Source organism: Cygnus atratus, chromosome 4 (assembly GCF_013377495.2).
Source record: "Cygnus atratus isolate AKBS03 ecotype Queensland, Australia chromosome 4, CAtr_DNAZoo_HiC_assembly, whole genome shotgun sequence".
Lineage (NCBI taxonomy): Eukaryota > Metazoa > Chordata > Aves > Anseriformes > Anatidae > Cygnus > Cygnus atratus.
In genome coordinates, this window is record NC_066365.1 from 27,270,844 (window position 1) to 27,559,201 (window position 288,358).

General features: G+C 35.5%; 1 protein-coding gene across 2 annotated transcripts; it reads left to right on the plus strand.

Moving 5' to 3' along the window:
* Positions 1–5,014: 5,014 nt before the first annotated feature.
* On the plus strand, positions 5,015–200,943 carry SPOCK3 (SPARC (osteonectin), cwcv and kazal like domains proteoglycan 3). 2 transcript variants are annotated; one of them, XM_035549781.1, is made up of 11 exons: positions 5,015–5,137; positions 5,314–5,490; positions 74,128–74,173; positions 93,798–93,912; positions 125,939–126,065; positions 145,338–145,452; positions 181,367–181,486; positions 189,594–189,815; positions 196,398–196,460; positions 197,670–197,807; positions 198,797–200,943. In XM_035549781.1, the coding sequence occupies exons 2-11, from the start codon at positions 5,314–5,316 to the stop codon at positions 198,967–198,969; spliced, it is 1,296 nt and encodes a 431-aa protein (XP_035405674.1). In that variant the 5' UTR covers positions 5,015–5,137; the 3' UTR covers positions 198,970–200,943. The 2 variants fall into 2 exon arrangements, with proteins under 2 accessions (XP_035405674.1, XP_035405685.1); XM_035549792.2 differs by lacking the exons at positions 5,015–5,137; positions 5,314–5,490; positions 74,128–74,173; positions 93,798–93,912 and adding an exon at positions 97,241–97,421 and having other exon boundaries at positions 198,797–200,779.
* Positions 200,944–288,358: the final 87,415 nt, after the last annotated feature.

Sequence of the window (288,358 nt, forward strand, 5' to 3'; positions counted from 1 at the left end):
CTCTGGATGAAGAACTCAAAACCCATGAAATTCTCCTATCTGCGCAGGCCTGAGTTCCAGGATTTATCTATGTGAGCTCCTGTTTCATCTGCTGAGGTAGCCGCAGCTGTATAGAATGGCAGAAAGATTAGGTGAGATGTCAGGCAGAGATGTCACACCAGTAGGAAGCCGTTCTGTTTTTCAGTTCTAAACTTGTGAGGACTTGGCTCAGCCCTGCATTGAGATGGTTGTCTGCCCCTGATCCTGGACAAGCCCATTCATCATGCCTTATTCTGATGGGTGTATAAACTGTCAGTAAGCACAGATAGATGTGTGCTTTATGCTGATCACCTGAGCTCCTGTGCTGTCTGGATCCTTGCTTGTGCTTTCTGGCTTTCTGACAGTAGTTGTGTCAGCAGAGATGCGCAGATGTTTAGCAATCCAATTACATTCCTGAAGAATGAGCATCTCAGAGCATTTACCCAACAGGGTAAATATTAAGGATTAAATTGCAATAACAGCAGAAGAATAGGGAAAGTCATAGAAGACCAGATTTATTAAATCTCGAGGTCTGCATCAGCCTGAAATCGAAGATGAAAGTCAAAGAAGATTACTAGAGATGAATATTTCAAAGCACAGTTCAAGACACAAGTATCAAAAGCCAAGGTGAATCTGAGATGCAGCTGGCAAAAGACTTCAAGGTTAATGAGAAATCATTATGAACATTGTATTAGTATAAAGAGGGCAAAAGAAAGGGAAATGGCCTTTGTGCAGGTGGAATGTAGAGAAAAGGTGAAAGCAGGGAAATGGAAGGAACAAGTATTTAAAACCTGTGTACCATGGTCCATGTGTACCAATGTACCATGTAGCTGGTTAACTCAGCTGTCACAGCAGTGACAAGGAAGCAGCTTAGATAAGACTTTGTAACAACTCTGTTTTATAATTTTTGTGAAAAATGTGATAGTTTTCATCATATTATGAACTCTCCCCCTGAATATTTATACAATTCCTTGAAAAAAAGTGTCAGATTTGCTAGCAGTTGCTTTTGAGAACTGTGGAGAACAAGTAGGGTAACAGATGACTGTAGAAGAAGTAAATGAAAAGGGTTTTAAGAAAAGTACCTTCAAAATGACAGTGTGTCGAAAAGGGATCAGAAAATTAAATTTCTGTTGTCCAACTCTCAATTTCAAGAAAACACAGGAAAAGATAATTCAGTACACTAGTTCTAAGCATCTGGATGGTAACAAGAAGATGCATAGCAGACAGCATAGATTTGACACAAGAAATCATATCAAGCCAAACTAATTTATTTTTATGAAGCAATCCTTCTGCTCTGATCAACACTGGGTAGGTATAAACAAGGTGTTCCAGTGTTCAAAGCACTGATGATGAAAAAACAGGGAGACCGATTTGAAAAATTCAACAGGATGGTAGGGAAAGTCATCAGAGGTCTCAAAGCCATGGCGCAAGCTTGAAAGAATAGGGTAAAAATATGATAAAAAACATCACAGAGAGGAAATATGGAATGGGAATCTGATAATACAGAAAAGACTACAGAACAGAGGAAGATAGTAATTTGTTTTTCATGTTTATGGTGAAGATGATTGACCATCAGATGTAAGCTTAAACTGAAACAAGAAAAACTCAAGTATTGGAAACATCTTCCAGAGCCAGACTTGTAAAAGTCACTGACATAGATTAAGTGTGCAGTTTCCATCACTGACTGGGACTCAGTGGTGGTCTAAGAATAGATTGAGATTGACATCTGCCAGGATTGACAAAATATAGCTGGTTTTGCTTGTGGGCAATGGAATGGCTACATGTTCCCTTGGGAGTTCCTTCAGGGAAAAAAAAAAAAGAAAAAAAAAAAAAGATTTTTAACTGCAAGGACTATATTATTGTATTTGCATAAACTTCATGCTTTAGTGCCTTAAATGAACATATTCTTTATTTGCACAAAGTGGGTAAAGCACTTTTGAGACACTGTTTTCAGGGCATAAATTTCTTTGTATTTCTTAATAATTTCTCAGCATGTCCCCTCTGTTTCATTATCAACTTATGCATATAAACTTTTCTTCCAGTGCAGCTCTAGGCATCTCTATTACAGATTCCAGCACCCTTTCATACAACATACATAATTACATATATACTCCCTTTTTTTCTCTCTCCATCCTTTTCCATAAGCAACATCCATATTGTTTATGACAATCTACTACCGTTGTATGTGTATTGTGTATGTGTATATTACCAGCTACACCATCTTTTCTGCTATCCCCCTGACTCCATCAGCTAGTCAGCTTTAATATTTGAAAAATCTGTCTTACTGAAAGCTTGGAAAACATATCATATTTTGAATTTTGAAATTGAGAAGAAAGACATTTTTAATAATAATACCAGTATTTCTTAACAGGACAATGATGAAAAGAGCTATAGCTTAGTTTCTATGATCTCAGTTTAAAATTATGTACCTGTTACCATTAATTCAATTCTCTTACCACTACAGCGGTACTGGATTCCCTGACGCATCTTAACGATACCATTTTTAGGCACATAAGTATGTAAGAATGCACATATACTTTCTGTGAGAAATGTACTTATATTTAAAATAAAGGAAAGAATAATTCTCAAGATACGAAAAGTAGATCTTTGAAGAGTGGTGAAATTATTGAAAAGAAAACTTCTTAGTTTTGTCTTCAAAATGCCATTTCAATCAAGCATCATTTTTTGTGTGCTTGAAGAAATGGAATTACCAACTTGTGTAAAGTCCTTGATCAGAATGAGGCTCTTAAACCAATTATGTGGAGATCAGAGTGCTTAAAGTTATGAGGAATACATTTAGAATTATTAAAGGCTTCAAATAGCTTGGTTCAGGCAAAAGTACATATAATTGATCATTTAGTATGTGTTGTCAGTAGAAACTGTAGTCATCAGTGTGGAAGATCACTTTTTAGACAAATCGCAGTGAAACTTTTGTAAAACCCAAACCACATCAGAGCTCACTTTTCTAAGAATTTTTACTGAAAACAAATCCCAGCCACTTTTATTCCTATTCTCCAATTATGGAAAGATGCACCATAACTTAAAGTACTGAATAATATTATTATAGCTGAAAAAGTGCAATACAGATGAAGCAAAATCAAAACAAATTACCTCGATTGCTAGGTAAATGAAGCCACAAAATTGGGTATTGGGGTGTTTTTTAAGTTTAAATAAGTGTTTTTTACCAAGGGGAAAAAAAAAAAAAAGAAGAAGATCATTAGTTTTATAGAGAAATTTCTTCTTTGCCAAAGGGCAAAGGGGCTTGTAGGAAATTAACATGAAGATTGACAAACACAAACCGGATTGCCAGAAAGTGATTGTATAAGGGACTGACTCTATAACCCTGCTGAGAATAACATGGCTGTGATATTGATTCTTGTTTAGCCTCTGTACAGTCCTTCCATCCCTTTGCCTTGAATTTTTTGATTCATTTATTAGAGAATATAGTATTATTCTGGGTAGGCTGCATTTTCAGTCAGGACATAAATCTTAATCTTGCAGTCATCCTCTGTATCTATCAGACTGGTGACAAGATTCTCATTGATTTTCGTGATACAGGTTTAGGAACAGAATGGTATGTATTATGTGGTGTAAGATGTGGGCTAGGGGACTTAATTCATACTTTGGTATCTGTCTATAGTTACAGTTTATGACCAAACTCAAAATTTGCTAGGATCGCTCACAATCTCATATTCACACCTCTTTTTGCATAAAGTGGCATTTTTCTCCTTACTGAGTCTGCGAATGTCTGACAGAGTTGAGCCTAGTTTCAACTCCAAAGGTAACTGTGTTTTACCATGGAGTACAGTTTCAGGTAATGCACCAGGAGCGTTGTGTTCTCTTAACACACCTCCTAGCAGCCTTCTGGTGGGTTAGCCTGAACTAAAAGCCCGACTGCCCGCTTCACAAGCTGGGCAGGAAGAGAGAATAGAAAGACCAGGAATGAGAAAGCTTGTGGATTGAGATGAAAGGCGGGGAGACTGCTTAGCAGTTACTGCTGCAGACAAAAAAAAAATACGTGGAGAAAATTACTTTATTGCCAATTACTAATGTAACTGCTAATTTGGATAGTGGGAAAGGAGAAGATGAACATTAGAACAACCTTTCCTCCCCCTGTACCCAGACTCAACTTCTCCCCATGCCCCAAGCAGCATGATGGGTTTGGGAGAGTGACAGGGTCCAGTCATTGAGTAAGGGTTTCTCTTTGCTGCTCCTTCTTTCTCTCATGTTTCCTCTGCTCTGGCATGAATTCTCCATGGGCTGCAGGCCTTCAGGAAGACATGCTGTGGTGTGGGTTCTCCACAGGCCACCGTTCCCCTAGGTATATCCATTGGCTCTGGTGTGGTGGGCTGCGGTGTATATGGCGGCGCATCTCCTGCTTCCCCCAACTTTGGCGTTGGCCCTTTTTGCTGCTCTTTCCCTCCCCAGCTCCTCACAGCACTTTTTGCCCCAACTATGCTTTCCTGGAGGCACCACCAGCCCGGCCCACTGGGCTTGGCTGTGGCCTGTGTGCCGTGCCCATGGTGCGGGGCTGGCATGGGGCAGCCCCTCGCCTCCCTGCACAGCCTCCCCCAGCCACTGTGCCATGGGCACCCACCTGATGCACGCCCGAAAAGACGCAAGCAGTGCGAGTCTGGGGAATAAGGTGCGCATCGCAGCGCTCGGTGAACTGGGTCACCAGGCGGGCTGACAGAGCTCGAAATCAAATATGGAGCAAGCCACACCAGGGAGGAAACCGAACCAGCTCCGCACCTCGCCCGTTTCTAAATCACATTTAACCAGCTCAGGAAGGAGGGCGGCTGTCACCGAGGGCTGAGCTGCCATACGGCCGCCGCAGCTTCGAGGCCCACCACCCGGGTGACGAGCGCCGGTCTCTGGCACCTCAGGGCCGGCAGTCATCCTCCCCCCCCCCGAGACCGTTAGCCCCGGCGCGGGGCGGGGCGGGGCGGGGCCGGGGGGCGGGCGGGGAGCGGGGCGGGGGGCTGCGGGCGGCGGCGCGGGCAGGCAGCGGACGGGAGGTAGCGGGCAGGCAGGCAGCGGGCAGGCAGCAGGCAGCGGGCAGGCAGTGGGCCGTCTTTCCGGCCGCGGCGAGGAGCGCGGTTGCGGAGCTCGCGGCAAGGTGACGGGCTGGGCAGCCTCCTCTTCCCCTCCTTCCCCTCGCCTCGCCTCCCTTCCCCCTCAATGCGGCGCGCCGGGCTCCCTTTCCCCCTGCCCCTTCCGCACCCCTGCCCGTTCCGGGCGGGCGCGGCGTGGGTAACCCGCCCTCCCCACCCTGCCGTATCTCCTCTCGCCCAGATGCTGAAGGTAGCAGCCTTGGTGTGCGTGTGCGCGGCAGCCTGGTGCAGCCCGGCGCTGGCGGCGGCGGCGGCCGGGGGCAGACCGGACAGCGGCAATTTTCTGGACGATAAGCAGTGGCTCACCACCATCTCCCAGTACGACAAGGAGGTCGGGCAGTGGAACAAATTCCGAGACGTAAGTTCAGCCCTTCCCTGGGAGCCCCCCTCATGGGGGCAACCGCAACTTTATTTTCGCCCCCGATTTCATTCCGGTTCGTTAAATCCCCGGCGGTGCCCGGGCGCTGCGAGAGGAGGAGGACGAGGGAGGTGTCGCCGGGCAGTTCCCGGCGCGATGCCGCCGCTGAGCGGCCAGCCCGGGCCCGCTGTGCCCCGCGGTGTGCCGGGCGCCCTGCTCGCACCTCCGGGGCCCTGCGGCAGCCGCTCCTCGCCCGCGGCTGGTGGCGGCGTGGGGCGGCCGCTGGAGCGGGGGCGGGCTGAGGAGGGGGCGCGCGGCGGCCGTTGGGCCCCGGGGTCGCCCCGCTGTGGGCTGGCGGCGGGCAGAGCAGGGCAGGGCGGCTCCTCACCTTGCCGTCCTCACCTCGGCGGGGCGTGGAGCGCCTGGCAGGCAGTGCCAGAGCCCCCGAGCCGCCCCGACCCCAGTCTCTCCCGTTACGAAACCCGTCGGTGGTTGTCCCCCTTGGGAGCGCCTCGCTTTCCTGAGGAGTTTGTTGTAAGTTTAGCAAAGACCAATGCGTCTTCACGAGGCTGTCCTGTGGTCTTTGATGTCGCTTTTAATAACCTGAATTCCAAGCAGGCAAAATCAATCTCTCCTTAGCCTCGCTGCATTGCTTACTGGGTTTCTTTGATTTGGTTCACAACTTCGGTGTCAACAGGTTCCTCGTGCTGCAGCTTGCTGGTGATGGGTTTGCCATCGCAAGCTGAAGTCGAGGGCTCCAAAAAGTCTCGTATTTTTATAAGGAGTCTCGTATTTTTATGAGAGCTATAGTGTACTTGCCATGCATGTGGTTTTTGGCTTTATATATATGCTGTATGTGGGATGCAAACTTGGCTATTTATGTTAAGTAACTAGGGAGGAAGAGTTACTGTTAGAGTTGTGGGAGAACTTAATTCCACAATAGCTTCTATTAAACAGAATTAATTTAGCGTGTGACAACGCTCATGTTAGTGTTCAGATGTTTTTGTTTGCTTGGAACAGCTTAAAATGTAATAGTCACGTGAAAAATGTTCAGTGTACTGTACCTTGGGACCTGCGTTTTTAGAAAAAAATGCGCAGTGCCATATAAATGTTTTAGGATGAAAGGCTGCTGCTGGAAAGCATCAAAATAAGTACATCAGTTATGTTCTATAATGGGGCAAAGTCATCTATGTAAGGACTACCCTGCGAGGCTGAAGAAGCTAAGTGCTGCCTAATGCCTGTCTCCTGGGTGCCCACTGACATATATTGTAATATTGGATATTAGCCAGATAATTTATTCTGTGACAAGTAGGTGTCCCCAAGGGTTTTAGGAGTGACTGCTCTGAGAAAGTACTACATACTGATTCACCTGAAGCAGCTTACAAATAGGCTGGCTTATTTATTTTTACGCTGTTGAAGTTTTATAAGACTGGCTCTTCAGAGAGGAGTCTGCTTTTACTTCTTGTGCAGAATGCTTATATCCTATTGATTGTTACTTGATCTGGAATATTTATGGATGAGCCTCATGCTTGACAAGGCTCTCCCTTTAAAGCGTGGATGGCTTTCAGTAATTCATAGCTGGAAAAAATAAATTATGAGTTAATCTACCTGCACAATCATGAGTTATAGAAAAATATCTTGTAAGATGCACTGATCAGCTGATCAATTATCATCCTTAAATATAACACTGTGGAGAAGTTTTATTAACATCCTCCAGTTTTATATAATTAGCAAATTTACTTGAATGACTGACTGTAATTTGTGGGTCTTGAATTTGTGATTAGCAATTTGATTAATGATTCAAATGTTTCCCCCTTGTTACGGAACAGCGCAAATACACCTTAAACATATGGAGGGGTAACTGTCTTGCAGAGTTAAAATAAACATGGGCCTTGCATACATTTGTAACTTAATTCTATGTTTTCTGAACAGAGCAATACATTTGTTGTAGGCTTTAGATACCCTACAGATATATGGGTGAGATTGAATTCTGGTGTGAAAAGAAGTATTTAAAGGCTTAACTTTAGACTTAACTGACAAGACTGATTAATGTGGAAGATAATGACCCTGACTCTGGTCATTGACTCAGTTTCTTAAGAGTTTTAGGTCACAGCGAGAAAGAACATAGTCATTGAGAAAGGGAACACCTACAAAGCCTAAGCCAGAATATGACTTTGAGATTTTGTTCTGTTTTAAATAAAAAAACAATCTTACCAACCTCTAAAATGTCATGCTTGTCTGTAAAGTTTGTTATTAACATGGTACTAATATTAGCTGACGTCGTTTCAGTACATTGCACTTTGTACAGTCAGAACTGTAATGACTCTTCAGTTCTCCTGAAAGATCTTGACCATTCCAACAAATCTGTTGAAAATGATGAAACAAATCTAGGAAAGAACTTTACTTTACTTTGCCTAAATGTGGAACAGTGGGAAGTTGAGTGCACATCAGATGATCTTTTCACATCTTTTCTTGTGCAAAAATTGAGAATAGGCTCTTAGAGATGAGACTTGGTGGGATGGGGATAGGGGAAACATATTCTTCATATGGCAGAGATCAGCTCTCCCACCTTATACGTGTGATTATGTACAAGGCTGGGGAGTAAGAGATTTTAACTCACTCTGCTTCTTCCTGTAGTCCAGTTGCTGAGTAGCGGCAGCTCTTTTGTCACTAAGTAAGTCTTGGAGTTGATGTGTTTCTTACATTTTTTCAAGCTGCCTGGTTAGGCTGCTTCAGCAGCCATGATGCTGGGATGTCCTAGCCCACGCGTTCATATCCCTTGTTTATCTCATGGCTGGGAATTGAGGTTCTTTAGTAGACACTAAGTTGGGGGCATCTTCTTATTTCATATTTTGCTATATTTATGGTGTTCTGTGCTAATGGTCTCATCCATGATAGTTGGACTTATATTTTAATAGATACATTTTATAAAAATATGTACTTGGTCTAGAATGAAGATTATTCCTTTAAAAAAATGTAATCGAATAATGGTGTTACACTTACACTCTTCAACTTTTCACATCCTAAATCTTACATATTAAACATTCATTACCTATAATGCTCTGAATCTGTGGAGGAAAACAAAATATAGGAATAGTTTATTTTCTCTATGATGCGATTCCAAATAATGATATTAATTTTAATGTTAAAACCAAACATAGTGTCTTTGTCATTTATAATCACTTCATTGTTTTTTTTGTGGTCTTTACAACCAGTCTGACAAAATTTCACACAACTGTCTTTTATATTGCTATCTGAAGGCCTTTCAGAATTTTTTTTATATTCCATGAAACAACATTCTTTAGCATACCTGATTTTAAGTATTGACATTTGCAACATGTCCATGTGTGTTAATTAAAAAGGTTGTATAATAAATGTTTTACATGCTAAATTTGACTTGGTGCTTAAGGAGAGCATTACTGATGATCTGGCTTGCTTATTAGTGATTTTTACTTTTTCACTTCAACAAGATGATAATTTTAAACAATTCCTGTACTTGTAAATCTAAGATGTGTTAGGAACTTTGTAAGGAAACATGCTTGTTGCATATAAATGAACTCCAAACAACTCAACTATGGCATAGCATTGTTTTGAAATGGTGTGATCTGTTGATCAGTATGATCAGTTGCAACATCCTATAGCGTTACTGTCATCCTGCTGCATTGATACAATTATCGAAGGTAAAAAATGTAGGACAAAATTCAAGTAACATACCTTAAAACCTTGTATCGGATGTGAATGGGAAGTTTGCACTGTTAATGCTAGCTTTTATTCTGCTTCATTGTGCCTTCACCTCCAAATGTATTCTAAAACACTCGGCAAGTTTGGGCAACTCACGTTGGCTTCCCAGATGCGTCCTTTGGAGATAAGTGGAAGAATGTTTTTCCTCAGTGAAATCTAAGCCTTGGTGTTTGGAAAAGAAGTGAAACAAATACTAAGTCTCCATACAGATTGTGTAATTGTTAGTATTCATTACTCTTTTGTCTGTTTTTAGGCTTAAGGCTTCTTAAAAACAAATGCTCCCCCCCGCCTCCCCGCCAACCTAAGCTCCCCACCACCCCTACATGTGATGTTTCTTTAGTGTTGTGAGCAGAACATCTCTGCATGATTGTTCAGCCGTATGACTGCATTTCTCTGCAACTAAAAAGGCCGAGGGCTGTTTTAAAAAGGATTAATCACAAGTTTTTTTGCACTTTGCTGTGTGATCACCATGCAAATATTTGGAAGGTTTTCATGTTTCTGGAGTGGAGTGCTGATAACCTGATTTGGTGAGAAGGGCTCCTGCTAAACAAGTTTTTTTTGATTTTTTTTTTTTTTGATTTGGCTAGAATCCCTCTTATTTTATATATTTCTTAGATTTTTTAACAGGATTTTGCAGATAGCTGTATTTAGTCTAAATGAGTGAATTTTTTGTTTTAAGGCTGAGAAGGTTGACAGTCTAAAGTCAGAGGAGCAGTTATGTTTTTGTAGTTATGTTTTTGTTGAATTCACGATAATGGGGTTGGCATCAAATACCCATTTTAAAACTATAGAGTGATAATCATCCGGAGGGTCTCCATTCTAGTTACAGCAGTATAGCATTTACTTTAGACTTTGTGGATCAAAACTTTATATTACTATTACAATATCACTTAAATATTGTTACAATATGACTTAAATATTTTCACTTCTCAGACATATGGTCTGATTTTTGGGTGGTCTGGTGTGGAGCCAGGAGTTGGACTCAGTGATCCATGTGGCTCCCTTCCAACTCAGGGTATTCCATGATTCTAAATAAATGCTGTTACACAGGGTGACTGGTACGTGCTGTGCTATTTAGTTGACCAGTGAAAACTGAAAGTTGACTTAGGTTTACCCTCTAAAGAAGTTTCTTTTCTATTAATAATAATAATAAACTTCCTAAGAAACTTTTACTGGAATCCTGTGGCAATAATAAAATCTTTTTTTTTCCCGTGTAGTCCAAAAGACTACAGTTTGGCTGAATGCTGGTGCTCACTTTTCTTTCACTGTGGACAGTGATTAATGTTACTTATGTATTACTTAGTGGCTATGTATATATTACTTGTGAGTGTAGGCTTTGTTTGTGGCTTGTTCTTTGGTCCAGGTCAGTTTTTGTCTATAATTTTTCTTCCTATTGCTTATTTTCTTGATATTTTCCAGTCTGTCTATGAACTGACAGATCATTCTCTTTTCATAATGTCCATATACAATTAATGCAAAATGTGGTTATGTCATTATACAAAAAAAATGTAGTTTCTTTAAAGGTACATACTGGTGAACTTTGTTGTGAAACTAGCTACTTTGCAGCCTGTTTAATGACAGACTAGGATGTAGGCTTTTTTCTTTTTCAGTTTAAAGTAGATCTTGAGAAGTAGTTTTGCTGCTTCAAAATCATCTTGGACTAAAATACAGCCAGCAGCCAGTTGTGATCTTAAAGTGAGCTTTTGCTTAAAAAGAAAAGGATTGTGTATAGTAAGTAGGTCACTAATATGCACATGATAGAAGGAAAGGGAATGAAAAAAGGATCATGAAAGTACTTTCTCTAAAGTCTTTAGGATTGTAAAGCGCAGCACTCATCAGTCTTTCATTGCTGAGGTTAAGTCATTAGCTGTCAAAATTGGTTCATTAGGCTTATTTGTCTTGTACTTCTTACCATTCAGGTTAAATAAAAATACTTCTTTCCCTATTAGTGGGTGCGGCAGCTCTTCTACTACATACATGATAGAAAATCATGATTATGGAAAAATGGAATTGCAGAACAAGAATGATCAAATTCTTCATTAAGTTGTCCTAGGCTTAAGTTAGAACAAGAAGAAAAGGATGAGCAAGAAAAAGCTTCAAGTTTCTTTCTGGATAAGGGCACCAAATCTCAGTTTTCCACATGCCAGCTGGTTATTTGAAAATTGGTTATCAGCTATTCTGAAGTGTTGTCAGTGTTTCTCTTTTTTTTTCATTGTGACTTTTACTTTGTATAATCTTAGTTTTATTAATGTGGTGAAGGAGGAAAAACTTTGCAACCCAGAATACCTGACAGGAAGAATGAGTATTTTATACTTACAGTGGTCGAGTCTTAATGTAGTTATTATAACTGTATTTTAAACCTTGAAATATAGGAAAATATTAAGAATTTGTATTAAAATTATGGAAATTAAAAAAAGCTATTTAGTTGTCTATCACTTTTTAACTGAACACGGTAAGTTGTATTGGAAACCTTAACTTTTCTTTCCTTTTGCATTGTGGGTAAAGGCTTCTGATTTTTATATGTACTTCTCCTTTCTTCTCAAATATGGATTCTTTTTTTCTTTCACCTGGTTGCTTTTCCTCCAGTCTGTTTTTGCTTGGTGTTTCTTGTAACAAATACTTTTTTTTGTCTGCGGAGACAGTCTGCTAACCTCAAACTATTGTTAATACTGAACTCTTAGCTGTCTCTTGGAAGGCATTAGCTTGGAAGCTCTTTATATAGCTAACGCTGAGGAGTTAAGTAAACTGTAATGTGCTTTCCCTTAGATTGGCCTCATAATCTAAAGGAAAGCTGATAACATCGTTTCATCTTATCTTTATCTCCTTTCTGTGAAGAATAATCTTTATTTTATTTGCTGTAGGTTGTTTAGTGGATATGGATACCCAGTATTCTCTTGTCTTACTGTTAAATCTTATTGGGATTGACTCGAGACATCTGTGTTTATTATAGTGTAGTATAAATAGATTTGTAATACACTAATAGGTGGTAACAGTAACAGAAATTGCATGGTCTGTCTTGGATTTATAATCAGAATGGAAAGATGTCTGGAGCAAGAGGTGTATTATCACAAGAAGTTGAATGTAGAAAAAAACAATATGAGTAGAATTAGAATAAGTTATTTTTAGACACCATCAAGTCTTTTTTCCCCCCATGTCTTCCATCTCTGTTACTTGATAATCTTTGAAGCATTTGTAATAACTAGCTATGGAAAGAAGAAGTAATAGTTTGGTTTAATTTCTTAGTAGTTCTTGGGCAGTTTTCAGGTTTAACTCTTTCCTTTAAATAGATGCTTAGGTTTAAATAGTTTCCCTCCCACTAACTGCCACCAAGAGGTGCTGGGTGCCTACAGTTCCATTCAGGAAATAAGGAAGGAAATCCCCTTCCAGGAACAGCTTTTTTTTTTTTTTTTTTTTTTTTATGCATAACTTTAGAGCAACTCCTATATTTTCAAGTATAAGGAAACTTGTTCTAACCAATGGATTTCTTTTTCTTTCCTACCAGTACATGAAAGATACTTTTTAGTAAGATAGCTTCAATTTCTCTTTATGGGTATCTTTCTAATGTAGACATTTAAAAAAAAAAAAAAGTGTACAGTCATGTTTTTACTATTGTATATATGTTTTAATCTCACATAATCACCCTCCTTGGAGATCTTCAGAAGCCACCTGGACATGGTCCTGGGCAGTCTGCTCTGGGTGGCCCTGCTTGAGCAGCGGTTGGACCAGATGGACCCAGAGGTCCCTGCCAGCCTCAGCCATTCTGGGATTCTCTGATATCTGAATGCATTAGTAACCACGGATGAACAGCTTCTTTTTCTGAATCTGGAGTTACCAGTCTCACTTTGACTATGCTTAATGCTAAAATCTGCCTTGTTTGCTGTAGACACAAATATGAAGGCAACAATGGTAAATGCTAACATATTATATGGTATTAAATGTTATTTTCATATGTCTTAAATTTCTAAAAGAGTCTTGTAGTTAGTAATAGTGGTGTTCAAAGCTCCACTGGGCATCCTTACTTAACGTGAATTATCTTTAGTTACTTGACAGGTATTTCTTTTGATGATTTTTCACTCTTGCTTTCCCAACTCACCCCATTTCACACTGATACATTACAGTAGCAAAAATTACCAGTTGAATTATTGATTTATCTAAGGTTGTGCAGGGTGAGGTAGGAGTCTTGGATAGGACACAAGGAGACCTGGCATGAAATTCTAACCCAGTACAAAGTTTTCACATTTCAGTGAGGATGTTTTTATTACTCTGTTGATATCTTCACAAGGTAAGATAATACGTTGAAAAGATACCGAAAAGTTTGGATGATTTGCCTTTTCTTTTATGGAAGCTATTTTCTTAATACGTTGTTACTAAAGGTTATCAAGTGCTTGTTGTTTTTCTGCAGAAAATCCTCATGACCTAGTTTTTTATTTTCTCATGTGATGTGCAATCATTGGGTCAAAGTAGACTGTCAGTTCTCAGCTTGTGCAGCATCTCTCTAAAAAAGTCTGCAAGTTATTAAATAACTTTATGTATTGCATTTGTAATCGGGCCTGCCTCCAGCTGAAAATACACTCCTTTGACATTTGTTGAGTTTGCATTAATGATGAAGTTCATTCTATTGTTAGATCTGTCTAGCGGTGATAAGAGCAGAACTTACTCCTCAGTGTATGCTTCCGAGAATGGACAATGCCCTGTGTTTTAACAACTATTTAGTAAAACTGGGGAAAGTTATTAGTATGAAGAGTGTAGGAGATGTATTTATTGATGCATGTATCTTTAAGGATTTGGTGGTTGTGTTCATGACTAAGTGATCACTCTTGCAGAAAACCCAAACAATGAGCAGAATCAATCTGTTCATATGCAGAGCATCAAAGCCAGGAATCCATTGTATAAGGCTCTTCCAGCCTTAAGCAGAGGAATACATTAACCAGTTTGGTCAGATTTAGGAAGCCCGTGTGAAACTCAAGGAACTCTTTGTTTAGGGTCCAAAGGGACCATTGGATTTGAGGATATGCTTGCGTGAAGATAGTACAGGTTGTTTTAAACCTGAAAATTCTAGTTGGGCAAAAGCATTGCAGGCTTCAGGAGGTTGTACTGTGTGTCACTGGCATAGATCAAGAAAGACTTGATTTCTAAGGCCTTTGGTGTCAGGAAAGTAATTAGCTGCAATATTTCCAGATGATGTAGGCAGCAAATCTATGCTGTTTTGCAGCAGAATAAGAAAGAATGATGTTTAAGCTCATGTGAACATGATCTGGGGGTATTTACTTCTTTGGCCCCAATATGGCAATGAGTAGGACTTGATCAATCTTTCTTACACTTCATTTTAAAAAAGAATTCTCTTACCATTTTCAAGGCGTTGTCTTGTGTATATTGCCGGTAATTGTGGCCCATTACTTTAATGAAAAAATAACAAAGAATGTTGGAATAGAAGCCAATTTAAATCCTAAGAAAGATGGAGAAATGGCTTCTGAATTTCCATTAGGATATTCACTGTGGTATAAAAATCAGATTGTATTTGTTGTCTTAATCCAGAGTGTAAGTCTGTAAACGTAGTAGGGATTAGCTAGCTGGTCTTCAGGGACCTCCACGTTGCTTTTAGTCAAAAGCTACTATATCTTTGTCTTTCCTTCCTTTTTCTCATACACTAAATGTTTACAGTTCCTATTTTTTACTGTTCCTACATGAAGATGATTGTTTATTAGTGTAATTCTTGCTTCTTTTCCTCCTGAGTTTTCTAGATGTGGATTGCAGCATAGCTTCTTGAATTTAAAGACATGAGTAGTGGTTTTCCCCTGGAGACTTGAAAATACTGATGTTATGGAACATCTGAAGTTCAGCACATTGAATAGTTCAGTTCTTGTTTTTTAAAATAAATATGAATACATGCTATGTGCATGTGTGTGTGCACATGTACTCCACATAGGCATATGCTAACTGGTATCCCAGATTGGTAACAACTGAAAGGAGTTTTATTCAGTTTCCTGTTGGGGAGCAAAGTACTCAGAATGTTCAAAGTATTTCATAGGTCCAACCTCATCATGTCTGCTGATCCTGTCTTAATTTCAGATTTTGATGTCACATCCACTGTAGAGCATTTTTTGGTATATACTGAGAGTGACATGGATTTAACTTAGTTTGTGGAATGCAGAATAAAATGATAATTATGAATTCATATTTCAGCTATGCGAGGCAGTTGTCTACAGTAGTTTCAGTTAACTGGCTGGAAGAGATACCAATTTTTGTTACGTGCCATTATGTGTCACATCAGAATGTGACAAGTATGACTACAGATATCTAGAGATTTGCAAGAAAATGTTTGTGTCAAACTCCGTTTTGCCCAGGAAATGTAGTGGAAGGTGTCAAAAATATTTTAATGGAATTCGTTATTCTGTGAAGCAAAACTGTAGTTAGATTTTAGCAGTGCTTATCTCTTCCTAAAATGTGATAGTATTTTCCATAGTTGATGTTTTAAAACAATCTTGCTTGTCAAACAGATATTCTTTTAGTTTGAAAGTGAGTGAATCTTTAGAGTTAGAAAGAATTGGACTGTGATGTTAAAGCCTGGTTCGGGTGTAGCTGGACTATTCGACAGTATGAATGTTAGGAAACCTTTATTTTAAAACATTGCAAATTACTCTCAAGCAATACTAAAGCTTCTCTTCACAGATATTTCTGCTTTTAAATTTTTAGTTTAATGCAGATGAAGGATAGTAATTTGTATACATTTACAGATCCTACTGTTGGTTATCTGAAAGAACGTTTCACTAAATAAATATACTAGTGGCAGCTAAAATTCCTATAGTTGTAAAATTACGCACATTGTTTATACAACGGGTTTAAAATATATCAGTGTTCAGCTTTTACTTACACTGGTTCCAAAACATACATCTACTTGATTTTCAAGCTTAGTTATTTTCAGTTTTGACAACTGAATTTTTCAGTTGCTTTATTTAGGTAGCTTTAGCCAAACAGCTTGCTCATTAGATCAAAAAACCTGCCAAGAGTAATCAAGCATAGGGATGAAACAAAAGACATTGTGATTTACTGTTTTATGCTTGGCATTTATCAAGAGAAGTGCTTGACTGAAGGGTAGAAAAAAGGAAAAATGAAAAAAAAATCTTCATAATGCTGAAGTAATTACTATCATAAAAGTTGAAAACCTCACTGATGTGCAGGCAGCTAACCCTATACTTCCTGAATTGTTGTAGAAAATCTTACAAACAGTGTATTTTTAAGGAGTTTTGCAGAAAGTGAATCACTTTTTGTGAAGTAATTTTTTCCCACCTTTTTTGAGCCTTCATTGTGGATTTTACTAGGATAATGTCCTATTAAACTGGACTACAATCCAGTTTGTATGGAATTTTTTCTTGTTCAATTGAGGTCAATGAGAACATGTTCACTGATGTTTGTGAGAGGTGGTCTCTATCTTTAATTGTACCGGTTTACTTACTGTTCAAATAATGATTTTAAATAAGTCTATAAAAATAGACTTTGGAATGTATTTTGCAGCTTGGAAAAATAGAACATGAACTTGAGCTGGAGAACAAACTAAGTCATCTATTTCATTAGGAAATCCTATCTGGTGGTCTAAATTAGAATACATATCAATGGGATTTAAAAAAAAAAAATCCTTTTTGTTTTATCGTGTATAAGGGAATTCTTAATTTGTTGCTATGTCTTGGAACACAGTGAAAACAGTGCCTTTATTTTCTTAAGCCACTGGGTCCGATTGGGATTTTAGTTCTGTTTTTAAACAAATTGTTTTCTTGAGTAAGTTGTTCACTTGGTTTTTATTCTTCTCCCTCCATTTCTGAGGGGAGGGTAGAAAACAATCTTTCAGTTTCACTGACCTGAATCAAAATACTTTGTTTTGGCTAATTCATCTGAGATGATCTCTGCATGTGTATTTTTAGCCTCTGTCTGTTTCGTTTGCTGGATTGCTTCCTGGAGTTGTAGGTAGGCACCTCTGTGCTGCCCTACATGCCAGGCTTCTACGGTGAATTACATACTGTGTGATGCCCTCTGCTTTCCCTTCCAGATGAATCCCATGTTGCAGTGTGCAAAACAGCGCAGAGATTCAATTAAATGGGAGGGTGGCAATTATTAAGTAGAAAAAAGAAAATCAGACAAGCATAAAAAAGCTCTGGAATGCATAGCAAGATAATATTACTGAGGCTAGATTTTCAGGCTGTATTAGAAAGGCCATTTATATAGATAATATTATTAAAACTAAAGCTGAATAACCTATTTGTGAGAGGTATTAACGCATCTGCTACACAGCTTAATTCTCTGGGAAGTTATTAGAGTTTATGGTAAAGCTAAGCAGTGGGATGGATTTACTTGCTATTTGTTTCTTTTATCTGAAACTGGATTTTTTGATATATTTTATTTTATTATTTTTTTTGAGATCTGATAATGGACTAGATTGATTATCTAATGTAGTAATTCTTAGATGTCAGAAGTAAGGCACAAATCTGTAGGCAGTGCTTTAACTTGTTTTGACAAATATATGCTGTTTCTTTGTGTGTCAGAAATCTTTCTTGAGCAAGCTGGAGAGTACAGAGAAGTCAGTGATCTAGAGTAAAATTAGAACCTGGATTAAGTATGAAATACCACAGTATAATTCAAGAAATAATTTTTTTGGAAATCTGTAGTCTATTTTCTGTTCTTATTATGGTGCATAGTACTTACTTCACTTGTCTTATGAGTTCTGAAGCTCTGTTACACCTGTCTCAGCTTTATTTTCTTACAAGGTAGCTGTGTCACCTGATGCTTCCAGTGTTTGTATTTTTCCTTATCTTTACTCAGAAAGCTATTAAGCCATTCCCCGCAAACCTCCTCTACGTAGGCAAACAAACACAGAGAGAATGTTATCTTTAAATATTTCCTCTAAAGCCAAAACATTTTATACCACTTTCCTTTTATAAGATTCATCAGAAAATGAGGAATGGGGAGAAAATGAAATGAAAATCAAAATTGTATTGCCATTTTGTTAACTGTAGGGATTTGCAGCATGTACATTCTTTGCATGGAGGCGTCTTTGATACAGGTTACTCTAGTAGATGTCCCTTTACACCAAGTTCATGTCCCTGATCACTCCCATAAACTTTTTTTTATCTATTTCGTTTCTTGTGATCTCCTTCAGACATAACAAGTAACCCCCAAAAAGGCACGTGAGGTTTTACAGCTCAGAGTTCTGGTAACTGTGCTACCATTTGGTCTTTGTTCTGAGTACCTGTGATCAGAGGTTTAGAGATGATCTCTGATCTAATCAGAGATTAGATCTTCATCTAATGGGGTGTGCAGCAGTCAGAAATAGCTCAGTGCAGCTCTGAGGGGACTCTGTTAAGATAGATATTTTCCTGACTAGAAAAGCACAGGTGAGGTGATGTTTTTTCATGAAGTTAAATCTAAAATAGTTTTATTAACTTCAGTGACAGTATTTTTGCTCAGAGGCTCCAGGCAATGGCCAATGAATGTTAGTGCTGCTTTAAACCAGTTGAAATTATTTTTATGTGGTATAAAGGAATTGAAAAAACATGGATGAAGAAATAACTCGTTTCTCTTTCACCCTGGATCTAGATATTCAGGATCTCTTCTATTTTAACTCTTAACATTTAAATGCACGAGACTATAAACTTTGCAGTTGAAGGTCAGCAGCACCAACCATGTAACACTTTATGACAGAGTTACTAAACATGTAACTTCTTTTCCTCTGTAAACATATATTAGTAGAAAGCTGCTCAGTGTAGTTACATCATCGGGAATAGAACATTTATCTAGTGTGACAAAATTGCATCAATTCAGACCAGAATTACGGATCTTATCATTGCTTATACCGTGAGTTTGGAAGAGTTTTCTATCATTCTGTTCAAGATTTAACTTCATTGGAACTGGAGTTCAGAACTGGAATATTTTGTCCTTTTTGACAGTAGAAAGTATAAATCCAGAGGACTTTTCCTTGCCTTCTGCAAATTTAAGTTTAATCTTAAATAAGGATTTGAATGAATGTGGAAATGTTGAGCTTGTTTAAGTGAAATGTCTGTAATAGAAAAATGTTCTTTTTGTGTGTGTATTCTGTGGACTTTGTGACTTTAACATAAAATTTAACACTTCCTGCTTTTCAAAATATAGTTTGTTCCTTTTTTTTTTTTTTTCTTTTAATTTTTTACATTTAGGAGTTCTGGTGTTTCTTTTACAAGCCACAATATGGCAGGGAAAACCTCCTGAAGACACTGTAGGTTGATCACCGGAAAAAGGATTTAAGAAATGTTCCAGTTATATGTGATTAAGGGGAGGTTAAGGGCTTCACTCCAGTGGCATAAAATTAGTTTAGGACCAGATAGTGTGATTTAGCTGTGTAGTGTTGCTCTGAGTGATTTTGGCTTGGGCTGTTAGGAACAGTTGCAATGACTGGCTGGTAGCTCTGCTGCCAATAGATTTCTAGGGCCAAGGAGAATCCTGAGATGATCTGCAAACTCTGTTTTAGTTTTCTAAGAAAATTAGGAGCAAATACATGGAGTTTTATGGAACAACAAAGTAAATGTTTTATTTGTTGGATATAAAATAGTATAATAATAACTTAATAACAACCCCAATAACCTTGGCTTTAAAGTTAAAAATAGATAATACAAATATGAAGTAATTGTCCTTTGATTTACTGTTTCTCTCCTAATTTGATGTACATATTCAGCTTGCTCAGTTTTCTCTATTTTTTTTTTCTTACAGCGGTTAAAAGGTAGAACCCTAGGGAGAAAGGTTGAGAATAGGGGGCTCTTAAAGGTAAAAAAAATACCATGATTTACATTTGCATAAAAAGAACAGAATATGGTGTTTGATGATTTGTTGTGAGTGTGCAACAGCCCAGCTTGTCAGAACATGGAACGTTTACCCAAAGGCACCAGGGTATCCAGAGTTCTTATCTCAGTGACATCTGGCTTTCCTAGCTAGACAACCTACTTACTTATGTGTGCTTATTTGGGGAAATGAAGTTTATCTGTCTCATATCTGTCAGATTCCAGGTTTATTTCTAGGAGTCCATCTTCTAAAACACTAGAAAAAGAGACTCATTTATTTCCTTAAAAGCTTTGAGTAATGTAATGAAAATCAGACCAAGCAATTTATATACTCCAAGTCTTAGTTGTCACAATGATCAATAATGTTTGAACACGAGTTTGTTGCATCCTTTGCTATGAAGGAGCAGGTGGTCTGGCAGGCTGCTCTGTTAATACAGCATTTAAACATAGATTCATTTGTAGTCCAGTGCCATTGGTTGGTGTGACTGACATCAGTCCTAGAGGGGTTCTGACATGGGGTTTCTGAGGTGAACCTGAGTAAGACAGTGCAGTCATGCTTAGTTACTTTCTACTGAGCTTATAGATGTTTCCACACGACGAATTTGAATTTCTCATGTCCTAAGTGCACATATATGCCCTATCCAGCAAAAAGATTAGGCTGATGGTTAGCATAAGCCTTATATGTAGGCTTAATTTGAAATCAGTTGCTATGATTCAGGTAAGTGAGATTCTTCTTTTTGTTAAGACTGTTACTGTCTGGCCAATTTTTTTTTTCCTTGCTGCTCATTTAAGTAGTTATTTTCGGAGATAGTTGTTGAGTTTGTTTGCTTTTAGTATAGATAAGTCTGCTGTTGGTGGGCTTGAAATTTATTTGTAATTATTTTTCGTATTTTTTTTCTAAAATCAATTTTGTTTAAAATAACTTTTAATGAAAATATGTATTTTCTTCAAATGGCAAAATTATTAGGATAGTTTCTGTGAATTCTTGCACACATTATTGGAGAAAGATGTGCTACAGTGTTATTGTTCCTTTATTAGTGCTTTGTTCCCTTATTAAACACTCTTCCTAACACCTTGGTTGTGAATGCCCATCATAGAAGCTGGAATGAAGATAATACTGCATTGGCTACACTGGATGAAACTTTTAATTTTCCTGTTGGTATTTTTAATTTTTTTTTTCCTGAGTTCAGAAGGTATTTTCTTTCCCCTTGCAGCCAAGAGTTCATTTATTATGTAATTTAGTAACTCCAAAATATGTGTTTAGTTGGTACTAATATTTAGAGTAAGATATGCAAAACCTTTAAACTGTTTTACTGTGTTGACTAAAAACTTTTCTTTTTCCATTTAGGTTAAAAGTGTACCCCTTAGTTTGGTTAATGGTTAGTACAGTTCTGTGGAATGTGTAATGAATAAGTAAATTATAATTAAAAGGAAATAATGTGGAGAGTGAAACATTCTATGCCTTACTTTCCTAGAAATATTTTTTAAAAAATGAGTAATTTAATTGGATTATTCATGTCTTGTTCCATAAACTTCTTAAATGGCAAATGAGAAATGACAGTCTCTGTTAATTGTAGAGCAGAAAGAAAACAAAAGTTGGAGGCGTTAATTCTGAGGTGGTCAAACAAGCTAAGTCATTATATTTTGGTGGGAGAAAAGACTGATACATTGCAGTGTGTATCCAATTATGGTACTACTGTGATGTAATCCACATGATTCTGAAACCACTTTTCAGAGATCAGCTTTTAATTAGCATTTAAAATAAATGTTTGCATTTCTTCTTTTGACTTCTAAAGGATTTTTGCTCTACTGAAGAACAAACATTTTTAGCCATACATGTTAGTTGCATGGAAAATCAGATGTTAAATTTAACGGAACCAACAGAAATACTCAAAATTAAGTTTTTCTTCTGATTCTGACATAAGATTTTTCTGCATTGTTTGGTGTGTGTAGTATAGTTTGTTGTGTAAAACACTCTTGATACAAGAAGATTACTCTGACACTTCAGAAAGTAAAACTCTGCTACTTTGGAAAGATTAATTGTAGCGCCAGTGTTTTTGACAGTCTAGTTCGCATTTTAGTGTGATACAAAAACAAAACACTATAAACTGTCAAACAACTTGAAATACACTGACTGAATTCCATTTTCTGGTTCTTTTACTGGAAAATGTTAATATCACTGCTTTTGGGGACCAATGAAACTTGCAAATTTCTTTTAAATTCACTTATATACATGGTATAACTACCCAAAATGTAGAATCTGTGGAGGGATCTGCTGTGCAGGGGCAAATAGTGATCTAGTGCCTGGTAATATCAGAACAGGTGTGTAGAAACTTCTAGATTAATTTTGAGATAGCCATTTTTAGATATACCTATCCTGAGTAAACGCTGTGCTTTTCAGTATTTTAAATTTTACTCATGAAGAATATACTTCTATAAACACAAAGTAAATGTCTTTTCAGTAGTTTACATGGGTCATTTTATTTGGGACAGCTTTGAGATTTTAATGTTTAAAAATAAGCCTGAAAGGGAGATTACATTCAAATTTTTACCCCCCCCCCCCTTTACATACTTAAAACTAAATGTCACTTTGTGTATTTACAGAAACATTTAACTTGATTTTGCATGTTGGCTTCCAGGACATAGGTTTTATTAACTTTTTGTATTTATGAACCTCCTTAAGAAGTTTTCTTCTGTAACTGTTTGCGTGTTGCAGATCTCTTACAATAACTTACTGAGCTGAAGAGTAAGCAGTAGCTAATCAAGCGCAGCAGAAATCAAGGGCATGATATCAATTTTCCTGTCCCTGGGGAGCACTTACTATATGGATTGTAATATGACTATCATGAAAAAGTCTGTGGGCCAGTTTTTCTTTACCAGACAGTTCCCATATTTTGTATGCTTTCATTTTGTTTTCTGGATATTTGACTTTTCTGGGAAATCTTTCTTCCTCATTCTCTTACCCCAAAAAAAAAAGTCATTGATGATTTCTGGAGCTGTTAGCTGTGCAGCAAAACTAATTTAAGTACATACCGATGAGCACTGGTCATGTGCCATCACAAAAGCATCAGCGCTGTGAGCACTGGAAGGTGGATTCTGCACTCCTGGCTTGCTGAGGAATTTCTTTAGACATGCATCAGCTGTCAGTTGACATATGCAGAGGACAGACTCTCCTTGACTGTTGCAGAGTATGCTGTGGGTACAAAAATAATGTAATCAACCATTTCGAGGACATATAGTGGTATGGGTCATATTTGCAAGAGGAGTGTTTAGAAGAAAGTTCTCTCTTTGGCAAGAAGGTTTTGAAAGGACAGAATTAGAGGTGCACAGAAAAATATTTGAGGTCATAAATTGTTTTCATAAAATGATATTCCTCTGCGTAGCTTTCAGCATTTTAGAGAGAAGGATGAAGCAAAATGACAGATGTCCCTCCTTGAACATGCTCCACAAGGATAGTGACAGCCTCTCTTCCTCCCTTGATAGGCCATATGAAGGCAGTGCCAGCCTCTTGTAACACGGCCAGTGGCACAGGGTACATTCAGATCCCTTCCTACTCTCCTCCGTCACGTTTCTCCTCAGAAAGAGCAGTCAGGCATTGGAACGGGTTGCCCGGGGAAGTGGTGGCATCACCGTCCCTGGGAGTGTTCAAGGAAAGGTTGGACCTGGTGCTTGGGGACATGGCTTAGTGGGTGACATTGATGGTAGGTGTATGGTTGGACCAGATGATCTTGGAGGTCTTTTCCAACCTTAATGATTCTATGATTCTATTCTAATCTATGACATCAAGGAACCATTTTTGGAGACATGGTTGCTGACTCCTATTTGCAAGATGTGAAGGGAGGGCTGAGCAGCATTGTAGTTGTAGAATTGTAGTCTCTAAACTGACTCTGCCCAGAAATGTAGTAAGAACAAGACACAGAAGAGGGAAGTAGTCAAACTGATCAGAGGAGACTGCTTCAGAAGAATAATATTCACCTACATAGAACGCAGACTGCACCTGGGACAATCACCATCCAAAAACTGCACTTTCACTGAAGGCACAATGTTGTGGGATGTGGATAACTACCCAATGGCAAGGAAGTTGTGTTCTGGATGCAGTCCTGCTAGGCACTGCCATCTGGAATAATAATGAAATGACTGTGCTTACTTGAATGCTTTCAGTCTCCCTCTTCATTTTCCCCCAAAGTAGATATAGAGACATGAAAAATACAATGCAAATACAAATCTGACACTTCAAAACTGTTATTTCCAAAACAGAAAAAATGCAAACATAATACCTCCTAATGCTAGTCATTAATTTAATAAAGGCAGCTCAGTCTTTTCTTGATTTTTTTTTTTTTTTTTTTGTGTGTGTGTGTGTGTGTGTGCTGGTACATCAATCTCGACATGAAGTTCAAGAATTGAAATTTGATTTTTTTTTTTAACCAGAAAAGTAGCTATATGCATTTTTGAAGCAATATATTCACCATTGGTTAAATAGCATGACTGTTTTGATTTCGTGTTACTAAATAATTGACTCTTTTACATGTTCCATGTTTCACAGGACTATTGATGAATTCATTGAAAATAGCTAAGTTGAGTGCATGTAGAAGATAGTTGGTTTTTTTTAGAAAATATGGATATCCAGTGGGATTTGTCTTGCCTTTTTAAATTAAAAAAAAAATCATTTTTTGTATGTAAAATTGATTATTTTCATCAAATCATGTGATCTGCACTGAAATATATAAAATTGTAAACAATCAATTTATCTTCATTAAGAGATTTTCTGTAGGAAACAATGTTAGTTAATATACTTGCTGTAGGAAGCAAAGTAACATTAGTTGATATACTTGGTAGGAAAAGTTGCTTGTTCAAAGGCCTCAGTGTTACGTAGCAGCATCTGAAAAATGTCACCAGACACATTGTTTGTACATGAAAAGTACTCACAGGTTATGTAGTTATCAAACTATCAAAAAATACTGAAAAATACACAATGAGAACTTGAATGAAAACCAGGTGTATGATATATGGCTTTTTATGCTGCACTGGTGTTATGCGCTCCCAGTTCTTACAGTTTTTTGGCCATTCTAGAATTTATTTGTAGTTGATGCATTTCTTGGTTGTTTCCGTCAGTGTGCTTTCTATTTTTTTCCCCTCAAGTATTACTGATTTAGTACGAAAGTATAGAACATCATGTTAGAGTATGGTTTCAGGATAGGCATTACATTTCTTGTTACATTTTGGTATTCTTTATATGTGTGTATATAGTATGGTTCTTACATTTGTATTAAAACAACAACAAAGCAACCTAATGTATACAACTTACTTTTTTCTGGTTATTATGTTAGTATTAATGGATTTGATTAGTGAATAATTATTTATCTTTAGCATATGTAGTCTGATTAGAGGAACAAAGTGTGCTTAATATTTTCTGTCTGTTCTTAAGGAGTAATTTATGTGCTTGGCATTTCTGTATACTTTTCCTGTTTTGCTTTTGTTGCTCTCTCAGGTGTTTCATATATACTTGTCTTGTGACTGCTTTTCTGTTGCTTTATTAGGTAATGAATGGAACAAAGGAATCTAACAGGTTTTCTAGGGGAAACAGCAAAACAAAATGTTGATAAATATACAACATAAGCTGTCAAAGGGTATTTCTCGCTGATCTTGAGAACTATAGCAGCAGTATGGTAATTTCTTCACAACTGGATTTTTACAGACAGTGCTGTGTCTTAGATTCATTCAGGAGTAAAGCAAGAGGGTAAGTGTGTGGCTGTTTGCAGCAGGAGCAGGTTTTGTGTGTACACATCACACTAATATGCACATTTATAGTGTATATTCATATATAGCATACATCATATATGTGTATGAAAATGGTAGATTTTTTCCAGCATAGAAATCCTGTGACTGCTAACTATAGGATTTTGTAGTCTACAGGAAAAAAGAAAAGCAGATGAGACCAGATGTTCATTTTACTTTTCCTTTAATTCTGATTACGGAGCTAAGCTTGAGGAAGGGATATTCTGGATTCTTTTCATTGGATTCCTTGCCATATATGGCATAGCATAGATTAAGCCTGTAGGAAAATTAAAAGCTTTTTTTTTCAATTTTGCAGATAAAATTTCCATTATGTTGTTACAATTCTAAGAGGACTCTTGCAAAAATATGTATTTGTTAGATTTGCTGTGTATACAATTAAACCTTTGTTTGCATATATAAATTACTCATTTAAAGTTGGGAAGGTTTGGAAGACTTAAATCAGTTTGTGATAAATGGACAATATGCCATCCTTGCTAGCTCATACTTAGTAAGAGAAGCTTGGAATTACTTTTATCCCTGAATTAAATGGAAGATCTTACTGCAAATCTTTGTCATTTGCTCAGAACGTCAGCAGAGCATGAGTTATGCCTGTGGGTATTAATTTCTACTGAGCACTTTTTCTATCAGTGGTGGAAGTGTCTTGCAGTTTTACCTTGAAAAGTAAAATAAGCTACAGATTCAGATAATATTTTGCTGGAGTCACGAACTGTCTGCTGAATCATGATTACAAAATTGCTATCAACAACTGATACATGTGTATGAACTTCAGTGTATAATAAGTAGGGAAGGGGGACATCCCATTCCTTTTCTTTAAAGCAAATGCATTAACTATTCCTTCTGATATCTTCCTGTGGAGGGACTTAAGGTGTGTCTGCACTACAAAGTGTTCTCAAGAAAGGTGTAATGGATGAAGAGATAGAAGTAATAATGAAAATATGGAAATAGTATAGCTCTAATAATGCAGAGCTGTAAGCAAGCAATTTTATCCTGTTTTTGTTGAGTAAAGTCTACAAAAAGCACTATATGCTCACACTTTTATTGACTGTGGTATTGGAACTCCATATGCAGAAATGATGTGGGCATCTCCACGTGCTACTTTGCTTGATTTACATGGTTACACAAAAGAGTGCCTTTATATGGGGTAATAAAATGTAAAAGTAATTTTTGAGTGCCTTTATATGGGGTAATAAAATGTAAAAGTAATTTTTTTCAACTCCAGTTGAGATTTTTTTGTGCAGAACAGTTAGTATGTTTGCCTGTATGCAGCAGTTAGTTCATTAAACTTATTTTCGAATGATGGGAATTAAAAAATAAAAATAAAGGTACCTGTTGTGGCTAGCAGGATATTTATTAACATTGCTTTCTTAAACAAAAGTTCAATGACAATGTTATATAAAAGCAGATTATTGATGTTCAGTGACTGAGTCAACTGCAAATCACTGTTCTCAGTAAGATATTTAAGTAATATCAGTAAGATATTTAATTAGCTTATGGATTTTTAAACCTGAAACTTGAAAAATTATTTCAGTTGTTTGTGTACCTGTTTTTTTTGAGTTGGTAACTACATTTTAATTCAAGAGAAGAAGACAAAGTAATAATTTTTTAAAGCATAATTGGCTTATTTCATGAATTTTGCTTTCTCTTTCAAGAATATTTGCGAGCTGTCCAAACAGTTACCAGAGAACCAGAGAAAGATCCCATGGAGATCAGTGGCTCTGTATACAGTTACTGATCGTAAATCAACTGTACTGCTATAGCATTTCTGATGTTTCAGCTGAGACTCAATTCAGGACCCACCTGAAGATTTAGAAGTGTTTTTTTTTTTTTTAAGAGTCCATGCTTTCTTGAATTTCTTTTGTTGTAGCGACTGAATTGGGTATGAGAAGGAGAGCGTCCTGATGTATAGGGGAAATTCTTCAGTGTTCCTCCAGCCATGATTAACCTGACCTCCTGTTAACCAAAGGAGAAAGAGCAATAAAAAGAATTAGACTGAGGAAAATAAGAGAATATGCACATTGTAAATGTTAGAATAGAAGGGAAAGATGTTTTTTTTTCTGTATATCCATTTCAGACAGTGACTGGAGAAAAGAGAAAAATTCAAACAAACAGAGCGAAGCCAATATGTTTGAGTTGTTTATGTCCTCTGCTATGTATGCACGTAATATTTAGGTAATTTGCCTGTTTAGCAGCCAAGTGAGAGAAGCCTCTTTGTATCCACGTGCTGCTTCAGGGTTCTTAACAATAAAACAGCCTCTGGGAAATGAAGACATGAGTTCAAATTCCTTTTAAAAGTATAATTTAATTTATTTTAGACTACTGCATCTTCTCTTTTCCTGTAAGGACGGATTAGGAGCTTGACTCCAAAGTACTGGAATAAGATGATACAAATGCAGGAAAGCATGTGATTGATACTGGATACTGCTATTGCTGTTGCATGTCAGCTTTATGATTATGAAAATATTTAAGACAAGTTTCAGACTCTTTAAGTGTGTTTAGAATACTCATGGTAGAATTGATATTTTAATAGGAGTTACCAATTAATATTACAGTAACCTTTCTACTGCTAGACGTGTTCCTGTACCTTAGACTCTATTTCCTGTCTTTTTTTTTTCCATTATAAGACTAACTAGAAATGGAGGAATTAAGTAAGACATTTTATCTTTTAAGCCTTCCAGCTTTGATTAACGTGACAGTTGAAAAGGGAGAAATCTTTGCAAAATTTTCCATCTACTGAAAGGTCATACCTTTCCCACATAATTTGATTTGTAATTAGAAGCAAGAGTTGTTTAAAAGGGGAGTGAGTTTAATGGATACTACGCTTGATTAAAAGGGCAAATCTGCTATCAGTACAAATTCTACTTCCCAAGTGCCTGGGTTTCCTTCTCAGGAGACCTTTTTCTTTTTTCCCCCCATATGAGCCTTTTAGAACCTTGTGTAGGATGCTTTTTCCCTCTGTCCTAAAGATTGAGAATACAGTCCAGGCAGAGGTAAATTGGTAACATGATTATCAGAGGAACGAAAAGCCTTCAGGCTGCGTAGATGACCGTGTTGGTTTTGCTGACCGTCTGTTAACCTGTCTTAATTAAGAAGCCATGGTGTGTGCCAGGTCTGTCCTCTGTACTGGTTCACTGCTAACCTCAGTAGCTTGATCTGATAATTGTGTACATTGTTTGAGCTGCAAACAGTAAATGCTTGTCTTGCTTCTGCTTTACCAGGATAGGAAATGTGCTGGGGAATGGTGTTGAGTTCATTTATTTATTTTTTTTATTTGCTTGATTACATATGGTAACAGTCATTTAGCAGAAATATATTGTGTGTGAAATTTTCCAGCACTGAATAATTCTAGGTGGGGTTTATCAGGATCACTTACAGTGCAGATTGTTATTGTAGTACTAGTGTTGCTTTTCTTCGTTGCCGCAATCCTAGTTTTCATGGATGAATTTTGCTTTGACCCAAATGTCAAGTACCTGAAAACTTCATCGTATTTCTCTGTGTTAGGAAGAAAAGTGTCCTGTGATAGAGCAAGAGGAGATTTTTATTTTTATTTCTGAATAGTTTTGTTAGAGGAAGTAATAAGTGAAGAAAAAAGCTGATATTTCAGTTTCTGCATTCCATCATCCCTCACTCTTAAAAAAAAAAAAAAAAAAAAAACCAAAAATACTTTTGTCATAATTTGTCTTTGCCATTGGGATACAAATTTTGAGAACATGAAAAACATGAAAAACAATCATGTCATGAAAAGTAAATACTGTTTCTCAACAATGTCAGGAAAGATACCATGTGGTTCCTCATGGCCTTTTAAATCTATTACCCTGAAAATCAGGTATTAGTGGACGACCCATGAGGAAAGACCTGCCTTGTATAGTTCATATATCTTTATGTATTCATTTTTATGTTAAAACTATATCTGGGTGAAAAATAAAACTAGGATATAACTTCCATGGCTTGTGCTAGACTGGGAAGGCCTTTCAGTGCGAGAACACTTATCCTGGTTCCTTTGACCATCAGAAATTTCTTTCCCGTTATTTCCCTCACCTAGTTTCTTTCCTTACATTTCTGATATTTCTCTTCTTCAAGTCTTCCAAGTTATGAATGCTATTTTCACCAGACTAAATAGCCAAAAATAAAACTCTAATGTAAGACTTGAGGTTAGACATGTAAATTGTCTTTCTGTTGGAATAGTGGATAATGTAAATTAGATATTGCCATATTACAAGTGAAAACATTGATTCCGTTTGCCTAGAAAAATATCAACATTAAAAATACTTTAGAAATTTTGTTTTAGGGGAAAAGGAACAAATGTAAATTACTCTTGTTTAGAACAACAAGCTATTTCTACTAGCTTGCAAAAATCTAATTTGGATGGAGGTTGAATTAACTGTGCTAGCAGTGTATTGCTTCATTTTTGTTTGGAGTTCCTTAATGTTGCAGCCTAGATTAGAAATACCATAATGCTGTATCTAGGGAGAAAAAAAAGTCTCAAGGACCTACCCTCCTCATCCTCTCCCCTGAAATAGTTAATTCAGAGAAGTTCAGTTCTATTTGCTTAAATTTTGTAAAACATAAATAAAGAAAACCTGTTCATTACCCTAGATCGAGAACCATTGGGTTTGTGTGTCTTGGGAGTGATCAGGGCTTCCTTGCTTCACTGAAAAATGGGAAGTGAAACATATTCAGACTCATCTCATATAAGTCTCATATAAGACCCATCTTTCTTAACCAGTAATAGTTTAAGTTATATGCTTAGCATAAGCTGATTTTCTGTAGGCTTCCTTCATAGTAAGTTGAGACAGATATCTGCTTTAAACAGTTTGTTGTAATGTTGTGTATGATCGAGTCACCTTTTCAAGGTGGTACCACCTCTTTCTCTCAAGAAAGCTAATTGCCCTAGATTCTGTGTAGATCAAACAGCTTATTTTTGAATGACTGAAATTAGATGTAGTTATTCTGCATTAGATTAATTTATGGAATAGACTGAGACCCAAATTATAGGTGTTCTGTACAAACCCTGCATGTTAAAGAGTTGCTTTATGTGTAGGCTATTTTCTTAATGAAGCATTATACTTTGAAAAAAAAAAAAAGAACACCTGATATGTATGATGGTTATAGTGTAGTTAGCTGACCTTTCTCTAAAACCTATTATTCTAAACATCTACTGAAACGTGAAAATAAATATTCTGTTCTAACATTCTTCTACTTCAGACAGATGTATGGTTATTCCCCAAGAATAAAGCAGACTTCCAAAGTTATTCCCTGCAGGGAAATCTCAGGATTTGTTCTTTTCTGTCTTTTGATTTTGATAAGATTGTTGGTGAATAGGTGCCCTTTTATGACCACATTTGTGTTGGAGAAGATATATTGTATACTTCTAAGTAATTATTTCTCAGATTTTTCACAGAAGTGACTGCTTTACAGATGAGCTTGTTTAAATGCAAAATGTTGCAGCCTTTTTTCTGTATGGTGCAAAACTGGTAAAGGGTATGGCCTGAAGTTCTTGGAAATCTGTGGAGTACTTCAGTGGACCTCGAAGGCAAAGTACTATTCACTTCAGGGAGATATACAAAGAACATTCTCAGAAGTGATACAGTTTAAGGAAGTGTAGCAGTATAACCGTGAATTGCTTTCCTATCACTCAGCTAAACCACATCCATTCATTTTCTGTTGTTTCAGGGAGAACTTTCAAAAGCTGCTGATCAGAGTAACAAATTGAGGGATCAGTAGTAAATTCTGTAGAAAATATGGTAATGAAAGCAGATGAGGTTGATGTTAAAAACAAAAGCTTTATAAAATGATAAAATGATACAAACATGAGTGGTAAGATGCATGGGTATCCATGTGTAGGTAAACCTGCTCAGCAACAAGAAAAAAATCTGAGAACAAGAAATGAAGCAAACAAAGCATGTTTTCACATACAAGATGTCATACTTTAAGAATACATTGCATGTTTTTATAATGTTGCTACTCTGCATACAAAGAAAAATTTTCAAAACCTGTAATCTTTGTATTGCAACTGGTTATTTTTGAATCCAAAGAAAAACAGTATGGCACAGTACATGCAGTTACCTGTGCAGAGACAAAGGTTGGGACTTACCCCAAAATGCCTCAAAACATTAAGAAGATGGATATAGTCGCTATTTTTAGCATGTTTTCAGAAATGAAACACCTTCATGCTAAATATTTTTTTTTTTGGTCCTACAAATCCTTAGCCTGAGAGGCAATGAGAGTTCAAAGAGAAAATATTCTGACTGTAAGATCCTACCTAAGGGACTTTGTGGAATGGGGCATAAGGCCTGAAAGGATTCTGGTGGCTCATCAACACCTGGAACTTCATGACTAAAGGCATTCTTTATCTTACAGCCAAAAAATGAAGAGGCAGCTCTCTGTCAGTAGATGATTGCAAGCATTTCTACTAGAAATATGTACTGATCAAATCTGTTTTCTTTTCTTTTTTTTTTTTTTTTTCTAGCTAGTTAAAAATGATTTTATTACGAAGTGTAAAAACTCTTGTCTTCATTTTCAGGTTACAGGATAGGCTAAAGAAAATTTTATAAAAGTCTAGTTTTGACTCTTATTTCTATATAAATGGGCTACATAAAATACCTTTTTAAAGTCACTTGAATGCATTTAATGGAAACTCTATTTAATGAAGTAAAACAAAAAAAGAAATTTTGAACAGTTGGGTTTCTAACAGAACTAAGTGCTGGTTTGGAACACAGAGTAATGCCCATAAAAATTCCTGAGAATTAGAAATGTTTGTCTGTTTTATGCAGAGGAATTAAGATAATGATGACACAATCATCACTGCATTTGAATTTCAAAGCAAAGAATAGCTGTTACTGTACACTGGAAGAAAGCCTTAAAGTTTGAATTTTTATTTTTTATTATTTTTTTCTTTAGTGTTCATTTAGATAAGTCAGATAGCTTCAATTTTTTGGATGTTCCAGCAACCTTTTAAGAAAATCCTACTGGAATAGGTGGTGTTAATTCCAGAGTCTGATCCCTCAGTCTATATGAGGTTTGGTTACAGTTGATACTTTGAAGTTGGTGTCATTTGCTTTTTGATTCTGTTGGAACATCAGTTGTTGAGAACAAGTTTAGAGGAGGTTCTAAATAGGTTTAGTTCCATTTTCTATTCTCTTCAGTGAAGCTAAAAAAAAAAAAAAAGGCAGTATTTGTGGGTATTTGTTTCTGAAATTGCATTTATTTTTTAAAACCTCCAGTACAGTTTCTTGGTAAAAACAATTGAAAGTGCAGTCATTGTCTTTACAGAGAATAGTTAATCCACACTAATAAGAAAACAGTTCTTGTACGCATTTGCTATGTTCTAGTGTCCTACTGCAAAGTAGTTTTACTCTCAAGTCTGACTCCTTTTTAGTCAAGTTGAATGAATTCAGGCCTTAGACTTGTGAATTCATCTATATTAGTGTAGTCTAATGACAGGTTCTTTGTTTTTTGACAAGCCCTGAGCTCTTTTTTGCAGAGTTCATTTTGTCACCAGAGTTCAGGCATCTGTGGTATTTTTTCTTTTTTCTCTTCCTTCTGGAATTTTGTCCACTGAGTCTAAATACTTTCTAATCCTTTTGGAAGTAATTAACTTTGTTCTGAAGACTTCTAGAAGTGCCTTTTATCTAGAATGCGCCTATCCTCTAACAGTAACCTGCAAATGTTTACTTTAAGACAGGAAGTCTTCCTTTCTCTCTGTATACTGACCAGTAAGTAACTGCCTTTGTGCATTTTGTCTTCACTAGTTCGGAGGAAAAATGTTTATCTTGCAGCCTCATTAGAACTCAGTGTGTTCGTAAAGCCAGCAGTCTAGTATGGTTACTTTTTTGCTCGTGATGGTTTTGTTCAAATTAAGCCACTTAGTAACAGTCTGCTTTTTTTTTTTCTTTTTCCTTTCTAGGAAGCCTCCTCTTAAGACAATATAATTATACTGAAAGTACACTAATAACTGGGCTGGTATAAAACTATTATAGGACAATCTAAAATTTCTAAGAGATCATAAACAGGACCAATTCCCTAATTATTTTAGACATAATTACTCCCTTGTAATACAGAGCTAAATTATTTCTCTTTTCAGTAAATGTTTCAGTTGCTTCTTGTAAAGGACAAAGGCATTCTGAAATCTAGAAACACGGAGTATCTTCAGTTTTACTGACAGAAACAAATTTAATGACTGAGGAGACACAACACATCTTTCTTGCTTACAATTGTGTTTCATTATATTGAAAATTTTCATAAGAAAATAATCCTGGTGCATATGAAGTGGCTTAACAGCTGAAGTAAGAGCTTGCTAGTATTACTTATTATTTACTTGCAAATTGGACTATTTATTTTTAGATAACAGAATTGAGAATGCTCTGGCCATGACTATAATTTCATTATATGCTCCCACAACATCACAGATAAATTTTCTGGGGGAAAAAAAAAAGTTTTGAAATTTATGAAATGAACATATGGCATGTGTATCAGCCTTCTGTCTGTTTTGACCAAATTTACAGGGAATTTCGACTTTGCACTCTTTTAAAAACATATCCAGATAATCATCATTGCTAAGATAAATTTCAATACTACATTTGTGTCTCATGTCACTGGCCTATTTATTATTCTAGATTATTGTAGATGAATATGAATTTAAAGCAGTATGTGGAGGTATGCTTTTCTTTAAAGGTATGTATCTATTCAAGAAGATAATGTGATTTCTGAAAGAACATCACAAACTTGTATACAAAGGAAGGAAAATGATGCTGAATTTCTCCTGAAATGAGAGAAATGGGTAATTTCAGCATGTAGTTTAAGGAACAAAACTATTTTGATGCCAGAATTCATGACACTTACAAAGAAACCTTGAATTCAGGACTAGTGGAATAACTTCACTGATAACTGGTTAGGTCTTCATAGTATGGATTTTTCTGAAGAGAAACTTGATATATTTTTGGTTGTGTGTTTTTTTTTTTTTTTTTTTCCTCCCAGTAACTTATATATATAGGTATATACACACTTATAGAGAAACATAAACAGACATTAATATATACATATGATCTTGTTTGCATATAGTAAAAATATACATGGAAAAGGGAACTGTAAAACTTGAGTATCCAAAATCTTTTTTTTTAATGACAGAATGCTGTCCATTTATTCTACTGTATATTCAGGTATCAAAACTGCTTAAGATAGAAATGCAAAAGTCACAAAGGCCATTATGCCTTCAGGTCATTTTAAAATATTACAAAGGCACTCAAGTACAGCAGATAATGTTGCAGACGTTCTTAGCATTTCATCAATTCTTTTCTTCATAAAATTCTCTACTATACAAATCAAAATAACTGGATACTTGACAAAATGATACAGAGTAAAGATGCTATTCATCTCTGATATAGTTAGAATGACTGCAACTAAAGAAGATAATTAGTTCATTGCTCTATCGACAACTCCCCAATTCATCTATAAAGCACATTCAGAAAGACTTAATTTTGGCAGTATGCACATTGCAGGCTGTATTGCACTAAGTAGTTGGCTCAGGTGCAATAATATGTCTTGTTATGCAAAAGTCACTGCAAGTCTTATTTTTTTCACTTAATTGCATGTAAAAGTCCCTTTTCTTGGCTATATTATACAGAATACAACAAGCAAATATTTAAAATTGTTGCTTTAGTTGGTAGGTGATCATTAGAGCATAACAGACATTTTCATCTTGCTTTTAGTCTTTCCAAAAGTTCAAGCAGCTGCCTCGATGCATGTATTTGTGTCAGGCAGAACTGGCAGCTTATTGAGTGTTTGCACTCAGAGTACTTTTGTCGAACATGGCAATAATGGGACTGTGGGATTGCTAGAATCTTCGTTGTGTATAACTGTTAGTGTCAACGTCATTTGCTGAAAATACAAGGTTTATTTGCTAACTCTTGAAGTCTTAAGTCCTTTTTAATTTTGCTACGCTTGGAACTCTGTGCTAAAGAAAGCCCATCTGAGACTCTGCCAAGCTAATTGGTTTCAAAAAAAGGGTGGCAGTACACCTGGGTTTGATGAAGAGAGCATCCAGTTGTTGTAAATACTTTTTTCAGCCCTTTGGGGAGAGAGAGAATGGAAAGGATTATTTTTATTTTTTTTTAATAACTTGGTGTCCTGATGAATGGTGGTCAGCTTGGTGTTTTGCTCATCAGAATCTGAGAATCACATTCTCAAATAATGCTTGGCTGACCAGTATCTACCTAGAACTGAAAATGATGAAATTTTGAAAATATGGTATTTCCATGCAGCACAGCCTGATTCACGGTGCAAAAAGGCTTTTTTCCTTGTACGACATTTCAGTAGCGATTGTTTACTTCATTTTTATTCTGTCCTGTTGTGACTTTATTCATCGAAGTCTACCAAAAAAATGTTCCCAAACAGCATACTAAATCAAATTTTGTATGCTTAGAGGTGTAGTGACAACAATCTGCTTTGGAGTTATCACTTATCGGTGATGACACACAATCTTACGAGTGCTTTTGTGAAATTCCAGTAATTTTCTTTCAGTTCCATTTTGTTCTGCTCTGATTTGCTGAAGTCCAGTGGCATAAACCAGCCTGTTATTTCTGTCTTCCAAAGTTGTCCATCCTCATTCTGTACATTTTTTCTCTTTACAGAAGATTAAACAAGTTACACTCTTGCAGTTTTTTTTAAATGCCTTTTATCTGGCCAAAGTCTGGATCTCTACCAGTGGTCTGGTAGATATTCTAAGGTATGTAACCAGAAACCATATAAGGAATACCGAGGGAACAGCTACAGTTGTGTACATAATAGTTGTGTAAAACGTAAATGAGGGGTGAAATGAAGAACTGCAGAAATTATAGTGACGTATTTACTGTGTTTTAATTTCACTGAAACCAATGTGTTCTTGTTGTCATCTAAAAGTAGCCAAGGCTGGAGTTGGCCACCAGGGGGCAAACCAAACATACACGCTGTCCTCTACATGTTCTTGAAAATCGGCTGCAATTGCTCATGTCAATAAAATTTGCTTTTTCCATATAGTAATTGCAGATAATTGCTCAAGAAAAATATTCTTTTTTTTTTTTTTTGTTCGGGAGTCTTTGTTGTCTTGATTCATTATATGGCCACAGTAATCTGAAAGAACCGTTCTGAAACAGCAAGTAACTGTTCTCTAGGAATAATACAAAACATGTACAACTACACTGTTCATCTTACTGCTGACTGGGTTTTGGTGACATGTGTAACCAAATCTAGTCTGAAAGAATGTTTTAACTATTTAACCAAGAAGGCAATTCTGTATAGTCACTATATATAGCAGCTTAAATTGTCTTCTGTTACTGTCTACTAATAGATGTATTTTAGTTTTCATTTCATTCTCTTTTAAAGAATATCTTTCCTATTTGACATTATCTAAAGCTGTCAGATCAAATGATATATGTAATGCCTTTCTTGTCGGAATGAAAAGTTAGTGGCATACTGTTTTCTTTATACATATTATTTACAGTAGGAATTTGGTTTCAATTTATACATCAGTTTTAGAATAGGTGAGTTTACATTCTTCCCAGTGTTTATCAATATCAAGGAATGACTTGGCATATTTCTGTTTTGAATTCAGGATTCTTGAACATGGTCAATTTTATTTCATGAAAACCAGTATGGCCTGGATCAAACCACTGTAAATAGATGAGATATTGCAGGATAGAAAAAAAATGCTGTGACAGGTTTTGTATTGAGTAACTTTGACTTACAGAAATTTTGGATTTTCTAAACCTCTCGTGAATTTCATTGCTCTCTGCAAAACAGTGATTAATGTAGCTAATATGCTTATTATACAATTTGTGTCATTCTTTGTCAACATTTCTGAAATTATTATATCTCTTATGTTGTTTGGTATTCAAATGATCTTCTAGAAAATTTGGACTTGGTTCATTTAGAATTGCTCATTTTATAGTGAGACCACTTAACAGCTGGAAAATGATCCTGACAGCGTGAACTAAGTATTTGACAGCTTTGAGTGAGTGTGTTTTATAGATAGTAAGTTGTAACATAATTAGGTATTTGGCTCCTTCTGGTAGAGGGGCACTTTGAACTTTTACATTAGAGGCTAAGAATTTTATTTAAAACAGTGTACATATATGTACATATTAACAGGTGTTACAGTATAGAACCATTTTTTGACCAATTAATTTGTATATTAGGATTGGCATGATACTTAGGCATGGAATGTTTGATAATTTAAAGCAGAATGAATGCAAGTTTGGAAAATTATATGTAATGCATTTATTATAGTTTGTTTCTTCCGTGGGATCTTGATACTTTTTCGTAACATCTTGACCATATCCATTACACTTCACAATGCTTTTCTTTTGAAAGAGTGAGTGGGCTAGATGAACATGTTATTGTGTTGGAGGTGTGTCCCCAAGTAATTTAAAAATGCAACAAAACAAACTGAAGACTAGAATCTTTTACAACAGAAACAATTACAAGCTTCAAGCATTTGTTTCACAAAGAAAAGATGTACATTCACTTTCTCATGTGTTCAGAACCGACTCTAAGGCTATTTCAGAAACAATGTTTTGCATTTCTTTTATTGTGTGACTCAAGAGGTTGGTTGATGTTCTGGAGCAGTACAATGTAATGTTGAGGGAAGGAGCAATCTCTCATAAGTCTGTAGAGGAGAAGGAGGCACCTGAAGTCAGTAGGCAGAGAAAAAGTGATCTGAATTGTGTAACTTTTTTAGATGATGCATAGCAGCTTGTAAGGCAAAACTGTTATTAGTCAAGATTTAGTTAACTGTTAAAAAAAAAAAAACAAAAACTGATTATTCACCTACTTTCCACTTAACTCTTAAAGTCAGTCTGTTCAACTGCATGCAAGTGAGAAGGTCTAATCTTACAGAGGATTAAGTTATCTCAGTGTGGTTGTTTCACCTGGGTGGGCAGCTAAATTCCACCACACCACTCTCTGACTCAAAAAAACAAGTGGAGAAAATACTATTAAAAAGGGCTCAAGGGTTGAGATAAGGACAGGGAGATCACCCAACAATCATTATCACGGGCAAAACATACTCAGTACAGGGAGGTTAATGTAATTTATTGCCTATTGCTAACAGACTAGAGCACTGAGAAACTAAAAGCAAACTAAAAACACTTCCCCCCCCCATCCAGTCTCTGCAGAGCCGGTTCTCAGTCCTTGCTCTCCCAGCTGTTGTTGTGCAGTAGGTTTTTTTACCTTCAAATCCAATAGCATTTTGATATCAAAACCTTGCCATGTAAACCCAATACGCTCATAACAAATTTCTATAGGATTTGAAGAAGATTCAGCTGAAGATAATCTAAAACTAAGTCTTACCTTCCCTTTACCTTTTGAATTAAAACAGAGTAAGCATGAGAAGAGTCAAACAACTGTGCATTATTTTGGAAATCGCTATAAAGGTGAGTTATGATATATTTGCAACTCAGCACATTTTGTTTTTTTTCCTTTTTTTGAAGTAGATGAACACATGAAAATACTGTGTATTAAAGATATATGCTTATTTAAAAAAAAAAACAACTTAACACCTTATTTAATATGAATTTGAGATAGTTCTTTAAGAATTTCTAATGAATTGCCATGAAGTCCACCACAGCATGTAGGATTGCATTACAGGAAGGAATTGACTACATTACAAATTGGAACAATAATCTGCATAAGTTTTTATAAGTTTATAATGTTAATGGGGGTGATAATTGTATAATGCCTACTAAAAATTTGGCAGTATTAGGAAAAAAAGTCACTTATATTACTATTTCAATTGCTTAAAACTGAAAGGGTGGTTTTGGTAAGTACCAATTAAAGTGGTATATCTATGGAATCACTCAAGATTCTTTTCTGAAAGATTATTGAAATCTAATTTAGAATTAACTTAGAAATTGTTATTTTCGTGGCATTAATGCCATCTCTGGTTTGAACTCCAGTCTACATTAATGATACACATTTCTTTTCCTTTTACCATCTTTTCCCTGAAATTGTCTTGGTCTGCTTGTTCATTTTATTCTTGAACAGATGTAGGAATGTCTCCTACATCTCCAAAAGAACATCTCCAAAAGAAATTGCTCTAGAGAAGAAAAGTAGCTTGGAAGGTAACCGCAAAAATGAGAACTTGCTGTATTTGTTAGTATATTTCTTGTGCTTCAAGAATAGAGTATAGTGAACGACTTCTAATTTCAAGGGAGATGATTAATAACGTATCAACTAAAGTACAGAGACAAATTAAATCCCCGAAAATGTTCTGTTCACATACCAACAGCAGGATTTCCAGATGAGTCAGAAGAACTGACATAAATGTCTTTCTCTGCCTTTTCTGTTCCAAGTAGAAGGAATGCTAGCTGCCACTGGATGAGTGACAGTTCAAGGATGGAATAGGAGAGGGGCAGGGACAGGGAGGAGGAGAAAGGCTTTTCAATAATCTTATTCCATAAACTACTGTAGTTTATAATCAAAACTGCCTTGAGTGTGATGTTGACAACTTGAACCTTAAAGTCTTAGGGTGCGTGTTTTCTCTCTGTGGTAGAAATCTTTTAAAAACCTGACATTTTCAGATGATCCTGAGCTATTTATTCTTCTGTCGTTGTGAACATATGTTTATGTGACACAGCATTTCTTCTGAAGGTAATTTTGTTTGTTTAACAAGCTGCCTTACATTCAAGGTTTTTGTTTTGGTAATGTGCAGTTAGTAAATTATGGACTGCACCGTAATGAGTAATTATTATGGGAAGAAGAGTGCATCCACTTCATAATTGCCTTTTGCTTCTTAATGTAGTCAAATCTGTAGTTATAACCATTCAGCTATTGTCTCTCTTCTCTACAGTCTTCAAATAGGAACATTTTATATATAAACTATTTGGACTATTTGATCTTGTAAATACGTTGGAGATTTAAAGATTAAGGTCTTGTAGAAGGAAAAAAAAATCCCTTCATTGATAGACAAACCCTCACGTGCAAACTTGCCTGTTACTTTTATGATGCTGGCTATCAGCAGGTTGTTTTGTAATTCTTCCACATTTGAATTGAATCTGGAGATGTTCAGGGGTCACTTAGCAGCCATCTGATCTTCTAATAAAACAATTGCACCAAATCCTTCTGCAGAATACTATCTAAGGTAACTAAAGTGATGTCTTTGGAATATTTTCTGCAAATGTAGCAGAGTTGAGAGGAGAAATAAGATTAATTATTCTTTGTCAGGAAAGAGTAAGGCTGTTTGGAACCAAGATATTCAATCAATTTATCAAACTATATATATATATATATATATATATATATATATAATATTTTCATATGTTTTTATATATAAACATTTAGATCCCTATCAGATTGCATGCAAGTTTCTGTACTTCAGTTCTTTCTTTCAGTATTTTCTTTTTATAAACAAGTTATTTGAATTATAAGAGGAATCAGATAACAGGCTTTAAATAAAGTATATGACTTAAATATGTGGTATTGAAGGGCTCTGAAACAACAGCAGCACAAGATATCAATGTTGGAAAATGGCTATGACATTCATGTTGTAAAGCTGTTTACCTATGTATATTTAAAGGGAAAAGTATATTAGGCAAATGATGGATGACTGCAGTTAAGATATTTAGAGTACAACTCAGTTACCTAAGCACAGGTATCTAGTTTCAGTTCAGTTGCTGTAAATTATTCTGTCTGCTTTCCACCTGCCAATTCTGGAGCAGAGATTTCCCTTAGATGCTCTGTCATGTATGACAGCCCTGTGCAAATGCGTAGAATCTCCTAGGTAACACAGTGTTTAGGCAGCTACATCCCACCTCAAGTCCTAATGTGAACTTTTTCTTAAGACAAGCAACACATGAGAAGTTTGAAAAGCAAATTTTAATTTGCAAATGGGAAATCTGAATATCATTTGTGCTTCTGAAACTACTGCCAAATGGAGAGATTGAATTAACACTTCAGTGTCTTTAGAACGTTTTCCTTAAAGCATTGACTGCTTTGAGGCTTTTTGTAATTTAGGATACTGTTCATTTATGAATAGTATTTGTTATTATTTGGCCTAGCTTGTAACCTTCATTGGTCAGTCACTAAGTTTACATAAGCACTTAATAGCCATCAGTCTAGCTTTCCCTCATACCACAGTCACCAAAATAAGCTCCCAATATGTGTGGTATGAAGCAAATTATAAATCTTGTGTTACTGCTTTGCTTTGTCTGTGGAAATTCTCCTGTGTTATCAATCAACTCTTGCTTGTCAAGACAGCTGTTAGAATATTGTGCAGTGTTCTGTAGTCTGCATTACAGATGAGCAAGTTGAGACCCCTATCCTACAACTTAGCTTCCCTTTTTTAATTATATTTAGGGATAGCTATTCTGTGTGAGTAGAACTCTACTTATTTGTAGGTTCATGGTTTTGTATGTAACCTGATTGAAGTGTATGCTGTCTCCTTGCACCCAGCTTCTATCTCTGTAGCTGTGTGTCACCTTGTGTGCCTTCTCCATTATTTCTCTCTTGCTCATTTCAGTTGTTTTAAAATTTTTTTTTGTTTATAAATATTGGAAAGATTAAAAAAAACTGTTTATGGCCAGGAACATAATGTCCATAACATCCTACAAGAAATAAACCTGATGGCTTCCTATATGTAGTTGAATTTCTATATTGGTAATTTGCTGTTGGTATACTACTATTGTTTGCTGTGTTGCTCTTGTACTACTGCAATACCTCAGTTAAGTCTGTCTCATATCACATACATGGTAATAACTTATCCATATTAAATATGTGGGAACAATACACAAATTGAGCTAAATGTTCCTCTAGCCCAGTAACTAACGTGTTTGATGGTTGGCAATATTGACATGTAGAACAGCAAATGAATGCGGAGAAGTAGGTAAAGATCCTTAAAATAGCTTTTCCATGCTCCAGTTCATAAAAATTTCCTTAAAAATACTAATTTATGAAAGTCTGTACTGTTATGGTGTCTTTTTATGTTTCTGTAATGTGATATTGCTGCATTTTTGAAAGCTTTTCTTATTTTTTTTTTTAAGTGTATTGTCGTAGTCAGGACTGAATTAACAATTTGCTCCCATATTTAAGCATTTTTATAAGGTAGATTCTTTTGTACTTTTGGAATCAAACTTTTTGATTGGTATATTACTTTTACAACAATCAGGAGAGACATACGCAACAATTCAGGTAAGGTAGCCTATGGTGGGAGGGGTTGGAACTAGATGATCTTTAAGGTCTCTTCTGACCCAAGCCATTCTATGAAATAAATAAAGCAAAAGGCAATATGTATTTTTTCAGTAATTCTGGAGTTATCCAGAGGGTAAGTAAATGAAACACATTCTTTGAAGGCTACATTCCAAAACATTTTGAGTTTATACCTCATTTAGGTTTGCTACAGAGGTAGTTGAAACTGATGTTACAGAGCTGTCTCATAGATACCAAGTAAAAAATAAAGTAGGGAATATCATTTGGGAAATGGTGATGACAAAATCGAGTGTTTAGGCACATGGCAGAGTTTTGGTACTAACATGCTCTGTGAGCAGTGTTCAGCAATAGCTAAAACATTGGTGTGTTATCAATGCTGTTTCAGTCATGAATCTAAAGCACAACACCATGTGGGCTACTTTAAAGAAAATGAATTCCATCCCATCCAAACTCCATGTTACTGGTTCATAACTTAAATGGCTTCCCTCAAAACGAAATAGAACTTCTGAAGGTTTGAGTCTGTCTTGTAAGAATGGACTGGCAAGTGTTCTATCTCCCCTTGTTTCTTCCGTATTTGCTTCCACTGCCATTCTGATATGAAACCTGCTATGAGAGACAAGACTTATCACATAATTTTCCTTCATTCTGTCTTTAAGAGCACTTTCCAAATTTTGATTTGCTGCTGTAATCATACATTGCTCATAAATGGCTGAAGCCAAAGATTGCTGCTTCTTCTAGACACCAATTTAGCTTCTAATTTAGAAGCATTAGGTGATGAATACTTCAGAATTGCTCACCCACATCTATTGCTGTCTTAAAAGGACAATTACATCAGTGTTTTCTGAGGTGAGTGCTTCCAGTCCTCTGGACTTGCAGTCCAGTACTCAGTTTGGACTACTGTTGGTTTTTTTTTTTTTTTTTTTTTGTTCTTTCACTGCATATTCTCAGTCTCTTTTGACCAAGACATCTGGGGTCAAGGCAGATAGCTTATTCATTTTGTATGTACTTAAATAAATCCATAAAACTTGTTTTTGATAGGTTTCATCTTTTAAAAATTATTACTGTCCTTTCCCTAATGCAAAATAAGCACTTTGATTTGGCAAATTGATGAAATTAAAATGTCTGTGTCCTGTTTTGAGTCCTGATGAACCAAAATAAAGAAACACTATGAAATACATCATTTCTGTATGGAAACTTGCTGAATTCTTGCAGGTGTTGAATTGAGAATGGTTGATTAAACTCTTCAAGGGGTTTTGGAATTATGCTGTTGGTTAAGGTGTGCATGAAGATTTTTCATGAGTTTTTGTTTTCCTTCATAATTTTCTGGAAAGTTAAGGTACCACATGTACTGTCAGTTTTTAACACTTTACCGCATAGGGTATAGGAGGGGACTTTTTTTTTTTCCTCCCAGTACTCGGTGGAACTTGCTTTACATAAACTTTGTTACAGAACTTGTACTATGAAACTTTCACTGTAATGAATGATGTCGCAGAGTTGTGTGTGACCAGCTTCAGGAATTCGTCCTTACCATGTATTTGTGTATTAAAAGTATTGCGTACCCTGGTTCTTTGCCAAGGATGCAATCCTTGTAAGATTGCAATATTGAAGACTATTCTCTTCACTGCTGGCTGTGATTTTTGTGTCATTGTATTAATAATTCTGTTTTTAGTTGCTGTTTGTCAGTGTACTGTAAACAGTGGAGACCTACAACTTTTGTTTACAGCAGTTACATCACAATGCTGTTGAAGTTATGTTCAAACATTCTCTTGAAGTTGCTCTGTCCTTTCTCTTGCTTGTTACCTTGTGGGATAATGCCACTGAATGGAGGAGAGAGGGAAAATGATGGAACAACTTATTCCTATGAATAAAGTTTCTGCTTCACTTTGTTAGGTAGTGTGTTTTTTTTTCTGCAAGTAGTCCAGTTAATATGCAAATATGCACCCAAAAATTCAGAGGATTCAGAACATTGCCATTACTATCTACACATATTCATTGTGTCGTTACCGAAACTTTATGGAAATAACTTGTCTCAAAGCTAGTATGTTTTTAAAAGCAACCATAGATAAGATAGCATCAGCATGATTTTATTTTATTCATTTTTTCCATTTTTTTGGTGATTTTATTTTACAGGGGAAATAGAATTTTTAATTTTATTTGGATAAGGCTATACTTTTATGTTTTTGAACACTTAAAACTGGCAAGGAAGAAATTAGTACTTCAAGGACAAAGTGAAACTAGCTTTTTATGAAGAAGCTGTTGAATATAAAGTGATGCTGAAGAGAAAAAAAGTTTTTGCATTTTTCCCCCACTGCTTTTGTTGAATAGTAGTTTTGTACTAAGTAAAAGAAAACTAAAAGCTTTTCTAACAACTGTGACTTTTCTCTTGGGCAGAGTTCTTCCAAAATTAATAAAAGACTAAAGTTACTATAAGAACTGTGTATTAATTTATAGCTTAGGAGCCAGCTAAAAAGAAGGAAAAAAAAAAAAAGTCTAACTATACAGTAGCAACTATTAGCAATAAAAAACAAATGGGAAGACCTAGTTAAGTTCCCGTGTAATTCTATGTGTCACCTTGTACATATTGTCATTCTCCCTCTTCCCTCTCCTCAGGATATAGTAGAATGAGAAGAAAATTTCAAAAGAGCAACAATAGTAATACACAGTATGGAAAAAAAAAAAAGGCAAATTCTCATAAGGAAACACTTAATAATTTAATGATTCTCCAATTGGGAGCAGAAATGGCAAGGAAGAGATGTTGATCTGTTTTTTTCCCCCCTCTAAAAACCTGTGTTTATCTATTTAAATAGTCTGTTTATCAGACTAATATGTCTGCTATTTTATCTGTATCTGTTCAATAACAGATCACAGTTCCTGGATCTGATTGTAGATGAATGGGATTGTAGATGAATGGAAGGGTGGTGGTTCCATGGGAGAGTGTTTAGATGTTTCAACATAACACCATAAATTTACAAAAGGTAGTCATATGTAAATTGAAGTATTTAAACACACAGGAAATCTAATGGAATAGGAGTCAGAATCATCTGAACTGTAAAATAGAAGACAGTAGAATAGTTTTGACAAAATATGAAAGATGTATATGGCATAAGTCATGGGATGCTTCTGCACGCATTAGTGGGTTTTCAATCTTAACAGGGACTGTACGTTTTGAGAACAGAACACTTTTCATTTAATCTGAACTCTGCTTCATTGGAAAAACCTGTAGGGTCACAGGGGCACTAAAAAATCTATTTTTCATGACTTAGGCCAGCCCTAGCAAATATACAATCGTGATTTTTTTGTTTAATCTAACACCAGTGACAATACTACTACTGGTGATCAAAAAGAATCCTGAAAAATATGTGATGATATTTTTGATGTATTTATGAACTCTATTGCTGTACTTATTACTTCATAATAACAATCATCCTCTGTAGAAACATGATCAGTTTCCGGTGCATTCAAAACAAAATTAACATGTAGTTCATAATGTAATTTTTCTTGATACTTGTTGAAAGTCAAGATGGCAATTTAAAAGAGGATAAACAACCAAACAAAAATCCCAGCAAACCAAGCTAACAGAAAACAGTTGTCACTTTTCCTTCAGTTTTTATAGTAATCTGTTCTTCTCTTTTTATTTTTTTTGTTGAAGTTTAAAACAGCAAACAAACCAAAAAGTGCTGTCAACACAGCTCCCTCACCTAGGGAAATTCATGTCTCCTGTCTTTATCGCTGTACTTTCTATGAATAGAACTGTTGCAGGTTTCAGTTATTGAGGAAAAAGATCGGAATAATCTTTACTATAGAATATCACTGCTTTAACATTGAACTCACTTTTCTTTGTGGAATGACTGACTAAAAAAAAAAACCTATTAGCTTCTGGTGACTCATATGGCTAAGGAAGACTTGAGATTTCAGATCGGTTTGTCCTTATTGAGATATCTCAGTATTTTTCAGGACTTTGATACGGTATGGGTAGGATTTGATGTGACTCTTTGCTTTCACTAGATAAGATTTTATTTATTTATTTATTTTTATTTTTTTCTCATCTTACTCTTCTTAGTTTATGATGATTTTTCTGGGAAGGTACGACTAGAGGAGGGGGCGTTGCATTTTGGGAAGGCAAGCGGCAATGCGTTTGAAATACAATCCTTTTAACGTCGTTGCTGTCAAAGATTTTTAGAAGATACCCAAGAAAGAGAAATACAAAAATATTCTGGAGAAAGTCTTCCAGGAATCATCATGCCTGGCAGATGTTTCATCATGGCAGAGCTAAGTTTGAGTGCACTGTCAAAAACTGGGTCTAAACAATGAGCACTGAAGCTCATTGCTGTGGAATAGAGGACTGGTACTTGGCATAAATTATAGAAGTTGCCCAAATAATTAATTTCTTGCAAGTACACTTGCCTGAAATAGACACAATAATTGAATGAATAATTGTTTTTGTCAGTCGAAGCATTCACGTTTTGTCCTTACAGGAATTACACAGTCAGAATCAGAGTACATTTGACCCAAGCCCCACAAATGCCTGAAACTTTCAGATATGACAGTAAGTTGAATTCACAAAATAGAAGTTGGCTGCCATAGAGGATCTGAGCACGTGAAATGTATGACTGTTTCATTTAGCAGTCATTTCAGTGGTACCATATATACACCTTAATCTTTGTTGTGGCTGTAACAATTCTGCAATAAGTGTTTGTTTTTTTTAATAAATAAATAATTGCTTACAGAAATTCAGCTGCATGTCATAGAGTCATGGAAACATTTAAGTTGGAAAAGACCCATAAGATTAAGTCCAACCATTACGTAACGCTACCAAATATACCACTAAACCATATTTCTAACCGCCACATCCGTGTCTCTCTTAAATACCTTCAGGGATGGTGGCTCCACCCCTTCCCTGGGCAGCTAGATCCAATGCCTAACTACTCTTCCTGTGAAGAAATTCATCCTGACATTTAATGTAAACCTCCCCTAGCGCAACTTGAGGCTGTTTCCTTGTGTCCTATCACCTGTCATCTGAGAAAAGAGACCAATGCCCTTTTTGCTGCAGTCTCCTTTCAGGTGGTTGTGGAGAGCAATGAAGTCTTTCCTCAGCCTCCTTTTTTCATGATTAAACAAACCAGTTCCCTCAGCTGCTCCTCATATATATGTTCTAGAAAGCAATATATGGGTATTACATACATAGTTACATAGATATTTTAAAAGTAGCTTTGTTCCTTTTGCTTTAAATGAGGTTGGGCCATATGTCACCATAATTTCTCCTTTCCTTCTTAAATGCCCTTAGAGGATTTTGCAGAAATAATAGGCTGAAAGTCTGCAATGTTTCTGGCATCTTGATTCATATCTGCTTGATGGCGTACGTAGGAGAGCTGATGTTGCCTCTTAATGGAGATGGAGTGGGAGTATTGAAGCCTGTGTTGGGTGATTTATTTTTCTCCTTTTTCTTAGAGTTTACTTTATAAAGTGTTACACTTGCATTCTTCTGATCCTTCTCTGGTACAGCTGCAATAAAGCAGTTCTGAATCAGGCCAGTGGGATTTTAAACATGCATTTTAATGATATACTAAAAGATGTTGTCCCTTAAACACAGTGTGAATGAGCATCATCATTTTTATAGTGTTATTTTCTTGTGAACTTGCATTGTGGCATCATGTGGTTTATAAAGTGTCATGGTTAGAAAAAAGCTGATGAATTGATGGGGGAAGGTTCTGAAAATCAGAAGTTCTTAGCACAACAGTATGTTGTTCCATATAGTGGATATATTGACATAAAAGAAATGTGGCAAATCAGGTTTTTCATTCCTTTGAAATGGAAAAAAAAAATCTACTCTATTTAGCAGGGATTTGTTTGACTAATGTTGCAGGAGCTGCGTGTAATATGTTGAAGAACAGAGATACTAAAAACCCCATTGGACATGGCCTGAGTGACCTGCTCTGCTTGACCCTGCTTTGAATGGGAGTTGAACTAGACAATATTCAGAGGTCCTTTTGAAGTGAACTTTTCTTTCTCTGATTCTCTGAAATACAGATTCTGTTAGTTCCCTGAATGAGCACTCAAAACTATCAATTATTATTTTCAACTTTATATCTTAAAGTAGGCTGTTGATAAATACTTAAATGTCTTCTGTGTTCAATTGTGTGTGTTGTTTTTTGAGCACAGACTTGTTAATGCGTTCCGGCTACAGGGATAACATGCAATTCTTGTTTCAGTTTAGAAATGTTCTATAAATGTTCTATTGCAAGTCCAATGACAGCAGTGTGTTACATACATATGAAAAAAAAAAAAAACAACGAAAGAACTTGTAAGCTGTTTGCTTTAAGTTCCAAAACTGACAGAAGCCTCACACTGCTTTCCGCATAGTGAAATGATACTAATCTTACAATTGACTGCCTCGTAGCATCCTGCAAGTGCTTTTACTTGCGAAGAATAGGAAAATATACCTATGGGTTCTGTCCAGTGTTTCTTTTTTGCAGACATACATTATTCAAGGTGAAGTAAAATCATCCTCAGTTTATAATCAGTATTATATTCAGAGGCTTTGGTTCCCATGATAGTTTGTTCCTTTGTCTCAGCAGGATCTGGGTAAGACTCGAACGTTGTGTTCCTTGTTGTTGCATTTTCATATTTCTCCTGCTCTTTCTATTTGTGTGTTTAACAGATTTTTTCCTATAGTTGGAAAGTATGTAATGGATATGTTACATTACAATATAAATCAAATTGTGGCAGGCACAACATTTATTTCTGGTATGATTTCTGTTGTCTGTATAGCATCAATTTATACTTCCAGAGAAATGGAATGAAACTAATCTATTTGGATTAAACTACAAATTATTGTATGACTAGAAATAGGTATTCAGTGGTAGTAATGCACCATTTTAAAGTCTTACTGAGTCTCAAGTACAAATGTGGTGGTCTTTTCTAAAGAGAAGTTACAAAACAGCTCATTAACCTTACCAACAAAGCACCATCTACAATTTGTGCTTAAAATTAAACTTAAAAATTAAAAACTTTTCTTTAGTTGATAGTTGCTTATGGTTATATGTGAGCTTATTTGTTTGTTGTTTCATTTTCATATTCAGTTTTTCTAGAAGAATATTTTCCAGTTATAATGCTTAATAACAAAATCACCTGATCTGACACATTTTGCTGCAGGATTATGTATATAAATTGAAAGAAAAGCTTCATCATATAAGTGTATTGAAGAACTGTATGGATTTCAGCTCATCGTTCTTAAATGGGACTTCAGTTTCATTATATTCCTGGAAAATAACATGCTTAATACTTTATAAACAGGTGGATAAGAAGGCAATTACGTAAATTTTTGTGTATGTGCACGTGCACACTTTAAGCCATCAAATGGTTTACCAAATCTAATCGTTTGGCTGTTTTAGACACATTCTAGTCTGAAACAAACAAACAAACAAAAGACAACACCAAAATATTCCGTTATAAAATTGACATCAATTACTCCAAATTACTTCTCGGCTGGAGAAGCTGGCTGCTCATGGCTTGGACGGGTGTACAGTTGTCTGAGTGAAGGACTGGCTGGGTGGCTGGGCTCAAAGAGTCCTAGTGAGTGGAGTTCAATCCAGTTGGCAGCCAGTCATCAGTGGCATTCCCCAGGGCTCAGTACCAGGGCTGGTTTTGTTCAACGTTTTTCTTTATTGGTGATCTGGATGAGGGGATTGAGTGCACCCTCAGTATGTTTGCATATGATACCAAGTTAGGGGGGGACTGTCGATCTGCGTGAGAGTAGAAAGGCTTTGCAGGGGGATCTGGATAGCCTGGATCGATGGACTGAGTCCAATCACTTGGCATCCAACAAGGGTACAGGGTCCTGCACTTCAGTCATAACAACCCTGTATATTGGTATAGTCCAGTTGCCCAAGACTATGTCCATATGGCTCTTGAGTATCTCCAGGGTTGCAGAATTGCACGATGTCTCTGGGCAACCTGTGCCACAGGTAAATCACCCTAACATTCCTTATGTTCAGCAGAACCACCTGGGTTCCAGTTTGTGCCCATTGCCTTTTGTCCTGTCAGTGGGCTCCACTGAAAAAAGCCTGGCTCTACGTTATTTATACTCTCTCTTCAGGTATTTCTATACATTGATAAGTTCCCTCGTGAGCCTTTTCACCATTTTTAACGGTGAATGTTATTTGTTTCTTGTTTGATTTAGATTTATTCCTTAACAAAAGCAGGTAGGCTTTTATTTACCTCAACTGCAAATCTGTGCTTTTTTGCTTCTGTTGCGTGAAGTAAATCTGCTGATGAGCAAGCTACTGGATGAACTGGAGTCAGAGTTAAACCACAAAGTGATCTTTGCTTTTTCCATATATTTTGAGTTTCAGCAGTGATGCAAAAAGTACCTATGAAGGACTTTAGGCAAGTTTTGGCAAGTAGCATAAAAGTATTCAACTATAGTATTAATGCAGTTAACAGTGGATGTAATTAACATCAAAATATTTTTCTTTGTTCTTCCTAGTTTATTTTATGGTAGTTCAGGTAGATTCTAAACTTTGGACTTCAGGATAGTTAACATTTTTATAGGCATAGAGAAGGTTCAGTCCATGATTTTTTTTCCCTTTTTGTGGCTGGACAAGGTATGGAAGACGCAGTGGTATAGACCAGGCAGGTGACTTGCCCAAAACTAAAATATGAAGTCATTGCCAATGTCTGTCTTAAATTATTTTAATTATTTTCTTCCTGATTGAATACAAGAATACCCAAAAGACACCTCAGTTCACGCCAAGTAGAACATGTTAATAGATATTTATCAGGAAGTTTCCATCCAGCACAGAATGTATGGAAACATATGGAAGTAGGAGGAAATACCTTTATACTTCTGGAAGAATCAGGAGTAGAATGATAACTTGGCATTGTGTATTTTGGATTAGATATGAATAGTTCTTCAAATAGGCTAACATATATTGTGAATTTTGACCCAGAAATGAAGGAGAACATTTTGACTGGAAACGCAGTTGTTAGGAGCAATACTGTATGGATTCCATTGATTTTTAAGTATTTCTCATGGTAGTGTCTTTGAGAAGTCAGTATTCAAAAGACCTAATAAGAAACATCTATATTCCCTTCAGACAGCATTACAAAATGAGAAGGAAAATACCATTACATTAACAGCATTTTTGCTTTTTTTTTTTTTTGTCTTCTCAGTCAAAGCATTTGTTGTCAGTACTTTGCAAAAGCCGTTTTTTCCCATGTGCCAACTAACCATTCAAATACATAGTTTAGCTTTATTTCTCTGGTTTCGAAAGAATCTAGTTTTAGCAGTAAACTGCTACTCTGACAAGAAATGACTAGAAAATCTTGAAATTACTGAAACTGGAAGCCAATTTGCTGATATTCAGTAGGCTCAATATATAGGATGCACTGAATCTATTGACTTCCAGCGTGTACAGGTGATGAAACTTATGTTTCATTTATTGGGAAGAATAAGTAGAAATATTGACTGTTGTCAATTCCACATGATATTTGCACATTAGAAAGAGTAACTTCTTGGTGATGATGATCCAGTGTTTTGTTATTCGTGTATTATTATATTCATGTATTATTCATGTATGCTATTAAGAATACAAATATTATTACTGTAATATGTATCTCAAAGCTATCTGTTTAAAGATATTTTTCATCTTGATGTGATACACCTACATAATTTCTCAGAATTTATGTATGCACAGAATTTCTCATAGACTCCAGCTTTTTGAAAGCATTCTGAGTTGGCTAACTTCCAGTACAAGGATGTTTAGTTAAGGACTGCAGTTATGATAGAATAGGAAACTAATTTGGTTCAAACAACTGTAATTTCTGAATTCTCTTTGATTTTAATTTGGTGATTTTATGAAGTTGAAGTGTGTGTGTGGGGGGGAACAACACTGAAAGGTTGCAGGGTCTTTCTGTTTCCTGTACAGGGTGGGAGAAATGAGGTAATTATTATTATTGTTATTGTCTTTTACCTTTTTTGTAAAAGAGGAAGCTAGACTAAATAAGATGAGAATTCCAATTCTGAAGCTGTCTCAGAGTAGACAGCTTGACTTATATGTAAGGAGATGATGATTATTTTCCCAAGGGTTTTGATGACAAATTTATTTTATTTTTATTTTTATTTTATTTTATTTTATTATTTTTATTTTTATTTATTTTAATTTAATTTATTTTATTTTTATTTTTTAGAACACACTGATAACTTTGAAGTTTTCTATGCTCCTTGAAATACTTTTAATTTCTTTGAAATCTGAAATGCGTAAAAGTGGTGTTATTTTTCACTTACTGTTTGAGAATGGAAATTTTCTAAGTTGTTGGGTGAATTATTTTGTCTTATCGTACACACTGTATACCATTAACAACATGATCTCAATTCACTTAGTCAAGACGGTCACGTAGGAAAATCTATTTTAAGAAAACTCGAGATAATGCTGTGTTAATGAACGTTCCCTTTGGCACATCATGGTAAAGAGGTGCAAAATATCAAAAAAATCACTGAATATTTTTCACAGTAATTCTTTTTTTTTTATTTATTTGAAAGTGAAGGTAAGAGTTTTGCTTAGGTTCTCAGACATGTTTTTAGCAACAAATGTGCATGGATGCACAGTATTAGATGTTTTTTTTTGAATTCTTTTGAATTCTTATGAAGAAGGATGTTAAGATTTTTTTTCCCCACTTCTCTCTATCTCTCTCTTTCCAAGAAATTATATGTAATTATAGAAGTTAAATTGCAGAACATCTTTAGGAAAAAAGGTGTGTATTTATGTGTGTGTTATTCACACATACATAGGTTATGTACACTAGCTTACAAATCCAGATTTATTGCTTGAGTTGTGTCTCTGTCACACTAGGAAGCTTGGACTAGAATCAGACTAGAAGTCTCTAGCTGGAGAGAATTAAGAACATAGGACCGACAAATGGCTACATCTTACAAAAGTAGTTTTCTGTTCGTGCCATTTGTCAACAGTAAGTATTTTGTTAATTTTTCTGTGGCAAAACTATAACCTCATTAAATTACAGTTTCCTTTTGATTTTTAATGATTATCAGCAAACATGCATTGAAGAAAGAATCACATATTAATTGCTAGGTTTCTGCCTTTTTAAAAATTATTATTTTTATTTATTTATTTATTTTTATTCTCAGCATTTTGGTGCATGTTTCCTTATCTGTGTTATTGGCTGGCTTACTATCTCACTTTGTACAGTGGTTTGGTATTATAATTTCTCAATCTCATGAGAGTGAAGATCATCTGTTTGCATTTTTTGATCACAATAACACTATACTCCTCTTACCTCTCTTTTTATATCAGTACCCTTTGGTTAGAATTTCTCCAGCAGGGCAGCTTACGGACGTACTTTTCCTCTTTCCTTTTAAGTACTTTATCTCTGCTGCTATTGAGTCAGCTGATTATTATTTTTGTTTAATTTTATTTCATTGTGAGATGGTGGAAAGCAAAACACTATCTCAGGCCTAGTTTTTTTTTTTTTTTTTTTTTTTTTTTTTTTGAGGTAGAGTATCGTCTGCTTCTGGATCTAACATTATTGAGGCATATCTTCTGATACCTGAGAGTGGTAATATGGTAGAGGATTTGGGAGGTTGTGTTTTATTCACAAGCACCATGATTTTCATGGAGTACCCTTAAGTTTTATAGAGAAACCAGGAGCCTAAATGCATAGGATTGGAATAAGGCTTTAGATCCCTACTGACCATGTACTCCAAAACAAGTTCTCTGGAGTATTTTGTGGAGAAGATCACCATATCAATGCAGTAGTTGGTAGCTGTTGACCTGGAAAAATAAAATATATATATTTTTAATCATTTATCACTGTAGTGTTTTACAACTGATTCTGACAAAATTATAAGTAGCCAAAATGGAAACTCAGTCTGTCTTTAAGGTACCACCAAGAAGAAATTAACCTAAATGTTAATTCACACAAGTACCATTTCAGGTTGTTGGTTTTGATTTCAGCAGAGGGAAGGTGGCACAAAGAAATCTCTACTGCATTAGAAATAATGGTTGACAATCTTCAGCTGTGATTGCCATTTATATATGAAGTACAATATTACTGAACATTTCCAGTAGACTAAAGAAGAGAGTTGCAGTCTTGTCTTAAATCTTAACTTTAGTTCTTGTTAGCATTGAATTGACAGTAAAGATTTGGTATATTGTTTTGTTTTCATTTTGTAGCTATCATATCGACAGCTATGACATTCTGTTCCTGCCTGTTTGTCACCATAATTAAGATGACCTCACAATGTAGTGCTTCTAGGTAGACCCATGGTAAAGGGACTAAGGGTTTGAATCTCTAGTCTTCATGTGTAACTGGTTTATTGCAGAACCTAAGTAACAGGGAAAGGAAGTAACGTGCAGTATTTTAGAGGTTAGTTTCATGGTAGGTCAAGATTTGTTAAAAAAAAAAAAAAAATCAACATTGTATCTGCTGCATTGAGCTGTCATTCTTTACAAGGTTTTTACTACTTTTTCCTTTTGTTTTTATGTTCTTTCCATCTAATTGATAGCTGTGAAAACTGCTATTTGTAAGATAAATCAGAAACAAATATTAACGTCAACATTTCCAGGAAAGGTCATGCAAAGAGGGCACAGACCGAGAAAGCCTGATTCTCCTTCTACATATATAATATAGCTTTTAGAATCAAAGCAGAATTAAACATAGATAATGAGTTATCTGTAACGTGTTTTTTTTTTCTCTGTAATCTTTGGTTTCTCTATTTGGAACAGGTAGGCTGTAGCTGGTTTCTACTAGAGCAGTCTCCTCAGTGCCGAGGTTTCCTTGGGCAGGGATTCAAGGTTTCTACTGGCAGTCAATGTTGAATTTGATGTGCCATCTTTAATAAAAGCTGGTTAGAAAAATGCTTAATTTGAATCGTGACAGCACTGTACAATGGGAAGCAGGGAATGCATTTTATTAGTGATACAAGTATAACCTAAGTCCAGTCTTCTTTTAATAAGATAGATTTTGCTACTCGGTATTTCCTAATGAATCAAACTCTAGATACAGACGGTCTGTGTTGAATAAAAAGTAGTGGTAAATAGTATCCACCCTATTTCTGGTAGTAAAAGATAAGTCATTTTTTTGTGTTACAACTTGGAATGGTATGGAAAATGTAACTAAATATATGCTGGATGTGTGAAAACCACTGTTTCAGCAAATTGATATAATTAGTTGTACTTTCAAAGTCTCTTTTCTTGCAAACATTAAGTGCAACTATTCATTCATATTCTTTTTTTTTATTTTTTATTTATTTTTTGGTCTAATAGCCAGTGATGAAACTAATGGTGAAGTCTGGTCCAAAGGTGAAGAAAATCTTCAGAAAAACTTTTATTGGCTTATGTGGATTTTGGGTCAAGCCTATAGGGAAGTGTTCCTGAAAGTAAGGCTGTGAAACCAGATGTAGTAAAATGAAAAGTGGGGGTGAGGATCTTTTGATCCTCAACAGAATTCAACAGAATTTTTCAGCATAATGCTATAGGGGTACTTAAAGTAATAGAGAAGAGATAAGTATATAGACTGGTTTATAGATACTAAAAAAGTACATTTAATTTGGTCTTATTTCTTTTTAGCTCAATTTAGGCATTAAAGATAAAGTTCAGTAAAATACTACTGATGACTTCTGAACAGAAAAGAGACAGCACTGTTTGGAGAGGAAGAGTGGATGATGGCTTTTTTTTTTTTCTTTTTAATTCTTAGTGTAGAGAACTTTAACAGGGCTTAATTCAGAAACTAATACAGTGAAGAAAGAGTAGGAAAAGGCTGAAGTTCACAAATTGCTTTCTATTTGGAAAGATCCCAAAATACATTGCACTTTATGCTGTACAAATGGTTAACATTTGGTAACACTGAAATCGGTCCCATTCTGGGACAGGATATGGCAGATTGTAGTGCTCAGCAGTATAATTCTATTTTAAGGCAAATTGAAGGCACTCACTGTACTTGAAGCATAGGGAAATCTCAAGAATACAGAATGTAATTTCCTAATTGGGCATCAAAAAAAAATCAGAAAAGCTAATCTTCCATTTTTTATATGGAAAGAGTCATGTCAGTTGTAATTATAGCTGCCAAGAATTTAGCCAGAGTGAAATAGTCAGGTCTTCAATATTAAATCCCATAGAAGAAAACAGTCTTCTAGCTGCACAGTCCTTTCTAATACAGTGCTCCTATATGAATTCAACACTAACTTTGTCATGTACTGAAGCATCAGCAGAGCTTCCTGCAGCAAGTGGGATTATCCTTTGTCAGTCATCCCGGCAAGGTCCGAACCTACTCGGTTTGAGATTGAAGGCAATAATAACCTGCCATAGGACCTGAGGGACTGAGATAAGAGTGGTTTTGTGGATGGGAAAGGAGATGATAGGGTGCAAAAAGGTTGTGAAAGTAGGACAACATAAGTTCTTTAACTGTTAAATAACCATTTATGTTAAGTCTGGCATTTTATAGTAATAGATGTAAGGTGTTACCAGAAATTTGATACTGGTTACGGGAATACTGGTTTACAGGAAAGAACCAAGCTTATTGATAAACCTAGCATTTCATTTTCATTTGAATAATTTCATGTGAATAATCCTTCAGTAGAATCAATGAAGGGGGGTTATGCATTTGAAAATTTACCAGGTGTCTCTGTCAGTGAAAATATTACTGCTGATGTCCTTGATGTTTAGAGAAACCCTGGAGGCTCAGGGATTAGACCAATAAGTTTTACAGTTTTACTTCATAATGATTTTGAGATAGTAATGAGCAGGAGATATTTTTTATTGATTAGGCCAGAGGACTCACTGGGTCCCCCCCCCGATGACCTACACAGATAGAAACAAACATTTAAACATTAAGGAAATAGGATTTTTGGAAAAGAATCTGCACTAAGTGAGACAGAAGATAATTTAGGCAACACTCCTTACTTGTCTGTTAAAAACTGAAAGTAGAAACCATTCCATTCCATGGGAATAAAATTTGCTAGATGACGGTGCTGTGCTAAACTGACTAAAAATAATGCAAAAAAAAAAAGTAAAAAAAAAAAAGTAGTGTTTCAGAAAATTTCCTGATGCCAGTAAACTGGGGGATTTTTGCATCTGTGATGGTCCTGATTGGTGAACTGTCTGGGCAGACAGCATAGGTCCCAGGAAACGAGGAAAATTATCAAAGCTGAAGAATGGGATAGTATGTCAAAAGACTGAACTAAGGAAAATACACTTTTAAAATAAAGCTGAAAAAAAATCCAGGAAAATTCATAAGATTAAGAATAAGTTATGAAAGAGATTAGATTATTAGTAAAGGAAATTCTGAGAATGTGATGGTGTCTATTAGTGGCAAGGTGCTGCTGATGCAGTGTTACTAGATGATAGACTTTTTTTTCTTTCAGAAGATTGGATTCCAGTCTCAAATTTATGGTAGTTTTTCCACTATCAGGCTTATCTCAACAAAGGGAAGGAGACTTTCTTTACTCGTGCTCAGTCTTTGCTGAAATTTCTCACTGCAGAATTTTGTTCTTTTATATATTCAGAGTGTCTGTAATATGAGAGAATTTGTTGCAACTTTCAGGGAACCATTTAGGAATGGGCTGTTTCTTGCTCTTTGTCTTGCTGTTCAACAACGGATGCATTGTCAATCATCTTACAGTGCCAACAGTCAAAGTTGTTTGGAGTTTCCCATATGAAACAGGAACTTCATACTATACTGCATATGAAGATGTCATATATTGTATCTGAATAATGCAGTTACTAATGATCTAAAAGAAATGGGTCAAATACTTAAATTGCATGTAAGAGTAATTCCGTTAAGAAATTTAGCACTTGGTAACATACTGATTCATTATCCTTGATGAATCTAATAAAAGAATTGTACAGATACTTCAAACTTACTTTTGTGCTTAAAATTCAGATTCCTTTGCTGAGCTGCCTTTCTTTAGGCCTCATCAGTGAAAGTTACTTCTTTAGAGGCTGACAAATAATGTTCTCTTACAGAGAGCTGCACGTTGAATTGCTCTTTTTCTGAATAGCTTCTGTACCTCTCAATGAGGCTGAGGTCACAGTCTTTGCTCTTAACAAAAATGACTGATAGCTCTATTTTCTTTAGAAACAATGGAAGATAGCCATTTTGGAGCCATTAATTTCCCTGAAGAAGGCTATTCTTATGCAGCAGCTTCGACAATTAACATTTAATGATGAAAGACAGTTGTAAAAAGTATACAGCACCAAAGTGTGGTTTTGTATATACTATCACTGCTGCTCAATAAAGAGGTTAAGGATAAAGTTAAGGGTAGGATCTGTATTACATGCAGGAGAAAGAGACAGCTAAACAAGCAGGGAAAGGAAAATGAAAATAAGATGTGTATAAAGCAGAAAAATGTAGGTGCCAGAAAAGGTATCTGGCACATTTACATGCCTAAGAGAACACTGTAGTGCCTGACTGACAGAAACTGCTTTAGGGCTATTCCAAAGCATTTGAGCTAGAATTTGGGCTAGATCAGCTGCTCTGTAAATGAATGAGCAGGAGGGAAAACTGCATGTGTCATGTAAAAAAAAAAAGGTTGTATGCTATACCTGGAATTACTAACAGAGAAAAGAGTGAGCTAGACCCTTCTGAGCCCTGTTCTCTGATGCCTCCTCTGCTGTTAGTAAATCTATGCCTGCCATTCAAAAGACAGAGGAAGGCCACTGTAGTTATTCTGTAGTTTCTGCTGACGCATGTTAGGTGTAGGGTGCTTTGGCTCCTTTATCACAGAATCATCTAGGTTGGAAGAGACCTCCAAGATCACCTAGTCCAACCCCTGACCTAACACTAACAAGTCCTCCACTAAACCATATCACTAAGCTCTACATCTAAACGTCTTTTAAAGATCTCCATGGATGGTGACGCAACCACTTCCCTGGGCAGCCTATTCCAATGCCTAACAACCCTTTCAGTAAAGTTCTTCCTATATCCAACCTAAATCTCTCCTGGCGCAACTTGAGCCCATTCCCCCTCGTCCTGTCACCAGGCACATGGGAGAATAGATCAACCCCCACCTCGCTACAGCCTCCTTGTTTCAGATTTTTTTAGTAAGTAACTTTATGGAAGTTATTATTTTATAAAATAATTTGGGAAGTCTTAGAAGTTTAGGATACAAGATATCATAGGCAATGTTTACTTCTTGTGATAATTTATTTTATTTTTAGTGTTCTTTGTCATATCTAAATAAGAATTTTCTACACGTGGTTAGGATATCCAGGCACCTTAATTCTGCAAAAAAATGTCATGGTGTGTTAGAGAAGAAAACACTTGTAATTTCTTTGAAACTTTTTTTTTTTTTGGGGGGGGGATTTGATCTCATTTGTCTTTCTCATGTTTGTAAATATGATATCACTGTAATGCATTTTATCTGAAAATTTTGAAACTCTTTTGTTTAGTCCATTTTAGAATAGTTTTTGTCAAGGTAAAAAGTAACTAGAATGAACAGTGTTGGCAATGTTATTTAATATCTGCAAAGTAGGATAAAGGAAAATGTCACAAGACAGGTCTTTCTTAAGGGATGAGTAAAAGCATTTGAATGTAGGTCATACTAGAGCTAGCCTTTGTGAAATTGGCAAGTCAGAAAGCTTTTTGAGATGGAGAACTGTGCTTATTGTCTCAGAAGCACCATAATGCTACATTAATTTTGTTAGCTAATACAGAACTTTTATTGCAAATAAAATTACTTCTGGTTAGGTAGGCAAAGTTCAGAGTAGGTGAAGTAATTACTGGTAGTATGAATTTTGGGCTTCACTTTCACTTAGGCTTCATTATCTCTTCCCCAGGGCTCCATTTTAGGGCCAATTCTCTGTTTTCATGAGTGTTTTGGAGGCAGGACCTGAAGGTATACTTAGCAAGTTTGCAGGTGACACTAAACTGGGAGGAGCTGTTGACTCCTTCAAGAGTAGAGAGGCCTTGCAGAAAGATCTTGACAAATCAGAGAGCTGGGAAACCAACTGTATGAAATTTAACAAGAGCAAGTGCTGGATCTGTATTTGGGAACGGACAGCCCTGGCTATAAGTACAGACTGAGGGATGAGAGGCTGGAGAGCAGCCCTGCAGAAAGGGATTTAGGGGTTCTGGTTGACGGCAAGTTGAATATGAGCCAGCAGTGTGCCCTGACAGCCAGAAGGGCCAACTGTATCCTGGGGTGCATCAGGCATGGCATTGCTAGTCGGTCAAGGGAAGGGATTGTCCCGCTCTGCTCTGCTGCTGCCTCACCTGGAGTACTGTGTGTAGTTTTGGGTGCCACAATTTAAGAAGGACATAAAACAGTTACAGAGCATCTAAAGGAGGGCTACAAAGATGGTGAAGGGTCTAGAGGGGAAGTTGTATGAGGAGTGGATGAAGTCCCTTGGTTTGTTCAGCCCAGAGCAGAGCCTGCTGAGGGGAGGCCTCATGGCGGCCTGCAGCTCCCTCAGGAGGGGAGCGGAGGGACAGGCGCTGAGCTCTGCTCTCTGGAGACAGCGACAGGACCTGAGGGAATGGCATGGAGCTGGGACAGGGGAGGGTCAGGCTGGGTGTTAGGGAAAGGTTCTGCACAGAGAGGGTGGTCGGTCACTGGGGCAGGCTCCCCAGCGAAGTGGTCACAGTACAGAGCCTGCCGTAGTTCAAGAGGTGTTTGGACAAAGCTCTCAGACACAGGGTTTGATTTTTGGGTGGTCTTGTATGGAGCCAGGAGCTGGACTCGTTGATCATTGTGGGTCCTTCCAACTCAGGATATTCTGTGACTGTAAATATAAGTTGAAAGAAGGAGTCCAAAACTTACTGATATTTGTTAAAAGAATGGCATGTTCTTAACGTAAGGCTGTAGCTGTGAAGTATGTTTCCTGTGGAGATAAACAAAAGTGTAAATTTCTTTTTTAGCACAGAGGACGTAGTTAAGCTTGCAAATATTTTTCTAAGAAATGAAGCCTGACTGAGTTTTCTTTAAACAAACAAACAAAGATTTAGGTGTGAAATTCCTCTTTCATTTGCAGAATAACTATTTCTTTTCCATGAGGCAACTTATCTTTTCCAAGCTTACCTATCCAAATAATGGAACCCAATTCCAATGGTGTCAAGCTAGGTTAGACTACTGCTATAGAGTATGTATTACTTGATGAAATATTCTTAATTTTCCTAACCCACAGGGTACATTGTATTTATTGTACTGAATAAGATACAAGTCATACAGATTTCACAGGGATATCCATTATGTTGTATTATGTTTTCCAAATGGCTAAGTTTGTTCTTCTCTAATGTTGGCAAGATGTATGAGAAAGCTGTTTTTGCATCCCACAAATCAAAAGGGATAACTGACTTATTTATAACATAGCTTTTTACCAGCATTCTTCTTCTTACCGACATTAATTTCTCTCTCTGTATCTGAAATCTACTGATGAGACTGTTACTGTTTTTAGAAACGAAGACAACTATAATACCTCAACCAGCAAAATATTTATAGTGCATGTACAGAAATAATTTAACAAGTAATTAATATAATGCTAAATATATATTAAAAACCAAGCAAAATACAAACAACAGATCATAAGCAATATATTTGGAACTAGTTATATCATCCTTGCAAATAGGTTTGATTATGTTAGGATCCTGTCAATAACACACTGAAGTGAATAGTGATGCTTAACTACTCTCAGACTTCACAATGGGTATGTTCTAATTCAGATAAAGTCAATGTTTTGTATCACATATCACAGCAGTGGTAAATTTTGGGAAAGTGAGCAAATTATAGCCTTGGAAAGCAGGGGAAGAAAAGAGTCACATAGGTTATCAACACATTCAAGTAGTGAATGACAACTAACGGTACTCACAACTCTACACCCACATATCCATACCTTTGGCTAATCATCAACAGGTGCTACTTACTAACGATCTAAAAGTGGTAAAGCCTATGAAGAAAACTCACAAGTCTGTTCCACCACCCTTACTTGTAACCAACCAACCCCACTTTGAGCATCAGTTTAGGAGTAAACTGTGCAAGGAGATGCTGGCCTGATAACTCAACTGCTCTTAAACATAGAAAGCATGTTTCTTTTTCTTCTGAAAGATTTTTTTTTTTCCTGGTAAAAATGTTGTGTTTTGTTTTTTTTTTCCCTTGCCACACTAGTTCAATCTTAGTATTTTTTACTAAGCCTGAGCTGCAGATAAGGTTCTCCCATCATCAAGACTCAATGTTTTCCCAGGCTTCTATAATAAGAGATAGGAATAGTGAACTGTGATAATAACTTGCTCTCCACAGTTGGTTTTGCATAAAGAGCAGGTAGTAATAATTCAGGAATGTGTATGTGTGCACATTTAGTGTAGGGTTTTGGAATCATGCATGTACTATCTCATTTTTTTCCCATTTTGCAGTTGTTATATGTCTTAGACATACTTGACACTTACTTTATATAAGCTTGACGAGACCTTTTCTTTGCTTTTCTTACAGATACTGGGATATCTGCATGGTTTTCTATCACAGTACCAGGGCTGGTTAGGAGTTGGATGTTTTTTCTTTTGATATGGCCTTAAATGCTGCTGTTTCAGTGGTATAGAGTTCATTCGTGTTAAATAGAGTTTTACATCAAGATAGCATTTGATTTCTGCAGGTTAATGGCTTATATCAATACAACGATTCTAAATGCAAATATACTAAAAGTTTGTATGACTTTTATTGGTTTTGATAAAGTGGTGTACTTTTGTGTGTTATGGGTGTACATTGTTTTGAAAGCTTTATTGTTCAAGTTCTTAGTTTAATATGCATAATTTAGAGAGAAATTATAAGAATACATACTGTCTGAGTAGTTAGGATGCACAATGCTGAGATCATGTAAAGACTGCAATTCAAAACGTAGGAGAAATAGGGTAACATTTTAATTTATTGCATCCAAATTACAAATGCCTCAATGATGGGGTGCTGCTAGAAGCAGTTGGGGTACATATTTCACTTTAATGATAATATACTACAGCGTACTGCTACATACCCATGATCAATTTGGGGTTCCTCATTCTGAAGTCTGGTGTCTGGGCAACTAGTTGTTACTTGCTGTCAAAAGGCATCTCAGCCTGAGTCAATCATGGGGAATTCTGTGCATGTTCAACTCAGCTTCTAAAACTGGTTCTTCTCAGTTCTTCCTCTGAGTTTTTTATTGATCAATAACTGATCGTTTATTATTATTATTATTTTATATTATTTGATATCATTCTGTGCTTGTACTTGAAAGTGCTCTTATGTTACCTTTCTGCATGTCCATCTGGGGGTCCTGTTGCAATCTCTTGTTTTTATTCAACAATCATCAAGTTGTGGTTTTCTGATAATAGGCCTAATGCTTATTAATGCAATTAAGTCACATGTGTGGCCTTGTTCTAGGGTCACTAGATAGTTCACTCTACGAAAGTAGTGACCTATTAGAAGATGTGTTTATAATGGTGTATGGATGCTTAGAGATGTTACAAATTTAATGCTTTGGTAACTACTTAGTTGTTGTTGTTGTTACGGTAATATTATTGGTAGGCTATCAAATTTGCATAACAAAAATGGGAAATTATTTTTTTCAGCTTTTATGGACTTAAAAATGATTGCAAACTTTTTCACTGTTTTTATGCAATGCTTTTTCACTTTGTTGTAAGCATATAAGTTTGCTTAGTTTTTCAGATGCATTTAAATAGCAATAAACAATACCTTTGAGTCTGAAATCCTGTCCTACGATACAGTCTTAGTGGTGATATGTCTAAACCAGAATGTTGAAGATGTAATGCTGGCTTAAGCTTCTACTCCCAACACTGACTGCTCTGAGCATTGGAAAAGCAGTCTGTTGAATTGGTTTTCAGAGGAGTGTAGGAGAGTTTGCAGACAGAAGGAAGCAAAATAGTAGGTTTTTGTTGTTGCTTTTTTTTTTTTCTTTTGCTGCCTGGTTGTGTTTACTGCTTTGCAGTAAACACAAATATTAACCCAGGAGGTTTATGCTCAAGTTCCAGGTGTCAAGGTCAGTTCCTAAGTACAGCACAGAGTTGTGCGTCTTGGAGGCATGGGGAGAGTTCAAAAGAATTCAAGGTTTGAGCCAGCGGACTTAACAGTATAAATGCTTGAAGGGAATAGGCTTTAGGGAGATCTTAACGCTGACTCTGATTATTGGCATAGATACAGACTATAGTCCATTTTTCATCCTTTTTAGGGCATTCTTCCCCTTGATGTATTTCATCTTCTGGATCACCTGGGAACAGTAACTGTTACTTAATGAGTATGGTGGTTGGAAATGGTCTTTTTGATTCTGTTCTGTGGTTATTTATTGTATCAGTATGTTCAGTCTGTTTAAATAACTTTTTGAAAAAATATATTATTTCTATTGCAGAACTCTGCCTTTTTTTTTTTTTTCATTTACAGAATGAGACAAAAGAACACAGGTTCTTGTCGTTGGGAATGCTTTATTTCAGATAATTCTACCAATAAATGAAACTAACAGGAAACAGATTAGGTTTCATCAAAGAATACATGTTCTTCCTCATGAACAGATACTGATAAAACATTTTTGAAGGAGCTTTTAAATTTTTATTAATATTTTTAAAGAGATGGGAATGCATGCTTGATTTTGTAGCTAAAGCACTTCAATTTTAAAAACGCTGCAGTTCAGCATTCTTATTTTATCTAAATGGGAAACATAAAGTTTTAGTTAAAGCTTTAGAACACAGATTGTCTTATAATCATTCTTGCACTGTTGTAAAATTAGTAGTCTGTTGTCATTGTGGTAGCTTTACTGGAAATTGAGATATCACTTCTAAAATACTCAAATTTGTATGTATTATAGCCTAGTGTACATGCAGATACAGTTATGGACTATTAATAGAAACAGCAAAAAAATTAGAGGTAAAAATATTAATGATACTGATCTGTGAATAGACATGGGATGAGAAAATGGTTAATAGCCTGTTTTGAAAAAGTAAGTACCAGTAGAGCTATTAGATCTAACTTGAGCAAAGTATGTATGCATGACTGTTGTATAGTTAAATGCTTATGTTTAATATAGTAAATAATAATAATAATAAATAATAATAATAAATTCTCTCTCAATGTATTTCCTATGTAAACATGTGTACATAATTACATTTGTGAGTTGAGGAAAGTAAAGTACATTTCCTGTCTGTTATGTCATGTGTTATCTGATACTGCCTTATGTTGCTCCACCAATTTGGCACAAACTCAGCTTTTAGAAAGATATGAAATTGGCTGTAGAAGGGAGACATAGAAAATAGAGTCAATTGGTTTAAGTCTTTCCCAGCATGTCCTGAGGAAGTCAACAGGATGTTTTTTTCCAGTTACAGATTTTGTAGCTAAATAACTGCGTATGTTGAGAAATGCCATGTGTGCTGACAGTGTAAAAGGTCATCCCTAATATCTTTGCTCAGTCTTATGGTGAAATTTTGAACAATTCTAAGTATTGTTAGTATTCTGCATTTAAAGTATCTCATAATTTTACATGAACTAATAATATTTTCAGTATAATACTTTGTTGTTATGTCTCTGCTGTGGCCAGTGGTAAGGAAAATTTGGACATCTACCTCTATTTCTATGAAAGGCTGACCAAAGGAAAAAATTTAGTAACATACTCAGGTCATTCATCCAGCTATGTGAAGTATTTTGTACACTTTGCTGTTAGATTTGTAAATTCCTCAGAATTTAGTAACAGACAATGTGTGTTAAGTGTTCATACTTTTTTTTCATAGCCAATTGTAATGACTGCTTTTTCTACAATTTTTGTTTTTTATGTAACTCAGCATTATATATTCATGAGGCTTGCTGGTTCATATGATATTTTTAAGCTTCTGTATTATTGACCACATCTGTAAGTAACATAATTGCGAGAGGACCACTAAGAACGAGAGGACATAAAAAGGCATTGAACTTGTTGGTTACGTTTTATCGATAAATTAAGGTGATAACTCTTGAGAAAGAGTCCCCATCTTGAATCAAATAATAGTTTGTCCACATTATGAATAGCTTTAAGCTCTAACAAAAATAACACCTACCAGGGTGCAGTTGTAGAATGATTGAATTTTGGAACAAATTTTTATATGTGCATATAAATTTGTAATATATTTTAATAATATCCTTTTTTTTTCCTGAATTTACTGTCTGTGGATCTACCCAGTTCACAGTAGAAATGGTTTTCTTCTAATACAAGTTATATAAGCTTGACTGTAATAAATATATATAAAAATAACCTTCCAGTATTGATATTCACAAAAAATGTTGAATCTTCTATCACTGGTTTAATTACAGATTCTGAAGTGCAGATTGTGTTCACAGATACTAGGTTCAAGTTAAGGTGTGCTACATTGACCATTTTCCTCATTTGGACATAACTGTTATTTCACTGTAGAACATAGTCTGGTTGGTCAAGTGCTGTAAATCTTGGTAGGTCTACACTGAGTATTTATTCTTGTCTTTCATGTGCCTGGAAATGGACTCGAAGAGGACACTTCATTGGTCTGTACAGGGACTGTGGTGAGGCTGTTTGGCTTGTAGTTACCTGGATCTGCCTCCTTAGGTTTTTTTTTTTTTTTTTTTGAGATTAAGATGCTAGCTTTTTTCCATTTCCCAAAGATCTTCCTGGTATGGCTCACCATTTTTCATAGATAGAGATGATAGCCTCACAATCATACTGGCCATCTCTTTCAGCACAGTTGGTTGAATTCTCTCTAGCCTCATAGATGGGATGTGATCTCTCTGTAGTCTGTTATTTATTGTTATGTCACTGTTGGCTGGACTTCTCTTCTCCAGACTGTGCAATTGTATGCAGAGGTCAGAAAATAAGTTCTGCCCTTGTTACCAAAGGTTTGTGCATTAGTGAACAGGCACCTGAGGAAGACTTCCTGAATGGGCACATCAAAGTCCCATGGGTGGCCTGCTACCATGCATATCATCTGTTTTCAACTTTTTACTCAACTCTGGGCTTCTACTCTTGTAGCACAGCTAATGCAATGTAAGGCCCTCCTTACAAGTTGAATCTTGACAACATAACAGGAGAAGCATGGCCAAAAACTTTTGTATTTATTTGTAGTGGAAAGATGGTTTTTATTATTTTATTTATAGCGATCTATAGAAGGTGCTCTTTTAAAGAAATAATGCATTGAAATTTTTATGGGGATCTAGAGGATTCATGCTTTAATATTAATTCATTCAAATTCAAAAAAAAAAATCAGTATTCTTTCAGTATTTGTGAATATAAGCTTTAATGAGCACTTGGTATTTCCTGGCAAATGATTTCAATGCTGTTCTGTTGAAACCTGCTGTTAGTAATGCCGCTAGTATCAAATAGACATCCTCCACAGAAATCTTACTGAATGAGATCTGTGAAACAGAGAGGGCTGAAGAGTCGTGGCTCTTAGCCCAGCCTCATCAACAGTGCTAGAAGTGTGAAGCAAAGAAAAAGGAGCGAGGTGCACATTGAGCATGGGGAATTTGGTGCCAGAGTTGCTAGAAGCAGCTTTGGATTCTGATTGTGCTGTGCCAGCCCCATGAATACAGGCCTTTGAGGTGGTATGGCCCTCAAGTCTGGAGCAGCAAAGGAAGCTGACAGCATCCTCCCCGGAGGCTGGCACTGAACAACAAACTAACATCCTTTCACTTGTCACTCCAGTGCTCCACTCGAGGCAAGATGCCAAACAAATGGGAGTTTTGTAGCAAGACCCAGTCTCACCTACTGGCATTCAGCTCCTTCAGTACTAGAGGAGCAATGTTGGTATTACCTCTGTGGTTGTTCATTATTTTGGAGGTTATTTTTTCATGCTGACCTTTTGACTTACTGGACTGATCTTTAAAATTACTTGATTCCAAGGAATATTGGATGTGAATTGCCACTACTTTTATCTGTGTCTGAGATATTTTGTGCACTGAACTGCCTGTAGTGGTTTTAGCTAAACTAACTGTATTTCTAACAGTAGACTTAAGCTGAGGAAAAGGAGTCAAATCTGGCAATGGTCAGCTTTCTATACTAACCTGTAAAAATCTTAAAGACTGTGGTTTTATTTCTTAAGTCTAGGTAATAGATCTGTTGTTTGTTTTTTTCCTATTTTTTTCTTTTTTTTTTTTTCTTTTTCTCTTTAAACCTTTATTCACTGAAGCAGGGTTCCTGCTCTGTTCTCCTTTGGAGAGTTGGAGAGGAATCCTCAAAGGTGGCTTCATGGGACGCATAACAGGTGTTTCAACTGGTGAGGAGAGATGGATCCTGTTGAGAAGAAAGTACAGTGCCAAAAACTTACTAAACAAACAGTCCCTGGAGCTAGTTCTCCTTGTTCTGCTTCAGGTCCTTAGCTGTATGACATCACATAACGTATGCATGTATTGTCCCAAAGGTTGTGCAACCCATTGAATACATCTGGCACAATTTAAAACAAAACAACAACAACAAATAAGTGGTGCTTAGGAGCACATGGTCCGCTGTGTGTGTTAGGCTTCTTGCCCTCTCAGATGTGCTGATACAGATAAGATGTGGGATAATAAATACAGCGTACAGAGCATGGTAGATGTTGGTCATGTTCCCTTGAGTGCGCTGCAGTTAGCTGGCTAAACATTAACTACACAGCCATACAACAGAGCGATCACATTGGCTGTGATAGATTGGATGGCTATGCAGGGCAGCAGAGATGAAAAAGCAGCATCTGATAGACAGGTATCCACATGCTGATAAAGAGCTTGTCTGCCTCCTGGATGAGGATTCCAGACTGACTCAAATTTCAGGTTACAGAATTTCATAGCACAGAAACATCACTCATGCCCACCCTACTGCAGTGTTTTCAGTGATGTGAGCAAATACAAATTCCTGTACTAGATCTTGAAACAAAGAACAGAGATGCTTCTTTGGGACACTTTCTCTGTTGTTAGGAGGCTGAAAAGAGGCATGCTTGCTTAGCCTGCTATAAGGGAACACTCAAGAATATAAACGCATGTTCATAAACTGCTGTTGGAGAGGTGAGAAGACATGAAGGAGGAAGTACTTGGTGAGATCAAGTCTGCTGCAGAGCTGAGTTTGAGGCAAGCAAAGACCTGTAGTGGTGGACTTGGTTCTATTCATCTGGCTTACTGAACTGGAATTTTGAATTAGAGTAACAATTACCTAGCCTAGGACTGGTTTAAAAAAAAAAAAAAAAAAAAGCTTTGAGATTGGATAAGAAAGGGATGTATGTACTTGAGATGCAGATATAAGAAATGGAATAGAGAACCCATTAAGAATTCCATGAAATTAAAAACAGCAAAATAGTCTCATAGCTAGTGGCAGCAAGGAAAAAATGATCTGCCCAATTGAATCTAATATTGCAGGTTCTAAGTTACATTAGCATTTGCAGCCTGAGACACTTCGGTTTCTGAAATCATCAAAATATGATTTCAAAAACAAACTCGTAAGGAATAGGGAGGGTGGCAGTAAAATGTATTTTTTTCCATTACAATAACTTGTATAAAGTTTGAGTGAAATTTTGTATGGGTGGAATTTAGTTTGACCTTGAATAAAGTTCTGGTAACTGTTAAAAGTTTTGTTTCTTGAAAAGGCATTGTATATGAAGCAACACCATCACACTGAGACTGTTAGACTTCTCCTTGAAATGCTGGTTTTAAAATCACATAGTAATATCCCAAGTGTAGAAACTGCACTGTAGAAGTTACACTTGGAAAAAATTTCCTATAGTGAAATATATATTTCTTAATATATCAACTGCTTTTTAAAAATAAGAAAGAAGAACAGAAAAGTCCAAAAAGAACCAACAAAAGTATTTTAGTATTCTATCAGTGTTTTATTTTTTTTTCCTTCTTCTGATTAAAATGTTCTGGTATGATGCTTTTGGTCATTCTGAATTCTTAAGTCTGTCAGATTTTCAGAATATATATATATTTTTTTTCTTAAGGTGGGCCATTTTCAGGAAAAAAATAAACACGTATATTAGCCTCAAAGAACACAGGCAATTACAGCATGAACTTTAATTCTTAGAAATGCTGTATCATTATGACCCTGAGTAGGCATAATGCTTAAACGTGCATAATTTTTAGACATGGATATTAGCTCAATTGAAATTCATCATATATGGCTCTTAGAAGTGCTGTGTATGTGCTGTAGACAGAAATTTCCAAAAATTACTCGAACTTCACATAGTTTCCAAAAAGATCAGTAAGGATGAATTTTCTGTTTAAAATCCCTGGTTACCTTTACGTAGGTAGTGTTGAAAAAGGAGTATGGTTACTGTGACTTTAATTAAAAATTAAAAAAGTGAAAACTAAAAAGTGGCTGGATATTCATGAATCGGATTTGTCAAATTTTCTTTATTGCTCTTCATACTCTGTATTATGTTGATGAAGATTCTGTAGCAGGGACAACGTCAATAAAATAAACAAAAAGACTCAGAAAAGATTCAGAGAAGCGTAACAAGAAACACATAGAGTACCTTTGTAAATGGAAATCAGTCAGCTAGGACTTTAAGTTCTAGAAGTCTCCGTGAGATATATTTGGGATCTATGAAGTTGCATGTAGGTATAGAGAAGGTGAATGAGAATTGATTTTTTGTCTTTTCCAATATAAAATGAGGGTTACTAAAATGATCTGAGTGTATTCCAGGTTTGAAACAAAACGACAAAGAGTTTTCATGCAATGTGCATTTAAGTTGTTGAACACCTTGTCATGGGCTGCTCTAAATTCTGAAAGCTTGTTTAGTCTCAAGGTGAAATTGGACAAGCTCATGGAATAGCAGAGAGAACTATTAAATACACAGGAAACACATCTTGTTTAGGAAGTAATTTAGCTGCAAATGGTTTGAGGCCAACTTGGGAAAGTGTAATAATGTATACAAGTCAAAACTCTGCATTCTTCCCTAGGCATAATGCAGGATGCTTCGCCTAGAAGGGCTCTTAGACAAGTTGGCCCAAGTGAAACCTCTTTTCTCATAGATTTATTATTTAGTTAGTTATTCTAATTTTTCAGCATTTTAATGACAAACAATATCTCTGAATAAGTTCATTCTGGGTGAACATTACTGCTTTACTAAAAATTCAAAGACAATTAGCGCTTTTTGAATAAATCTTCTAATAGCAGTCTTCAGTCTAGAGAAAACAAAAAGAAAAAATGATGTAAATTGTGTATTTTACTGTTCTAATATCACTTCAATCGGGGCTTTTTTATTTATTATTATTTCTTATTTATCTCTATTTCTTTATTCTTATTATAATATTCATTATTATAATAATTTTAATATTTTTCATTTCTTTACTCTCTGTTATCCCCAAATTCAGCTGAATTGCATGTAGCATAAAAATTCAGAAAACCTTCTATTCATAGAAGATCTCGATATATTTCAGAAATGAGCAGTTGGTAGAACTTAAAGAGGATACTATATACGGTCATTTTGAGAACAATAAGTTACACAAAACTAAAGATAAAGTAAAATTTATGAGCAGCTGCTTTGGTCATAAATTTTTCATCACAAAAGAAAACTAACAGAAAATAGAGGATTTTCTGTTTACACTCTGTTACCCTACGTAATGTGGATAAAGTGTGTGATGCCTATTTGTAAAATGTAACATCACATAATACATATTTTTAAATTAAAGAAATAAAAAAATAAACGTTAGCCTGTTAAGGTATTTACATATCATGCTTTTTCAGCAACTGGAATTTTTAGAAATATGGTATGTGATTCATGGAGCAGCATGGCATTAAATCCGTCTCAAACCTATTCAGACCACCACTGGAGGAGTAACATCTCCATATTTACTATTAGGAGGAATATAATTGGAAAACACTGCCATAATTGTCATTTCTACTCATGTCTTGCATCATTTTAAACTAATTTGATGTGCCATCTGGATTTATTTACTTTCAAAAATAGTAATTAAAAAGGCAAATATTGTTAATCTGTGCAGCATCAGAATAAAGGAAAGCATAAGTATGGTACATAACTGTGATTCTATCCTGTACTTCCAGATTCTTATTTCTTTCTTTCTCTTTCAAAGAAGGAATTCCCATAAAAACACCTTTTACTGATAAAACATCATCAGTGAAAGGCAGCTTAGGATGCAACCACTTTTTCCCCCCTTTTGAGGTAAAACTATTGAACTGTTAAAACCCAAAGAGCATTTTGTTCCTGTAAATACCTGCTTGATGTTTGATTATTCTTTTAGTTGTGATTATGTGGCTTTGACAACTGTACGAGGCTCATATTTTTCCAATAGTTCAATTATTTTATAAATTGAGGTTTTCCTGTGCTCTTCTTGGTGATATTTTAGCGAGTGAGTTAGAAGTGCTGGATATGATAAAACACCCAGTTACTGAACCAAATTTATTCATAAATTAAAATGATGAGTACAATTTCTTCAATGTTTTGTTCTAGAGAATTATTACTTAATTTAAGAGATGCTTTTATTCTCTTTAGTCATCTTTCTGTTCCACCTATTATCTGAGGTTAATTATTAATTTGAAATTAATTTATTTACATCTTAGCTATGAATTTGTCATTTATTACCATTTTTTTTAAAACATTGAAAGCAGTTTATTTAATTCAAGTCTTTCCTTGTAGCCTAATGCAGCTGATGACGTAATTAGGAGGATATTTTATTTTTAGGAAGATTATTTGTAGAAAATTGAGCTAAATAATTTTTTTAATGGCAAATTTTACTGATACAATTGGAAACTGCATAAGAATTTCCTAAAATTCATTTGCCGTTCTTTAAAATTTTGTTATTTTATTGATTGTGACTTTGTAGCTTTGGGTTTGAAAAATTATTAAGGGAAAAATTAATAAAATTTTTCAATATTTTACAATTTAAAGTACAAGAAAACTACTGTACTGTTTTAAAATCAGCATGAGAAACATTGCCTCCATAAGTACTTTGAGAAATACCATTTTTATTTTTAAATGCTAGTAATATTGAGTAACATTTTTACTTGATGTGTGCAAATAGCCTCTGAATTACAGTTTTATTCTCTATGTGTAATTTGTCCCATTATGATGACTGTAATCTTTTTCTCATTTGTTTTTTGCTGCTTGCCTTTTCTAGGAAGTTGAGGTTGGTATACATCTTCTGTCTTTCATGTTCCTGTCAATTTTGCATGAATACATTGATTTCATACGTTTTACTAAATGTAGGTTGTTTCTCCCTCTCCAGGATGATTATTTTCGTACATGGAGTCCGGGTAAACCATTTGATCAAGGTAAGATTCTGCTCCTAGTTATTTGTGTGGTTTAAGATTTCAGTATTTGTTAATGTGCTCCTGTTTTAGAGTAATCACAGAACTCTCTGAATTTGTGTTGTCTTCTCACTCTTCAGATGATTGATGTAAAGAGGACCAGAAATTCATTTACAGGCTAATCATTATTTTATATCTCTGATTTTTGCAAACTTTTAGTGATTAGAGACAGACTGGGGGCAGTAGAAACATTCAAAGTAGCTGAAAGTTTCCCTTATCTAAGCAAGTTCATGGGGTTTGGAAGGTTTTGTTTTGTTTGACATATATACTTAAAGTTAAATGCCATTTTCAATGAGACAAATGGCATTTTCTTTTTTAAAGAAAAGCAGACGTACAATCTGATATTTGTCTTTATCAGTTTAAAAAAAAAAAAACACCAAAAAAACACATTAAAATGGTGAAAATCTCTGTCTCATAAAAGAAGTTCTAGGAAAACTTTGGAAGTCTCTATCATGTTCATGTGCCCTTTCTTGAGGCAAAATACAGAATGTGGACAGTGCTACAGCACAACTTGAACCTTAGAGATATGAGCATATGCAGGCAATTTTGACATTAAATATCACCTCCTCAGGCATTAGAAGTTATTGTTTACTGTCAAAGTAATCTAATTCCTGCATGTTGTTTCAAAGTATGTGACTAATGGTGTGAAACTAATGAGAATCATGATTTCTGAATTGCTGCAAGGAGCCACGTCAGAGACTTGGTCTTCTTTTCTGGTAGTATCAATGGCAAAAATAGACACAGTGAAGAAACAGTGTAGGGGCTTGTACACAAGAGACTGAGATAAAAGTATGTTGCAAAAATAATGTTTACATAATTTAAACATATTTTTGCTATGATGGATACTTTTAGGGGAGATTTATGAAGAATTGTATTTATAACAAGAGTTAGAACTAAGAGACCAAGAAGAAAATGTAAACAACTGAAAAATTTGGAAGGCTTTGTAACATGAGAAGATGACACAGAGTATGGAGAGTAATTGTGATATATAATAGCAGATACTGCAAAGAAACTGCACAGTAGTATTCTGTGGTTCTGTAAGTATTTCATTCATGTTTAATCAAATTCTAGTACAAATGATTGCTACATTGCCCAGCAACTAACTACTGGAGTAAGGAGTTGAGGCTCAAAGTTCAGTTTGCACAGAATAACCTATGAAAGGAAACTGAACTTGTGTGTGAATAATGGGAAAACGTCATTACTAGACTGAGACTTTGCTTGTCAGGTTTTAATTGGAATGGCAGTATTCTTCTGTAGAGATTGTCTTAGCTAATGCCAGTATGGTGTAGGAAAATAAAACCCAGAAAATATACTGTTTGACTGTGTACTCTTTTGTTGTGGTTAAATATTGTTCTGAATCTTTTACTGAAGATTCCACCGTGGAGCTGTTAGAATCGTTCTAGAGAAGCTTGAAGGTTGGCATACCATTGTGGAAAGTTTTATTTTTAATAAATACTGATAAAGTGAAAATAAATTATTTGCTAGTAGATTTCAAATTGGTTCTATCACCTGTCTGGTAAGTTGCAACCACACCTCTTAGAGATGGACTTTCCACCATGTTCTGTGCCTTTGTTGTTTTAATTCAGGATTACTGTATGAATGCATCAGGCTTGTTTTGCTAGTGTGTTGGGGGAGAGGAAAGAGAGCAAGGGAAGAAAGACAGGTTTACATTATCACTGCTCTGTGAACTGTGGTGATTTTGTTCCTTTTTGGTGGCAATTTGTAAATGTTAGTTTATATCCATGGCAGGCCAAATGTTTTTGAACCTGCCAGTTTCACAGACCATACCTCTCTTCTTATTCTATACTAATACATTAGGAAAGAGTACTTGACTTTGGTCCTCTGACTTCTCAATGAAAAAACTTTTTCTCTTAGTGAAGGACCTCTTTTCATTGAAGGACCCTCATCTCAGAAGCAGTCTTATCACTTCAGTACAAGATACCTTTAGTTTATGCCTTTTCTTCTTTGTCTTCTGATAGAAGGGCATGGTGTGCAAATATGTGTTTGGTATGAGAACAGGAATAGGTTATAATTTGATTAATGACTTACTGGTGGCAAAATCTTTCATCAGAAGACATTGTGTTGAATGTACTGGGGGTTTTGCTCATGATTCATTTTGTTATCACATAAGTGTTCTGCTTTCTTTTTTAACTGTTTTTTGGTTTTGCAGAAGATATTTTATAATAGGATTTTTCTACCAGATCTAAATTTTTAAATACTCAAGATCGTTATGTTACTCTGAGCTCTTTGGGGATCCTGATGCTAGTGCTTGTAGAATACTTCTCTGAATTTACAAACAAGCCATCGAAGAAAACATCTTAGGGTTATTTTTCATACCTCGTTACCAAAAATGCATTGTGTATTGGGTAGTGAATATTTTAAAAGAATGCCTACAGAGTTCACATTTCTATTTTTGTATGTATGTTAACTGAAAATTAACATTGAAGAGTGAATTGCCTCTGCTGAGTAGTTTTTATCCACATTTTACTGTGTTAATTGCAACTGAGGAACAAGTAATGCTAACTGGGGTTATTTTTTAAAAATGAAAAGGACACCAAAATTTTGTTTGATATATAAACAATTTTGTCTTAATTTGTCAACGTGTCATATAAAGATCATCAGGTGTTTACCTGCCAGTATACTGTTGTTCAGTTTTAACAATGTAATAGTTCCACTACAGTCTTTGTCAGTGAATTTAACCTCAGCTGGAAACACCTAGTCTGAATTTAGTAATGATACTGAATTGAGCTGCATGTCAAAAGATTTACAGTTTCTCAAGAATTAAATGCTTTTTAAACTCTGATTGTCATGCAGATACTCTTTGTTAAGAAGAGGTATGCATGCTGTTATTTTGTTTTTGTTTTGAAAGTAAGTAAATAACATTACTGAGTACATTTGGGAGAAGTACTTTTGGTTATAATGGGAAATGACTTCTTGAAACATAGCAAAATATTAAAATAAAATACAACTGTACAAGTACTATGTACTTGTTTTTACTTCAGTGTCTTCAGATGGAAAAAGTGATTGTGTGGTATTTTGTGGGAGGAACCATTCATACTTATAAAGTAAGGCAGCCTTAGGAGTTAGTTCCTTAGGATTGAGGAATGAATATATTGTTCATGGCTCTCTAAAGAAATCAGGTCTCTTAGGATTCCCTATGTTTGCCAATAAAAGAGAGAGAACAGTGACAATATCGGTACAATTTTATCCTAGTATTATTTAATGAGATAGGAGGAAGTGAGTGTTGGTAGACTACAAATGTAAGCTTAAGTCTTAGATTTACATTCTGACTGCAAGGCAAGCTCTTTGTGTAGAGAATCTTCACGAAGGCTTCCCCCTTGATCTTCTGTTACTGTGCAGCAGTTCAGTTTTGTGCAGCAGCTACTCTCTTTCAAGTGAGAGCATTCCATAAAAAGCTGTTTTTCCAAGTGAACAGATTATGAAGCTCCAAAGTGAAGGACAAGTTTTTAAAATGTAGAGGTAAACTTCTGGTAAGAAGCTAAAATTGTTCACTAAAAGACAATGTTTGAACTCTAAACAGGAGCAGTAACAACTTCCAAGTCTGTTGTGTTACTGTTTGTAATAGTACTGATGGAGATGCAGGTAGTCTGTCAATATGCACTGGGCAGCCAAGTTGTTTGAGGATAGAAATACATAATTTTCTAAACTTCTCTGTTTTTTGTTTCTTTCCATCTTTCCATTATATTTGTTGTATCAGTATTTGGCTTTACAGAAACTTACCTATAAATCTGTGAAAGTACGGAATAAGCAAGAAATCTTTTTGAAATTAAAGTTCTGAATGCCAGTTCTGCTCAGTTGTTTTTTGCTTGTTTGTTTTGTTTTGTTTTTCTGTGAAAACAGTAGATTATAGGAATTATTTGTGCTTTTACAGAAATACTTCTTTGTTGGTTTAAGTTATAGCAACTTTACAAAATTAAAATATAAATGTTTGGAAGTTTTAGAATCTATACATGGCCAAATATGAAGACCATTAAACTGCATAAACCCCAGGCTGCCTATATATTATATGGGTGGTGGTGTAATATTTAGCTTTGTATCTGGGTTTTCAAATTGTTAGCTGTCTTTTAAGAAGACACTTGATCTCTATTCCCTGCCCTTGTCTTTTAGTCTGTGGTGTGGGTAGTTGGTACTCCTGTACTTCCTTGTCAATATCATCAGTAGTCATATCTATGGGTTCTCATTATATTTATTCATGTATGATGTTGTATGCCCATTTTTGTACTAAAATCAACAATATACTTGGACTCTTTACAAATTATATTTAGCCAATGCCCGTGTTAATTTACAGGTAGTATTTTTAAGGAACCAATGCTTTCCATATATTTGTATCTTTGTGATCTGTACATGGTTATTATTTTCCTAAGATTTCTCTGACTGTTTCTAAGATTTCTAAACCTTTTCTAAGATTTTCATAGATTTCCTATATAACTCCCCCCCAAATACATCCTTAATTTGAACCCAAATCTCAATGCTAGTATGTTATTATATTTTTAAGGGTGTGGTTCGAGGAATTAATACAGTTCTGTAAATGGTAATAAATGAGTGTCTTAATAATGTCTGAATTCACTCTTCTATAGTGTGGTATATTTTGAAATGTATTCTTATGTTAATATGACTAAGATGTCAAAATTGCTCCGGAAGACAGATCTGTGTAGTTCTATGGGTATTAATAGGAGTGATTATATGGAAGTATCCAAGCATTCCAGGAAGTTAGCCCGTGCTTTGAAAATGTATAGTGCTGATTATTCACTTCTGCTGCAAAATCTAAGTTAATGTAGAAGATGGAAAAATACATTGTTACCTCCATTTCAATCCACCAGCGATATTCCTTAAAACATGGTTCGTCCAAAGAGTACTTGATCCCACTGAACTTTCTTTTGATTATAGACATATACAGGTAGACAGATGTATTTAAATGAATGTTTTTACTGTGTATCATATATATTTATATACATTTTTACTTATATCAATATAGAAGTTGATATAGACAATAATATGGAACAGGTATTATTTGTGGAATAAATCTGAAATTCTTTTATATTTAGTTGCTACTAAAAGGTGGGTTTTGTCATTTCAGTGGTTTTAGAAACAAACAATTATGTTTTGTGTTTTTTGGGCTATTCAAAGTTCATTTTAGTAGCTTTAATGTATGTTTTATCAAAATAATAAAAAAGCAAAAAATATTAGCACATTTTCTTCATATACCGCCTTTATATCAGATAAAAATATACAAGGTACTTATAGTAGATTTTATTTTTAGATGGCAGATAGAAGTAGAGCTTGGAGGGTGTAGCTATTGAATAAAGTTGCATACACAAAGACACTGGTGTAATTTTTTTTTTAGTGCGGAGGATGTTTTCCTTTGCTCAACAAAAATACCTTGGAGGAACAGTGGAGAATTTTCATGTAATGGAAAAATATGAAATGACGTTTTCATGGAGGATGAACACCCTGAAGGTGTAGTTGGTTTGTAGATATATTTATAACATTTCTTGTAGATCATTCCACTGAGGTTTTTTTTGGCTTATATCAGGTTATATTAAATATCTGTTTACAGGAGAAATATTGTAGATACCATTTTAAAGCAGTAAGATTTTTAAACAGTTTCAAACAAATGTTAGTTCTGTCTTTGCCTTTTAGCTATTTATGCTTCATCTACCTAGTTCTGTAACAATTTGGGTAATCAAGGATATGCGAATACATGCATTCACATCTCTGTACATTTCTGTATGATGAACTGAAAACATTTAGAATCATGTTCAATAAAATCATTTGATTTCACTCATTTGTAAGCCCTGGTAAATCATAAAGGAGTTTAATGAAGATCCATTATTTGAAGACTGAAAACAATCACAGATTTAGATTTAAACTTTGCTACTTTGCTACAAAAACTAGAACTTGAGTGCATGCAGCAAAGCTATCGATGTTTTAAAACTAGAGGTATATATTAATCTCTTTCAAGAGAAATTGCAGTTCTTCGCAATTTAAAAGTCATAGCACTTTAAGTATTCTCTAGCCTTAATAGTAAATAAGCGTGAAATATTTTTAACAGCTTCTCAGTTTTGTTTTTTGAAATTCAGAATGTCCTCCTAAAAAGGCACTATTCCTTTATTTGAGCTAACATTTTAATCTGGTGAGCAGTCTCCAGTTTCAGGTATTAGGTATGTCTGGGAATTCTGTTCATCTGGAAAATGAACAGAATTCTGTTATAAATTCTTGCTGTTTTTTATTACTTTCAGCCAGCCTTTGACTGAAAAGATCCTATGCAGATGTGTGGAGAACACTTTTAATGGTGGTTTTTCTTCGTTATGTAATGCTGTGCTTCAGTAGTTCTTTAGCTCTCCTTTATGAATTTCTCTACTGTGATAACACTGCCAAAGCAGCTTCTCCTATATGGTTCACAGTCTGAGCTCTTAACTCAGGTTCAGTGGATAATGTTTTTCTAGTTGTGGATCTCAAATTATTTCAGTATTTATTTCCAAAGAATCACTGAATGGATTCTAAATTCTTACATCTGTTTTAAGAAAGGCTATATGAAGGATTTTTAGTAAGGTTGAACCCAACTCATGAGATGATCTTGCCTTCAGTAGCAATGCCAGTTTAACTCTTTATTACTGCTCCCTTGACAGCCCATCTTATGTTCTGATGCAAGGTCTGTAGTGCCATCAAATCTTGAATAATCATAAGTTAAAAAGTGATTTTTTTTTATTATTATAATCCAGCTAGATCGTAGATTCAGGTAACCATTCAGATCCACAAAATAGTTAAGTCAGCAAAGTGGAAATGTGACACGGGGCTGCAGTGACTAAGTAGAAGCAGAGACCTTCTTAAACCGACAGTATGCTGAGTAAAGGGTATCTGGAATTGTTTTCTCACATTTCACAAATCTGATAAACGTTTAGTCCTTCAAAAGCCCTCCTAGAAAGACTCATCCTTAAAGTCCTTCTACTCCTGTCACTGTGCTGTGATGTCCAGCTAAGAGCCTTGAAGTCACAGGTGCCATCGTTTCCCAAGGACTGTGTGCCTGAAAATGTTTTGGTATGTATTAGGACTGCTTATTTTTTACAGGCTCATTTAATGGTCTAGTGAATTTATGTTTGCAACAGGGATTTAATAGGAAAGCATGTAAAATGGCTAACAGAGTTATCAAGAATATGAAATCTGAAATTATTGTTCACTGGTGAGGGAAAAAGAAAGCCTAGTAAATGATGTTTGAAAAAAGAAAAGAAAATAGCTATATATGTTTTTCTTGAATGTAAGTAGAAGCATTATACTTCTTAAAGCATATTTTAAATGTTAAAATTTGCCTTTTTTACTCATTTGTATTTAGCCACCTCATTAAAAAAATGTTTTCTTAAGTTCTATTCTTGCTTCTTGTGCGTTTCTGCAGTGTTGTTTGTCTTTGGTTGAAATATCCATAACTCTTTACTGATTTTCAATTTACAATGTGGTAAATAACATACATCCAAAGACAAAGTAAGTTACATACTCTAAGACACTGGCATGAAGAAGTCCTTTTAGTAACTCCTGCATTTTTCTTACATTTTGCTGGACAAGGTTGTAAAAGAAGTGTAAGATTTCAGGATTGCTCCTGAAGATCTTGGGAACTAATTGGAATCATGCTATTATTTATCATCCATGCAACTGTGAGAACCCAGCTTGACTTCTCTTCTAAAAATCTGCAAGGGAAGCAGTAAATAAAAACAATTTTATTAAGTGGACTTTGAGTGGATTTGATTTGAGAATCAGAGGGATGGACTAATGGACAGATCCAGAAATTATCAAATAGCAGAGTTGGAAGGGACCTACAAAAATCATCTGGTCCAACTACCTGACCACTTCAGGGCTATCCAAAAGTCAAAGCATGTTATTGAGGGCATTTTCCAAATGCCTCTTCAACACTGACAGGCGTGGGGCATCAACCACTGCTCTAGGAAGCATGTTCCAGTGTAAGACCACTCTCACAGTGAAGATTTTTTTTTTTTTTTCATCTCCAGTCTAAACTTCCCCTGGTGCAGTTTTGTGCCCTTCCTGTGTGTCCTGTTTTCAGTTACCAGGGAAAAGAGACTGACACCTCCATCTCCCCTTCTGCTCATCAGGAAATTTTAGAGAGCAGTGAGGTCGCCTCTGAGCCTTCTTTTCACCAAACTAGACAACCCAAGTGTCCTCAGCCTGTCCTCGCAGGATGTATCCTTCAGCCATTTCCCCAGCTTTGCTGCCCTCCTCTGGATGCTTTCAAGTACCTTAACATCCTTTTTATATTGTAGAGACCAGAACTACACCAGCACTAAATGTAGCGGGAGAATCTCCTCTTTTGACTGCCTGGCTGTGCTGTTTTTAATGAATCCCAAACTGTGGTTTGCCCTCTTGGCAGCCAGGGTGCACTGCTGGCTCACATTGAGCCTGCTGTTGGCTAGCACCCCTGGATCCCTTTCTGCAGAGCTGCTCTCTTCTGTCTCCCAGTCTTTCCCATTGTCTGGCATTACTCCATCCCAGGTGCAGGACCTGACATTTTCCGTTGTTGAACTTCATGTTGTTGCTAGTCATCCAGTTCTCCAAGGTATCTAGATCCCTCTGCAAGGCCTCTCATCCCTCCAGGGAATCACCATTATCACCAGCAAACTTGCTGAGGGTGCATTCCATTCCTGCATCCAGATCATTGATAACAATGTTGAACAGAATTGGCACTAGAATTGAGCCCCTGGGGAACACCACCAGTGACTGTCTGCCAGCCAGATGTAACCCCATTCAGTACAACCCTTTGAGCTCTACTGTTGACCCATATCATCACCCAGCATAGCACGAACCTGTTCATCTCCCAGTTGGACAATTTGTCCAAAACAATGCCGTGAAGGACAGTATCAAATCTCTTACTGAAATCCAGAAAGGTTATCTCCACTGCCTTCCCTTCATCCACTAACTTGGTGACCTTGTCAAAGAAGAAGATTGAATTGCTAAGGCAGGACTTTCAACTTTCCCTTGATGAGCCCACATTAACTATGTCTGATAAGAGCTTTGGTATTTAAATGCCTTTCAGTATCCCCCAGGACAGTCTTCTCCAGAACCTTTCCAGGGACTAAGGTTAAACTAATAGGTCTGTAGCTTCATGGGTCTTCTCATATGCCCTTTTGTAGGTAGGTATGACATTGGCTAGCTTCCAGTTGTCAGGAACCTCCCCAGTTTTTGTGATCTCCCTCATTTTTATGTTTTTTTTTTACTTTTTTTTTTTAGAAGAATACATTAAGTATATTAAACAACAATGCAAAAGGGAAAGGAACATGTACGTCCATACATTTATTTAACTGTGTATCTGTGAACAAATAATTTTATTCAGCTAGGTCTTGTTGTAAATTACTGAGACTTTCTCCAAGTCAGTCAACTCCAAGTCATGAGTTTTAAACTGACATTTTAAAAAAAATGTGTTCATGAATGGAAACAAGGAGACTGCTTCGTGTATTGAACATATGTTGCAAGATAGATAAACACAACTGTAAAAATTTCAAAATAGGACTTAGCTGAAACTGCAAAATTTATCAGTATGTCAGATAAAAGATGAGTAATATTACTACCAAACGTATTTGTCATGGTAATAAGCCCAGGTCATTAGTAAAGTTATCACTGGTATTCATTAGACACTTTTCTGTACTTGTCTGCTAATACAGAAATGAGTCTCAACTTTCAAATTGCTATATTGAGTCAAGATGCATTTTGGAGAGAGATGCCAGCTTTGGCTGTGGGACGTTCTGCCTGAAGCACTGCATGCTGTGCCTCCCTGAGGCCACCCAGCTTCAATTGTTCTTGCCAGCTACTGTCCACTCCATCCTATCCATGTACAGGGAACACACAGCTTTTTCATCTTCTGTGCTATGTCATGTATTGATAGTTATGAGTCAGGACACGGATGCATACTCATAATTGACTAAGTTACAGATTTCTTTACTGCAAGCTAGTAACTGCAGAACACCTGTACTTGTGTCTCTATTTCGAAAGTACAGGGATCACTTACTCTGGAGACCAGAAATATTTCATGCAAACATGAGTCTAGGGATCCAAGAGAAACCCTGCAAAGAAACATTACAAAGTGGATTTCTAGTGGAGTAGGTCCATTTTGTTTTTTACATTCATAACCCCCACCCCCCCTCCAAATGGCAGCTTAGTTCTATCTGGAACTCTTGCAGGTTTGGTATGTTTGTGGTTATTAGCTTGTTAGCAGTGAAACATTTTTAAATACTGAAAGCAGTATTTACTGCTTACTGTAGTATTTACTACAGTATTTAAATACTGAATTTCAGTATTTAAATACTGAAAGCTGAACCTGTTGGAATTTTCCTTTAACTTCAGTAATTTAAAGCTCAAAGGACTTTCCATAAATGGTCTGGCTGAGCCAGGATTTATGCAAAAGCTTTACTGACTCAAAAAAAAAATAATAATATTGTATTCTGTATATTGCGCTGCAGGATGTGATTTCATTTTTTGTGGCTTGTTAGAGAACATATTTTATGTCTAGATCATCATTGAATTTTATAACAAGTACACTTCCTGATTATTTTTGTTATGCTAAGCTTCTCTAAAATACACATATATATGTATTACTGATGTATTGGATACTTTATGTGAATAATATACTAGATTCTGTTTTAGCTGTTTAAAAAAAACATTAAAAATTAAACTAAATTAATAATTAAGTGGATTACAGTCAAAACATTCTGATTTAAGTTTTAACATTTTTTAGCGTAAAAATGATGGAAATAAATACAGAAATTGACCAGTTGTACAAGAGAGTGAAATAATCAAGATACATTTTATTTCACGTTGCTTTGCAAGAATAAGCATTTTGCCATTTAAAGATAATAGTTGGGAGAATTTTCAAAACGTTTCTTTTCCACTCTTAGATGAATACAGACATTTCTTTCTCCTGATTGAACCAAAAAGTCAGTTATGATGCAGACAGAATGTCTGTAAATCATGATTTAATATTCTTAGGAAAACTAGTACAATGCTTAACTACTTGGTAGTGCTACATTACTATTGTGAACTTTCATGTAGTCTTTACTACTTTACTTTATCTACAGTTACTTCTTTCTGCCAAATCAAGGAAGTGGTCATTGCAATTTAAAAATAAAAGTGCTTCACTAAAACTGCTGAAATCTTAAATGATACCAGCCAAGTATGCACATGCATTTCCATGAGTCATGCCTGTTTTGGATAATTTAGCAGAATATTTATTTAGCCTGCTGTCAATTACATCAGTCTGAGTCCAAAGTAACTCTGTTCTTTGGCAATTTAAATTAATAGGATCTTTTCTGAATTTGTGTAGGTGTAACTAAGGGCAGCATTTGACTTTTGCTTCGTGGACTTCCTCATTTATATCAACTTTTGAGCTGTGGGTAGAATATTCTATTGTAAGCGTTTAAGGAATACCTACCAGTGAGAACACATATTATGGTAATGTTATTGAAACACAAATATTTGTGAGGAGGAGAATTTCTTATAATTTAGAAGTTACACAAATGCTACCACAATATCAAAAGCTGTTGGAGGGCACCAGTGGTTGTTGCTAAGCACACAGTTGGAATTTGGGATGAAGCATGTAGGACAGAAATGTGGAACTTGGGCAAAGATTTTCCCAAGGGATTGCATTTTTAATGATGGTACCTTTGAAAATAACGTGGCAGTGCAAAATTTTGACATGAGACTTAATGTATCAACATTTTTGTCCAGTAATTTGTTATAGCGAAAGCAATTTTCAGAACCAGAGCTCCAATGTTCTCTTCTTACTGGCTTATTGCTTTGCAATTAGTTTGGTATTTTGAGTGGAGTATGTATGATGGGATGATGAGGAGTTGCTTTGGGTCCTTAATGGTTTACAAGCCGTTTGGCAATCAGCAGTACAATATTCTTCAAGTCCAATTACTGAAACAGTTTTACAAGGAAAAGAGGGGGAAGAATACAATTACTATTAGCTATTTTATGCACATTCATTAACAGACACATTTTTATGATATAAATTATCTGTCATAGCTGTTTATCTTGGGATATACCCTCTTAAAAAACTTGCTTGCCCTTTATTTCATGTTGAGGTTGCTATGAGCAAAGTTTCTGAAGTTTGTGGAAGGCTTCTGCAATAGAAAAAGAACTGTTGGCAGAAAGTGCCCTACACAGTTTCCCTCCTCACTCATATCCATGCCCCTGTGAGTTAGCATGGGGTTGTGGACTAGGATCTATAAATAAGGTTTATGCTTCTGCTTGAATGACCAAAAAAAAAAAAAAGTGTGGCACAATCAAGACAACTGTTTTGAGGAGTGTAGAGAAAGTATGAGGAAAGTATTTTGAAATCGTGAAAAAAAAAAAAAAAGGATTAAACTTTAGTGAGCTTGTTCCAGAGGAAGACAAGAGACTGCCAGGTACAATATTATGAGTCGGAATAAATGCATTTTTAGGTACTTGTTCTTTGAAACTTTACTGCAGCAAAAGGGGTGAGCAAAAAGAAAATATGCCAGTACTTATTTAATGTCAAATGGTTCTAACTCACCATTCGATGTTTTCTTTGCTTATCAGAACTTCATCTAGCTTAACTCCAGTTATTGCAAGGCAACTACACACGCAGTACTAATATATCAGAACTTATTAGAATAAAATGCTAGGAACAGCAAAGCATCTGAGAATAAGCATGATAAAAGGTTTTACACAATTGTCCCTGGTTCTCAGGATGGAGACTTCCTGAAAAAAATCTTAAAAGCAGGCACTTCTTGGGTGGATGCAACCTCCATGCACACAGACACATACTTGTTGAAACATTTGCTCACAAGTTGAAAACCAAACTTCTAGACTGTCTGTAACCTTCAGGGGTTTGAATCTAAACTCCTAATTACTTGCTTGGCCACCAACAGAAACACTTTCTCTCTACTCTTCTTACTGGAGTTGTAGATTCATGGGAAGATTCCTTTTGTGAAGGTTCAGCTGTAGCTACCCATTCTCCTTTTCATGTTATCTAGTGAATCTTAAATGGCAAATGCAGTCCCTGGGAGAAGAAGCAAAAATTCAAGATTCTTCTTCTCAGAACATCCCCATCAGGTTACGGAGGTAGGCTGTTTCTTGTTTATTCTCTCATTATTCATGTGTCTGAGATTGTTAGCTGCACAATGGTTCATTTTCATGTAAAGATAAAAAAAAAAATGTTTACTCTCAGGTATGTTACATAGCAAGACTGGAAACTCTTGGAATGAAAAGCAGTATGGATTCAAACCATCTGTGTCTGAGGAGAGCCTGTATGTATGTATGTCTGCAAATTCTGGATGCAGATCACCATACAATTAGGGCAAAAAAAAGGACCACTGTTACTGCAATTAAATATCTCTATTGTTTTAGCTGACATTATCAGCTGAGTGTTTATATGCTCTATCCTGCTTTCCCCCCTGCTGTTTCTGGAAATTGTGGTGCCAGGATCTTCCTCACCTCTCTAGACCCAACACAATTCTGAGAAATTCTGCTTAGGAGTTGAGGAATCATCATATTTCAAAGTGGAAAACCAAACGTACTGATCTTTAGGTTTCTTCAGGAAATAAGTAGCTTATGAAAGCAGGTAATATGAATCAATCTGTTCTAGATGTCTGTCTGCCTAGGGTTGTAGCTTAGGCATATGACTAATTATTAATATTTTATTTAAAACACTTAGCTAATTTATATTTTTGTCCCTTGCCTCTTAAACTAAAGGAATTGAACCACTCATTGATTGCTCAAAACATAACGTAGGTTTTGGTGAATTTAGTAAACCAAAAAGTCCATCTAGTTCTTTTTCTGCCTGTCTGAAACAAATCTTGAACTTCAGAGGAGGGGAATAGACCTTAGGTCTGAAAACTTTGCCCTTTAACCTTTTTTTTTTTTTCCCATTTCTTTTTGCTGTTTATGGAAAATTGGGAATATGTCTGATTGTAAGATACTAGTACTTTACCGTGGTTTCTACCATGGAGCTCTAATCAAGAGGATTCCTATGTTATGTCTTGCTAATCTTGATTTCCTATTATATTCCCAATAAACATGATCTGGATAATGTCAATTTCCAGGAGCACTAGCTGGAAACTAACTTAGAGAAGAGATGGAGAGAAGCTTTCCTGCATTGCTCTTCCAAATCTGAATGATAAATAAGTAGATCCATTAGTAATAGTTGAATCATTTTTTCTGAATATTAATTACTTCCTTAGGATGTGAGGATAACAAATCCATATCCATCTATAAAAGTCACCAAGTGAACCTAATTCTGTTCCATAGCTTTTCAGCAGAGCACAAATTATTTTTAATTAACCATATAAGTTCTTGGAGAAAAATTATATGTTACAAGCATTTTATACTTTTGTAATTGTTTTTGTGGCAATGAAATTTTTCTACTTACTGAAATTTAATTACCACTGCATTTGGTATTAATTTAGGCAAATATACGGACAAATGTTAAATATGCATATAGGCAAATAACCTATTTTTTTTTCCTGAATATTAGGAGCTAAATAAAGCTGAATATTACCAAGTTAAGAAAGCTAATATCAGACCGATATCTTTAGAAGCTGGTCGTATCTGATTTCTAGGATGTCAGCTGATACATTGTAGCCACAAATAAAGAAATGATTTCTGGCAAGCCATAAACAAACATATTGCTATGTTCTAGAGGCTCTTCATCATAGAGGAGCCATCACCTGTTTTTAGTGACAGTATAAATATGCTGTACGATCTAAGTTTTCATTTCAGTTATGAAAAAAGGATGTCTAGTCTTCATGATTATGATGGTAATTTAGTAAAAGTGACTCAGATTGATGTCTGTTTCATGCTGAAGAAAATAACTGAGAGATGCAAAAATTGCTCCACAGTGGGATTTTGACACTTACGGTGTTTCCAGTATGAACATTGTACTGCTTTATAGCTGCCTGTTTTAGCAGAAGTTGAAAGCAGTGTTTGTTGCCAGTGCAAGACTGCATATTCGGAGTGAGGTGGGGTAATGCAGGCACATTTTGTCAGCAAATACTAAAAGATGCAGTGAAGAATTAAAGACTTAATGCCATATATTTTCTGAGTTAACTTGACTGAGTTATAAGCTTACATTACATCAATGATACTTTCCCTAGCATCCCTGGAATAAATTTATGTATTTTCATAGTAGTTTAAGATATTTAGGATGACTCCATGTGGAGACAGGTCTTAGGTATGTCCCTGCAGTGTAATGGTAGTCCAGTTCTTACTCAGCATGAAAAACTTAACACCATTGTTTTAGTAACTGTTTTTCTTGTGGTTTATCATTCACTTTGCATGAAAAATGTCCATGTGTGTGCTTTGCCTACTCCAGATATGACATAAAACAGTTTTTGTAATTATTTTGTTTCATGTTTGTTTTTACAGAAAGAAATGTCTGTGCTTTTATAAACATCCAATTTATTTTAGTCCTTTCACAGCTGTGCAAATTACTAATGTAATTTGTATTTTTTTTTTCATTTTTATAAAGCACGTTAAATACTAAAAATGTGTGATTGTGCAAAATGTGCTCTTGGAACTCAAGATTTCCGTCCAGGGCATCATAAACACAGAGTCAGTAAATACTCAAAGGTCAAATTGTTACTGTAAGGTTTGGATGGGCCCTGGAATAGGTTATATCCCCTGCCTTCCATTCCTTTTGGTATTTGACAGCCTTTGGTAGGAGAGTGCCCAGTCTAGCCCAGGAAACGGTTCACTTTGGAGATGCCCAAAATAGTTCTCTCCATCAGACTCTCCAGTCAACTCTTAGCTACAAAGACCTGCCTCTGCGAAGTTAATGGTGTATTCCTCAATGCCTAATTGTTAGATGTGGTGTCTGAAGTTTCTTATCATTCATTTCTCTGAAGCCAGACAAAGATGTCAGGACAGTCTTCTGCCTCTGCAGAACTGATTTCTAATATTAGGTTCTCACCAATGTATACCTGTTGCTATCTTTAATTTATAAGGTGCAGTTTGTGATTGAGTGGTCCTCAGAAATGTTTTTCTTTTAAACACAGAATTCTGAACAATCTGGTTTATCTTTTGTGGAAAATCTCTGTTAAATACATAAGGAAACTAACCGAGTATCAGTACTCATTGAAACTCATACAGACTCTTTTGCTTCCCAGCAGTGTTTTTTTGTTTGTTTGTTTGTGTTTTTTTTTCAAAATCTAGCATATTCATCTGTGTTGTCACCTATGTGGTCAAGGCCATTTTCTAATTTGATCTCCTGGTTAGATCTTTGGGACTTCCACTGGATATTAAAACCTTAAAATGGTGTTGTTTTTTTGTTTGTTTGTTTGCTTTTGTTTTTGTTTTTGTTTTTTCCCCTAGGAATAAAATCATTTTGATTTCAACAATAAATTAGAGGTCTTCTTCCCTAATTTGATACCCATCTTTATGTTGTCATAAAGGCCAAGTGATAGTATCATCTCTTGGTTATAAAGTTGGGTTCTGCCTGTAGCATTGCCAGAAAGACATGTTACAGCTTGATAAATTTTGATAGAATTATCAAAATATATCTTCAGAGTCCCAAGAACTCAGGAAAAGAAATAACCATTTAAATCATGTTTGATTTAAAGAACACTTGCATGATCACCCCCATTCATCTCTTTTCCTGAAACACATTTTCTACTTGATACTGGACTCAGCATCCTTGTATGATTCCAGATTTCTTCTTGCTAATATGTTTTTATTTCAAAAACCTATGCAGTTTTACAAAACATTTACCTGAAACTATGTTGGTGTCATATTCAGGTATTGCTACTGTAGTGTCTCCATCTGAGAGCATTCTAGGAAGAGGCGCTTGAGCAGTACATTAAATGATAATTTGTTCATGTTCATTAGGGAGAGACATTACATTCTGCTTGACTTAAAGTAGGGAAAGTATTTTCCATGGATGTTAAAACCCAAAGTACGTTGGAGAAGGATACTGAGTATGCTTTCGTTAATTTGAACTCCAATTCTATTATTCTAGTTCAGTCATTCTAGTCATTTATCGCTGCATTTCCTTCCCACTGGTTTAGGGTTGTTGTAATCAGAGTTATTAACTACAGCTGGATGCCTCATTGTGAATTTCTGGCTGTTTTGCAGCAGAAATAAAATACCTGGAATAGGAATGCATCTATCTGCCTGTATGTTTTAAACTGTAATTAAAGAAATCTTTCTTTTCAATCTGCACTGAATTACTGTTATATCAATGATTCCATCACTTTTCTATTTTGTTGATAATATAATGTATATATTTTGTACAGCTGAATATATTGTTAAGAAGGGAATAAAAATGAAAAATTCACCATTTAAACTGTATTTAATCCTGCTTAGCCCCCAAAAAATTACATGTCAAAACTGTAACTAACTGTCAGCCTGGTCTTGTTTTCTGGGTGCATGCTTTGTCAGCCTTATATTAATATCACTTAGCAGTTCAAATGAAGTTGTGGTTAAAAGTTTACTTTTGATCATGAAGAACACAAGAACATAACTTTCCCTTCAGAAAATATGTATGCAAATACACATTTTATAAACAAATGTGAAAAACAAGGGGAAAGCATTTCTGAAAAATAACTGAAGGCTGGACAGTAATCTGCTTAAGTGAAGGTGAACACAGGATAACTGAATATTAGTTGTTTACAGCTTTTTTACTTGATTTTGAAATTTGCCATTTAGGGTTTTCAGTACTCTTTCTTTAAGCTAGAGTTTGGTATATAGTTTCTTAGGTTTTTGTTTGTTTGTTTTGGTTTTGTGTTTAATCCAAATAAAATAAAAACAAAGTGGGGTGAGATGGGGAAGGCCTTCCATGTAAGAGAAGGATATCCATAGGAATAAAAAAAATAGTTCGGGAATATTTAGATCTACCTGAAAAACACTGTGGAGATCAAAGAAGGGAAAAGTTGATTTTTTCTGGTGAGAGTGAATATTGGCTGAAATTTTAGAATCTACTGTATTGTCATGTAGACTTGATTAGTCAAGAAATGAGCTACACAAATTTAATACTAAGTAATGAAAAGGAGTGTCTGACTTTTTAAGTTTATTCCCAGAAATTAGTATTTGTAATTTAAAGTGTAGTTCAAAGCTGAGGGTGTATTAAAGAGCAAAGACTGAGCTACAAAAGAAACGGAAATAAGAAAGCTAGAATATTGCAGGCAGAATTTATTTTTACAGAGGGCTACATCCTGAGATCTCTGATGCTGTTGTCATATTTGTATTCCTACCCTATCTTTATTTTCTTTCTAATTTTCTTTCTTACTTTCTTGGTTTTACTATTTCTTCCCTATCACGTGTCTCATTTTCTGTTGCTTTCAGGCTTTTGGATTTCCCTCCTTCTCGGTTACCTTTCCTCCCTTCTTCTAACAGTGCTTTTTAAATTGAGTATAAGACCTCTTCAGGAGTTAGAAAATGCTGATTCAGACTTTGAGCTGATCAGTGTCAGGAGCATGACTTGGTGTACTCATACAAATCACTCATCCGCATATTTTAATATACTTTTTCTTTTATTTGAATCTCATCTGAGTTATAATTTCTGAGTAAATTCAGATATTGTCATTATTTACCTATTCAGAATGCTTAGTTGGAAAAACCCAGCTGTATCTTAGTTAGCAGGAAAGAGAAACTACTTTTACGGTAGAAATACCAGTATTTGGGGGTTACAGTGAGAAAGTGGCAATTGTTAAAAAGAACATGGTGGTGAGTAATTTTATTAGCTACACAGCAGCTAAACTTAGCCAATGGATGCTTTTCCTCTTCTCTGTGTTAATTTGCAATGGACCAGCATATTACTATTTGTGTCTCACTGAATTATTACTATACAATGTTGCTTTGTACATGTTATTTCATGGTAGAAATGACATGAAAAGGATTGAGAAGTACGCTTTTTTTTAACTAGCATTCTGGTTTACAGCTTTTACAAAGATTTTGTATGTGGGAGATGTGGCAGTCAACATCTGAATGAACAAATGTTCCAAACTCCTGATAAATGCCATTTGCCCATCTTTTTGGCATATTGTTTTATTGTCATTTCAGATGTGTTACAGCTTTAGAACTATAACAACCACAAACCTAATTCTGTTTAGAAGTGACGTCACTGAAATGGAGAACTGAAGGCAACAGAATCCAATTCAAAGCATTTTCGTTTAGACATTAGTGTTTTGAATGACAAAATGGATGTGCAGGATTCCTAAAAGTCTTCAGCAAATTCTAATATCAAGAGTGTTTTTAGCTACAGTGAAAACCACCAGCCTTTGCCTTTGTTACAAACCCTGATAAGGAGAGAGTTGTGAAGGATACTTACTATTTTTATGAATAAATAGCAGTGGTATTGTATGAGAGCATACAGGAATATGCATGATTCGTGAAGATCTGTTTTCCTTGGAATTTTGTACAGTTTCATTTTGCCTTATTATTGAATATGCTGCATTTTATCCTGATGAAGATCAGAGCCTTTCCTTTTGGCATCCTGTACAACCATCAGGCCAGCCCTCCCCCATGTACTTGGTGGGTTTTGTGTGTGCTGTATTTCTTTTTTTAATTGCATGCTTCTAGATAATTGTTAACAATTTTCTAAAATTATTTTTAGCTTTAGATCCGGCTAAAGATCCATGTTTAAAGATGAAATGTAGTCGCCATAAGGTCTGTGTTGCGCAGGATCAACAAACTGCTGTTTGCATTAGTCACCGAAGGCTTACACACAGGTAAATACTTTAAAAGTTAATCCTATAGACATTTTTAACAGTGTTCATGACTGACTGTAAACCATAAGTATACTATAATTAGTTTAGTTATTTAACAACATACAAGCAGTGGATTTTTATAAGTAATTATGTATGCATAATTTGATTAGATTGTTTAATATTTGATTTTTTTAATAGGCTGGTAAGCTAGAGGGCGTAGATATTTAAATATCACAAGCTGATGATGCAACTATATTTAAGGAAATACTAACTGTGCAGTACCAAATAAATATTGTGATTGTGGTAATACCCCGCTGCTATGCCTTGCTTTGACTTTTTCACTTCTTATATGAGGCTAGAGAATTCAAAACTGTCTGTTAAACTTTTATATAGTGTGCTTTTTTTTCTTCTATGCATTCTTGTTTTGCATTGGACTTATTAAATATAAGGAACATATGATAGTTATTCCAGAATCAGAATGCAGATTATTTTCATTCTTACACTTTTTTTTTTTTTGGTGGGGGTGGGGGGAAGTGGAGGTGGTGGTGGTGAAGGGAAAGAACAGTTCCAGATCCTCTATTTATGTAGGTCTCAGTGTGGCAAAATTTTGCACTTCTCTGGTTTTATCTGGGGCAGATAATGCATAGATAGGTAGGAGGCCTGAACGATACCCTTAGTTGAATCATGAGATTATTGTTTGCTCAGGAGGTGAAGTCAAGTTGCATTTTTGACTTGGAATTGTTCATTTTTTTTGTGCTTCATTGTGGGAAACAGAGCACAGTAGAAAGGATAGAGCCTTAGTATCACTAAACTACAGTATCATGATTGAACTAAATATTTGATAAAGTTTCTTGCTCAGTAGGGGCTGAAAAGAGCTAAGGAAAACAGCGTCTTTCTTGTGTAATGTAAAAAGATAATTTTGAACTTTTTAGAGAGCCAGTACCTCATTGTGAATGATATAAGGAATGTTCTTCCTTGTGGCTAGTTATGTTTAAATACACCCGTCTATAGCTTTTTCAAATGAGCAAGATAGTACATAGTGAAATTAAAAGTTTAAATTATCCTAGATCTGTAGCTGCAGATAATTAACAAAAACTTATTTGCAGAGCTATGCTGTTTCTATCAAATAATCTCAGGGTAGAGCTAGTCATTTTGGTTTGATAAGGTATTATGTATAATAAGTTGAAACAATTATTATCAGAGAAAGCCAGGTAGTCTAATTTCAGCTGCATGTGAACTGCTGGGAATATGTCAGTGTAGATTGTGAGAAGACAACACAATTGTTCAAAATTTCTGAGGAGATATTAGACACATCATTGAAAACAGTGGAAAAAATGACACCTCCACTTTAAGTATACATGCAGCAGGTAAAGACTGAAAACTTTTTACTCTAGATGACACTGCATGCAGTGGTTGAATTAATAAATGTATTGACATCTGCCTTCATACCTGTATTATTCCTCCCACAGTCCCTGGCACTCTTTTTGAAAGGTAATATTTTACGGGGCAAAGCCTTTCTGAATATAGCACAATCTCATAATGGGAAACTTTGAAATGACAACTTGATGATTAACCCTTGTAATAAGCACTGCAAGTCTAGTCTTGTAAGCTAGGTTAAGCAATTCTCTGCCTACTTGTCAAGCAGGCAAGCCAGGCCAAGGATTTCCAAATGTAGATATCCCTGTTCTCCCAGGGTATTAGCCTCAAGGAGAAATCAATTGCTTTGTGCCTTCTTTCTAATGCAGTCTTTGACTTTTTTTGTAGTGTGGTGGCACAAGAATATGAGTAGTGTATTCAAAAGCAGTCTGCTAGTCTTTTTTCCTCTGTTAACTTCTTTGGCCTTAACTTTTGTTTTATCCCTTAACTAATACCTACAATTTGCATATTGATTGTCAACGTAGCCACCTGTTTTTTTTCTTTTTTTCTTTTTTTTTTTTTTTTTCCCAAAGGATTGGTCAACTCAGTTATATGTTTAGGTAAAAGCTGAATGAGACATGTTATATTATCAGCCACCAGGTTGTTTTATCTACCTGTGTCCTATCCACTGTGTGTATATGATTTAATGGGAGTAAATCTTCACAAAATTTCATCCCAATAATTTTCTTTTACCACTTCACTTCCTCTGTGTGTGTGCATGTGGTATTCTTCAAAGATTCGATAATTTAAATAATATCTGATTTAATTATTTTTTTAAGCACTTGGGGGTGTCTCCTGGAAAATAGTTGAGACTTGTTTCATGGATTACTGAGAACTCTTTATAGGCACTATGCCAATAGATTTCCATTTGGTCATATTTGCTATGTAGATGTTCCAGAAATTATTCTCAAGAAACCTACACTGGAAAATTAGTTTTAAACATGTGAACTGATACAGTGGCAAAGGTTATGCTCAAGAGAAAGTCAGGGAAGAGGAAACTGCATACCTCCAAGGCAAGTGAAAGGTTTATGAGCACCTTTGGGCTACCTCTGGGATAGAAGCCTGAGATACACTGATACAACTGAATAGATTATTCTGAAGATTATTCTCATCGAGTTGAAACTCTCTGACTTAGTTAAAAGTTAAATTTTCCATTATTAAAAGCACTGTTTTGAAGCAGCAATATTTCTTTGTTCAGAAATTTCTGTAAAATAATTTTGTCACTCTTTAAGGTAATAACATAGACAAAGAGGTTGATAATCAGGGGAGGTTGATAATTGTATCAAATGGCAAATTCACATTAGTAATTTTTGTTGTTTTATTAAAAAAATGACTTGCAGTAAATATGCTTATGCTTGGATATTCTACTATTGAATACATTTATCTGACTGTGCTGTCCCATTTTTTTGTTTGGTTGTTTTTTAAGTCTTTACAGCACAATTTCCAAATGATTGTAACCATGTATAGCTTGCTGAGAGTATTGCAGTGAAGCATGTGATGAGTAGTAGATATCCCAGCCATCTGGAAGGGTGTTAGCGATATGATGTGGCATGGTCCAACTGGTTTAATTAATGTGACAATACTCAGTACTGACTCAGCCTGTGGTTTCAGAAGTATTTCAGTTGATGTTAGACTGTGCTCTGTTGCATGATTCAGGTATACTTGTTCTGCAGTGTGATGGGAGGGGGAGGAAGGACGTCAGTGCATGTAAGTGGCAGTGTGAGAAACTGGCGTCTGCTGGTGATTAGCTTTGATCCGTAAGTTGCACCCCAGTTCTAGGAAGCATGTTTTGCTACAGCTGTGGAGACTTGAAGCTGTGTGAGGAAGAGAATGAGAAGACCTCTTGATATTTGCTCAGGAAGTAACTTCTCTTGTAACAGTTTGTACAGTTAATATGTTAGTAGTTCTGGACATCGGAAGAGCACATCAGTCAGTGCACTAAATTTGGCACTAAAGCTGGAAATGCTTGTAGAATTTGGGGATGACAGTGAGTGTTTTTCTGTAGATCTCAATGGGACTTCCAAGTTATCTTTCTGGATACTTCTTCCCTCACCCTGTCAAGACAGTTCTGAACATGTAGGAACTTACTGCCTCCCTCTCTTTTTTAGGTAGCGGTAAGTGATTTTTCTGTGAATATATAGCTGTTGTCACTGACTGAAGTGGTGTTGATGCAGAAGACTGCAACCATTCAGAAAATCTCTTTTGAGGTCACAAGCTTTGGTGAGCTCAGGAGGTTATTGTGGCATTCTGAATTGTGCTGCTGTGCTGCTTTGCTTCAGTTTCAAAGTTTGTCAAAGAGTATTTCTCAAAGTATTTCTCTAGCTGTTCAACACTTTTATTAGATTTGCTGTATTAAATAGAATAGTCACAACATTTCTAAAATAATTTCTAACAAGTATTTTTAATAAAGAAAAGTCTATTTACTTGAAGATGCCTAAGGTGAGACATTTTTCCTTCCAGTATATCGGAATATTCAACTTCTGCCATGATCCTCTTTAAACAGTTTAAACTGCCTGAGCAGTTTTGGGTTGAAATGATGTCTGTATGAGATGCTGAAAGGCTGTTTCCTGATAAAGGCAGAGACTGTTGAACATCACCTGGTGTGACCTAGTAACACTGCTTTTGTTGCTACAGTATCTCTGAAGGAAAAAGGCAGACTTACAAAAATACTGAGAAGCTTATGCACTTAGGTAAGGCTTACCTTTTTTTTTTTTTTCTGAAGGGTGCCTTTAGATTCCTTGTTTTCTAATTCTGATAGTAGAACAGATACATATACTTACTTTCCTTCTTGTTGTTAAGAGTATTTAATCACACAAATAGTTTCATGATAATATGCAGAGTGAGAACTATTTTTAAATCAAATGCCTATATTTTACTTTAAAAATTGCTCGTAATTATGCTTTATATAATCTTCATTTATATTTTATTCAAATGGGGGAGATTACTTAAAGCAAGTTCTTAAATATTTAATGATTATTTTAATGAAATGTCACAGATTAAGTGCAAGAATTACAATTTCATGTTTTAACTTTTTTGTAATTGAGCTTTAATCATTCTTAACAACAAGTCAAGATGTAAAATATGTTATTTTTAGTAAGGCTGACAACAGAAGCAATTTTGCTTGTAAACTTAGCAGAAGAGCAAATATTTGAATTGAAAATATTAAAAATAGTGAAATACACATGATACACAAACTGGAAATTAATAGTCTTCTCAACATTTGCTAATTCTCAAATTGCAGTTCTGACTTTGCAGCTCACTGCAATGTTTTTCTACAGGCATTCTCCCTCTCTTGATTATGCATTTGAAAGTGTGACAGAAAGCTTCAGTATGGCCCTGCGGAATCACTTTCCTTAACTTACATGAGTGGGAGATGATGTTTGCTGCAGTATGCTTGCCTTTGCAGGGTTTCAAAACCAGCCACTCTATCTCACTGTTCTTTTCATGGTGTTGGGGGTCAGGCAAGCCTACGGTTTGCTATTTCTTCAATTTCTATGGCAGCAGAGATAATGTTTCCCCTCAGTCTTGAGGTGTTGCACGCAGGGCTTGTTTCCTTTTCTGCTAAGATGGCAAGTCCTCTTCTAGCGAGCTTCTACAAAGCCACATAATCCTGATGCAAGAGTTGCCTGTACTGTAAACACTGAACATTATTTGACAAAAAGGTCAAAATAAGTGTTGTATGTCATTGGTCATGAGTGTAGTTTGCAGTATCACAGCTTTAGAAATCACTGAGGCATGATTACAGATGCCAGGTGTTTGTTGGCAGCAGGTAATTGCATTTGCATATCTGCTGGACATAACTTTGTTGGAAGATGTGTTCTGTATGTGTTGTGTTCTTAGCTGTGCCCTGTGGAGGAAAAAAAAAAAGTGATTTAAACAGGAAAACATGCAGGATACATATTAATATTATTCATCTAAATGCTTCCATGTGGATTGCTGTGGGAAAAAAGTAGCTGCCTGTGTTAGAACGTGTAAGAAGCAAATCAAAGTCTGATGTGAAATAGAATTTTTCATTGATTCTTTGAAATGCTGGAGATTGATGTTAACTTTTCTTCTTTGCCTAAATGATGACTTTACCATCCCTTTATGCTTTCACATTTATCTTTATTGTTTAAATGGTAGGCTTTATGGGGAAAGAATCTATAAAATGTCTGTACATATAATAATGAAATGCTTTGGAGCATACCTCATTCAGTTACAAACACAGCTTGTAGAATATCATAATGCAATATTGCCAATATGGTGAATACAGTGGTGTGAATGTTATGGTTACAAGTGGGATATTCATCATAGTAATAGAAATTTGCCTACTTGTTTTAGTTTTCAATCGCTTCACTTTCAGGAGATATAATTATTTGATTCTGCTATACTGAGAACAGCTGGGAACAATGAGTTCAGCCCTGTGATCTTGGGGAAAGGGAAACAAGTTTAATATTAAACCAGAAGAGAGTTGGACAGGAAATAAAAAGGGGTGAGTCAAAATAGGAGGGCAGTAGGTGGTAATGGATATTATTGAATACCTACAATGGAGTATGTGCTCTCTATATACTCAGAGCAGCAGGTGGTAAAGGTAAACCCTTAAATCTTCATGTACTTGTGGTTGCTCCTTTGAACAAAGAAAGTGATACTGCAACACGTAGGAACTCATTAAGACCATGAAAAGCTGATAGCTAACTGGGCTTGGAAAAGTGGAAGAGTTAGTCTAGCAGCAAACTATTGTAACTTTGCAGATCCTGATAAATAGTCTGTTAAATAGATTTTAAATGGATAATTGAAATATGACAGGACACATCACAATTTTCTCTTAAGAATAATATCCCATGAATCACAGGCTGTTGTGTTAAACTATGCAGTGTCTTGGTAAAGTTCTAAGCAAGCAAGTTAGTTGCAGGTAAAGAGCAGGACTCTAGAAAACATGAAAAATGGGACAATTGCCGCTCAGCAGCAAATTTAAATATAACAATATACATGGGAGAGTGCCTGTGATTTTAGCTTGTATTCAACTGAATTTCTTTCACTGAAATTCTTTTTTTTGGTACTGCATATTTATCAAAACAAAAATATTTAAGCCTAATGCTTATACATGAAAAAAAAATAATGTTTGCTTCAAATGTTCCTCCTTGCTTTTATCTCAAATCAGCTGCAGGAGACAATTTCCAAGCGAGGTTAATTCAGTTGAGAATGAGTCATTACACACTCCATTCCAAGAATTGACTGTTTGCTAGAAGAAACTGGTGAAGTGATGACTTGTTCAATAACATTTAGAAATACATTTTCGTACAGCTCTGGAAATACAGAAAATTGAAAGTTTTCAACCAAAAGTATTTTCCTGGTAAATACCAGTGTCTTGATGTGTTATACCTAACCTATTGACTATTCTTGCGCTGATTGATTCTAGTAGAATCTGATCAAACAGAATCTTTTTCTCTTCCTCTGTAAGTTAAAGAAATATGCTGGATAAATTTGACTGGATAATTTAACTTCATCAATGCTTGGATGCATTAAATTTGTCAGTGCATTAAATGAATGTGCCATTTTGCTAGGGAAATGTATATCTTTGTTTTGTGAATTCCCATCCATACATTATGCATCCCATTCCACCCTCGATTATGAAGGTTCTGCAGTGCTTTTTATGGATTTGTTTGTAAAATGCAGATCAGCATGACAGTTCCATGCAATAGGATAAACAGATTGCAGTTCTCTGCCATGTTACATCCATGGCTTGTTAAAATGGAACTAAAATGCAGAAAGACCCACACACCCACACTTATTACTTGTGTATATTTTCTCTTTCTATTCAGTTTCTTACCAAACACTTCTTAGATTTCAAGAGCAGGAAACAACTGTAACACAATTCAGGTATTCTAGTTCCAGTACTTTTTTAACATCTATTATGTATAGGGAATCTCTAGGGAAATACTTAGAAATAAGGGCTCGTTCCTTGAGTAACAGTTTTTTTATGATTTATTTTCTTTCTCTTTGCATATTATGCATTGCGCTCATTTACAGTTCCTTCTTTATCTTGTTTTTATATGCTTTTTTTTTTTTTTTTTGCTTTTTTATGATAGCAGCCTATGCAAACATCATTTTAATAACATAGGGAAGGTGTGTATAAGATGACTAGGATTGCCCTGCCATAGAGGTGTGCAGCTTTTTGGATCTTTGGAACAAAATTGACAAGAAATGGACATCTTGAAGAGTGTGTAAAGGGATAAGAATTATGTATTAGCTTATAAGAGAAGACTAGATGGCTATTGAATATAAAACTTAAGGATCTTCCTAAAGGTAGAATGGACAACCACAGTACACAGCTAGTAGGTTTTCTGTGCAATATTTTCCTTCCCAAAGTGACCTCTGTCCTACCTGCAAAGTACCAAAATGGAAATTTTGCATTCGATCCAAGTCGTTCTTGATGCTTGGTCAGTTTATAGTCAAGAGTCCTGACAATTCACTAGTCATGGACAGAGAGTCATAAAAAGCAAGCATTCAATGAAGTTAAATCAAAAAATTATAACTGCTCTTCTTGAAATAGAGCTTTACAAGGCATGTTTCAGAGAAGTGTGTGGACTGGACCTCTGTAAAACGTGGAGCTTGATAGGTGATGAGCAGTATAGAGGGCCCAATGATACAAAATTTATTATTTTAAAAATTAAGGAGAGAGTGATGAGTGCTATTTGGGTAAAATGCTACCTCTGTTGTTACTTGTTACTTTGTTCTAAAGAGTGAAGTTAGTTTTAGGAAGAACTATTCCCTAGCCCCCAAGTTTGTGGGGAGTAGGACCTGCATTCAGCGATTAGCAGAAGCTTCTGATATTCCTGCCTGTTGGTGTAGTCTTTAAGTTACCACATGACTTCACTACAAACACATGTGAAAGAACATCACTTTATTATAACACAGAAGCTAATAATGGTAAAAAAAAAATAAATAAAAAATGTTTTAGCACTTAATGAAGTTTACTAAGGCAAGATAGTTACGTAGTCTCATAGTTTTTGTGCCAACACTTGATCTTATTACAACTCCCTTTAGGCTTTTGAGTTAAATGACATTTCCAAATTCTGATTTGGTTCAAAGCATTGGTCATCTCGTCCATTATCTTGCCTTGGATTCCTGCCCTCTTACAGTGTTTTGGAAGAATATGGGAAATGGGAATGATGAAAATTTGATCTAAATGCTTCTTTATATGAAGTTCATCTTCCCTAGCTGTGTTCACCTTAATGTTGTAACATGAGGAAAATGTTCTGTCTCAGCCTTGAAGTGATGAGTGTTGGGCCCTGAAGCATGAGATTGGTTAACCTTTCCCTGTGATGGATGATGTGACAGAAGCCCAGCGTAAATTTCAAATGCTACAGAACTGTAACACTGATTCTACTGCGAAAATGAAAGCAGAACCTCTTCTGATTCCATGCCGTGCTACTGCATGGCTGAGGTGATTGTGTCCCCAGGCATAAAAAGTGAGTAATTCCAAATATGAGAGATGCCCATTCGGTAAAAGGAATGCACACACGTAGAGGCATGCATATCCATATGTTATGCACACACACATACATGCACATGTAAATATAAATATGTCTGTACCCACATATATGCTTCTTTTTTTTCTGTTCATATCATATGTATGTTCTGTTAATATAATATGTATGATAGATTTCCAGAACATCAGAATATGGAGATAACAATTAATGAGTGCCAGATTTTCAGGGTAGGAGCATATTATTAACTTTCAGTGAGGCTTTTATCACTTTTGAAAATGGGAGTTAATCCACAATAATATCTAGATCTTTTTAGGTCATTCTCAAAAATTTTTAGGCTCTAGGATCTCAAAGGATCTATGTCTTATTCTCAGGAATAATCTTCTTGGTTAGAAATACAATTTATATTTTGAGGTTGCTCACAAATGTTTCCCATATGTTTGGTTATATGTTAAGTGAAAAAATACAAAAAGCTGAAAATGCCATTTAGGCTTGAGAGGTAGTTGCAACACGCAGAATGGCATTGTTTCATTTACAAAAAAAAAATAGTTTAAGAATTGTTTAAAGGTTCAGTTTGTCAGATGAGAATCAATCTTTCTGAAAATACTAAGAGGTCTTGTAGATCAGTACACCATGATTTAAATAAAATCTACTGTATTTGAACAGTGTATAATGACAATGGTACTTTTTCAGTAAATATTCTCACTGGAGGCTTTCTCTGCGCGCCTTGTGGAACCACGTATGCATTGAGTGATGAAGAGAATGTTTGTTAGAGACTTTCAGACTTTTCTCTGAAGAAGTACTATTTTTGCCATTTCATTCATATGTACTGATTCCTTTGTTAGCACCTTACTCTTCCATTAATATATGAAATTAAAAATGGGGGGGGGGGGGGGGGGGAGGTTGAGTTTAGGCCTATTAAGTTTCTGATTTAAAAATAAAAAAGCTGAAATTGCAAGTCTGTAGTTGCCTGAAGTGAACCGAACAGTTCTGAAAGAGTCTTAGAACTGGTGGGGAAGATACTGTGGTGTTTTTTTGTTTGTTTCTTTTTGCTTTATTTTTAAATTACAACCTGGAACAGCCTTACTGTCTTTTAAATAAGAAAAAAAAAAAGGGAAAACAAAAACAAAAACCAGAGAATAAGGAACAGTACAGCTTTGCGGCTTTTCTGTATCTTTAGGTGCTGCAGCATATTTTTATGATGATTACAAAAAAGGTCTCCCAAAAGAACTGAGGTAAAACAGGATTTGCTTTGGGCATGTTGTGTGAAAGTTGCAAACACTTTTAGGATGTCATCATTTTACATTATAACGCTGCTGAAGAAGGCCAGCTGGTGCAGTTAAGTCTCTTAATGGAAATCTTAGTCTGATTCATTACTGTGATTTGTAGTTGTATACAGAAACACTTAATCATTCTTATGCTCCAAGCTCTGTTGAATCTACTGAAGGTTTTCTGTTTCTTTGCATAATTTGTGCTGCCAGTCTGCCAGCTTGGCAGTGTTTCAAGCTTGTTGCATTATCTGTGTTTGTTTGCACAGGAAGTGATGCTACACGTAGGCTGAATTTACAGTAATTCTTTTGTAATAGGTTAATGAGCAGCACTACTTCATTCACAATGCTAACATTATATACCTTTGATTAGTCTAATTATTGTACAGCTATGCCATTGTGATCCCACTTACACTCTACAAGGTACTAAAAAGGAAATTGCTTAGTCATAGCTTAATTGAACTTGTTGAGAAAATAATTTGGACTTTCATGTGCTTAAAAAAAGAAGTGAAAGTATGAATGTTTCTGAGATTTTCATATGCTCCACAATTTAATACATTAAAGGAAAAAAGTGAAACTTCTTTGTTGCTAGCTGTTTCATTACATTGGGAAGGAAAAACACTGTGCATTATGTTTTACATGTGTTGTGAGGGACTTCTCTTTCCTTGGTTATAATGTGTTTCTTCCATAAATTTTGGTGGAAGTTATGGATACACAGCTAGAGGAAAACGGTACCCTCTAATTGTATTCTTTCTCAGTTTATAAGTAACTTCTGTTAATGTGAATGGAAGATATGGATGCAGATGGCAAGAACGTATGCTGCAGTACCAACATTAGCCATGTTAGCATTATCGCTTATTAAGGTTTTAAGATACCCATAAAGTATTTAAATTTTGTGTAGCGAAACTTCTAAACTTGAAATGTGCTGTGCTTAAGGAAAAACAAAACAAAATAAAACTGTCTATAGAAGTCTAAAAGAGATTTTTTTTTCTTTATTTTTTAGTTTTGTTTTTTTTTTCTTGGTACATAATATATGTTTTGTAGAAGATCAAAACAAACTGGAAATAAAGGAAGCCTAAGCAGAACCTTTTTATTTATTAGTAGAACACATCTCAGAACATTTTTTCCCATTCAAAATCTGTGATATGCCTTTTTTAATGTAAATGTGGAGTTAAACTCTAGAATGATGCAGATGGATTTCAGTTAATTTACTAAGTCCTAAGCCTACTCATGTTGTACCTGCTCCCTTAATCTTGTTCAGATTCTCAGTGGCCTGTGGGGGCAAGAGGATTCACTGGATAATCAGTCAGCATGATGAGTTTTTCAGTGATCAGGAATGTCCTACTTTCCACTTCTGCAATGAGATTATCAGTTAGGAAATATATGTATATAGACAAGACAACGGGCTCTAGCTTTCTGTATTTTTTTCCATCTTGCTAGTCATCGAAGGCACACTCAGCTGTACCGCCTTCTAAATGGCAGTAAGTTTTTCTTCAAAAAGTAGGGCATAGGAAGGAATTACGAATGTAAAGTCTGATCTAGAAAAGCATTGCTGTTAGAGTGTACAACTTGTGACTCAGACAGTGGGATGTTAATGTGCTGTCCCATTAATGAGAAATGGTTTATGAGCATGTATTTTATTTTTCTTTGGCCTTTTCCTTCACAATATTCCTGCAAATCTGATACTTAAAAAGATTGCCTTTTGACAAAATTAGGAGGGTTGTTGAAGACGGTGCTTATAGATGATTTTTCTGTCCTTAACTATCAAGTTGTAATCGTAGTCCATAGCAGTAAGATTCACTGTGGACTTTTATGTCAACACTTGAAATATTACGAAGTAATAAAAGTAATGGAATGCTCCTTTATCAGAAAATGCATGCAAAATGAATTTAGGAACTGTTCAGTATTCCTTCTTACAATTACCTACCTAAAAGAAAGCTTGCACTTTTTTTTCTGTTTTTGTAGTGCTTTATAAAGTAGTTGTCACTATCAATTTTCAGTGTTCTGTAGTAATCGATTGTAAAATGTCTGATACTAATATTTTATAATCAATTAGTGCCTAATTTGGGATTTGTTTTTTGTTGTTGTTGTTGTTCTGTGCTTCAGTGTTACTGAAATGCCTGGCTGTAATGGGAAAGAATAAAACTCCAGGATGATTTTTTGTGAAGGTTTCTTTTATGAGTTTAAAAATCTTCATGTGGATTTGGATCTGATTATTATTAGGTTCTCTTATTATCAACTTACATCAATACTAATGCATTTCATTTCATGTGAAGGTCTTGCTCGTGAGTTGTATTTAGAAGCTCAGAATACATCTGTTGTTTTGCTTATATACCAGTGGTGTTCAAACTGGTGTTTGAAATTGAGTAGGGAAAACTGTTCAGAGAACAGAAATCATTCCACTAATTTTCATTTGTGAGAAACAATACCTTCAAGGTTTCCAATGGCAAAAAATACATTGCAGCTGGAAATGTTTGTCATCATAGCATGGAGTATGTGCATATATTGATGCTTTACATTAAAACATACTACTGCTTTTGGAAACCAAATAATTCAGCGCGCTTTGTGATAATAAAGACATGTCAGGAGTTGCTAAATATTTGGCTTTGTTTTGCATGGTCAGTTTTTGTATTTCTCTTTCATTTTAAACAAGCATCAAGAACCATTTAATGTGTCCAAATTTTCAAAAGTACGTTCTCTTTATAATATGTTGTAATCTCCTAGTAGAGAAGAGTAGCATTAAACTTACATGTATGTTTCCTTCTGCTGGCTACTATGCATATTATATCAGATCCTTATTGCCTAAAAAATATTTTGTCATTTTGAGGTTTAACCCATACAAATAGAAACTTTTATGTATTTATCCTTATAAACAAGTTATAAGTTATATAACAAGTTATAAACAAGTTATATATATACTTATAAACAAGTACTTTTTCTAAAACTGTTATGCAAAGTGTATAGTAGTAGTAATAATAATAATCATAAATTCTTACAGTCACAATACATTTAGGACTTGATCTAAAGCTTCCTTAATCTTTGGGATATACTCTCTTAATTGAGATGGTGTGGTTATTCATCTGTAATTACATGTGTAATTCATCTGTATGGTTACTTCATTGAAGCTTTGGGTTTATTGCACATGTGCAGATCGTCTGCACAATGCATGCACCATAGAATCTATGTCCAGAAATCTCAGAATAATGCTCAAATTCTGTCTAGACAAAGCTTCTGGATGAGGGGAAATAAGTTATATCTGGGGAAGCCAGCAGTCATGGTAGCCATGACTCCAGTGTTCTCTGGTTTAATTTCTCTGAGGAAAACTTTCAAAGACAGGCCTTCAGTGATATATTTGAACATCCAAGGACAGGTAAACCCCAAACAATATCTCCCCTCTAAGCCCAAACTCGTTGATGCAAAGACGAAGCAGATAAGATGAAAGCTGATCTTAGAGGAGAGTTAATTAAGCTGCGGAGTAGAGCAATAAGCATACCACTACAGGAAACAGATAACCTGAGGATATGAACGATTGATTTTTAATCTTTTGGGCATGCTGTTGGAGTCTATAAAAGTTATGAATGTACAAGCAAGATGGTCTAGATCACAGTCTCTTGCTCATGGTGGTCATAAACTTCTGTGCTACAAAATAGGATGTAAGGGCTTGCTGTCCTCCTTATTCATTGTTCTTACAACTTCTGCCAATATCAACACTTGTGAGGTGACTTGAGCCCTCTATGTCACACATTAGAGGCATCTCCTGAAAACTGAATTCCCTTTCATATTCTAGAAGTATACTGATATCATATAACCATTTCCTTCAAAGTACAAATGCTAGAGGTTTTTAAACTACGCTGCAGTGCTTCTTTCATGCTCCCTAGTTCACCTCTCCTATCTTCAAATTGTAAAACGAGGTAACACAAGTTACAGTGACTAGTGTCTGTATGTTCTACTGAGAACCAAGCCCAAAGTGTCATTATGACTAACTCAGGGAAAAGGTATGTAGATGCAGTAGTTATAAAAGCAAACAAAATGTTAAGAATGGTAAAGAGAATCATCTGTTACAAAATCATTTTCTGATTGCAGTCTCACAATTTATTTGTGTTAAGTCCTGGTTATCTCTGGCCACCTTGATGCACATAGCAAAAACAGAAGCAGTGCAAAGCTGTTAAAAATATGGTGAAAGACCTAGAGAGGCTTCTAGATGAAAAGGTACTGGAAAATGAGCACTAAGAAAAAAGGTAAATTAATGAGAAAGACTGATAGGACTTTATTTCTGGAATTATTGCTCAGTTGCTTTCATTTACCCTCTCATAATGAAAGAACCAGGAGAAATGCATGAGGTAGCAAATTCAAAACAAATTTCAGGGACCTATTTAATTCTGACATGATGTTATTCCTGCAGAGTTCTTGGTCAGCACTGAGGTTAAAAGAAATGTTTAGATATTAGTGTAGATAGCTGGCACAGGCCTTTAAGCTAGCATACAGATGCAACGACTCATTTTTCTGACATGCAGCAACCTCTTCTTGGCAATAAAGAGGTGTAGGATTTGCCTGTTTTTTATGGTCACTTTCTGGTTGTTTTTTTTTGTAAGGCTGCTGTCTGAAAAGAGGTGCTACATTTGATCAGCAGACTGCACTGGACAATAGCCCAATTAGATACCACAATGTATTTTTTTCCAAAGCTACTCAGATACCAGAAGATACAGTTATTTATACATACTTGAAGCAATAAAAGCAGCAATAAAAAGAAATTGAAATAGAGAAGGAAAAAGTACCACTGTCTGATCTCAAGAGCTTTCAAAGCAGAAAATCATGTGTTTTTTTGTTTGTTTGTTTGTTGGTTTTAACTCAACAGTTGTTTTCCTAAGCAAATTATGAAATGCTTTCTGTGTCCCACTGCACTTTCCACTTCCATCATCTCTCAGTAGATCACTGTTTTACTTTCTCATTTAACCATGGCCTCTTTCTCAGTCTTGCTACATTGCAGTTTTTATACTTAAAATCTGGATTTATTGTCTTTTATTTTTAAAGCACATTATTTGGAAATGTATTCAGTTCTGAGGCTGGGAGTGGTGATTTTGTTATTTTGTACAGTCATGCCTTTGAAGATTAAATTAGGCAGCTAACTTAGGATACATGTTGTGTTTTGGCAAGCATAATACCAGAGTCCACCAATTGGGGCACCAGCAAGGACCCCAGTTACATGGAGAGGGAGTCCCTGTAGAAGCAACAAAGTAGAGAAATAGTTGAGGCCTAAGGTATCTTATTTTTCAGTTTTTCTGAAGAGCTTGAAATAATTTTCAAAATATTTAGGACAATTTTTCAAATTCTGCATGATGCAGAATGAAGTATGGAACTAAAGTCAAAGTTTAAACAAAATCCTTATGTCTAGAGTACAATTCTCTTCCTGATATTGTAATATAAATATTTATCATTGCTATTTCATCTTTGAGATCATGTTTTTGTTTCTTTAGGGTTTGATCCCTTGACATTTTCCTTGTAGTTTTCCTTAATATTCTCATCTCTTGAAAAATAACTCTCCTTCATTTTTATGTATTACTTTGCCCTTTCACAGTACTTTGTTTCCACTTACAGCATGGATTAATGTTCACGCAGTCACACTTGCAAACCTGAAGTAAAACCTGGTTGGAAATACTTTATGGAGGCTCGAATGGAGAATAGGTAGATTATGTATTATCCTGTAGATACCATTTTATTGAAGCAACATTAAAATTTTAGGGAAGGAAAAGGGAAGAAAGAAGGTAGACTGCTCATGTGTTTGTACACTAATGGAAAAAAAATCAAAGAAAAATAGGAACCTTAACTTTCTCAACAATAGAAGAATTGGCTACCAACTTAATTTGTAGAATAAAGATTTTTTTTAAAAGATATAATAGGAAATACAGTGTCAACATACATAAGAGAACTTCTGTCATGTTAGACTAAATAATGTGAGACAGCATTCCAGTAGTTTGTAAAAACTTATTTTGGCAATCTTATTAGTTTCTCTTTCATATCCTGGCACAGAAATTTCATCATGGATCTCTCTATTTTTTGTATTAAATTTCATCTTTAAAATTATCTATTTTATCTCTGTGTGTGAGTTAGCAGACAAGAAAACTTAACACTTTTAAGGTCTTTGATTTTCTTGCTTCAAACAACAGCACTAATAATATTTTGTTTTAAAAACAGCTTCATTTATAGAAGCCCATGAAAATAATAGGGTTTTGTTTTAAACTTCTTTTTTTCCCCTCGACACAGCAGTATACTAAACTCAGACAGATACCCAGAGATAGAAGGGGCATCTATGACAATAGCAGGCTAGTAAGTAAAACCAGCTGTTGGAACTCTTTCAAACTGCATATTAGGATTAAATTTTAAAGAAAAGGGGAATTGCAAGCAATGTGGAGTCAAAATGGAGTCTTTGTGTTACTGTCTCTTTTATTTATTTTCGTATGTTTAGCTGGCACTATGCTTTGTTGAATTAGATTTTACATATATCTAAGTTGACTTTTTGTGCTCATAGATTTTGTCAAGACAATTTTTAATACTTGCTCAGGAAATTTCTATATATTTGGCATTGTGGGTGACCACAGACAAATTGCACAGTGAATGTATGATAGAGATGGTGCTCTTTGGTGCTTTGGGCTTGCCATGCATATGCATGAATTTCACTGTGTAGTCAACTCAGAGATGAATTAGCATATCTGACATCTGAGGAGAAGCACTCCTGACCTACAAGAAATCTAGCCTGTCTTCAGTAATAGGCCAGAAAATATTCTTAGAGTTGTTTTGTTTTATTTTATTTTATTTTATTTTATTTTATTTTATTTTCTAAAAGAACATCATTAGGGTAACTTAGTATGACCCAGCAGATGATTCTCTGTGTTTGAGTTTCACCATAAATCTTGCTGTGCTATCATCTTACTTGTTACTGTATACTTGTTCTGAGCAAACCCCTGGGCCAGCTTTATCTTCTGATTTTTTGATGTTATTAGATACTATTCATGAATCCCCAAAATACCATACTAACATAAAGATAATTCCAAGATGAAAGAACTTCTTCCTCTCTCTACCGCCCCCTTCCCTCCCTCCTTCTCTCTCTCCCACCAGGGGTGTGAGAAAAGAGGTGCTGATACGTGACTCCCCCATCTATCTAGAGAGCAGTTGGAATATTGCACTGTAGTAAGCTGTCAGTTAGCTAGATCATCTAAGGGAATTCTGTTTGTCATAGAAATGCCATATCTATTAACCAGAGCCAGAACATAGAAGTTTAGTTTCATAAGGCACTGATATGCAGACATAGATTATGCTCATAAAAATTTATGAGCTGTAAAACAGTTTTTGTTTGCAGCTTGCAAGGGATCTTCTAACACTGTATTAACATCATCATCTGAAAACATCATGGCCTTTGCAAAAAGTGAGTTAATGTAATCACACTAGCAAAACCAGTTCAAGGTGATACTATTTCATTTTTTATTTAAATTCCATACAGAGATTACGTGTAATCCTGAGGACCAACACACAAGTCAGTTTTCTGTCTGTGTGCTATGTCTTAGAATCTATAACTACAGGCATGATATTTTGATGCTTTTGAAATGATTAGAGGAAGATGATGCATTTTGGCAGTAGAATAAAGGACAAGTAATGCTAGCACTGGAATTACTGAGACAGCTGGCTCATTTCAAGCCTTATTGCTCCTCAGCACCAGGCAGTAGATAGTATATAGAGAGGCTTGGTTCTGTTTATTACATAGTTTTCTTCAGCAGAAGTATTCCTGATTTAGACTAGTAAGAGAGTTGAGTACTGTTCAAAGGTGTTTAATTAAAACAAGTGTCCAGGGTAGGTAGAATTGTTTTACACAGTATGTGTAATATAGCATATTAATGTAAGAAAAAACAAAACACGCAAATTATTATTACTGTTTAAGTGAAACAGGTGTGATATTTCTGTAGGTGAGGAGAACGATTAATTAAAACTGGCAGATGTAACAAGTTGAACTGTCAGGTGGTGGGAGCAGCATCAGCCAGGCAGAGGAACACAATGATGAATGGAGTTAAGTACCAGAGAAAGAAAACCAAATCAGGTTTAAAAAAAAAAAAAAAAAAGTGTAAAGCCTGCTTTAAAGCTGTGTTACAGAGCAAGGAACATTCATTAAAATGAATGGCTGCAAGGGTGTGTGCCGTAAAGAGACTCTAAAGGAACCCTGATCCACTCAGGCAATTAAGGGGTACTCAGATCCCTGAACATGAATATTTTGAATGTATTATTTGGAAAAGTGGCTTTTTACTCCTCACAGGTGTCATAAGGAATTGGGAATTGCTAAATACAATCTAGAGAAAGACAGAGATCCTAAAGCCTCTCCTTGCATTCTGGAATTGGCTCAAAATACTTCTGTTACATACACATCATAAGAAAATAAGCTACTGAGCATGAAATACACTGCCATATTCCAGAAAAAAAAAAGTTTCCACTGATGTTTCCAGAAAAATATTTCAGGTAAATTCTACTCTCTAAAAATGGATTATCTCACCGTGTCTCAGTTGGTGTGAGAAAAGACATGACAACTCTGTAAATGTCATCAGTATAAATTAACAAGGGGGAAAGATACATGAACAGCAACTGTAGTGAATGCAGTATATATTTGTTTTAAATTCAGGGCTAAGAGACTCAAATAGAACATGCTGATTTTAGGATACTTCCACAAGTTATTTTGTGCAGTACCCTTTTTTAGTTGAAGTGCTAAAACTGAAGCTGATATAGTTAAGAACAATCAACGCATATCAAAATGTGTCGATGCAGGAAAACATCCAAAGATAAGAAGTGCAGTGAATCAGTTTGCCAGTCAAACACTTATTAAAATACATGTTTGATTGTCTCTTCTTGGGGGGAAAAAAGGCAACTAAGGAATTTTTGTGGTGGTTTCTGGCAGCAGAATAGAAAGGGAAAGCTCAAACTGCATCCATTGGTATCAGCTGTTCAGTGTTAGTTTTCCCTTTAGTCTCATGATTTTGTCAGTTAAACATGGGATGTGATGGAAAATAGCCAACTTTTACTTGGCTCACTACAAATCAGTGACTTGTTTAAGCAAGGTGTACTAACAGAGATAGTGTTCTGCTGTTAATCTCAGAAATTGTCACAAGCTGGGAACTAATGAATCAAGGCCACAGAACTTGGGCAGATTTTGAATGTATTTGTGTCCATGTGTGTATATCTCAATGCACATTAATATAAACATTGTTGTATATGTATCAAATTGTAAAGATAATAAGGAAGCATGCTATAACAAACCACCACATTTGAACGTGCTGAAAAACCATTTAAATAGGCCTGTAGTATGACATTTGGATCTGAAATGCTAATGCCAGCTACATAATTTGAACAAATTAGGAATTTATGAATACTGGTAAAAATAGTAAAAATTTTAGAGTTACTACACTAATGTAGGCATGTTGTAGTGATGCAGTACCTGGGTGTTTTAGAGCTCCCACTTGAAAGAAAGCTGTTAAAGCTGTTACGCTCCCCCCCCCCCCCTCCCCCAATGGAGAATGTAGAATCATAGGACTGGTATTACATATACTACTGTCAGTCTTGAGTTGTCTCTAAATTTAAAGATTGCTAATTAGTGGGGGAATGCACTGATCTGAATGAAGTGTAGAGTGGTTGTACTATCTCTAGTTCTAGTGTAACTACTACCACAATACTGTGCCATTCGAATGCCCGCAATTCAGGAAAAATACTGAGAATTCGAGGGGATTCAGAAACAAGCTACAAGAATAGCCAAAGGTCAGAAAATGTACCTTACCGTGAAAGACAGCAGGGTACATCATGCATGTTTGTTTGACATGGGAAAAAGGAAGAAATCTTTGCACTTATTGTTTGAAAATTTATTTGGAGGCAAACTTTTCAACAGGCTTGCCAAAGTAGCATTAAGATTTAGCAGAGGAATCCAAATTGGATGGTCTAAGGGTACCTTCTTCCAGCTTCGCAGTACGCAAGTTTCCTAATGTGTTATGCAAAACCTTTCCTTGTTATAAAGCAGGTGATGACAGTAGAAAGGGTATCAGTTTAGTCAGACATGAAAGTAATCTTCTGTAAATAGTGTCATACTGTCTTTTCTGTACTTGCTTTGAACAAGGCATGTTGCCAGTTTTATCAACAAGTTTTTACACATGATGTGACCTGTACATGCATTAATCACGAATTCTGAAATAAGTATTACCATATGATTGTTTTTCCAGCTGCCAATTCAGTATGTATTCAGTTCAGTTTTCTTTCAGACAGATATATGTGTGTGTAGTTCCAATACCGTATGGATAGCAGATCTTGATAACAGCAAATTTAGAAGAAATGTTTAATATGTAATTGTACCTGCTTCTGTAAGTTGTGCTAAAACCTATAGGGTTGGATTTTAAATTTAATTTTTTTTATAGAACTGACCACAATTGCAAATGATTGCCTAGCCTTTCTGAAAAGCCTTGCAAATAGAAACTACTTTAAAAGTAATTTCTGTAACCAGAATGATTTTTTTTTGTGAAAGAACCCTGTAAAATGAAAATCAAAATCATAAAAATATTTGTGGGCCTCATTCCTTATCACCAGCTGTGCTGATAATGTATTATATTCAGCCATTTACTGCTGGCTTACATTATTGGTGGTGATCTTTCAAGTCCAAATATGTTTGAAAAGCATCCAAGTGTGCTCTGAAGTTTACAATAAATTCATGATTGCAAAGTCTACAGTAGAGGAAAAGGGTCAGTGGAACTTCTTGGTTGTGGTCAACAAGCTCTTAATGACAATACATTGTTATGATTTATTTGTATACATAATTAACTGTAGTGTTTCTCATTCTGAGAGATGGGCTTTTGCCCCTTAGCGTGGTGCTGTTTCTTATGGTTTTGTTACTGTTGAAGTTCTTTTCACAACAATGCTGTGAAAATAGCATATACATGAGTTTATCAGAAACGATGATAAGTCCATAAGCCTCCATTGTTGTTTTTAATCTTCCTTAAAACAGACAGGATAAAAAGTGAAGAAAGATAATTTCAATTCCTCTAGCAGTCTAGAAGTAATCAAATTAAAAAAAAAAAAGTTGTTTATTAAATCTTGTTTACAAGGATTGCATTTACCGGTATTTTTATGAATCTGAAGGTGGGAAAAAGTGTCCTTTGTTTTGTAGCTATTGTATGTCAGCTCTCGCAAAGGCTGCATAGGCTTTTTTTTTTTTTTTTTAAATATACAATTTGCAAACAAGTGGAATAATAAATTAATTGCTGAATTATGTGGTGTTGTGAAGACAGGCTCATGTAAGTTCTGTGTAAATGGAAAATGTATGTTCATGTTCCCTTCCAGCAGCCTTACAACTTGTTAGTGTGTGGGAAGAGACATCAGAGGACTGAGACAATAGTAGTATGTACATTATACATTCCTGACGAACAGTGAGGATACCAAGATTATCAGTGTTATTCAAAGGAACACAAGGTGATCTTATTATAGTTTCGTATTGGTGTCTTATACCAAGGAATGACAACAGTGTAGGAAAGTATGGCTAACCAGTCTGACACATAATGACGCTATTCCTGAACTGTATTTGCTCTTTTTAAATTAAAAATCAAACACCAGCAACAACAACAACAAAACACCTTGCTTATTCCGTATTTCCCTGCACCAGGTCCACTTCAGGCTGAAAAACATCAGCTTGATTTTCTAGAGAGTTGTACTGCTTTACATATCTTCAGTGACAAGTGTCCTGGGCCATATCAGAATGCATTTGACTTCATCTTGTGCTGCAAATGAATCGGGATTTAATGCAATAGGAGTCTTTTAAACAGGTAGCGCTGATGTTATAAAGCCAGGAATGGCAAATACACTTGCCTAAGAGATGAAATAGAAATTCTCAGAGAGGGCTAAATATCCTTTCCTTAGGAGTTTACCTCTGTTCTGTGTTTACCTTTTTATTCTCTCACCAGCTACCCTATCAGAATAATGTATAGCACTCAACACTTAGTATTCTGTCTTATCTTTCTAAACATCTGAATTTTACTATGGTCTTTTAATTAAGAAGCTTATAGGTTTTTCCTTATTCCAGGACTTGAAAATAAGGCAGATCTGAGAACTTCCTGCTGTCAATTGGCAGTTTCAAATATTACCTGCTCTGATTATGAAATCTTATTTTAAAGTGTAAGTTAGCAATGCAATTAGTGTTTTAAGATGTAATATATGATAAAAGCACATTGATATTTGTAACTATTTTAAAGCTAGTGGAGAGTTTTTCTATCTACTAATCTTTGTTGTATATGGAAAAAAATAGAAACTTTGTTTTAATATCAATTCTATAAAAATTGGTGAAGATTGATAGGAATATATTCTTAAATTCTAATATAGTTACTGGTTTTAAATATATAGTTCACGTGCAGTGTACATAAACTGCTAAAAAAAGGAATCTTAAATAATGTGGAGGAACTTGTACAAATTTTACCACTATTTGTCCCTATTTAAATGTAAAGCTGGCTCTTGCAGTTGTGTTATGTATTCTGAGTTGTCACAGAGCAGAGGACAAAGATTCTGAAACATCTGCCTTAAGATAACAATATTAAGTGAACAAAATCCAAAGTAGTTTTCTTGGAACAACAACAACGACAAAAACTTTCTGGGAGAAGGAAAAAAATCCCTTTACTTGATCTATAATAAAACCAAGAAGATATTAGAGCTACAAAGTGGTGTTAAAGTCTTCGGAGGAAAATTGATTTAAAAAAAATCCATAAAATCCAAAAAATCACAAATCCTGGATTTTTAGAGAGTATCACTTGTCCTCAGATTTAAACAGATTGTGCAGGACTAGTCAGTGGGACTTTGGTACGGTATCTTGCTGAGATCAATCACCTAGAAGTCAAATGAAATGCAGGTGGCATACCTGTATGGCAACACTTGACAAGCTGAGTAAGCCATTTAGATTTAAAACGCACGAGTTCATATCTGTTTTGTTTTGTTTTACTATTGGCTTTACAAATGCTCTAGTTTACCAACACCTTTATTCCTAATAGAGCATTAACTATAACTTTCAATACTTTGTTTCTGCTTCCATTTTAAATAAAGCATAATTGCTGACGTATCATTAATAACCTTTATAAAATCTATAGCTGTAAAATGGCCTCTGTAGCAGTTGTCTTGATTTCTTTTCGGTATATCTAGCATTAGTCAGCTTTCACTCCCTTTGATGTTGAGAATGTAATCTCTGTGGACAAAAACTGTAAAATGTTCTGTCTTACCCACTAATGTTTAAAGTGGCACTGTTCTCCTTAATAAAATTTATTTTTCCATAGGTTCAGAAGCTAAGGAGATCTTCAGCTTGTTTCCATGTTCTTGACTTTTAAAAAATTGATCAGATCATTTGATCAAATATTATCATATTATCAAAAATTGATCATATATGAATATATAATAGTTGTTGTTGGTTTTCATTTTTTGGGTTGCATGGAATTGCATCTTCTGGAATCGCATTGCCTCAGGATTTATGCTATGTCACTGCTGGGGAGTGATGTGTTTTCCAGAAGGTTACAAATGCTTTTCCTGAAAATGTAACATCATCTTGAAGTAATTTTAGCATTCATATGTGAATTTGAGAATGCCTTCCATTAAATAACAGATTAGTTTACTAGGAGGAATGAATCTTTATTTAAAAAACGAGATGAATGGATGTTTTTTAGAGAAAATGAACAGGTACAGAAAAAATGAATTTAAATGTTCAAGCTGTACATTATTTAAACTCTTGGGTCACATCGGTCACTTTGTAGAAGTAATGTTTCTTTAGTTATCTTCTTTACTATTCAGGAATAAAAAAGACATGTTCTTCTGAAACTGATTATTAGCTCAAATATTTTCTACCAATAAGCCTACCAGAAGAGTTGTATATAACGTTTTTAAGTATGCAGACAAACTTTTTAAGTACTTAAAGAAACAAAAGTTTTCAGCTGCCTGTTGGCACTAGAATTCAGGTGATTGACACAGAAGGCATATATGATGATGATAATAGAGAAAATGGAACTCCTTCTTTCAAATATTAATGTGATTCTTATAAATAGACTTTTCTTCCTTCTTTCCTATCTTCATTTTCAAGCAGACACTGTGACTGATCCATGTGAGGGAGGAAAGAACTGGGAACACAGGCAGCTGGAGTGAAACTTGCACTTCGAAGGCAATGAGGAAGACAGATTGCATGAGAATCACTGTCTCTAGGGTTCTGGATGTTAGGAGGGGAATATGAATTTACTTCTGTAGTGGTAAAAGAACAGTTAGTGGCAGTCAGTGTTCTGGGCCTGTATGGAAATCAGTTATTTCTAGTTAAAAAATTATTCTGTTGTTCTGTTCAACATAAAATAAGTAGATTTGGAAGGAGTGGCCATTCAAATGGTAGTATGAATTAAAATATATTCATTATTTTTCTTATTTGGGCTGTAGCAGTGATTATTAGTTATTTGATCCTGTTATATTTATAATTTTTCTTCACTTATTTATGAATCAGGCATTAAGATGCTCATGAGAACTGTATCTGTAATTGGATTATCAAATGCATTTTGGAATTTTGCTTTGCATAGTGAATATGCAGAAAACCGTGATCATAATAAACTTACTTCATGTACTAGGGTCTGTTTATGTTTTGTACAGTTTCTGAAAACATTAATCCTTGAACACTTCTAGTAGTGGTTGTTCCTACTATTATGTGAATCATCAAAAAGTCCTCCTTTTGGGCTCAGCTTTGCTCTATCATATTGTGATGTATTTTGTGAGAAATTATTATTTGCTATGGTAATTCTTGTCTACCAAACCTAGAAGACTTATCATGATTACTAAACCAGGTATCAACCTAGATCATTGTATAGGTTTTGGTTTTGCTCTGCACTAAACTAAGAATTTATCATAGAATCATAGAATGGCCTGTATTGAAAAGGACCTTAAAGACCATCTAGTTTCAACCCCCCCTGCCCTGGGAAGGGTTGCCAACCACTAGAGCAGGCTGCCCAGAGCCACATCCAGCCTGAATAAGTAAGTATTATACGAACAATGGAGAAGGCAATCTCTCTAAGATATCAGAAAGAAAGAAAAAAAAAAAAAGCCTCTAACCGTGTGGGTATTGCAGGATCATCCTGGTGGCCATTCTCTGGAGCTGCTCGCACATGTCCATGTCCTTCTTGTGCTGGGGGCCCCAGAACTGAATGCAGTGCTACAGATGGGGTCTCATGAGGGCAGAGAAGATGGGGAGAATCACCTCCCTCCACCTGCTGGCCACACTGCTTTTAATGATGTCATCTTGGAAATCAGGAAATCAGCTTATCTGCCAACATGATTTTTTGGCCTCCTTACGTTGCATTTTTCTGCTAAGTAATGATCTGTGATAAGATTTCTCTGTCTGGCCTCTAGATGGCAGAGTAATTTGGGCATGCTGTAAATTCATGGGCTGCCAAATGGATACCTGTGTAGAAAATAGCTTCTGGAGAAATGAGAACCTTTACTGTAACAAATAAAAGAAAAATTGGATGTTTCCTACAGTTTCATAGAAAACAAAGTTAATAGTCTTCCATCTATGACTAGTTGTTTTGTTCCTGAAAGTTTAGTTTATTTTTTTTGGTTTTGTTTGCATTTTCTGAAGTGTAAGGAGTAGCCTTAAGCAATTTAGAATGGACATTTACAGAGCCATGTAATCACGGTTAAATTGTGTAGTGCAGTATGTTTAAATTGTATGCTCTTTCCAAGCAGGCTTCTCAGGATTACAAGCTGCTGTAATGTAGTTGTTCTTCATGCTTTGCTCAGCTATAGAGAATCTGCAGCAGTGGGAGGTTTATGACTAGTATTTATGACTAGTATATATATATATATATATATATATATATAGAGAGAGAGAGAGAGAGAGAGAGAGAGAGAGAGAGAGACCTTCTCGCCGTACATACGGCAGTGTTCTGTAGATACAAGTTAGTACATTTAGGAAACAAGAAGAGAACCTTTAAAACCTGAGGAACTGGCTTTCAGGAAGACATTCTCTTTGCAGTTTAAATATGCCTCCTGCGTATTTTACCACTTGAAATGAGAAATAAGGTTATTGCTTTACATCCTCTTAACTGTGTGTGAAGTCTGTGTGTAACTGTTTGGCATCAGTACTGTTATTACAGTATTTACAATACTTAAGAGGGAAGTTGAAAGAAATTATGGATGTAACAAAACAACATCAAAAGAACTGAAAAATACATAAATATACTAGCGATTAAGCAATTCATGGTTTAACTGTCCTCTGAGGTGTTGTTTCATATAGTATAGAAGAACTTGTCACACAGCCATCTTAATCCTTTAACAAGTGTATATTCTGTTACTGTCTCTAGGTAATATTTGAACATCCTTTTTCTGTCTTTGATCTTCAACTAAAAAGGATTTTAATGATAACTTTTTAAAGACAAGCTACAGCTGGGAGGAAGGACTGACATATGTTAAGTTCAGAAGAGCTACCATCTCTTATAGTTTGGAAAGAGTATTTAGAGCCTTTTCTACAGAGGTCATTTTTTCCTTCAGTTTGCAATAAAGTTCTCACGAAGTACTAGCTATTTTAAAGCAACATGTACCTATAGCCTACCATCTGGAAATTAGGGGCTTTGGTGAAAATCTTTGCATGCTTCAATCTGAAATATTCTCCTCTTTACCCTCCAAAGAAGCCAAAACGAAACAAAAAGCTTCTAAGCTTCTGGTAATTTGCATAGTCATGTATAACACATTACTCCTAGAAATGTGTTTACTCCTGTAAACTTTGCCAACCCAAAGGAGGTTGGTGTGAGTTCTGCATTCAGCAGTTTGTATATTAAAATCCCTTTCACCTCTCAGGCAACTACAGGTAAGTTAAATAGTGAGAACTCATTTCTGGGTTGCTGTGCATTCTTTGCTTTTCTGTCCCATTAAAATGCTGTACGACCTAACTTCAGTCAAAGTGAGGGAAATACTATTCCAGAAAATTTCAGCAGTATTACTTACAACTGTTTCTTAAGAATATATAGGGCTATTTTTTTTTTTTAGGTTTTAGGTCATTATATAGACATCTGAAAAAATACTTGTTTCTTTGCTTGACAAAAGTAGGCAGAATACTGCAGAAAATAATGGAGCTATATGACAACAGGTCCAGAAACCATCTAAAAGTATAAAGCATTTTGTTAATATTACATGTAGGTGAAAAGAGTAAGAATTTGTATCTTCAAAACATCTGCTTGTTTTCCTTTTCGTGTGCAAATCAGTAAATAGCATTTTGATTTTACATGCACAGAAAAAAATACTCTGAATTCTAAAATAATACTGAGTATGTATGTTTAGTGATCCTGACAAAAATGATAGATCACATGCAATTTTCTGGTCTGACCTCTTGGGTGTACGTGCTGGGGAAAAATAATAGCTGAATTTATATAATCTCACATGCACCTGCTAAATGTTATCCTGGTCCATCAATAAATACAAACATCTTGACAACACTGTTAATTTAAATTGCTAAAAATGTATTTTTTTATTATATTTTTAGAGCAACTTTCTTAACCTCTGCTTCATTCATCTCAGATTTGTTCAACTATTATTAGTTTCTCAAGATAATTTTTTCTTGTATTCTATGGGAATAATGCAAAATAGTGAAACAAGTCAAAATAACATAGAAACACACACAAGAGCTGGCCATGTGGCCTAGTTTTGGCTGGGATAGAGTTAATTTCTTTCTAGTAGCTGGTATGGTGCCGTGTTTTGGATATAGTATGAGAATAATGCTGATAACACGTGTGTTATAGCTGTTGCAGAGCAGTACTCACAGAGAGCCAACCACTTTTCTGTTTCTCATGCTGCCCTGCCAGCGAGGAGGATAGGGGTGCACAAGGAGCTGGGAGGGGACACAGGACAACTGACCTAGACTGACCAAAGGGATGTCCCATACCACATGGCATCATGCTGAACAATAAATAAGGGGGTAGTTGGTCAGGTTGGGGGGGCTGCTGCTCAGGGATTGGTTGGCTGGTGGTACACAATTGCATTGTGCATCACTTGTTTTGTGTATTTTATTGTTGTTGTTGTTATTCTTAATAATATTATTATTGTTATTATTTTCCCTTCGTTTTCTGTCCTATTAAACTGTCTTTATCTCAACCCATGAATTTTACTTTTTTTTTTTTTTTTTTTTTTCTGAATGTCTCCTCTATCCCCCTGATGGGGAGTGAGTGAATGGCTGTGTGGTGCTGAGCTACCTGCCGGGTTTCTTTTGATATTTGAAAGGAACATCTCAAAAACATATTGACAACTGTAGTTTTGTTCCAGGATGCTTTCACATGAAAAAGAAAATTCGAAGGAAATGTAGTCAACTCTAACAAAACCAAATTAGATTTTGCAATACAAGTGCTTTTTCTAATTATGTTAATCTGACACAGCCTGATTGTGTCCCCCAAAGACCATATCAAAATATAATCAGACAGTCTCTAAATCAGAATAATTCTAAACTATCTAAGAAATGCAAATATAGTTATCAGAGAAAAAATGCAGGAGTTCTTTGAAACATTAGTTCTTTAGTAAGTCAAATTTGTTTCTGTCAGTCTGCATTTGAAGACCTGTATTTGAGGATTCTCAGATCTAGCTATTAACTATCAAGTTCCATCAAGTGAATTGGACACTCATGCATTTTATGTCATCAAATAAGTCATGTTTCCAAAGAGTCAGTAGCTTGTAGCTGAATTTTCAAGGCGTTATATTAAGCATTCTTAAAGTATTCGCAGGCACGATCATTGTGTATACAGAAAGGTAAGTTTATGTATGCAAACAGGTACATAGGCTACAGTAATTGTGCAGATTGTCTAATTATGTTTCCAGACCTGCAGTTGCATGTGCAGTCTAAAAGCATATGCACAATTGGGTGTACGCAAATTAATGCAATCACAAGTGTTGCTGGTAAATTAAACCCATAGATTTAATTCTACTATTTGAGTGTCAGCAATGTCAGATAATGTGGAGCTTGTGTATTCAGTACTTAATTTACTTTATTACTAGAGAGATCCCAAAACCCTTTTCAGGAAATCAAGAAGTACAAGATTTGTCAGTGAAAGAGGCTAACTTTTACGTGGCTTCATATATTTGTTGTGGCAAAATAGTAATGGACATGAACATTTATACTGACTGTAATGGAATCAGAAAATTAAATGCCACAATTTTAGTAACTGCGAGTTGCAGTGATCTGGGTGGTTTTTTTATGCTTATCAAATGGAAAAAAAATGAATAGAAGGAAGAAAAAAGTGAAATTTTACAGCGGAGTAACTTTTTTTTTGTTGTCTGTTTACTAATTCTTTTCCTCTTATATGTAGAATGTAACAATGTATTGCTTTATGTGTATATCTTAAGTAAATTGTAACTGAAATTACTTACATTGTCATTAAACAGTCCTTCTGGGTCTTATTTAATGACATCATGGGCATACAACAATGATTTTAATTCAAGATGATTTATACCGTAATAATAATGGCTTCTTAGTTATTTTCATGCTAATAGTTTGTATGTAAGTTCATTGCCTAGTTGGGAAAAAAACAACAACAACACAAACACAGAAATGCCAATGTAATGGCAACATAGAAATAGTCAAGAGAAGCAAATTTGATATAATTAAATAATGATGAAAGGAAATGTTAGAGTATGTAAGTTTAAGGTACTATTAATAGATTTTATGAAGTGCATGTGTGTACCATAACTGGTATTCAAAATGTTTTTTATTGATTTTACTTTTTTCCTGTCATCTCATTGACTGATCATCAGAAAATAGCTGTTGGTCGGCTATAATTATACAAAATCTTTTTTTCTGCATTATTGTACTAAACCTTCCAATCATACGTCCATCCAAAGCATTCGTATGACCCAGTATCTCTGGACTGACACCATTATTTATAATTTATTTATCGTTTTACCTTCTGAGTTAGGAAAACACAGATACTTTTGTTTTATAGAAAAATCTTATTAGTTATATGGAAACCAAGATCTTAAAAGTGATTTGCTGAAGGTTTCAACAGAGTTCTGTGTAGAATGGAAAAGTTGACTCTCTTCGCCCTAAATGAGTGGCCTAGGATAGCCTGCATTTAAAAGCCTAATGAAGTTGAGGCTGGTTGAGAGAAGGCGATCAGGCTACGTTGTTCTTCATATGTCTCCAATGGTCATCTCACAGACCTGTGATTTCTTTGTCCTCAGCTTGTTCTAGTGTCTAGTCTTCTTGTGATTCTTCTTTAGACATCATTCTCTTTCCTTCCTTCAGATGATTTTAATAATCCTTTTTCCTCAGTCTGGACATGTGTGTTCCCTCCCCCATCTTTTCTCAGGTGTATACTTCATTTATGGCATGTACAAGGATAGAATAGTGGGGGCAGATAAGCTAAAAATCTCAATTTCTTCTAGTACCATCTTTGATATGTTTTGAGAAACTATAACCAGTGGCCTCTGTGTATCCCACAAATCCTGTTTGTAATTTCTAGTTTTTGCTGATGTCAGTAGAATTCTTCCGACTGATGTCTGGAACTTTTGCAATTGTTTTATTCAATGTTCTAGAGTTACCGTGAATCTGATGAACAGAAGTTCCATCAGGTAGCTTGATAGCTGGGACTGTCTGGTCCTGTTACTAATCTCAGGCTACTGGGACACTTCTGGGAATCATGAGCTACAGAAGAAACAAGAAGTAAGAGCTGCATCTTTACGCAGCCATCTAAACACAGTCTCATTAGGCTGGAGCTCATGTGGATGCTTGGAAAATTCTTAGTCAAGTGAGAAGAAAAGCAGTAATCAGAGATTACTTTTTTCAAGTTCATATCTTTTTTATTACTTCAGACAAGTTCTTCTCAAGCGGTGATTCATGACTAAGTAGCAGAACAGTTCTTGATGATCTTTAGCTGAACCAAGCTGAAACAGTTGTGCTCCGTCCAAGATTTGATTTGAGCGTTTTGAGCGTGAACATTTACTACTTCGTTGTGTCGTGATAAGTCATCGCTGTATTCTAAACATAATTATTGGTAGATTCTTGATTAAGATTCAAAGCAGAAAACATGTTATAAAAATTATCCATTATTGTTCTATTTTCTTATTTGCATGGAAGCCATTAATATAAAAAGCATGTTGTAGGCTAGCCTATGAATTAGGCAACTCTCATAAAACAGATCTTTAAGGATGCAATGGTTACTAAATGCTTTCATAGGTGCAAAGAGCAATTGGAAAAATAATCAAATAAAGGTTAATTCAGAACTAGATGATTCAGAGCTAGATAATTCAGGTAGATGCATGCGGGCATACACATATACACACATGCAGATCAACCGTGTGTTCCAGTGGACTGCCTTTATTTACCTTTGAACTTCACCTTTGGTGGTGGAGTCTGAATTTTAAGAAATGTAATCTATTATACTTTGACAGTGGTCAAAGTAGGGTAAAACAGTACTCTGAAGGACCAGCTGTTTCTATTGAAGTATTTATGATATAATTTATATTATATATTCTATAATGCTTAAATGTTGTCTCTTTAAACATGAATATTAATAATAGCTCAGTTCATACTACTTAATAAAAACAGAGATGAGCAAATACCACACAAGTCAGACGTCTTTTACTGATCAATAAATGTAACCATCACCGAAGCAACATCTTAATCATCTTTTCAACCAAGATGTCTTAAAAATTGAAGTAACTTGCAGGTGTATCAAATAGATGGTATGATAGTGAGTGAGCATAGACTGACAGTGCTTTACTTAAAATAAAATTTAATGGCTGAAATTATGTATGGCTTACTGTTTGTAAAGGCACATTAAAATACCCTGAATATGTTCTATTTTTACTACTGCTTATCAGAATTACCTACTTTTTGTTTACTTACAGTATGAAAGAGGCTGGTTTAGGCCATAAACAGTGGAGGGGTGTTCCCATTTCATCAAACTGCAAGCAGTGTCCAGTAGTTTATACCAATCCTGTTTGTGGATCAGATGGTCACACATATTCTTCTCAGGTAAGAATTAAATAAAGAACTGAATTATTCTTTTGTTGTTCACTTGAATTTCAGCTCTTGGGAAATAAAATACTCTGTCGTTACATAAATCAACTTTTATTTCTTTTGACTAAAATATGTTCCAGACTGCAACCTACAGCCACAGTAGTGTATCTTAAGAGTAAAAGGTGAAGTGGTAGCAAACGCCAAGCAGCATGAAACAACAGTACCTGAAAAAGCATGGTGCTACTGTGTAGCAGAGCTCCAGATTAGGTCTGTTTGCTACAGATAACAATGCAGGGTTTTGAATAGGAAGTAGAGTGTTGGTGTCCCCAGTTTGTGGTCAGGGAAACATGATATTCCTGTTGACCACTGAGGGGATGCTTCACATTCCAAGAACTTAGGCATAGATGTAAAATACCCAGATAAAAAATAGAATAACATAAATAATTGTTGTGTATCTTTACTTCTTGCAACAGCATTTTCTGTATTTTAAGACCATAATCAAATCTTCCTTCTGTATTCCTCAACCCTCCTTTCTTTTCTGTCATACTTATTTGGAGACAGAATAATAATTCAAAAACAGTACTGTCAGTTTACCCAGTCTTTTGTAGAGAAAAGATTTTGGTCACACTGAAGTCCATAACCCATGAGCCTGTATTAGTACGGTACTCAGCTCAGACTTGGGACATCTCACTAGGAGGTGGAGAGACAGACTTTGTAATGCTGAAAACAATTGTTTTGTTTAGCGTCCTCTCTTAAAACTTTCAGTAGAAGAAATAAAAAAAAAAAATCAGAATATAACTACTGTTTCCTCAACTTAGACAATTCTTACGCTTTTATCCTTGTTTATGTTAGAAAATATTTTTCTTAAAAAAATGCAACACTTAAGGAAGTGTGCAAGAATCTTAATTTTCCTTAAAAATTATAGTAATTCTCATTCTCTACACCCTGTATCTGAGGCCCACTACATGAATTTTGGACACTCTAGCTTAGCAGAAAGATAATTCCTTTCCAGTGATAATGTAACTTAAAGGTTTAATTTAGGTATTTGGAAATGTTCTTATTTGGATTTACAGTAAACTCCTGTGTTTCATCAAGAGCTTGAAATGTTCTTGCATCTTACTAGACATTAGATGACTTTTTAGATGTCATTTACCATTTCTTTTGCTGTATCATGTGAAGGTTGAGCCAGTCTTTAATCCCCAAAAGTAACCAGAAAAAAAAAAATATAAACCAGAAGGTAGTTCCTATTTTCTAATTTAAGTAGACAAGATAGATAATTTGATATACACAATACTGAATGAGCAACTTTTTTTGAAGTATTGTTGATTTTATCCACTACGATCTCTCCCTACTGTCTTTCTAATGTAACATAAACATTGCAGCTGATTTTTACCCTTACTGCCTATTTCAGTATATTATCAACTTTCTGTCTCACAGAGACCCTGGAGGAACTGTAGTAGTCTTTGAGGGAGGACTTGAAGACAGGAATTAAAATAGACCTTAGTTATCCCACTGCCACAGGCTCCCCTGTCCTTGCCTTTGGAAGCTGGCAGGTTGTCTGAAAGAAGAAACAAATAAATTATTTGTAACCTCTCTCTGACCAACATGATGGGGCAGAAGCAGTTCCCTCATAAAAAAAAAGAATCACAGGGAGAAGTGAAATGGGTGGAAAGGTAAAGAAAGGAGTGTTTTCTCACAAATTAAGCTCAAACTATAACACTGTAAAATGAAAAAAAACAACCAACCAAACAAGCAAAAAAAGAAACCCACGAATACATGCCAAGACAAGCCTGGGTGCTTCTACTTCTCTTAACTGAAGATTGAACTTCTGTAATTGTACTGGGGAGGGGAGGGGGGAAGAGGGAAAGCCAGTAGCTCTGTATTTGCACAGAGATTGTTTCTATAGCTGTGAAGCAATTTTTCACTCCTTTTTAGAATCAATCCATTGTCCATAATGAATTATTCTGATATATGCAATGTTGGTAAACCATACGTGGTTGAACTCTGATATACTAGCAGAAAATCTCAGAATTGATTCATATTGTGTGGAAATGTGGGAATAATTGATCAGAAATAAATGATCCATTTAGAATCAAATAACTTCAGTCACCGTGTATTCTGAATAGTCCTATAAGTGGTTTACGGCCGCTCTGGGTCTGGTCTGAAGCAGATGTACAGAAGTCTGTAAATAATGATGAGATGCAGGTATTTTTACATCAGTTCATGTGTTAAAGGCAAGGCAAGGTTGTGCTACTCAAACAGGATGATGAGAAATGAGTGGAATGAATAGGTATACTATGCTTCCTTTCCAGTGCATTATTAGACCTACAATCAGTACAGTAGTACATATTATCCGACCTCTATGCCTGTTGCATGGACATAATGCAGAGGTAATGCAGCACAGCAGAGCGCATTTGCAGAGCTTTTCCTTTTGTCTTTCACTACCTTGTAATGGTAGATTTTAATATAAGTTTATGGTAGCAAAATGCTTAAAAAGAAAAAAAAAAGTTAATGACAACAGAAGATCTGCATTACTATAAATATTTATATATATATTTTTTTTCAGTGGTGTTATGATTTAAAATTCCATGCTGCAGTTGCATCAAAATAAAGGTCCTTGCAAGGTTATTTCCAGAGCAGTCATTTTTAAAATTGACATAAATATGAATGTTTGTGTTTCTTTACTCCAGGCAAAGTTTAGCTTCATTGTGGCATGAAGCTCCAGTAGCAGTTTATATAGCAATTTTCTTTTATTTAGAATGCATTTGTCAATGACTATGGCAAAGTATACAGTACATTTTCTGAAAAGAAGTCAGTAAGTTGTAATAGTGCCTTGGAACACAGCTAGGCAGCTGGCAGTTTTCTGATGCTGATGGACACTACTTTGGGAGTACGGACCTCCCTTTTCAGACCAAGCACATGCAAATGTTTGTATCTAATTATATAACTACAGATATTTCATACATTTTTTTTGCTTTGGAAAAAAAAAACTTATAATGGTACATAGTAGAAATAATTTTACATTGTAGAAAGTCTAACTTCTAAGCTGAGCTTATCCAAGTCAGGTAAGGTTGTTTTCCATTGATTTTTAGCAGTGCAGGTTAAAGTTTACTGTGCTTTCAGCCCACAGTTAGTCACATACAGTCAGCGTAAAGGAAAAGTAGCAAGTATCATTAGCAGTAGAAGAATATTGAAATAAAAATATTACTTGCTGAAATGTTGAGTACTCAAAGTGAACGTTAATTGTTATGTAAGAAGAAATTCACCATAACGGGAGATCCTGCAGTTTCCTTAACAGGGTGGCATCATACACCTTTCAGTTAGTAGCCTTTAAATAATAATGCATGTGTTTTAAGTTTCATTAGTCCAGTTTTACCTTCTGTATTTCTCTAAACTTTGGCATTTGAAAGTGCAGTATTCATTTTAACTCCAGGAATTCTCAAACAGTGCTGTAGCTACCCCTGTATATTTGGGGCTTTGTTACTTGTGTATATTTGGCATGGGGATCCATACTCCATGGGAAATAGGGTCACCACTGCCAGAATAACTCATGCAGCCTGTTTCTGGCTTCATCTTTCCTGGAATAAAAAGGACTTGGAGTGCAGATGGGGTGCAAAACACCTCAGATGGGGTGTTTTGTGGTAGAAGCCTACCTTCTGTCATTGTTTTAGCCAGCTATGCACTCAGTGCTGTCCAACATGCATTCAGTGAAGCTAGTGTATCTGTGGATGAGGTGATGGCTGGGATGCTTGGAACAATTCACCATATTGTACTATATTGCAACCAGACCTTCAGAAAATGGTGCAAGAGAAAAAAATATGGTCACACATCAGATGAGATTGTCTTTAGTGAGATAAAAATGTGTCTTCATTGATCCATGGAGTATAGTTTATCAGGTTAAACGAATCTTTAGAGAAATAATGGAAACTCTTTGGTAATTGTTGAAATGTTTAAAAACTAATACTAAAAAATCAGGTGTGAAGCTGTCTGGTTTTCCAGCGTCTGCTAGCAATGCATTTTGCCAGTAATGCTTGAAATTTTATCTGGAATCTTTAAATTGATAGGATAGCATAGGATATTCAAAAAAATAATAAAATCAGACAGAAGTGTCAGAAGGGTGACTCACTTTATTTAATCCATTTTTCTACTACTAAAATTCCAAATTATATATTAACTGATCTCTCCTTATCAAGTGCATTCAAAATAAATAGCTGTGAAAGCTGTAGGGAATGGAAATGATAGCTTAGATGACAAATTACTTTATAGAACATTCAATATTTTGAAATTCTGAGCAGATCAGTATTTCTTAGACTAGGATGACATGTTTATACTACCAAGAATGGAATTTGGCTCCCTTTCTTCACTTCCAGAATACTATGTTTGCTTAATGTAAAACTGTATGTTGGATTTACATTAAAATATACGTAAACTTTAATACTTCAATAAAAAAAAAAAAAAGCTACTTTATGGACTGTAAAACGTTTTCTTAAGCCTTGATCTATGTAATGTTTTTACATTGTTTTTAACACAATATTAAGTTTTCTCTACAACAGAACAATCTAGGCTGGAAGGACAAACTAATAAAAGAATAGGGCAAATTGACAGGGGAGAGTGAAACTACTGTCAGCGTTTAATATTTTTCATATCACAGCAGCAGTATACTGTTAAAAATAATGTAGAAAGAACTCAGATTCAGAATCTATTCATGAAGATCTAAGTTTGCATATTAACTGTCAAAATAGTCAGCCAGTAAAACAAGAAAAATCAAATAGCTTAAACTGAAGTTCAGAAGACAGTTCGGATTTCAGATTTCGTAAACTGTTAAGTTTCATTGAAGACATTCAAAGTTATCTGGGGATGAAATAACAGTTTTCCTCTGAGTGGCTTTTAACCAGCAGCAGTTAATCTTTTGAAAATAGTATTCAAAATGTTCTTACTGGAATTACAGCTGAAATAATCAGAATCATTTTGCCGCAAGGCTTAATTCCAGCCGAATATATACATCATATGCAGACAGAAATGTATAGAGGCCGAACACAGGAGTTGCCACTGGTGTAGATATTCTGGTGGAGTGGTGGTGGTGAGCAGATAATAGTTCTGAAAAGAAACCGACAGAAAGATGGGTCTGGAGTATTAAGAGACAATAAATAATGTTCTTAAATTTGCATAGCCATTTGAAACATTAAGGTACCTGAGAAGGCAGTGGAGAAGGTGGTGATGAATTGCATCAGTTGCAAGGAGGGGATCAAAAGAAAAGGTTGTCTTAAGATTTACCAAGTAGAAGCTCATTAGTGAGCCTGGTTTCAGTGGAAAGAAAGATAAAGAAGGTAGTAATTGGAGAAGTAATTAGGTGGGATTAGAGGATTTTTTTCTGTGATCATGGGGACTTCTGTTTGGGTATTCTTTTCGTTAAAAAAAAAAAAAAAACATTTTTAAGGGAAAAAAGGGAGCAGCTAAAGGCACTGAGCGTGAAACAGTATGGTGTCAACCTAGGGAATGAATTTTGAGTGTTAATAGCAGACAATAAGAATGGCATTAAAGAAAATGAGATTGAAAGTGTCAAATGACAAACAAAACTGTGTCAGGTCTTGGCCCAGTAAAAACATTTAAATATTATAGTAATAATTCTCTGAAAGAAAACCCCAAGGAGTGTGCTAGTGTAGTAGATGGTATAGAAAGTACATCTAAGCACTTTCTAGAAAGGAAGTCCAGTGGTACATGGAGTAGCCATGGAGGAGAGACATGACTACCCAAATTGTCCTGCTACACAAGGCAGGTGCTCCAATTATACGAGGAAATGGAAGAGAATGTATCAACAAATACATTTCTAATTTTACTGTAGATCGTATCACGGAAATAAGTAAGTTTAAGATTCAAATGGGTCATTTTCCTAAAATTATCCTGTAGCTACACAGTAGTATCATTAAAAAAAAAAAAAAGTCTTATGAAGAGCCCTAATAAGTGTTGGTTGGCTGTAAATTATTTCCCTTTTCTGAACAATCTTTAATTTTCTTAAAAATTAATTCTATTTTTCCTTCTAAGAAGGGTTTTTAAGCAACATATATGCAGCAAGCACGAAAGAAAATGTACTTAACATTACTTAGCCATTTTGGTTTTCACTGACAATTATCAGAACAGTAAGCATTTGAAAAGCTACAGGACTGCAAATGAAGTGAAAATTACTAGAGAAAGTGTAATTATTCAAATTAAAATTTATTAGAACTTGCAATTAAATTTAGTAATCAAACAGAACAAAGTGTTCAGCTTCTAACAAAAATATTTTTACACACTGTTCATGTAGGTCACATTAGCACTTAGCACGAAACTGAAATGACTGTTAAGTTTCAAGTAGTAACATCATACAGCCTAACAGAAATTTAGACCAGCAGTGCTATGAACTAGTCACACTGTCCCAGAGAAAACAAAAAATCTCAGTCCTGGCATATGGCATATCTCAATGAGGTATAATATCTGTAACATTTAAGAGTCATCTGACAAGGCTCACTATTTTTGTATTTGCGATTTTGAAAAGTTCACAATGAGATATTGTGGACATGAACCAATAATCATATAGCTACAACTCTACTGAAAATGCATTCAGTCCTATTAGCATGATTCAAATATTCCTTCGCATTTTCAGTATTGCTGATGCTTTAGTATGAGAATGATGTTTTTATATACTAAAGATTATCTGATCAAAATTACTCTGTAAATTAGAATTTTAAAACTGTTTTTGAAAGCAGGAGGATGTGTGTGTAGTATTCCATTTTTGTGTGTACCGATCTTATTTAATTGTTTTTAATATGACACATTTAACATTCGGCATTGTGAAACTAACATTTTATTGCAGTTCAGGCATATTAAATGTATAGCATTAAAGTAATACTGTTCTTCAATCAAACCACAGAAAACTGTATTAGAGTAAGGTTTTCTAATGTATGGATGTTGCAATCCCCAGTAACCACATTCATATTCCTCACAAAATAACTTCAGATTAAGTTATCCAAAGCCACATATGGAAACATGAATCCAGAAGATTTTTTGCTTATGTGAATTTTACAACACTGAGTGTGACTGTGAAGTTCCTCTTTACTTCAGGACTCTTTGGTTGAAGCACTAGTTAACACCCTCTACCCTCCCTCTCAAAAAAAGCTAAAAAAATATATATAAAAAAAAATAAGAAAGGAACAGACAATATTCAGAAACATTCTGAACATTTTAGCCAGCTCTCAGACAAAATCCTTAAGGTTTTCCTGATAACATGGAGTCCCTCAGGAAACCTGACTTCTTCCTACCTTCAAAAAGTGGTTGTGTTCTAACCTAATTTCAGTTCATTTATAGCAAGAGAAGAACTGACCAGCCTGCTTACTTACATATCCAATGCCTTCTAAGCTGTTTTCTGCTAAATTTACAAGCAGCAAATAATAGACCACTTTTCTTCCACAAATGTCAGGTTAAAACGTTCTTGCCTGCCTGACTTGCTTGTTTGTTTTTCAAAAGAGTACAAACAGATGCACTCTTGGATGAGATATTGAGTAAATTGGAATAAAATAATTTAAAGTAAATCTGAAATTTTTAAATCTGAAAATTTAAAGTAAATCTGAAAGTAAAATAATGTAAAGGACAGATCTGGACATTGACGTACACCAGATGAGAGCTGAGAGACAAGGATCTGAAAAATATGATTGAACATCAAAGGTATATCTTTGTATCATAGCAAAGTTCCAGGAAAAAATAGAACATCATAGGCCACCATGGACTTACTGGAACAGAAAAATAAGTTTGCTTAGCAAAATCTGCCCCTCTATCTCTTGGAACGTGACGTATGAAGAATTGGCTTTGTGTTGACCTAATTTTAATCCACGTTTGACAAAGTTAGAACATGAAACCCTTCACACATCTTATAAATATATTAGCAGAAAGATTTGGGCATGGTTCTGTGTGTCTCTACACAAGAAATATTTCTTTGAGTTCAAAAGGAGATATATGTAGAGAAAAGCTGCCATGTTTTTGGACTATTAGCACCCACCTGTACAATAAATAGGATGTTCCTTCCCTGGCAGGATGAAAACCATTATGAACATGGAATTTCATAAATGTCCTTCAGTAATAGCACTGTGTAGCCTACTATTTCAGGCTTTTTAATAACTAAAATCCTATATTTTTAATTTAAATGAATCCTAGCATACATTTTTAGGTGGGCAAAAAAAGAGTAGAGATCTGTAGAGGCAATGTGATGGAAAGAAATATGAGAATGCTGAGGTGTCTCTAACTACTGATCAAAAGGGGATGATTCTGTAGTGCATTGATTTGGGTTTCACCTGAATATAATTATACAGATTTATTTTTTTTCCAGTTGACATGGTATTGTTTAAATATCTTAGACTTGGACAGTATAACCTATCATGGACCAGCCAAGTCTGTGCACATTAATTTAATTATTTTTCCTGTAATTAAAGACTAATGAGCATGCCCTTTGGATGATATTTTAGCTCACATATAATTTTATAAATATTTCAATTTAGATATAATTAGATAAATTGAACTTGTTTAATTAGTACTGTAATCAGCCAGCATGGTTTAGGAAACTATATCATATTAAAATATGTAGTGATAATGCATGCTAATAACCCATAAGCAGATTTTTTTTTGTGATAAAAAATTCCATGCTATTACAAGCCATTTATGTCTTACTATAAGGTTTTATAGCTTTCCCTCTGCTCTTATTTTACCATTGCCATTAGTCAGAAATTTTCGTGTCAGCTGAAAAGCATTGAAGTTCTTGACAGATTTTCAACCAAAATAGTCCGCTCTTTCTAAGATGATTTAGGAGAATTAAACATTTTCACATTTTTAACTTCTCTTTGAATATTCATTTTCAAATTTGAGGTGGGAACTTGGAAATGTAAACTGAGTTTTGTCTGAGCATTATTCCTTCCTCTGCCTCTCAGGAAACTTTCTCCAAATTACAAAACTGAGTGCCAGAAACAAGGTAGACCAAGGGTCTCATGTACAGATTTGAGTGATGTTCTGTGCATCTGTATCTTGTCTCTGATAAAAATGATGAAGAATTTTGTAATAAGGAGCTTGAAGTGCTGGAATTTGGGCTGTATGAGTGAGGGCTCTTAATAAGTGATGATATTTAGAGTATAGCCTTAAATATACCTGTGTATATATGTCAGAAAGAGCAATTATTAATATTGAACATGTTTATAGTAGGCTGTTAGTATATTTTTAAACTGCATCAGTGTTTATAATTTGGGAATAAACCAAGAACAGAAAGAACAATATAGATGGAAGTAATATGGCTGTATATTTTTATCCCTTTTGCTATTTTTTAAGAAAAACTCACAACTCTCTAAATATTATTGTTTTTTTTATATATTTAAAATATCTTGTCTTCTACAGAGTTATTGTCTTCAAGGAATATTGAAATACTAATTTGGAAATGAGGTAATATATTACATTGTTTTAGACAAAAAATTTCTAGAAGCGTTATTATTAATACTTTTAAAGAATTTTAGTTTGTTGGAAATAGCGCGTTTCAAGTAGGGATATCACAGAGTTATGTCATTTAGCATTAATTAAGCTTTATGTTCTCATTTTACAATATAAAATAAGTGTCTATCTGTTTTCAAAATGTAAGAATGAAGTGGTGAAGTATGTATTTACCAAAATAATAGGTATCTAAAAATTCAGATGGCTGATATATAAAGTAGATGGGTGCTTAGAAGGATTTTCAAAAGCTCCTAAGCAACATATGTCTCAAAAGCATATAAGTAGGAAAGTAAAGACAGGTAGGTGTCTAATTTAAATAATCCTGGTAGGCATCTATCTGCATCTTTCTGTGAATTAATGTGTTTTCTAGGGTGTCCAAAAGAGATTGAACAGTTAGTTGACCTGATTTCAGGCTTTTCTTTGCATGCTGTTTCACTGTACAGTGCTGTAGAAAACAAGCAAGAACTATAGAGGTGAAGGAGGAGGAAAACTGCGTACAGATTTTTATTTTGTCATGTAAATTGTTTTCTCTAGTTCATAGCTTTAGAAACAGTGTATCATCAGTTCTTTCAACCACAAAAGATTTCCATTGCTCAAGGTCTTGATTCAATAGACACATGTACTTTTGTTCTCTGGTGAAAATGCTAGTTGCATGTCTTTGTGGTTGGTATTTTTTTAAAAGTTATTTTCATTTTAAACAGTAATTTATTTGCTGAAAGGGTTTTTACCCAAACTCCTATTGTTTGGGTAAGTAACACGTGATTTAACAGGTTGTTCCTGAATTAGGAGAGATCAATTTTTGCTGAAAGGATGTTCGGGCATCTTTAGATCTGTGTGTGACAGGGTAATTTTTAATTTCTAAAGCTTGAATTATTTGAAAATATGGTATCTTGCCATTATGTGTAGCTGATGTTTGTTTTTGTTTTTGTTTTTTAGTTCAAAATTCTATATTGCAATTGCTCATGTCTTCTCAGTTGCTCTTTGTAAAGAATTATAGACTGGCATAATAATTTCCATATAAGGTCTACCATAGTATTGTCACAAACTCTGTGTATAGTTTTGCTTACAATTTAAACCAACCTAAACCAATACCACTGGAAAAAGAAGCAATATTACCTGCTATCTGCCACTTGAATCTGGCGGTTAGTTTCCCCTCTTCCTTGTTCCATATCAAGCAGTGCTTCAGCAGTGCTGGATTTGGTGCATAACCAGATTAATGCTCACTTTTTTTCCTCCTCACACAATTAGTGACAGGAATCACCAGCCCAATTAGAGCATATTGTAATTTCATACCTATTTTACTTTAGGAGACTCAAATCTGAAGCCATAAATTCATGTAGCAATTTGCACAAAGTACAGTAAAAGCAAAATTTGGAGCAAAAGAATATATGTAGTCTTTGTGAAATGAAGATGTGGAAAAGTAGGGAATGAAGAAGTGGAAAAGTAGGGAATGTGGGTAAGAAAAAATGCATGAAATGAAGTTGAAAACATACAATACTGAGTGCTGGTAAAGAGAGCTGTCAGAGGTATCAGGTTCTAAAAATGAAGAGAAAACTGAGATTTCTATTGGTGGTTTAATGTGGAGTTTTGTGTGAGAGATTTTTACTATGAGTAAGGAACATAATGATCCTGGAAGAAATATTTAACGCTATTGTTTTTTTCAGCAGCTTTCTTTGTGGTGCCTCCAGCAAAGAGCTCTCTTCTCAGAGACCCTGTTGATTGCATCATACAAAAATCCCATTCATGGTCATTTAGAAAATAAGGAAGAAAGAACAACAGTCTTTTATTGCAGGAATATGTAAAAATTTGAGACAATATTCCAAATTCTCCCCTCTCAGCCCCTTTGTTTGTTTCTTTTCTGTAACAGATAGGTTTCTCTGGTCAACCTATGAATATTCAGTTGGTGAGGAGTAGTGCAGAAGGCTGTGATGTACAACTTGTAGACTACAGTAGAAAGATTTTGGAATTCTTTAGTCCCTACTGATATCCCTTGTTTCACCTTATTCTTCTCTTCTGTACTCTGGAAAGCTTGATTAGAGCTGAGCAAACGAGTGTGAAAGGGTTGAGGAATCAAAAAGAGGCCCTCTTGTTTTCTACTCTCTCACTGACTAGTGTGAGAGTCATTATCCATTACCATGGTTGGTAATAATAATAATAATAAAAAAATCTATTAACTGTTTTCCCTATATGGATGTATATAGCTAAGAGTTTGTAGCATATGAACTAATGATTATGAGCTGAGTCTGAATTTAATTATTCATCAATGTATTTTTTCTTAGAATTGGATAGCATGACCTGTTTAATTTTAAATGTACAGAGAAGTCATGGACCTCTAAAGAGCTCTCATTATTCAGATTAGGTGCAATTAAATGTGACAGTTCTCTTTCAAAGCTGAAATATTTTTTACAGTTGCATACGTATGAGTTACTGGTTGTCTAACAGGTAGTTTACTAAATGCTCAGCATTAAATGGGACAGGTGTTCTGGAAAGCCTTTTTGTAAGTGACATACTTCAGCCCATCAAAAATTCTAGGAGACTTTAATTTACACTCCATCTTGCACTGCAGATTTATGTTTATATCATAGAAAAGGGTACATTGACATATCTGACCTAACTTCAAGCTTTCAATGCCAAGGACTAAAAGCAATATTGACATGGCTTGAAGCACATAATGGATGCAATATGTATACGAGACTGAGGTGAATGCTCTGGCAGCTCTCTTCAGTGTCTTGTGTACTGTCAGGGTATACCAGATCTGCCTCTAGCTGCTCAGTATGTGAAGGAAAGGAGTTGTAGGGAGTATCTGAAGTGTGCTCTAGTGCATGAGCTGCTGTTCCTTACTTGCCAGGGAAATTGCATGTATCCTTAATACTTGGCTTTAATTAGTTTATTTAAAAGCTGATAGATATTCCTAGCAAAACAGAAGAATACTTTGTGGAAGAATACTTTACCTTGTCACTGAAGTAGCATTCTCAAAAAGGGATAGAATTAAGCGTATGAGAAAAATCCAATTGGTAACAGACTGTGAAATGCCAAAGCTAATGTTACACAAGCACTGTTTGTTATTCTTCTTAGGTAGACAAATAATGTAATCTTACCTTAATTTGTTACTCACTGTTTCTTTCCCATTTCTCTTTCCTCACTTAAAACACAGAATGGCCATACATCTCTCTATCTAATCAGTCATTTGTTTTCTCTGCACTGTTCAGTGCAGTCATGTCTTTGATCTGTATGGCTACTGTATAATAAACTAAATTCCTCTTCTGTTTTAATATCTTTATTTCCTGTAGTTTCTGAGAGGTCTGCAAATAGTAACTAATTTACACTGTCTCATCACAGTCACTCTATGTGATATGGGAGTGTTGCTTTACAGATAGAAGACTGTTGCAGATAAATGAAAGACGAAATTATTTGTGAGAATTTGATGTCCAATTAAAGGATCATCTTTTCATGTTTCACATAGAAAAGCATTTATATATTCAATTCCTATTAATTTTAGTTTAGCATGCTCCCAAATCACGTCTCAGGTTTTCAACAGCTCAGGGAATCAAAAATACAGACTTAGTACCAAACAGAAGAATTTTGCTGAAGTAAGTTATCTAACATTCTTGGGCCAGCATAAGCATTAATTTCCTTCTCTTTCATGTGGTCTCCCTACTTAATTCATTACACATCATGCAAGCAGTAGTCTCTTGATACTGAGCAAGTCTGTGCTGTACTTTCTCATTCAATAAGTTTCATCTCATCTGGTTGACCCATTTTCTCAAAGCAAGACAAACTACACAGGTGTCATTCCTGACACTCTTATCTGATCCTATTTGTAAAGATCCCAATGATTAAGATTCAATAAACATTTCCAGCAATTTATTTTAATACCTCACTACCCTTATTATTAGAAAGTCTTCCTAATATCTAATCTGAAACTCTTCTGCAGCAATTTAAACTAATTATTTCTTGTAACTTTCATCATGGTACTCTCTTCAAAAATGTTTCAGATACCTTTTCTTTGACAGCTGTTGTGAGAATCCTCTTTTCTCAAGCCTGAACATCCACACTCCTCGAGCATGTTTTTCAGTGATGCCATTTTTTAGGCCTCTAATCTGTTACTCCTTTATTTTTTTCCCCCTCCTTTTTCTGGACTTTTTCCAGTTACTTCCTGTCTTATTGGAAACCTTGTCCTGAAGCTGGACAAGGTGCACTATTTTAATGCTTGCCAGAGCTGTGTGCATTTTACATGTTTTGTAGGGTGCAGGCCTGTTTATGTATCCTGATATATATCCTGATATGGCATTTTTCTTAAAGACCATGCAATTGTTCATAGAATTATAGAATGGCTGGGGTTGGAAGGGACCTTAAAGATAATCTAACTCCAACCCCCTGTCATAGGCAGGGACACCACACACTAGATCAGGTTGCTCAGGGCCTCATCCAGCCTGGCTGTGAACACTTACAGGGATGAGGCATCCACAACTTCTCTGGGCAACCTGTTCCAGTGCCTCACCACTCTCCAAGTAAAGAATTTCTTCCTAACATCTAATCTAAATCTTCATTCTTTTAGTTTAAAACTCTTCCCCCCTTGTCCTATCACTATCACAATGTCATCATTGTTGACAATGATCTCTCTCTCTCTCTCTCTCTCTCTCTCTCTCTCTCTCTCTCTCTCTCTCTCTCTCTATATATATATATATATATATATAATTCATTTGGAACAGAATTCTAGCCAGTTGTTCCATAGCTTGTATTTTAAAGGTTATCATTATGTGTACCTGAGAGTGGAACAGCAGTTTTCTGTATTGAATTATATTATTATTTTTTTAAACCTATTTCGATAATAAGAGTATTTTTATTCTATTCATGTATTCTAAAGTTATTCTAGACTCTTACATGTCTGGATATGTCAAGGATAGCTTTCATTTCATCTTCTAAGACATTAATGAAAGACAAAATCATTCTGGGTTGTGATGCACCCTTGCTAAAGTCTACTTCCAGCGCAGCCTTCCATTCTAACTGTGAGCCATTATAATCAACTTACAGTATAATTATACAAATAGCATACTTACCACTATGGCTTACAAGGTTGCAGTGTAAGAGAGCATGACAAGCCTTGGTAAAATAGAGGTACTTGCAATCTGTTATATCTTTGTTTTCTAAAAACTGCCCCAATAGAATAGATAAAGCTAGATCTGTTACGATTTGCCTGATAAAACCTTGTAGCATGGTTCATCTTCTTTCTTCTTCTAGATGCCCACGAGTTGAGTATTTTTTTCTGTGTGATTTCCCATAAATCAAACTTAAAAGTTGTTTTTCCTACAGTTTCTGAAATCTTTTCCTTTCTTATTAATTTTCTTTCTTTCTCATTCATTTCCAGTCTAGCCATACATTTTCTGTCCTTTAAAATTTTTCAGTGGCTAAAAGTTTGCTCAGACAGTTCTTCAAGTGTACAAGGGTGTAAATATAAAATCTGAAATTTGAAAATTTCTAAGTTGAAAACTTCTAGACTATATAAATATTCTCTGAATATTCTTTTTTTGCTCTACATAGAGGCTTTACCTCTGTATATGTGATACTCATGCTGACATACTACTCCTTTCTGTAGAGGTTTCTTGTGTATTTTCAGTCAAAAAGTTTTCCCAAGTCACAGGTTTTCTCAGTGTCCCTCCTGTATATACACACACATACTGTCATTCACACTCGAAAATTAGATCACTTGGTCACAAGAACATGTTTGGGGATTTCTTAAAGGTGAATATATATGTATAGAAGTGCATGATATTTACTTGGAGCTCAGTTTACAAATACAAGGCAAGTTGGGATTGTTTTGGAACTTACTGTAAAAAATAAAATGTATTCTGCCCTTTTATTCCTGCCAATGAAATGCACACAAAATTACATTTTTTTTTCCCTTGAATTTTCATTTTTTTCATTATTTTGCCATGGAAAAGAAAATACTATATATTTTTTTCCATTTTGGGGTGAAACTAGGTTCTTTGTACATGCAATGTAGAGAGATCAGTTTGGCAGCTGTTGAAGGATAGCTACTTTGGAACGGAATGTAGCAGAGCTTAATGAAATATATTACTGTCATTTAATCTTTCCAACTCTGTAAGAGTAGTTAGAAGAACAGAGCTTATGTATATCAAAATAACATACATCGTAATTGTTCCAGAAATATAACTGTTCTCATCTTTACTGTAATAACAGTAAAGCTGCATGAGTCATGTCTAAAGATGGCACACATTCTTTGATGTTCTTCCCACAGATTTTAATTGCTTGTCTCTAGTTCACTAAACATCTACTTAGGGCAAATGTTGGAGAATGTTGGGTCTATTTAAAACTGAGCAGGTTTTCAAACAGGCAGAATATAAGTAAACAAATTGCATCTTTCTGTGGGAACCTTGACAGTGCCGAAGTGAGGAACTTTTCATCCTGAAATACATTGCCAAGAGACCCTGACATGGTACATATTCTTTGTCTGTATTGAAACATTTTTTTAATCACTGTGTAGCATATTGCTTTAAAGTCAGAAATACCTATTCTTCTGTCTTGAAACAAAATGTGAAAATTCAAACAGTTGAAATGTCCTTAGAATTAAACATAAAAATGAGACATGCTGTAATTCCAATGTAGAAAACTGATATGCTAAGAGGAAAAAGGAGTCAGAAGATAGAAAAACTAGATATATTCATAAGTAAAATGGATTTTTTTTCATGCATATATCGGATTGTGGTGAAAATAGCACAAGTAGTTAACAGTTTATCAAACCAAGTTAAATAAGGAATATTATGAAATCCAACAGATGAGTTCCTTGAAAATTATGTGATGACGTATTTTCCCCATGTAAATAATAAAGCCAAATAAATTGCAATTATTTTATTGCTATATATAACATTATACTTGCTAGTTGTATGTTCATGTATTTTTCTGCTGTTTCAAGTAGTCCGATATTTTTTCCCACAAAATTAATGATTTCATCATGTTCCCAACACTTCCTCTACAGGTAGTGTAAGACTACTTTTCATTGTGTCCTATATGCCACAATTTTTTTTTTTTTATGGAGTTTTTTTATGTTACTTACTTTGCTGCCAGTTCATTGAGACTAATGTTGAGGGATATCTTAACTTGCCTTGGTTTAATTGAGCTGCCTTTGCAATATCCCAGTGTATTGTCGATTCGTGGAACAAAGGCAAGAGGTTTAATCCAGAATTATATTCCTGCTGTCATTAGCTGCTGATACTAAATTGTCAGAAAAACCTGTTGATTTATTTCTGACTTATGCAAGGACTGTGATTTTGCTTTGTTACTGGAGATGGGGAATGTAACTCTACTGGCTGCCTGTCCACAGAATGTGTTCAGTGAATGTAAAATTGTAGCACAGCTGTGAATGGGAATACCCAGCTAAAAGTGTTATGTACTGACCTTGCACTCGCTAGCTGGGATATCAGGTCCTGTGACAGGTGCCAGGCATTGTTTTTGTTAACATTTTAAGAGGGCAATGTTACTTTCAAATAGAACCAAGTAGATACTTTAAAGAAAAATAAATCAGAATGACTGAACTCACACATCATACTTATCTTGTTAGCTGGAGCAACTTTGAAGTGTTTACTAGTTTCTGTAGCAACATTTGAGTGAAACAGAATAGAAGCACTAGAGTCTTAAAAAAAAAAATCTTAAGTTTCAAAAATGTATTCTTGTGTTTTGAGTTCCTCATGTTCTGATTCTCAGTATATTAAAAAAAAAAAAAAGTTTTATAATTCCATTTTCAAATGATGGTCTCATTAAGTTCAGTCACCAACAGGAGTATTCAATGCCTAAAGCTCTTTTTGTAAGTAGCCTAAAGGCAAAGTATTTGTAGATTTGACTCTTTAAGATACTAGGATTGAACAATAAAATTTTCAGATCTTAAAAAAGGGAAGATATCTCTTTTCCACATAAATATTTATTAAGTTCAGGGTATGATCTATTCTACCAATGCTGAAGATTGTCTCAGGATTAAAATATGAATTAGGTCATGCGCTGTCTGGAAAGAGGTCTGGTGGGCATCATGGCTAGTCAAGCACTTTCCTGTACAGTCAGGCATACTCTATGGAGCCATTTTTTTCATAGTCAGCTACTGTAGGGAAGGCAAAGCTGGTTTCTTTGCTTTAATTTTCTGGTCCTTTATGAGACATTGGTCATATTTGTACAGCTTTCAGTTGGAACAGATCTATTCTCCTTTTTTCTCCTTTTTTTTTTTATATATTAGAATTAAAGATTGTTTTAGCCTCGCTGCCCTTTATCTATGCCTTTTGGGGGAAAAGGTGGCATGTTCAGAACTGAGCTGAGCTGATTATTTTATGCAAATGCACAAATTTTCAGGTATTCTTTTCTCTCTCTTATAATATCTCTTCTTTTTGGTATTGGAAGTGGTTCAAAAAGGTATTATTTCAACACAGTGGTGAAGTTCAGCTGCTGCTGGGTGGAGAACTGCATAACAGTGTGACAAGGTTAGGAGTGCAGCAGTATTAAAGGTTGATAAAGTTCTGTAGAATCCCAGGGAGGAGCTGAGTTTAGGCAATTACATCTGCATGCTAGTGAAAACCTTGTGTGATCTTTCAGCAGACTCTTTTATGCAACTGTAATGTGTGCCCCAACCCGTTACTCATTTTTAGGTAAGAGAGAAACTTAAACTTTATGGTTTACCAGAAATCCTCATAATTGTATAATAGAATTGTGTTAAACTGACATTGGATAGCAAAACATCAGATGAGTCAGGGAATATAAGGCACAAGTTCTTTTGAAATTGTTTTTCTGAAGTTGTGTGATGCATAGAAAACACTTTCATGTTTTTATGGGTCACTTGAAATGGTTTTGACTCCTACACTTTTTAATTTTATGTCCTTTATCTGACTAATGAGGCATCTTCAATCCTTTGTTCAAAGATGAAATGTTCTCTATAACCATCTTCCTTTCCCTTCTCCTCTTTCCCCCTTTTCCCTTTCTCCTTCCCTTCTGCAGATACTTAATTCTCTTTTTTTCCTTTGTTTTTGTTTGTGTTTTTCCTGATTGTATGTTGGTAAAAGATCCTACCGATAGATCTGTATATCAAGAACTTATTTTGGAATAACAGTGCGGTTTTTCAATACGAATGTCCATGTTTATAAGAATGTTATTTTTAATAATGTTTATATGAACATTAACTATAGCGGTTTTATGTTCTTGAAACAATAATACCATTTCCTGGTTAGATTTAGTTAATTTGTGTATGGTTTCTGAATCAGAGCTATAAATATACAGATCAGAACCACACAAAATGAATCTGTTTCCATATTGGAGAAGACTACCACTGTCTAGAATAGCATCAACCACAGATTTCTATTTTATTTGTTACTGCTTTTCACTAGAATACTGTCATTTTGAAGGATTAGATATTAATTCATAAATCCTGTAGTAACTCCATTAATTGCTTCCTATCAATAATGAATTGAATGCCTTGTATATTTGCTCATATAATCAAAATGAAACCAGTACAGTCTAATTCTGTTTGATATATGTAACCAAATCAGTCTAACAACAAAAGTGCATTCATACTTGAATTGAGCCTGAAATTCCAGCCAGGTTAGGGAGTAGAACCTTATACCTTTATCTAATCAGGTTCTTAGTACAAAGGTAGCACATACGGCAGAATTTTTCCTAGCACCTATGTCTACTGACATTTAAGCACCTTATTAAAGATTCCTTCAAAATACTTAAGGATTAATTTATATTATAAAAGATGTTTATGTTAATGATAGTGATTTTCTTTCCTTGCAGTGCAAATTAGACTATCAAGCTTGTGTCTCAGGAAAACAAATCTCAGTGAAATGCGAAGGACGTTGCCCTTGCCCTTCTGACAAATCCACAAGTACAGGGAGAAAAGATAGGAGAGGTGAGTGATGATAATTTGTATGATATTTGTAACATCTAATTTCTAGAAGGAAATAAGATTTTGTTCATAGAACAGCACAGTGATCACAAATGATTATTAAAAAAAAAGTTTTATGCAAGGGTCTTTTCTTTGCAGTGGCTTTTGAAATTGCACCTACATTAATACACCACTGTGATTTTCAGTACAGCTATTTTAGTATGACTTATTGTTGTTCTTTTATTACTCTTTAGTACTCCTCAAGATACTTGTAGCTGCACTTAAGACAAAGAAATAATCATTCCTTGCTCCTTACTGCTTTCAACTGAATTTTCAATAAAATGAAGTGTAATAGGAAAAAAAAGGCAACTTAAAAAAGTCCTTATTAAAGCTTATAGGAGCAAGCAGTTGCACTTAAACTACAGAAATATTGGTAAAGGCTGTCATATAAAAGTGAGTTATTTGAAAAGTGGATAGGATTAAATCAGCTTCCTTTTGGACCATGCATGAAATTAGGCTGCAGAAAAATGCAGTTGCTTTGCACTACTGCTTCTTAGCCACTGGTGCAGCTAGAGAAAAAAAAATATGTGGCTAAGCATATTTATATTTCAGTGATTCCCAGGTGACTTTGGAAGGTTGTTGTTAAACAAAACAAGATACAATCTTTGGTGCTCGTAAAGAAAGCCATCATAGCATGAGGTTTTAGGCCACCATGGACCTGAATTTGCCAAGAACAGCGTGATTGGAGGTCAGCATTTTGTATTTCTTTAAATTTCTTTTCTAGGTGTATTTTTTTTCTCCTTCCTGTCTAGTCACACCTGTGATGCACAAATTGTATCCTCATACATTTCCAATATATCTTCATTGGAAATACACCACACATAGTTTTTGAACTTTTTTTTTTTTTTTCCTATAGCAACCTTTTAAGGACAAAAGAAACCAGGACTGCATTCCTGGCTTATGTTAACATTGGTATTTTATTATGCTAATCTATTAAGCTTGATGTACTATTCTTAATTTATTGTGCCAGAGAATCATTATCACTTCCATTATAGCTGCTGCCAAAATGATTTTTACTCCTAGTTTAAAAAATGAATGAATGTTCTTTGAACAAGGAGTAAAGGTGAGCACTGTGAACATTGAGCTGCGTGCACACAAGCCAATTAATAAACTTTTCCGAAACATCCCTTTAGGTCAGTCTTGGTATTCTGTAATATTATTGATTGTGTATAAATATTAATTAAATTTGCATAAGTAAATATTCCCCATGCTGAAAACTCTCTGCAAAGCGATATAGCCTTGACATTTTTTAAAACATTAATTTACAATTTCATGTACTAACTGTAAATAAATAAAGAATAACCTGTTGTTTACTCTCATTGCCTGCCCGAATTAAAAACATTGTGGAAGAGACACTCATATGCAGTTAAGGTGGCCCCTTGGATAAGACATACAGCATAGTATTAATGAGGTTGTGGTTTGCACTAGCAACAATTTCTGCCTTTCCAGTAGTGATGGAGGGATATTTGCTTAACAGTGGGCATGAACTAAAATTAAGATAATCAGCTGAGAAGTATCTCTCTGTGATTAGTAGGTCTGTCATTCTTTTAGTTTTTGCATATGATATCATTATCCTCATTTTTTACTAATATAAAATTAGCATTTTCTCTATGTTAAGCTGTTTCACCTGTTAGGGGTGATATTTTTTATCTTGGTGTGTGTTTTCTTAAGCAGACTATTTTTGGTATTCCTCTGTGTTAACATTGAAAACAACCTATAAATAAGTTTTATTGGCTTCAGCAAAATGGAATTGTTTTTAATTAGTACTGGTAGGAATGAACTCTTCTTGAAGATTTATTTTGCCAAAGGATCAAAATTACTTATGCTTAGTTATGTAAAAGAGAAAGAAGAAAAAGCCTATATGAGTATAGGAATTAACACTAATCCTGTCCTAACAGATTGTTGGGGCAAGCAAAAACCAAGGCTTTTCCAGATGCTACATTTTACTGGAATATTGAAATTTGAATATCATTTCTTTACAAGGCTAAACGACAGGTGACATGAGAAATATGAAAGTGAGCTGACTATCATTACTTGAAATTTCAGCCATAATTGTAACTGAATACAAATTTTCTGCTTAAGAATCCAGTTATTTTCTTTAAATTGAAGTCTGTTAAGTGTTCTTGGTTGTATATGCACCTGTGAATTGCTTAGAAATTTGACAAAACCAAAGAGGCAAAGTAAGATTAATGCTTCAGTTTCAAGGATAATTTAAGTGAGGGTTTCATAAAATATATCCCTGATCCAAAACATTTTTTTTTGTTTGTTAAGATTGATGAATTCTGCCCTTTTTTATTTTTTGGTGTATCTAGGAAGCAAGTATATCTATGAACTTCCACAAAATACTCTTGTTATGAAAGTCTATACTCCTTTGGGATTTGGTGCATCCAGGTCAAACTGGCTTGTACATTTGTGCATGTAGGGATTTCACTGAGCTGGAATCTACTGGTTTTCATTTTCCTAAGCTCTTCTGTTTGTTGGTTTTGTTTGTTTTCTATTGGTTAAGTGGGACTAGAAACAAGGAAGGCTTCTGTGACACTGTCTGCATTTTTTAAGACTTGGGAGACTTCCGTCCCCTTGGCAGTACCTGGGCACCATTTTTTGCTCTAGATATTACGTATGATCCTTTTGCACTGAGGCAGTCTAAGCTCTGTCTTTCACCTAAAAGGTGAAAGACACCACCATAAAGGACAGTGTTTTTGCTAGTCCTGATCTTCAGTCTGATGATCATACTAGCAAATATGCATGATGCACAGTGTAGGCTTACCAACTATCACCAGGATAAGGAGATGAAAACATTCAACAGGGTAAATGTAGATGTTGCACTTGTTTTTTTAAGATGTACAAAATCACATTAGTCTTTGATACTGTTAATTCTGCACAGCTTGTCTGCTTTACCTTCTAGCAAGTCCATTGTCAATCCTCCCACCCATCCTCAACTATCTAGAAAACAAACACCAAGTCAACCCTTTTTCTGCTTTACTCTTGGGTATAAAGCATGCTTATTCTCCATACTCCACTATCTAAAACGAGGAGGAGATCGTACACTAGCATCTGTGCTACATAGCATCTGCAATGATGTTTAACCTGTTCTGTAACTGCCATGAGCGAGATAGAGTAAATGGAAACCTGCAGTGCATCTGGATATCAGGATTGTTCAAGAACCATCAAGATTAGAGCTTTCACTGTATTTGATTTCATCTCACTCACTCACCCACGTGCACACCCAGTGCTACTTTCACTAGATCTCAATGTGCCTTCCAAGCAGAGAGATCACTGCTGACTTAGGACAGCCGGGAAGAAAGTCATGTCGGTTCCTGCTATGCAGCTGCTTGCAGTTACCTATCTCAAGTGGTTTTGGCCACGGTCTTTGGGAATCCCCCAGCATTCTTCTCAACACACCTCTTTGATCTCCAGGATCTTTCCTCATTTCCAGGATCTTTCCACCACCCAGGATCTTTCATGGACCACTTCTTTCTGGAAACGTATTCTTCTTATCAGGATCCATCAGTCCCTACCACACTGTTTTCCCAGCCTAAATAGTCTATGTGCAAAGGCACGAGTTCATCCTCCTATTTGTTATTTCTGTCCCATGTCTCTTTATTTAATGGAGAATAAGTGACATGCCACTTCTGTTTAGTACAGATTTGATCAGAATTTATGCCAGTCCATACCACTTGCAGCTAGCTTTATGCTTGAGGGTTCAAAAGTTTGATTTTTAGACATTCACAGACACACACACAGACTTACCTTCTTCCATGTTAGTGTTCACAATTTAAACTCTTTTTGCAGCTACCACAACAGCACATTTATTTGAGGCTTTGGTTTCATTTAGTACTTTACAACTCACCAACCTTCATCTACTCTTTCACTAAATTACAGTGTATTATGAACCTCTTGGCAGTTGGCTATTTTGACTTCACTTAAGTCTTCATTTCCTTTCAGCCAAGTTGAAGTTAAAATAATAACAGAAAAATTTCCTTAGGAAAAATTAAGTTAGTTAATAATAAGGAAGTAGAGGCAAAGGAGACAGGGCTTTTGTATTAGAATGTTTTCTTGTCTCATTAACAGATTTTCCTTTTACTTAGGGTGTTTCCTTAAAAAAATTTTTGATTTTTTTTAGAACAAAAATAGTTTTACTGACTGCTCTTTTGTCATTAAGCACTTTTTAATAATTTTTATTTGATTTTTTTAGCCATGTATTTTCCCAGTCAGTATTAAGTAGCAGTAAATTCTTAATTGGATTCCTCCTGATTGTCTAGTCCAGTACTGATTCATGTTTGAATTGTATCGATTTGATTTGAAGCCTATGACTAGATGCTCAAACAGAAAATACAATATAACAAAAGTACATATTGCTAACATTGCATTCTTAAGAAAACAGAAATTTAAGTTTTAACATATGATTATAGGAGGTGGGATGGGAGAGTGTTCTCAAAAGTTCTTAATTCATTTCATGGCTTTGCTACAGGAATTCTACTATCTTCTTAAAAGAAAGAAATATTCCATTTTGTAATTATAAATTGTTAATAAGGGCATGAAAAACTGCAAGAACAAGAAGTCGAACAAACTGTATGTAGTCACAAGTGAACTTCATGCTTAGCAGTAATATTCTATAATGCACGTTAATATATTCAAAATACTTTTCTCAGATGTGTGAATTTCCTTTGATGTTAATGAACACCGTTAGTGATCATTGCAATTGCATAAGAAAATCAGAGATACCTTGCCATGATCCCAGAAGCATTAAGGCTTTCTTTCTAGTTTATTTAATGTTGCTTTTGTTATTTTGAATTTTTGACGAAATGTAAAATGTATCTCTTCAGAGCAATATACTCATATTCTCACATAAGTATGTACAATCTATTCAGTGAACACAACCCGTTAAATTGAAGCCTGTTACATTTTATATTTTTAATTTTTGAATATGTATTGAAATGGCCCTCATTCAGGATACAGCCAGTGTTACTTCATACTTTTTGTTATATGTGATGTAATTCAAAAACTGAGACATTTTAATGAATAAAGATATTCTTATCAATATGTTTCTTAACAAAAACTTCTAGATGCGTAATGGAAAGTTTCATTTTTTCTCTCTCATACAGCATGAGTAAAACATGAAGGCAAAAAAGCTATTGTAAAATTTGCACAAACTTCTCTACTTTGATGTTAGTCCAGCTTTATTCAGTGACTTTGTCAGTTCTAATTATAATGGAATTACTCTGAAAATGTATCTTGGCCCACTGTACTGTCTTGTGCTGTGTTAACTTCCTTCACTCAGAGGGTGGTGAGGCTCTGGAACAGATTTCCCAGAGAGGTTGTGGATGCCCCACCCCTGAGGTGGACTGAATTTTAAATCCCACCCCAACCTCCAGAAAATAAAAAAGGAGGATCCAGACAATAGCCCTCTGGAGTCAGCTGTAGCAGTTAAAATTTCTCAAAAGCTGCAGAAAGATGCAGAGAAAGGAATATGTCAGTCCTTGAAAGAAAATTGTCCCTCATCCATTCAGAAATTGAGATAGAAGGAGATTATTCACTGCACTCATCGCATCAGTAAGGTTTCCTTATTTAGACAAGACATTTCCTTCTGTTTCTCCTTTACTTGTTATGTAGATTATATGGAGGCCTACTGACTAAATAAATTATATATATATATATAATACAAATAATATGAAAAACAAGCAGGAGGTAAGATTTTCTTGCTGGACTGTCTTTTTTTCTTGTCTGGACCAAATTCCTAGTATACATCTTTCTATCTCACAGCACTGTAATATGATATGAAATTTGCTAATGCAAATGACAAAATTCCAGTAAGTCTAAAGAAATAGGCCCCATAAAGATACACCTGGCATTTCTGCATTTACAGGAATGTTCTCAATAAACATGTTTTGAATGCCAGGGTGGCAGATGACTGTATGGTTGACAACTTTAACTCTGGACAAATTGCTTTTAGGGGTATCTGAGAAAAACAATCAGTAGTCAGTTGGATAGAATTTACTGTAGAGGAATTTGCTATACTGATGTTGGAAAAAATTAATTTTCCTTAAATCCAAAAAGCTTGGAAACCAGTGATCTATGTCTATCTTCTAGGGCTAAAGTAATGCTGATAAATGTGTCATGACATCCCCAGGTTCCTGGTTTCCCAGAACCTTAATATAGTCTATATTATGGATTTGACTGATGTGTGCTATAGCTTCCTCCTGATTTATGTCTTTGGATGTTTTCTTCATGGAAGCAAGGTTGGGATTCTGTCCCAATATACAGTCAAGGTCCAGCTGAAACGTACACTCATACCGAGAAAGCTCAGAACTGGTTGAAGGTCCTGCAGTTTAGACTGAAAAAGGTGTAATACAGTGGGTAATATATTAAATATTAATTTTCATTAGCTACTGAAATAGAAAAATTTGCTCACAAAAAATTTTGAGTGAATTTCTAATAAATTCTCTAGTAAGAGATCACTTGGTATTTTCAATAAGGTATCAGAGGTAGGCATATTTGTGAAAGAATGGGCTTCTCTATATCTGATCATCTGGGGAGGACAATATAGGTAACATAGGAAGCTGCTATAAAGTTTATGCTCTTTAAGTCTAAACTTTTGGTAGAAGGAAGTCAAAAGGCAACACTGCATGCTGAAAATATTTTCAGTTAGCATATTTGAAAGACTAATCATAGAACATAGCTGCTCTCTCAGCTGCATCCTATTTTACACTGAATACTGCCGAATTGTTAATTGATGTGAGGAGATGATGATAAGTAACAGTAGGATTAAAGACATTGTGGAATCTGTTACATTCTGTGTGCATCGATGCATGAAAAACAAATATAGGAACTTTTTTTTTCTTTTTTTTTTTCTTTTTTGACAAAGAGCAAAACAGCACTCCTCCAAATCCTCTTACTTTATTTACATACCAGCATCCTCTCAATGCATGACCTCATCCATGCTTCATATAGTACAGGTGTAGACGTCAAAAAAGACCTTTTGCTCCCTTTGCATGCAAAGAGAATGTTGAATGTTTTCCAGAGTTCACAAATGTAGAGATTTAGGGCCAAAACCAGCATTTGTGTTATGGAGAAGGAAATAGGAAGAGCCATTATAAGAGACAATAAGCCAAAATTCCCATCTCAAAGATGAAGAAATTCATGCTGTGTGGTCAAGGTTAAAATTTAACTATCAAACCTCAAATATAGTGACCCTTCAAATGAAATATATGTTAGGTTGTAGTGCTTTGTAGTGCTTTTTACTAATGCACTGTAATGTTTGAGGTGTATTTAGAAATATACTAGTATGTTTTAAAATATTTCACAAAGTATCTAATCATAGCATCTAATTTTACAAAGCCATACTTGTTTCAGAAAATATGTGATTTCCCTATAAAAAGAAGTACTAAGAGAAGTGTGATGTTTTTCATCGTGGAGAAATTACTCTCTTGTTAACTGCCTCAGATGAATATGCACAATAAATGGAAGAAGGAGTCTTACTTAGTAGTTTGGAGGTATAGACAGAGGAACATTTGATACATGTTAGTTAAATTTGCCTTAGGTAATAGTGAGCTTTCTAGTCTACTGTTTTACTCAACTATGTATTTGTAATTCAATAAAATACTTTGTTATATAATTGCTACTGCGGTTCGATAGAATGCAATATTAAATGAATGAAATCCTCTATACTTCTTTAGTTGCTTAAATTTCATTAAAAATTTTTGATAATTTCCCTCAAAATAATTTTTAATGAACCCAGAAATGCATGTGTACAACTACCAGTGGAAACACTCAAAACCAGAAATTTGTCTCATTCATTTGGGTATGTACTGTCTGAGAGTGATGTCACTTTGTGGTCTAACCACAAAAATCAGATCTGGGTTATTATTTTCTTTCTTGCCTTAACTACTGGGGTTGGTGTGAACGTTGCTATTTATTTAAATGTAGATAGACTCTCACTCTGTGGCTCAGTTACCTTTTTAGAGGAAAAGACATTATCTGTAGGAGAGCATTCTTACTCTGCTAATGTTTTTGAAAACTTTTGTGATTTTAAAGAAACAACAGAAGTAACGTATTATTGTATATCCATTTTAGTTCTTTATAGGGTATTGACTTAGCAGTAAACGTCCATTTTGCTTTTATTGCTTTTTATACTATAATGCATAGTATTCACTTTCAAATCTCAAAGCAGTTCATCTTAGACCTCTATTTGTCCAGGCATGCAAGCTGAAATGCTATTTTTCACTTCGCTTAATTCATCATGTGCTTTTACAGTAATTGTGAGCTGTAAGTATACATTATATGTACAGCAAAGCTATTTGAAAGTAAAGAGAAAATTGATGCATTGTAGATTTTTATGCTTTGATATTGGGTCAGGCCATTAAGAATATCTTTTCTTTTCTCTCTAAGATGTATATAAGTTGCCTTGTAGACCATTTTTACTTGATCTGTAATAGGAAGCGCTATTATTTAATCAGATTTTATTGCTTTAGTATCATTATATTTTAGAAATGTTGTGATTTTTTCTAAGATAGGAGAGTAATAATATTAGTGAGGATTCATTTGTATCGAGAAATTATTTTCATATCTGTGATATAAAGGGAATTTGCTAGCACAATAATACTATATTATTCTATCTGTAAAAGACTGTTATTTCATATTCATTACTGTGTTTGTGTAATATCAGAAGCTTAATGGAACAAATTTTATTCCTTCAATGTTAAGATAGATTTTCTTTATGAACCTTTTGTTGATTCTTAAATACAATTTGTCTTTGCTTGAGTGACACTGAGAAAAGTAAAGTTGTCAGCAGTATCTTCTTTTATTAATTAAATGCCATATTAAAACTTAAAAAAAAAAAAAAAAAAAAGGCTTCTTCACCCGAATTAGTAGTAATCTAATGCAGTGTGGTGTGAAATGAGAGAGAATTTATTTGGAATGAAAAGGTGTTTATGACCTATATGCTCACAATCCCCTGATCCCCTTATCTAGCTTGTGCCTGAGCAAACCATGTGTGCAGGGTTCCTTCCCCTGTAACCCGGGAAGGGTTGGTAGTGAGAGGGGTACGGGATGCTTGCCAGGTCTTGTCTGTGTGTGATGTAGCAAAGCACACATGGACTTGGCAGATGGGAAGCTCAAGGACCTAATAGTTTAGTCAGATTAATGAGACCAGAAGGTAAAATGTGTAAGAAATACTGAGGGCCTGTGGCTGTGTTTGAAGAGCTGGGGAAATGGAGATGTAGCTGTGTGACCTGTTGTTAGGTTGAAGAGATTACTCCATTTATTATTTTTGCTTCAAGTGTGTGAGTTTCTCCTGTAATTTCAAACTCTATTTTTGGTATGAGTAGAACTTCAGGCCTTTTACATGGAACAGGACAAGAACAAGGGTGTATTAATTTTGTTTTGAATGCCTTTATAACTCAAAAAAGATAAGTCAAATTGGTTAGGTCATTAACAAATGACCTTTAAGCTAAAAAAAACTTCTTCGTTTCCATTCTTACAGGCATTAGACTATTTGGGGATAAGGAATATAAATAAAAGGATCCACGGTAACTAAATCAACAGAGGAGTGACCAGCAGGTCAAGGGAGGGAATTGTCCCCCTCTGCTCAGCCCTTGTGAGGCCCCGCCTGGAGCGCTGCATCCATGTTTAGGGCCCCCAGCAAAAAAAAGATGTGGACCTGTTAGAGTGGGTCCAGAGGAGGGCTACAAAGATGATGAGAGGGCTGGAGCACCTCTCCTGTGAAGACAGGCTGAGAGAGCTGGGGCTGTTCAGCCTGGAGAAGAGAAGGCTCCAGGGTGATCTTATTGCAGCTTTTCAATCTTTAAAGGAGTCTTATAAAAATGCTGGAGAGCAACTTTTTGCTTGGGCAGATAATGATGGAACAAGGGGGAATGATTTTAGACTAAAAGAGGGGAGATTTAGATTAGATGTTAGGAGGAAGATCTTCACTGAGAGTGTGGTGAGGCACTGGAACAGGTTGCCCAGAGAGGCTGTGGCTGCCCCATCCGTGGAGGTGTTCAAGGCCCTGGGCACCCTGATCTAGTGAGTGGCATTCCAGCCCATGGCAGGGAGGTTGGAACTGGATGACCTTTAAAGTTCCTTCCAACCCAAGCTGTTCTATGATTATATGAAAAAGAACTTTTTATTGTTTTCAGGATTAAGTGAAATCCTTAGAAGAGATTGTTTGCTGAGTGTTGTCTACATTTCAACAAGCTAACACTAAATGGAAACCTGGGTTATTACATACCTATTGCTGGAAATAATTCTTTGCTCACAGCTCCAGGCCTCTTTGCAACAGCAGCCTTCTCCAGAACAGCTTCCTCTTTGCCTTTCTGTAGGGCTGCTTTGTTATTTCCAAGTCCTTCCATTTTTAATGACTGCTTTTGAAATTTTGGATACTCAAATCTACACAGATTATCAAACCCAGGTATATCAGGTACCCAAATTTACATTTAAATGGAAAACTCTTCAGATGTCAAGGCTGTGAAGAGCAGTCCTAGCCTCCCATGTGCTGTGCTTTGAGATATTTCTTCTGTTACCAGCAAATGGGCATGTAATTATGGATCTGTCCCTCTGTTAAAAGCATTGGAATAATATGTTGTTCTCATTTCTAAGTACCTAAGATAGTGTGAGTGCTACATCTTTGCACACTGTGTGGGTATTTTCATCCTCGGACACCAATGTATGTCCTGTACCAGCTAAGGCTTTGAAAATGAAAGTGTTATGTTTGAGGACAGAAACACAGATGGGATTTCTTTGGCCTTGTCCATGCTGTCCATAGGGAACACTTTTGGAGTGAACTTTCCAAACTTTGTCTCAGGTAAAACTATTTGGTTCATTTCAAATAAGTATATGAGAGTGAACTAACATACATGTAGTGGATGCTGCACTTGAGGATTAGGATTTATTGGCTTTTTTTTTTTTTTTAATCCTAAATTTTTATGGACTGTTCAGGCAGAACGATTTAGATGTTCTGGTGCTTTTAAGGTAAAGTCTTACAATGACACGACTGAGTTTTCATTGAGAGTTGCTTTCTTCCTTTTTGAAATAAACTATGCTCTATTCATATAGTTTTCACGAGGGAGAACAAACTCTATAGGAGATTGCTTTTAATTGATTTACTATGAAAGTTTTCATTAGTCTGGTTGATTTTTTAAATTTCCTTTCCCCTTGTTTTGTAGTGTAAAATAAAAAAGGAAAGTTCATGATTATTATGTATTTGGAGAAGGCAAAAGTTTTATCTTCATAGTAGATGATATCGCAGTATCGTCCTGTGGTTTTGTAGCCAAGAATATTCTCTGTGTGTGCTCCTGCAATTTTAAGAGAGGAGATTTAGACAAGTCGTCATGATGAAAGAAGATAATGCTGTTTAATTTTGTGTTTGATAATCATTAATTTTAATGTAGGTCATTAAACAATCCATGAACAATTTCAGTATTAGAGTCTCCAAAACATGCAAATTGTTAGTAAAGTTTAGCCTGTGCAGAACAATAAACTCTATTGAACTATTTTAGATAGTCATAAGAGAATGGTTTTGGTTTTTTTTTGGATATGTTCTTTGACTTCTTTGCTCTATGCCAGCCAGTATTTATGGATTATAAATTTGGAAGCTTAAATACAGTTCAGACCATTAATATTGTGTTGCATTTCATTATAATGGCTATAATTGCCTTAATTATGTAAATGAAGGGGTCTTGCCAGTTTTATGATACATTAAAGGCTTTAGAAGTGTGTCACAGTAGTTCTATTCAGAGTAAATAACCAAAGAGATGTAGATCATATGCTAAGCATCTGGATTTGCATTATCTTTCTGTTTGTGCAGTGTCTGAATAAGCCAACAACATGCTGCTGTGTTTGTGTCTCTATTACTGACGTGATTGTAATGTTTTTTTCACTGATACTATTTTTATACCATCGATATGCAATTCCATTTAAAAGTGATTCATTGCTCATCAATGGGAAATAAGTGCTAGAAAAATACATTCTTTATCAGATGATTATTTTAAACTAGGTTATTTACCCCTCCTGCTTATTTTTGGAAGCTAAAACTTATGGTGGCAATCATAACCTACTGCCAATCTATTTTGTGCTGTAATCATGTCGGCTTATTGGATGCTGAAGCTACAAGAGATCATTAGGAAACTCAGGCATGGAGTGATGGTTCAGTAGCATTCTGAAGGAGTGTTGGGTCAGTGAGTTTCATTGAGTTGTCTTCAAGTCAAATGTAAACCCACTGGTGTTTAAAGAATGTGTCATTTGCAACCAGTTCTCAGCAACAGCAATTGGATTTTTAGTAGTTTAATTTCCTGTTTGTTTCACAACTTCAATTGGGCTGTGTATGCTCTTTGTTAAATAGTTGTATATCTAATCTGAAGTGAAAATTTTTGAAATTTGGGAAAATTTTGACGTTTTCTTTTTGAAATCCTTTAAAAGCCAGGGATTAAAAATTATGTCTTTGGCTGTTTTTTTTTTTCAATGTTTCTGTAGTTACTATACTGAAATGACGGAAATAAAATGGGATACGGTATCACTTTCTTAATTATTATTTTTATTACATTTTTTGTGATTCATATTAGATCTCAGGAAAAAATATAAACATTTATTTTTGAAGCAGACCTCTGTTATGAAAAATAATTTCTACTTACAGTAAGTCTAAGCAAATATGCCAATAACTTATGCAAGAAAGGAATTTCACCTGGTGTCAACTTGTTCTTATTTACCTAATTTAGTCTTACTTACCTAATTTCATCTTTCTTCCAATAATTAAAATATAATCAGTTCTTCCACAAAAAAAAAAAAAAGTTTTCACTAAAAAAAGAACATTTGCTGAGCATGTGAACAGGAGAGAAATAGACTTACTATTTCTTTTTTTTTAAATTATTTTTTATTTTAAAGTTACTGTAGCTCAAATGGTTAAAAATGAATATTTTGTTATTAAAAGGAGGACAGAATGCCATAAAAAAGACTTTGAGTATGCATTGGAGAAAATGCTGAAGGGAAGCTACATGTATCCTGTCTTCCTCAAGTGTTTTGTGAACTGTTAGTGTGTAAATAGATTAGTGGAAAACACCACAGATTTTCTGGTGGATTTTCTGGATAAATTTCAAGTGAATATGGTAATTAAGCATTTATGCCCCCAGTTTTTGATAGTAATATTTGCTTTGGGTAAAATGCCCACAAAACTATGCCACGTATCTTAATGGAAAGCTTGTATATTTGTTGACTATTAAAAAAAATGAAAAAGAGAGAGAGAGATTCATGGGTACAAAATTAGTATATTTTGTTGAATACTGTTTCCAAAGAAGCTGACATTTCAATGCTAGTGATTTGAACATCCAACATCCTGTATTTTGTTTTGCTATTGTGAAAATGCAGCTAACTTCAGACCTAAAAAACAAAAAAGTAACTTGAGAGTTGTCTTAGTCACAAATGGCATTTAAGATAGGGAAGAGTTTAAATATCTGAGAAATATAATACTTCTAAAATATCTTCTGAAATTATGTTGATCCTAGCCTGTTCTCTCACCAAAACATAATTAATGGCTCTACCAAGGCATATGTAGCTCATATGGTTATTTTTATTTCCTAAATATTTTAACTCATTTTCAGAACTGACACATGTTCTTTTGGTTGGCGTCATATTTTGAGGCACTAATGGAACAATTTATATGGCTAGTATTTTTTCAGTGATGCACTGAAAAAGTTTAGCTGTGCAGTGAAAGTTCAATGACACTTAGGCCACATTTATGTCATCTGATTATCCTACTTACTGTCAAGCTGCGGTAATTTCTAAAAGTATGAAAAGATGATGCAACATTAAAAGGAGATTTAACAACATACGTCCTCGCCAGGGCAAACCTTACATGCAACAGAGTGTTTGTCTTTGAGAATGCACCTTCCTCTTCCCTCTTGCTTCCAAAAATAATAATAATAAAAAACAGCCTTGTTGTTAATGCCTAATTGCCATTTTACAGTTTTCCACAAATTCTGTCAACTTTGACTCTTCTTGTAGGTTACTGCAGATTTACTCAAAATTTTAGTAAGAAAACGTACACAAATATGCAGTATTATCAGCATCATCTAAATATACTTCAATCTAAATATACTGTAAGGGGTGTATTTTTGTATCTCCAGGACTTTCACTACCATGAAAGCAGATTTTCTTTTTGGAAAAGAAAAAAAAAAGTGTACTTTGATGAATCAGCATTATGAAAGCATACATTAATAAAATGATTAGATAGATATTTTGTGGCTCAATTATCACAATTACCCAATTGCGTTGCTTTTTTTCTGCTTCAAGAATTACATGAAGTGGGCTACTTCACAAGTCAGAAATCCACTAAATAAAACATTAAAGCTTTCACGGAAAATGAAAAACCCGACTTCTTCCCTGAAGGCACCAAGATCCATGAAATTAAGTATGGTATCTGTTTTAACTATTGTTCCTGCTGATACTGCAAGATCAAGTGTGAAACCCACCTTGTATGCAAGCATCAGCAGTTGCTCAGTTGTATCAAACTGTAAGCTCTGCCTCATTAGCATGTGGCACCTTTATGATAGTCTGAATAGTAAATGAGAAGCAGTCAGCTTTAAAAAATAGCTACCCACTAAAATCAAGTGGCTTTGAAAATCAGATTTGTATTGGAATTTATTAGTACTGACAATTTTTTTTTTTTTTAGAAAAAACAGTGTTGTATTTACCATTTAGAGGATTGCAATGCAAGTCAGAAGAAATCCTGTATTGATACATATTGAATAATAATCCTTATCAAAATGGTTAGCATTATGTATCATATATATGTAATTTATATAGAGACGTAATGAGTAATAAACTTAGTTCACTGTAGTTCTGTGTGCAGATGTATATATTCTTCCTTTAGCCAAAACACAGAAAAATACATTCTGACCTCACATTTTTACGTACAAATTGAGAAATGTGTGGCCTAGCATATAACATAAAATGTAATCATGAAAATGTGATTTAAAGCTCAAAATATATTTATCACCAAAAAAAAAATAATAAAAAAAATTGCTCATCATCTTTAAAATGGTGAAGTAAATCCATGCATTTCCCAGAAAGCTTGATATTTATGGGGTTTCAGTCCTTCTAGGCTTATATATTAGCTAGGTCAGAGTTCCAAGAATGTGTTGGAAAAAAAGTTTGCTTACAAGCACACAATGCAAAAGTCTATAATGCTTCATATATATGTTAAAAATATAAAACTCAGCTTTACCTTGCAAACACAAGTATTCCTTTTCCTGTAGCAACAAGAACATTGAAACTATTCTGTGGAACTGAGAATTGTGTTTTACTCTGGGAGGTAACTTAACCACATACAAGATATACTGAAAAGTATAATCATTAGTAGTGGTCAAGAAACCCAAGATATCTAAGATATTTTCCAGAACATTAGCTCATAAAATGCATTTGCAAATAATGAAGATAGAAAGAAAAGGCTGTTCTGCAAGCTGTTTTAGCCTCTGTGATGTAAAATTCAATTAATCTGGTATAAGCTTGTTAATAATGATTTATTCTTGATGTTTGGACAAAGAACACAAGGAGCCTTGGAAGTAATTATTAAATTGCTAACCATATGATTTTATACGTAGAATAATGGTGACTACAAACAGCATATGGATAAGATTAGACTGAATTTCATTACTACAGATGTCATAGGATAATACTCACTGAATCTGCCATTCCTTTTTACTTTACCTCTAAAAAAGACTTCTTCAGACTGAAAGAATGCCCCCTTTGCCATTGAGGACTTAAGTAAGGGAAATATTTATGCATATATCTATTAAGAAGACATTTCCAAAGACACTGATGGAGTTGGATTGCATTTTCTAAGCACAAAGCCAGTGTATGTGCAAATTAGTTGCACTTTGCATGCTTTGAGTCTGATACATCCCAGGTACTTGCAACTTAATGATTTATGACTTGAATTTTACACTCCTCTGGGACAGCTGAACATAAAAAGGCCTGGTTAGAACTACTACTCTTGCTCTGATATGCTTGGATCTTCAGAAATCCCATGAAAATTCCTCTTTTATTCCCAGAGTTTTAGGGTAAATAAAAAACACATGCCTGAGAAAATGAAATGGGGTAACCCATGTGCTATATAGTTGAGTGGTTTATTCCAGTGTATCATGTGGAGATAGGAGTCATTCCATTACATAAACAAAAAGTGAATAAAAAACTGTTATCAAACATTATGAATACTTATCAGCATTCTTCTGAATGACATAAAGTTCCTTTAGCAGTGGAAGACAAAGAGTAATGATGAAAACAAAGTACAAATGCCTGATGTGTTCTCGGTAGTATAGCAATCAAAATACAGAGTTTAAGGTTTTGAAGGGACTGTCTAACATAGAAACGAATACTCTAATTAAGACAAACAAGAATCCATAGTAAAGTTTAATTTCAAGATTAGTGATATCAGTGATATCTTATTTTCTACTATCAGTCTCTCAGTGTTAAACTGCAGTTTTTATTTATTTTTTAATACGTTTAATTCATGAAATAGTAGGTCATCCAAAATGAATGTTGTCTTAAAGACTGTTTCATTGCTTCTTCCAGTGCTCTAAGGGAAAATGGTTAGACATGAACTAAAAATTATGCATATCTACGTGTTTTATTTGTAGTGATTGCATAAATGGTTTGGTTATTACTGAAAATTTTTAGAGGAAGAATTATCTATATTACGACTTTACAACTTACTGTATACATGATAGAATTTTGAATATTGGTATTTTCATTAGAAGTTTCATGCAACTGTTTAATTAGTCTTTTAATTAATTTGAGAAAGTTGGAGGAAAACCATTTAATGTATTTATGAAAATATAATTGCCAAAGAACATTTTAATGTTCAATTGTGGTAGTAATTTTTTTTGTCTTTTGGTGTTACAAGTGTCCTCATAATTCAGGGAAAGCTTGTTCTCTGCTACAGTTCCCTTCACTTCATTTTTCTTGTACAATTGCCAATGAAAAAAAGTTTTTCATTTTAATATTTTTTCCATAACAAAATACATGTTATTTTGCTCCAGAACACAATTTACTCAGTAAGAGTATAGTATGATAAATGTAAGAGGTACTTTGGTATAGAATTACATGCAAACTGAAAAATATTTAATTTCACAGAAAACTTTTCAAGGCCAAAATGCTTAAAGAGGACATCTGTGTTGTAGAAGAAAAGGTGCAGACAAAAATGCCTGGCTCATTAGCTCTTAACACTTCAAAATGTGAGGGATTAAGGAAGGAAACACTTCAGAAGGGGGAGAAAAAAAAATATTATCAGGAAGAAAATGTTTTTTTAATTGTGCTTCTGGATCAGGTGTCCAGTTCTTTGTCCACCAAGCAGGTGCTTGGCTGCCTAGTGCAGAAAGGGGAGGAGAGCAGGACTCTTTTTTTTATTTTATTTTATATTTTTTTTATGGCTAGATTCAGTCATATGTTTATGTTCTAAACTTCTGCTGAAGAGCTTACCTATGTATTTTTTGTGGATGGTAGATTAGAAACAAATATAATCTCAATACCCAAGATACCTAGTTGACCAACTCTCAGAGAGGTTTTGGAGCGTTAGTGTGAATTGCAGGTTGTTACCACTGCCTGTATCCACAGGAAATTTCCTCTGATTATCATCACTGCTGCGTAACTGAATAATCAGAGGAGCTGTTGCTCAGATCATCTTCACAGATGATCAATGTCCGTGTTTTTTGAAAATGTCACGTTTTATGTTTCCTTGTTTAATAATTCCTAAGATACCTGCCTACCTCTCTGACGTATCTGAGCTGAAAGTAGTGACTGGACATTCAGTAATCATTTATTCTGGTGGGCTGTTGACTTGTGTTAGATATTTAATGCAACAATGTCATGGTGGGAAGGGGAGCATTTTGAAGTTTAATGTATACCAGGTGTTGTACACTGCTATTTGGATGCAGATCGCTGATGCTAACCCATATTGAAAGAAACATACTACTAAGTCAATAGGCATTATTTTAATCTGATTGCTACGTTGTGATTCTGTTTTATGAATCTGTCAACTTGCTTTCCTGTTTAATAGATCTGCTCAAATATGGCATAACGTGTCTTGAGGCATCCACAGCAAAATTTACAAATTTACTCTGAAGCTTCCCCCCCTTCAAATATCTTTTCTGTAGTTAGAACAGAGGAGACATTGAAGTACCAGTCTTTCTTTTCTCTAATTTTGATTTTTATTCTCTATTTTGTTGAAAATAAACAAACAAAAAACCAACAGTTTGTTTTTCTCTAGACCTTGTCAAAACAAAACAAAAAGCAAAGAGCACTCTAGTTTAGACAACAGCATCATATTTCTGTATAGAAAAACAAACAAACAAACAAAAAAATTATTTTCATGGTGGAGATTCACTATTAGTGAAGAACTGAAGATGTAAGAGTCCTTTCTATATGGTGTATATATTATAGTTGTATCCTTCAGTGCAGCAGTCCGTCATGTGGTGAAGCAGCTGCTGCTCTTCATACTCTGCTTTCATGTGGCTATGTATGTTAATCACAAGATCCTTCTGAAAACATGCAAAAAACATGTCTAGTCCACAGTGGTTCATTACTATTGTAAAGATTTTAGTATACATTTCCCATAAAACATTGCAAGTGACTTTGACTCTGTATATCTAGATTGTTCACTTTTTCTAAGAATAGTTGATCAAATTTTAATGTTCCTTACTCTGTAGTTTTGATCAAATAGTTTAAATATTAACTGTTCTGATCGAGGTTTAAATTGCGCGAAATAACTCATTTACATCTGTGCAACTGCAAAAGGAGAGACACTAGATAGACACTAGAACTTCAAACTCAGTTAACTTTAGAGATTTTAACAACATGTACCATATTAGGTTCTTTTTGTTTCTGGGTTATAACTACAGACAATGAATGATGTGTTCAATCTAGAAAACAATCAATCTACTTCAACCAAAGCAAGTTTTCTCCTCCTTCTCCTTCAGTAGTGTAGATTTGTGAATGATTGCTGTACGCCTCTGACATGTGATATGTACTATCTTGCATCAAAAGAGATGTTTACATTAAAAGTGAAACTACCAGTGTATTTCAGTAGGGCCAGTAGAAGACTAAAAGATCTCTCTCTCAGGTGCCTTCTGTTGAAGTTTTAATGTCTTAGCATAACGAGAATATTATTGCAGGTAGCTGCTATATGCAATTCATAGCCTCAGCACCTGGTGATGTACAGTCTGACTATTTTGCTTATTGCTTTTTTTTTTTAATTTACCAGGAGAAACTTTCAGAAGACACTTAGGCTTATAAGAATTAATGGGAATATTTTGATCATATTTCTTATGATTCAAACAATCTATTATATATATTTTATTATGATTATTATTTTAAATGTTTAGAAAAGTTCAGTTTAAGTAATCAGTATGAATCTTGATATTTGTTGTTGTTTCTTATTATTTTCCCAAGCAGATACAGGCTTTTAGTTACGATCAGCCACTGGTAGTCAACTTTAGCATTATTTCAGTACTAATTTTTGCTAACCAGAATAAATGATCTAGCTCTGATTGTTTGTATATATCTCAGTGTTGACATTCCTTATTGATAACAATAAAAAATAGGGAATTGCTTGTCGTAGTTCATAGTTAATAATAACTGAAAATTTATCTTGAGCTGTGTTCGATGAATAGATACTGAATTTAACAAATATTCTCCCAAGCAGCTTTCTTAATTTGTAAGTAGTTGTGTTTTTTTTTTTTAAATGAACAGAATCTTCCAGATTTCTCAACAACTTACCTGTTCTAGATGCCAAAGAAAAAAATCTTCAAAAATTCGTGTTCTTAAAACACATCAATTTTGTTAAACAAGGGAGTCTTTATTCGTAGTTGGTGAATTTGCTGATTCTTTTGATCACCAAGTTGTTAAAAGTTTTAATGTTGGTAGACTTTATCATTCTGCATCCATCTCTCTTTACAGATTTGAACTTTTTTTTTCCATTTTTTCCATTTTCTTTCAAAATCAACAGTTCACAACTCATAAAGTTGTTGGATGAACTGATTTAAAGGCCACCCTGTAATTGTATTATCTGAGAGGTAATAAAAATAAGTTAATTTCTGTGATTTTTAAATACTTTTTTCTTATTAACTTGTAAAATAAAACCAATTTCTTGTAACCTTTGACACTTTAATGTATTTTTTTTATATTTTATCTTTATGTTACGATACCATTTGAAATTGCAAATGAAATGTCTCTGGGTTTGGTGGTTTGCCTTTGTTCGCATTATAATTTCTCATTTCAACTTGGAACTATTAGGGTTCAATATATATGTATATATTTTAAAGAAATCAACCCTAACTTGTTACTGGCTGGTTTCAGAAATTACGAGTTGAACTTTTATTTTCCTGCACAGAATGTTAAACTAGATCATGCTAATGGCAAACGTTGGCCATGCTACCTAATGTCCTGCAGCAAATTTATTTAGTTGTAGTTTCTCTTTTTTTTTCTTTTTTTTTTTGCTTACTAATGTATGATTATCAGTAGATAACACTTCTAGCTGTCTTTGATATTCTAACAGGTCAATGGTGGCAAAAACTTAAAAGGGTCTATAACCGTTTTGCATACGCTGCAGTCCTAAATTCACCACAGAAATAGTGGTGATACTCTGAACATGTCTGCCTTCCACTGCTGCTGTCAGAGGTGAGCCAGCAGAATGAATGCTATACTCTTCAACTGGTTCTGTACAAGGTCAGATAGATTTAAACTAAAGTGTCAATAAATGTAAACTAAGTTTTCCATTGAAAAGGACCAGTAACACCCATAGCCTTGTTCTGCTGCATGTGCTGTAGTGTTGGTCTGTGGTAAAGGGGCACTGAAAGGACCTGTTGTTTCTATCCCAGTCTGTGATTAAAATCAAATAATTCATCCATTTTGGATTTTTATTCTAGGAGCTACAGTAAAAAAAAAAAAAAAAAAAAAGTTAAATAAATCAATAAATAAAGCCTGCATGTATCTTAACATTATAGGAAACAACCAAGCTCATAAGTCAAGTTTGAGCACATTAAATCAAGTTAAATCAAAAAAGCTCCAGAATAGTCACATTTTGGTTGTCAGATACAGCTTAAAGCAATTTCCTGCTGATCTAATACTGTAATTCCGTAATTGCTGTATAGTTATATTTTAAATAAAATTATTCTCTATACTTAATGATCTTTTCGAAGTGCTTACTATATGCAGGCCTACTTAAAACAATAAAAATATAAATTAGTCTTTCATGATTGACTTTAAATTGCAACAAAGGTACTCTGTGTTGTGTACAATATATTTATTCTTTGTCATAGTTACCAACTCTTATTATTCCAAGAGCAGCCATGGAAATTTTTTTATTGTTGCTAAAGGAGATATTCAATATCAAATGAGACTAACCCAGCAATTTATAAGTAGCTTACATCTTGAGAAATAATAGCAGTCTTGGATCTTAATTCTCAACATATCTGATGATGTCCATTTGTAATAGATCTAGGCAGCAGCAACTGAATAAATGCCAAGTCCACTCAAGTATTCAACTGATAGGCAAATGATACTCTCCAAATTACAGGCCTCAAACTGGGAGGAAGAGTGGGCTTCACACAGTGGAGTAATGAGATTTTTCATATTCATTGAAGGAAAAACTGGCCATAGTGCAGTCAGTGACAAAATTTCCCCCAGAACTGGAACCTGAAATTCTGCTTGTTTAATGAAAGAAGAACAGTGGTAAAAAGTCTTAAACTTGAATCCATTTATCTCCAAGGAAATTTTCTGTGTGGTCGTATCTGTTACTGAATCTAGTAATCTCTGTCTGTACATATTTGCTATGCCTTAGTTTTACCTTGCTGAACAGGACTCTGCTGTAGTCTGCAGGTCATTGAGGTGCAATATCAGCATCTTGAAACCAAGGCAATGAGCCGTGCAGGCAGGAAAGCAATGTCATTCTGAGCTCAGCGCTATGATAACAAAGCCACATTTTTTTGACCATGGTTGGGTTACATATGGCTGTCAGTTACCAGTATGTTTAAAAATCTGAACAGCCTAGTGGTCCAGCTGGCCCAAATGGAATACAAAAGTTTCTCACAATTCCACCGTACCATGCTAATCTTGGTGGTAATCACTGTTGAAGAATTGAGAGTTCTAGTTTCTTTTACTTTTTTTTTTTTTGACCACCAAAATTTATATATCACTGTGATATATTTATGCACATTTATCTGTAGTTAATGATGTTATTTCAGAAATAAAAAATACTAAGAGCACTGCCAACAAAGGGCAGAAGGGAAACATGCCTGAAATTGCAGTTCATTAACATAAAATATAGTACTATGTGAATGATAACTAGAAAAATATTAAAAAGAAAGAATTTTGAGAAAAGAATATATAAAACATTGACATAATTTCACACTATAAATATTTCTCACTGCTTCTACTAGAATATCCTTAAAACCATTATCAGTGAACACCTGAATAATTATTTTTTTAATATATACATATTTTTTTATTTTTAAGGCAACTGATGCATTATTTTCAGACTCTTTCTAACCAAGTACTGATGCCACTGACAGTGTAAACGGTTCCACGAATTTTGCAAACAGTATAGAACAGTGATGCCATTATTAGGGTAACAGTTATTTCAGTCTCAGATGCAGTGGAGAAAAGGTTCACAGCTGATGATATTTGACAGTTCTTTTCAGCTGTAGGCAAAGGTGCTGATAGTCAGTGCATCCATTTACTTCAAAGATCTTTCCTGTTTTATGATTAACAAGCAAAATTATAACTGAACAGATTACTGCCTAGCATCTCTCATTGTCCATGAGCTTCTTTTCTTGAAAGGTCCTCAATCACCATACAGAAAACAATGCACATTCTTGTTTTGTAGATTTTGTATGCAATGCAACACATTTTATTGTTTTTGTTTTTTTTTTTTTTTCAAAAAGTAATGTGATATTTCTTTAAGCAGGAAGATTATATTTTTTATTTTCTTTCTATGGGCTGTAGTTTATGAAGTGTCATGACTGAATAATTCTCAGGTAGTACTGCATTCATTCACTTTTGAAACCAAAAAGAAAAAATGAATTTTGATTGTGAATAATGCCAACAAAATTGTTTAAACAACCACCACAATGTCTATTGATCACGTTAGCATTTCCTTCCTCTTCAGAGGACCAAGTAGTTGGAGCAGACAACAGAAAAGTAGGGATGGAATTCTGTACTGAAATGAGCAAGAATTTTACAGCTGATTTCAGAATTTTTTCTGAACATCAGAAAATATATCTGGATCCTGTGTCTTAACAGCTGGTTAACATTAAACTAGCATTTCAGTGTAATTGTAATCTTTTGCTTTATATCTAAAAGCATGACCTCAGATTTTATTTTAAAAGATAAGGATTTTTTTAATTACATTTGCCTGGGGCTGAGGCCACCAAAAGAGAAACCAGATTACTTTTTCTTACTTTTTCTCTCTACAGAAATTTGTATCTGGCTTTAAAAAGCCTCATGCACATGTGTTTAGAGATCAAGCAAATGTTCTTATGTGCTTCACCACACATCCACTTTGCCCATTCTTGGAGGCTGAGTACTGAGCTAGATGAGTCTGACGTACTGTTGTCACTGTTAGTTTTTTTCATAACCTGCACAGACCATATCTTGTCAGAGGTCGTAAAGAAGTTGGTTCCAGTATTTATAGGCCATATCCATATCACAAGAAGAAAATGACAGTTTACCTGGCTCAAGTAAACAGTGGAGTCTCATAAATAGTAATATTACTATGCTGTTGTGTAGGTGACAGAGCAACTTCTTAATAGGATTCACAACTTGTGCATTGTAAGTTTACCCTTATGGGATGTGAGTAGATGATTAATAGATTTCAGGAGGATCTTTATCATGCATATTTTATTTCCTTGTCCTTTCATAAAAATAAAGTCTTTATTTCCTTAAACATGAAATGTGCAGTTAGAAGTGCTCAGATTTCTCATTACCCATTTAAATTCAGTGAACCTAAAGCATCTCATGGATCAAACGGGGAGAAAGCATACCACAAAAATATCACTGTCTTCTTTCCACAGCATCTGTGATAAGGTTCTTGTGGAGACAAGACTTTAGGCTTGATAGAGTTTGGTCTGACCCGAAGCTGCCATTCTTATGCATGACTCTGCAGCCATAGAATTGGCATTGTTAATAATGGGAAGTTACTGTTTTGCTGCATTTGTTGTAGTCAAATTTTTCTTCTGCCTCTTCCTGTCTCAACTAAGCTTGTTCTCCCTGCAAGAGGAAGTTAATTGAGTCCTTTAGTTTTTCTTCATCTTTCCTTCATCTTTCAGGTTTTCATCAGATTGAAGCCTGTTTTTCCTTTCTGATGGGCTCAAATTGTAATGCATACCATAGTTCTGATGGCTACTAGAGCATTCCAAAGGAATGCTGTACACTTCCTAGATGCTGCAGGATGTGTACAGGTAGCAGAAGAAAGCACAGAGCTGTTTGGAGACCAAGCATTCATCTTAACAGAAGAAATGCCATACATTCTGCTGGAGAAAGTTTATAGACTTATGAAATCTTAAGTGCCAACATTATAAATGTAGAATCCCTCAAAATTATATTTCGTGTTACAGCAAATGGTGAAAGCTACAAGGTCTCTACTTGCCTTGCACATTAACTTCACTGTTTGCTTTGATTTATTTATTTTTTTAACTTATACAGGATCTTCTGTTGCCAAGCCAAGTAAGTTAGTTTCTCTTTTTCAGTGACTTGGCTGTCAAATTTTTATTACCTCTGTGAATGCTTAAGGAAGAGCACTTTAAAAGAGTTCAGGAGAGTTATTCACTGCAGTGGGTCAAATGACAAGTATCTTATGATTTTAGACTTTGTTCAGTTTAACTGGAAAGGCTGTATAGATGAGGAACTTTGTATTTTGGTGCTTACTGACAGGGTATTTTACATCAGAGAAACATAGTTTAAACTTTCCAAAAGGGATATGCTGTTGCTAGGTTCAACTGGATTGTATCTACACGCATGGACTCTGATCTGAAATGGGAAAAAGGCAACATTGAGGTTAGAATCCAGTCTGCTCAGAGAAAACCAGTACTATTTTAGCACATCAGTCAGAATAGGTTAAAAAAAATGAAAAAGGGAAACATTTTTTGGTGGAAATTTTTCCATTTTTTCATTAATTATATCTTGAAAGTTTTGTCTTGAAAGAAGGATGCCAACCTCTGGAAGTCTCATTTTCTTTTCTGTAGAAAGTTGGAAGTTTTACTAATGGTAAACTTCTGCATATTTACTTAATAACTGCTTTATAAAGAAGCATTTTATTATGATAGCCAGTTCATCTTCAGCATTGCAGTTCTATATCTCCCCTGAAGAAGGGTATTAAATCTATCCCTTAAACTAAGAGAACACCCAAAGCGTATTTCTTTTCTGAATGTTGTCATGCTTTGCAGAATAATTCACTGACCATTATTAGTTTGCTCTGGAGCTATTTCTTCTTATACTGAACAAGCTGTAGTCTCTATTTCTGGACTACAGGCTTGGGGTGAATGAATACTGGCCATCACATAAAGGGTATATTTGAACTGTCAAATATCATAGCTCATTGGTTTTCTTCTTGGTTCTTGTCCTTGGTTTGCCCTGGGTTCTGGCATTTAACTGATTGTGTTTAAAGAATCAACAGACTCTCTGTTGGCATGAAGTATCCGTTCCCCTTTCAGGTATGCCTCTGAGAATAGTTTTCTCCATGAAGTGCTTGCTGTAGACTGAATGAAAAAGCACTATAGTTCTTTATCTTGCAAAGTTTCCCAGTGCACTAGTATAGGCACCCTCTAACATTTTCACACATCTATGTGCCACACCAGTATGTGCTTCTCATATCCTTCTTACGTAGTTATAAAACAGCACTTTCAAAAATTTTTCCTTTCCTCTCCAAAAATAATAGTTGTATTTCAATGGGATCATTGTTGGTAGTGCAGGATTTTTGGTTTTAAAAAGATTTATAGGCATGAACACACCAAGGCTAAATAAATTTCTGTCTTCTGAATATTCATAGATAGCTTATAAAAATTCTCTGAACTACATCAGACATTCACAAACAATCCATTTAGTGTTCAGTGCATAGACTAGCAAAATATAATTGCACTTAGCTAACATATTTTCATGTATGCATGTGTAAACATTTCGGTTATTTGTACCCTAATCATATATTTTTAAAACCATTACTTTCTTCATTGATCCTTCAACTTCTGATTACTAAATTTGTGTGAAGACACAGCTGCAGATTACATTTAGTTAAGTAGAGTTCTGTTTTCAGTGAGCTGTTGCCACAGTGTAGTAGTTTTTGCATCTCACGGTGCATGTGATTCCTGTGCCGGGGGAGTGGGTCCTGCTATTATATTATCACTGTAATGGATTGACTGCCATAGTTTTCTTCAGTAGTACAGAAAGAGCTTGTCTTGTCTACCTCTGATGGCTTTTAAAGGCACAAATAATTCGGTAAATTGAAGTGATTCTATTCTCAGACCTCACTGACAGGTCCACAGAAAACTGTAATGTACAATCTTAAGTGATTATGGATAATGTTAGTAGTTAAGCATTCAAGAAGAGCACACAAGAGAACAACACATACAAAGTGATTTAAAGCATTAGATCACAATGTAAATACAAAAAGAAAATTGCTTCAATGCCAACCTTAAATTTGTCAGACATTACCAGGATCCAATGTGATGCAAAATTCCTGTATGCCAGACACTCGCAGAACACATTCTAGTTAACTTCTATTACTCTGTGTTTTAGTCTAGTCTTCACTTCTGCTGTCCTTTCTTGCAGACAAAAAGGTGTAAACCAGTGGGCGGTCCTATCAAGGCACAGCGGTAATCTTCTCCTACAGTAGGAAGGCCATCAGTTCCTTCCATCCAGTGTGGTAGACCTTTGAAGCCTCTAATCAGCATAGAATTTTTCTGATTTCTGGTTAGAAGTATAGGAATAATACGAATAATTCATATTTAGTTTTGTTTTCTTTACATAGAACATTATCTGGTTTTTGTTGTTGTTGTTGTCTACAAGGTTGGAAAAACTTTTTATCAAATACAAAAGAGATAATTATGGGACACTGTCAATCCTGATCTTGAGAGGAAGAAAATGTCCTGACTTTATATCAGTGCTGTAGAATGCTTTCAGGAAGCCTTGAAAATGAATTTGGAAAACTACCTCATCTTTGGGAATGGGTTGGCTGGAAAGCTTTCACCACTAAAATGATTGCTGTTCTATCCCTATTTGATACTTTTGGTATCTTATATTATATGAAATATTAGATTCAAAGGAATACAAAAAAAGTTATGGGCATGAAAAAATCTTGAAAGATAACATATTATAGTGGACTGCCCCCTTGCTATTTTGTTTTTGCTATCTAGCTTACTAAGTGTGCAATTTACAAATTAACAGTATAATCCTCAGAAGTTAATTGCTCAAAAAAGCAGAGCATGATGAGAAATTATAACCAACACTTAAGGTTAGTAGTAGTTAGCAAAGGAAGCCATATGTATTGACTGCCCTCTAGAAAATAAATTCACAAATTACACAGTAGAGTTGGGATACTTCTGACAGATTAAGGAATTACTATTGTCTTATTTAATTACAATGCTTTAGGAAGTTTACGTATTTTAAGTTGAAAATAGTGTTTTAGCGCATAAATTCTGTATTTTGTAGTTACTACTATTTTTCCTGCACTCAGAAGTGGTCATTATATTTAAATCTGGAGTCTTTAAAATTGTGAGGACACAAGAAAATCAGTTTTATTTTTTGAAAATGTAATTTAATTGAAATCATTTTAAATTTTATGAAACATTAATCATGCGCAGAATGTCTGTATGGAACATTAATTTGAGACAGTAGGAATAAGCAGCTGCAGTTCTCTGATATGGTATCTACAGCATTTATATTAATTATCTCATAACACAGACTAACTGAAGTAGAAAATTCATTATGTTTAGTTAAATAGTAAGGAAATCAAAATGCTTTTATTCGTTAATTTCAAGGTATCTTCCTAAAATCATAGGCCCTAGAGGTAACAGATGGCTAATAAACTCCATCAGCTTATAGAAATGGAAATATATATATATGAAGCTTTTCAATTTACAACTTTTTTTTTTTAAGTTCGGATTTTACACATGGGACTGTGAAAAGATAACTTAAATGATTGTCCCGTCCTTTAGTTATGAGCTTGAAGGGCTTTTTGTCCTTCAGACAAATATATTGTTTTTTGGCAAACACATTTATCTTTACCATAAATTGTGCTTTGCATTTGTGACAGAGATGATACTGAGCTAGAAACGCTGCTATTTATTGCAGGAATTGTTAGACCGTTGGCCTACTTCCGGTATTCTTAGACGTTCGGAGTCCCCAGATGAGGACTAACCTTTAGTCTGGAGCCTGGCATTTTCAGTTTGAAGAATCAGTTAAGTAGGGTTAAATTCACAAACGTGTGCAGAATGGAAGACTCAGAGAGCACTAATTCTGGGTAGGTGTCTTTTATATAATGTTCCAGTTTACTTGAATAGATGCTGTGTTTAAAGGCAGCACTGAATTATAATGCCAGTATTAGGGTTACCATATTTTCACACTGGGCTCTCTGGAAAAGATATACATTTATATGCGCTACTGGATGTGCAGTTTATCAGTGCATCTCAGGGGCATTAGATTCAGCCATACAGTAGTACATGAATGGTAGGTAATGCATTGAAAGAACATCAGGCTCTCTAAGCATCAGCTTAGAGTGAAGTGCTCTAAATAAGCATTCTCACCATTGAATTGGAATTGCTGCTATAACCAGTATCTGGATGTCTAGCAATCCTGGACAGCTGGGTGCAATCTCCAAGTTACAGCATAGAAAAAATGCTCTTGTACTTTTGGGAGAAAACAGTTTAGAGTTATGAGATTGTAGTATATTGTTGATTTTAAAGAGGGATAGTCTTCTGTATAGTGAGGAACCTTCATGTGAATGGCACGATAATCACAGGACATGAATGACTGGACACTGCCCTAAGCAACCTGGTGTAATTAGACCTGCTTTTAGCATGGCTAAACCACTTCTGGAGTTCAATTCCAGCCTAAATTATTCCGTGATCATCTGTAATGATCCCAAGACACATAGAAAGCTGGGATGATCAGAAGTCTTGCTTTAGTACACACTGATTGTTAAATTACCCATCTCAGGTAGGAGTAATTTCTAGTTCGCTATAGGAGGGAGTTGATGTTATCCTGTTTTTTGGATTGTCCATGTGTTCTCTGTAAGTTTACTTTTTGTTATTTTATTATGTACATGAATCTCTAAATATAGTCCTGCCTGAATTCATGAGATTGTATGTGCTGGGGATACTTTTTTGCAATTGTAGGGATGTGTACCTTGAAACACCTGATGGAGTTGTGGTAAGCACAAACACATCATGTGGTAGCCAAGTACTACATTCTGTCTTGGAATTCTGCCTTCTTTCAGGGCAAGGTTCTTCATATCTCACTCTGAAACAAAGGTTAATCTTTCTTCCACAACTTAATCCCATTGGCTGCTAAAACTTTACAGTCAGTAAATCATAGTTTTCAGGCTAACTGGCCATTAGCAGATTTGGGAGCAGAAGAGAGTTATGGTATGATCTGTTATGTAAAGACTTAAGAAAAATTCTGACTGTGGGACACAGAAGATAGATCAGTGGATCAGTTTTACACTCAAAATACCATTAAATTGTATTTTAATAATTTCTTTAGGTTTTTATAGCTTCCTTCACAATTGTCAGGCCTTCTGTTCTTAGATTTTAATTTTGAACTGAAGTCTGCTGCTGAAAATGTAGGTGAAAGTATCTCTTCCCAAAGTAGACAGAGACACAGGTTCTGTCTCCAACCTTATGGTGCCCTGCATTATTGTGAATGATGCTACATAGTGTGGGGTGTGTTTATCACGTTTTTTTTTTCCAAATCACGTTTTGACCCTTCACTTAACAAAAATTACTCCATAATGCAATTATGTGCTTTTTATGTGCTCTTTAATGTGCTTTTGTCAACATGGTAATGATTTACACTTGTTGAATTACAGATAATTTTATTATGTGTGTGTATGTACCTATATAAAAAGTGTATACTGTTAAATTATTTTCTGTTATGTCAGAAAGCTTAAAACTGGTTTAAATATGTTAGAGAATTCAATTCACTACATTAGTACCAAAATATGTTCTGCATGTGTTTATAGCTTTCAGTAGCACTATTTTTACTTCTTCATCAATTAGCTTGAGTTGAAGGCACTGAAAGAACATATACTGATTAGCATTTTCACATATTCTGCTTCCAATCAGTAAATTATATTCAAATGCCAACACAAATTGTAATATTTACTGTATATGAAAACAAATTGAACAGTTGGTTCCACCTAACATTTAAATAATATTTATTATAAAGAAAGACATTTCTGGATTGGGTACCTACAAGTTTTCAGATCTGGTCATGTTTTTGCATAGCCATGTAAGTTGTTTTTAAAAGACAGTCAGTTTTTATTACTTCACATGATAGGAGACTCCAGTAACCTTTGAGCTGGTGACTTCATTTTACCCCATACTAATTCTCTTAATGGCTGCTAGAATTGATTGTAATAGCAGGAATCCCTTACATTGGCATTAGACAAAAACAGAAGTACTTCTTGGCAGGTCCTGAGTGGATTCATGTGATTTAATATGCATTTTTTGATTACTGTCTAACCTTTTATGACCTTTACTGTCTGTCTTTTGCCATTAAAGATTCATCTCCTAGTCTATCAGGTGAAATAATAGTCTGAATAGATCTGAATTACTTCATCATGACCTATTTTAAATCAGCACAGATCAATGCATACAATGTTTTCAGCAACATGTATCTTTTCAAGTTGATCACTGGGAAGAAAAGTCCCTAAACATATTCTAGAGTGCATTAATTAATACAATTTTTCATAATATAGCATAACCTTGAGCAAGCACATTTCATTGGCGAATAGCATTCTAGTGAACAGAGCATTAGGCTGATCTCCTTGGCTAGAGAGTACAAGGTTTATTCACAAGCATCCTTGTGGCTGGTGCTGTACTGAGACAAGCTAAATCAAAACCAATTTAGATGTTTTCAGTAATTATACCTGATTTTTTTGTGACCTAAAGATTTTACCTAAGGATAGCTTAGAGTTAGTTTGTACAGCCCAGGGTTACTTTGTGCAGCCCAGCTTCTCTGAAAAAAAAAAAAATATTTGTTTGTAACTGTGATAATGTCTCAGTGTTATTTGCCACTTCTCATGACTTTCAGAAAGCTACTTCTTAGACTGAAGTTTTTTTTAGGTCTGTTCATCTGAATGTTTGTGGAAAGCTGAAAAAAACCTTACTGATCTGTTTCTCAGTGGGAATTCTTTATTTTACTATTTTAAAGATTATTTTGCTGCTACTTTCCTTTTTACATGTCGGTATCATAGAAAGGTTCTTACATGTCATAGAATCATAGAATCGAAGAACGTCAAAACAGGAACAAAAATTTGAAATGTGGTTAAGGCATTTTAGAAATTATTAGGAATCTTCAGTTTGTCTGTGCATGTATGGCTGGTATCCTGTCTCCCAAACGGATATGATAACCTCTAACTATAGACATTTCTGTACTACTTTAAGGATATTTCCCCCCCACTAATACCCTGTGCTGAACCCAATGATCTTTTGACGTCCCTTCCAACCTCGGCTGTTCTGATTGTATTGATTCTATGTGTTCCTTACATACTTATATAAATCTGTTTTCTGTTCCATCGTTTTCCAGTATAAAATATCATGTTCTGATAAGGTCTCTCTTTTTTTTTTTTTTTTTAAATCTTTTAATTCTCATGATAGGATAGTATAGGCCTTTTTTCCCTGCAAGCACTACATATATACATATATATATTACACATCTTATGAAAATAATTCTTATATATATATATATACACATATATATATAAATATTGAAAAGCATTTCAGAAACATAAAACAATCTTATGAAAATAATTCTTATATATATATGATTCTTAGTGATTAATGTATATATACGTGTATATATACATATATATATACAATTCTTATATATATATATATAGGAATTATTTTCATAAGATTGTTTTATGTTTCTGAAATGGTTCAATAAATATAACAGAATATTTAGAGAGGATCATATGCAGGAGTAACCATAAAAGTGAATGAATACTGGCACATATAGTGAATTAACCTTAAGTAATTCCACCAAAACCACCTAACAGGCATCATAAAATGAGAAATACATTCTTAATTTTCTTCTGCTGCTATTTTAGTGTTAGCATAGCTAGATCTTGAAAAGCGTTCTGAAAAACAGGAAGTATACTGAAATCTGAAATTTAATTTCTCAATGGAAAATTCCAAAGTAGAGAAAAGGGGAGAGTGGAAGGAGGGAAAACGAGAAAAAAAAAATCCAATGGATTTTACTCTCGAGTCAAAGTAAAATTGCATGATTGGTTAGTGGTTATTTAACTTACTCAAAATTTCAACATATTTTAAGCATCCCCTGGAAATGAAATGATTGATAGAAATTTTCATGGCAAAAATTCTAATTTGCTTGCTGGTTCTACTATTTAAATCTTCCTCTGGGATGTTAGTAAATGAAATGAATGTTCTTTGATTAAAAAAAAAAAAGTGATACTCAAATATTGAAATATTAGATGTTGTTCTAAACCCATGATTTAATTCCTCGATGAGAACACTGTTTGTCCATGTAAATTATTAAGTGTGCAGATCAGTGTAATTCTGCTGCATTTCTCATGTATATTTCACATGCAGAAGACATCTGCTTTTACTTGACATATTAGAAGTGTCATGAACTGAAAATTCACTGTGCATTTAAACTGGTAATACAGTAAATGTAATTACCTGCTGTGTTTGAGAGCTGACTCCAGCACTTGAGTAGCTATGAGGTGTAAAATAAGCAAATGATAGTTATAATCAACTTGTTTTGCATTGCCTTGATTTTTGAAGATGATCTATTCCCATGATAAAATTATCAAAATAATTAAAATTAACCAAAAAATATGATAGTTTTCTCAATCTTTGTTTTGATCTAGAAACCATAATTTAAAGCATCAACCAAAGTTTGGGAAAAAGGTTATTAGAAGTTGAAGTTGGAAGAATGCCCCTAATCTGAGATCTGATATGGGATGTGTGTGATGCCCAAAATGTGCTGTAGGTACATTCCATTTTGAAAGGAATATAATTCACAAGAGCACAGAAAATTACATTTTAGGTCATATTGTACATGGCAGTGGCTAGTACCAGATGTTGAAACAGCAAGCCATATCTTATTCTTATACATAGTCATTAAAGAAACACTATTTGCTTTTATTAGTGCTTAATGAGTTTAGGAGATGATTATCTTCAGTATGTCTTATTTATCTGGTTCTGCAAAATGGAGGATTCATACATTCTCTCCATCATGCAATTGTCATGTGCTACTTTCTGTTAATATTGTTCAATCTGAGCTTTTACTTATAGCTGGCACTCCCTCATGTGCTCTTATATGCATATACGTGTGTGCGTGTGTGTGAGAGAGAGTTGTGAGAAACATGCTCATATGCTGCCTCTGAGTAGGACAACTCAGAATCAGAGGTTAATCAACACAGCACTGCACATGGACAAGTTAGACGAAGATGAAAAGAGCCAGGTCAGTGCACCACACTAATGTAGCTGTGCTGTTTCTGGGACTTGTGGTATTGTTACACAACATTGTGCAGAGTAGATAAATGGAAGTGGTTAAATAGCAGGCTAGATACCCCTAATGATTATGCTTTATTCCAAACCCTTTGATTCAATTGTAAAAGTCTTTCTGTTAAACCCAGGGAGGGTAGTTAGAGGAGAAAACAACATTATGTTATTTCTGCTGTAATGAGAGGGGAAATTAAAAAGGGGCAGGGTGTTCCAAGTTAATGTCAGATTCTTTATGCTAGCCTGTCAGCTGGTGCAAGAGTGGTAAGGGAAGGTGTCGTTGTTGTAGCAAGTGTAGAAGTCCCATGAGTTTGAATTATGATGTGGAGTCTTGGCTTGGGAGACCACTTTCATCTGGTTGTCACAGTATGACAGTTTTGAATATATATGCCTGTAGGTCGTTAACAATTTTTTTCTCAGTTCTCTATTGAATTATCTGAAGAAAAAAAAAAAGGTTCCAGTACACAAGAAAAAAGCACAATACGGGTTTAAGTAAAATGTCAGTTTGTTCATAATATATGCAAATGTATTTATATATTCCACCTAAGTCTTTCATGGAGAGAATCGAAGTCCTAAGAGATGTTTTAAGCAAAGGATGAATAAACAAGTGCAGGGATGCCTGCTGTTTTAAAGGCATTGACAGTTGTTGACATAATGACGTTTCAATCTTACTCAAATAAAAATAGGTGTTTCACAGTGTTCGATTTAATAAAGTGTGCTGAAGGCAATATCATCAAACATTATAGATTGCTACATAATAAAGGTAAAGCAAGTTGAACTAGAGATTTATTTTCAAGAGCATTGCTGTGAAGCTTTGCTGCCTTAGGTTACAAGCTTCTGAGGTTGTAGCTTAGTCAGTTACTAGCAGACTCGGAAAATGATCCTGTTTTAGAATAGACTATAGAATAGAATATTTCAGTTAGAAGGGACCTTCAAAAATCATCTAGTCCAACTGCCTGACCACTTAAGGCCTAACCAAAGATTAAGACATGTTACTAAGGGCATTATCCAAATGCCTCTGAACACGGAGGCACCACCTCACTGGGAAGCCTGTTCCACTTTTTGAGCACACTCACAGTAAAAACATTTTTCCCAATGTCCTAGTCTGAACCTCCCCTGGAGCAGTTTTATGCTGATATCATTTGGAAATTACACCTGTTGCCAAGAGTTGGTGGAGGTATTTTGTTACCTAGGGAAGCAATTCATCCAGTGCCTTTTTGCTAGTTGCCTTCCTGCTGCTTTTGCAGTCTTCCAGGTCCTATTACTTCTCTCATCTTCTCCCAGCTTCTCTCAAACACCTGAAATGGGAAAACAGATTTCTGGAATGGATATTTCCAAGCACACCTTTTCTTTGCCATCTTCTCGAGCAGCTTAGTAGGCTTTGTCTCTGCACAGCTCTACTACATGTCTCTTCTGCTGGCCTCAGTACTAACTACCAGTACTGTACAACACTTCAGCCAGTCTGTTACCTATCTGTAGCTGTTGATGCTACAGATAGTCTCTTCAATTTTGTGTGCTTTTTCTGCCTTTGCTGTTTCTGGTCAAAGCCATCCTTTTGAACACCAATGTGTCGCACTGTTGCCTGTTATAGTTATGTGCTCATGATCCTTGGCTCGCAAAACTGCGTTCAATCAAATAAGCTTTCAGTACACTTTTGAAGGACTTTATCTGTCAACCCTGTTTCCTCTTTTCACACTCCAGTGTAGGGAATCAAGTGGAGTGTTCCTGCATTATCTGTCTAAATCTCCAATGTGTTTTGGTAGGGCTGACTGTACTATTGCTTCAATAAACATAACAATGAACCTCTAAAAGACTGTCCTGGGACTCTGTCATGCAACCTCTTCTACAGCAGGATGTGAAATACCTGTATTAGAACTAGTTGTTTGCAGTAGTTTGAAAGGGATTTTGTTAATTTATATATTGTTGATGATATTGATGTATAATTGCATTATACATCATAATTTTATTTTCGAGGACCCCAATTGGGCTTTGAAGGCCTAGCTAAGTAATGAAAGTAAATTTTATGAAGGAAAGCAAGCTGTGGAACAAACATGTTTATATTATTTTACATGTGCTATGTTCTTGAAGCATAATTTGAAAAGTTGTATTTGGCACTCAGGGGAAAAACATTTAACATTTTGCATTTTGTTTTCCAGTATGCAGTGACCTCGAATTCAGGGAGGTTGCAAACAGGTTGAGAGACTGGTTTAAGGCACTTCATGAAAGTGGAATTCAGAATAAGAAGACTAGGATTATTCAGAGGCCTGAAAGAACCAGTAAGTGATTTCTACTTATGTTATTTGGTCATCCCTTTGAAACTTTTCCATACTTCTGTATTTCTGTTGCTAATACTTGCCTTACCTATGTGTGTTTTAAAGAGGCCATACCTTTGTGCTTTCCTAAGGTTAATTTCGTATTTATGAAGCAAACCCATATGGCTTAGTAAGGATATATGATGTTAACTTTAAACTTTCAAAGCTGTTTGGCAAGACTTTTACTCGTAGAAAATATGTGGCAGCTACCAGTCACAAAGCTATCATTTAAACCTTTATGTATGTGAGAAAATGAGGGGGAATGGGCTAAAGTTGAGATTAAGATTAAACAGAGTCCACCCCCTCTTTTAGGGTTGTGTGACAGCTTGGTCTAGAAACAAATGCAAATAACTTCTTAATTATGTATTAGCATATGAATCTTAAAGATCTATACAGAAGAATAGCTACAACGAAAAGATACCTGAATGCAACTTCCCCATTCAAAGTCCTAATCATTCCAACAGAACCCTGGACTTGTTCGTTCCTGTTGGGGAGTTAAAAATCTGTCATGGCACCCTTTCTCCCAGGCTGCCTTTTATTCTTGTCATAGTTCCTTCCTTGCTGACAAACCATTCTGCATTTTAAAAAGCAATTTGTGACATCCTTTCTGGTTGTCTGTTTGCATTTATTTTTCTTCCTGTTTCAGTCTCTCTGGTGGCACTTGGAACAGTATTTATTAAAAGACTCGGTCCTTCTGCCCAAGGTAGATATGGTGAAAGTTGATTGTGCCTTGCTAGTACAGTTCAGAGTTTTTTCACCTATTAAATGCTCCGCATTTATGGTTACAATCACGACTGGTATTTCTAAACAGCCCAAACAATAGTATTTAAGTTGATGTTCTTTTAGAGGCATCAATATTCTGATATCAAGTTAAAAATATAAGGTGCCTACATTGTTGTGTTTTTACCGGGTTACACAGGTTTTTTTAACTGACACATTTTTTTTTGTCTGAATCTTACTAGTTATGCAAACTATTATATTTCTAATAATTAATAGCACTTTATTTCCAAAATCCCTTTTGTGCTCAGGTGTATTCTGATTGTATGTCTCTAGAAGGACCATTATTATAAATGCTATATAAAACCTTAAATCTTGTCCTCAACCCATTTATGGTCTAACTAGATGACACAAAAGGGAAAAGAACACTTTACCCCCATTCTACAATAGTACCCCCATTATTATTCCCTTGTGGATGAGAAAATAAAGAGTTGAAAAAATAGGTGAAATTTTACTCGTCTATTTAAAGATTTAAAATAATTACTCTATTTCTGTACTAATTTTGTGTGATAAAACTCTAAGGAATTAGTTCATCAAATGCAAAGCACAAAAATACCATAGTCCCATAAGTATTTCAGTTAACAGGCAGTCTATTTCTGAAGAATACTTGTGTTCCTTGTGTTAAGAGATGAAGGACCAGAGGCTACTGATAATAGGGAATCTTCTTATGGCTTGGTAATAGTGTGATTATTTGGATTCAAATACACTAATAATTTTGTAAATAACTGAAAAAATATAAGCCTGAAAGAAAATTACTTGCAAATGGCTCGTCTAAAATTAGTATGGAGAGATACTATTACACTGGAATTGTCAAATATCCTTACAAGCTCGAAGCAAGAAAAGACTAATTTTGTAGAGAAAAGTGTAAATAAGATCAATAATTTCAGATATTACTTGGAGGTTTTTACTTTGTTCTGACTATCTGAAGTTCCTCATTGAAGAAGAGACATAACACAGCTGTCATTATGCAGAGATAAATTAAATTTCCCTGGTTGTCTTTACTGAAGCATATATAGAAACCCCAATGTACACACAGAACTGGTAAACAGAACAGTAAACTACTGCTTACTGCTCTCTGTAGTCTCCCATACAGTCACTGTATAGTTTTAAAGAGATAAAAAGATTGTAGTTTTAAACATCATTTTTGATGTCTTGAAAATCCTGACTTACTGAGAATTTGGCTTCTTTCAGAGATTATCTCAGACAATGTCCAATATCCTTTACTGGAAAGTTTTACAGGCTGGCAGACTGAATCATACTATCTGAACTGCATCACCTTTTCTGGAAGGAATAGGTTCTTCTAATGACTATCTGAATTTTCAGGTTAGCATACTCAGAAGTACATATGAGCAGGAATTTTAAATTAATCCACCTTCACCTAAAATTAAGAATTTGAATGAACTAAATTTGTATTGTTGGCTGACATTTTATTTCAACTCATTCTTTTGTACAGAATTATCCCTGTACACAATGAAACATCCATAGATGCTTATTTTAGCATTTTGTTTTAATTCTCCCTCCTCAAGTATCTTTTCCTTAACAATCACTTCATTAATAAAATGGCCCGTCTGATATGATGTTCCACAGAATACATTTAATCCATGCTGTCAACCTGTTACCAAACTGGTAACCTTTACCTTTTTTTTTTTTTTTTTTCCCCCCTGGAGAAGGAGAGACTTCAGGATGCAACCTTTCACAAATGTTTAAGGGACTTTGCAGCTGTGCTCTATTTCTTTCCCACCCACAATTTGATGCAAAATGAGAGTCAATTTCCCTAGGCATATCATAAGACCTTTGGTACTTTCCCCATGTCTTGCATTAATCCTTGCTCTACTCCTATCTGTGTAATCACAGTGAGTAGACAGGTGACAGACTACTATGCCTAATGCTATCTCTTGGGGTAGTATGGAGCCAGATGACTCTCAGCTAGATCAGCATTTTAGTGAGCAGCAAATGTGACAGAAAGCATTCACATCTGCTTAATCGTCCCCAAAGTTTAGTCCTTCTAGCTCTAGTCTGTCCTGATAAAACTACATTGGGAAAGAAAAGTTTTTCCCAGCTTTTGTACTGTAGGCCTCAGCTGTGAGATTTTGTTAACTGAAAACTGAACTGTGTTCAGTTTTGGGCCCCTCGCTACAAGAAGGACGTGGAGGTGCTCAAGAGAGTCCAGAGAAGGGTGACTAAGCTGGTGTGGGGTCTGGAGAACAAGTCTTACGAGGAGCGGCTGAGGGAGCTGGGGTTGTTTAGCCTGGAGAAGAGGAGCCTCAGGGGAGACCTCATCGCTCTCTATAGGTACCTTAAAGGAGGCTGTAGAGAGGTGAGGGTTGGTCTATTCTCCCACGTGCCTGGTGACAGGACAAGGGGGAATGGGCTCAAGTTGCGCCAGGGGAGATTTAGGTTGGATATTAGGAAGAACTTCTTTACTGAAAGGGTTGTTAGGCATTGGAATGGGCTGCCCAGGGAAGTGGTTGAGTCGCCATCCCTGGAGGTCTTTAAAAGACGTTTAGATGTAGTCCTTAATGATATGGTTTAGTGGAGGACTTGTTAGTGTTAGGACAGAGGTTGGACTAGATGATCTTGGAGGTCTCTTCCAACCTAGACAATTCTGTGATTTCTGTGATTTCTGTGAAAGTTTTCTAATAACCAAGATGGTAGACAAATCCATCACAAGTGCAAGACCTTTTTGCTATGCAGCTTGCAAGCTGAACAAGTAAAGGCCATGATCTAGATGGCAGTTTGCACTCTAGCATAGAGTACACGTGTGTTTATTCACGTGTGATTTGTCAGTGCCTTTCATTATGCTCTACAGTGAGCTGATAGCAGAAAGAATCACACTGTTTACTTCTCTTGGTATGTATAAACAACTTTTATATAAAGCAGTGTGTGAACCGTATGTATATATGCTATTTCAATTTCCACATAAACAATGACAAAAGCTATCTTCCTCAACGTACACAAAGATTTATTACTTATGAGTGTAATAACCAGGCAAACAATATTTTTACCTTGAAAAGCATATTATGTTTACTAAGAGTTGAAATTCTCCCCTGAAAAATAATCAAAAACATAGGAGCATTTCTCTCTGTTCCTTTTGATGTAATGTTTTGAATGCTAATATGGAAGCCATGGATGAGGGGTGCGTTTGTCAATAATATTTCCCTTGGGATTGTTTTGGCTGAGGAAGGAAGCTTATGCTGGCACTTCACATTTTCTAAATCAAGTTCTTTTGCAGTATATGCATTAGGTGAAATTCAGCTAAACCCTTAATACTTCTTCTATTCACTTTCACTGAGTTTCGACAATGTTCAGAAATAGCTGCATAAAAGCCCACTTCATTAGCATATATGGAAATAGATTTCACATAAGCAGTTAAAATGAGAGAGAAAAAAATCTTTCCCCTAATTCAGATATCTGAGCAGCAATTTTGCTCTCCTCAGTGTGATGTCATGGTACTTAACATCAACAGGAATGAACTGTTATCATTTTACTGTATTAATTCTTCCCCTTTACTTTCTTCATTTTGTTTTGTGTCACAACTGTGAAAAATGCATAAGAACATTCTAGTTGGCTCTCAAGTGATAATATATGTTGTCTATGATTTGGGGCAATTAATTTCTGAGTTCTGGGTCACCTGATGATATTGTCTCTCATGTCATGAATCATAGAATGGTTTGGGTTGGAAGGGACCTTAAAGATCATCTAATTCCACCCCCACTGCCAAGGGCAGGGATATCTCCCACCAGACCAGGTTGCTCAAAGCCCCATCCAACCTGGCCTTGAGCACCTCCAAGGGTGGGGTGTCCACAGCTTCTCTGGGCAGCCTGTTCTAGAGCCTCACCACCCTCACAGTAAAGAATGTCTTCCTAATATCTAATCTAAATCTACTCTCTTTTAGTTTAAAACCATCACTCCTTGTCCTGTCAGTGCAGTCCCTGACAAAGAGTCCCTCTTCTGCTTTCTTGTAGGCCCTGTTTAGGTACTGGAAGGAAACGGTGTCAAAACATGTCAGCAGATGTTTAGCTCTAGATATGTATTTAAGAGCTCTGCTAACTCTTTTTCTCAAGTGTATCACCTTCAAGAGTGAGAGGTGTATTAATTTCTCGATATTATAGTTGAGGAAGAAAGTCATTACTGATTATCCTAAGTTTGGCCAATTATGTAAAGGTTCTTAAAGGTTGAACCAAAAATTTGACTTCAACACAGTAATCTCTTAACAGTTGGTACTATGAACATGGAACTCAGGATAATGACCTTTATGTATTTTCACCGTTCTGGAGTAGGTGGACAATGCCATTTTAAGTCAAACAAGGGTCATTTTTGTCTCTGTCAATACGTGCAAGGCCTACCTCTGAATTACTTTATCAATTTTTATTTATTTCACCTAAAGTAATATTCGACCTAGATTTCAGACTTTCTTCACTACACTGCAGTGATTGACGGTCAAGAAAGTTTGGCTTGTTTCACTTTTCAAAATAAAAGCAGAGATGCTATTTTCTCTATTTAAAACACTAAATACTAGAGTTTGTAAATACCACAGAAGAGAAAGAATTTAAAAAGAACAACTTTCAACTAAAAAAAAACAAAACACTACTTTCAAGGTAAAACTTGATTAGTTTTTGAAGTGATTAAATGATACAGTTATCTGGTAGAAAGCTAGACCCTGTAAACCACAATGCTTTTTTCCAGTACATGATGCTATTTAATAGATAGGTTATCACAGCTTTAATATGAGTAAACTTTATTTTTCAGACTTTGAACTAACACAAGAAGGTTGTTGTATGAAATTTTGTTGTAAATCCAGTGAGACATCACTACTAGACACTTTGTTAAAATCTAAAACCTACGTAGAAAGGAGAAAATTTTGAGGAATGAGAATAGAAAATGAATTTAAATCAGTAGATAATGCTAATTTAGGAAATTAAGAAAAAAGTCACGAATAAACTATTTTGCAGACATATAATATCATTCCAACTATAATTTAGTGTTGCATGAAACCTTTGAAATGTTCAGTGGTCCTTCACTGTGCTTCTGATCAATGTATTCTTCTTAGGGCAAAATTTGAACCAGACAAATAGAGATAAAATAAGCAGAGTGTTCATTTGTTGTTGTTTTCCTTAGAAGAATTTATTAAACATATAACACCAGCTTCTAGTATCCTAGAAGGCAAGGTACTTAAGGATTTGAGCACTTCCAACAAGGACCAGAAATACTGCATCTCAAGCAAGAAAGTGCTACCTCTTTCAGTAAACCCACACTTAAAATTCCACATGCTGATATACTCTTCTGCACAGTTATCTACTTTCATCCACAAGATCCATCCCTGAATGCACGTTTGAAGTGGCTTTTGTCTTACCTTCCATTCTACCTTCCATTTATTCAAAAAAATCTGTCTTCTCCTCATGGTTGCTCTTTTTCTGCAACTTGTCTTAAAGTTTGGTGAGCTGGCCAGAATTCCAAAATCTGAAAAATTTTGTGAGCACAACAATAATTCCTCCCTTCATACAGGTGCACAAAAGGCAGGATAGGAAAGAGTATGTTTGATATCAAACCCTTTCTGAATCCAAGGTGGAGGATCTGTAGCTGAAAGCATGACTAGCAGAGGAAAGCGAAGTACCTGAGAAGTGTTAAGAGGCCTTCAGGAACAGAGCCTTAGAGGAAAATAATGTTGTACTGAACATTCATCCTTAGAAAAAATGTTTTAAGGTGGAGGAACCTTCCAGGATTTTTCAAACCAGAAACACTTGTTAAATAATTTTGATGTCTTTTACAGATAAAGGTGAAAAACACATGCACTAGTATGTCCTTATCCATTCAGTCTGGTCCTGTCTGTCTCCGCTCTTCATAATCCACATGAAAATAATTTGTTTTGTCTTAGTGTCCTTTGGTTGAATGCTTGACAGTGTTTGTACAGTGTGGTAAACGCATCAAGAAGATCAATACTAAAGAGATTCTTTAAGGGATTTTTTTTTTCCTCCTGTCAAGCAGAAATAATAATGAATGCAACAGGGAGCAAGATTAACTTAAGCTAAAGGCATCGTTAATTTAGGATTCCTGGGGACAGGGAGTTTATGTGGTTGTCTTAGTTTCACAGGGAACTCTCTTTTCTGAAATAAATGGTTGTTCTACCATAGCCTGGCCATTTCCACATACATATATATATGAAGAAAAATCAATTGATTTCCAAACCTAGTTTCTGAGTTACACAGTTTGACCTGTTTTAGGAATAGAGCCATTTTCCAGATTTCTTTGTTGTCTTCAGAACAACAACAAAGAAAAGCAGGCTTGATTTTAACAGTAGTAGATGCTAGGAATTCATATGTACTAATTGGAACTCTCATGTCAACTTTTCTACAGCCATAATCGTGTCTCATTTTTTAACTGCTCAGTTTTAGCTGGAAAGCTATTCTAGTAGAGTAGTATTCAGTATTTTAGTAGAGTAGTATTCAGTAAGCACTAAATCTTGTTCTGTATTAGGATATATATTCAACTGCTTGTCCACATGCACCATAAGCCCATGGTAGGATCCGTGGCACATGAACAGGAAAAAATGTGTTTTACATGCAGTTTTTATCTGCATGTGTGAGGGACCTGGCAGTTTCTGAATTTCCCTTCCATGTCCATATGCAAGTCTGCTTGTACTTTACAGTTGGTGCAGGACATGAGATCTGAGATCTGCCTACAGGGATAATTAATTCAACCTGTTCCTCGTGGTCCATTTACCAAGGAACAATTTAAGGAAGATGCAAGCTGTCTGAGTAGATCTGATACTGGCAGGAGGCAGCTCTTATTGGTCACCTTGTCTATGGTCTCCTGAGATGTGCAGTACATCAGGCAAAGATAAAAGGAAGAAAAAGGTGGAGTCCAGTGAGTTACTTGGGATTCATTCTTTTCTTAGTTCTGTACACATTGCAAGCCACTTACGTGTCGCTCCACTCTCCTGATTTATAATATCACATAATTATTTTCCAGAAAATCACAGTGGATCATTTATTACTGTACATAATATGCGTGCTATAGGCATAATGTTTGACAAGAAGACTCATATTTCTAAATGCTTTGAGACTGATAGTAAAATTAATTTTAAGCAGGTTAATTTAACAATTTTTTTAAATAAAGCCGACATATAATTTATACACAGTATTTCAGTAGCGTGCACTGCTTATGTACTCTAACTATGTACCACTGAAGCAATTTCCATGATACAGCATTCTTCTATGGTGGCTGAGCTCAGCACATGCTTTGTCTTTCCTGTTATCTGATTTTTTTATTTATTTTTATTTTTTTTGCCTCCTAGGATTTGATACCAGCATTTTGCCAATTTGCAAGGACTCCCTTGGCTGGATGTTTAACAGGCTTGATACGAACTATGACCTGTTGTTGGACCAGTCAGAACTTGGAAGTATTTACCTTGACAAGAATGAACCATGCACAAGGGCATTCTTCAATTCTTGTGACACATACAAGGACAGTTTGATATCTAACAATGAGTGGTGCTACTGTTTCCAAAGACAGCAAGGTAAAAGATGGGAACAACCCGCATATGTATATGACTGATCTTTTAATAGTGCTCTATCTTTTTCTTAACATAGTAAGATGATTACAGTGAACTACAAGCTTTTAAATGCTGTATCATGAATCTTTGTAAAGGTTTCTGATCTACCTTGAATACCTAACAAGAAGTCAAACAAACAAAAAACACAAGTTAAATGAAAAGCTAGCCAGAAAATCAGAGATTCTAAATAAAGTGCAGAACAGTGGCTAAAGCTTTTACAGCAATATTGTTTTTCATGCCAACTTTAAGTATGCAGAGGAAGGAGATCAAAATAAAGAACAACATTACTTTTATGTTATTTCTTTCCCTATCTACTTTGCTTATATTGTAAAATAAGCCCTTTTATTGCTAAACTAGGGCATCTTAATGTTCTATTTTGTAAACCTATTAAAATAACTGAATTAACATTATGGATAAAAAAAACGGTCATTTGGATCTAAAACTACTTGAGTTTTTCTGCCTAGATGAATCTCCAGCAAATGTCCTGATGTGATTCAGTTAAACAAAGTAACACAACATATAAGCATTATTTTTCTGAGGATCATATACCAATTTTAGATCTAGGTGAGTCATAGCATGAATTATATATTCAAACTAGTAGTAATGAATTAGTGAATTTCCTCATCAAATATTGGCTGAAACTAGACAGAACTGCCAATTCATTTTTCTTACTAACAAGAGAGAGAGATTTTCAAAGGAATAAATAGCAACTCAGGACCAAAGTTCTGCTGATAATCAGTAGAGGAGATAAGAATGATTTGGTGGAAAGTTTCAAAGTCAGTTCAGCCTATTTGAAAATTTTAATCTAATTTTTTGAATCTCACTTGTGACATTAAAACTTTCACAATAAATCCCCATTATCACTCTATATTTATTGTTTGTCTCTGATTTCTGTGGAAATAAAGATTTTTATCATGCTACACCATCTGTAAATCTGAACAAAAATAAATCTGTACTTCCCTAGGTATATACTAACTGCCCTCTTTTATGTGGTAATTTTGCCTTTTAAAAGTTAACATTTAATCTTTTAACACACCTTCATTGTTTTATAGTAGCACAATATTTTGGCTTCCATTTTTATAAGCAGTGTACTGCTACCAGAATTAGTCAATCAAACATTACCCAAGCAAAATTGTCTTTAAAGAACATAATGTGTTTTGTTTGGTTGTCTTTTTAAAACAAACAAACAAAAACAACCCACAATCATTTCAGCCTAATATATAAACACCCTTATTCTTTGGAGGACAGCATAATTCTTTTCAATTGTCAAAGAAAGTACAGCACATAAAATGTTGTTTAATACTGTCCAGGGTTCTAATACTAGTTGGCTGTTCTACCTGATCCTTGCAATGTGTGTAGAGTATAACCTGAATATTAAGAGAACACTTCCATAAATTAGCTTCAACTAATTTTACATTCTTTTATTTTCTAAAATGCCTTCTCAAGTGTACTGCTACAATCTGATGATGGTATAAAGCCTGATCTAAACACAACTGTATTATATTAATGGCACTCCAGCGGCTAAAAAAAATGGAACCATGCTACCAGTGACACCGACTCTCCACATTGCAGAATCCAAAATTGTCAAGCTTTTCCTTGCTTTTCTCTTGTTTCCTCCATCTTTCCCATCATATAAAACAGATATAAAACAGATTAGATAGCTTTTGAAACCACGGTGTTTCTGGGTGTGTAGTGAAGAAGTATCATCAATGTTGTAAATAAAGTGAAATCTTATTCATTGCAAAGTCCTGGCAATCCTTGCACATTAAACATGAGCTCCATCCCTCTGAATTAACACTGTCAACAAAATCTATCTTCTTTTTTTTTTTTTTTTTCTGAAGGTGTAAAGAGAGAAAATGCTTATAGTCGTCTTTTGTTATTTCTTGTTTTCTTGCATAACTGTCAGACTTCTTGCACAACTGTCAAACTTCCTAGTATGCGTGACCCACTGAATTCTCTAATCGTAATTGTAGCATTCTGCTAAATCTTTTAATATCTTCATATTTGGCTTTTACTTTATTGAACAATCTAAATAAGGTCTTTAACAAGACCTTTGCTGTAAATCGCAAAGAAGTGGCTAGGTATACAAATTCAGTGGCTTCTTTCTGATGTACACTAAAATAAGTTGATATTAACAGAAAGCTTCATGTCATATAGACAGCTATCTGTATTCATCGAACTTTGTAGGTGTTTTCTCAGCAGATACACAGTTTTACTAGAAATGCTGTTGATTAACCAGGTTCAAAGTGAATACAAAGTTTTAATCAACAATATGCATCATAGGGGGATAGAAATTCTATTATGCTATTTTTAAAATATGTTTTTTATTTGCCGAAGTTGTCATCTGAAAAGACCTCTTACTCTTTGATTTTAGCTTACCAGATCAAGACTGTCAGTATCAGACAATTATTTGATCTCTTCTTCATTCTTTCTTTTTGCTTTAGGTTTCTTGTGATGAGTTAGAGTACACTAGATCCCTTACTGCACATTACTCCCAACTTCTCGTCAATACAAGCAATTTTTTAGAATACTAAAATCACATCTGTATTGCTCAAAAAATCTCCCTGTAACAACAGTCCCACCTTGACTGATGCTTAAATTCTTACTTAGGTCTCAGTGGTGCTCATTGCATTTTTCCTTGGCCTTATTCTTCTCTAAGTGTAGTTTAGCATTTCTGAGGTATATCCAAGACACTATAATACATTTCTGCAGTACTTCAGAATTTGCACTTTGCCAGGGCTCTGCTGTCTTCCTGTATGTTTTGTTCCATGTTGCCCTCTATTTCCACCTACAAATTGTGCAAGTGCTTCAGAACTTATTTTCTTAGGTCTTCGATGCTAGCCTAACACTTCAGTGCTTGTCTAAATGCTGAGGCACTTGCTCTGTTGGCCTTTTTATAGGTTGAATTTCTTTCTGTCAGTACTTCATCATTATTACAGCCTTGTTTTTGTTGCCTCACTGCTTGAAAATAGAGTAGGAGAGTAACCAATTTTACCAGGAATATTAATGCTTGGAACATAAGCATCTCTTTACTGCAGGCTTCTGCATGTGTCTGTTAGTCTAGTATTTCTCTGGATGCCTTTTTCCTATAGGCTTTTCTGTCTATCAGGGATGAAAGACTAATTCATGACTTTGAAACTAGTCCATCTTGCAGAATAACGATAATTATTGTGATTTGTATTTGTTACATCAGTCTCTTGAGACCACAGGGCATTAAATATGATTATAGATGGTTCTAAAGGTGTAATGTGTCTTGCCACATGACTGAAGTTCCCAGGAAGATTTCTTGAAGTGCAGTATTGACTGCTTCAAATCCCTATAACTAGAACCTCCATTGTCCTAGAACAATTATAAATACTTGACCCTGAGCAGAGGCAAGACATAACATGGCAGCCTTATCTGCAGTAGAACATACGTCAAAAACTAGGGGATCTGCCAAATATTATCTACTTGATAGATGGAAAATCACTGTTTTGTAATTTAATAAGATGGAGCGCCTGTGAAAGCTGGAGACCCACGTTGTGAGTACCAGTTCCTTGAGGCATTTCTGTTAAAAATTCCAGACATTCTTTGTCAAATCTACCAGTTTTACTCCCGTTGCTCTCTTAATGTGCCTCTTTTTGATAAACCAAAGCTTAATCATACAAGCCTTGCATCACCTCTTGACACAACTGAATATTGATGTCTCAAGGGCCAGTATTAATAACATGGGATGCTCTGGTGTGCATCAGTACTTCAAGCACTGAAGAACTGTGGATGGCTGTTAAATGGTTCATGAATCACTCATAATAACGCAGTGATAATGTCAGAAATATAATTCCTGCCAGATTTGTTTAAGTAGAATTAAGGATGGAGATGATTAGGTTTCTTATTCAGATTATCAGAAAGATTTTTCTGATGTCAGGATCGTTTCAGTCTCAAGGGAGACAGTAACAATGATTTTTGTACAGAATAAGTCTCCTTAACTCAAGACTCCCAAAGGCTATCCAGTGATGCTGCCTTTGTATTGAAGTAGGTTCAGAAATCCAAAAAAAAAAAAAAAAAAAAAGCTTTCCCAAAATCAGGAACTGACTGGAAAATACAAATTATCATTTGGGGAGAGATGAAAAATTATATGCTATGGATCGAAAGGAATTGGTTGAGCTTTCATCATGCCACTCTCTCATTAAGCATTGTTAAGAATTTTTTGCCACTTTTATCGTGAGAAGCAAAACTTAAATGTGAATCTCAAAGACCTAACCTCTGCGAAGAATTTTGGGTAAGTAACTTCCTCATATTGCATTGATACCATTTGATTAGTGGTGTTCCTGTTTCTAATTACAGCAACAAAGACTTATAGCTGAAAATAAAGGATTTTTGTTTAGGCATAGGCCATCATTTTTACATTTAAATGATTGTGCTCATAAATGCAACTCTGTTTCTAATTCAAGATTATTTTTTTCATAGAACAAAATACGTGTATTTTTCTTGTTAGACTAATTCTTCTCCTTCAGCATATTTCCCATCTTCTTTGATAGATCCTTCTAGCCTGTGGTACTCCTATGCATGAATGACTGTCATTATTTGATTTTAGAGTAATTGGAAATACCTTTTGTTTGAGAAATAATTGATTGTTAGAATGTTGTAAATACAGCTGTGTGGAAAACTAATACATTACTAAACACAATTAAAATCTTAACTCTTTAAATATCAGGAAAGACAGAAACCTTTGTTTTGAAAGGTGCTGAACATTTCTGGCATAATAGTGAGCACAGTCATCATCAAAGTACTTCTTACACCAAGAAATGTATAACTTTATATAACTTCAGCAGATACTCAAAGAGTGAAAACACAATACCCACCTAACAATGCCAGGTGCTAGTTGTTTTGAAGGGGATGCACAGAAAATTTACTCATTATCTGTAAAGGCATTCCTTGATTTTTATTCTGGCGCTAAGACTCCTGTGAACAATATTTTGCCTTAACTCTAAAAACAATAATTATAGATTTAATGTGAAAACCAAGTCCACTAGAGTTGAGGGCTCTCTAAACTTTTATGTCTTTAAATGTATGGGATATGTATATAGCATTTAAAACATAAAGCCAAAAGAAATTAACAGCCTGTTCTCAGTGAGGTGTTATTACTGTGTTCCAGTTTCTATTTATCCAGTTAGATAAGAGCTCATGAATAAAACCAAAGGCCTATTGGTATACCTAGGCTATGCCAATCAAGAGGCTCTGTGTTCACCAGAAATATATTTTGATCCACAGTTACTCTACTTATTTGTCCCTAATGTTTGAGCATTTCCACAAGAAAAATATCCTCAGGTTTTATAATGTATTCTTGCCATTCCTGAACTTCTTTGTGCATGTGTGCTTGTCCCAGCTACATCCTAAATTCTTTCTCATCTGACTAAATGGTGTTTTCCTTTAGAAAAATTCAGGAAAGGCTGATTTGAACTTTCACCTCTCAAGTGATTTTTTGCATTACCCTACATAGTGAATGATTTCTGGTCTAAGTGTGTACTTAGTCAATAAGCTACGCCAATCTTACTGATCTTTTAAGTAACTTAGTTTTTTCCTGTGTACACAGACAAAAGTAGTTTCAGAAGGCAACCTTGAGTTACTTACATAGCAAAGATGTATTCTAAATAACTGGTCTGCTAAAATGAAAAAAATGAATGTAATATTCATAGCATGTGAGTTTTTAGTGAGTTATCAGAATGTTGTCTGGGAACAGCGTAAGTTAAAGATACACGTGAATAGTATTACTTTTGATTCAAACTGTTACCACAAAAGCATCTCTCACTCTAATGTAGTACACTGTATTAGTGTTCAAAGATATATATTTCCTTCCCATTCATGGGACATTGTCAGACTTGCTTTTATGGAGAGCAGAAAAATAAATTATTCAGAATTTAACTAAGCTATAGCTCTGAACAATGGATAACTGAATTTTAATAACTTCTGCATCTTACAGACATCTGAAGTCTGGTCAGTTTTTAACTTTGCTGAACATAGGGCTTTGGACCCCTGGGGTTCTGTCTTTAATTATTGCAATAAAACCACAGTCTTGCAAATTTCAGTGGAGAAATTCTTATTTTATTAGTATAATATGTGAAGTACAAAACTTGAACATGACTTCTAACAAAGACAAAAGGGAAGGAATGAAAGAGCCATCCCACTTCTAACCAGTACTTGAGTCAAGCTTCAAAGTCACCCTTAGATTTCTGTAGACTGATGAAGTAGTGTATGATAGAGTTACTATTTCAGTCTAGCATTCTTCAGTCCTCCAGACTAGTAACCAGATGTTCAATTACAGATGGGTTAACTGGGAGTAGCCTTCAGCACAAATCCATGATGGTGATCTGTTTCATAATTTTGGAGTTGTAACAAGCTGGAGTAATTCTTTTCTTTCAGAGTTTAGGATGTGACTACTAGTGCAGGATCTGTACCTTTCTTAAGATCAGTAGTTAGCCAGACCTTAGAACGTAGCAAACCATGAAAACCTAATCATATGCTTACATATACAGTGTAATCTGTTCAACATTTTTCTTGTCATTTTAGACCCACCTTGCCAGACAGAACTCAGCAACATTCAGAAGCAGCAAGGAGGAAAGAAGATCCTAGGTGAGCCATAGATCATTCTTTTGAAGGTTTTATTGCTTACATAAATAACCCTAGTGAAACAGCAACATAAAATCAATATTAATCCAACAAAGATAGACCGCAGTAAATTCTAGCAACAAAATTTATGAAGTTTTTGAAAGCTATTAAACTTGGTTTTACTACCTTACCTACCAAAAGATATTACGTCTGTTCCATTATCCTAATAGAACGTAGATCTTTACAGTTATAGAGGGGACAGTCTAAGGCACTCCTAAATTAGTATCTCTACTGATCTTTACCTGTAATATTCTTTAAGTAATTTAAATCTTTGTTGTGAATCAATTTATGCTGTATTAGTATTACTAAAATGTAGGGTAAATCTTCATTTTACCCTTTTCAACTGTATGAAAGCTGCAATAAAAGGCTTGGCCCAAAGTAATCAAAACTGTATTTCTGCTAAGGATGGTTTCAAACAATAACTGTGCACTTCAAAATGTTTTCAGATTCATGTTTTGTACATTGTCATTTGTCTAAATATTATGTTTCTTTTAAAAAGTCTCTGTTCCTTTCAAGGGAGGAACCATGACTTACTCAGCCTTAGGAAAGTCACTGCCTCACTAAATAAGTTCATGATTGTGTCTCTAGTACTGTTGGTGGGGGACCATTTTAGCTTAGAGTCTAATTTGCATAGGTATTATGTCTATAAAATGCAAATTTACCTTTTTTTTTCACATTTATTGTTGAGAAAATTGCTGTGTTACACTACATTTATCTTCTATGGTGGAATAAATATTAGTGGGTAACTAAACGGGTGATTACATATATATCTAAATTAAAAAAAAAAAAAAAAAGCTACTAAGCCTAGTAGCAGATAGTTTGTTAGTCTGGGAAGCCTAATCCTTATTATTCAGACTTGTTTGCACTCCGCTGATTATAGAACATCCCATTCAGAGTTGTGAGCTATGTCCCTTTCCCCAGCATGCAGCAAAGATCTCAACTAAGACATTCAAGGAGTAAGGAAGGTGTATCAGAGGATCAATGAAAAATTTTAAGGAAGATTGTCCACTCCTTTTCTTGAAGGCAGTCCAAGGCTGGTATCTGTCACTTGTAAGCCAGTCAGTGGAGAATCTGGAATGTGGAAATAGCAAAAGATAGTTATTTTCTGCTATGATTGTTACATTGGCCAAGGGGCAGTTATTAATATTCTTATTCAATATTTATATATCACAGGGCAATATATCCCCATATGTGATGAAGATGGGTATTACAAACCAAGTCAGTGCCATGGAAGTGTAGGACAATGTTGGTGTGTTGACAGATACGGCAATGAGGTAACAGGATCCAGAACAAATGGTGCAGCAGAATGTGGTAAGTTATGAACCTTGCATGGACTTTGGTGTAAAGGTATTACTTTGATTTCCAACCAGGCTACATTTCTTCAGTAAGAACAGGCGTGGGATGCAACTACATTAATTTTATGTAAATATAATCTGTGATTTTTATTACTTCATTATTTTTTGCAACTCATATTACTGTGTCAGCTGTTAATAGACCTCATATATGGGCTTGGCATAGTGTATATAAACCTAGGGAAAATTAATTATCTAGAGTAGCATTATACAAGTCCAAGAATGCTTGATGAAATCCCTTTGGGTAATCAGTATGCTAATTCAATTTGACATTTTTTTCAGTTTGTTTGAAGGAATTGCCAAAAGTTCCTAGCACACCAAGTCTTCCCTTGCTTTTCCCTTCCAATACCCTATGACTTACAGGAACTCCCATGTCGCCATTATTTTATGTCCCAGACATCAAAAATGGCAATAAAATATTTTTCTTTGCATTACTCCTTTTCCCTTCCTTTGCAACAGAAGAACATAGCCTGAAACATAGGGTAGATTTAACACGGTATTTGGCGTACCTGTTCAGGCCTATTTTCCATTTAATCCAGGATACTTTCTGAATAAATGTACAGTTCTAGATAGTTAAAGATAATATGTAAAAACTGAACGGTGTATGGTATATATCATCACTAGTCCTTATTGTGAACTGTAAGTTGGTCTTAAATCTCTTTCAGTGTTTCCTGGCACTCATTATAGTTCCACAAATCCATAAAATTCATCTCCTTTTCTTAACATTGAAAAATTCATCCCTACTAAAGTGGTTTTCTTTTAAGACAAAAGATTATTGATGTTGTTTAAGTTTTCTTTCTGTCACAATGTTTAGTTTAAAATAAGTAATTTTCTTGAAATTAAATTTTCTTCTGTCTTATACATATTACACTATAAATATGATATATATTGTTTTAGCAATAATGTAGTGTATTTTGTGTCTTTTGGATAACTATCATACCTTTTTAGCTATTGATTTAGAGACTTCAGGTGATTTTGCATCTGGTGATTTCCATGACTGGACAGATGATGAAGATGATGAAGATGAAATAATGAATGATGAAGATGAAATTGAAGATGATGATGAAGACGAAGGAGATGATGATGTAGATGATGACGATGGTCATGATGGATATATTTGATGATATTAGGAGGGTCAATGAATTGTACCTTTCTAAAATTCACAAGATGACATTTCATAAAATCCCTTTGCTCTTCAAGATCGAAAGGATTCTAACAAATGTGTATATTTTGTATGATTATTTCAAACATTGCAGCTGGAGTCATAGACTTTTTTTTGTTTAAATAAGAAATATTACGTGCTTTTGAGTTTTTAAATGCCTTTGCGCTGAAGAAAATGCATTGAAAGTGTAGGCAGAAGAAGGAAATGTTATGTGCTACTGAACTTATAAATGTGCAAAACGCTATAAAAACAACCAGTCTTTTTAAAACTTACGTGAAGAGTTATTTGCCCGTACTTGGAATTGCGTGTCCTCTTCAGGACAAATAATGTAACTTAATTTTACTTTTGTCAGGCCCTGCAGGCTTTGCAAATTGCCTGTTTAATACATAAAAATGTATTACGGTAGAAAAACTCCGGTGCACAAATAGCATCTTACCAGCCTTTAATTAACCAAAGGTATGGAGAAAAATTAACAGAAGGGAAAAATGAAGCAAAGTCCTTGTTTGTGTTTGCATTTGTAGTTATGTTTTTTAATATGAAGTGGCTAGGTTATTGAAAGGGTTTTTCTAAAGCAGTAGCATGGACAAGCACCAACTCTGTAAATTTAATAATTTTCTTATCCTTCCTTCTTTTTTTTCTTTCTTTCTTTCATGTCAAAGTCATGTAGGCGTTATTGTTATTTACTCAAACATCACTTCACCCATTGTTGTTTCTCTGTATTTCTCTCTAATCAGATTACTATAAAGTATTTTACATGGGGAAAAAATGCTTAAAATTGTATTACCTTTATACATGACTGTAAGTCAGAGTATTGACACTTGCCCCCAGCATAGTTTTTAAGAAGCGTATAATTATACTTTTTGTTTTCTTAATTCAGGAAATAGTTTTGCATCTTTATATAAATTCATGTTGTTTTCTGTTACTAGTGCAGAAACTTAGAGAACATATTGTAAAGGTGCCTTGCAAAATAGAGATAGAGAGGTTTTAGCATGCATACCAGTATAGGATGTTAGGCAATAGCTAAGCACACCCAGTTACCAAATTAATACCAGTATAAGTACTGCTGCTGGAATGAAGAAAATGGATTGTTTTAATTTTTTTTCTATTGTTATGTAATTACCACGTGGACTAGATTATAATTATTGTGTAGAGTAGCACTTAAGATTTGACTATAGAGAAAATTTCTTTAATCACTGTATTTATGTTAGCATGTTAATCAACTGTGTAGACGTTTTGGGACTCCACCATCTTCATTCATATCATATCTATTGCTTTCTGTCCACAATAAAGTTGACATGACCTGTATAATGTAATACTACAGGTTGTATAATTTCAAAACTGGATCACTGGTTTCCCATCATTAATTAGAAGGAAAATCAGTTTGTTTGAATTAATTTCTACACATTAAATACTAAATTTAATGTTTATCCTATGTAATATTGAAAAGTATAATGCATTTTCTTTTTTACCGTTTCTGTATAGTTTGCAAAATAAAGACTCTTGTAACCAACTTTCTGCCAGCATAGCCCATCATTTTGAATTTTTACAAGGTTTGAAATTTTGAAACAGGAAGAATTCATGCTTCAGTTACATTTCACCTACAAAAATATGTATTTATTTGTATTAAAACCATTTATCAATATTTTATTTCCAGTAAATAATTTTGGATTAAAGTAAAACCCATAAGGAAAATTTATTTTTCTGTATTTTTCTGTACATTTGTTATGTACTTTGTGACATTGTCTTCATTACATAGTGAAGGGAGACATACTTCCTTTCAAACTAATTCATAATTTGTGGGGCATAGTTGTATTATTTTCTTAAATAAAAGTAGTTAAGAGTTTACCATTCTGATACAATGGGATTTTATCAGAGAACAGTTTCTTATGGCTGAAATTAACTGATATATAAATTGATTTTAAATAAAGAACCTAAAGATAAAATGTTGTCCTTATTGGCTGATGTAGCATACTTTTTTTTTTTCTTTCGTGATGTGACAAATGGTCACTAGCTGACAAAGTTAAAATGCATTTCATTAAAACCTGTGACTTAGGGAATTAAAGTATGAAAAGAGAATTCATAATTTATTTAGCCTATTGGGATTACAGTACGAAGACCTTCTAAAGTGAACTGTCATGCAGAAGAGCATGAAAGAGGTTTGTATTCTTTCTTCCCTGAAAATTCCTCATTGAACTGGAAGAGGAGGACTGGCTTGGATTTTAGTCCTTGAGTATGACAGCTACCTATCACAGAAGTCCGAAATAAGTCTAGATAGCTAAACTTATTAAAGAACAGTGACAGTGAAGATTCAGGCTCATCTTTGAGAATTTTTGTGGTCAAAATCTAAAGCAGCAAAACCAAAAACATAAATTGTTTCTCATTCATGAGGAAAAGCTAGAGAAGAGATTACTAATGTGAGACTTCCTTTGAAAACGTAGGTAAGTGTGGATCAATATTATGGAGCTGGATTTGCTTTCGTGGTACCAAATGAATTGGGAGCTACTGCACTGCAGCGTTAAAGAAATGCATGAAATCAGGTGCAGGTAGAACAAATGAAGGCAATGCCAAAAAATATATAATGAAATTAGTATGCCATTCAAAAGCTTCTTTCCATCATATCCAAGAATTTGCACAGTGTATCCCCATGAATACAATCAGGCAGAGGGCAGCAGGGAATCCTTGATTTTAAAACTTCATTATTTTTATGGTGTCACTGTCATTTTGTGTTTTTGTTTGTTTGTTTGTTTCTTGATCTTACAGTTGTGCACATATATATTATAAATATGCAAAGATATGGATATAAATTTGGAGATTTTTCAGACAGTGATTAATCTTTGTACTTAACTGAGAATATGTGAAAATGTAATTCCCATATTCATTGAAAAGTAAGGAATACTGCATTCCATTAAATTAATTATTATATAATCTCCCAAGGAAATATTTTTTTCAGGTCAAGCCATATAGATGTGCTTAGTTTAGAACCAAAGGAATTAGTGTCATTAGCTTACTTCTATAAAAACTAGGTTATTGTACAAGACTGAGGAAGTTGGAACAAAATGACAGTAGAAAAAAAATTTACTTGCTTTTTACACATAGACAAGGACTATAGTTTTATAAGTATGAAAGAGTCAAGTACCCAGGTGGAATAATAAAATTATAACAGAAAGTGGATTAATTTTATGTTTTATAGGAAAGTTTAAAAATGGTTGTATTTACAGGGATTCTTCATTAGAAGAATATATATATTATTACTAAATGTTTTTAAAAATTGGATTTAGAGCTGTTGCAGCACAAGCTTACTTGAAATACAGTAATCATTTTTAGTGTTTTTCTACCAATCTAAATATCGAAGTAGAAAATTGTCCACAAGTGTCCACAATTTTATTTCATCTAGTTCACTGAACACTAAGTACTTCATCACCAAATTTCCATTTGAAGAAACAGATCCAAATAAACATGAAGAACAATTAGAATTGGTAAAAAAGAATCTTCAACTTAACTAGTTAACTATTTTATCATTTATGATAAATCAGAAGTTAAAAAATAAAAAATCCCACTCCTGAAATTAATTACTGTACTGTACATGCTGAACTAATAGCGTAGCCCTTTGTTATGAGTAGAACTCCACTGACACGATGTGGTTGTGCTTGTTGCACGGGATGAGTGCATTTTGCTAACTTGTTAATTCAACTGGTGAAATGGCAGTAGAAATGACTTTGAACTTAAGGAACTGGGGCGAGAATGGGAAACAGTTTTGCCTACACTAAAAGGTGACACCTCGCCTTGAATTTTTTGTTGTGTTCCAGATGCTAATTGAACCACATCCTGGAAAGGAGACTACCATACAACATCTGTCTGTCATCCTGAAGGTGAGTTTTACAAATAAAATATGTGTGCCTATTTTGATAAAGAATTTCTGTGCTATATTGGATAAAGCAGTGTGGTTTATATCTCTTCACCAGCTTTCCATATCAACCCACAGAAAATTTTGATTAAAATTTCAGAGAATGGTATCTACGAATCTGTCATGCCTGTAACTAGGGTAGTTTATTTTTTCTCAAGGTAGTTGAAATCTATCAGTTAAAATAAAGATGGACAGAGAGATGGCACCATGTCCCTGTCTACCCATAGCATTTAGTACCATTCATGGCTACTTTGTGAACTACTAACATTCTTGCCAGCAAACTACAGTCTCCTGAATTAAAACAAACAATCAAACAAACAAAACCACATCGCTAATTTGAGCCATCATACTGTTCATGAGACAAATGCAGTTTAAAAGATCTGGCTAAACATTTTTAAAAAGATCTGGCATTGAAGGTGTGTTCCATAGGTCTTTTTATTAGCATCAGATACCTGTTTTTAGGAATACCCTCAAATTCCTTTCCCATTTCATAGTTTGTTTACATAACATGCTTACCTAATGACAGTTTTTGGTGAGGTTGCATTGCCTGTTGGTCTTAGTCCTGGTGAAGCAGAGGAAACTGGATCTCTTCTACTGTACAGTAACACTTCTGTTACTGTATGTCCATGTGCCTGAGGGGGCTGGAGGGCCATGCTAAGATTTATGCGGTTTGAGGTGGTGAAGTAGTGATTAAAAGAATAATTAACTTTTTTTTTTTTTCAAAGCTAGCAAAGATTACTGATGCTTTCTTTCAAAAAAAAATCAACAACAACAACAAAATAGCTCTTTAGTAAGAGTCTATTTTTGCAGCCACGATGCTACATTTTTTTTCTTTATTGGTAGAGAATAATGCAGTTATCTAACAGCATGTGATAATTAAAAATCGATTGTTTTGGAATAGCATACAAAACGTCTTTGGGGCTTGCTCAGTTTTACTTCACTTCTTTATGTTCCTTAGTGCTGCCCTGGTGATAAGCAACTGAAAAAAGCTTTAAGAAAAGAAATCTGTATTTTGTTGAAGTTCTTTATCTGTTTGCTAGTGTAAATATTAATTCTTGATGAGAACAAAACCCACAGATGACGTTAAAGTTGTCACAAGTATGAATTCAAGCCAAATCTCCCAAAGCAAAACATGACTATAAAAACACTCTTGGATCATATGAGGTATGCTTTTTTTTTTTTTTTTTTTTTTTTTGGCCACCAAGGATGAAATAGTTAAAAACTAAGAATTCTTATTGTTCTGTGGCAACTACTTGGCAAGTAGAGTTGTACATATATGTAAGTGTATGTATTTGTCTTGGGTTGGGCAGTTTTCATGTTTGTTCAGAGTGATGAAAAGATTTGTACAAAGTTAATGTCACTGGGCTTTGCCTTCATTGCAATTAATTGACCAAATGGATGCTACAAGTTTATATGTTAGTGTAAATTCAAATGAGAGGATGGACTATGTAAAGTGACACTGATAATACCTGTTTCCTGATGTGCAAGTGAACTTGAGTGAAAAAGCACTAAAAAGCCAAGTGAGTAGGTCTGGGGGTTTAAATGGCGTTCTGTACTGAAAAAATAAGTGACTGGTTCATGACTGTTAAGCATACAGCTTGAAAACATTACACATGGCCTATCTCACATAACCAGCTAAGGACTTGTGTGGATGCATGGCCTCAGGAATGTGGAAGGAAGACAACTTAAGAGTTGCTGGAGGTTGATGTGTCTAGCTTAGCCTCACTTTGCCCTGCGTGTACTAATCAGGAATAGAAAACTTGGGGATCCAGCTGGGGTTTGTGACAAGGTTTTTTTTCTTTCTCTCTGAAAAGCCTATGTCTCTGAAGGCTCTCATCAAATGTGGATTTGAGTGTTTTGGTGTTCTGCTAAGGATATGTCCCAAAAACCATTCATAGATTGGTCTTTTCATCCTTTCTATTCAAACATGAAGCCATAGCTTATGATCAGCCTTTTATTTAGTACCAATTTCTACCTATGCTACATCGTGAATACAAGCCAAAACACCTGAGTCATTCAATCTAGTTAGCCTTGTTTCCCACAATTTCCCAAAACACTCAGAAGTGTAGACTAGTTTCCAATGAAAAGAGGGAATTAAGTGTTGAGTAAGGCTGCTTCCTTCAGTAGCAAGAACTGTAGGGTCTGTCCATAGAAATCTTGCTAGCATAAAGAAAGGTGACTCCTTTTAAAGCAGAGCAGCTTTAAATGCACTGTTTAAATAAGACTGATTATCTTGGAATATTTTCTAAAGAAAAGCTACCTACAGTTTTAATTTATTTGTTTAAAATGTACCTAAATATAAACTTTGCTCATGGGAAGTTTATTTTATTAGTTAAAAGTAAGCAAGCAAACGAATGAACAAACGAAAAAACAAGGGGAGGGAGCTGGGGAGAAGTAATGCTGTAAGTAAGGCAAATTCAAAGCAAAGAGGCTGAAAGAAGCTCAAGAGAAAAACTAGAATAAGATGGTGTTGGCAGCAACTATGTATTTGAACAGCTGACTGGTTCTGTCACTGAGAACAAAATAAGGCACTGAGAATTCTAATTTCATTGCTCGTGCTGCTCTTTCCCCTCATAAGTGCCCCCACACGTTTTTGTTAGGCTCTGTAGCTCTGTAGCATATCATTCACAGCGAAAATTACTTCTGTGTGCTGAGAGCTGTGCAGCTCCCATAGTAGCATCATAGCAGAAAGCATCTGCAGGCAATAACACCATTGAGCAGCCTAGAAGCTGAGAATGTTACACTTTAAAGGGTTCCTTAGAAGAAAAAAATTATAGCAGATATTTGCCCAGATGTATTCTGGTATATTCATTACAAACACTTGCCTGAGTGCAGGGAATGGTCCAGAGCTGTTGTTCATGTCAATGGTAATTTACTTAAATTCTGAAGTAAAACTGGAATAATGTCATTGAAAATTGTATATCTTGTCCATTAAGATAGTTTGATTATTATGTAGTAGAAATTACATTAGGACTTTATCTCTTTGCATAGTAATTTTCATTTCAATCAGCAATTGCAGAAAAAGCATTGCTGTCTAACTAAGTTTCCTGTATCGGTTTTGAAAAGATAAAAGAAATGTCAGTACTGGCACAAGGTATGTCTTAAGGCCAAGCAGCTAATAAGTAGACTGCAATTTATAGTTCACTCCTGTGATTCACAGATCTGACTTACACCACAAGCACTAGCTGCCTGGTTAACTGTTCTCTGCCCATATTTAGATTTCAGTTATTATGAGAGAGTGAAACAAGCTCTTTCCTCTTCTCTCCCCCCACCCTGTTCAAGTCTGTAAAACATGTCTTTTACTGTTAATTAGAGGTCAATTTATCTTAAGTTCTCTCCCACTCCGCTGCTCTTTGAATACCACTACATAACAATGGGGAGAAAAAGGCCTATTAATCTTCAGCAGCAGGAATAAAATTGCATAAAATTCCTATTATTTGCTGCTCTACAGGGATAGGCCTTTTCTCTTTTTATGTGCAGACAGAAGCCTTGCCATGCGTCCCACATCTTCTGTGGCGTGCAGAACATAGCAGTGCGAATGCTGCTATCACGAGCAGTGCAGGCTTTCAGAAGCCTCTGCTAAGCAGCACATCCCATCTGTGTGCCATCCTCCCCAGCACATCCCTGCAACCAATTTAGCTGTGTTGACACCTGACTATGAAGGGATCAGCTCTGTCACAGAGTAAAGATTTGCTTAAGGGGAATTGCACGAGCCTAAGGGCTTTATGGTAGTGCTGCTGCTGCTTCCCTGGATCTTATGAGAAAAAGGAAAAGATTTTTTCTCATTTTGCATAGTCAGATTATACAAACGGGATAGTCCCACAGCTGTGGCCTCTCTGGGTTCTCTACTTTATCTTCATAAACGGCATTTGCTCTGTCAGGCATGCCAACTTAACATTTCTGCTGGTTGGACTGTAAACACAGAATAAACTTATTTTCACTATCACTTTGTCTATCTCAAAAAGAAGTAAATGTGCTTGTGAGGTTTACTTCTAATGTTGCTTCTTCACTTTTCAAATATTCTTGGCCCAGCTGTTAGAAAAAATAAAGAAATGACAAAAGGGAAGAAAAAATAAGGCAGAAATCTGAAGAATTGTCATCTGCTGAGGGTAAGAAACCTCCACAAGATTTCTAAAGGCTCTGTTAGTCTCCTGATCTGTATCTGCGTCAGTCAGTAGCCATCACTTTATCCCATATTTCTGAGATTCCATTTTGCTCATGGAGCAAACCTTCTATGATCTGTGTTGATTGCCAAAGCTGCATTTTTCACATACGAAGAGGTTCCAGTCACCATTGCTTGGGATGGAACAAACAATACTGCAGCATGTTTAAACAAAAATGTCAAAAAATGTTGTTTTCCTTCTTCAGAACACCTTTTTTGTGATAAAAACACTAAAAAAAGAAAAAATCACATACTGCGAGTTATGGATTCTAATCACCGTCTTAAACTTAGTACATTTTTTTTTCTCATTAAGAATGCTGATATTAGAGCTAGTCAGGTACTTCCCTTAGAAAGCTATGACTTCCAGTAACTTCTTTTACTTTATTCCAGCAGCTAAAATATTGATCTTGGAATGATTACGGTATTGAAACACTTCAGTGAACCTTCCAGAGCGCTCTGAATTTCTTCATAGCTATGTTGCTAAGAAATGAGCTAAGATGTAGTTTCAAGGCAAATTTAAATTTGAAATCATCCCAACTGAAAGTTAAGTGGTGTTTAGTAAAAAAGTCAGCTACAGTTACCCAGAGATATGTGAATTTATGTGATTCCAGGTGGGCTATAGTTATTCTTAAGGGCCCAAGTCCTCTCCAGGTTTTCATAATCCACCTCATAGACTGCTTGTAACTTTAAAAATTTTCACTAAAAAATGCATGTTTGGAAAGTGTGACCTGATTTTTTTTTCCATCTCTAAAATATGCAATTTTTTTTATACACTAATTTCACATACATGGCAAGGTCTAAATTAAATATTAGTGGTTCAGAAATGGATAATCAGAATAGAGTTGTACAAAATGTACACATTAAAAAACAAAACAAACAAAAAACCACCACCACCACAAAAAAAAAAAAAACACCAGTCCATTAACGACATTAACATTTCTGCTTTTTTGCAGAAATGCTTCTAGCCAACAGTCGTGTCCTGCACCAGTAAATGGCTCCCAATCTATACTGAGCTAAGCAAGCATATAGCAGATCTGACTGTCCCCCTAGAAGCTGTCTGAAAGAACCTAGGAGAGCCCCTATACATCATTTCTAAGAGTCACCCTTCAAGTGGCATCTTCTCAGCAGACTTAGGAAGTGATGAACACATCCTCTGAAGAAATAGTCTTGACTACAGAGGGAGCAAGCAAGACTGTCAGTTATGCCTCTTCTTACTACACCAAACTGTAACAAGTTGTTCCCTCTTCTGAATGTGACTTTACTGGGGAGACTTCTTTTTCATTGTGGAGACATTGTGGTTCTGCTCTCTTTGGCTATTATCTGTTGAAAACCCTCATATCTAATAACCGCCTACTGCACAAGTGAATTTTCCATGTATTTGGATCTATTCCTTACCCATATCTATTTTTCCACTAAATACTTTCTGTTTTTGAAGGATTACTGCAGCAGTCAGGAAGCTCCTTAGTTGCTCTTTGTTCCACTATCACATAAGCTCAACAGATCTCTTTCTGCAGTTTCCATAAGATCGTTTCCATATGATCCTTCACAGAAGCAGATGGCCATCTTCATACTCCCTAGGAACTTGCAGTTAACTCAGAAAGTAAATGTTCTTACAAGTACTTCACACCATATTTTTTTCCCTCTTACATCACCTTTTCTTTGCTCTCATGCTTAGTCCTCTTATTTCTTATTTCTTGAAAGAAGGCTGGTCGAGTGGAACTTTGTCAGATTCTTTATAAAGTCCAAATTAATCAGGTCTTGCCATTGTTGACCTTCATTACAAATTCTTGGAAGTTAAACCTAGAGTTAGGCAAGATCTCCTAGACGGCTTAGTGCCCTTTTCTTTTATTGGTTGAATATTAGAACTGACAAAGACACATCTGAATCAAGGAAAAAAAAAAAAAACATGACCTATTGGCTGGAATTTGTATTCTGTGTAACATCTTACTTAAGGATTGCATCCAGTGGTATTAAAAAAACAGATATAAAAAAGTAAATTTTCCTTTCACCAAGCTATATGACATTAATAGCATTTGACAGGCATAAAGGGGTCACTGATAATTTACTCTACCATGCTTGTGAAGAAAAAGACCTTTATAGTTGTTCTAACGTAACATTATTTTTTTCATGAGAAATCATTTAATACCCCACTCCTTTTACAGCCTGGATTTTTATTACAGTCTCAGTTAAATATTACAAGTTTCTTTGAAACTCATTTATCTGTCTTTTTTATTTCTGGGAAAAAAAAAAGGCTTTTTAACTAAAGTAATTTAAATAGATTTTATGACATTTTCTTTCTGCCATTTTTTTTCCATAGGACAAAATATATACATCCAAAAATGTATATTTAATACTTTATTATTTTTTAAATGTCTGTGGGTAACCATACTTGCCATCATCTGCCAGATCCCATAATGGAAGTAGTATAATGCTACAGTGACTCTGCTGGCAATGTTAGAAATAGCTTCAGTTTATTGTTCACCTTGCCAACAGTAGGAAGTACTGCAAATTTCATCTGGGAATCCTTCTTGTACAATTTCCAGACCTAAAAGTTTTCAGTAGCAGCCAAACTTCTTTACTTCTTAGAGGCAAACCTCAAAGTCTTTACATCTATCTCTACTTCACTTCAAATTAAGTTCCCGTTTCTGATTTGCTTGCTTGCTTTGAGAGGAATGACCACAGACATTTTACATGACAGTGATGTTTTACATTGTTTTGTTCTTAGGATTTATTCTTTCTCAGCTAATTAAAATTATCTGTGAGGATAGTGAGTAATGAACATTTTCAGTAGAGCAAGAAAATGCCATGACTTCAGAATGTAATTAATTCTATGAAGAGGTGATTCTAGAATGGCTGTGGTAGTGACTACTCTCAAAGAAACACTAGATGACAAAACAAACAGTATGTTGCATGTGTTTGCTGGTCAGAAGATGAGTTTTGGATTCTTTTCCTTAAGAAAGAGATATGATTTCTCCCTTTTAGTGCATGAATAGAGAGGTCCTGTTTGTACACAAAGAAATAATTAATAAGTGATATTTTGGTAATGAAAACTTTTATTTTGTAGCATAAGTTCTAGATTTTGGTGAAATTAAGTAGTTGCATAACTGCTCGCTTTGCTTTTAACATATACAAAATACTGTATAAGTGTTAGCTTATTAATATTTAATATGCACTGTCTGATAGCTTGGAAAAATCTGTCAATATTCTCTTTGTATGTGGGTTCTACTCCTGATCGTATTGACCAGTAATCTTGTTAAAATCTTGAGCCTGGGAAACAAGTTAGTGAATGCATTGAAAACAAAAAAATGACAACAAACACAGCAAAATAAGTTATCAGATAGGTTGGTAAATAGTTAAATTATTTGGGAAACATTTTAGATTTTGTTAATATTTTGCTTTTTTCAAAGCCATCTGGACATGGTCCTGGGAAAGCTGCTTTAGGTGGCCTTCCACGAGCAAGGGGGTTGGACCAGATGGCCTCCAGAGGTCCCTTCCTACCTTAACCATTCCATGAGTCTGTGAAATCATAATGAGAAAGCTATTTTCTATTCACTGCTTTGCCATTGATCTGTTCGATAGATTTTAGCACATTAGCACAGTTTTCCCCACCTATATCATGAGAGTATTAGAAAATGATATGCATTATTCAGACATAGATTTTTTGAAAGCTGAGCTGTAAATTATAATTTAATGGTTTTGCATTTTTGAAAAGAAGAGTGGTGTCCCAGCAAAAATAAAAGTTGTCTAATTAGCTTAAAAACTAGTTAATTTGGATGGGCTCATAAGCTCAGTACTGTGTTGTCACTTTTACACAGTGGTATTAAGAGAAGACACATGTTTTATATGCTATAAGAATACAGTGACTGTGCTCCTGAGAAATGCGTAAGACCTGTTCCTGCATCCATCTATGTTTATGAGGAATATCGGTTGTATTAATTTCAGTCAAACTATTTGAATGGCATTTAGTGCAGCTGAGGGTGTATGTAAGATCATACGTCTATTTTAGTGGTTGTACTTTGAGTCACCCTCAAAACTGTGGGTGCCTGGTAGTGATGGCCAAGTGGTAGGTAGTGAGCCTCCAGCCAGAGTGGGTGCTGGAGGTGGAAACGATGGCAACACATGGTGTAAGATGCCTGGGTGAGGTACATGGGAGGTGAGGAAAGGGGCATGTCAGTGAGGATGGACCATGCAGTTAGATGGGATCAGAAAGAGCACAGGGGGATGGGGGAGATAACATGGGTTTGAGGAGTCATCATCAGCGGACACTGAGGTTATGGACCTATGGACTTCCCTCCCCACAAAACAGAATTTCTATCCCTTTCTTGAGTTTTAACTACTGGTCTATATAGCATATGCCATTTATGAATTTTAACTCAAAAAATATAAGCAAACTGCTACATTTGTAGAGTGTTACTACAGTCCATGTATCACTATTGTCCAACAGAACTTCACTTAAAATCATGATTGTTCCTATATTGATAATTCCTGCTGAGGTGGCTCTTTCTCTTTTAGAAAACATATATTTCCATCTTTGTGACACACGAGTTTACTGCTAAGTCTTCTCTGCCACTGTGGTTTTTTTGCCTATGCATCCTGCCTGCTAGTGATTTTAGTAATTACCTTCTTTTCCCTTATACTTGAATTATTTCACTACAGATTTGACCTTAAAATAATTCTGAGATGAAAATCTTCATTTTATTTCATTTACCCAGGAGCAGACAATTGTAGGTTGGGCTACTTACAAAAGAAATTTCGATTTCACCCAGAAATATTGAAGCAAATGTCACTGGGAAATGCAGTGACAAGAGAGAGCAAACCTCTCCACAGTTCAGTTCTTAGACTTGGGCTCTTTATAGCAGCTTCTTAATTGGTATTGAGGAAAGCATTAGAGAAACACTTGAATGATTCTTGTTTGCAGTACCCCAAATATTTATTGTATGCTAAATGTCAACAAAAAAAGTAATTGTGGCTAAGCAATAAAGGGAATCAGGATTTGAGTAGCTTCACTTTTCTGACAGAAAAAAATATGTTTGATAGTGATGGCAGGGACTGAGATGTACTGGCAGCATGCAGGATCTCTGATTATTTCTATAGTTACAATGAGATGTTGTAGCTCAAGGACGAAAGAAGAAACTCTTTCAGTATTATTTCCAATATAAAGAGTGATTTACGGGCTACCGTACAGATTTATTATTATTATATATTGCCTATTCTCCACAATTGGTTGTGATTCAGAAGTAAAATGCAGAAGCCTTTACACAATTTGCGAGTAATTCTTAGTCATCTGGTAAATGGCATTCTTTTCTGAGAAAGAGCTGAAGAATCTGTCCTGTGTGAAAGGTAGCCTTCACTTATTGCCTCAGTATTACAGGATGTGTCGAATAACTTTACTTGTAAGGTAAATGCTCAAGTTCATGTTTGCTCCAAGTTCAGAATCCTTCACCTTGAGATTTTTTAATGCTAGTCAAAACCTAAATCTCCTTCGTAGGAGCTTGATGAGTAGCCATCGGACAGACAGTAGAGCAAATTTCTTAATTCTTTCACCACCCTGAAAAAAATCCCCTACTGGGTCTAAGGCACTTTCATATGATTTGCAGTCAAAAACAAAATAAAACAACACAAACAAAAAACCAAAAACAAACAAATTAATGAAAACAAGCATTTTATCACTAAACACTTCACAGGCTTGAGGAGCTCATTTGCAAGTTCACTGTAAGAGAATTGTAGCTAATCCTAAACACACAAGAATTAGCAAGTTCTCACATTTTTACATCTGTATTTCTGTTAAAAAATACAGAAAGTGGCCTAAAAAGGGTTTTTAAATCACTTTTTTTTCTTTCTGTTAATTTGAAAATGCTATCTAATAAGTTACTTACAAAAGGGTCTGAAATATATACAGAGAAGCATGTGTATCCATTACAGGAAGATTTATATTTATTCCCACTGCGACAAGGTGGCTGTGCAGTAAAATCAAATAAAAAATGGAAATTAATATATGTGATCCACATCTGCTATCAGATGCCACTTCTGGAGTCCACAGGCACCCCGCCCCATGACCCTTCAGCTATAAATCAACACCATGGTTGTCCTCAGCTGTCCATAGTGAACAGGACTCAGTGGTCTTTTTATCCCCCATGCTGGTCTGCTGCAGGATGGTGGAGTAGCACTGCATGTGAAGCTTGATCCTATTCCTCTTTGCAGCCAACAGGAGGTTTAGAAAATACTTTTCAGACTTATAAATTCTTCCTGGGAAACTATACTGTTGACTGTAAGGGAATGGCAGAGCTGTACTTCTGGGACTGAACACTGATATGCAAGGACAGAAATGCAGATGAAGAGGGTAGTGACATGATTGTTGATCTAGGAAAAAGTTTCAGATATATTGGTCTAATTATAGTTAAATACCAAATGTGAGTGGGTAGTCATTTAAATCCCCTAAGCCAGATGGTCTAATTCATCTCTCATCTAGAGCACTTTGATTTGAAATTTTTGAAAGGGTCTAATGCACCATTTTATCACATTTAGGTCTATAGAAAGGTGGGAGGGCAGTATATTTCACACTCAGAATTCTTCAATCTGGATGTATGAAGTGAAGACTTAGCCACAAAGAAAACACCAGCATCTTGCTGTTATAGCAATAAACAGGGCATGCTTTCTACTTATGCTTTTCTAGTGCTAGAGAAGCAGTAGACAAAAATCAGTAGGAAAGCCAAATCTCCTTAGCTGCTCTTTCTAAAGCATGTAGCTTTGTACTTTTTTTTTTCTTTTTTTTTTCCTGCCCATAACCTAAAATTGCTGTAGGCACTACAATGGTCCTGACCAGTTTGGTTTTCTCTTTTAAGACAGATGAAGAAGAAAGCCTCGGCAGGTCAATCTTGATGCATAGCTGAACTCTGAAGACTGGTTAACTGACTTTCTCTAATGAGAAAATCTATCTAATCTAATGAGAAAGTTGGACTATGGGAGCTTTGGAATGGGTTATGTCTGAACATCTACCAGACCTTTCCCCATTGGGGAAGTCCAGGGAGAAGAAGAGATTAATCTATAGGCTAAGGCTTGCTTTCCCAAATTTGCTGTTATTTATAAATGTGTTTATCTGGAAAAACACTATCAGAGTAAAAGAATTTTCTATTTTCTATAGTTATGACGATTTTTGAATGTTTACTGAGGTCATAAGCAAAGACATTGCTTGAAATTGTTGAAAGGAATTTTCAATGATCATCCATTTACATTAACTTAGCGTGAAGTCATCAACCCATTTTATACAAGTGTTAAGCCCACAATAAACAAATATCATTAATCAGACCTCCATTTCCAATCAGAGGTGATGTATTATCTGAAAAGAGATTGTGTATTCAGATACACATGTTCTGAAGATAGAAAAATCATGTCAGTTTTATGCATTTTTTCTTCAGTTACTTAGACCTGAACTTTGGTACCGAATACTTGTATGCACCTGAATCCCTTGCTTCTCAGTTAGTTTTCAAAATGGAGTCACTGTGCAGCTTTAAATTTTGTGCTATTACAGAAAATTTATAAATGTGGGGGGAAAACTTGACTGGAACTTTTTAAAAAGAATTACCTGACCTTGGTATTTTTGGGTTTACCATGTAATAATTTCTTTGATGGTCTCAGTAAAAAGTTTCTAAACTTTTTTTCTAGTGGACAGTCGATACTCCCCACTCAGATTTACTGTGGCGTTCAAGAAGAGTGCTGCTTTCTGCTTAGCTTCCTCCTGTGACTGATTTGCTAGGTAGCTGCATTCATAATACTCTGCTGTCTCAGCTTGACAGGCTTACCACCTTTTTCTCTTCCTCTGAACTTCCTTAACTGCCGTTCTGGCATATTTCAGGCTTAGGTACTTATAACTCATTTTAAAGGCAAACTTATAATGACATACTGGGAAAAATAGCTCTCAGCAGAATTGTCAGAGCTGGTGGTCAGAAGAATATATGGATCCTTTTAGTAACAGGAAAGATGGCATCAATCTGAATGGGTCTGACGGAGATAAAAATGAGTTTCGCCAAGAGAGTGCTGTATTAGTATTCAGAAGTTGTTTTCCCTGGATCCCTATTTTAAGTAATTGATTTATTACTTATCAGAATTATTTACTATTGATAGTGCCAATCCTCAGGGGCTTTGTCTTAGCTCAAACTATACTTCTTCTGGTGCGTATGTGAGAAGTACTTACCTGGACAGCATAAAGGAAAACACAGAAGGGTACATGGATATGTCAAACTGAACCTTGTTCTTACCGTGGTACCTAACATTGCAGATTACTGTATTGCTGATGTAAATTCTTTAAAACTGTTATAGGGAAACGTAACATATGACAGTAGTTACAAGGCTGACGTTAACATTGTGAGAAGCTTCAGATGCCAACTCAAGGGGGAATGATGACCCTTTAACAAATATTTTTTCAACAGCTTTAGTGTCTCACTTAAGAAGAAAAAAAACATTTAGACAATGTCCACCTGTGATGCCACTAGCAGGTTATTTTACTAATTTTCTAGTCTAGGCATATTAAGGGAAAGCAGAATAAACATAGATATGATTAAGATATCTGTCCATAACGTTAAAATTGCATGAAACCTTCAAGACTGGTTTGTAGTCCTGTGTGTAGCCACTGATAATGTTAACTTGTGCTCTTCTTAATGAGCTCTTGCTAAGGGATCTTGATGAGCCTTGATGAGTCTTGATGAGCCCTGTAAACACACCAAGCTAGCGAGCAGGAAGGCAAACTTGCTCCTTCTCCAACACTAACAGCAAAACCAGAAAATAATGACTGTGACTCTTGTGCCAGATTATAGCAGCCCCACTTGTGCTTAGTCTCACAATAGAGGATAATAAGTAAAAGGTTTATGGGTTTATGTATGAAGAAAAAAAAGTAGATTCTTACCGAAGTCCAGGGACATATTTCCATTTTTTTTTTTGTTTCTGAGACCACAGAGTATAGTGCATGGCTGATTTTGCACATATAATTCCAGGTGTAGTGAGGAAATATAACCTGTACTAGTCTGAATGATGGCTTTTCTAAATTCATGGATCCTAACATTTAAATGTATATTGTTATATGCATTTACTGAAAAGAAATTCAGTTTGTGTGCCCCAGGATGAGGTCCTTGTTTTGGACACATCTCAGTGAGGAGCTGTGAGGACAATCAGCACGTCTTCAAAGAACATTCTGAGTCTGAGCTAAACTGTACATGTAGATCTACTTCATCTCCTTTTTGTTTCAGCTACTAATATATTGTCTGAGATAGTGCCTCAAAGTAACTTCTGAAATGCCTGTGTGCACAGGAAGATGGTATCTTGTTCTTCTAAATATAGGTGAAATATTTATAATGGCTGCTGAATTGTGTGATTCATTCCCCATTTATCTGCCCTGAAAGTGATCTCAGCTGAAGCAAAAACACAAAAGAAGGGCTTGCACGTTGAGGGTGTGTGAAGAAGGAACATAGTTTTCCTTTGGTTATTTTTATATATATATATATGGTTGCACAAGCACACAAGCTGTAAAGAATCAACAGTAATGACTGCAGAATAAGGTGTTTGTTGAAGTTATCAATACTAGAGGTATATTCATCTTATTCTGAAGTTCAATAACACCTCTTAAATAAGACCGGTCTGAAAAATCCTCCACTGCAGAAAATGATTTATCTGTGTGCAGTCTGAAGTGAAACAGGTTAGAGTTTACATAGAACCCAGAATAAATAAATTAAAATATATATATATATATATTTGTGCTCATACCTGTAGGTAGACTCTCAGAGATATACTCAAAAGTAAGAGTTATTTCTAATTTATTGAAAGCACTCCTTTTTTTTTTTCTTTTTTTTTTTTTTTGATGTATCAAAAAAAACTTGAATTGTCTTGTGGTCAGCAGCTGACACTTGTTTCTATGTACCAGTGTACCATAAAGCTTTTCCTGCTTTCATCCAAAGAATGTAAGATAATGCTCTAGGACCAAATCTTAACTTAAGCCACTGTAGTCAATGAGCAAAATTCTCCTCTGTCAGATTAGTTGCTGCCCCGAAAATGTGTTTCAATGATGGATCTTATCAAACCACAGAAAGTGTTTTTTGTTTTGTTTTGTTTTGTTTTGTTTTTTCTCAGCAGCTTAAATACAGCTTCAGGAAAATCAGTGAAGGTGGTCCCTGCGGTTTTACAGGGTGTAAAGTCAGTAGAGGGTTTTGTTTCTGAAGTTGCCATAACATATTTAAAGTAACCTTCCGCCCCCGAGAGACAAGAAGTACGTTTTTAAAAGATTCAACAATCAAAGGGAAATGTAGCAGTAACTATACAAGGTCTCAGTATCATTAAAAAAATCAGTATCATACTAAAATAAAAATACACTGCCTTATAGGAGAATTGAAAGGAATTGTTGTATCAAACACTTTTTATATGTAAACATATAAAAAAAGGAATGGAAAATGTAAAAAGGTTAGGTAAAATACTTTTGGTGAAACCCAAACCCTTACAATAGTGCAGATTTTGTCATAAAGAGTAGAGCTGTCCACAGTTACTGTAAAAAGTCAGAAACCTTCCTTCAACACTTTTACTTTGTTATGCATTTTTAGGGAAAAGTCAAGTTATTTATTCTTAAGGAGTAATGATGCAAATGGTGATAATACAGTAATAGCTAAGGAGAATATTTATCTGCATTTCCTCACACATGACAAATTAAGTCTCTTTATGGAGAGGTTTAAAAGAATGGACTTGTAAACTGTAGACACGTGACAATCTTCTTACCAAATCTTTGTGCAATAAAGAATACCCAGAACATTAAAAGAAAAAGGGGTTGAACCAACACTTCAGAAGAGTAATGTATAACCTGTCTGATTATAGACCTATCAGCCAAACACTGATTCCTGGGGAAGGGAATGTGGGGAATGGTGTGACTGATAATGATGTGACTCTTTTAGCAAAACATTCATAATTTCTGATGAAATTGTAAGTTTGACTGGTAGGGTAGAGATAATAGATGTGTATTTGGTATATTCTCAAGCTAATTGACATTTCTCATTTTACTTTCCATTAATTCTTTGTTATTTGTTAGGGAAGACCCCCTTTTTTTTGTGTGTGTGTGTGTGTGTGTAATTGGTTATTCTTTTGCCAAGAGCACAGAAAGTCTGCAAATGATTCATGAGTCAGAGTGACATTTTGGCCAAACACCCCACGAATGTAAATACGGATGTACAAATAATGGAATATTGAGTAAGATGACTATTATAACATGGCTGTAGTGCATTCAGCCACAGGCTTCAGAACACTGTTGAGGCCTTGGTGTTCTGTCAGCCTGAGTATCTGAGTGATCTGTAGGATCTGTGTATCTGTGTGATCTGAGTGATCTGTAGGATGAATGAATCTGGATATGTGCCATCAGCACTTGCAGCAAATGATAGGTTAAGAAGAATCACTGTTCACGAGTTTGCCCCAGGGAACACTAGTGTTAAGTTCTGTAACTAATTAGTTATAAGAACTGATGACAAGAGGCTCAAACAATACAAACTCCAACTTGTTTAATATTGTAGAATTTTAATAGTGAAAAGATGTAGCTGTTGGAACCAGTAGCCAGGGGCCATGTAAGTGTCCTTCTACATAGCTGCTGCAGTTCAGGAGAAGCTCAGTTCAACTAGATGATTTAGACTAGAGGTAGAAATTTGAGGAAGTTTTGTTTTATTCAGGTCAGACTAAAAGATTATACAGATCCCTTTGGACTAAAAAATCTATTAATCTGAGTTCTGCTCTGTATTTTTCTTAACATAAAATAGTTAAATGCTGTTAGTTTATAATAACAACAACATCAACAACAACAATAATAATAATAACAATAATAGGTGGAACAATGCATTTAAGCAATAATAAACTGAGAAAACCAGAATATATGAACGCATGTGGATTGTCTTAATCTACATTTTTTCCTACACAATATAAGCACAAATACTTTTTTACAGTCATCACATTTCAGTTTAAGTGATAGCCTCTAAAATGCAGTGTGGCCTAAAAATATGTAGTGATGAGACCTGTTGAGCATAATCTTGATGAAGTAGGTAAAATTCTTATGGTTACTACTGGAATATACCTGTAAAATACATTTGAGGGTTTCCTGTGCCATGACTCCTACCCAGTAGATAAGGAGTGCCAGATAGGAGCAAGCATAAGGACCCAGGCTGCAATAGCAAGTGCAGTTTTCACGGTACCCACACTATGAGGATGCTGTAAATTCAAAGATAAATGCAACACTCTTTCCACTTTACTGTTGTTCCCAATAGAAGATTGGTCCAATATGTAGTTTTAGAAAACATTTATTATTTACCTTATGATTTTCAAAATAATACTCCCCCTACACTGATTATGTGAAGGGCTGACGGTTGAAAATGTTACTTTCTATATGCTAGTAATGAATGAAGAAACGAAGTAAACACAACCTAAATCTAGAGAAATAGAGTAAACTAAAACCTGTGAAGCACAGTATAATGAACATATGGGAAAGAGGCAATTAACGCTGAAAAGCTGAAATGGATTCAGAAGACAACTAGATTATTTTCTTTAGAAGCAGAGCACTAAAACAGTTTGGTAACAAATAACTGAGTGGATTTAAATGGAACAGAAAAAAAGCAATCATTTTTAGCTAGATGTTGTGTGCCCCCCCCAGTAATTTGCAATCTGCAATCTACTACATGCTTTGGATAGGAGATGGTGAGTAGATGGGAGAAAATCATTTGTAAACATCTAAAATTTGTGTTACAGTTTATGATGTACCTCCTGTCATACTTCAAATATAGAATCAGTCGTCCCTGCAGGCTGAAGTCAACTACTGCACTTCTCCAGAAAATTCAGTCTACCTTTCTTCAACTAGATGAGGAATGTAATTGGTGATGAGTTTTGTCACAAACCATGGAATTTGTTCATTTGAGAATATACCCCAAATTTTATTTATATTGCTGACTCAAGGCAGGATAGTGTCTGAATGTCAAATCAAGGAGTTTCCTACATTAGATGGCACCTTTTTTAGCTTTCTGTAAGCAAGCATAGAAAGAACAGGGATGCTTAGCAAGCTTTAGATCTTTTGGAATATTTGCTACGCAAATGAAAAACACCTCTGACTCAAAAGGAGGCAGAAGGAAGCTGTGTTTTCTGTGTCCGGATTGTTAGCAATCTGGTTATGGATCTGATCATTCAAAGTAAATCCAGCTGCATGGGAAACTCAACTCCCTTTACAGGCTTTTGTTCATCCCACTAGGTCTGCTACACTGCTTTGGGATTTGTACCTTCCAAATATTTACAATGTCCTAACTGGCACCCTTGAGAGCATTATCAAGTCCTAACTTGGCAATTTGAGTGTCAGCTCTTTCCACTTTTGTCCTTCTCCTTCTTTCTTAATAATCATGCAGGTTACTCTTCTCTCTTCTCTAAATACCTTCCAATTACTGTTTTTTATTTTTATTTTTATTTTTTAATGTAGTTTTATGCCTGGAAATGAAACATGGTATTCTGTTACCATTAAAACTTTCTTTTGGCATATCTGAACAGGTCTTTTGCAACTTCAGACTAAAACTCTTTCAGCTGTCAGTTATTTTTAATCATTTGCATTCAGTTACTTCTAAGCTATTTCCATGGAATATGTATTCCTGATTTATCTAAAGATTAAGTAGCCTGCATTTTTCAAAATTCAATTTAATGTGTTTTTTTTGTTTGTTTTTTAATATGTGATTGGCCACAGATCAGTTTGATCAGTCTTCTTGTTTCATTTTTATTTATTTGTTTGTTATCTCCTTCTACTTCAGCTTAATCTTTCTATATCACTCTCTGCTGTTTATTACATTATTGTGATGATTAATGAAGATGGAGAGGAACACAAAACCATATTGATTTCTGTGAATTATCCTCCTTTCCTGTCTAGATTAACCAACTGATGATGCAGCCTTTCTGCTAGGGTATCTATCTGAAAGACTTTTGTTAAAGTCAAAGCCTTTTATTAACAACTCAGTCTGTTAGTGTCAGTCTGCTTACTATGAAAATGGAATATTTGGAGATGGTGGAAGAGAAAAGGAAGAAGGAAGCATAATCTGTAGCTACGTACCACTCTTCCTGCAGTTGGATGGGTTTTCTCTTATTCAGTTAATTTCTGTTATTACAGTTCATTTGTGTAATATTTTGTTTTAATAAATCCAGTAAGATGACCAAGATAATGTTGTGTCCATCATTTGCTTCCAGGAAAAGAAATTGGCTTCCAGCAGCAGCTAATGTTTTGGTAAATCAAACTTGATGAACAACTGACTAGAGTGATTTCTACTGAGTAGAAAATTCTGTTTTTGTTGATTCATATAGTAATTATTATGGTCTGTTGCTAATAGTATTTCCTTACCCCTAGATAGCTTGAAGTTTTTTCACACAGCTTTTGAAATCTGCCTTTCTTATGGATTTCCACCAACCTTGAATACCACACTGTCCAACCACTTCATAAAGTTCTGGAAAGTACCCATACTGCTGAAGGAGAATCCAGACAGAGAAAATAGTTTATATAAGGTCAAAAGATTTCAAAGCAAAATAAAAGCAAACCTCTTCTGTTCAGCCTCAGCTGAAGGTCTTCCTAGTTTCCCTAGTAATATGTATCATGTCATAATTTCTGTGAAACTTAAGAAAAGTCCCGTGTTTTTTTTTCTGACACCACTTTTCCAACAAAGCAGTGTAAGCTACATCAAGTATTCTGACACACAATATCTGCTTTCAGATATTTCACTATCCGCTTGTCTTTCCTTCAGTTTGTTTAATTAGGCCAATAAGAACATAGTTTCCTTTTCTACAGGGAACATGGTGACAGTGACAGCAATACCCACATCTTGCTATGCTTTCCACCTGAATACTTCTTTACTGCAAGAAATGTGCCTTCATTCTAAAACCAGGAAGCTCATTTCTTTGTTAAACATTATTCTTTCTTGGTTAAGGAATGAAGTTATGGTAGAAGAAATGCAGTTCTAGTTAAGAAACGTTTACTAAAATGACCTATCTGAAGAATGCACTATTTTTAATATTGAAACATCCCATTGTGAAAGTGAAATTGGTTTTATCTTGAGGTGATTCTTTTATTTTCTGGATATGGTTACAATTTGTCTCAAAAGAAGCTCAGGAAAAATGCATGTCTGTGCTCAAATATGTTTTTGTACACATACATAGGAGGAAATTCTGGTCTTACAGAAGACAGAAGTTTTGTCTTGTCACCTGGAGAAAAGACTCAGGACCTGAAAAACCTGATATGGCCTTAGGGTCCCTATAATGTATTCCAGCAATCCATGAAGACTGAATCCATGCTAGGAGACTGATCTGAATAAGCAAGTTGACATGTTGATCATATATTTCTGATTTCTTGGTTCAGTTGTGAATTCTGTGGTGCCTGAGAAGATGGAAATAATCTGTCTTCTGTTTTCTCTTCCGCTAATGGATGATCTATTTATCTGTGTGATTTAATGTTTCAGATATTTGTAGAAATCCTTGTATTAGCTGCGTATCACAACTTTTTTCCCTATTTGTTAAATCTGTATGACATTTTTCCTCCCTATTCTACACTTGCTGCTTTTGAGTGTTTAAAGGTGGTAAGCAAAAAAGGTGACTTTTTGCCTGTCAGGTAGCTGACCTTTCTGGCGACGCAAAGGGAGGATTTGTAACAGATTTTACATGTCTGCTTTTTGAACTATGGTACCATAGCTCAAAATAATGTGTGATAGATGCAGTGTACTGCAAAGGGTAAGGTTATGTTTCAATCTATACTAGCAACATTGATAACCCCATTATCCTCCGTAAATTTGAAATTCTGTTGACATTTTGCCATTTGTAACTTTATTCATTTCCCTATGTTGTGTTACATTTGTTTTATAAACAGCATATGCACAAAGCTATGCCATAGTCTACAAGAAAGGGGAAAAAATCTAATATTAAGCCCTAAAGGCATCTGTTCAGTAACCTGTATCTGAGAGTAAGGCAACCATGCTGCCATCTGTTATATTTTCTGTGTGATGGCTATTGCCCTCGTTGTAGGTTATTGCAGGTCTCAAAGGGCTACGCTCACTTTGCCTCTAAGCTATTTTCTAGAAAATAAAAAATATCTTGCATTTTCTCTTGTCACTGCACAAACTGTATTGTAAAGATTGCCTCAATTACTGGATCACTTATGTTATTTCTAAGCAGAATTGATTTTGTTTTCATGTTGTATAGATGAAAGTGAACTCTCCAAAAGGCTTTTAAAGTGCTATGTTGTTTTACTTTCAAGTACCTGAATGCCTTGCATGACTTTGCATAATGGTAATGACATTATTTACTATTTATTTCAGATATTTAGTGAGAAAAAAAATCTTCTGAGAACCCATCTGCCATCTGTGTACTACAAAAGGAAGACATTCCTTAGAGTTGAATGTTACAAAAAAAAAACATGAAGCAAAATGTATAGCTGTTATTTTTTTCAATCCAGTTCCAGCTGCTAATCTTTCATGATCTTTGTCAAAGTCAGATGTATTACAAAGAAAGAAGTGGCTTCAGTCAGTAAACTCATGGCTCTGCTAAGTGTGAAAGGTTCAATACTCTGCTGTGATCCTTCTTAGATAGCCACTTCATTTCTTTGCCAAGACTAACAGGCAAGAAAAAGCCCCCACCTTTTCACCTGCCAATATGTGGTTACAAAGCTTTGGCTTTTCTCTGCAGTGGAGTTTTCCACGCTTTTCTGGGTGCAAGAAAAAAAATCATAGATCTCTGAGAACAAGACTTTTGTTGTCAAGGAAAGAGAGAGCCTGGTCTTTTCGGAGCCTTTCCATGACCCCTAACTCATGAATGGCAAAAATGTCATTTCCCTGCTCTCTCTCCTTTTTTTTTTTAATTTTATTTTTAAGAGAACAAAACCACATTTTCTCCAACATGAAATATGTATTAAAACTAACAGAGCTTTGAAAAAAAAAAGTTCCTACATCAAATAATAGCACTGAAAGAGACAGGGGTTGGAATGGGGAGTGGGAAGTGTATTTTTAGTCATTTCTGCAAATTTCTCTCAGAAAAATCTAATCAGTTAACACCTAAATGTTTCGGAAGGTGCATTTGTAAATTGAGTACTTACAGTTCAGTGTTGTATTAGGTAGGAGGGATGAGGAACAACAGATGTTCATCCAGACAGACTAAAATAGCATTCTTCTGAGTGAGATCCTTTGTTATTTACCACCAAATGAACTCCTGCAACAATGACAGCAATTTGAAGCATAATATTACAAAAACCCTCTGCATTATTTAGCATCTTTTAATGTGACTTAACAGCTGAAAGCAAAGAGGACAATCAGCATCCTTTTAGGTAGGTAGGTAGTGTTACACAGACTAGTTTTAGGAATAAAACTAGAAAATACTTTCTGAACTGCAGCTTTTAACAATACAGGCTATTTCCTTGCATATTTTACTATGTGATCCCCTGCATGAAGAAGTGAGTTGTACATATGCTATGATACTTCCTGTTCCTTGAGTATGACTGAATGAAAGCAATTGCAGCAGAGCCTGGTATGTCTTTAACCAAGATATGCAGTTCCTGTGAGGTGAGCAATAGATTAGATTAACCAGTGTCTCATTTCAGGCTCAACCCTTTTCTCTTCCCATTTCATCTGTTGTAAATGCTTTCCTGTAATTTAAAATTTCAGGATTCACCTCAGTGATTTTTGTATCCTGAAGAGCAAAGGAAAAAGACTGGAGGGGGAAAAGGAAGTGAAGAATCCTACAGCAAGGCTTGGAAATGAGGGAGGGAGCTGACAGAACTTGATCGAGGTGGATCAGCCACCGGTGTACGAGGTGTACTTAGTCTCTGTAAACCTGCTAAAAGTGTTGCACCTCTGATTTGTTGTAGCTTTGAGTTAGAGTAGCTACAGAGGCTGGTTTAGAGAGTGTCTCGATCACTTGAACAGGTAAGGTATGGACTACGTTTCTGAGATATTTCCCTGTAGTTTTCTGTGAACAATGATAGATTTAGATTCCAGTTTAATCTTAGCAAATGGCTTCAGTGAATCATAGTAGAGCTTTTCTAAAGCTGGCTTTAAAAATCTAAACTAGAAAACCTTTTCTTCTGCATTACAGACACCTTTTTCCCTTCTATTAAGAAAAATCTGTTTAAAATAAAGTTGTTGAAAATAGCTAAGGTTAACTCTGATCTGTTATCTGAAGTCTTTGAACTCTGTGTTTGGTAATTAATTCATTATAATTGCCCATCTGCTTATCCCCAAACTCAGACTTTGACACATTCTTTCTCCTTTAGCCTCTTACCATTTGCTTCCTGAAGTTTTCTCCTGTCTCTTTCTGTTAAGCCTAGTCTACTTGTGAATCACTTCTTTCCATTTTCCCCTCTTTATCCAATTGTTGTGCTTTCCTCATTTTTCAGAAATATGTCAGGAAGAGGCTGTTGCTCTGAGGAAATGTCTTAACATTAAGGCTGAGGAAGACATTTGCAAAGAATGAGTGAAGAGACCATGAAGGATCACTGTAATTTTACTAGGGGAGAGAGAGAAATGCTTGTAACCTTTACTCTTCCTCCAAGTTTATAAAAGAAGTCCTTTAAATAAGCTACTAATTCTTTTGTTCTCTGATATCGCTGAAGAGAAGGAAATTTCTTCAGACCAAGGGGTTTCAGAAAACAGACCTATTGTGAAATGGGCCATGGCAATTGGTTCCTATGACAACTCAGAAAGAATGAAGAAAAGGTGATTACAGGTACATAGATGTATAATTCTGTGCTGATTGACTCAATGTTGTTACATATAGTGTGCCCTGAAGTACCAGCTGTCAGGACTGTGACACCATTAGAGTTGTTGCCACATTTATTAACCAAACCATCTGTCACTGTAAGACAAACTTGGGGATTTTTTTTTCCCAAGACAACAGAGAGCATCCAAAAATCATCAAGACCTGATTATTCAGTGTGATAAACACCCATGGGACAGCGTCTTATTTGATATGACATAATGGGGTTCAAAACACAAAGTGAAAAAAAAACAACGAACTCTTAATTGTCTGTGACCATAGAAACATTTGTAAAGTTAAAAGCATTTCAGTCTGTTGCAGGTGGGAAAATAGGACCTTTATCAAAAGACGTTATTGTCTGCCCCATCATTGTTAGAATTTCGGATCAGTAGAATCAAATCTCAGAAGCTGAAAATGCTGAATGACAGTATCTGATACATCAATTGATGGTACTAATGCTGGACAGCTCATGTCTTTATTGAAGAAAAATTACTTTTCTGTAAAGCTGTGCCAGGACTCTCAGCAGACTAATACCTATTTCAGATGATTTTGAAGGTAATCAAAGATATCCATGGACAGTGGCTGCAGCATTCAGTAATCTCCCTGAACGGTGACAAGACAGTGATAGGAAAAAGTAATAGTGTAGTTTTTCAAACACTATCTGATACCTTATGGTTTCACTACCTTACACATCTCCAACCCCTTGATATACCTAAAAATCAGCACTGGGTCCTCTCTGAATTCTGTAATAGAATTTATTCCAAATAATATTTTATTTAAAGCTGCTGAATGACCTGAGTGTTTACAATTATTTTGTGACTGCAAGAGTTCTTGAGATGTTCTCGATTGCACTGCAAAAAGATACTTGCGCTAATCAGAAGAGCTAGACCAAGAGCAGAAGTGGGAGATTTTCTGACAATCCACTAGTCTCACCCTGCTACCATCTTCAATAATGCACAATTGTAACACATTCGAATGACTTTGCTGTCAGCAGCTTTTTTTTCAGCAGCTAAATGAACCCCACTGTTTTCTTAATGACTAAAATATGCATGAGTGGAAAATGGCCTTCAGAGCAAAGGAGACCTGCCGTTAGTTCTCATTTCTAACTATACTGGAGGAAAAGTTAAACCATTCAGGAAGTTACAGGTAGCACATGGAAGAACAATTTTCTGATATGTGGGATTATTATGACTTGCCGAGGTGATCGGCTCCGGGGCAGGCGCATTCTGCAGCAGAGCGGGGGATCGGGACAGGCAGGGCTTTTTTTCCGGCATCGAGGCCACTCGAGGGAGCCGCCAGGACCCGGCAGCTCAACCCAGGAAGGTTGACGAGGCGTAGGCGGAGCCAGTAGAGCCCTCTCCACGGCCATTCAAAAGCAGCCCCTAGGGAGCGCGGCGAACAGGGCGTGGCGCGTCAAGAAGGGCGGGGTGCGGCAGTTTGTGCAGGCAGGACGAGCAGGGAGGGCACAGCGTTCCCCCCCGCCCATACGAACAAGTTCTCTAATGGCTGTCGACCTGCAATGGTCTACACCAGGCAGAGTGCTCTCTCTAGAAAGTCTGTAACCAGCCAGACTGCCTGCTCAAAAATGCGGCAGTTCAGGTCTCTGGATGCAGGGAGTGTCTGAGCCTGTTGCTGCCATCTGAGGAAGGCAGAGGGACTGTGTGTGTGAGGTGCGAGCAGGTGGATGACCTGGTCCACCTGGTGTCAGAGCTCAGGGAGGAGGTGGAGAGGTTGAGGGCCATCAGGGAGTGTGAGCGGGAGATAGACTGGTGGAGCAACTCCCTGCAGGGCCTGAAGGAGAGGTACCGGGGTGAGACACCCCAAATGGGGGTGGACCCCCTGCCCTATTGCTGTCGGGCAGAGGGAGGGGACCTAGGCATTGAGGAGGAATGGAGACAGGTCCCTGCTTGACCTCACAAGCGATATCCCCCCCTACCGGCCCCACCTTCCCAGGTGCCCTTACACAACAGATTTGAGGCCCTGGAGCTTAAGAGACCTGTGGGTGAGGATGACGTAGAAAGTCTACCCAGGAGGATGCCTAGGGCAAGGAAGTCGACTCCATGCCTCAAGACTGCCTCCACCAAGAAAGATAGAAGGGTGATCGTTGTAGGTGACTCCCTTCTCCGGGGAACAGAGGGCCCTATTTGTCGGCCTGACCCTACCCATAGGGAAGTCTGCTGCTTCCCTGGGGCCAGGGTCAGGGATGCTGCCAGAAAGCTTCCCAACCTGGTCCGCCCCTCTGACTACTATCTGCTTTTGATAGTCCAGGCTGGCAGTGATAATATTGAAGAGAGAAGCCTGAAGGCTATCAAATGGGACTTTAGGAGACTGGGATGGTTAGTGGATGGAGCGGGAGTACAGGTGGTGTTTTCATATATCCCTACAGTGGAAGGGGGGGTACAGAGAGGACACGGAAAGCCCATCTGATTAACATGTGGCTTAGAGGCTGGTGCCAACACAGAAATTTTGTTTTTTTTGACCACAGGGTGCTTTACTCAGCAACCGGACTGATGGCCGCAGACGGGTCCCTGTCTCTAAGGGGAAAACGGATCCTAGCCCAGGAGCTGGCAGGGCTCATTGAGAGGGCTTTAAACTAGGTAAGAAGGGGGACGGGGCTGAAATAAGGCTTGTTGGAGCTGTGATGGGGGAACAGTGGCAAGGCCGGGGGAGAAGGCAATGGCCCGACTGAAGTGCATCTACACTAATGCACGCAGCATGGGTAACAAACAAGAGGAGCTGGAAGCCATCATGCAGCAGGCAGGCTATGACTTGGTCGCCATCACGGAAATGTGGTGGGACCACTCTCATGACTGGAGTGCTGCAATGTCTGGCTATAGGCTCTTCAGAAGGGACAGGCAGCACAGAAGGGGTGGTGGTGTGGCTCTCTGTATTAGAGAGTGTTTTGATGTTGTGGAACTTGAGGCTGGGACTGATAAGGTTGAGTCCCTGTGGGTTAGGATCAGCGGGAAGGCCAACAAGGCAAGCATCCTGGTGGGGGTCTGTTATAGACCGCCGAACCAGGATGAGGAGACGGACGAGGAGTTCTACAGGCAGCTGGCAGAAGTTGCGAAATCGTCAGCACTTGTTCTCTTGGGGGACTTCAACTTCCCAGACATATCCTGGAAGCACAACACAGCCCAGAGAAAGCAGTCTAGGAGGTTTCTGGAGAGCGTGGAAGATAGCCTCCTGACGCAGCTGGTTAGAGAGCCTACCAGGGGAGGTGCCCCGCTAGACCTTCTGTTCACAAACAGAGAAGGACTGCTGGGAGATGTGGTGGTTGGGAGCTGTCTTGGGTAGAGTGTCCATGAAATGATAGAATTCTCTATTCTTGGCGAAGCCAGGAAGGGGACCAGTAAAACCGCTGTCTTAGACTTCCAGAGGGCTGACTTTGAGCTGTTCTGGACACTGGTTGGCAGAGTCCCTTGGGAGGTGGTTCTGAAGGGCAGAGGAGTCCAGGAAGGCTGGGCACTCTTCAAGAAGGAAATCTTAATGGCTCAGGAGCGGTCTGTCCCCACGTGCCCAAAGACGAGCTGGCGTGGAAGAAGACCGGCCTGGCTGAACAGAGTTGTGGCTCGAGCTTAGGAGAAAAAAGAGTGTTTATAATCTTTGGAGAAGAGGGCGGGCCACTCAGGAGGACTATAAGGATGTTGCAAGGCTGTGCAGAGACAAAATTAGAAAGGCCAAAGCTCGTTTGGAGCTCAATCTGGCTACTGCCGTTAAAGATAACAAAAAATGTTTTTACAAATACATCAACACAAAAAGGAGGACTAAGGAGAACCTCCATCCTTTACTGGATGCGGGGGGAAACTTAGTTACAAAAGATGAGGAAAAGGCTGAGGTGCTTAACGCCTTCTTTGCCTCAGTCTTTAGCGGCAAAACCAGTTGTTCTCTGGATACCCAGTACCCTGAGCTGGTGGAAGGGGATGGGGAGCAGGATGTGGCCTTCACTATCCACGAGGAAATGGTTGGTGACCTGCTACACCACTTGGATGTACGCAAGTCGGTGGGGCCGGATGGGATCCACCCGAGGGTACTGAGAGAACTGGCGGAGGAGCTGGCCAAGCCGCTTTCCATCATTTATCGGCAGTCCTGGCTATCAGGGGAGGTCCCAGTTGACTGGCGGCTAGCAAATGTGATGCCCATCTACAAGAAGGGCCAGAGGGTAGACCCAGGGAACTATAGGCTTGTTAGTTTGACGTCAGTGCCAGGGAAGCTCATGGAGCAGATTATCTTGAGTGTCATCACGCGGCACTTGCAGGGTAACCAGGCGATCAGGCCCAGTCAGCATGGGTTTATGAAGGGCAGGTCCTGCTTGACGAACCTGATCTCCTTCTATGACAAAGTGACATGCTTAGTGGATGAGGTAAAGGCTGTGGATGTGGTCTACCTTGACTGTTTCCCACAACATTCTCCTCAAGAAACTGGCTGCTCAGGCTTGGACTGGCGTACGCTTCGTTGGATTAAAAACTGGCTGGATAGCCGGGCCCAAAGAGTTGTGGTGAATGGAGTCAAATCCAGTTGGAGGCCGGTCACTAGTGGAGTCCCCCAGGGCTCAGTGCTGGGGCCAGTCCTCTTTAATATCTTTATCAATGATCTGGATGAGGGGATTGAGTGCACCCTCAGTAAGTTTGCAGATGACACCAAGTTAGGTGCGTGTGTCAATCTGCTCGAGGGTAGGAAGGCTCTGCAGGAGGATCTGGATAGGCTGGACCAATGGGCTGAGGTCAACTGTATGAAGTTCAACGAGGCCAAGTGCCAGGTCCTGCACCTGGGGCGCAACAACCCCAAGCAGAGCTACAGGCTGGGAGATGAGTGGTTGGAAAGCTGCCTGGCAGAGAAGGACCTGGGAGTACTGGTTGATAGTCGGCTGAATATGAGCCAGCAGTGTGCTCAGGTGGCCAAGAAGGCCAACAGCATCCTGGCTTGTATAAGAAACAGCGTGGCCAGCAGGTCTAGGGAAGTGATTGTCCCCCTGTACTTGGCTCTGGTGAGGCTGCACCTCGAGTACTGTATTCAGTTTTGGGCCCCTCGCTACAAGAAGGACATGGAGGTGCTCAAGAGAGTCCAGAGAAGGGCGATGAGGCTGGTGAGGGGTCTGGAGAACAAGTCTTACGAGGAGCGGCTGAGGGAGCTGGGGTTGTTCAGCCTGGAGAAGAGGAGGCTCAGGGGTGACCTTATCGCTCTCTTCAGGTACCTTAAAGGAGGCTGTAGCGAGGTGGGGGTTGGTCTATTCTCCCACGTGCCTGGTGACAGGACGAGGGGGAATGGGCTAAAGCTGTGCCAGGGGAGGTTTAGGTTGGATATTAGGAGGAACTTTACCGAAAGGGTTGTTAGGCATTGGAATGGGCTGCCCAGGGAAGTGGTTGAGTCACCATCCCTGGAGGTCTTTAAGAGACGTTTAGATGTTGAAGTTAGTGATATGGTTTAGTGGAGGACTTGTTAGTGTTAGGTCAGAGGTTGGACTAGGTGATCTTCGAGGTCTCTTCCAACCTAGACGATTCTGTGATTCTGTGATTTCCCTTGTAAGCCATGTAAACCAACACCAGACAGAAAACCTAAGGTCAGTGGTAACTTCATCTGAGTTTGTGAACGCTTAATGACAAAATTTGTCTTTCTGTTCTTCATCATTAATTCCTGGTAGGGCTGTGACAGCATTTTATTTTATTTTTAATCTTTATTGTTTAAAGTTTAGGAGAGAAAAGTGAAAGAAAAAAGGTTTCTTACATAGGAAAAGTAGTCACCACTTCAGACAATTAGCAAAATTAGGTCTTGGGCTGTATCTTTTCTTTGTACAAGATGTTGTTAGAATTCTCTCTTCTCTGTGGTTCAAATGCCAAACAGGATTTTTTATTATTATTTTCATTTTTAATCAATAATTGTTTACCAGACAACCGAATGAAAAAGCTTCTAAATCTTTCAGAATCTTTCAGAATCTTCTTCTAAATCTTTCTAAATCTTCAGAAAGGTCTTAAGTTTCATATGTACAACTGCAGTCAGTCACTGGCATTCATTTCTACATAGTCATTCATTTTTAGGCATTTTCTTGCTGTTAGCTTTGTCAACACTCTTGGTCATTCTGTTCTTCAGATCTTGCCTTTCTGTCTTGAAATCTGCAACTTCTTCTGTGCTTGGAGAATGACAAAGAAATTGATGGTGCCCTTTTTATTACACTCTGTGTGAGTATGCATATGTCTGTGCATGTGCACACATATGTGTGAATGAAAAAACATGAAAAAAGATGGGGTGGGCTTCTGGCTTTAAATCTCTTGTTGTTATAATATGGGACACTGAGATATTGCCTGAACCAGAGTCATAACTGAGGCTAAAGATAAAGGAAAAATTTCCACTTATTATATATATATATGTGTATATATATATATATATATGTAAAAATGAAGTTTTCACATTGTTGTATATATTCTTTTCAAAGTTAGGGAAAAGGTTTTTGCCATACCGATTTAAGAATTAGGATATACCAGATGAATTCTTTAGAAGCTCTCTATGAAACGTCATGTTGTTTGGCCCATCCTTTTTCTCACTTTCTGCAAACAATGCAGATCTTCCATTCAGAACTTCTCTGCAGGTTTTTCTTTGAGGGTCTCAAAGCATATTTAAGAAAAGGCAATTCTAAATAACACAAGCGACCTTTACAGTATATACCAAATATGTCACCTTATGTATCTGTACACATTCTATCTCTGCTTTATGTCCTCAGAACTTCTACCCTATGCATATAAATATTTAGACTTTTCATCCAATAGATTTATTAGTTTTCAGGTGCAGAAATCATTCATTTTTGTATGTGAATATTTGTCACCTTTACATTATTCTCTACAGCATGTCTTTGTCACTACTTGGAAGCTCAGGAGCTCTGAAATAATGGATTCATCAGCTGAATGACATTGGCCTCTACTGAAGTTTCTGTGCTTTCTCTTGCACAATAAAGAACGATACAAATAAATGTCAGGAAAACCTTGATGCTGAGAGGAGAGATTTAAAATGAGGTTGTAGCCAGCTGAGGGCAAAAGATTCCTTGTGTACTAAAAATAATAATAACAGAAATTAGTAAGTGCTACCCAGAGGAAGACTTTAAATTTGGCACAGGCCATAGACAAAACATCCAGGCAGGACAAGAGAATTATCATATATAATTTTGTATGTTTGAGGATGTTTTTAGCTTTGGCTACCTAAAGAGGAAGATTTGCCCCAGAGTGAATAAACCACAGGATGCTCTCTACTGTCTTAGTAAAGCACAATAGCCTAAGCCAAGGAAATGGCCAAAATTTATGTGACTTGTGTTAAGTGAGATGTAATCAGCGATCCCAGGTGCTCTGCAGAGCTCTGAGAAATTAATTGGCTTTATTTATTCTTGCAGGTTCAATCTCGTTCATACATTTGCTATTTCAAATATATACTGATGCATGCGAAGTAAAATCATAATGCTCTTTTTCTTGGTTTCAAGTGGAAATTGCTAGTTTCTTCCTCACTTGAAATCTTGACTACTTTGTAAAGCCATTTTAAAAGCTCATTATGAAAAATTAGCTTTAAAAGCAACAACAATAACAAGTAAAACATGGGTTTGCATATAGCTGCTCTTCCAATAACTGAACATGATTTTACATGTGTAAAATGACAGGTGGCAAAAATAGAGAAATATTACATGTATGTACATATTGTTGAAGAAATACCTAATTAAAATAAGAATGACAAGAATTACTACTAAGCTTGTGCAATCATATTCTTGATCTCACCACAGAGATTTTTCTAGGCACTTCCTCATTGCTTCCTCCAGTATATCTTCCTTTTATAGCATTTAAGTAAGACATGTCTTCAAAATAGTGGTGGAGAAAATCTCTCTCAAAGGAGAACTGATTCTCAGATACAAATACTTTGAAAGTGTAGGAGGCTTTGAAATGTTTGGAGGCTAGGAAGGTGCTTGATACATCTCTCTACAGCTTCTCTGTGCAACACCTACACAGAGCATATAATTAAAAAGGTGTTGATTCATGAGCAAGGGTTTAATACTGATAAGCAAAGTGTTATGGTTATAACTAGTGATATTCCCATGTCTTTCTAAATAATGCATCCTTGCATACACTGTACATAAATAACACAATATAAATATTGTAATGACATATCTTTCAGTAATTAGAATGGAAAAATGACCTGTATGCTTTCCTCCTCCTCTTTTTTTTTTTTTTTTTTGTTTTCAAATCCTTCAATTCTTGTTTGATGTTCGGTGACTATATTCTGAGGCAGTACATTTAGCAAGTATGTGTTTCTTCAGTGACAACTTTCAAACTCAAGAAACATTAAGTGCCCCTAAAGCTCATACAGAAAATTCTGTCTACAAGGAATTAAGAAATTATTGTTTTTTCAATAACTTACAGCCAAGACATAGTTGCCAACTACTCCAGATCCCACAGAAATCAGTGGAGAGGTTTTCACTGACTTCAGTGAGTTTAAGATCAAGCAAATTAAAAGCTGACAGCCTCAAATTCTCTCTCCCTAGTAGCAGTAATACTTAATACCTGTGATGAGCACATGCTGTGTTTCTTCCCTCTGGCCCTGAAATGTTAACAGATTTCTACATGATATGTGCTTTGACTCCAGGAGACTACCATTGATGCAGGAAAGCAAGACAGCTTTACTTTTTTTTTTTTTTAATACGTAAAAGTTAATTCTCAATAATTGAATCAATTTTCTGATTTTTTTTTTTCATTTCTCAGTCCTATTATTGTGGCTGCAAAAACTCTCTCTCTCTCTTTTTTTTTTTTTTGACTAGATTTTTTACCTGATCATTTTATTGCCTCTGTTACATGGGGAAGAGATTGTTCCCTGATGGGGCTTCATTGTTGGAAAGCAGAAATTAGCTTTCACCGTTAATAACATAAACAGGGAAACACTGGGGATTTTTTGTCATAATGATAATGTATTCCATTGTGTGTGTTCATAGCCACTTTGTTTAAAATGTGCTTAGACACAAATAAGTTGGCTGAACTAGTTTTTAAAGTAATTAATATATTAAAATATTTTGATCCTCTGTTTTTTTCTGCTGAGACACTCATTATCCTTTCTAAATGGCAGAAATGAGAGATGAGGTGCAGATACAAAATTCTGATGTTTCCCAGTTTCTACAGTAAGTCTTGACTCAAAAAATAATAATAATTTAAAAAAAAAAAACAATATTTGGATCTAGTTACATCGCTTCTGTAAGGATAGGAATCCCTTGTTTTCCATGCAGTATTGAGGACTTGACATTTTCCTGTTGGAAGTCTTTCAGAAGAGAGTCTGTCTGTCTGTAATAGCTAAATTCCACTTAGAAAAAGAAACATATATATTTATGTTTACCTTGGTTATTGCATTTTGTATTTATAGGGCATAGGATTTTGCTTAATTGGCAGATCTTTCTTTTCTACTGATCATTCTACAAAATTAAGCAAGCCATATTTATATCTTTTAATGCTTGACATTAAAAAAAAAAAAAGTTGAAGGAAATTAAATAATTTGATTTCAACTATTTCCAAGTAACATAAATGTCAAAATCAATTACAGCTTGATATGGGAAGTAGAAGTTCTGATTTATTATTCCAGAAATGGTTATTTTACTAAGTCAACCAGGTAAGCCAAAATAATGCATATTCAGAAAACTAATCACTGTTACTTAGAGGGCATTTGTCATGATAAAGTTTTGATATTATTCTTCACTGTTAAACAGAAGCAAAAAATGTTGCAGTAGCATATTTTCAAGTGGCTCCATCCACTTTCTGAATGAACCACAACTTTGTACAAGCACTATTTTTGAAGATTATCCATGTCCAGCTGCATGCGAGATGTCATCACAAAGCAGTTGCAGGGGGTTCTCTTCATTGAGTGGTCTAAACCCCAGACCGACGTGGTCTCTTATGCCACCAGACTGCACAGTGGTAGCCTGAAAGTGTAGGAGTGGCAGCTGGTGTCACTCTTGGCAGGCAGGACTCACCACCACCTGGGCTTGGCTGGATAAGGGAGAAAATGCAGAAAGTGTTAAACAATAATTCTGAAAAGAAATTAATTTGAAACTTTGTATAGTTCTATTAAATCATCAGTGTAACAAGAAATGAAGCAAACTGTTAGCGTTTGCACTTATTGTTTCAGCTTTATGTGGGATCATTAATCTTCATTCAAACGTTTACTGACTAAATGATTAACACTGTTAAACTTGAGCTTTTCTTACCAGACAATTGAGTAAAGATATATTTCTTATAGCAGCATGCTTCAGCTATTGGAGAAGGAGGTGAGGACACAAAAATACTAACTTCTCATGACATTTGTCCTAGGGAAGCCATGCAGGAAAGTGAGAAATTGCGTAAGGTGGCACAGGTCTTTATTACAACCTGAAGGCCAGAAAAGTTTGGGGAAAATTTTGGGGATATTTTCAAACGGGGGTTGAGATATAAACAGTAGAATTTGCTCTGAGGTACGTAAGATATTAACAGCTATCTAAGAGTATGATATTGCAATAGGAAATTTGAATATATGTTTCTAACTCTCTATTTCCTGTGAGTTTGGATTCCTGGTCAAAAAATAATGCATATGAAATAGGACCTGCCATGACCCTTACATCAGATGTTTTATGTTTTCAAATGAAATGTGACTAATCTCTTATTAATAAAATGTCATTTTAAACAAATAAATGATCAAGCAGTAACCTGGAACATATTTTGTTTGCACACTTTTGAGGTCCCTGCATAAGTGCCATTTGGTCTGTTACTGGCAAGTGTATACCCATCCCAGAAGAGACCTGGAGTTAGAGAGCTGCTGAAATATATGTCACGTTAAGCAGGACACCTCAGAGAGAAGGCAGGTAGAAGTGTTTTTGCAAAATCATTTCTCAGAATGGTTCAAAAGAAAAAGATAAGTGAAAAAAATGAAAAATTCCATCTGGTCTTAAATAGTCATTCAATAGATTTTATTTATTTATTTATTTATTTTCCCTCCTTAGAAAATCACTGTCTTGGCAAATTCAAAGCTGTAACAAACAACTTGGACGATAGCATAGTACCTCAAGAGCTCTTACATGTGGTTGCATAGTAAAACTGCCTGAACTGCATTTGATGCAGAAGAAAAGCAGCATTTTTCAGAACTTGATTTCTTGGGGTGGAAGAGAGAAGGAAGTCACTGAGGTATATGGAGAAAATGATAGAAGGTTTTTTATTTTGGGATTTTCTGTTATTTTCCTATGGCTTTTCTTGGACATTCAGGCGGCATCCTGACAAGTGGAGGCCCTGTATATAGCCCAAATGACCAACTTTCAGCTTTGTGTTCTGGTCACTGGAGCTCCACTTCAGCAGTAATTTCAAAACCTCATGACATCAAATTATTTCGAGTAGGTTGAAGAGAAACATTTTTGGAAACTCCACCTATACCTTGCAGCCAATGTGAAATTCACATTGGAAGCTTGTTTTTTTTTTTTTAACTTTTCCATGCCTTTTTCATGCCATAATAGATCTCTTGAGAGTGCAGGAAGAAAATAGGACCCACAAGAAAAGACAACCTATAAAAATCAGTCTTGAAACAATGGCAAGCTAAAAAGAAATTGGAAAATCCACTGCATAATGAGGAAGGGAGTAATGCAGAGGTGATTTAAAAGAAAAGTTGAACATGAAAGCACAACAATGTTACATTGAACTTCCCAGTATATTTCTTTGAGGTATGTCACCATAGCCATTAGTTAGGTTTTGACCACAGCACAGTCTCTCTGATCTGAGTTTATCAAGGCAAGAATCACTTTCTTTGCACTAATTGAACAGTTTCCTCCCATGGGCACAACATAAGTCAGTAGATTTGCAGTACTATCAGTGGGATAACTTTGCTTAATAAAAGCTAACAAATACGTTCACTGAAGTGCTGGGCAGTTTGGTACTGATTCTCTTTGCTGAGGATGTTAGAAGTTACTGAGGCCAGGTTAAGCTCTTTTCACTAGTTAGTGAACCCAGAACAATACACTAAGGTAAATGTCACCAAAAAGTGCAAGTACCAGGAATGCGGGAACATAGTGCTTTGCACGAATATCTGCATGAGTCCATTTATCATATCAAAGGACACTTCCATTCTTAATGGCATTTCAATGAGGAAAAGCTTAGTATTTAACTGAGTTCAGCAACATATAATACTTGTGGAGAATTTTTAATGCATTACTAATGCAACAGTAATTGCTAGAAATACATATGTACAGGAATCAACTGAAATTTGATTTTTTGCTTTCTATTTTTGGTTGCAATAAAATTTTCAGCTGTGATGGTAACAAAGGCCAGACATCAATATATTCTCCAAGACTCATTAAAAACATACTCCACCAACATACTTTAACCTGCTGCTGCAAGATTTACTGGGTGATGGAAACATCTCGACTTAGCATTATAATGTTTTTTCTGCTTTGCTAACTGGGATGAATTCTGATGCTTCAAGAAGTGATCTCCAACTTTTCCATGCTAATAGGATGCTCTGAGCAGCATCTCATGTTGCTTTACCAGTCAGCCTAAGGGATCACATACATTTGAAAAGAGGAAGATGCAAGCAATATCAGAGGGTCCTGTGAGCAAACAACTGGCTATGAGTCATAGCTTGGGAATCACAGACCTAAATCCAGCAACAATATTAATGTGTTGTTGAACTGCTACTCTGAATTAACTTGGGACTTTAGTACCAGGGTCTGTTTCTCTCTTTATTGCAGAGGTGAGGATGTTGAAAAAGGCTGTGACACTCCCTTTTCATTTGTAAAGCCAGCTAAAATGCCTGCACATTCTTAATTAAAAGTGACTTTGCTGAAAATTCTAGGAAAAAAATGTTAGCAAATCTAAAAAATGGCTTGGTTTGGTCTTTCCTATTTGACAATTTCAGTCAAGAGTTAATTATTGGCAAAGATCTAGTGCTCAATGCAGTACAAAAATATTATTCTACTGCCAGGTACAAGGGAGAAGCAGTATAACTTTGTCAGGGAGTATCAATTAAGTTTAGTAAAAATATCTATATGATATCTATGTGAGAGGAAGATCCTCACTCACCATATGTCAGATGACAGGGTTTTTTTGTTTGGTTGTTTTTTGTTTTAGTTTTGGTAAGCAGTACAGCAATGTAACAGCTTTTGCTTCTCAACATATATCAGAAGCAGTAGATATTTCGTGCAAATAGACATGTTTTATTCTGCATCAGAGCTGAATGCATTTGTAAAGGTAGCCCCACTATGCTTATTCTCTTCTTATTCCCAGTCCTTACATTTTACCATCATTAATATGCAGCAAAATTAAAGCTGTCATCCTTTCCTTAGAACTGATGCATATGCAAGGACAATGACTTCATGTATCAGTGTTGACCATCAAATTAGACTGAGATTAGTTTAGATGTAATATCTTTGTTCAGTTGACCTATGGTTGACTTAAGCAAGGCCAGGAGTGAAGTGTCATAGTTTCCCATTAAGACCAAAGAAACAAAAGTCAGATAATTATCCGTACTTTCTTGAATACTCACAACTTTCTTGATACAAAAAAAAAAAAAACAAAAACAAGATGTCCAACAGATGTAAAAGGTGCCATCTTGGGAAAAAAGCTGTATAAAACTCTTCTTAAATTTGCCTCTTATAACCCAAAGCAGCTAATGAATATTTCCCAAGACATTATGCTTTATATCCCTGATTAAATATCAATTACAGTTACACTTGCAACGTTATTATGATCCCAGTTATCTTACAAGTATTTTACAAAATTACTCAGTGTGACAAACCACTTCTTAAATTATCATTCTTGAATAATATCAAAATACCCTCATGAACCTTAAAGCATTTCTAGTCCAAGAAATGAGTATGTTATACCTTATTAGGAAACCAAATGTATTCCTTTATTTTAAAGTTGAATCTTTTTTTTTTTTTTTTTTTTTTTAAACTACCCATAGAATTGCCAGGCTGCTACGTGTCTATTGCTACATGTCTATGGGTATATCTTTAGACACTCTATTGTTTCATAGTATTTAGAACTGAGAAGTAACGATTATGTCAAGACTACATGATGCAGTCAGCTGTGATAACAGGGGACTGAATTAAGCAGCTCCCTCAGTTAGCTTGTGTTTTGATATTCTGTTGCCTGCTTCAGCTTAATTTAGGATTCTCTGAGTATGAATACTGCATATAAAGCATTAGTTAGAGCACTTCTTCCATCACAGTTATGTGAACTGGACTTTCTTTACATGGGAAGAAGTGTATAGGGAGGAAGGTTTTATGGCTGGTTCTCACTCTAGTATTGAGTGTGGAAACAGCTGGAATATGCACAGTGGATAAGTAATTGAGATGCATTTTTTGCAGCAGGGACCAGATATAGGCTAGATATAACTTTCTATGCTCCTCTCTTAATTTGTCATAAAATGGAAACATATGGAACAAAGAGCTATTTGGACAGCTTTGAAAACAAAGACGTTGAAAACAAACAGAAAAACTTCATGCATATTAAATATGAAAGAATTTGGATCTAAGCAACTCAGAACATGTAAAGGGTGAGATTCTTAAGAAAATGGTGCTCTCATAGATCCCAATAAACTTACTGAGAAAGTGTCATACGTCTTCATCAAATAGACAAAGTTTAAAAATATTGCTTGAATGCAAAATAATTTGTTTATATCTAATTTATGTAATCAATATATATATAATTTACTTTAAAATAATTGTATTAAAATTTATTTTGCTGTGAATAATCATGAAGCCTTTTTTTTTTTTTTTCTTTCTTTCAGTGAGTAGAGGTTTGGAGACTTATTGAAGGCTCAGAAATAGTGGGTACTTGGATGTCTCTAAAAATCAGAATTTTCTTAAAGCCCTTGAACTATGTGGACTATTGGTAATGTTATGAAGTTGTTCCCACCTGATGTCTGACCAACATCTTTTTTAGAGGAATGGTTCTTTGCTGTCAGTGGAAGCATTGCTTTCAATCTACAAACCTTTGTGAAAGGTTTCTTTAAACATGAAAATGGTATTTATAGCTTTTTCTGTCATTTTTAGCGTTAGAACTTGGAGATGGAGCTACCTCATCAGAGAGGGCTCTTCTACAGCTGAGATTCATTTTTATTGAAGGCAGTGTGAGGCAGACATGAAAGAGGGCGGAATGAAAAGGTTTGTGCTCTGTCTCCCCATGATGTAGATAAATGTAGGATTGTGGTGCCTTTAGTGTTGTTGAGCCAGAACATTTCTCAATTACCAAAATCACAGAAAAAATAAAACAGATTCACTACTGGCAAAACACTGTGTATAATATACAAACTATAATTTTCCCATTTTGCAAAGAGTTTTACAGTCTATCTTTCTCAGTAAGCTTTGCACAGGGAAGGCTTTCTTGAATGAGAAATCACCAGCAACGCATTATTTATGCGATTGTTTGCACACTACATATGCTACAGAAAGAAAAAAAGAAAAATACTATTGTTCCTATTGCTGTGTGCAGTCTCATTTTTAACAATGTGATAAGTTTAAACTCCCAGTGTAAAGTCCAAAAATGCTATTCTCCATCTGTTTTCTAATCTGAAGTATTATAGACTTCATATTTACTCATTAAATGTCAAGTTCCCCTTAGGTTTAAAAAGAGTGAAGTGTACTTACTGTTCAACCTATTGTTCTTACAAAAGTACATGACATTTATTCTGGCAGTTTGTATACCTGCCTTGTCTGAGTAGTTCTTCATATAAAAGAATGTACAGCAAGCATGTAGGTAGAATAATCATTCAAGAATAAAAATTTTCTTCAGTCCATTAGGAAATTTGGCAACGGAAACACAAAACTAAGTTTTATTTTTAAAAGCTTGGACTGTAGAACCCCCTGAAATGCTATAACAGAAATGGTAAAATACATTTTCACAGGACAACATTTTACTTAAAAGGGAGACAATCTTTACATTATTAGAGACAATCATGAGAAACATTAATGAGTGCAGCTTATCACTAGAAACACTTCTCCAGAAGGACACATTTTAGGAGATAGAATTTTTAAGAAGTTCCTGTATTCCACATCCTGAAGCTTGAAACTCCCCTTTGTTGCAGAACCTGGAAGGATGAATTTTATGGTAAGATAACAAACTGAGAAATGTGCCTATTTTAAGCATGCTCCATGTAAATTGTGAATTTTCATTAGTAAATATCAATATTAATCAGCAGGTTTAAGTCTTCTGTATTTACCTGCAATAAAAATATATGCTTGTCTACAAAGGCCTAAAATTATCATTGCTTGTTTTCCCAGAAGATAGTCCCACCTGAAAAAATTATCCCACTGTATGTAATTTTTTTTGTATGTACCTTTTAATTGATAACTAAATATATGTGAACATTGTTTATTTTTAAAGAATGTAGAGTGACATTCCTGTGAGCACTGTGCTATGAGTTAGTGTGTCAGGGCAGTTTCTTCAGTGGTCTAATGTTCAGTGGTTCATATCCTAGCAATGATGTGCTGCAGGTGATTCCAGTCCTCATCTATGCTCTTGCCATATGTCTGCATTTCTCTCCAAGGGTATATCCATCAAAGATGCTGACAAGCAGCACTAATCAATGTGTATCAAAAAGGACTTGGTTACAGCTTTGGTATGAAGCTTGGAGTAGCTGTGTCATGGGAGGCACAGATGCCTCTAGTTAGCATTTATAGCTGAATAGATACATCTGGGGAGGAAGACCTGCAATAGCTGTCTTTTGAGACACTGAGGCTTTTTCCATAATGGCCTGTCTGTTCCAGTAAATGAAAGTCAGTTCCAGGTGTCTCTTCATTACTGTAGTTGCTAGTCTGCAGAAAAATACATCAAGGTATTTGAATAGCAAATGATGTAGTGTTAGGAAGAACCTGATCATTATTTCTCAAAAGAACAAAAAGCTAACAAGGTGACATTCAGACTTAATGTCTTGGGCAGACTCCACAGACTTGTGGAGTGCTAGCAATGTCAAGTTTTCCAGATAAAATCTGCAATAGACAAAGAGAAATATAAATATTATATGAAATAGATTCTGTACATCTTCTTGTGACAAATCTGCAGTATTCTTTAAAGAGAATATTAATGCATACTTATCTACTTGTGTTTCTGTTGACTTATAAGTTTACAATAAGTTTGCAATAGACAGCCCTTAAGTGAACTAAAAGCAAGCTTCCATGCTAGGAATTTATTATAGACCTGTCAGTTCAATCTTTCTAAAAATAAAAATCTAAACTTTGGACACTAGTATAAGACTATTTTTTGTACTAGGTTTGCAAAGTATAACATGGGCCGTGGCTGGTTATTTCATTATATCAATGTTGTATATACTGCTGTTTGTCTGTGACTGTTAATTTTTAATTTTTGCATTTTAGATATTACTTTATAAAAGGGTGATTTATAGAAAGTATTTAAATGGAAACTTAAAAAATATACCTTTTCTGCTTCATTCACATGGATGTTGTGATATATTAATATAATTGCCTTTGACTTGTCGTGTTTGGGACCTGTAGTTCTTTGATGTCCTGCTTTAAGATAATGAAGCAATTATGGGCCTGAAGGATATAGATGTGCATTTCCTTGCATGATATTTATTTGCTTTAGTTTTGTGCGCACACACATAAATACTCATATTCCTTTGCCATTTTCCAGTAATTCTGTTTTTGAAATCTCTGAGTCATATCACAGCCTGTATGGATACAAATTTGATGAAACTGCGTGATCTGAGATTATTATCTACGAAGTTCTTTCAGAAGTTGAAGTTGCTCACAATGTTACTAAAACACAACTGTATTTTCCTATAAGATCAGCCAAAGTCCAGAGCTTTGCATATGAAGAAATAGGACCAGAATGAAAGTTCAGAAGCTTCAGCTACTTTTTCATGTGCATTGCTGTGTGTACGAGACCCTGGCTGTGGTGTCATGACTCTCAGCACTTCTGTTCCTGTGTAGTGCCACAACAATGATAACACAGCCTGGTTCATTGTTCCTTTTACTTCACACTTTCTTTATTATTATTATTATATAGTTTTTAGGATATTTCCATGGAGTTCAGGACCAAGATCAAAGAGATGGCAGGCATTTCCTTCAACAACTTCTTGTCACACATAATTTATGTCTTTTTATTCAAGTACACTCCACAGCTAGTAATGAACTGGGGACGTAGTCTTTAGCCTCCTTAACAAATGAAGTATTTACATGTTTTATACAACATAAGCATATAATGAAAATGTTTTTCTGTCACAATAGTTTACTGGACATGCTGTTCGGCAATTAAAATATTCATAGCTAGTTTGGAAGGATGTTAAAGTTTTCCTAACTAATATCTCATAAAAAAAAGGGGGGGGGGGGGGGAAGAACTTGAGTTGCTGTGTCTTTTTAAAGTATGGTTAATTATTGATGTCGGTCTTGATGTGGCTGAAATGATGATAGATTCTAATTTAAGTGCAGAGTCTGTTCCATACATTGACAATTTTGAAGACTTTATTGTCTCTGTGGTAAAACTAGTGAATGAAGATTCCTTCCATTTTATGGTGGAACCAACAGATGTGCTATTAGATATTAGATAAAGCTAAATAAATCAGAATTTTCTAATTAAAAAAATCTCATTGAATTTTTAAAGTCTTATTAAAAATACTGTAAAATTCTGGATCTGTTGTTTTTGAGTAAATCACCAAGATGACAGAGTCTTTGTACTAGGCTTCCTTATTTTAATGGAACCACGGCAATTATTCCTTTAAAATACTCCCCTAGAAAAACACCCAGTACAGTAGTCACGGAAGCAATTGTGAATTTGCTGATACTGAGTTCAATGTAGCTGTGGCTACAGTGCCACCAGTTCTCCAGCTGGTTATTTCATCTATGCACATTGACTTTACACATGTACATACTGGTCTCAGGTTTGGTATGAAGCTTGACATGGATATACTATTTCTAAGTACCTATTGCAAGAGTTCTTAGAACTTGGTTTCCTACCAGATTTAATGTTGAGACTTGTCTACAGACTTAGAAGTGAAAACTTTTACCATGGTTTACATGAAAGACAAAAATGCTCTTTAAGACTTGTGAAAGATCTCTGGCACAGACTTGTGATTTAGTTCTGCTTTGGGCAATTATATGATCTCTTCTCTACACAGGTGATGTTTTTGCAAAACTTATGATAACATCTGACAGGGTAATAGGTAAACAGAAGTCCTGTCTGGTTGCACAGATCTATCTTGCAAAAGAAATTGGGATAACAAGCAGACTTGGGTTCTGAAACTGCCTCCTCTAGGATTTTCATTATGAAGCTGATGGTATGTCTCAATCTATAGTTTACCTGCTAACTTGAATTTAAAATTTGAGCTATGTTATATTTGACAGAACAATACATACGTAACAGGTGTTAAACATCATGCTTGAAAATAATGAGTATTGGCATATACTGAGTTTTTTTTTTAACTCTGAAATCTATATATAAGGAGAAGTACAATTCCTCTCATTGAATTTCCTGCATACTGCTAACTTAAGTGGTAAACCTTGGAGTGATGGAAACAGATTTAGTAATGCAGCTTCTACTTAACACTAATAGGACTTTTACAGCTAATTTACTGTGCACCAACTGGAAAATATGCCACTTAATATAATCTAAATATGTATTTATAGCTTAATTATTCTCTACCATTAGACAAAATACAACATGATATAGTTCCATAACTTATTTTAATTATATTCTGTAATAATATATATGTTCTCCTTGGGAAAAATATTTCCAAAATGTTTTGATTTGGGAAAAAAAAAAAAAAGCAATGAAAAAATAACTGTCTAGCTGGAAAATTTTATTTTGGAAATTAAGAAACAATTCTGAAACATATACTAAATTTGAACCTACTGGAATCATATAGAACATCTTTTCTTGCTGTAAGTAATGGAAGAGAACAAACTTTGTATCCAAAATGGCATCTCTGCTGTTTTGAAAAAAATAATCTATCCAGCTGATATACTCTGGACTTTTAACTGTGTTCAGAGTTTTGTTTTCTGAGTGATCATTGCATGGAGTGTTTGAATTCTGAATTTCATAGTTTCATAGTTGCAGTGAAAACTGGGACAGTTAGTTTTTTTGTTTGTTTGGTTTTTTTTTCTCTCTTTCCCAGTGTGTGTGCTTGATCAACCAAAGTCAATTTCTTAGGATATTGTAAACTCTCATGAAATGGCCTTCAAAAAAAAAAAAAAAAAAAAAAAAGATAACATGTTAAACTACTGAGGTTGTATGTAGGACTATAAAGGCCTGGATAGATACCAAGTTAATTTGGTATCTATCTTAGTACAAGCATTAGAAAAACATGTACGTTAAAATAACCAAAGAAATGACAATGAAAAACACACATGATAAGACTGGTGGATCCAGTCTGATTCAGTGAATACTCTCCATGCAGTTGATTAAATTACTTATTCTGCACTTAAACATATTGTACTCCTTATTATGTTAGAAAGAAAAGTGATTAATTGGATGAATGATTGCTCTTGGTATTTTTAATAAATGTAATACTGTGGCAATATTTTCAATGATAAACACTGCTTAGGAAATTCCAATGCTGGTGCCAAAATTTGGCAGTAAGAGTCTGATTGCGTACGCTTTCATACCTTTATTTGTATTTGCTACGATTATGGCCCTTAGGCATGATGATTTTATTTCATTTCAGATTTGATCAAATACCTTTTATATTTTGTATTAATATTTTTTTTATTTATTTTTTAATCAAAACTTGAACACTGACTCACCTTTTGCTTGGCCATAATTTCTCTCCGTGAGCAGATTACTACAGAGTTTTAAGCCAACCCCCAGACCTTCTTACCTCTTCTTAAGGCTGTCTCTGTGGTGAACTTCCATAAATTGATGCATCAGGTGGGTTAATCTTCTTAATCACAGATATCAAGTGCATTTGCTAGACATTATTTTTAATCTCTAAAAAATTGGCTAGAAACTTTGAAACCAAAACTTTTTTGACAATTTCCTGTACCTGAAGAATAGGTGACTATTGCCTGGATCTAAATAAGTTCTACCTGGAGTAATGGAGACTCTATCTGATTGACCTAAACCTGAATGTTGTTTCAGTATGGCACCTGATTCTTTATACCTTATATACCACCTTCATCACAGAGGACCATAGGGTTTTAATATTTCTAATGCAAGAATCTTTATTTTTGCTCACTTTCAGAGCTAACAGAAACTGTTACTGGAATTGGACACTATTTTCCTTGGTTCAGCTGCCCTGATACAACTCCTATCATGCATTTCAGTTTTCTGCATCATTGACTTTGGCAGTGAAAGATTTACACTTAACATCACACCTCAGAAGCTAATTTTATGAAGCAAAAATATAGTCACAAGAGTCTTCAGATATTGAGTTTTGGTGTCCACAAGAGACCAACATATAGAGTATTACAGGGTCCATGTGGAAACCTTTCCCTCAAAAGTTAACGACACTTCCTTTCTTCAGAGTATTTATAGATGCAAATTATCCTCAAATTCAGCATGCTGCTGGATCTAAAATATTTCCTGGTACTATTCTCTAAGACCGGTAAGCATTTAGGATGCTAAAGAAATACATTTTAAACAACTTTTGACTCTGAAGGCTGGATATTTTCTAAGACACTTATCCCAATTTGGAAAGACATTTTGAATTACATTATCTTCCTTCTTTTTCTTCTGCTCTAAATCTAATTGTATTTGAGGGAGACTGTGATTTGTGGAGCTGAATGTATCTGTCTCAGGCTTAATGAAAACACAGCTGATGATATAATGAGGAAATACTATGAAATGAAAATGGACCTAAAGAGCTTCTTTCAGTTTCCACATTATATGGGAGTAGTGGGGGTTAAGAAATCCTCCACAGTTAGTTCACCAACCAAAGGCAATTTTAAAATATTGCTTTGATGCTTAAAATTTATCTCACATCATTAGCTTTCTCTTAAGGGTGGGGGTGGGGGTAGAAATAGTCTATTACAAATATGAGTAATCAGAGTGCCATCTGCTTGAGGGACATAAACTTACTATATAGCACAGTTTGTTTATGGCTTAAAACAGACAAAGCTGTATGCCAGCAAAAGAATTTGAGACTGTTTTTCTGGCAGAACACTGACTCGTAGTAATTTATCTTAATATCCTATTTATATAAGAGCTGTAACCTTAAAGCATACAAGATTAATGAAGGTTGATTTGACTGCCCGCTTTACTTCCTGTGCTTTCCACAGCATTGTAAAGGTGGCAGATTTCTAATCAAGAATCCTTGACACTTTGTCCAAACTTAGAGGTGAGAAACCTCTGTTTCTCAGAAATGATAATTACATGTAATTCCAGCCATGATCTCTTTAACTATGAGTCACAGTTAAGCCATTCATCTTTTCCACAAATCTTCCTTACAAAATGAGACCACACTGTAATAAATAGCATTTCATTACTCACAGAACTGTTTCCTCTTTTATGATTTTAGCTATGACACTGCATCAGTAGATTTAATGAAGCTACAGATGGCAACAGTTCACAGTGACACTGTCTTTATGTACTAAATAGGACACTAGATTTTTTTTTTTTTTTGAGCAAGCTTATTGTAATTACCACTGTACTGAAGTGGTGCATTGCACTTGAAGCTCAAGCTTCTAGATACAGATCATACCCACTGAATATATTTTCTTCTGAGCCTTTAGAGGGGTCTTATATTATTAGAAGATCATGCCTCTTAAGCAGATTCTAGCTATTTTGAACCAGCGTAATGCTGGTGTTTTGTAAACTCTGGTAGTTAAGCAACCCAGTAACTGGATAAGCCTTTAAAACATCTGCCAACTGAGTCACTGCAAAAGCTGATACATAAATTACTCACATCTCTCATTGATTCTGGTCATTGCATGGATGAAGGAGCTGGTTATTTTCAGGCACAGGAAAACTGGAATCTGGACTGGAGTTCATGGGTGGGTGTACTGGGTCTGGCTGGGATGGAGTTAATTTTCTCATAGCAGCCCATATGGAGTTGTGCTTTGGGTTTGTGCCTAAAAGAGTGTTGATAACTAACTCATCAGTGTTTTGGCTGTTGCTGAGCAGTACTTGCACAACTTCGAGGTTTTCGAGGTTCGTTCGTTCGTTCATTCGTTCTTTCTTTCTTTCTCTCTTTCTTTCCCTTTCTCTCTCTCTCTCTCTCTCTCTCTTTCTTTCCCTTTCTCTCTCTCTTTTTGCCCCAGTGAGTACACTGGAGTGCACAAAAATCTGGGAAAGGACACAACCAGGACAGCAGACACATATTGACCAAACGGATATGCCTTACCGTATGACCTTGTGCTCAGACAGAAAATCTCTGGGAAAGGAGTAGGAAGCAGGAGACATTTGTGATTATGGCATTTGTCCTCCCAGGTAACCATTACATGCGCTGAAGTCCTGCGCTCCAGGACACCTACCTGCTAATGAGAAACAGTGAGTGAATTCTTTAATTTGTTTTGCTTGCACATGCAGTTTGCTTCACCCATTAAACTGTATTTATCCAAACCAATGGGTTTTGAACTTCTGCTCTTCTGGTCGTCTCCCATATCACCCAGTCAAGGAATTAAGCAAGAGAATGTGTGAAGGCTTAGCTGCTAACTGAGGTCAACCCCCAAAAATGGGTATTAATATTTCTTGATGCCTTTTTCTTCTTAAATGTATTAACCTAATAAATATCCTAAATCTTTTGTAGGCTGGGATGTTTTGGAACAGGGACCTGAAAATCTGTATTTGGCTTTAGGGATACATTTTTTACTTCTGAAAAGGTGGATGAATTAGATGGTTTTGTAGCCCCAGAATGCATTATGAGTCAATTGTTCTCTCCCTTCTTTATTTGCTCCCTATCATAGTCTAAACAGATGTGGATCAAATATACTTAGGCTGAAATGTTTTACCCCATTATTTTGTGCATTTTATGCAGAAAGAGTTTGTTCATCAGTGCAGGACAACAGAGAAATACTAAGAAATTCCAGTGCATGAAAGTAGTGCATGAAGAATACTTCTGTCCAAAATTGTTCAACAGGATTGTAGCTTTGGGCAGTTTCATCTCTAATCTTCTATTTTTCCATCTGTTCGTAGTCCTAAAAACTCTGGTTCTTAACACTTCAAGGACTACAATGACTACATTGTATTAATCTTACTTCTGTGTCAAGGTTTTGTTCTTGTTTCACTCTAAAACAGAGCTATGCATGAAGAGAAGAAAAAAAAATTAATATGTGACTCTCAGTTCCCTTTCCAGAAATATACCCTTCAAAATGTAAGTTGATCTAGAAACTGATAAAAACTGCTACATTACTGTTACTAAGCAGTAACTGTTGTTATGTACAATTTCGTTTCTTTTGATTGTGTGCAACTAGTTGTGTGGAATAATCACAGTTACTTGATTTCAGTATGGACTGTTTCACATTGATTATAAGTTGAGATAATGTTTTTGTAAAAATTAATGTTTTTGTTTGTTTGTATGTTTCATGTAAAACGAAACCCTCGTCTTCACAGCTGCGCAGTAGATTCTTCCAAAACTCATATTAGGCCATGGCTTAATGTATTTACTAAAAACCTTGATGCATTGGGTGAAAAAGGAAATGATAAATTATTTTCAGATGTCATCCAATTATTAAAAATTAACTTAAATTAAACAGGATATTTAGGGAATTTGAAAGGACCTAGCAAACCCAGTCAGCTTGACAGAGGATGGTAAATTTCATGCAGATTAGAAACACATTGGAAGTAAAAACATTTAGCTGTAACTAACCAGGAAAGGACATGCTCATCAGTATGAATAGTTCCATTAAAACGTTTGCTTTAAGCATAGCAAATATATTTTCCCTCTACTTCTTTATTTTCAGTCTTGACTTCATAAATTGCTGCCATTAAAACAGGAAAGTTTTCATCTTTCATACCTTTCCCACAAAGGTAGAGAGGTAGAGTGAAAAGCAGGAAAGTGTTTTGTTTGAATAGCCATTGTTGTTCCTTTGTCATCATCTATGTTGTCCTAGATGTTTGCCAAAAATTCAGTAAAAGATCTAGCCTATGAAAAGACATTCAAAATCTAAGGATCAATTGACAAGGTTACAGGAAACAGATACTGGTAAAAACAGATCAATATGTAGTGAGAAAAATTGTCTGTATGAATTATAGATGTTCAAGTCATTAAAGATGAGGTTGGCATACACAAAAAAAAAAAAAAAAAAAACATTGCATTACAGGATTTTGTTTGTTTGTTTGTTTATTTGTTTTGCTTAAAAGAAGGTCAGTATCTCTATAGTGGCTCCAATTGTTCTTGCTTACAAATGACATTTTGCTCTTGCCAGAATACCTCTATTTAATCCTTGTTACCTTATTCTTTCCTTACCAGCTTGCCAGCTTCCCAGGCACCTAACACACTGATTGCATACACACTATGAAAACAGTTACTGTTTCTATTTAGATTGTAGAAACAGTCTTAATAGGAGGAATAATAATAATAATTATTATTATCAATATTGCTGGGTAAATAGTAATTGCATAATCCTCCTTATTTCAAAAAGCTCATAAAAAACAGGATGAAATAATTTGGCACTGTTTCTGGCTGCTTTCCTTTCCTAATGTGTAATGACTGCAGGTTGGTACTTTAATGCCACTCATTTCCATTCTCCCTGGTGACCTGCTTGTGTAGATTATTGTGACCTACTAAACACTGCTGATTCTTGCTTGCTGCTTTTATAAAATAAACAATAATAAATGGGCCAGACAATTGTTCCAAAGAATTGATTGAGAAACAATGATCATGCAGGTCAGATTTTGTGTGTTTCTAAGGACATTGAATTAGCCAAGACGCTGAGAACCCTTTCCTCTCCAGGTTTCCGTATCCCTCACAGTTTTCCAGCTCTTTCCAAGTCTTTTGCATTTGCTCTTGTGACAGCAGGCTTTGGAATTCTGCCCTTCAGTCTGTACTCTGGGGCCAGAAGATGCACATCATTTTGGAGGTAGCAGCTTGACTTCCTTTTCCTGAGGCAGCACAGGTAACAACAGCTTAGTTTTTTGTCTAACAATCTACTTCAGAGGAAAACAGGAAAATTTTAAACCTCAGAATTGGATTACATATGCCTGAACAAACTTATGTAACTTAATTTTTTAAAAGCAAATATATTTCCATGCACCCTTTTATATGTACTCACTAAAAGTTCTAGTATACATATCTATATGCACACACATGCACTTTTTGTATTTAATAGAAATGGTGAATATAGGATTAATTTAAAAACAAGCAAACACAACTGTTCAGCCTATATAATCAATCTCCTGTACTAATATAAGGGAAGAAATATTTCAAGTCTTTTAATTAATTCATTATTATACCTTTTTTTTTTTTTCTTCTTCTTCTTCTCCTTGGAGGATGCTGCTTTTCTGGAGAGACTGGGAGATGGGTTATATGAATTTTTTGTTTATTTGTTTGCTTGCTTGTTTTGTTTTTGTTTTGTTTTGTTTTGTTTGTTTGTTTGTTTTAAATCTCTCTCATGCACTGTGAATTTCCCTTTAAGATGCCATTCTTCAGAAATCTTTCAGAATGTCTCATTCTCCAAGGAGTAATTAACTTTCACACCTATTTGTTGAATGTGTGTGTGCAACAAGTCTGTGAAACAGGCAGCAGAATAATGGCTGTGAGCAGTGTGTAGTGGGGAGAACTCCTTCCCCCAGGACATTAAATACGTTTGGTGGCATACTGTGTATCCTGACAACAACAAAGTAACACCTCACCACGGAAAGGAGACATACAGGTCACCCATGTCCCACTGTTAATATCTGGACTTTGTACCCAGTAATATTCTTTTTCTTCTAAGTGCTTGTATAATTGTTTTGGAATTTGTTTATTATTATAGCTTTTGTGGCTGTCTTTGGCGGTCCATTTCACATACTAATCACCATCTGTGCCAATTTATTTCCTCAATGCCTTTCATGCCTAGTCATTTCTCAGCTCAGTTTATGTTTCCCTACTTTACATTCTTCATTACCTCACTGAATAACCCATTGGTACCAGCTTTTCTGAGTACTGCTCTTTAAGTACTTTTTGGAGCCACAGGAACTGAAGTCTTTTTCTGTTAATCTCAAATTTATCAGATGGAAATGAACTTAATTTTCTTAACCTGTGTCCTTGATATTAACATATTAATTTTTCTCTCATTCTTGCAGTTTCTTCCATATTACAAAACATACTTCATGAAAGTCTAAGGTTGGAGAAAAAAAAAAAAGGCACAAAAACGATGACAACAACAACAAAAACAGTTGCTTTAATATATTTTGCTTAATTTCTCTTGTCTACTGGTTAAGGTTTTTGACTGAACTTGATGGATGCCAGAATATAAAAACCTGAATGCTGAAGTTCTGCAAGAGCATAGGTAATGTCTTTGGACTGCCTCAGAACACCATTTTAAAATCAATTTGATTTAAATTTTTTTTTCTTTTGAGTTTGCAGAATCTTTTACATGAAAAATGAAGACTCTGGTACTAAATTTAACTGAGGATACAGTCAAATCTCTTCTTAACATGAAGCAAGAATTACCATTTTGCTTGTAGGCAAGTAACTTTTTCAAATTTGAGCACTTGATCTGTCTCCAATTTACCTTCTCATTTTTGCTTTTTATTTCTCTGTACAGTTCATTTCATTACATATGTCTTCCTATTACTTATTGCTTCTTCCTCTTCATGCCTTTTACACTTTGCCTTCTAACTCTGTTCTTCATCTAACTCTGTTCTTCATCATTTTTCCTGCTCATGTATTTCATTCAGTCTTCTTTCGCATTCTTCATTTCCTTCATATATTTCTTCTCCTCCTCTATTTCTCTATTTTCTCTGCATTTAGCACCTCTTATATTCTCTCCACCTCATTTCCACATTGGCACTATTATTCAGTTAAAACATCTCACACTAATTTTCTGTTATCCATGCACTATGTACCAGGAATATGTTTCCCCTTTCTCCAGGCTGAAGATGCTCCGTGAACTTCTTTCACCTTTGTGGGAGAGGATGAGTTCTCCAAGAGTACTGGTATTTTAGTGTTAGTTTAGCATACTAGGAACAGTTAATCAACTTCATCCAGTGCTTTCTATGTGTAGATCCAGCTGAATGTTACTGCTGTCAATTCTTTTTGAGTTTTAGGAACAATGGAAATGACCATTTTCTGCAATCACAAACAGTAGGTATTTTATCAAGAACACTAGAGTCATCAACATACATTTCATACATTCCCATACAACAGAGGCCAAAAAGACATTCCCAAAAGACTAACAGTTTACAGAAAAGTCTGAGAGCTACCAAAAGAGATCAGGAGAGCTTCATTTTTGTTTTCCAAATGCCCTTCAAAAGTAGTCATTATTTCATAAATATCAAGGATTTTTGGATACTGGACTACACATCAACTATAAATGGAAAACAAACCACCAGAAACTCTCTACCACCAAAACCAAAAAGAAAACAAAGAAATAAACAAACAAAACACACACAAAAAAAGTGTTTTCTTTCAGTCTAAGCTGAGAAAAAGTTATTTCCTGATGGCAGATTTATTGATTATTTTATCACTGAGTGTCAATGACAACAAAACTACTATGTGATGTCCCACTTTTCAAAAGTAAGTAGAACAGGTAAGAATATAAGCCGATTTCTCATTTCTACAGTTAAATAAATATATTGTTTTCAAAAATGTACAGTGTGATATTCACCCTAATTTATGTTATATGATTACTGCTCAGCTACTACAGAAAACCATTACCATTTGAATTTGTTTATATCAGAATTCGGTCTTAATTTTGCGAGGAACCAAAGGCAAGTTTTTCACATTTTCTTTAATCCTGAACTGCAGCTGCAACTACGTAACTTGGGTTTGTTTGCAGTGTATAAGACTATAAGACTTTTTTATTAGTAGTATGAAAAGAATACTTTGTTTATCACTTTTTAAATATAAGACATACAAATATGTGGCAAGTGGCACCAAAAATCCTTGAGGAACATACATTGAATTAGACTTATTGTACTGAAGTGGTTTTATTCTTCTTTAGCTTAGTACAAGCTGCAACTAGTAAGCGTTCCTTTTCAGTGAACTTCAAGTGTCTTCAAAGGTCAAGAACAATCTTTAAATGGAAGAAAAGAGAATGACATTTCATTTTTTTGGAACTGCAAAATTTATTTATTTTAGTTTAGTTTTCATAGATGTGTTAACATAGTACTTGTGTATTGAGCACTTAAACTTTGAAATCACCATGAAAGTTTTCTGCCCTTGACCTGTTTTTAGCAGTGGAGTATAGTATTCCTTAAACTTTCCACATAAAGTGACAGCTGTGCTATGCTGTCTTAGAATGAAGGTACAGAAATGGAAAAGTCTTAATTAATTTTCACTGCTTTCTTTTCATGCAGTGACAAGCAAGATTTCTGATAAATAAAAGAAAGATCTGACACTGACACGTCATAGTCTAAAGCTTCAATTCATACAAGTCATGTATTTAAGGCATAGCAAACTCCATCATCTATACTCAATAGCTAATTCATATTGACAACAAGTTGCCATCTAAAATGAAATTCAAAAGCAAATTTTTAATTATAGAAGGACACCTTAATATTGGCTTTAGCTTGATGGTATGTCTGATCACTAACATAAGGAGACCAGATCCCTGCTTACCTGAACAACAAGGATAGTTTTGTTTGTTTGTTTGTTCTTTCCATGTCTTGTTGAACAATGAAAGAATAAGAAGATACAATATTTGCAATTTGCAACAAAGAAAAATCAAATTAGACATAAGAAAAAATATTTCACAGTGAAATGGTTAAGCTTGCCCTGGGAGGCTGCAGAATCTCAGTATCAAGATTTTCAGAACTTGACTGTCTGAAGCAACCTTTGAAGCAACTTTGAAGTTAGTATTTCTAAGCAGAAGGTTGGACTGGATGATATTAAGGAGTTTGTACCAGCCTAAACTATTCTATGACAGTTACTCTAACATTGAAAGCACTTACACAGATTATGGGAATTATCCATGCTCTGTCCAAGTAGAGAAGTGAATCAGGGGCTCCCATATCCCATTGAATCTCATGTCCACAGCATCCTTGGAATCAATTTCTTTGTGTGTGACTGTGTTTTGTTTGTTTGTTTATTTTACCTTTACATGACCTAAGTTATTATCAGTTGAACAGCTGGATCAGAAAGGTCTTTAGAGACATCCCTTAATTATCCTCACTTTGCAGTTAATTCCTAATTAGTTCAATCCACTTTTCAGTCAGCTATTTTTTGCAGAGTCTCTATTAAGATACCTAATTTTTTGCACAACTGGTCAAGTCAGGCCACCTAAAATAATGCTACTAGTGCTGCTCTGGGTCCAACCCAGGTGACACCAAGGAGCCCCAGTAGCTTTTCTGGGAGCCGCTAGTGGTCCATGTTTCGTACTTCGGGTTCTTATTTCTCAGAAGGTATTTATATCTATTATAATATATGCACATCCTTCCCACCACCAAACATTTTATCTCTGATTTATAGCTATAAAAAAGAGAAGAAATAATGGTATTTTTCTTTTTCTTAAGGCACTTTAAACTCAGATACCATTCCTTTGGCCACATTTAGTTGCAGCTGAAAGCCATGAGCCAGATATTTTATGGGAAAGGAAAAGTACTGTGCATTACTGATAGTTTATTTGTTGTTGTTGTTTCTATTTTGAGATAACTTTATATATTGTTAAGACCATCGAGCTAAATCATTTTGACTAAGATGATGAATCTTCCTGAACTACGTTTCTCTGATACAAATAAATACCTCATGTCACCAGAAAAAAAAGGACTGGAAGAGAATTTGCTGGAAGTGTTGCAGGGTGTAATAATGCTCAGTTCCAGATAAGTCTGTGCCTCTGATTCTAGGATGTTGTTAGCTGGTGCTACTGCAGCTTCTAACAGGAAAAACCCTGCACACCACACTCCAAAACCAAACAAAACCAAACAAACAAAAAATCCCACAGCCTAATTTTTATTTTTTTCTACTTTTAGTCCCCAGTCATAGAGTGGACTAAATACAGATAGGTAATTCAGAACAGCAACAGACGGACAGTGAGAGAGATTCCTCAGATGTGATTTTCAGTAAAGAAAGGTAATTTGTGAGATAAAATGACCCTCAGGAATATTATCTTCCTGTTCATGAAACAGAGTAAAACTTTTTACTGTTCCCTAACTACTTAATCAGTTCTAAAATGTCCACATAAATATATTTCATATTTACTTTTTCTTTTCTCCTTATTGCTGTCAAAATATTTCATTATTTAGACATTCACATTTTGGAAATGTGAATGTTGCATGAAGGTTTTGGGGAGCTGTCACTGGTCAAACTCTTTGAATGCTTTGGGATTTAACAGCTCTCTTTGTCGTCAGCTGTATATTCTTTTAACAACTATTTAAATGGTGTTTGATGTAGCTAATGTTTCCTGTGCTGGGTATCACGCATTTCTATAGCTACATGTATATGGATTCTTTAAATTCATAAAGTCAGCAGAGAGTGAAAAAAGGAAGATCTTCCATTTTCTGTAGATGTAAAAAACAGGCATTATAGTGCATATCTCTCCCCAGAGTTTTCAGAGAACCAAGAAGTGACCAAGTGATTGCAGGGAAATATCAGTGCCATAAAATCTGACACAGCTCAGGGAGAACAGAGAAACCACCAGGACATTCACCCCCAAAAAGGGAACTGTTCATCTGTGAATATTTAATGATGTATACTTTTATTCCTACGGTCAGATGTTTTGTATGCATGACATGAGGTTTGCTTACATTTTTCACCCTCTCAGTGAAGAATATACAGCCTGAACCACCCCTGTCACAGCTTCAAGCCATTTCCTCAGGTCCTGTCATTGGTTACCAGAGAGAAGAGATCAGCGCTTGCCCCTCCGCTCCCCCTTGTGATTTCTTACTTGGTAAGAAATGCCAGATTTATTTTTATCTTATTATTTTTTTTAGCATCGTATATTCACAGTTCTGCTGATAATGACCTAATTTTAAATTCTTTACATTCTTTTACTTTCTTACTAATAGATGCCAATTTAACTACTTTCTATGAAGTAAGATTATTCTTCTGGAACTTTGAAGAGAATAACTTGTTCTTATTTTCTTTTCATCACCTAAGGTAGCTCAGAATTATACAGAATTGCCTTGACATTCTATTTCTCTTTTTCTATCACTTCTTTTTCTATCACTTTTTTTTTTCTTTTTCTATTTCTATTTTCTATCACTTTCTTACCATGAATGAAACTCCACTATGGATAGGAGCATGAAAACAAAAGAATTAAACATGATGGAAGAATGTCCTAATCCTTTTTTTGGATGTGCTCTCAAATTCCTTTATGATTTTAATTGAGGCATGAAAATCACTCATTGGCCACTTTCCCCCCAATTTAGATAATATTGTTAAGCCTCAGTATTTATGAAACACTTATTTCATATACAAAGCAAATTATATGACCATATTTTTAAATCACCACCCCCTTTTAAATTCAAATTCATGTAATTTTTCATACAGGGTAAAGATGATTCAGAGGTAACAAGTTATATAAACTCATCTGACCTTCAACAGCATGACTATGCACTTGTCCCTCACCATGCAGTCATTTTTCTCTAAACTTTTCTTTAATTTTTCAAAATCGTTTCATTGAATATTCTAGCAGCAGATTTTTTGATCCTTATCCAGTTGTGGCAAGCTAAGATGATGTTCAATGTAATCTTTTCAGCTTCCATACTTCCCTAGGCTGTCAATAAGCAGGTATATTATTGAATATCATAGCTCATCAATTCAATTTAACATACTGTTAAGGAAAGAAAGACATGAATATATTAAGTGTATCCTCTTCACATAGCTCCAGCAAGAGTTGGAGCAATAGCACATTCTTAGTGTTCAGAGAGGGGTCAGAGCTTGTTTTCACTTACAATTTTGCCACATGGGATCTAAAACAACCTGAGACACTTGAGCAATTTTTCATCTTTGGTCCTGGTGAATTTGTTCTGCCAGTACTTGGAAAGAATAAGAACAGGTATCCATTTATATAATCAAAAATATATATATTTTTTTCTTTCTATGTGAAGTGCCTGGCTGTGATGTTGAACATCATGCTTTTTATTTTGTTGCACTGAGGTTGCTTGAAGAATCAGAGGCAGAGCTCCAGCACACTTTTTGTTAACATGCAGGAGGACTACTACAATTTCTTTGTGTCTAAAAATAACTGGGTGCAAAGCAGGTAGAGGTGAATGCCTCTTTCCTGATGCTCTAAGCAGGCAGAGTGATTGTCTTTGCCTGGACTCCTAGACGTCTGGACCGAGCCCAACTCTACTCTGAAAGTAGGTGCAGCATTTCATATATCCCACTTTTTTTTTTTTTTTTTTTTTTCTTGTCAGGGATCATTAACACAGGCACAGGTCTCCCTTTGCTCTCTCGCAGCTCCAGGATTAGAGCTGACTTTCAGTAACCAGGCCTACTGGTATGTATCATATCCATATGTCTGTCCATAAACAGCCAAGTCACTGTTTTCCTGCAGTGCACAGGTAACTGGAATATTAAATTACAGGCAAAAAACTGCTCTCAAAAAAGAGGTAATGTGATGTCTTTTTTCCCAGACATGAGAGAGATGAAGCTCTGAGTAGCCAACCCTTCCTTGTTCTTCTCTGTAGAGCAAATTGTTAATTACCAGTTGATTACACAGGACCCAGTCTAGATGATTGCATGTATATCCATGTATTACATCAGTGCAACCCTTACTAGTATACATAGCAGTCTTCTGTGGAGAGCTACATGGACCTCTGAGACAATGTTGGTCTAGTTCGAAAGTGCAGAAATTAGAAGTTAAATGATTTATCATTCATCTGCCTTGTGAGACTTTTTCTCAGGCTGCTGGCTGAAGAATAAGCAGGTGGGCAGAGGTGTCTTCTTTTCCTTAAGCTAATTTATGTCTATTCACTGTCAACAAGACAATATATATAATGGATGTGCTCTATAATTAACAATTAGACTGTTGTAAAATATGCAATTACAGCTACTAAGAACACTTCTATGTCTGAATCATAAATGATTTCAGAATAGTCAGGAAAGCTTTATAAGTGAGTAATATGGTTTCCAAAATCTACATTTTGTAATTTGTTTTTCATAATGAATAATGCCTCCAAAGCTATGTACTTAAGATAAATTTACTTCTTACAAAGAGCTGGGTACAAGATACTTGATATTAACTGATTTTACTTTATTTTACTTTATTTTCAGTGTTAGACTTTTAAAAATCATTAATAATTCTAAAGAAGTAGAAGAAAAGGTAGGAAAAAAAATGAAAAAGCAAAGTAACATTTTCTCAATCTTCAACAATTAATATTATTTAGGCATTTTATTCCATTATGTATCCCACAGAGTTACACCTTACGTTGGGGATGACATTGAAATTATAAGAAAAATTGATTCTTACTATATGCAGCCATGTAATTGACTTGCTCTTGACAAGAAATTAAAATGCATTTCCTGTGTTTGTTTGTGATCTGTTAGCAAACAGTGTATCTTTGCTGTGTGGAGTTCAAGTGACTTTGTGTTTCCTCATCTTAAAACTCATTCTTCGTTTTCAGCTGCTATCTAGATATTGTAGCCAAAAAAAGAGATTTTGCACATAAAGAAAATGATGAAAAAATATGTGCTGTAAGGCAAGAAGAAAATTGACTTGTTCTACACAAAGCAATCAGGTAAATGAGCTTTTGCTCTTGATTGCTATTTCTTAATGCATTTTCTCCCTTTTCTTCTGTTCCAAACTATTATATGAAAACTAGTGCAGAAAATGAAAGCAGAGGTCAGTCTTGAGGGCAGATTTTGTAAATAGCCTGTTCTGGGGGAAAGACGACAACTTGGGAAGACTTCTGTCTTTCTCTCCACCATACATGCTATGCCTATACCTGTAACACAGTGTTGTTACAGAGGCACACAACCCACCGTTGCACTACAGGAAGCTGTAAAGCCTGCAGTGCTCAGCTCATGTAGCATCAAAGTTTTGCCTGAGCATAGTAGTTCATGAATTTGACCATGTCCCTTCATATGAGAAGGCTCTAACACTGACTTTCTAAGACGTAATCCACATCAAACACAGTATCAGAGACTGAGGTATTCAAAGAACAGGAAAGCCACATAAACACCTGAAACGCAAAGATGATTGTAGTGTGGCACTGCTCACAGGGAGCTTGTGTTCATTTTGCTTCAGCTCTTTGCCAGTTCCCTCAGTGCAGGCAGGGTCTGCTCATGTCTGTCCACTCAAAATTTTTTAGTGTCCCCTGCTTCAAATCCTGGGGAGCTACTCAGGTTTGCTAGCAAGCGTGAGAACTGAGTTGGCTTCTGTCTTGCATGTGCAGTTGCTTTGGACTAAGCACTGTGCAGAGACATCTAACTGGGGACTAGCAAATCCGACTGTACCCAAGCTAACTGTGTACCATCACTTGAGTCTCTGCATTCTATTTTTCAATACTTCCATTTCACAGCAGAGCACATTTCTTGCACCACACCTGCTATAAGAAGCCCAGCTGATCTGAACTGGTTCTGCACTGAGCCAGTTCTGAGTCTTCCTATTCAGGGCACAATTAATCCACCTAGATTTGATTATAAATGGTTAATCCCCTTGGATAAACCATGGATGATGGGGACTGACTAAGCCCCTACTGCATAAGAAATATCATTATTCATTGACTTCAATAGCAGCTTGAATGATCTAAAATAGAATAGCTTGTTTTACCAGAAAAATAAACAACTAAAAAAAATAAATGGAATTGGGTTTTATCTCAGCCAAGGATTACATTTGGAAGGATTTTAAAAAGTGGATTTTAAAAGATTAATTTAAAATAATCTCTACAGTTTGATGGGATTTAAAATCGTATTAATTTACTTTAAAATATATTTAAAGCCCTTTTAAAAAGTAATTTTCTTTCTTTTCCTGTTGCATAACAACTTACCTTCCAATTTTTGTTGTACTAGCAGCCTCGTGTTATGTGATAGGTGTTTAATTTTCACTTTAATTAATATTGATTTATAATGATATAATTGCCATTAACTTGAGTCATATAGCTTAATGACTGTGATTTATGAGAAAACACCCAAATACAGGATTCCAACCTGAGCCTTGGTGTTTTCTTTCTGATGGAATTAGAAATCTGTCTTCATAGTACTGTTTTTATAGCACTTTTTACACTGACAGAACTCAACATTAAATCATTTAAAATACATAAAAGATTGGGAGAAAGGCCATTTCTATTCTTTTAGTATTCCAGTTGTTACTTGACTAAACGTAGTGAAAATGTTTCGAACAAAGGTGTACTTATAGTCTTATTTGGTGATTATCCTCCTTGTGAAAATATTCAAATAATATCAGAATAATATCAATAATAATATCAGAAAATAATATCAAATAATATCAGAATAATATCAGAAATATCAGAATAATGTCAGAAAATAATGTCAAATAATATCAGAAAATAATATAAAAATAATATCAGAAATATTCACAAAATGCACTTAAAGGTGAAGAAAGTTGAATAAAATGTAGGTAAGAATGTGCTGTGAGTACTCTAAAGTCAAATATCTTCAACTATTTCTGAATGTGCAAAATGAGTGTTCCTTGCACTTGAGAATGTGTTCTTTATGATTTCTGCTTGGTCTATACATCTTTTTTCCCTTCTGATTTCATAATGAAATGAGAAAGATGGATATATTCAACTTCTAAATAGGTGGAATTTAGGTCTGGGATGGATAGTGTTGTGGGGACAGAAAGGTGATTGCTGTGTGGACAACACAGTGGTATTTATATCACATTAATTCTGTGTTCTCTGTACAGTAAAGAGGTCATCCCTGTCACCCAGTTGTTCATTCAGCTTTATTTTTTTTTTCTTTCTTGGTGTTAGGAAGAATGAAAATTACTTTCTGGGTAGGGTCAGAAATATAACTGGGAGGCAGGATATTAGGCTGAAAATTAACTGTAATTTTTCTGAATGAACTCATCCAGGGTGATAAGAATCAGAAAATGGCTTTCTTCATACAGATTTTTTTTTTTATATAAGAAGAAGGAATATGTGGGTAATTCTTAAAGAAAACACACTTGAATGATCCAAAGTATCAGACCTGGTAGAATAATGAGATACTATATTTTACTCCCCTTACATACTTTCCAGATGAGAAGAGTAACAATACTATACAAAGTTTGTAATCAGTCCAGACAAGGTAATGGGAGTCCTAGCCTACTAGATTTATTTTACTACTACTACTACTGTTACTATTTTTGCTTTTACTAAAAAGCAATCGAATTACTCTGTCTTGATGTTTACAATAGCCTAAAGACCAACTAGATTGCTGACTACTTCAAGATTCCACTCATGCAAGTAGAAAACAATCTATCTAATTTCAAGGTATTTCAAATACATTCTCCAGTATCATGTATTTGCTATATAAATAAATGATTTCTATAACGCCAACTCTATAAGCAGACATCTCCATGCCATTAATATAATTTTTTGCTCACAGTAGTTTTACTCTGATACAGGACCATTGGTTTTAGTGGGCTATTTCAATATTTATGTAAACGTCTTAATAAAATAAGAATGGTGCCTAAGGTGTTCTTTTTCTCCTGTTATGAAAGCACACCAGAAATATGATCAAAAAGAAATGCATTCACTGACTGCAAAGCAGCCCCTTTTCTTTCTGCCATGTGACCACTTCCTTATTTTCCAGCCATGGAAAGAGGATGGCAGAGGGAGTAAACTGCAGTTGACCATGCTTGAAACATCTCTGTGCCCTATCCATTGTGTGACAGCAGGAGTCCCCTGCCCAGAAAATGGACTGCACCTCTTGCACTGCAGGTAAGGGCAATCTCAATTCTGGGCTCTGTTGTGTGGCCAACATGGAAGTGGAGCTGTGGGGAGGGGAAGGGTTTGCTGGGAAATCAGCTGCCATGGGTGGAAACAAGGCACAGGATACCTGTGGCTGTTGGCTCCGGCTTCCCTTGGGAGTGGGAGTACAATGACTGAAAAAGCCTCAGATGTCTCACTCCTGAAGCTTGCCCTAAGCTGCTTTCAGGCTTGGAGGGAAAAGGTATGACTCATGGCTTGGGACCTTGATGCATATTTCATATCACAAAACCTGTGCAGTCAGTACATGTGTCTGTATTTGAACTTTTAAGTCTGAGACCATAGGTAATCTGATGCCTAGAGTTAGTAGCTTATTAGCAAAGTTGTTTCCATTTTCAATTAAAGCAATTAAAGGAAAATGAAAAGGCAGTAACTAAATAAAAATGAATTACCTGAAGGACAAGTAGGCAGTAAAAAAAATCATTGCTTATGAGAGATTGAGTTTTTTTCCATCTATTCTCCTAAACTTTAGATGATTTGGCAGTTTTCTAAAAGATTAGTATTTGTCTAGTGTCTCTTGACACTAGATTAGTATTTGTCTAGTGTCTCTTGAAGCCTAAGATACTGAATGTTTCAATGTGGATTTGCAGAGATTTTTAGAATGGGACTTTATAGGATGTCCGCGGTATAAAGTGGTAATATTGGTGAAACATATTCCAAACAGAATAAAATACATTTGCCATTTGCTTTGGGGCTACGGTAGCAGACTTTTTAAGCCTAATTTCAGCTTTCTCTCAATTCTTCCCTTATAAGCAATTTAGTTATTCGTTTTCTTATGAAAGCACTAATTAAATTGTCAAACTTTTTATTTAAATTGAATTATTACCATGAGTGCTTAATGGCAGAGGAAAATGCTGAGTTTTATTAATCAATGTTTATGATTTATGACACAGCCCACTGAGTTTCTTGTGTTTTGTGTTTCAAATTAAATCACATATAACAAGAAAGTTACAGTATGAAAAAGCTAAATGTACTTAGAAGAGTATTTAATTCTTTCCTGCATATATGAAATAAGAAATGTAAATATAATACATACATTCAAACATGATAGGAATAAATGCCTGAGAAATTTAGCCAAAGATGTTAATTTTATGTTTGTTTGAGGGATATCACACTGTAATATATATAAAAAAAATAATGTCAAGACAATTTTCCTTCAAATACCTGTTCACCTGTAGACTGGGATTCTGAATGCATAAAGTACATTACCAGTGAAATAACTGACTTCTGCCTTAAAACATACATGTATGATACAAAAAGTAGTCTGCTCATGATATTTTCTTAACAGGCCAGATTTGCTTTTCAGTTTTAGAAAATCCTAAGGGATTCAGACAAGTATGAAGGGGTCATTCATTTTCCTTCATGTAGTGATAACATTGACATACTGTATGTTTTACAATGTTAGGGCCTTTGCAATAGTTAACAAATGGATTAACTAACCATTTGTGGGTGTTATAACGCTAAAGTAGTAAAAATAAGCAAAATTTGTGTATTCTGTAAAGGAAGAGTTACAAGACAACAAAAAGAAGAAAAAATAGTTGGTATCAGGAGTCTCTTGTAGCTCTCTAGTGAGGGGAAAATCTAAAGCATCTCTGAGATATTAAATTCGAAGCATGTAACGCTACAAATATAAGAATAATGTAGAATAATAAAGGAAAAATATGAGTCTTTGGGTTGTGAGAACCCAGAATCTAGAATACCTTACACTAGAAAGAGGATGAAATAAATGTTTAAAATTAGTCTACCTTTTAGTCTTTAACCTTCTGTTGTATTCATTTTTCAGAAAGATTTAGGAAAAAAAATAGTGATATATGGGCAAACTAATTTTTAAAAGTGGATGCAGAAGCAATTAAGCCTTCACTATGTGTGTTCTGGTTTGACTAAAGACAGCTCTCCTGATCAAGTGAGTGACACTGGTGCAACAGGATATCTTTGAAAAGTTCAGGTTACCACTAAGGTAGGTTTGGTTAAAAATCGTTGTTGCTAAAATTAAAAGTCTCCAACTGAGTTTTCTTCTGTACTCTAAACACTTACATTTAGTGAAGTGGTTTTCTTCATAACAACGTAAGTCCAAATCTGTAAGTCACATTTAGTGCTGAAATCCACAGAAATTTTACCTGTATTAAGATTACTAGATTACAAAATCTGGTCCATAATACTTGTGGCTTTACACAAAGACAGAAAGGTATGTAACTGTATTTGTTGAACAGACAGTCATTTTCATTAAGGATTCCCATTCATTAGCAAGTGTAAATATAAAAAGAGTAATTGTGTAATATGTACCCCATCAAAGGTCAATTCTTTCCTAAAAAAAAAAAAAAAAAAAAGTTCGTAGAGTTTTTTACAGTTTTGTTATGTTTTTAATAGAGTTTCCTGATTGCCAAACAGACAGTTGAAGTCACTAACTTTCTTATTAAACTCAGTTTGATAGGTTCAAACTGCAGCAAATCATAAACCAATCTTCATTTGTTTTAAATTGTTCAAAAGAAAATGAGACCCAATAGAGTGCTCCTGTCTTCTGAGTCTGGCATAAAGGCAATGAAAAAGCACTGTTTAGTTCAAAATGGTCTTGAAACAGATTTATGCTATCAAATGAAGTGTGCTTCTCATTTATTGTTGCTTAGATATTAGCGTATATCATGAACACAGCTCAGTTTATATCTGAACGGATACACTCCATTTAACAAAACAAAGATGGGCATTTCTGTAAAACTGTCAGAAAAACAAACCTGTTACCACATAAAAATACTTGCAGCACTCTGAATGCTTTATTTTAATGAATTTATTGTGTGGTCTTTATCGCAGGCTGTGAGGCAGAGGACAGTGATGTATAACTCACAGGGCAGTAGCCCTGATAGGATGATAAAGGACCATTTCCCCTCATTATGCCAGCAGAGCTTCTTTTCATCTCTTCTCTTATTCTCTGTTCATTGTTTGTCCTTGGCATCATCAGTCACCAGGCAGTACAGTTTACAAACACTGTTCTGGCTGGCAGAAAATAAATCGTTTGGCCAATGATGTGAAATCTATCAAATTCCTACCACACAGCATCTTGAAACCCCTATTCAAGCTCTTGTCTTAGGCTGATCCATAGGGTAACATTTTACTTCTAAGAGATAGATTCTTTCCCTTCTCACTTTTTACTCAAAGCAGGCTGCATTTTCTTTAATCTTTCTGCAGGCAAAGTCTGACCAGCTTCTACTAGCTATATAAACTTTTTGTTGTTGATGATGTTGTTACAAAACCCACCTAGACAACTTATAGAGGGGTAGAATAGCGATATTTGTCATTTTGGTTAACCACATATGAGTGACACCCAACATAGTAAATATGTAGCTGGACTTTGCTGTTGAAAAGATAACATATACACCAGAAAGGTGACAGGGACAGGTTTAGAAACAATGTGTTGTGTTTATCTATCTGCTTGGCAGCATCTGCACAAAATCATTTAAACTATAAAGCTGTGTTTATTTGAATGGCTTGATGTAATCCACATGCAAATCAGTTGGCTGTAAATGACTGAAGCTGCTGAATGGGGAATTACATGCTGGTATATTTAATCTAAAAAAATAAATCTGGATTACAAATTTAAGCAAAAGAAAAAAGTACACACTCTAGTATGCTTTTCCTTAAATAATCCAGATATGTGGTAGAGTTGGTGTTATAATAATGTGACTAAAGACAGGCTAGGATAGAGCAATAAAGGAGAGAATTTGCAGAGCACAAAGACTGAAGGGGAAGTGTTGTCTTTAAGTGCCAGATGTACCTGCATTTTAAACAGTTGGGTCAAGTCTTGAAAAATACCCAGTAACCATCCATCATTACTGAGAACAATGGGCATTGCATGCTGAGAGTAAGAAAAAAAAAAAGTTTTCTCTCAGTCCACTAAATCTGTATCTAAATATTTATTTGAACAATTTGAAACATGATAAATATTAATTTGGCCTTTTTTTCTACAATACTCATCGTAAGATGTTAAACCTGAAATTACTGCTGGGTCTGAGTTTGGAGGTGAGTATAAAAACAAAACATTTTTTTTACTGTTCTGACTTGTTCTACTCTCCTGTTAACTGGATTTACTGTTTATAGCCCACTTGGTGGTGACATCAATGATAAAATCCTTTCCAGAATGAAGCTGAGGAATGGAACAAGTATTTTTCAAGTTTCGCTCTGCACAATTTTTTTTGCGGGTGTCAATAATTATTCTCCATTAAGAACTGGAAATAAAAATGTGCATAAAGTAGCCAGGAGTAAGAGTTTCAATCCTCAGAGTCTTTTAACCCTCTTAAGGTCGTGTGTTTCATGCTTCTTTTCTTTACCTGTCTGTGTTAGTAATGCCAGGATTGCTGAATTTCCTGAAGGCTGGGGTGATAGACATCATTTTCATACATATCACACCATTCAGTTTCACCCACCCTGTGTGAAATATGGTTTATCTTCCTTGTAGACAAGTGAGTACTTTCAGCTGACCTAAAACATTTCAGTCTGCAGAAGGCTAAGCTGAAGGGTGCTGCAGTCTCAGTACAGGAGACTGCAGTGCTTTCAGTGTCAGAGACCTGGGAAACAGGTTAGGAAGGAGATCTCTCCCTCCCCTCTGTTGGACCCAGGGTTCATAGAATCATAGAATATCCCGAGTTGGAAGGGACTCACAAGGATCATTGAGTCCAACTCCCAGAACCACACAGGTCAACCCAGAAATTCAGACCATGTGACTAAGTGCACAGTTCCTATGTGTCTGAGGTGGTGGAAAAAGCAGAATAAACTCCCTCATCCCAAATGTGGCATTCATCTTCATTCCTAACTTTGTGATCAAGTTACAGCAGCTGAATGTCTAACAAAGTACCCACGTCTCAGTAGCACTGAATAGTGTTACTATCCCACTAGTCTGGGCTGTCTAGAAGTCTCAGATCTGCTGTTGGTTCAGATGAGATGGGCCAAAGCTCCAATTCACCCCAACTACTTCATGTGGTTAGTTTTTCAGAAACACATAAGCAACTAATACTTTCAGGCTGGTCTTACTTTCTATTGCAACATGCATTTGCAGATGAAAAGCCTTGGCAGAGGTTCTGGCCCTCAGAATGATAAAATTCAGGACAAGAAACACACTGTTTGCTGTAGAAAACAACTGGGGGGTTTTGCAGTCCTCTTAGGTAACAAAGGAGGGAAATATGTTTTACTCCTGGTAAGTTTGCTTAAGTGCCATATAGTATCTCTCTCATTCCTTCATGTTTCAGTCATCGGACTGTCACAGCTGTCACAGATCTAGCTATCAAACTGTCTAAAGTATTTGTTTTAGCAAATGAATTTGTGCCTTGGCAGCATCCTTAGGCAGTGATGTTGGCAGATTTTTAAATTACCACTTGGATACTTTCAAGACTGGCTGCTGATGTCCATTCTTTTTTTTTTTTTTTAATTATTATTTTTAATTTTTTATCTTTCTGTGAGCATTGTAATTTCTATTACGTTTTTTGTTTGTTTGGCTTTTTTTTTTCTCATTTTTGAGGAAATTATGTAGCCACTTCTTGGGTTTCTGTATACTTCCAACCCATTTCAAGATCAGCAGCTCTGCAGATTACTTTCTTTCTGGAAATATTTGACATTTGTCTTGTGAATATGGGGGTGGAAGAGAGCATCCATGTCACTTAGTCTCGCATTCAACCAAGCCAATATTGTTGAAAATGAGTTCAGCACATTCATTCTATTACATGTTGATGAAAGCTCCTGAAACAATGCTATGTCCTACCTAGCAAAATCAGACATTGCAGATACACCTCTTGGGTAATTTGCTGTATACAGTTTTGTAAAAAGAAAAAAAAAAAAAAAGAAAAAGATTAACAGAATTGGTAAAGATATGTTAATTTTTAACAAGAAAAAATCCAGGAGGTAGATGTTATTCTAGCATTTGCTATCTGTGAATGCTTAATATTGCAATTCCTAAAACAATCCAACTAATTCTGTGAACAACTAAGTTGATATAAATTCTTCTTTATCAGTCATTTTTCCCTCAAGAACATGTCCCTCCTAAATGCTTATTTTTTTAGAATATCCTGTTTATCTAAGGGTTTCCAAAGAATACAACATTTACCTCTATAAAAACTCTTAATGTGGATAGGAGACATATATATAATGTACAGTTGAAATGCAGGGAAATTTACTTCATTTATCTTAGATTTTGGAACAACATTTTTTCCAAGCAGATCTAACTCTAAGGAAATAACTGACTTTAGTGAGCTTTACCTGTTTCCTTTCTGACAGTAAGCAGAGGTGGCAGTTTTGCAGAGCACACAGATGTGTGCAACCATCAAATAGATGTCACTGAACAATCTTTTGGCTGTTTTTCACAGGAAGCCTTGCTATGGCAAACATTCATTGTGACTTTTTGTGGCACAGCTGTTGTGTTGCAGGAGTCCTTTGAATCAAAGAGAGAGTAAAAGTCAATGTCTTCCTTCCTTTTGTAGGGGAATTTTTTGTAGCATTCCTTTGATTATTTTTTTCTCATCAAATTTCTTTATCAAATGAATGAGTTTCTGTGCTCGGTTACCTCCTAAACGCAATTCATATTTCATAGGAACATTTATTGAAGTCTTGACAGAATTATGAATTCATCCATATTTAGTTTTTGTAGAGGTAAGATTATTTTTCTCCTTATATGAGTAAAGACTGAGTGGAAATAAAAAAAGATCAGCTTCAGGATCTGAATTACTAGTTGCTAATTCTCAGAAGCACAGTAAGTTCTTTACGAATAAATAACTGCAGTTTCACTTCTCCAAAGATTTTATTCTGCCTGAGATATAACAAAGATATTTAGATCCAGAGAGCTTGAAACTTCCATTATGTTGCACTGCCAGGGGTCAGTCATATCTTTCCTAATGGATGTAAAATGCCAACCTTAATTTTAATGTGGAAGTGTAATTTGGCAACAGTCTACATGGTGTGAATGACTATAAAGGTTGCAAAGTTGTGGAGTACTAATGTCTATAATTTTTATTCTGCTGTGGGTATGGAAACAACTGAAACTGCTTTGGAGCCTCTGTAGGATAGTATTTACTGCTCTACTGTTCAGTGTCTGTTTTTCATGTGAGATATCCTTCTGTCTGCGGTGAAAAAATCTTTATTAAAACTTCAGATATGATAACTTTATAACTAAGCTTACATAAAATATCTTTCCCCACTCTTGCTTCTAACACTTGTTAAATACATAAATTCTAGTAATATTGAAAATATTACTTGTAATATAGTGTAACCAGTAATATAGTATTACTAAGCATATTATGCTTTAGGAATGAATACTAGGCCACTAGGAAGGTCTTCAGGCTTCTGAGTCACCTCAGTGGTTTCACACAGAGAATGAGAAAGAAACTTAATTATTTTGAGACACCTGACAAAAATGCCCTGGGAAATAATGATTTCATACATGGAATCAACTGTTCTCCTCTAATGACAGTATTTCTGAGCAATGGGAATAATAATCTAGAATCAAATACATACTTTTTCTCCTTTTAATATGAGGAAGCCTCTGTCAAACATGGATTTGCATTTTCCTGACTTCCTCTATATGCACAGCATCAGCCTCTTATGCCTCTTTTATTTAATACTGAATCTTCTAACACTCTTTAAACTTTTTTAAAATCAACATTAACATTAGAGAGAGAAAAAAAAAAAAAACATTATTTGATTTTAACTACCATTAGAATCACTGCTGGATTGAACAACTCTTCCCCCGTACCCAGCCCACCAGCACAACACTTGAATTCAAATCCATTAAAGCTTCAGAATTTTTATTCCTTCTTCATATGAAATAGATTCCTTTAGATAAAATAGATTTGGGAGAGTAGTATTCTTCACATCTACCTATCGCTATCTGAAAACTATGCAGCTCTTATTAGGAGGGCACTTCAGACTATTTAATCTAGTAGTTATAAAGCTGAATGTTCAAAAACAAACAAATAAAATGTTTTTATAAAAAAAAAATCATTGTGCATTTATGATAACCTGCTTCTTTTTATGAGTGTCTCTGCATGGTTTCTTGCATTGCTGGAAAGCTGAAGCTGTGCTGAAATGCCTTATGTATTTTTCATATATTTAATTTTCTGCTATAATGCTCTTATTCTATTTTCAGTCTTCTATCACCTATCTGTTCTCACACCATGCTCTTAGGGTATAATGAAGGACACCAATAAATCTGAATTCATAACCATAATAAATCTTTCAAATAACAAGTGACCAAAAGGTATGAAAAGACTATATGAAGATAGATAAAGGGATCTTAGTGGTAGTTAGTTCATCAGCAAACACTCAGTCTGGTCTTAGCCACAACTGTCCCTGAATGTTACATTTCCATCCAAGCCAAATTCTCTTTGAGCAGTATATTTGTAAAATCTAGTTTCCTTTTCCTCCTCTTTTCCTCCTCTTTTTTTCCTCCTCCTTCCTTTTTTTTTTTTTTCAAATTTGATATAATTAAATTTACAGACCATGAATGAAAATCTGTAAGGTTCCTTCACAAAACGTATATTGCTTCAGAATATATATAATGTAATATGTTATCCCTGGTCACCTGTTTCTCATACGGGTTCTTCATGCAGTTTAATTATTTTGTTTTATTGTTCTCTTTTAGAAATGCTGTATTTTTGTCTGTGCTAAAGATACAAATTTCCATATAAAATAACAGTGAACACTTCCTTGAATTTGTTTTAATCTTTTCTCTTAAGATTTTGACCATTTAGCAAGAGTTTTGTTAGGACTCGTTTCCAAAGACACTAGGAAACATTTTGTATAAAGGCATTTCATGCTATAATTTTTATGCTAAATGTTATGATTTGCATGCTATATTATGTTGGGGAAAAACATAAATTAATAGGAATAATAGTTCCTATCAACAATCTTATCCATAAATAAAATAAAATAAACCCTCAACAGCAAAAGCAGCTTCAAATATAAATGCCTCTGGGTGTATCTTTCAATTATCTTTTCTAAGTGAGGAAATTAATATGATAATGTCATCACTCTGGTAGTATTTGCCTGTCTCTCCCCTGAATGCTTAACCTCTTTCTTGTTAACTGTGCTGGTATCCCTGTGGCAGCCACAGTCACACAGATGAGGAACTCCCCTACCAGACCTGTGGAGACTGTTAACGCAAAGCAGGCTTTTTCCTGTGGAAAAGCTGACACTTGCTCTGGAGTGAATTTAATAAATGCTTCACTTTTAAATGGAACTGTCAGCAGGAGCTATACTTAAGAAGCCTATTTCGTATGCTATCCATTAGATGTCCCTAATAAATGACTGACAAGCCAAATCTGAAAGGGTTCATCAGTGATCTGTCAAAATACAGCATGATTAACTCTCAAAACTTATTAGTTACTGTCATGAGGGTTGTCAGTTTGAGTTCATTTGTTTGCTTTACTTGGTTTGGCTGGCAAAACCTATCTGTGTGTAAGATCAGGCCCTTGGGAATATCTGCCCGGTTCATTTTGGCTTCAGAGTAACCATTCTCTCTGCTCAATGCTGGAATCAAGTACATCATGCTCAATTGGTAGAACAGCAGATAGATAAGCCTTCTGGGAAAGCCACCAGTTTCCTACTTTATTCTAGTACCCTCCCGTAGTCTGCACAAGCATATATGACTTACCCTTTAGTTTATACCACTCATGCAGATCCATTTCAGAAGTTAGAGAAGGCTTGGATTTGACAGACACAAGCTTGCTTGTCTTCTGTGTAGACAGTTTCAGAGATTACTGAAATCTAAGACTTTACACCGATTCAAGTAATTTTGAGAAAAGCCTTTGTCTTGGCTTTTTAAGAGTATAGTTGTTAGAGTTTAAGACATTCTGCTGTATGAGGTAGAAATTGTGATAATTGCTGTATACTACGGAGGGAGCCGAAACTCATGCAGTGACACTCCTACAGACCTTTTCTAGCAGTCTCTCAAGCAAACTTCTCTGGGGAGAGCTAGTTACAGAATACTAGCAGAAGGCAGCAAACTAACCGCTGGGCAGTAGGGTTGATTTTGAGTCTAGTATGTGAAATTGTTCCCTTAACTTTCTTTATTATGGGTATATCCATTATAGACATGTGGTCATATCTACTGGAGCATCAGTTTATCGATGGGCACTATTGCCAAGGTATAGATGCAGCTTGCACAAAGCAAAACGGCACTTATCCTGCACTCAGATGGAACAAGGAGGCCCAAATGGAATTAAACACTGAGGCCCTTCGTCATCCTACCTTTGGCTGACAGAGATACATCAGAGACTAAATCTCAAGTATTAAGTGCTCAGAAGAAGGAGCTCTTAACATTCCTTAAAAACAATTAAGGCATAGTAATCTTATTTCTTTGTTAGCCTTATTAGATTCTCTTCCATACTGTATACCAATTCTGGTGGAGCTCCTGCAGGTGGTACAAAAAAAAGAAGGTCATATACATGTTTCAAGAGCTGTGTATATAATAGGCTATGTCATTTCAACACTTTCTCATTTTTTACATTTATTCAATATCCAGGGATCTTTTAGGAACATTTGCTACAGTGTTTAGATCAACTCTGCAGCTGCTCATACTGACTGAACTGCTGAGGCAGACAAGGAGCAGAGATTTTTTTTGTTGTTGTTACATGCTTTTCTCTAGTTTCAAATAGTCAATGTTACATAAAGTCAAGTCCTGAAACCATTATTCATTATTTATTGTGTTAAAAGTTCATTTATTACTGAAAGAGCTTTACATGAAGGTTTGGTAGTAGCTGGAATTTATGGATATGTTTTAGCATCGTTATTTCATAATACATCCTCTTGTGGGATATCTGGCCTAGATTAATCCTACACAGCTGCAGGTACCTGCATTAAAAACCTCATTGCTTTAGATTCCTCCTGTAATCACTTAACGCCTGGGTCACCCTGAGGAATTGCTTATCTTTCACTAATGGCTTAAAGGGAATTTGGGATGACAAGGCTCCTGCTTTAGTCCCTGCAGATAGGAAACTGGAAAGATAGTTGAGCCCATGTGAAGGTGTAACTTTAAACAAGGGGGAGGAATATAGACTTCTAATTGTAGACAGGGAGTCCTTCGGTCTCATTTAATCCCAGAATTAGTTGACCTAGACATATGAATGTAATCTTCTAGAAGTGCTCAAACAGGAATTTATCATGAAATTCAAAATCATTCTGATTTTTTTTTTTCAGGAAGTCTTTGTTATTAGGAAGTAGTCATTTTATAAGGTCAACTGTCAAAAAAAATGTAGCCTTGTCTTTCTCAGGATTTCTATACAATAGAAATGCCAAATTTAATTAGCTAAAATGCTGTGTTTTGCAAAGATTGTGTAAAATCCTAGTTTAAATTTTGAAATTTTATGTGTAAGTATTTGCTTTTTATTTTCAGGTTTCCCAGAAAAATAGTTAGGAACAGAGGTTTCTAACTTTTACAGCTTTCCCCAAAATGTCTTTGCCTGCTTTTTCCCCTGTACTTTTTTACTTTGTGAATCTGTCTTCACACTTGAAATAAGATGAAATTATCTAATTTCAGCTGAAATTTAATTATCTAATTTCAGCTGAAATTATCTAATAAGGGGATAAGATACTATATTTCTTGAGCAGTTAATCATTCAGCCCTCAACTTTCTAAAGCATTAAAAATTTTTAACATCTTTCCAAACATTTGGTAATTCAACCAGATTACTTGTGCCGAAATTAAGTATGCATATAAATGTTCTCAGGGATTAGGACTGTGCTCGTTCATTTAAGATCCAAGCCTTTGTTGAAGAGAACTGATATCTGGCTTCTCAGAGGAATGATGACTTCAGTTCTGCAAAGGAGCTAAACTGGAGTTTTGCTTGAGTATTGGCTTTAGTTTTTGCCATTCTTCTCACTAATGATGCCTGATAAGTCCTTCCAAACATAGCTGAACAAGCTAAAAGATTGCATATTATAAATGAACAGAGAAACATAAAATCATCTTTACTTCCCCTAAGCAAATCTGGACGTTAAAACAGCTATACCCCCAACTGCTTTACATTTCTAACTTAAGAAACAGAAATGTGGTACATGCTGAGAGGCTCTGACTACAGGAAGCTGTTAAAATAATGAACAATTTATTTTGAAAGATAATAAGGGTTTGCATTTGAATGTCTACAGTGAGGAAAAACAAAAGCAATACAATTAAAGTATATGAAATTAGAGTGGTGTGAAATCTGTGTGAATGAGGTCAGAAAAAAAAGATTGAAAATGTATTTTCTGGTGCAACTCTGTTGTTAAAAGGAAAGTTAGTTTTTTCGGGTAACATCAGCAGTTTTTATAATCATGCATTTTAGGAAGACAAAATTGTTCTATAGCTTTTCTACTGTTTGTGTGCCTCAGCTTTATTGTGTAAACATGAGGCCTGAGCCTTTAACCACTGTTCATCTTGAAATGGTCACCTTATTCAAACAGCCCACTAAAGCCTGTAGGCTCATAGGGTGGCTTGGGTTGGAAGGGACCTTAAAGCTGGTTCCGTACTGCTCACTGAGGTGGATAACATTTGAAGGGCCCAGCCTTCAACTGATGAGAGTTTCAACTATTTTAGAAAAAAATATCTGTATTAGATTAAAATACATAGTTATATGTTTATGGTTGAAAACAAAGCCCCTTCTTTTCCTAGTTATGATCAATCTATTCAGAAATTCAACTGTAAATACTTCTACTTTTGTAGGCATTTAAATCCTGTTATAATAGTCTTGTACATTACAATGTCTACAAAGTATGTTTTTATATCTTTGTCTGTTGGAATTATAGAAATGTTCTAGAGAGTACTTTGTCATCCTATTATTCTCTGGATAGCAACAAATGAAAATACTGGATCAAAGTTTTCTACTTTTATCTACATTATCCAAACATTCTTTTTAGGTTTCATCAGGTCACATTGCTGGCAACTTGTACTTCACTGTGTAAGGTACTGTCATGTCACCTCAGATACAGTGGGAAAGGATTTGGCATGGTGTCACCTGAGATCATTATGGTTAGGACAGATTAACTCTAGCTTAGAGAAAAAGAAAAAAAAATGAAAAAAAAAAAAGAACCATTTTAGAAAATTGCTGAGGAGAGAAACCTCAGGTTGTGATATTTCCTGTTTGGAAGTATTTGGAAGAGCATTCTAAAATAATTATGCCAGGATGGCATAGCTTCCATGCCTTGTTATAAGAAATCGTTATACTTTGTTAGGGAAAAGCTTGATTAAAAGAGAAGACTCTCCTCTAGAATATTTTGTCCAGTGGCAAGACATCATGCTTGTCAATCCTTATGAGATGCTAAAAATGGAATTATTTTCTTGTTTCCCAGATTTGGAGATATAACTTGTACTTTCAGATTGTTCGAGATTGAGTATTGCAGTGTAACTAAATGGTTTCTGACAGTTTTGTTCTCACTTTTCCACCCTCCTCAACACTTATGTTTTGGGAGAGTTAGAAGTTGGAATTACATTTTTAAAAAAAGTTTGTCATTTCCCTCTGCCAGTAAAAATCTGTGTGTTTTTCATCTTGCTTGGTACACTAGGTATGTAAGTCAAATTGTGTGAAGTCCTATACATCAGGTAATATAAATACAAAAACAAAACTTGTTTTTGTCTAGGCAGCTGTTTTCAACCTCACTGTAAATGAAATAATTTGGCAAAACCAACCTCTTCTGCTGTTGTGGAACATTCTTACCAAATCAAACTAAGCTTGAAGATCATCTGTTAACAGGATGACAACTGGAAGTTTTTCAGGTAAATTTGACATAGTTTTGTCTTCCATTCAACATTCTGTTTTTGGTGGGGAAAAGATAAAAACCCTCTAGGAGAGTGAATGGATGCTTTTTTTCTTTATCTATTTGTACTAATACCAAATAAATCGCCTTTAGAATACTAGCTAATCCTGAAGTGTTGAGAAGAAAGGGACAAAAAGGCTTTTTTTTTTTTTTTTTTTTTCCCCTGCACGGATGGTTCATGGCAAACACAGCAAGAACAACAGCAAAACATTAATTTCTTCAGTTCAAGAGATCTGCTGGTCTACTTATGGTGTCACCAGCAATATTTGCAGCGGAACAGGTAGAAGGAGGAAGAGCTGAGATCTTCTTGTTCAACTGTTTTTTGCATTTTAGCAAAACTTTTCTCTAAGTTTTGTATCATTCCAGCCCTAATTCATAAGCATGTTTAAATTTTAAATATGCTTCAAAATTAAATTTTAATAAGATAGCACTCTTCATGAATGAGAAATGTTCTGTGCAGTGAAATCAAAGGCAATCTGAGTGCTGCACAAATACATAGACAGACTAATAGATAAATGCAAGATGATAACTGTTCATGGATTTGTTCTTAACTCGCTTATCAATAGGGTTTAAATTATATAGATTCTTTTTTGTGTGTTATAACATATGATATTAAACTCTTTTTACAAAAATCTGCAATGCCTTGTAGCACAAGCATTACCAAAATATTGGCTTATTGAAAAATTAATGAAATGTGAATTTCTGATCTTCAGATTTCAGAAGCTGGATTTAGTCATTACTTAGTCATAAAACACATCGATCCTTGGTGTGGTGGGTATCTATGTGGAATAACTAAGCTAATAGGACACAGTTTATATTCCCCAAAGTGACAACTGATGCCTGTGACAACAAAGAGGTGCACTGTTAATGGCTGCTATATGCAGGTGTGTGCTTCCACACCAGTAAGAGTCTGATTTTTCAGTTTAAATTTTAAAAAACATAAAAAATAAATCGGAATCCTTCAATGCCGAATCTCAAGGAAAGACAGTGGAAAACCCAAGGATTCCCAAGGTTAGTATTATGGTGCACTGAACTATATATTTTGTTACTTTCTAGGGTAACTCAGCTTTATTTAAGAACATATATAATTTATATATAACTTATAGAACTTATAACTGTGTAATTTTATTTGTATTTATGCATTTGTATTTATGCATTTATATGTGTTGTAGATGTCTCCATCTTACTGTTGTGAGTATATATGCAAGGCACAAACCTTATATGTTCAAATTAGATATTTAAAAGTGAGTATTACTTCCTCCAGTGTATCTAGGTATTTGACAGAGTGCTTCTAGGCAGAGTTAATAGATCTTTCCCATATCCCTGCTGAAGACACATAAAAGGTGTGAGATTTCACGTGTCCTTCACTACCCTCAGAATTAATTAGTAGATAACTCCAGGTCACGGCTCTGAATCCACCCTCTGGATCTGGATCTTTCAGACACTATGGTTGGTTCGGTTTGAAGGACCAGGAAGCTGAAGTTCAGCCCATAGACCATTATAACTTCTGTAACATTTTTGTTTCATTCTTGAACTCATTCTTGAACCACATCTGACGAGGTAGATTCAAATTAATACTAGAGAGAATTTAATTAAATTTTCACTTTTTTTTTTTTTTTAATTGATAAAACGTCACTAGTCCAAAATACAAATTTTACGTAGTTGTATTTAAAGGAGACATAAAACTAGCAATTGACTACACTCAGAAAACACAGTAAAGAAACACTTAACCTAGGAAAAGATTCTCACATACCAATCTACAAATACAGGTTTGTGACACTTCCTTTATATTGTCCCAGGAAACCTCAGTTTTCATTTCATCCAGAGTGGTAGAAAATCTTGTCTTCACAGGATTTTTTTGTTACCATAGGTAAGACTTCTGTTGCTACCCTCTCAGCTTCAAGATGTACCTGCAAACAGCCTGTCTGCCATGGTTCTTGGTTTAACAGAACAAATATAATTGCTACAAATACCATAAATGCCCAGTTGAATTATCCTGTATGGCACCAGTTTGATTGATGAGCTGGGGGTCTCGATCCTTCACTGAAGGAGAGTCAAAGCCTAGACCCTAGACCTGTGATGGTTTTGGTGGTCTCCAACATGGAGTGTGCATGTTAACCTACTCTGTGGAATTCCAAGTGTTATTAGTGAACTTGCTTAGCAGAAACAGTGAACTACTGTACTTCTGAGAGGCAAAGAGATTCCTTTAACAATGTGCATACAAAAATTTTTGTAAATACAGAAATAGGCAAATCACAAAAAGGTGACAATTCAATGAGTGCAGGGAGATACAAAAAAAAAATCTAGTCTTGTTTCTGACAGTAGTTGTAGCTTAATTTTTGATGTGATATATTTAACCATATATATATATAATTCTAAGGGTTTTAGTCCTATTAGAGGGAAATCGAGGACAAAATTGCAGAAGCCAATGCTAAGACTGGCAACAGTGATTACTCTCAAATCTTTTTGGGTGAGAGGAAGTCATAGTTTTAGATTCCAATTCAAGCAGAAATATAACTTGACTAAAATACTATAGTTTCAGAAAAAGAAATCTGATATATTATATGAATACTGTAAAGTCAGAGAACAAATATTTCTTTTTTTTTTACAATGTTTGATCTAATTCTAATTAGTCTGGAATTCCCAAAGAATGTTAATATCCAGGCTTGTAGAAGGAGGGGAGATCTTACTGAAGTAATGAAGATTCTTTTTGGAAATACACAGAAAACTGTAAGTTCATAAACACATGCAAAACCGAAAAAGGATTTTCCCTTTCTAAGGAGAAGACAAAATGCACCCAGATTATTGTATTTTATAGATTTTCATTCTTTTCAGTTAAAATATGGCAAATTACTAAAAGAAAACCAGACTATGTGAATTATCAGGAGTACTTGCTCACAAAAATATGCTTTTCTAGACAATATATATATATATTTATATAGTAGTAGTAGTAGTAACTGGAATATATTCAGAATATGTATATAATATTTGGACTTCAGTAAGTTTCTTCATATTGTCTCACAGCACCTGATTTTGGAAAAATTGAATCAAAATTGGTTTGGCCTGTAACACTATCTCGTGAGCACCAAACTGGCTAAAAGACAAAGCCTACTAATTAACAGATACATGCTGAATTGCAGGGAACAGGCTAGTAGTTATTTTTGTGCAGACTGTACTTATGCCAGGGCTGGATATGGTTCATTGTTTCCTGTCTTTTAAGATAACAATGACCAAATGAGCATAATTAATCCTGATCCTTTTTGTTGACAATTATCTGAATTGTAAAGGCACCTTCACAGTTGGGTTTGTTTGGGCAGTCACAACAGCAAATAGGAAAGAAAACCAAACTGCTTCCTCAGTTCAGAGTCAGTCCCTCTAGTTTAGGGCAATGGATGAGAAATGCTGACTGTGCAGTAACTGGGGTTGCAGTTTATTGCTGTGAATAGCAGCTGGACTCAGAGACATCAAACTGTTCTTTGATAGGTTTGTACCATGGAGGTTTCTGTATAGCTGTTTCCTATCTGTTTCATGTAGTTACATTGGAAGGGGGAGGATTAAAACACCCCAACAATATAGTCCCAACTTTATAAATAACAAATGTGATTTACAAGATTAGATTGTTTTCTGCTCTTTGCCAACTAGAATGGCAAAATCACATCCATCAGAGCTGTTCTGCATAAATAACACTAATCAACCACCAAAACTACACAGTGATTGTTCACAAGTGTAGGTGAACTGTGAAATTATCTCATCACATATTGAACCAGGTATAAAATAAACACCTGTTTTACTGCTCTCCTTGTCCTCTCTTCAATTTACAATAACATAAAGACACAGACACAGACACAGACACAGATTTCTAGGTTGGAAGAGACCTCAAGATCATCGAGTCCAACCTCCGACCTAACACTAAGTACTCCACTAAACCATATCGCTAAGCTCTACATCTAAACGTCTTTTAAAGACCTCCAGGGATGGTGACTCCACCACCTCCCTGGGCAGCCCGTTCCAATGCTTAATAACCCTTTCGGTAAAGAAGTACTTCCTAACATCCAACCTAAAACTCCCCTGTCGCAACTTGAGCCCATTCCCCCTCGTCCTGTCACCAGGCACGTGGGAGAACAGACCAACCCCCACCTCACTACAGCCTCCTTTAAGGTAACTGTAGAGAGCGATAAGGTCGCCCCTGAGCCTCCTCTTCTCCAGGCTGAACAAGCCCAGCTCCCTCAGCCTCTCCTCGTAAGACTTGTTCTCCAGACCCCTCACCAGCTTGGTCGCCCTTCTCTGGACTCGCTCGAGCACATCCATGTCCTTCCTGTAGCAAGGGGCCCAAAACTGAACACAGTACTCGAGGTGCGGCCTCACCAGAGCCGAGTACAGGGGGACAATCACTTCCCTAGACCTGCTGGCCAAAAAAAAGAAATAAATAAAGAAATCTTGCAATATATTTTTCCAAACTTTTGAAACTAATCCGTGTTAATTTTGGCTCCTAAAAACAAACAACAAACTGCCATTTCAAATTACCAGAAATTTAATTACAAAGCAGATTTCTTCACTGAAACTTGAACAAACTAATAAAACATACTAAAAGCCTTTTGGGTCTGGTCCCATCTCAGGCTCCCAGTTTCTCAGTAGTAAGTAGAACATATCAAGTTTGAACAAGACATTAAATCAACAGAGTCTAGCCTAAGGCACAAAACAGAGATTACATTAGTGGTATTAGACTGTGACCTACTTGCAAGATCCTGGACATGGTAAGAACTTGCTCGAAGTATTGCTGTCAGTGCTGCTTTTAACACAGTGAATTACAAAATATTTCTGACCTGCCTTTACAATAAAAGAGAAATAGATATGTTCATTTTTTCCATCTGAACACAAGTTTTGCTGGTGGATACCTGCTGCTCCCCTTTCAATGTATTCCGGGTGACACCTTAAAAAGGAATTGTATTATTTCAGCTTTAGCAGTTGATTTAAGGACAGACATTTTCTCCTATCTCTGTGATATCAACCAGATTTCGAATAAAATCCTGGCCATGTGGTCCCACGGTTCAACTTGTGCCAGCTCTAAAAACCTACTGAATTTTCCCTTCCATGTAACTCATTAAAATGGAGGAAATACAACTCTGCAAAAGCTGGATAGTTCTCTGCCAGGTTGATGAAGTAAATTGAGACAGTGAAAGTCTCAAAATGCCCTAGAGGCAGCACAAGGAGGAGGGCAGGAGAGGGTGACTTTGAGCAGTAGGGCAATGAGCAGGAGGAAGGAGGGGAAGGAAGAAGGAGGGAAAAGGAGGACCAGGGAGGCGTTCCCTTTGGCGGCAGCAAACTGTTACATTTGCCCCAATGCCTGTGGAAGGGCAGTCTCACCTAATAAGCAGAGGGCTTAAAGTAATAAGTGGACTCTGCTAAGAAAGGAAAATATTAAACATTAGAATAGCCCTTCACATACCTCCCTCCACTATTGCTACAAACTTCTGCTACCTCAGGTAGCAACTTCCCTGGAGAAGACCAGGAAGCCCTGATGTTCTGTGAAGACTCTAATAACTGATACAGTCTTTATAAGCACCCCTGTTTATCTCAATGAGATAGGGGGACTGCATAAAATCTCAAGACAGACATTGTTATCAACCACCCATCCAATAAAACCTTAACAGATTCATATAGAATTAGAGTGTTTTCAGCTGTTTTGGTAAGATATATAGATATACCATGATGAAATTGGAACAGCTATATGGGAAGTATTTGTGAAATGCTTAATAAACTATGCTTTACTTGAAAATAAAAGCCAGCAAAGTGTTTCTGGCACAGACAACTGTATGTGATACTAGGCCAAAGGCACCACTGTTAATAGCTACTCCCATAATACACATATTTCTGGTTTTTGATTTCTTTGCTGTAGTTTTTTTTCCTGTTTTTTTTTTTTTTTTTCCTCTTGTCATAAGTATACTGTCTTAATTTCTGCAGTTAAATATGTGAAGTCTTCTTCTAAGTCTGCTTTAGGTGAGGGGGTTGTTTAATTTTACTCATCGTGACAAAATTGTACTTAAAAGGTTGAACAGATGCACAGTTTATTAACTGCAGTTTCAGAGTTTCTGAGGAAAATCCTAAGTGCCTGTTACCATTAAGCAAAGCTAGCTTTAGGCAGTAAATCAAACTTTTGAAGTCTCTGTTGCATCCTGGTCGAAGGCCCTCACAGTTTTTGGAAGAGAATTAAAAAATAATTACTATATATCTGTTCTTTCATATGAAAGGCACTAAGACACATCAATATTTAGTTAGCTTTTCTATATTTAAGAGGGATATGTGATGTAATATAAAAAAAATGGAAGATAAAGATAATTGAAAAAGGAAATTTTGATATGAAGAATGTGTTCTCTATTAATGGCTTACAGACAGATACTTTAGATAAAGCTTCGGTATAATCCTAAGAAAAAAACCTGCATAGTAATTACATGAAACAAAACATCCATTTCTGAAAGTCAGTGATATAGTAAACAGCAAAATGTACCCACAGTTGTTTAGTTTGTGTCTGATGCCATCCCTCCTGTATCACGGAGAAAGGTAAAGCAAATTTTCTCTGAAAACAAATTAGATAAATCTGAGGCCTCACTACCGTGGAACTGGACAGAATTAGTTTGTAACCTATTACTAGTGTAGAGATTTTTTGACATAAGTAAAAAATGCAAATAACATGAGAAGTCACACTTTCTTGATTAGGACAACAAATGAAACAGAATTGCAGAACTATCAACAATAAAAAGAGACAGTCATGCTAAAATGTCATCTTACCTGAAGAAAACTGTTAGACTAGTCACTACAAGTAATCACTGGGATATAGAACTAAATGAGAAAAATGTCATGTATTTATCATACTGACTCTTTAAAGGTTTATTTGTTTATTTATTATTTATTATTTTGGTGTTGATCAACTGTAGCATACAGCATTAAAGACTTTTGAATCAGTTTCACATAGTGTGTAGCAGTAGCTACATTCTGTGACTGACTTTATGTAATCACCGTGTCTTAGTTGGGCTTATTTCTAGACCTTGAATAAACTGAAATAGAAAATAGATATCAGGGTTGTTAGAAAAAGACAGTTTGGGCTGCTCAGACATTTGACAGTTTGAAAACATAAAAGTTAAAAAAAAAAAAATTTGAAAAGATTCAAGGTCAAATTTTCTTCAGCCCTTGCAAGATTTGGGTTTTGTACCATAATTTCAGACTTAACAGTTCAGTTCTCCCTTAGACCTTCTAGACCTTATTCAGGTATGGGTTTCAATTTTGAGGAATTCAAAAATTTTTCAGGAGTGATTATTTTCTATAGGTAAGAAATAAACTCTATAGATAGTATTTTCTACGGACTTGTATTGAAATGTCTATTTATACCAGGCCTACAAGAAAAAAAAAAAAAAAAAAAAGCCTTGCTTTGTGACTGTTTCCTCACTTCCAGATGCTTTTTGAGGGCTGTCAGTTGGCCATTCCTTAATCCCCTCAGAGTGGGTTGTATTGATATTTCATAGTGGTCATTATTAAATCAGCTCAGCTTTCTTATGGTAGATTACAGATTTGTCTTTGAACCATCTGTGACTGTGTATATGAATGTGTAAGCCGGTGGATGCCTATTTAGAAACAAGACAGTAAGTTGCTGAAGGTTCAGAAAGAAAGAGGTTGAAAATGAGCCTGGATGCTAAAATTTGGAAAAAAAAGAAAAGGAAAAAAAAAAAAAAGGTTGTTTCATGTGGGTAGCTCAGCCAGCCTGTGGTCTGTGCTGTGCTAGTGCTCCAGTTGAGCATCAGCAATACAAGAACTACAGGAAGCTTCCAAAATTGTCAAGAGTCCCACCAGAAGTTTATTTTTCTTTAAACTGCACTTTACTAAGTGTCCTGGTTTCAGGTAGGACAGAGTTGATTTTCCTCCTAGTAGCTGGCAGGGTGTTATGTTTTGGATTAGAATGAGAAGAGCGCTGATAACATGCTGATGTTTTAATTGTTGTAGAGCAATGCTTACACCAAGCCAAGGACTTTTCAGCTTCTCGCTCTGTCCTGCTAGCGAGCAGGCTGGGGGTGCAGCAGGAGCTGGGAGGGGACAGACCCAGGACAGCTGACCCAAACTGGCCAAAGGGGTATTCCATACCATCTGACGTCATGCTGAACAATATATAGGGGTGGCTAGCCGGGGTGGGGGGGCGGCTGCTCGGGGATAGGCTGGGCATCAGTCAACGGGTGGTGAGCAATTGCATTGTGCATCACTTATTTTGTACACATTATTACTATTAATACTATTATTATTATTATTATTATTATTGTTATTGTTATTATTTTTCCTGTCTTAATAAACTGTCTTTATCTCAACTCACAGGCTTCACTTTTCCCGTTTCTCTCCCCCATCCCGGAGAGGGAGGGGGGAGGGTGAGCGAACGGCGGTGTGGTGTTTGGCTGCCAGCCGGGCTAAACCACAACACTAAGAAATTTCTGATATAAACAATCAACAAGTTTTATTATTTCAATCAGCCTGACAGGTTTTCAAACTAAGAATTTAAGCCATTGGGGCAAAATTCCCAAGACCAGCTGTAGATCTTTCATACATATTTGTTGCTAATACCAGGAAAACAAAATACTTTTTGAATTTTAAAGGCTTCTTGTGCCTCAACTATTTGATAAAGAGCCTAGTTTTCTTAACAGAAAAACTTTACTTATTCACATTTCTTCAGCTCTCCTACTTTCTTGAGAAGGTGGATGCTTCAAAAGAAGGATTTTGTGATGATAATAATGAAAAAGTCCTCCCACTTTATATTGCATATAAAATTATATGCTACCCACCTTTAACTTGCTTTTAAAAACAGTTTTGTCTGAAATTTTCCATAAAAAGAGTTTTTTAAAAGACTAGTATTAATAAGATATTTTGTTATATAGAAGTTTTAATATGTGATATTTCACGAGTTTTGACATATTCTTCTAACTCTAACGACATATACCTCAGAGATATTTGTTTCAAAGCAATACAGGTATTCATTTTTCCCCATCGAGAAATGTACAAAAAACTATTTAAAGCAAAACAGGCTTAAAATTTAGAGTTACTTAAAATTTAGAGTTACTTATTAAATGATTTAATATTGAATAATTTCTTACAAAATCAATTTACATTTTCAGTCTTCTATGGAAAATTATAAATTTTTGTGCAATAGTGACAAACATTGATGATGTAAAAGATACTCTGTGTGTTTACATTTTATTTTTGAAATAAAGTGGAAGGTGGTAGGATGCATGGAATTACAGAATTAGTCAAAAGTACTTAATTTCCTCAGTTTTGACTATTTTGTTGTGTTTTTTTTTTTTTTTTTTTTTTTTTTTTATCAGACAGATTTTTTTATTTACTTGTTAAGGTTTATATACTATATTGACTATATTAGTTTAATTAAATTTCTATTTGTAATTTGCCTTATTTTTTAAAGCTATAGGGACCGAGATTTTCAAGCTTCAGCCAAAGGCATCAGGTTTATGAAGACATTGTAAGTATGAACATAAATGACCTCTGTAGTGTTCAGAATCTTCTTCTAAAACTAAATGCTTTTATTCTGAATCACAGCTCACCTTGCCTGATGCCAATTGCCTTGACCACAAGGGAAAACAGCGTCCCCTTCTATGAAAACATGGCCTTCCCTTCCTTCAGAATTAAACCAGATGTTGACAGACAGGTGTCTCTGGGCACATTTTTCAATAAATTTAAATACTTATTTGGTGTCTCATCATATTTTTTTTTTTCCTGAGACAAATTTGTATGGCTTTTCTAGCTCAGAAGAAATTTCCCCACAGTTGCTTAAACTTCCTTGTTTCACACATTCTCAGCATGTTTCTAAGTTCCTGCACAAATTTACTCACTGGCTGCTGGCAGCTTCATCCTATGAATCAATTTATGGAGACTGGATATTTCCTGAAAAAACAAATTGATTGTGCTTTCCACTGTCTCTGGTTTAGCCCCCTGAGCCAGAGTACTTGCTAAAATTCAAACTGCCTTTTTACTTTCGGCTCATCTATTATGTTTGCAGCCCTGGGGTGTGGAGTCCATGGGAATGCAAGGTGATTTCTGCCTCCCCTACCTCCGTCATAGTATACACAGGTTAGTGCCTGATCTTTACTGGTGATGAAACCTCTGAAGGTTTCCTGTGCTCTAAAAAATTTGCCTCAGTTTTTTTTTCTTTACATTGCAAGTAATTTATTTCCGCATTTTCATTATACAATTATTTTGAATGAGCTACCTCTGAGTACAAATTTCTGGTCACTGAAAACAGAAGGACATTTATTTCCATCTCCTCCCAAGCTGGTATGACAAATTTGAGGGAAAATGTATTGTCTTTATCTTTAACGAACTCCAGAGAATAGAAGGACTTTTTTTTTTTCTTTCTTTTTTTTTTTTCCTTCCTATGAAGTTCATTATACTTTTCAGGAACCATGGTCCTTTCATATTTTTTTAGGACAAGAAAGTCTACCTCGATATAACTCATTAATTATCAGTAAAATGAAATGTAAATGTGAAGAGTTATGATTATGTAAATTCACTTAACTCTTAAGTATTGTAGTGGACCTCAGAATAAAGGATTCATACATGGAAATTGACAGCTAGATCACAGAGTTACAAATGTAAGGAGGGTGATGGGACCAATGTTTTGTTCAGAGCTGGACACAGTGAGGTCATTCAAGAAAATAAGGAATTATGGAACAACTATCTCATCATGTTACTTTTTAATCATCTGAACTTGCACCATACCTCCATCATAAATCTTAACATCATAAATCTTAGCATCATAACTCTTAACAGCTGTGTCCTGGCCAAAGCATAACAAGAAGAAATATTTCTTACCTTTCTATGTAGATAATACACATAATAGCATG

Excerpts from the sequence above, each read along its gene's own strand:
- SPOCK3 (XM_035549781.1), top strand. The coding sequence starts at position 5,314 with ATGCTGAAGGTAGCAGCCTTGGTGTGCGTGTGCGCGGCAGCCTGGTGC. Across the intron at positions 126,066-145,337 it reads GTCACACATATTCTTCTCAG|TGCAAATTAGACTATCAAGC; the intron begins GTAAGAATTAAA and ends CTTTCCTTGCAG. Across the intron at positions 189,816-196,397 it reads CTGTTTCCAAAGACAGCAAG|ACCCACCTTGCCAGACAGAA; the intron begins GTAAAAGATGGG and ends TTGTCATTTTAG.